At 37.7% G+C, this 280,853-nt stretch overlaps 15 protein-coding genes and 1 long non-coding RNA gene across 28 annotated transcripts; 9 read left to right on the forward strand and 7 right to left on the reverse strand.

The window, feature by feature from the left end:
• Positions 1-6,688: 6,688 nt before the first annotated feature.
• LOC145230202 (casein kinase II subunit beta) lies at positions 6,689-10,771 on the forward strand. Its single transcript, XM_080095591.1, has 6 exons — positions 6,689-6,728; positions 7,599-7,848; positions 8,780-8,930; positions 9,488-9,563; positions 9,887-10,076; positions 10,416-10,771. Exons 2-6 carry the CDS (start codon positions 7,709-7,711, stop codon positions 10,504-10,506), a joined length of 648 nt encoding a protein of 215 aa, XP_079951717.1. The 5' UTR covers positions 6,689-6,728; positions 7,599-7,708; the 3' UTR covers positions 10,507-10,771.
• Positions 10,772-11,321: 550 nt separating this feature from the next.
• On the reverse strand, positions 11,322-29,194 carry LOC145228922 (uncharacterized). Of its 3 annotated transcripts, none has more exons than XM_080094139.1 (21): positions 29,048-29,194; positions 28,511-28,569; positions 28,409-28,452; positions 28,224-28,282; positions 27,826-27,933; positions 27,251-27,401; positions 26,806-26,859; positions 26,172-26,282; positions 25,543-25,643; positions 24,438-24,591; positions 23,206-23,381; positions 22,417-22,609; positions 22,078-22,116; positions 21,361-21,465; positions 20,535-20,596; positions 18,849-18,923; positions 17,852-18,029; positions 15,717-15,804; positions 14,661-14,709; positions 13,911-14,031; positions 11,322-13,216 (listed from the first exon to the last, which is right to left on the reverse strand). In XM_080094139.1, the coding sequence occupies exons 1-21, from the start codon at positions 29,095-29,097 to the stop codon at positions 12,533-12,535; spliced, it is 2,661 nt and encodes an 886-aa protein (XP_079950265.1). In that variant the 5' UTR covers positions 29,098-29,194; the 3' UTR covers positions 11,322-12,532. The 3 variants fall into 3 exon arrangements, with proteins under 3 accessions (XP_079950265.1, XP_079950263.1, XP_079950266.1); XM_080094137.1 differs by having other exon boundaries at positions 13,911-14,085; XM_080094140.1 differs by lacking the exon at positions 18,849-18,923 and having other exon boundaries at positions 13,911-14,085.
• Positions 29,195-30,370: 1,176 nt separating this feature from the next.
• Positions 30,371-31,998, forward strand: LOC145228459 (developmentally-regulated GTP-binding protein 2-like). Its single transcript, XM_080093512.1, has one exon. The coding sequence runs from the start codon at positions 30,487-30,489 to the stop codon at positions 31,579-31,581; it is 1,095 nt and encodes a 364-aa protein (XP_079949638.1). The 5' UTR covers positions 30,371-30,486; the 3' UTR covers positions 31,582-31,998.
• Positions 31,999-32,016: 18 nt separating this feature from the next.
• LOC145228458 (uncharacterized) lies at positions 32,017-33,506 on the forward strand. The gene has a single exon (XM_080093511.1). The coding sequence runs from the start codon at positions 32,031-32,033 to the stop codon at positions 33,366-33,368; it is 1,338 nt and encodes a 445-aa protein (XP_079949637.1). The 5' UTR covers positions 32,017-32,030; the 3' UTR covers positions 33,369-33,506.
• Positions 33,507-33,525: 19 nt separating this feature from the next.
• LOC145228457 (DNA replication licensing factor mcm4-like) lies at positions 33,526-44,840 on the forward strand. Its single transcript, XM_080093510.1, has 13 exons — positions 33,526-33,817; positions 36,232-36,437; positions 36,998-37,175; positions 38,027-38,110; positions 38,856-39,124; positions 39,620-39,896; positions 40,167-40,301; positions 40,854-41,030; positions 41,446-41,588; positions 42,194-42,404; positions 43,019-43,192; positions 43,594-43,828; positions 44,143-44,840. The coding sequence occupies exons 1-13, from the start codon at positions 33,545-33,547 to the stop codon at positions 44,394-44,396; spliced, it is 2,616 nt and encodes an 871-aa protein (XP_079949636.1). The 5' UTR covers positions 33,526-33,544; the 3' UTR covers positions 44,397-44,840.
• A 2,103-nt stretch (positions 44,841-46,943) lies between these two features.
• On the forward strand, positions 46,944-60,664 carry LOC145227849 (uncharacterized). Its single transcript, XM_080092773.1, has 21 exons — positions 46,944-47,121; positions 47,740-47,833; positions 48,372-48,529; positions 48,973-49,157; positions 49,564-49,657; positions 50,475-50,652; positions 51,096-51,216; positions 51,439-51,533; positions 51,867-52,037; positions 52,484-52,651; positions 53,005-53,112; positions 53,445-53,542; positions 53,892-53,994; positions 54,324-54,424; positions 55,480-55,654; positions 56,326-56,504; positions 57,003-57,117; positions 57,452-57,590; positions 58,200-58,341; positions 58,645-58,886; positions 59,428-60,664. Exons 1-21 carry the CDS (start codon positions 47,061-47,063, stop codon positions 59,674-59,676), a joined length of 2,976 nt encoding a protein of 991 aa, XP_079948899.1. The 5' UTR covers positions 46,944-47,060; the 3' UTR covers positions 59,677-60,664.
• Positions 60,665-61,237: 573 nt separating this feature from the next.
• On the forward strand, positions 61,238-66,779 carry LOC145227851 (uncharacterized). 2 transcript variants are annotated; one of them, XM_080092775.1, is made up of 10 exons: positions 61,238-61,529; positions 61,998-62,102; positions 63,111-63,220; positions 63,533-63,585; positions 63,995-64,120; positions 64,435-64,551; positions 64,884-64,982; positions 65,359-65,517; positions 65,604-65,704; positions 65,780-66,779. In XM_080092775.1, exons 1-10 carry the CDS (start codon positions 61,413-61,415, stop codon positions 66,002-66,004), a joined length of 1,212 nt encoding a protein of 403 aa, XP_079948901.1. In that variant the 5' UTR covers positions 61,238-61,412; the 3' UTR covers positions 66,005-66,779. The 2 variants fall into 2 exon arrangements, with proteins under 2 accessions (XP_079948901.1, XP_079948902.1); XM_080092776.1 differs by having other exon boundaries at positions 61,324-61,529; positions 62,001-62,102.
• Positions 66,780-67,241: 462 nt separating this feature from the next.
• LOC145227850 (pseudouridylate synthase PUS7L-like) lies at positions 67,242-75,480 on the forward strand. The gene is made up of 10 exons (XM_080092774.1): positions 67,242-67,904; positions 68,508-68,678; positions 69,041-69,200; positions 71,364-71,495; positions 71,659-71,755; positions 72,069-72,197; positions 72,736-72,847; positions 72,912-73,339; positions 73,403-73,647; positions 73,937-75,480. The coding sequence occupies exons 1-10, from the start codon at positions 67,286-67,288 to the stop codon at positions 74,109-74,111; spliced, it is 2,268 nt and encodes a 755-aa protein (XP_079948900.1). The 5' UTR covers positions 67,242-67,285; the 3' UTR covers positions 74,112-75,480.
• Positions 75,481-86,746: 11,266 nt separating this feature from the next.
• Positions 86,747-137,423, forward strand: LOC145227584 (A disintegrin and metalloproteinase with thrombospondin motifs 9-like). Of its 3 annotated transcripts, XM_080092447.1 has the most exons (42): positions 86,747-87,403; positions 88,342-88,841; positions 93,451-93,640; positions 98,819-99,258; positions 104,651-104,740; positions 108,106-108,230; positions 112,264-112,304; positions 114,439-114,544; positions 114,898-114,948; positions 115,705-115,854; positions 117,618-117,759; positions 119,695-119,811; positions 120,226-120,371; positions 121,053-121,116; positions 121,339-121,476; positions 121,844-121,981; positions 122,405-122,621; positions 123,064-123,254; positions 123,703-123,846; positions 124,218-124,324; positions 124,464-124,539; positions 124,726-124,881; positions 124,961-125,125; positions 125,521-125,685; positions 126,200-126,446; positions 126,649-126,866; positions 127,287-127,463; positions 127,753-128,130; positions 128,430-128,543; positions 128,821-128,979; positions 129,134-129,310; positions 130,181-130,357; positions 130,587-130,757; positions 131,216-131,395; positions 131,641-131,826; positions 132,170-132,406; positions 132,542-132,636; positions 133,157-133,290; positions 134,469-134,560; positions 134,999-135,103; positions 135,468-135,569; positions 135,722-137,423. In XM_080092447.1, the coding sequence occupies exons 1-41, from the start codon at positions 87,187-87,189 to the stop codon at positions 135,558-135,560; spliced, it is 6,816 nt and encodes a 2,271-aa protein (XP_079948573.1). In that variant the 5' UTR covers positions 86,747-87,186; the 3' UTR covers positions 135,561-135,569; positions 135,722-137,423. The 3 variants fall into 3 exon arrangements, 2 of the variants coding, with proteins under 2 accessions (XP_079948573.1, XP_079948574.1); XM_080092448.1 differs by lacking the exon at positions 114,898-114,948; XR_013859930.1 differs by lacking the exons at positions 134,999-135,103; positions 135,468-135,569; positions 135,722-137,423 and having other exon boundaries at positions 133,157-134,175; positions 134,469-134,534.
• Positions 131,106-132,234, reverse strand: LOC145227585 (uncharacterized). Its single transcript, XR_013859931.1, has 2 exons — positions 132,168-132,234; positions 131,106-131,843 (listed from the first exon to the last, which is right to left on the reverse strand). It is a non-coding gene; the product is annotated as an uncharacterized LOC145227585 (long non-coding RNA).
• A 9,514-nt stretch (positions 137,424-146,937) lies between the features above and the next one.
• On the reverse strand, positions 146,938-217,553 carry LOC145228935 (uncharacterized). Of its 8 annotated transcripts, none has more exons than XM_080094153.1 (56): positions 217,413-217,553; positions 216,582-216,732; positions 214,405-214,470; positions 213,784-213,917; positions 194,110-194,211; positions 193,167-193,265; positions 192,776-192,874; positions 192,131-192,229; positions 188,853-189,038; positions 188,301-188,324; positions 187,706-187,804; positions 187,217-187,417; positions 186,674-186,772; positions 186,471-186,569; positions 186,062-186,160; positions 184,888-184,986; positions 184,428-184,526; positions 182,732-182,755; positions 182,578-182,646; positions 181,670-181,798; positions 181,237-181,335; positions 180,989-181,087; positions 180,136-180,333; positions 179,696-179,798; positions 179,181-179,275; positions 178,752-178,850; positions 178,250-178,342; positions 176,168-176,246; positions 174,545-174,650; positions 173,967-174,086; positions 173,231-173,470; positions 172,667-172,765; positions 171,601-171,749; positions 170,926-171,137; positions 170,361-170,490; positions 170,182-170,253; positions 169,570-169,666; positions 169,192-169,356; positions 168,641-168,830; positions 168,141-168,269; positions 167,680-167,718; positions 167,120-167,195; positions 153,759-166,844; positions 152,169-152,375; positions 151,540-151,680; positions 151,193-151,320; positions 150,787-150,904; positions 150,648-150,690; positions 150,502-150,566; positions 150,288-150,355; positions 149,959-150,040; positions 149,835-149,892; positions 149,575-149,663; positions 148,880-149,076; positions 148,352-148,477; positions 146,938-147,914 (listed from the first exon to the last, which is right to left on the reverse strand). In XM_080094153.1, the coding sequence occupies exons 1-56, from the start codon at positions 217,533-217,535 to the stop codon at positions 147,789-147,791; spliced, it is 19,323 nt and encodes a 6,440-aa protein (XP_079950279.1). In that variant the 5' UTR covers positions 217,536-217,553; the 3' UTR covers positions 146,938-147,788. The 8 variants fall into 8 exon arrangements, with proteins under 8 accessions (XP_079950279.1, XP_079950278.1, XP_079950280.1 ...); XM_080094152.1 differs by having other exon boundaries at positions 150,648-150,693; XM_080094154.1 differs by lacking the exon at positions 182,732-182,755 and having other exon boundaries at positions 150,648-150,693.
• A 3,230-nt stretch (positions 217,554-220,783) lies between these two features.
• On the forward strand, positions 220,784-236,119 carry LOC145230244 (meckelin-like). The gene is made up of 28 exons (XM_080095622.1): positions 220,784-221,136; positions 221,534-221,610; positions 221,779-221,875; positions 222,496-222,583; positions 222,974-223,061; positions 223,443-223,526; positions 224,031-224,176; positions 224,470-224,605; positions 226,400-226,486; positions 226,860-226,925; positions 227,469-227,634; positions 228,084-228,207; positions 229,905-230,013; positions 230,437-230,493; positions 230,907-231,005; positions 231,360-231,458; positions 231,905-231,991; positions 232,063-232,209; positions 232,370-232,426; positions 232,612-232,764; positions 232,918-232,998; positions 233,080-233,196; positions 233,489-233,605; positions 233,853-233,877; positions 234,051-234,136; positions 234,638-234,743; positions 235,097-235,239; positions 235,504-236,119. Exons 1-28 carry the CDS (start codon positions 220,947-220,949, stop codon positions 235,582-235,584), a joined length of 2,913 nt encoding a protein of 970 aa, XP_079951748.1. The 5' UTR covers positions 220,784-220,946; the 3' UTR covers positions 235,585-236,119.
• A 2,110-nt stretch (positions 236,120-238,229) lies between these two features.
• LOC145230264 (cytochrome P450 2H1-like) lies at positions 238,230-262,887 on the reverse strand. The gene is made up of 10 exons (XM_080095655.1): positions 262,720-262,887; positions 262,264-262,359; positions 242,159-242,298; positions 241,752-241,854; positions 240,901-241,010; positions 240,704-240,825; positions 240,166-240,278; positions 239,571-239,715; positions 239,074-239,237; positions 238,230-238,895 (listed from the first exon to the last, which is right to left on the reverse strand). Exons 2-10 carry the CDS (start codon positions 262,270-262,272, stop codon positions 238,578-238,580), a joined length of 1,224 nt encoding a protein of 407 aa, XP_079951781.1. The 5' UTR covers positions 262,273-262,359; positions 262,720-262,887; the 3' UTR covers positions 238,230-238,577.
• On the reverse strand, positions 248,063-251,228 carry LOC145227925 (uncharacterized). The gene has a single exon (XM_080092886.1). The coding sequence runs from the start codon at positions 250,794-250,796 to the stop codon at positions 248,391-248,393; it is 2,406 nt and encodes an 801-aa protein (XP_079949012.1). The 5' UTR covers positions 250,797-251,228; the 3' UTR covers positions 248,063-248,390.
• LOC145227928 (uncharacterized) lies at positions 256,021-258,822 on the reverse strand. The gene has a single exon (XM_080092889.1). It carries the CDS (start codon positions 258,796-258,798, stop codon positions 256,021-256,023), a length of 2,778 nt encoding a protein of 925 aa, XP_079949015.1. The 5' UTR covers positions 258,799-258,822.
• A 4,730-nt stretch (positions 262,888-267,617) lies between the features above and the next one.
• LOC145230265 (E3 ubiquitin-protein ligase MIB2-like) lies at positions 267,618-270,522 on the reverse strand. Its single transcript, XM_080095656.1, has 8 exons — positions 270,392-270,522; positions 269,907-270,059; positions 269,527-269,678; positions 269,153-269,304; positions 268,831-269,017; positions 268,565-268,684; positions 268,110-268,207; positions 267,618-267,968 (listed from the first exon to the last, which is right to left on the reverse strand). The coding sequence occupies exons 1-8, from the start codon at positions 270,466-270,468 to the stop codon at positions 267,801-267,803; spliced, it is 1,107 nt and encodes a 368-aa protein (XP_079951782.1). The 5' UTR covers positions 270,469-270,522; the 3' UTR covers positions 267,618-267,800.
• Positions 270,523-280,853: the final 10,331 nt, after the last annotated feature.

A 280,853-nucleotide genomic window follows, 5' to 3' on the forward strand; every position in this document is an offset into this window, starting at 1 on the left:
GAGGCCTTAGTTAAGCCCGTACCTTACGCGTCAGCCGCATATTGCTAGACTCATCAAATAGTTATCCAATATCTCTTTTGTTTTTCTTTCGCCTAGTTTATCTTTCTCACTCGGCGGCAAGCTGTTCCGTGAAACCTACAGTGTCAAAAAGCGAAGGAAAATAATTTCCAGTTGGTGCGATTACAAACCGCTCCAGTTCTAACGTTGAGCAGCTATTTCCAGCTTTAACAAAAATGTCGTTCAACTGGTGTTAATGTTAAACAAAAATACTAGTTGTTTCTATCCATAACTTGTTTAACATTACACCAGTTGAACGACATTTTTGTTAAATATGCAACCTGGTGGACGAAAACGCCTGTACAGCATTTTCTATTTCCAGCTTGGAAATTACATTTGTAAAACTGCGCCTAACAGTTTCTTTAAAACGCATGTACTCGATCTAAATTTGAACACACAGTACGAATTCTACATATCTTTAAACATTGCAGAAACATTAAAAATGTCGCCAAAAAGATGTAAATTTTGATGTAGATAAGGACAAGCACCATTAATAGCGAAATTATGCTATTTTGATCAGAAAGCCTTAAACTACCAAAACAGTTTTTTGTCACCAAAGGGAATTTCTTTTACTTATTTAAATAGAATCTCAAGTATTACGCTTTCCAAATACTTCCTACTACTTACATTGTATGTAAATATAACCAATTTGTTAACAGGACTTTAGGAGAAACGCTCGCTTAAGAGCTTAGAATTTAATTGCCATTTATCGCTAAAAAAGTCTTGTGAAAAAAGAACTTTTTTTACGAAACATTTGCAACTTTGATTAAACTGACTAATTCTTGTAGCGAAAGCAAGTTACTTTTGAAAAACAAATTCGCGTTTCTAAATTTGACGCAAATTTTAGAAAAAGGGGCCACGGTCGCAATTAAGAGACACGATTGATTTTCAAAGCAAAGATAAAAGTAAACGATTGATTTGTGCCCAACAATTATCACCACAAAATGTAATACTATTTTATTTGTCTATATTTCAAAAAATTACATGTACATATCGTGTACAAATATTTTTATTGTTGAGTCCGCTGTCATTTATCTTAAACCAAACGTAGTTAGTGGTGGCATAAAATTGCGCTCAAAATAAAAATTTCGGTTTATAAAACAATGAAAAAGATCAAGCCACCAAAACACGAATGCGCAGGGCAATTTTTTCGATTGCAAACAGCTGTTTACGTCGTCGAGGACGTACAATTACAAGCACTTGACCGTTAACTCAACTACAATCACAAATTAAACCTAAATCCGGGAATTTTGAGGCAAAATTCAACTCAACGCGTCACAACATGTAAGCGAAGAGCCCTGGAGCGGTTTAAACATACCAAGTGTAAAAGTATTTTCATGTTAATATACAACAAGGCGGTTGCAGAAGCGATTTCGGGTCAAGGCTAACGAAAACATTTGGAAGTTACGTCATCGAATCAATTACCCCGTGGATTAACGTCGTTAGTGGAAAGTTCCAATCGAAGGTTTTAGAATGACTTATTTATCAACCCGATTGATTTGGTGACGTAACTATATGCTTTGTTCGTAATAAAACAGACAGCAGTATGGCTTTGTAAAAATTAGTAACTTACAATTCAATGATTTTTTTAGATTTTTCTAGCCTACGCCTTGCCATATGATAATGCTTGGTGACCGGCTGATTCGGTATAGCGCCTTCAAAGTGATTTATATATGAGTGTGCCACGATCGCTGGTCTAAATAAACGCTTCAGGGCTGATCCCAGTTGTGCATTTATGTTTATTATAACAAGTATTCATTGATTGCATCATATTTATATTGTAAAACAACACGTTTGTTTGTAGATTTGCGATTCCTGGTTAATGGTAGCAGAATGCAGCGCTGATCGACATAAAGAAAACGTATTGTACAAATAATTAATTTATTCTAGGACAGGGATATTTGGGTGTAATAAAATTCTTTTGAGGAGATTTGCAGGTATTTTATTCAGTGTTTGGAGTTTGCACGTTGGCTAACCCAGAATTGCATCATACAAATCAATACGTGAATGGCGATATACGTAGATAAAACTGTAAAAACATTACAGAAAAAACTGCACCATTACGTAAAACTTCATGAAACAACCAAATATTAATAGTAACCAATTTTGCTGGGCGGAAACCGATAATAGTTATTGAATCTGGCAAATTGACGATGTTGCGTTTTCGATTGGAATTTACGGTGATTTTTCTTGCACGATTTTTCGCGGAACTTGGTCACGATTATGTTTTCGAAATGTTGGCGGCGCAATTATTGTACGGAAAGTACCAAATTCGTCGGTTAAACCGTATACTGTGTCGTTTCAATATTAAGACGGCAATATTTTAGCTTTTTGTTTGTCACAATTGCCTTTTTTGCCACTTTTTCTGTTTCGTTCTTTTTCACACAAAATAATAATTATTACCGTCATATACTTTTTGCGTTGCTAGTTTAACCGATTTGGTCCATTTAACGAATTAAGTTGTATCATAATTAGGCAGAAAAACTGCATTACATGTCGTTAGCTACAATCAATTCCGAAATTTTTTTAGTGAAACTAATTTAGGTTGTATCTCAAAAATTGGGTTGATCTAAACTGATGTTTTGGAAGCGAATCTCCAAAAAACATTAGGTTAGTTTAGAAAAATATTTAAATCGCAGTGTAAAAATCAATGCAAACTTCTTGACAATGATAACTGCATCAAAAAATTGCAATTTCGGAGGGTGGCTCCAATGAGGTAGGTACACATTTTAAACTTGTGAATCATTTTTATCACAAGACCTCATGTTCTGCTGAGCAATTTTACCAGACACAATAAAACCTCAGGACAGTTTGCTGTTTTATGGAACGTATTCAAGTTATTAATGCTCAGTCTTTATAAATAAGCTGTTGCTGCCAGGCATAATGTATTTGCAATTATTGCTCGCCCAGTAGATTTTTATTGTAAATTAACCGACGTTTCGACGTTCCATAGGATTATTTTACAGTCAAAACATGCTTAAAGAATAGTAACCCAGTCTATATGAAGGTTAATAAACACTGGCGGTGCTAAAGTATTGATTTGGCGGAAAACCGGTTGATTATTTATTTACACTAATATGGGAGAGGTCATAAAATAATTTAATTTGACAAGGTGCCGTCTATCACACATTAGCACGACACTGTTAAAAATTAACTCGTTAACAAAGACGTTTACGACCCGTATTTGCGCTACTGACTCAAGACGCATAAAAGCATGTTTGAAACAGTGTTGGTGAGCAAAACTAAACTGAATATCAACTCTTAAAAACACAATCTCGACCAATTTTTTTAGTGAACGTAAAATTGAACTCTTTCTAATCGCAATAAAAACCAAGACATAAAATGTCAATAGTACAATAACACGCATATTTAACATATTTAACCAAACAAAATAAAGTCCCTTACATTATTTTATTTTCGATTCCTACACACAAAATACTGTTACATCTCCCACAAAAATAAAATAAACAAACAAAGCAGTATTATCATTATTTTTGTATCATTGTAACAGCCAATATCCTTTGGTAGTAGCCCACATCTTAATAAAATATACGGAAAATACATTTATCGACAAGTCCACATGAGTTTAAAACAGTGCAATTGCGCCGCAACCGTTTAAGTAGCACAAAATGAACACAGAGTCGAATATATTGAAACATGTTCTATATATTGATTAGTTTTCCACGACCGGCGGCGATTGGCCAGAAACTCCCTGCAACTTTTAAGACAAACTGTCATATTTCGGTTGGAACGTCACTTTAAAGCCAAAAATAATCGTGGACAGAAAAGAGAGTATTTGAACTGAACAGTGACAGAAAAGTAACGTTTTGTGGTACTTCTAATAAGAAACAATTGAAGTTGCTTTACATAAATGTTGTTGTCTTAAGTATACAACAGTCAAACAGGTTTTGGCCCAGAAAGTCTGTGTTTAGAACTAAAACTAATGTTTCCTGTTTTATCAAAAAACAATATTGTCATCTGACTAGAACATTGTCCACAAATCCCTGCCTGGCAATGTCGCCTAAAGTTTATCTAGCAAACCTTTCTTTTTTGTCTGCTTTTATTCTTTAGTTCCTCTTCGGGTTAAATAGTTTCTGTTTACGTTGGCGTGTAGCAGATACGCTGCTAGATAGATTCGTTGTTTCTCAACTAAGTGCCGTTTTCTGACCAATTTCCTAAACCACACGCGTTATCAAGTTGTTCTGTTTGTTTGTGAAAAGCTAGCGCAACTTAAAAAGTTACACTATTGAACACATTTTAACTAAATTACGTAAAGCCGAATCGATAGCTGTCCACAAAGCATCGTAACAACATAACGCCGGTTCAAATATTCGATTGCTGCACTCATCTTTCAAGCAAACAAAAGCGAAGTAACTACCAGACATACCTCAGATCAGCCAACGCTATCGTTCGTAGCATATCAACGCAATTATTTCACAAACACGAAATCCCAACAGGTTTATAAAGCAAAGTACAAAGAATCAATACACAGGGACAGACAATAGCTTGTATGGGTTTAAATAGCTTGCCACAACTAAATCTTATTCATTGTCGCTTGACAAAGCGTTTAAATGACCTTTGGCGACACCACAGCCTTTGCCTCCGTAACGACTTGCGTTTTACAATAGCAGTTCGGATACGAAAACAGGCGTAAGTCACTAAGTAAAGCACGACATGGCATGCCCCGTAAGCTTCTTTGATATCGAATAGCACAAGTTATTGAATATATGGCTTTAACATGGGAATTAAACAATAGCCTGGAAGCAATATGAGTGCATGGAACTTGATACGAGACGAAAGAACGTGTATAGTTAACACAGAACATAATATACGCTTGATTCTTCCAAAGATGTTCGGGTATTGCCACAAAGTGTTGTTGTTGCAATAACGTCTACTGTTACACGTCAATAGCAATTATTATGTCCTGAATTGATTGTCAGGGATATTACTTTTCCTGTCATAATCTGGTATACTATGCTGACAATGGTTGTTTGTGACACAACAAAATACGGACAACTGGTTCCTAGTATGCTTGTTAGTTGACTTATTTCCAATTGTTTTACAAATCCAAATATTTCCACAGAAAATTAATTAACAAAAGTTAAAATCAAAGTAATATGTTTCAAACAATGTTTATGATTTTTAGAAAATCCACATTTAAAAATGTACTATAAGCATAAAGTACTATAATAAATATTTGATTTAGTACAAATATGATCAAATATTTGAATTTTGCAATCAGTTTTATTCACACAATTTAATGAAATACCAGCAATTTTTGGTAAATTCCTTCAAACTGATAATGAAAAGAGACCTAAACAGCTGCAAAACTATTAAATATAGTTAAATAGTGAATACAATGCCATAAGAATACATCAGTTTGCTGGAATACAGCTTAGACAAGTTACAATTTTATTATCATAACCAAATTTCAACAAACAGTTTGTCATAAAGGATTGAAAGTATTTTTTTTAAACTAACAACTTGAGATTTTGCAAAATAATTTTGGCTTTACTTTAGTGGTTTAACAGTTGATTTAGAATTTTGCTGTAAATGCAAAAATGTACAGACCTAAACAATTATATTGAATTTTGACAAACAAAAAACATCATTTGTGTATTAGGCATGTTTTATAGGAGCAAAAATCTAATGAGTGCAATTTTCGAAAAGCTTTAACCAAAATAAGAAATTTATTTCAATGCAAATACCTCGCCTCAAAACAGAACAATATATGTATGTACACAATAAGTGCACATTAAAAGGGTAGTAAAAAATGCAATCCACAAATGTAAGGTCTAATTTGAAGCAAGTCTTGCATTTTAACAAACCAATGCACAACAATGACCTCAGCAAAGTATCTAAAATAAACAGACACGCCATTCGGCTGCAAACATTTACACTTTATCTGACAATGTGATGCAATTTACTCAGTCTGTTTTGCTTTACGACTTTACTCATGCATGCTAGTGTTGTCACGAGCCCAAAACAAAAACAAAACTCAGATCCCATGAGACCTACGCGCATTTATTGCCGCTCAGATTCAATTTTTTTGAAACAACCAAATTTGAACCTTACTTCTTACTTTTTAAACGAATTGTTTCAGGCCAAATTGTACAAATAATTATACTTTAACAAAATCTGTGCATAGATCTTGGCGTAACTTTCTACTGCGCGATAATCATGTTTAGAATTATTTTGCATACGGTAAACACTACTAAATGTCATCGCAAAGTCTAAAAAGACATAACCAATGGTGGAATTAGATTTTCGTCAGCCGGTTCTATCACAAACTCATATTCTTCAGCCGGTTCTGTTACAAAAAGTCCCTTGACAGTAACCAGTAATGTTAACCGGTTCGCTGATCTCATAAAGTTTTCCTGAAACGGTTCCATACAACCGGTGCGAACCGGTGACGCTAAACACCACGTTTTTCTCTTTGCATTAATTTTTTAACAAAAACATTTAATTGAATATCGTTGCTTTCACTAAAAACATCTGAACCCATTTGTTTTGTTTCACAATTTTTTTAACAACATTATTTATGATTATGCTTGAGTTGTTATGGAATCGAGAAGAGAACGCCCCAACATTTTTCCTAATCCAGGTCACCAGGTTCGTGACCGGAACGGGTTGGTGGCAACGATTTCCAATCTCTTTGTGGGCGGTTGAAGGTAAAAATTCCGATTTATTGGTTTTATTTGTAAAATAGACCCTAATATAAGTCTTAATCGTAAAGCTGTAAAACGAATTACGCAAGGTTATCCTGAACGTTTTATTCTTAAAAATAATCCACCGGTAATTTACCCATTTATCACGTTTTTGTTATTTTTTCTTGCCATAAACGTAGGCCCTAAAATCGTTTATTTGTTTTTAATTTCATCGTGGATTTTTCTGTTTGTTGAGGTAATTATTGTAACGACTAACTTATGTACTTGCATAACTGATAAAACGTTTACTAATGTTGTCTATTTTTTTGTCTTAACCTTTAGTTTTTAAGTGTTCAAATTGTAAAATTTGATTGTTGTTTTAAATTAACAGTGCTGCTCAAATCAAATTAATTCTTCGTTTTCTACATAAGATTAAGTTTTCATTTTTGATGTTTATATTTGCATGTAAAACATGTTTTTAAATAATAAACCATAAGTAGCTTATGCATTGTGTCGTTTATATATTTGCCAATATACTACTAGTTCGTACTACTACAGACAAATTTAATTTTTGTGAAATGCAGTATGTGATAAATTTAAAGAAAAAGGTTTATGTATTAAACTGTTCTATGAGTTATTTAAGTGATGCTCTCTGCTTATTTGTTTTGAGGATTTTACTTTAAATTATTAGCTACACACAACTTGTGGTCAAAATAAATGGGAACCTTATGATAGATTTATTTCAAAAACTGCAGATACATATGTTGTACACTAAAGTCTACCCAAATACCCGACACTTTCTAGTGTGATCCGATCTGTGTTTGAAGTATTTTGTGTTGAGGCACTGTGATTTCCTTTTGTTCGTCTTTTCTTTGAGTTTTATATTTTTTTCAGACTACTCTCTTAAAACTAATTCTGTAAATAATGCTAATTTAACAAAAAACAAAACAAGCAAAACCTGAAACAGACTTCGTGATTAGTGGTGGGTTTTAGTTTGGGAAGTCATGAGTTCGTCCGAGGAAGTGTCATGGATCTCTTGGTTTTGTGGGCTACGAGGGAATGAGTTCTTTTGCGAAGTAGATGAAGATTATATACAGGATAAATTTAATCTAACAGGTCTGGGTGAACAAGTACCGCATTACAGGTAAATTTGTTAATGTTGTTTCTTGATGCACTTCACGATAAGCGATGAAATATTGTCATAAAGTATATTCACTGATCTGTAGTATATTTTTTGTGTGTGTATGTGCTAAAGTGACTTATATATTAAGCCTTAAAACTTCTAAATGAATGGTAAAATGGCTGCATTTATTTATGCAAAAAGTCCAATCAGTTTGTGTTGAATGGAGTTTACAACAAATTTAGCTTGTTTGTGAATTTTTGCTGTCAAAATTTTTACCTTACATTTTTCAAAAACAAGTATTTGTTTGTTTTATTTCGACTAACATTCCTAAAGGAACAAACAAACAACAGAATATTGTGTCACAGAAAAACAATTGTAAATGTCACAATAAAAATCTTGTTTTTTTTGTATTTCAGCAAAACTATTTATTACTTTTATATTTCATATTTATAATTCATCAAAACTAAGTAGTGTTTTTTTGCCATTGGTTTGTTTTGATGCAACGGATAAATAACTTAAGCAATGGCCAAGATCTATGAAGCAATAAGGAAACCCTTCAATTGACAACCAGTAATTCAATTGTATGTAAATATGCCATCATGTCATGTGTTGTATGTTTTGTTAGCTGTGCATTTTTTGTCTTTTTTTCACACCACATATTAAGAGCTTGGGTTAGCCAAAACCTCACATACATTTTAAAACACTACAACCAAAAGCGCGGAGTTTTTAGCAAATCAGTGTTCAATCTACATGTAATAAACTTTTAGCATGTTCATACTTATTTGGTAACCATGTGTTTCGGGAAAGCAAAGTCATACTGTATTCACATTTATTTGGTGTTGATACAGTAGAGTGGGGCTACATATAATGTAAAAATATGCAAGTTTTTTACCCACCATGATTTTAAATAATTACATAAAATTCATGTATCTGTTTTAATTGTTTCATCCAGACAAGCACTTGACATGATACTGGACTTAGAACCTGATGATGACATTGAAGATAATACAAATCAGTCAGACTTAATTGAACAAGCTGCTGAGATGTTGTATGGATTAATCCATGCTAGATATTGTCTCACAAACAGAGGAATTGCTCAAATGGTACTTGGCAACAGGTTTCTGTTTGCTCAACGTTGATCTGTATGAAATTTAAATCAAAACCAATTAAATTATGAAAGTGGTAATCCTGTAAGGTGAACTTATTTGGTATATTATGCTTTAAACAGGACACTAATGTAGATAAACTGTAGCAGCCAAGCACAGCGTATTAACAAATTTGTACCTCTTCCAGCAATGTTTTACGTGTGTTTCAATGGCCTTGTTGCTTAATAACAACTTTGTGTCTTCAATTTATGTCATTACCCTGATGAAGGTATCTCATATGGGACATCAATGGCATATTATAATAAAAACTGCTGGAAGAGCTACAAATTTGTTAATAGGACACTAACATAATTTAATACTAAAGGCACCTTTTTGGAAGTCAAGTCCAGGAACTGTTATCATTAGTCAATCTTATTTGTCACTGTGCTGAAATCTGATGTAAATAGGTTTATGTGCACAGTGCCTGGCCCTGGGGCATATCAATGAAATCACTTCCATCTAATAATCACATTCACATCATAACATGATGCATATGTAACTTGCTTTTTTCACAGCTTGAAAAATACCAGCAGGGTGAATTTGGGCATTGTTCACGAGTTTATTGCGAAAATCAGCCAATGCTGCCGATAGGTGAGTTTATAAACTTAAGTTTTACCCAGTTCACTGTTGTATTAAAATGCCTAGTACTGTGCATGCATGTAGTTCTGTTTTTTGTATATCTCTTAAAAAAAAATTGAGTCACTTCTTTAACTTATTCATGTTGAATTCTAATACACATAACTTACAGTTAGAAAGTTTTTACCCTATTTGATCCCTAAATAGCCAAATTCGATTTGCTTTAAGGGCATATCTTCCCAGAGGTAATTGAAACAAGAATTTGTGTCACAAACAGAACAAGTAACATAAGCATAGTAAACTTTGAAATTTACCTACAAATTTTCAAATACTTTCAGGGCTCTCAGATGTCCCTGGTGAAGCAATGGTGAAATTATATTGCCCCAAGTGTCAGGACGTCTACACACCAAAGTCGTCACGACATCATCATACTGATGGAGCCTATTTTGGCACCGGCTTTCCGCATATGCTCTTTATGGTGCATCCAGAATATCGGCCAAAGAAACCAACCAACCAGTTTGTACCACGGTAAGCATTACCATGGTTACAACAAAATATATCCTCAAAATTTGTTTTCCAAAAAATAACCATTATTGCTGCCAAGCCATCTTAAGGCATGTTTGTATGTTAAAAATGTCTAGTATCCAGCCGGTTCGCACCGGTCCTATAGAACCGTCTCACAACATTTTATGAGATCAGCAAACCGGTTAGCATTACTGGTTACTGTATATGACTTTTTGTAACAGAACCGGCTCGAAAAATATGACTTTTGTGATAGAACCGCTTGACAAAAAAATCCCACCACTGCTTACATGGTGCTGTTTTACTGTGGTAATGAATAATAATTTGTGTTTCAATATTTTTCAGCCTGTTTGGGTTCAAAATCCACCCGATGGCATACCAGCTCCAGTACCAGGCTTCACAGAAAATGAAAAACCCATCTAAGCTCCGCCACTGAACGAGCATGTCATGTGATATATTTCCGTAACCTATTTCTTATTGTGTACTGATGAGCATTGATGACGACTACAGCCTGTTTTTGCTTTCGGATTTTTCACTCATTTTTTTACGGTGCTTCGGTATGGAGCAAGGACAATTTTGGCGCACCCCGGTGGCAGGGAAAGTGCAACAAAGGTTGCTTGTTCGAGCCTTGTTCCACTTGCGCACAATATCACAGTAGATATTGTTCTCACACAATTGAATAAACTATATCTACATGTGTAGAGGTGGAACCTATATTTACAAGCAACAGAAAGACTTTACAAGTAGCAGCAACTTGTGGAAAGGAAAAATTTTGAGATGCAAGCAGGTTTTCAGTTGGCCTCAGAAGTTACTTAGCCTAATAAAGATTTGAAAACAACTAATTTGGCAGCATAATCTAATCAAAATCTACATTGCACTAAGCAACTGAAGTTGTTTAAACATCTACTTAGTAGAAATTAATTTGCATTTCATAAATTTTATTTTAACTGGTGGATAAACCAAACTACAAAGTTGGGTAGAGCTTTTTTTGGTGATAGTGGGTTCTATAAGTGTTTAGGTGGACATTAGTTGGCCTATTAAAGATTTAAAAACACTATATTTAGCGGCAGAGCCTAATTAAAAACAAATTTGCACTGAACTGCAATTGTTTATACATCTAGGTAGTAAATACTATTTTGTGATTCACATTTCATAAATTTTGAGTTACTAGTTTGGATGAACAAGACCAAACTTGGGTTAAGCTAATTTCACCGATGGTGGGTTCAACTAAATTGTTTGAATTCATCACAAGTTATTTGGCTTAGTAGAGTTTATTTTTGTGGTTAGATTTCCACCAATAAACACAATGTAGGAAGAAATGGTAAAAAAAGAAAACTGTTTTCTTCAATAGAAGTACAATGAACAGTTGTCAGATATTTGGTGAAAAGGAAAAACCAATGAAAAACACCAGGAAAAATTTAAATTGTGACGTGACTTACACTAATAGTGAAGTGAAATATTCAATGAAATAACACTTACATTGGGAAGAAAAGTGCCTTAAATAGGAAATGTTGTCTAAAAGGGAATTCAATCAAATTAAGAAAATCACAAATACATAAACATCTTAAATGACAATAAATAAACTGATGCGAAAAAAAAGTAAAATAATGTTGTATGTACTTGGCATATAAACTATGTACTGCACAAATTTGTGGGTTTTATTGAACTCATTAACCAGTAAAATAATTATTAACAAGTTTTCAGGGAATTATTCAGTTTAGGCTCAGTAACAATTACTATACTGCATAGAAATTACCTTTTCGCAATATTTAACATATAAAGTGCATTTGAATCAAATCGCAAGCACAAAATTTTAAAACTTGACCCCAGTTTTGTCCTTGTTTGGCAAATCTATTTTCAAATGAATTAATCTACACCAGCACTGGCCATTTGCACCACAACACTTCATTAACAGAATGAATGACAGACATATATTCCCCACATCTGAAAGTGCATTTTTGGTCAAATGGTTTGCAAAAATATTCTTTAAATAAAATTAAAAGACCAAAGATAGCAAGTTTCCTAATAAATTTTATTTTTTTAGTATTTATTGGTAAATTGCACAAAGCAATTTTGTTTTGCATTTTTTTACCAATCAAAATGTGAACTAAAAAACTTTCTTCAAACAAGACGCTATTAACTACACATTCAAAAATAAATTGATTAGAATTGCACATTCTAGTTATTTAAGTAACTGTTCTCGATATTTAGCACTGTATGTTGTCCAATTCAGGTTATCAAACTGCAACTCTAGGTTTTGGGATGTAGAATGTTTAGCAGTTAGAAATGTCAAACAACTATAATACAAACTATTGAATATTAAAATGTTGAATGTATGACAACTTTTCTAGCAGATACCCCTTCGTTATAAATAATAAAAAATCACAATGAATTTTTTACACCTGACAATTATGTTGTTTATGTGATACAGTAACTAAAAGCAAACTCTTGAATTGGAATTATTACATTCCTTCTTTGGTTTTCCAATTACTTAACAAGTCTGAAAACAAATCAGGATTGCTACTAATGTTACTTTGGCCGGCAACAGGTAGGGAACCAGTTCTAACAAGTTTATCCGCTCTCTGTGTCTCAGAAACCAGGGAGCGCACTGGTGAATTGGAATGGAATGGATTGTTCGGTGCCGTCGGTTCGCTCATTCTGTATGGAGCGAAGTGGCTCGTTGACAACTTGCCGTGCGACATCGTGCGGTTATAAGCCAAACCGGAAGGTTTCTGATGGTTGCTTGTGGCAACAGAAGGGTACTGGAACGGACTAGTATGAGTTGAAGGAAACACTTGCTGAGATGCTGCTCTGGTAACTGCCAGTGGATGGCGTTGCTCTATTTTTTTGTTGTACATCTTCTCTGGGCACAACGTCCCAGCTGTACTTGTGTCAGACACTGCTGTGTTCAGCAAATGTTCAGTCTTTGATTTCACAATTCCAGGAGCTATGTCGGTGATGAAAGGGTTGAAGGACTTTGCATTGCCCTCTTCGTTGTCGAAAGTGACCCAAGTCTTACTCTGCCCAGAATTGTCCACTTTGTTCTGTGTTGCGTTGGTTTGGGAAGCTTCAGTCGTTTGAGGAAACAAACTGAGACCAAGAAGGTCATTCGAAAGTTCACGAGAATCAGATCGCACCATGGCAGCCTGTAAAGTTAAGAATAGTTTTAACAATCTTTTGAATATTTTGTTCAGGCCTCAGAAAAGGGGTACAGCCTAAGGATTGTTTGAAGCCAAAAAACAAACAAAAACAACATCTCTATTCATGTGACTCTTTTCTGCTATTAGCATCAGACTGAAATTTTGCATATTCTAACACTGTGTGGTGAAATGGTGATTTGGAGATCAGTGATAGTATTTTTTGATAATATCTTCATTGGGCAGGCAATGCATGACTGCATTATTTTAACAATGAGTCTGCCAATGAGAAACCTGTTTCATTGCCAATCTTTTTCATTTCATGTTAGGGAGACTTTAATATAGCTCAGTCCATGGGGTTTCCCTAGAGGGGAGCAGTACAGCTCAAGTTTCTTGATAATAGAAACAGAAGTGGTCGAGACAAGGTTAGATCCCAAAACCTTGTGAACACAAGTCAGATGTGGTATCCACTCGGCATTCACATTAAATTTTCAACACATTAGTCAATTTAGTTCTATGCATGCATATTGTATTGCAACAGTTTATTGTTTTTAGATATCAAGTGTCTCAAAAGTTTCTTGCTCAGGGAAAAACAAGTTGCCAAAAGGGGATTAAAATCCTAAACACTGTGAACGCAAGGTGCAACTAGGTTCTGTACATGCACATTGTGGTATACACATGTCTCATAGAATTGGAGCTTTACCTTTTTCTCAGGAGTTGAAGTAACACTTAAATCGACAAGGGGTGTAGTTGGGGTCCCGGACAGGAATGTGGGTGATAGGGGCTCATCGTTGTATTCCAGGGGCTTCAGGAGCAGACTCGGTCTTTTGTGAACAGGTGACGCACGTTTAAGCGACGTATTTCGACTAGTTTTAGGACTGCAACAACCACAAAACAAAACAGCATGCATTTCAATCAAATCTGTAGGCATGCATGATTATAAACAAACCAAATTAATTAAGTTCACAGAGAACCAAGTAATTACCATGGTTTTACCAAAACATTTTTTTTTAATTTGAAACGATTAATTAGGTATTATTTGGTATCTAAAATATGTTGTGGATTTGAACAAATTTGGTAGGGAAATTTACAAAGCATATTTAAATTTTTGTATTTAGTCTTTTTTGTATAATTCTGACAGTGCACAACCGAGAATTTTTTTCTTGAAAACAAAAAGTTTAGTTTCATGTTTTGATCATTAAGACTTGTTTTGCAGAAGAAACATATTTAAATAATCATTTCTGAAAAAACACAAAAAGTTCATACAAATGCCACCAACGTATGATCTCGATAACTCAAGGCAATACACTTCTTATACACACACAAAAAAGGAAAAGTGGCACATACATTTCTTTTCAAAAACACAAATGGTATTAAACATCGTCCGGACAAGACATAATAATCAAACAAAAATGAAACAACCAACAAAAAACGAACAAGGTTATTAATTTACCTTTCACTGGATGTGAGATCTGCATCACTGGCTTCCTGAATAGGAGATTCTGCAACAAATCAATTATGTGCATAATGTGTAAACCCAATGAAAAGTTTCAAAATAACTTCCCAATGCTTTGCAATGTACCAATCAATAAAGTATGAAATTGCTGGATCAAGTATTTTGGGAAATGTATCCTTTTTAATATTAACAATTTGAGGTCTATGGGTAAACTAATGGGTCATCCACTGTTAAAATTTGAAGTAAACAGCTTCTGGTGCTAATCTATCATGCGCATTAATTTAATACTCTCTTTCTTCACCCAATAGGTTTAACAAACTCAGGCTACACTGAATAAGCATCTCGTCCAAAAGGTTGCATATTTAACAAATTTGTTGTAGTTATGCACTGTTGTACTGTGGTGCACATAACTCTTCACTGAAAGCCTTTGTTCTTTTGTAATTATTTTATGATATCCCGCTGTTGCTCTTGTGAGTTTTCGCTTGTGTGCTCGCTCGCAAATATTTCACTTGCACTATCATTCTGGTAAAAAGCATCTAGTACAGGGGTGTCCAACACGTGGCACGCAGAGCATTTGAAAATGGCACTCAAGCTTTTGCAAATTCAGATGGTAAACATTAGGATTTATCACGCAATTAAATTTGTTTCTATTGATTCTTCTTGGCCTTTATTCTAACTTCTGTAAAGATTACCAGTAGTAAAGTTACACAACCCACTATATAAAGTGTTCGTTTTTTTGACAAAAACGTTATAAACTGAGCCCGACATGGTATGGAAAAAGTAGCGAATGTTGGCATGCAAGTATATTTCAAAACTAAATTTGGCATGGTGGTGTGTTTGAGTTGGACACCCCTGATCTAGTATTTTGTTCAGCATCATACCAGTTGAATTACAAATTTGTTTTTGAAAAGTTATGAAAAAATTTGTTCCCAAAACTCATTTGAAAAATTATGAAAAAATGTGTTACTTTTAGTGAAACTAAACTCTAACACCTGATACACATTTGACTTTATAGTAACAACATTGAACTTGAAATAATAACATTTCGCATACCAGGTTGTCTTGTGCTGAATTCTGACATGAAATCGACATTATTTTCCAGTGGTTCCTCGGGTGGCAGATGTTTGGCATTTGATGAGTTCTGTTAGATAAACATGTTGTAGATAATAATTATTTTATAAATGTTGAAAAGATAAATGAAAGAAATGTGTGATTTCTGGTAAATGAACAAAACATTGGAAGGTCATTTAAGAAATTGTCTTAAAGCTTTTGAAGCACATGTATTTGCAAATACATTTAAGTCCACCTTTTATAATGTGGTTTCAAACCAAACAGGAGTAAAAATGATTTTTCCGCAAAGAAATATAACTTCTAGACCAGTGGTTCTTAACCGGTGGGAAATTTCCCACTAGTGGGAAATTTAATGTTTTCGGTGGGAAATTATGTAAGCTTGAAAAGAGCAAACTCAGGCTCGATGGTCGAAACCAGCTTTGAATTAACCGTTGAAAGCTACTTTACTAAAAATTTTCTGCAACAACATTTAAGATTGATAATTTAACCAAGGGTTACAAGACATGTACAAATCCAAAGGCCGTTTGTTACATCACAGACAAGACTAAAACCATCAATGACTTTGCTGTTGTGCGCGAATAAAAGCCTTTCCTTTGTTGATTGTGATGCAATGAATGACTAATGCAAGCAGAGCAGACTCTTCAGTATTCCAAAAAGTTTAATCTCTCACAGAAGCACTATTTAAACTAAATAAGATTGCAGTATACCTTGCAGTATACAAAAATTATTTCATTTAAAGAATATTTTTTGTTAACGTAGGGCACAAAACATGATTATAAAAATAACAGAGGGGGAAATGCGAAGTTGGTGATTGACGTTAGTGGGAAACCACACCAAAAAGGTTAAGAACCACTGTTCTAGACACTAAAAGCAAACTAATATTAAAAACTAGAATAGTGGTTTTCCTCATATACCATTTACTATATTTATGATGGATATAAATTTGGCACCTACATTTCGTTGGGTCCCTATCTTTTTCCTGGCACTTTATAACATAATTGTTTCTGCAAACATAATCTAATGGGTCCCCACACATGTGCACATGCAATTTGGTAACAGTAAAAATAGGGCACAATGTTATTTGTTAAACTGGAATAGTGCGTCGATTTTTCACGGTTTCATTTCCGTCAGCGATCATTGTCTCACAGCATGCGAATGTTGTTAAATAAAGATATGGCGCCGGTCGCGGCAGGAAGGGCCTGTCGTTAACCGCCACAAGATGTAAAACTGCGTGATACAACAATTGCATAACTAACATTTTCAAATGATATACAAATATATCTTGCACAGTGCAAAAAGACTGCTTGATAGCACGTCCAGTTATACGCGAGGCCGAGATATTGGCTTTTTAATGGGCAGGTTTGCGCTTTTCGTGCCCAATTGGGCTTTTTTTGACATGGAGTTGCGCGTTGTTTTTACGAGGTGGAAAATGGATGAGTCCAACTATTTAAACTTTTAACAAAGCTTCAACATTTTTTTCCTTAATAGCCCTTTGTTTGTTGTAATTTATGATTTTTAATCCCCACATAGCGTTCCCTCGCACCGTTAAGTTTCTACATACCAACAATACGATTGCTTAGCTGGGCTTTTTATGTCCAAAACCTGTTTCTGAAACAGTTTTGTTAACGCTTTCAGTTTGAGAAGTCACGTTACACAGGTGTAACAAATCGTGCTGCGTTGTCGCTCTGCATTTCGAAACACGAATAAGTTGACCTACATTAATGTTTACAGCGGAATATAACTAACATCGTAATATATTAATTCCAACCAGTGAGAAAATGGTCAAGTGACGACTGCGTTCATACGTGAAGCAGAGGCATTTTTTTCTTGAAATACGATGTTCTAACTGGCTTAATTCTCTATTTATTTTTAAATGCAACGAATTTATATTGCTTCCCCAAACATTCTGTTGGGTTAAAGTAAACTCACGCCAATGTTTAATAAAATACTAACTGTTTTTAATGATGGATGAAAACGTAAAAACAACATGCTTTATTATTCAACGGTTTCGGCAAATGCTCATGCCATCATTGAACTGTTTTTAGAAAAAAAATCATGCAAATGTTAAAAAGCTGGCTTGCCAACAAACTTTCTAAAATTTCTCCACAGCAACTTACAGTGTTAACAATATCTTGAATGGCTGTTTCCATTTCTGACACCAAGTTGACGTCGACGTTGGAGAAATGACTCAAACTCCGGTCCCTCTCTACTCCCTCTAGTGTTCCTTGTTCACTGACCATGTTCCAGCCGTCCAAGTCATCGCCAAGATCAAGTGTGTTGTACTTTCGAGTGGGACTGAACAAAAATGTATAAAATTTAATTTTCTTTTCAAATAAATTTTAAACAATATTTTCATCAGTCTTGTGGATTTGAGAAATATTTTCAATTCTTTATGTAAAAAAGATTTTACAGGCGGAGAGCTATTTTTTAAAACCATCTACATTTTTTGAAAAGTGAATATGAACAGAAATTTAAAATGCTTCGTCACACGTGAAAGATAAACAACATTATTGCTGTTGCAGTTTAATGAAAAAATATTTGGATAAATGAGAAAATATAATTAGGCATTTTTGTTGAAGGAAATTTTGATTTTTTTTTCATGATTGCATGATTGAGATATATTTGCCATGAACAAAAAACATGCAAAACAAACAATGACCTGTTTTTTTTTAGATCCAGCCAATGACAGACAACTCCATGGTTATGTGCAAAGAATTTTAACAATGTCAAAGTTATTTGAGAAATTCACACACTTTTAATGGCATAGTTGGGCAAAACAGAATCCAACATGCATAGAGCATTTGTAACAAGGTGTTAAGAGATGTAACACCTTGTATATCAAATGCCATTGAAAAAGAAGTATTGTTCGCTGTAAGAGTGCGACCCATGTAAAAGTGCAGCAAATTCTGTGTGCTTTGTGAGCAACAGGTGAAATAAATGCTGATTGGGCAAAAAAAATGTAAAGTGTAAACCTGACAAACAAAATCAAACAAAAAGTAGAAACAACCAACAACATAAACAGGATCACATTAAGCAGACAAAACAAAAAAATATTTGAAATGTGACTGAAACAAAGAGAATGAGAAGCCACCAAATGTATGCAAGCAGTTTTACCGATTCTTGTGGGCTTTTTTGAAACTGCTTCTTGTTCTAGGGGGCGGTGGTCTAGGAGGGGGTGGGCGTCGTGCTCTACACAAGTTACGCCTTGTTAGTGACTTACTTGTGTTTCATTGACACCTGATGTATTAATTTGGACTCACTCCAGCAAGTTGACTGTTAAGTGTAAAGAAAATACAACTTAAGTGCATTTTTATCCAGGCATGGTTGGAAAAAGCAATTCACAAACAACATCAAGCAAAAACTCAAAAATTTGTGCAGTACTTTTTGCACAGAATTGTAGTAGCTCCACCAACAAACAAGTTTGTTATAATGGCATATTCCAACAAAATGAAGAAAAAAAAAGAATCTGTTTGTAACAATTTGTAAATCCCAATATTAGCTATTCGTTAGGAAAACATCTGGCAAACCACATAATTCGGTTAATTGCAAGACAAAGCTTGACAAATTGGCCATGCTAATAAGCGGAGTCTGGATTGCAATACTATGGGACAACTAAATCCTATATGACAAGCATGTTTTCCATTATCTTTGGTTGCACCTGGCTTCTCTTCACAACATAATTATAGCTTGGTTGAGGAGCGCAAATCTGGGTGAATAAGACAAATGGAAATATTCTCCATAATTCATATCAAGGTATGAAACAAAAAAATGTTTAATATACGTTACTTAGTCGGTGTAGTTGCAGCATGGTTGGTATGCTGACTTTATTTCAGTTGTATGTGAGCCAGTGCTTAAATGACACAGTACATATTTTAATGTACTCCTATTTTACATGTCATCATGAAGAATTTACAGGAGCACAGAACTGCATCTCAACTTGATAATGAACAAATAAAACTGCGATGATTTCATGCACATAAACATGAACAACAATCAACACACAAGTGCATTACAAGCATGGAGGCAAACATGTTCCAGCACGGCTTAAAGATCAACATGACAAATTTATTGTAGTAGGCAATCCCAAGTGATATGTTTGATTATTATAGTAATGGATTTCATGTTGGCAAAAAACAAATTTAATGTTGTTGCATAGCTCCAGAATGAATAATATAAATCAAATTTTGCAGGTTTAATAATAATAATATTGTGTCTCTGCTGAAAACTTCTATGTTCATCCATAACACAAAGGTGTAGAGTGGAACACATCTTTCACAAATCAAAAAAATTGAATCCGGGTCCACAGACCGGTACTTCTTTGTTACTCACAATTAATATTGGACAAATTGGATGTAAACAAGGGAAACTCAAACCCAAGCACTGTTTTGTGCAAGGCATTATTCACATACTGTATAATGCGGTTTTGTCAGTATTTAGATCTACAAACATGTTAGCAATACAAGAAACACTTTTGTTGAAAGCCAACTTCAAAAAAGTTGCGGAGTATTTGAAGATATGCACAGTACAATGAGTACCAAACAACTGACTACACACAAAAGTTACAAAACATAAAACTTCCTTAATTGCCTGAAAGTGAAACCAAAGTTTTTATGTTTTACATTTTTGTGTGTGTAGATTTTATTCGTGGAAATAAAACCAAGTCATACAACTATTTCAAATATCGAGCCCTTCATAAAATGATTGTAATGTTCCAAACAAAAGGGGAGGCCGAACTTTCTGTTTGCCCAAACAGTGTGGGTGTGTGTGGGAAAGGTTTTATTATTTCATTTCAAATCCTACCTCATCTCTTGAAGTTTTTCGGATGAAATTGGTGGAGGTCTCTCTGGCCTACTTGGGCGAATCTGCAAAATACAGGATTTTAAACAAAAGTAACAAATAAACCTTTACAGAAAAGCAATTTTCGGGTAAAATGCTCCTAAACAACTTGTGACAAGCTAAAATTTCAACAAGTAGAAGTTTTTAATTACACTAAATGATGCCATTGTGGCAAATAATATTGTTTGCAATGGCATTTCAATGTAGCATCAGGGTGTTATTACTAGAGATGGGCCGAGCCGAGCCAGAACTCGAGTACTCGGTAGTCGGTACCAAGCCTGGCTGTTTTTGATGCTCGGTGCTCAGCCGAGCAGTTGCACAAACTGACCAGAGCATTAAATTTGCATATTCATGCCCTGCTAACATACATAACTAGTATCCGAAATGGTATTTAAGAACAAAAATGATGTTTTTTCAATGCATCAAATGACAAAAAAATCGTACTTCTGGGGCCTGTACAGCTTAACACACCGCTGGTGACGTAGGGGACCTTACTAGCGTTCGTGACATCACAATGCACCAAGCCTTTTTTAACATGAGATGCTCGGTGTTCGACCAAACAGAATATTTGCAGTTTTGGCCCATCCCTAGTTATTACCCTGATATGAAGTCTGTCTCAACAAGAAATGTATAGATTTGCCGAAAGAGCATCATTTAGTTTAAATATTACAGGTGGCAGCAACGGTCTATATAAACGGGTTTATTTTACCGGGTGAGTTTTTGCAAACTAAAAAAAGGCATTCAAAACACATAGCAGAACTGTACACTTTTTATTAAGATTGAAACCTACCCTTTGAGTGGTTTCATTGAGAGGTTTGATATTTTGTTGTGAGTTTTCCTGTTGTTTCAGGACTTCAATTATGCTGTGTCGGGCAAACTTCATGTTGCCCTTCGCCTGTGAGTAAGTCAATATTAGATCGGTGTTCTTAAACCCCAAGTCCATGAAAATGCACAAGATTTGGGTACAAACATAATTTGAAACCCCATACCTTTTAACACAACACAAAATATTTGTAACTGCGCTCATTTAGTTTAATATGTGCCTTGTTTAGTTTAAGTATATATCAGAATATCCCCTTCTGGGAAGGGGACCCATAAAAAATGAGCAATCCCCACAGTAAAAATGGAAAAGAGGCTTTGGTATATATATGTACCCAATTTACCATACTTGCAACGAATATAAAACGTTACGTAATTTCAAATTCCTAGGACTTTTGCAAAAGTTGGCTTTTCAAAAACTTTTCCAGGCCTTAAAGATACAAATTTAAATTCCATAACCTTTCCAGTTTTTCCATACCCGTGGGAACCCTGTATAAAACTTAATCCAGCTAATAAATTGATAATCTCTCAGCAATTAGCCAACCATTGACCAGTAAATTAGTTGTCCAAGCAAAGTATAAATCTGTTAAGCCTTCTTCCATGAAACAAATTGTTTTGTAGCTGATGGTTCCATTGCTTACTTTTTAAGTTTAAAAAATGTTTTGTGGCATAAAAACAAAATTCTGACCTTTTTCTTGAACTGAGTAAACAATTCATTTCCGCCTTTCTGCAAAGAATAAAACAAAAGAAATTTTAATTAAAAATATGCTGACAGAAAAACATATTTTTAGAAAACAAAAAACCTGTCTATCAATAACTGAGTGTTTATACAAAGCTTTTTGTAACACATAATTATCTGTTGAACAGTTAGTTAACAAACAGTGCCAAAATGCTTAATTGACTTAAAATTGCTAGTGAACAAGTTCAGACATTTCTAGGTTAATGCAAAATATTCTGGCACAAAAAATATATATTTTTTGCACATGTTGCTACCAAAGAAAGCTTTTCATGCATAAATTATGCGAACCTTTGCAGAATTCAGCCATTCTTTCACAGTATCTTGGTCGTTTTCACTGATGTTGTTTAGAACTGAACATTCGTTCTCAAACGAGTCCTTAAATCCTTCACCACAGTTGAGCATATCCAATCGACCGTCAATAAATTGCTTGAACGACTGCAACTGGATAAGGGTTTTCGCAAATTCCTTCGCAGTAGTTGACCTGTGTGAAATATGAGATGGTTAAATGCATAATGGAGTAACCATGCACATATTGATACTCAAAAAGCTGAAACCGACAAAATACATGTCATTGAAACGTATTTGGTTGTTCATTATCGTTAGGTGGTCATTGAAGAAAGGCCATTTTTATTACATTTACATTATATAAAAAGAAATACAAACACTTTGGCAATAAACAAAACTTGTTCAAAATAATACTGTAACCAGTGTTAAACATTTAGTTAAATAATAGAATTATAATACCGTAACCAAGTAAATATTTTGTTGAAGATTTTTTGGAGGTTTTAAAATGCAGAATATCTTGATACAAAGTAGTAAAGTGTCAATCACTGGTAAGGACTATAAACAGTTATGCAATCGAACAGTGCAGATAAACCACATAACATTTCTATCCCTTAAACGTTTTGTGTGCATATATAGAGAACTTTCTGTAATATGTGAAACAAGCTGGAACCAACTAGCCTACTAACAAATAATAGCGTCACTACAACAAAATTAAAACATCAATCACATGCAGAGGCAAGTGGTTAATTTGATAAGTTGTGTCATGTGTACAATAGAAATCATAAACCAAACCTGTAAGATTCGATAAATTTATCTTCGTCGAAGAGGACCTTGAATTCCCCCTCAGGATATGTGAGTCCGTGTTTGAATCCACCAATCAGGCGAGCTTGTGTTCGGAGAAATGCCAACGCCAGGTTTGTGCCCATTTGAATGTTTTGCTTGCGAAGAAGAGATTTTAAAAACGAAACCTAAAAAGAAGCAATAATTAATTTTACAAATTTCTAAACAACATGTCATTTTTTAGGATTATATTTGGATGTTATATGAACAAACATTTAAAGTCTAAAAAACTGGTCGGCCACAGACGTGATTTCTTGGTTTGTCCTATATGCAGTGTTGGGATTCAGTTGGTTAGCACTGGTTCTATACAACCGTCTCACGAAATTTTATGAGATCAGCGAACCGGTTAGCATTACTGGTTACTTTTTATTGGACTTTTTGTAACAGAACTGGCTGAAAAATATCACTTTTGTGATAAACCGGCTGACAAAAAAATTGAATCCCACCACTGCCCATATGTTACAGTGCTAAATAGCCTGTAAACTTCTAAATGATTTAGTTTTGAGTCCATTTTCAGTAAAACTTGGCCACCCAAGCAGGCATTCAGTGCAAAATGCTGTGTACAATGCCATGTAATCTCACATCCATGAGCATTTCCTGTTTAACTGAAATTATGTTTAATTCTGCACATCACAAAACAAGAGACACATTTTGTTTACAACAACATCGTCACAAAATGCACAGCCGACTTCCAGCCTGAGAAGGAAGTAGGAAATACAGCCAAAAAGATCTGGTTTGCTGAGGGGGGGCTGAAAGTTCAACTCTCGCATAACTAAGTTTCCGGATAGATAGGACGGTTGCCAACTTTATGTCTATGTTGGTGTCGGTTTAAAACCATTTTATTTGCCGAAACTCTGTACAATAAACAACTATATTGCTTGTCAGAACAGATTTGTGTATAGTTTTTCTACAACTACTGTATTGATATGTTGTTTTTATGGTAATTTTAAACATTGGTTATGAATGTAGTTATAAACGATATATGAGCATCATCTTTGTATGACACTATGCTTTATTCTCTGTTAATGGTCTTAAAACACACATGACAAAGTTAACAGTTTATTGTTTAGCATAAAATATGTGTTTGAAACTTGACAACTGACATAAATATTGTGCCAAATTCCACATCAAAATAATAACACTTTTGTCTACTATAAAATCTGACAGACTAATCTATATCTTACCACATCATTTGGAATACTTTCCACGTCGTTGTGCATAGTTTCAACTTCCTCTTCATCAACATTTGCAATTACAACGTCTGGATCGTTATATATCATGTCTCGAACACGCGGCATCAATGATGAATGAATTCCAACAAGGTATGGCATCGGGGCTCTAAAAAACACAAAGAAAAAATCAACGCCTATTATCAAATGTTGGTTTATTCACTTCAGTTAAAAACAATCAATAGGGCTTTAAAAAAGAAACTACATTTTCATGTTTTGAAGTCTAGCGGTGAACTGCAGGACAAAATTTACACAACATTAGGTATCAACACATAATATGTGCACATGTGCAACGATATGAATACTCTGTCTTAGCGCAAATGCGAAAACAAAAAATTAAACAAAAATCGATATGTGCCTCCTTCATGGAAAATGAACATAACAAAAGAAAAATGAGAATGCAATTTAAAGCATAATACAGTTTACCCAAAAATTTACATAGAAGTTTCAGTTTCAGTTTATTTTGTTTGTGTCACAAGCACAGCTGATAACAATATAATCATGGCCAGCATGTTTGTTTAAACTGCTTTTAAGGGGTTTAGTTAACATTTCCAAACACACATGCATAGTTTGTTTACATATAAAGTGGGTTGTAATTGGTGACACAATTGCTTGTTGCAAGCAATGACTTCATAACATGCAACGTTGCATGCAGTGACTAATAGACCAGAAACTAGAGCAAATAATGCACAGAAAATCAAAAGCTGAGACAAGTAATACAGTTTTTCCTACTTTTATTAGGTTTTAGCCCACATAATTGTTCAATAATTCTAACTACATGTTTTTCTTTTATAAAGAAACTTGAAGGAAATGTGATTTTAAATGTAAGATTATAAATCTATTTAGTATTGCAAACACCGATGATTATTAAAGCCTTGTTAGTGTTATTGTAAAAACACAAACCAGCCCAAAATACTTAAAATGGGTCACATTAAAAGCAATTAAACAAAGAAAAAATGAAATGCCCAGGCAGCATTGAAGAAGATTAGCATATGAAAGATATTTGGCAATCAAGTATATTCCCACGAATGTAACAAAGTATTAACATCAGTTTACTCACAAACAATAGTCAAGTAGATGAGGGGGCATAACTGGGATGAAGATATGTTGCCAATGGAGCGGCCGTAGCAATGCCTCTGCACTATGAACGCAGGACGTCAACTAAAAAGAATTATAAGTCATCAGTAAAGAGATCATGTACATAAATTTGCATCACAAGCCAGAAACCACATGACCAAGCGAAAGTGTGAGGTACGTTGATGCGTTGACCGTTTCCTTAATAGTAAGGCATGTTAGGTCATACTGTTCACACCACAGCATTTACCCAGCACCATTGTAGAGCATGTGGGCACTGCTTTCTATTTGCCGGTAATTGAATATATACTGTTATTAATATGTGAATAACGATAATTTGTTTGGATAAAATAACATTTTGTAAGACATTCTGCTATATACTTATGACAAATTCGCATACTTTTGCACAATTTAACTGATAGCATCAATCATTCACAAAGGTTTGAATGTGGCTTGACTTGTATCATGTATTTAGTCACTACTGTCACTAAATTCAAATGTAACTTAGTGCATTTTACACAATATAACCTTAGACCTTTTAAACACATTTTTTTATAATTGATGTAATTTCAGCACACAAGAAACATAAAAAATTGTTATGAACAGTACACTTACTGTGCCAAGATTTTTCGAAGTAAAAATGACTCTTCGTTCGAACATTAAACTTGCAAAGATGTCAATCATACAGTGAGGGTTAAGTGCAGAATAATACTCCGAAATATTTCTCTGAAAATAAAGTAGTAAAGAAGATTTGTTAAATGAAGTTTTTAAGATTCAATACTATGGAATCAATTGCACTTGAAGTGTTGTTTTATTTTGATGGATCATAATTTACTTCATTCATGCAACAACGTTATATGAAAGTATGGAGCAATTACATGGTAAGTACAGACAGTGCACACTGTTTGACCTATAAGGTCTCATCAGTGCAGCTGGTGACAAGACATAGGCTGATACTCCCAATATACTGAGTGCCATAATGTGGCTACATTTGGCTAAAAGTTGCCACCAGCTGCACTGATGGAACCTAACAAGCAGCAAACAGTCTGCACTGTGGGTTGCTTACTTAAAACGATTATTGATTTTATTGTTTTAGTTTTAATGTCTAATAATTTAATATATGCCCTTGATCAGTAAAATACCAAAAATTTCAGTTACATATAAAATGTATACATATTAATTACACAGGATCAGGTGGCTTATATACTTGTATTTAGCTTTATGATGACATCAATATTTTCAAACTTACGTTTTCTGGAATTGAAGGAAGGTTATTTGGGTCAGGAACATGAAAGAGAAGAGTCTGAAATAATCAACAAAACCTAAACTAATGTATTCAAGAATCAGAATATTACTCTGTCATGTAGATTTGTTTGCTTTGCAGGTGCATCAACATTATTTTCCATTTGATGTGATCAAATGGAATTGGTAAATGCAAAATAATGAGGGATACATAAGTTTTTGTTGATGCAACACATGAGGCCAGCAGAAGATTAGAACCCAGAACCTTGTGATTACAAGCCAAACCAAACTGAAATACAGCAAAATATCAGATGTAAGCTTTTTTTTCAAAAAAGTGGGCAGTGTTTTTTGCATTAATGTCAAAGTTTTTCATCAATTTTGAAATTGAGTACAGTTTGAGAGTTTAATTTGGTTTAGCCAAATTTTCAGGAGGAAATCAGAAATAATCTTACAGGGTTTAACTGAATCGCTTCTGTTGATGCTGGAACATCTTGTTCGTAAAGTTTTTCCAACATTGCAGTAAGGTTATCCGAGTTTACCTCTGACGATAATTCACTGGCGTAGTTGAGGAGTTTGTAAAATATCTCAAACCAAGGGACAAAGCTACAAATATAAAATTATGCACAAAGTTAACAACACACTTTAGGGCAGTAGTTTCTAATGTGAGGTTTGTATACCCCCAATGGGTAGATAATATTGTTTCAGAGGGTCCCACAACAAAAATTGTAAAGATCTTTAGCTTCTACATGGGGTTGAATAAACAATGAGGTCTATAGACTTGAGTTAATATGTTTATAAAAGGGTTAAGACCCACAAAAGGTTGGAAACCACTGCTTTAGGGAAACACTGAGATTGTGTTGTAGAAAACGTCAGACACACATTATGGGGCCCACCAGGATGATCTGCACTGACTAGTCGACAACACTAACATATACGAAGTGTAGTGCTGCCTGTTTCTATTTGTATAAACAATATAACCATGTGGTGAAAATTAAGCATTTTTATGTGTTTTGAATTGCACTCCAACCTTAATATGCAAAAACATTTTGTTCCACCATTCACAAGTTTGCAAAATCCAAATCGATGTTTTCCTTCTATGTCGGTGAAAATAAAAGTGAAATGACTTGCACGAGGTCTAGAAACAACAACACAAATTAACAAATGCAGAAAGCATAGATAAAATTCTACAAGCCTTGTCATGTCACACCATTTAAATCACATCAAGGCAACTTTTAGGCACCAGAATATTTGGTGAAAATTTCCCAAATCAAGCATGTTCTGGCCTGTGTTTAACCAAAGATTAAACTAAGTATGTACTAACAACAATGTATATGTATGGTTGACAGGATTTTGCTTGTTCCCATACAGTTCAAAGCAGCCACTATAGGCATGACTTAGTTTTTTCAGTCACTTGCAACAACTTACTGGTGGACATTCTTGTTCTCAAATGGAAAACAGAACAGAAGCGATTGTTGAATAATCTCCTGCAATTGTAGAAGATTAATTAAACATTTTGAATACTAGTAATTCTGAGCAAACTTGACTAAGAACAAATAACATCAACAATGCCATATACCTCCAAAAAATTACACAATATTCTTAAAGTTTACCTTGTCAGAAAAATCAAAAGGGTATTTGTATTCAGTTGCTGGATCTGAAAAGAATAAGTTTTAAGATAGATGTTGTACGATAAATATCACAATTTAAGCTACCTTCTCCAACTGGCCTGCAAACTATGAGAAAACAATCAAAGACCTTGGCAACATCTTTCCTGTAAAATAATGGCAAATTTCATTCATCTACATCAAACTGTACTGTACAAGACTGTTACTGTACAAGAAAGAAACCATACTTGTTCTAGAAAGATGATAAAACTTAAAACACCCAAAAAATAAGTTTAACTTTGAACTGTCTATTAAATAAAAAGAAAATCAAAAATACAAATAGTAAGTAGTTATTTTGACATTTCTTGGATTTGCATGGGATGCGTCAATGTGAAACAATGACTTATGCAGGGTTTTTTAAGGTTTGGTTTGGGTGACCGCTAAGTAGTTGTAAGAGACCGCAAGTGTTTCATTTAAATACCAAAAAATAGCCATATTTGCTTATTTGGGAAACCGCTGGAGAAATTTGGGGGACCGTTTCGGTCCCCCAAAACACCTTAAAAAAAACACACTGGACTTATGTATATTGTTTCTTTAGGTATTTAGTCTTAGTAAAATACAATTTAACTGAAAATGTTCAAATACCTGAGCCTTGATCCCAGACTTGTTTCACATGTTTGCTTTTCTTTTGCCATCAGTTCAAAAAGTCAAGTTAAATTTTGCAGCATTTACTTAATTTTGCTGTTCATAACTTGATACAGAAACCTACTCTGCCAAAAAATCACAATTACACATAGCTGGCACCTTTTTAACACACAGATATTTTACATCCAGGTCATGTTGTGTGTCAACAAACGATCTCAATTTTTAACACAAGTGTGTGAAACGCAATCTGCTCAGTTTTCTGCGCAGCTCAAGAGGTTGAATATGCGATAGTGCGCCCCAGTAAAAGTTACGCAATTTTTTTACTTGCAACGATATAAAAACACAATCAGTTCGAACTTCCGACTTTCGATTTCACTTCAAGTAGAAGACTTCAATATCAGAAAAACAAAATCATTAATCCAATAAAACTACACCCGATAAAATGCCCTGATCCGTAAACATGCTCATTCAGCCATAACACACACGGAAATCATACCAATTTCAAGCTTTTTTTAATTGCCTATTTGTATTTTCTTCTAATGGAAAATTAGGAGAATTACTGTTATTCCATTTGTTAAAAAAATAATAAAGCCCACAAAAAACTGAAATTAACATTGGTTTTCTTACATAACTAAAATTACCTCCATTTTTCTACACACTTAATACTTTTCTTACTCAGAATACTTTTGAAAAAAATGTTTATGGTGTTCATTTTGATTTTATCCTTTTTAACGCAAATGTATCATTATTAAACAAGATTTATTTCGTTCATCGATTTTTAATGATCACGTGGCAGCTATTTGCGGGAACTTCGCCATTTGGCGGGAATCTAAATTCACTTGTTAACAATCGAATGAGATAACGGTTAAATTCCTCACACATTTTATTCCCTTGAAATCTTTATAACCAACTGGTGTACTTTGGATTATAAAACAAATATCCGTTTATTCTTTTAAATAATAATATGCATGTTTTATTTACTTTTTAGCAACTTATGCACCGAGAAAGCTTGATTACAAATATTGAAAAGTGGTAAAACGTTTCCATCATCGGAAATAAACAACCAAGTTGCCTGACATAAAGTTATACCAGGTGTTGTTGTTTTTATCCAACGTTGCGGGTTTAAACGTTTGCTTTTTGCAGTTTGCAATTTCTTAAGCTGAGGTTTTTCTTATTACTGATGCTACGGGAATGTACACATATTAGTTTAGTAAGTAAGGGTTTACAACATATTTAGTTTGTGTGTAATAGTTTTTTTTTCAAAAAAATGGTTTTCAGAAAACTGAGGTTTTTTCTTTGATAAACAAAACGATTTCTTGTTTAGAACCAACTAACTATGCAGGGTGACTTCGTGTTTTTTTTAGACTATTTTACTTTCACAAGCCAAATTTGTAAAAAATAGTGTTCAGTTGCTAACTCACCAACAAATTAGAAGCACGATGGGGATTTTAGAAAAGATATCCGAAATTGAAAAAGAAATCGCCAGAACTCAGAAAAATAAGGCAACTGAATATCATCTTGGTCTTCTTAAAGCTAAACTTGCAAAATATCGAGCTCAGATTTTGGAGGGTCCGAAAAACTCTGGTCAAAAAGGGGAGGGATTTGATGTTATGAAATCTGGTGATGCCAGGGTTGCACTCATTGGGTTTCCATCTGTAGGCAAATCCACCCTACTTTCTACCCTAACATCAACAACGAGCGAAGCTGCATCCTACGAGTTTACGACTTTGACCTGCATTCCAGGGGTCATTCAGCACAACGGGGCGAATATTCAACTGCTTGATTTGCCTGGAATCATTGAAGGAGCCGCTGCTGGAAAAGGTCGAGGCCGGCAGGTCATTGCTGTCGGCCGAACAGCGGACATGGTGGTCATGATGTTAGATGCATTAAAGGGAGATGTTCAAAAAGAACTCCTCACTAAAGAACTTGAGGCAGTAGGAATTAGGTTGAACAAAAAGCCACCAAACATTTACTACAAAGAGAAGAAAGGTGGTGGAATTTCCATTACAGCAACTTGTACTCTGACAAAGATCTCTGAAAAAATGATTCAGCTAATTTTGCATGAATACAAAATCTTCAATGCGGACATTGTATTTCGTGAAGATTATGGTGAAGATGCACTTATTGATGTGATTGTAGGCAACCGAAAATACATGCCATGCTTGTATGTCTACAACAAAATTGATCAAATTTCTATCGAAGAGGTGGACAGAATTGCCAGACAGCCTCACTGTGTTGTGATCAGCTGCAACATGCTTCTTAATCTTGACCACTTCAAGGATTCCATGTGGAAATATCTTGCACTTATCACAGTCTACACTAAGAAACCTGGCAAAAAGCCGGACTTTGAAGATGGCCTCATTCTCCGATCGGGATCAACAGTTGAGCATGCATGTCATGCAATCCACAGAACTTTGGTGGCAAATTTTAAGTATGGACAAGTTTGGGGTCTCAGTGCAAAATATAATGGACAACATGTCGGTCTGAGTCATAAGCTTTGTCATGAAGATGTTCTTCTTGTTACTAAGAAGTAATGAAATTGTCATGAATTGTTCTGTTGGTGTTAATAATTTGCTGTGTTTTATGAAATTTATGGCTACAAAGTCGCACTCATTTGTGATGCCAAGTTTTTCTAGGCATATCTTGTTTGCATTGTACATTTTTCGAAATTATTTATTTCATGCATGTTTGATCAAAAATACTAATGTGTTTCTATTTATTACAATGTTTCATTCATACCATAATGATGCTTAATATGAAAAAAAGTTCACCGATTGAAAAAGTTTTTTCCACATTTCTTGGCGTGCCTGTACAAAACCCAATCAACCCAATCAAATCAACAACTTGTGCCACATAAATAAGTAGTGTGTTGTATTAGAAACTTTATTCACAAGTTATGCATTGAGGTATTGCTGTTCCACTATATGTTTGATCATTTGCTTTTATTGCAGGCCAAAACACAGAAATATATTAGGAAAACAAAATGGAGTATGTTGCACCTGAGCTAAGTGATGTGGACATTACAGGAGCATTGCAGATTGGATTACTGGGTGATTCGATTCGACATTTGACAGTGGAACAATTGAAAAATCCCTCCAGTGGCCTCGTTCTTCAGGTTTGCGTCAGTATACTTGATAAACTTGGTGTTGAAATCGACCACCTCGGACAATCGCTGCCAAATCGTCCGATCCTGGACCCGGAAATCTATCGACCAAATTTGATGCGAATGCTAAACGTCACAAAGTTATTGAACCACTGTGTGCCAGGATTGCTTATTGAGACAAAAGACATTTTGTACCCAAAGTGGAAACGAATTCGCCGACTTCTCAACATATTTATAAACTACTTGCGATACTGGGAATACAACATTTCCACTTGGAAAGAAATCAGCAGTGATTCTGAGGATCTTTTGAAGAAGCGTGAGGAGCTTTTAAATCAGAACAGTAAGTTGGAAACTGTGTTACAGGACACAAAGAACTGGTTAAAGCAAAATGAAAGTCATTATGTGCAGCAAAGATTGGAACTGGCAGATTGGAAGGAAAAGTTCGAAAAAATCTTGGATCAGCAGAAAGACAAGGATAAGGAGAAAGTTGCTGCAAAACTCGAAATGAGTAAAACCACAGAGAGATTTGAAATCATTAAAAAAGAGCTTGCAAGAGCTTTTGAGGAAAAAGAGCAAGTTTCACTACAGGTTGTCAGCAGCCCAGAAAAGCTGCTGGCTGAAAAGAAATCACTGCTGGAAAAGAAAGATGAACTTCAAGAAGATTTCCAAAAGCACAGTAACATTCTTCGAGACACAGAAAGGAAAATTGAGCGAGTGAATCAAACTCATGAGTTGGCAAAGTTTGACCTACAGCTGCTTTCAGATTGTCAAACCTTCATCGATGATTTACATGTCATAAAAGATAACGCAATGAAGAAAAAATTTGAGATTGATACTATGTCGCTTTCCAAAAGCAAACTTAGCAAGGAGATAGAGAATCTTAAACAAGAACTGGTCACAAGTCGGGAGCAGCTGCATCGTATTAAACTCCGAGCGGAAAAGCAATCACAGTCTCACAAGCAACAACTGGCTGATTACACCAAAGAGCTTGAAACCATGCAAAGCAGCCTGAAGAGCAGTGAAGTGGAAGTGAGGTCAACATTGCAGGAACTTGATGAACAAAAGAAGTCTTGTATGTTGAAACATCAGGCAACCATAGAAAAGTTGCAAGAGAAGGAAAAAATGTTGTGGCAAAACTTGGACGAAATCGAAAAACAGACAGTTGCTTATTTTGAATCAATTGTTGGTTCAAAGTGTTCTGAAGTTTACAACTTTTAAGATATTTGATTAAAAAACACAGAACTTTAGTTATTGTGTAATTCATTTTTTGTAAATTTATATTTGTACAAACTGTTACATTTTCATGTTTTACTGTAACTGTCATCTAAAGTCCTTTCCTTCATTTCACCAAAACAGGTTTAAGTAACACTTTACTAAGCTAACTGAAAAAAATTATGTCTTCACCTGGTCAACGCCGTGGTCGAAGTCGTCGCAATCATGATCCGGACACGAGTAGCGATCTTGCCATGATGCCACCAACGTCACCTGCAAACCAGACAGGATTACTGGATGCAACATCTGACTCCATACTTGCTCCTCAAACTCCAGCTAATATGAGTGAGATTGATTTAAGTTCTCCACTCTTCTACGGAACCCCAGGAAGTTTAAGAACTCCAGCTGGGTCAGGTTTAACCCCTGGGAGAACACCTCGTGGGGCTCAGACACCGGTAAGTTTTACAAATTATTATGTTTTATGTCTCTAGCTGCATTCAATCATAGTCTCTGTTCCAACTTATAATTACTTTATTGTAAGTGTCATGTTATGGTTCATAATACTTTTTTTCTGTTGTTATATGTCAACAGTTGTTTGCAATAACTTTACCCAGCAAATTTTATGTTGACATATAATGCCATACACTGGCGTCCACTTATGGGGAGGCGGGGAGGCGCCGCCTCCCCGGGTATTTGCGTCGTTGACTACGTCATAAACCAGTTTTGCGCTAATTTACGCACACACAGTTTTGTAGTAACTCTGTACTACTGCACAGTCAACAACTGCCTAGTTTGAACCGACAAACCTTTCTGAAAAATCAAACAACGCATATTGTTACGTCACAAACGTATACTTGAAGTGTTATATGCAGGGTTGCCATACCGTCCTTATTTCTAAGATTTGTCCTTTTTTTTAACAATTACAAGTCAAATCCCTGCTAAAAGTAAACCTTGACCTGGGCTGTCGTGAGATGCACTACGTGTTTTCTACGAACAAGGAGTTGGAACAGATTGTTCCTGGCAAAAAGAAATATGACATGTGATATGTCAAGGCTCGTATAAATGCAAAGATTCAAAAACGTTTGTTTCGACATGAAAGTCCAATTTGTTCGTGTGTCCTTTGACATGAAAGTCCAATTGTTCGTGTGTCCTTATTTCGAGTTCCATGTCGATGGCAACCCTGGTTATATGCAATGAACCATTGGATAAAAACATGCAAGAAGTGTTTGCTAAAACTCGGTCAGCAACATCGACACAAATTGACATCGTTTACAAAGGGGGTAGCCAATTTTTTTTTCAGGGTAACATGAAAATAACATGAAAAGCATGCCGCATAACATGAAAATGACATTAGACGGCCACATCGCTTACAAGCACAAACGCAGCGCCGTTCCGCAATTGTGGTCTACAAAGCGCTTTTGTGGGACCAGCAGGAGCTATACAATATTATTAAGAGATAGCGCTACTGTCGAACTATAAAATTATGTGACATAAATTACTAACTTCTCATTTATGTCATCACAATTAACAAAGAAAGGCACCTGTACACGCACAGTAACGAAAGCATTGATACTTTAAGTCTTGTCTGTGATGTAACAAACTGTTTTTGGATCATTTTTATGCGTCCTGTGAAGTGTAAAACTAGGTAAACTTAAGACCACATGTTGTTGTGGGAACTCTTTGGTGGCAAATTAACTTTCAACGGTTGACTCGTTATTTTCCAAGATATATATTTAGAACAAAAACCTTCGCGGGCTTTACTTTGGTAATTCCTGATTTAAAATAAACTAAACTTAAATGCGTTACATGCAATTTCCTGTGTAAATAGAAAACATGGTTGAAACCAACCAAACGACCTAGAAACGTAAGAAACGATTATTATAATGGCTTTTTAGACGCATGTGCGCCTTGTTGCGTAAAAATAAAACATGCTTTGTAATAATTGTTGCGGGGATGAAAAAATGTATTACTGTATAGTTGGGTCGGCTTCGGCTGCTAATGTTATGTATACTAGTACCGAAACACTGCAAAGGGTGTAACTTGCGACGTTAAGTGACGTCCGAGCTGAATATTTCCGTCTTTACCGAGTTATAAAATTCTGCCTCCCCGCCGATTTTAGCAAGTGGGCGCCTATGATGCCATACATGCCAAAACAATTTGAATGCTATTGAAATCAAAATGCAGGGGGGTAGAAATGATACAACCATCACATACAAACTACAGGTTAAAAAATCCTGGCTTACAATTGAGTAAAAACAGTCTGCAATGAAAATTATTTATCAAATTTCATCTATGAAATTTAACTGACAAGTAGATTTCATGACATAAACTTACATTTTCTTCACAAATAGAAGTTATTGGTGGAATGAGTTGATTTTAAGTCATTACACGATTGTGCTATATGTATATCAGGGGTGGGCAACCTTTTTTACTGTGGGGCCAATTACAATTGTCAAAATTAGATCACGGGCCGCACCTGTGTGTAACACAAGGTGATTTTACTTCGTCGCTTACCGAATATGCTTAAATACAAGTATAATTCACATTTGATTCTAGCCACATTTTGTCAGGTCGCAGAAAACTAGCATCCGGCGCATTAATCTGCTCAAAAATATATAATATTTGGACTCGTTTGCCAGTACATTTACAATCAAAGCATCTCTATGGGCCGCACAACCTTTAATAAAGGGCCTCATTTGGCCCGCGGGCTGCAGGTTACCCACCCCTGATGTATATGTTGTTACACATTTATATTATGGCATGTATATATATTTTAAAATAGCTGTCTTTCCTGGCTTTTGTAACAAACAGTTTCTGATTGCCGTATATCATTTAGATAACCGTGAAACTTTTATTGCTTATTACACAGGTTCGTCAACGTCCTGACTTAGGAAGTAGCAGTCGTGTACGAACCGTCAATCTTCATTCGGATCAAACTCCAAATATCCCAGAAGCGATTCCAGAGGAGAACGAAGAAGTGATGCTGCCGGCTGATACAGCAGGACAACTTGTTATTTGGGGAACAGATGTGGTCGTGAGCAGATGTAAGGCAAGATTCACTCAGTTTATAACAAGGTTAGTAATAAGTTTGTCCGTATATGGACAAATGTTTGTGTCTAGCTTCATAGACTGATGACTCCAACTTCATTTAAAATGCCTAATTCCTTGTCATTCCACATTCTTGATTTCACAAAGTTGGTTGGAACTTAGGGATGGGCCGAGCCGAGCCAGAACCCAAATACATGGTATCGAGCATCGGTGTTTTAGATGCGCGGTGCTTGGCCAAACAGAACATTTGCAGTTATGGCCCATCCCTTTTGAAACTTACGGATGAACAACTAAGTCAGTAGTTCTCAAACTTTTTTTTTGTTGCGACGCCTCTGGAAAAGTTTTCTGGACTTGCAACGCACCAGCAAATAAAAGTTAATGAGGAAACTGATTATATTAAAGTTGTGTTTATTGACACAACAACAAAAAGCCACGAAACGGTTTCTGCGGCGGAAAATTAAAACGACGCACCAAGGCGTCGTGATGCACGGTTTGAGAACTACTGAACTAAGTTATTGATTTTAGGGAGATTTGAAAGCGCGTCAATCAGGATCTTAACAAAACTAACCATGTTCTTGTCTTGAAAGCTTTGTAGCTGATGATTCTGATGCGATGGAAACTGATGGAATGGACCCGAACGAACCACTTTATTTGCACAAACTGGAGGAGATTAGCGTAACTGAAGATCCTTATTTGGACGTCAATTGCGCTCACTTGAAAACATTTGATGCTGATTTATATCGTCAGCTGATTTGTTATCCTCAGGTGAACCTTTGCACTGATTCATGATAAAAACAACCTCTTTTTTTCATAGCATTCGATAATATGTGATTCTTTTCAAATGACATTGTTTATCTGGTCCATGTTTTCGTATCTGCACCAAAATGTGTTGTAGTTCTAAAAACTGGGTCTTTCATTTTTTTGTTTTGTTAAATTTGGTTTCACTTATAGTTAAATCTGCACAGTATACAATTTCACTCGAACAATCACCAAGTAGCTGTCCACGATTAAAATGTAATGTAGTACAGAAAAGTGGAGGGCACAATTGGTGGATTGATGTTAAACAGATTACAACTACATTGTCTTCGCTAATTATGATTTTTAAACCTTGCTGACATGTGCAGCATACAAGGCAGGCAACGGTGCTTGTGATTCGACTTTCGGCGGATTCTCGCCTGTGTAGCTCAGTTGGTAGAGCGCGAGTCCCAGAAAGACTCTTGTCATGGATTCGAATCCCACCGCAGGCTAGATTTTTCTAGCCTTGAGACGCCTTGCCATATGGTGGTGAATGCTTGGTGACCGACTGATTTGATGTTGTATCTAGCTACCACTCGCCACCTACATAACTTTTTAGTAGTTTTCAGGTTTTTTGTGTAACATTTTACATTGTTAGCAAATCCCTTGTCCAATGTAATGTAATGTAGTACAGAAAAGTGGAGGGCACAATTGGTGGATTGATGTTAAACAAATTACAACTACATTGTCTTCGCTAATCAGGTTTTTTTAATCTTGCTGGTATCTAGCTACCAAACAGCCACCTACATAACTTTTCAGAAGTTTTTGGGTTTGTTTGTGTAAAATCTCTTGTCCTAAAAAGTGATTGTTTTGTCTCACAGGAGGTCATTCCAACTTTCGACATGGCGATCAACGAAATGTTTTTTGCCAAATATCCGGACATTGCATTGTCTCATCAAATTCAGGTATGCTGATGCATTTCATACTAATCTTTCGTATTGGTGAGCATGTTTACACATTGTTGTATTCTAAAAAAACATTTGCTTGATTGACTTTACTTCACAATCAAGGCTCTGAGTAACACTCACAAGGGTTCCACCAGCTTGGCGTTTCATTAGTTTATTTTGTAACTCACTATGGAAAAAATAAAATTGATTGGATTTACTCGCAAAAATCCATTAAAATAATGCAGTAGGCCACTCTTTACTTAAAATCCAAACCACCACATGGGCTGCACAACCTTTCATAAATAGTAGTGATGGGACGAGTACTCGGTATTGATGGTGTCAATACAACTTCAGTGGTACTCGTACTCGGTATCAAAGTATTTTGCCTCAGTTTTCGAAACCAACAGTGAATTCCATAGGCCAGTTTACACTATAAGAATATGGACAATTATTTTTCATTATCGTGTAGAGATTACATTTTTTCTACATGCTTCTGCATGTGTGTGTGCGGATTTGCCACAGCCATGGCAGACAAAACTAGCTAGTGATGCAAAACAAAGTCCAACACTATATATAAGTACTCGGTAATTGGTACCGAAAGTATAAACACATGGTACTTAATTAGGCAGCTTTTGTCTGATGGCTGCATGAACCCTGCTGTAGGGAGTATTGCTCTCAGAGAGCTATGTTTGACCGTGACAAACTTTTTTACCTCCAAACACAGCAAACATTTTGAAAACAACACAAATACATATTTTTGCAGGTGAAGCCATTTAATGCTGAGCGTACAAAGAACATGAGATCTCTAAATCCGGAGGACATCGACCAGCTAATAACCATCAGTGGAATGGTGATCCGACTCTCATCACTGATTCCAGAGATGCGAGAAGGATTCTTTCGCTGCAATGTTTGTCACCACGAGGTGTCAGTAGAGATCGAGCGAGGTCGTATTGCCGAGCCGACGATTTGTGCCCAGTGCAAGACCAGTTACTCTATGTCATTGATTCACAACAGATCGCTGTTCACAGACAGGTTGGAATTTGTTATTAACAAATTTATTAACAAGTGCACAACATGTTGACTACCCCAGAGTTGCGATTTGCGAAGTGTGCTTACTGCTGCCCATATGTGGTCCATTGAATAACGGTTGTGCGGCCCGCAGAGACGTTTGCAATAAATAAATAAAAATCCCTGGTTTAAACTAATTCAAAGAAGGCGACGTGAATAAGATAGTGAAATGTCAAATAATAGATTTGCCACAAGAGCTCAATTGCATTTGTGTTGTGCCAGGCATCAATTTAATTAAACAAAGATACACTAGACTCGTATATAGTGTTCCAAATACATACTATTATTAGGTTTGCAAGTCTGTAAATTGATGGGTCAAATACAGCAATTTTTTTTCCTTGTACGTTGAAATGTCGACACAAACAATATATTTCCCACAAAAGCTCTATTACAATTGTTTTATGTCTTGGAGCAATAAATCTTCAAAGAAGGTTACATTTTTCTCTTATACACTTACAGACAGCTGATTAAGTTGCAAGAAGCTCCTGACGACATGCCAGCTGGGCAAACTCCCCATGCAGTCGGTCTCCACGCGTACGGTGATTTGGTAGACAGTGTACAACCTGGAGACAGGGTGGTGGTCACTGGGGTATACAGAGCACAGCCACTGCGCGCTAATCCCAGGATGAGAAATGTGAAATCAGTTTATCGAACCCACATCGATGTTCTGCATTTCGAGAAGAAAGAAGGAAAACGACAACAGCTCTATGAAACCGCAGATGACGAAGACAGTCAGGTATTGTGACGTCATGGTTATATTGTTGTTTAATTGTTTTGGAATAGCATAATGAATCAAATTATAGTGTAACAGCGGCATTTTGAAAAAAGTTATAATCTTGTAAACCAGTGTTCTTCTACCGATTTCTTGTTTGAAAACATATTTTTCTCCTCGACCTTTTCAAACTTATGAAAAGATGGATGCAACTTATGAAAACTTATTACAAATTTTCACGGATACATTTAAAACAGTCTATCATTTGATCTTGACTGTTTCTTCGATTTTTAGATGCAATTTAGCAAGGAGCGCATCGAAGCGATCCGTGAATTATCAAAACATCCTGATGTTTACGACCGCTTGGCTCGTGCAGTCGCACCAAGTGTGTATGAACATGATGACATAAAGAAAGGAATTCTCCTGCAGGTAAAATAGTTTTGGGACATAACTAGTTCTTTAACACTTTTTTATAAACTCATTCGTTATCGCGCAGTGTTTTCGTTGCGTTGTGACGTGCTTGCGTTCAATTCGTTTTCCTTTGTTTATCGTGCAATGTACCAGTCGCATTCAGTGTTATTTACTCTGATGAAGGCGACCTGTATATTCACTTAAAATTAAAACGTTGAACTTAAAAACGTTGGTATAAAAATACAATTGATAGAAGTGCTCCACAAATTTGAAAGTATGCCCTCATCTCAGATACCCCCTTTGGACTTGATATTCTCACATGTGCTGTGGGTGGTACTAAGTACCGTATGGTACCATATGTTAACGCTTGTAAGACTATTAAGCCCAAAGGGTACCTGAGATTTATTGTAATTCCAAACCCTCTCCCCGACCCTAACAGCCCTAACCGTCAACATTTTCATAATTTCGTATGGCGTATTTTACAGGAACCCCAGTTAGGCCCTGCTGTAGAGCCTTCTGGGAAGTTAGGAACGTTATTTGTATTTACAACAACTTTTTCTTTCCCCGTAGTTATTCGGTGGATCTCGCAAAGAGATGAAGACCACTGGACCACGTGGAGGAGTGAAGGGAGGATTAAGATCAGAGGTTCACGTTCTCTTGTGTGGAGATCCTGGTACAAGCAAATCACAGTTATTGAGATACGTCCATGACAAACTTGCACCACGTGGACAATATACAAGCGGAAAGGTAAGGGACAATGTTTTTTTACTTAGTATTATGTCTGTACTGTTTTGTTGTATCGGATTCGCTTTGGCAGTAATTTGGGCTAAGTAACGGTTTGTTCGCCTTTTGGTATGAAAAATTACCAACAAGTTTCTTTTAATAAAATTTAGTAATAAACACTTTAATTGTTTTTTAATTCATATAAAAGCATCGATCCAATACATGATAAGCTTTTTAGCTTGCTGCTCCCAACAATATGGAGTGTTGTAAGGGACTACATTAGACCTTATAGATCGAAAGTGTACACTCTCTGCAGCTTGTCTTTAACCAAGCTAGTAAATACGCGTATACCACCGTTTGTCATTTATACAGGAACATTCGTTTGTTGCTTGCAAAAGACTGGATTGTTATGTTACTACCGCAACTGCATTCTTTTTAGGGGTCCAGTGCAGTTGGATTGACGGCTTACATCACTAAGGAACAGGAAACAAAACAACTAATGATGCAACCTGGAGCTCTGGTGCTTTCTGATAACGGTGTATGTTGCATTGACGAGTTTGACAAGATGAATGATAGCACAAGGTAACTGCTGTGTGATGCACTATGGATACTCGTAGCATGAGTAAAGCATAACCAAAACATTTATTCCTACACTAATGATGATAGCAGCGACATCTGGAACTTTTGATACGTAATGTATTCACTATATACAAGCTCTCTGGCACTTGTTTTGATCAAGCTGTTGATCAAGCTTGGTTTTGATCAAACCTCCATTACATAGAGCAGTGCTCTTCAACCTTTTTTGGTTGGGTGAACCCTTAAAGTTGTTGTGACGAACTCATGCACCCTGTTTGGTCTCGACGTACATTAACAGGTCGCCAATCACACTGAAAGTGCTAGACATCAACATTTGTAAAAAAATACAGAGGTTCATTTATACATCAGTTGAAACCTACATCTTTTTTCTAATATCCTGAAAGTCAATTTATAATGGTTCATTAAAAGTTTGTCATGTACCCTTGTATACCTTTTCTTACTGGTGCACCCCATGCATATTTTGGTGCACACCGGTTAAAAAGCACTGACATGGAGCACAGTTATACTTCTCTGTGTAGCCCTATTTTTCCAGACATTTACATTAACAATAAGTAATCAGCTCCTTAACCTACACAGAGATAACATTTCAGGTCAATTCTCCATGAAGTCATGGAACAACAGACTCTATCTATCGCCAAAGCTGGGATCATTTGTCAGTTGAACGCGCGAACGTCTGTTCTGGCTGCTGCAAACCCTTGTGAGTCACAGTGGAACTCGAAGAAGACGATTGTGGAGAACATAATGCTTCCCCACACTCTCATGTCTAGATTCGATCTCATATTTCTCATGTTGGATCCACAGGTAAAAAATTGCGGATGAAATTCGGGTAAAAAAATTATTATTGCAGAGTCACGCTCAAGCAATTGGTTTTTGTTTTAAACCTAATATTTAAAAAATATATCGTACAAGATGACTAAACGAATGCACTAAAGCAAAATTCAGTTCAAACATTTTCAAATCCAACATTTCTTTACGTTCATACATTACTGGAAACCTGCCTAAATATAGAGCAAAGATTGAACATAAACATATTACTGGGATCAGCCCTGATGCGTTCATACTGGCCAGCGATCAAGACTCACTCATATATAAATCATGGTACGCCAGGCCATTGAAGGCGTCATACCGAATCTAGCCGGTTTCACAAGCATTCCGGGCTTAACACCAAGCCTGCGTAGCTCAATTGGTAGAGCGCGAGTCCTTAAAACAAACAGTCGTGGGTTTAAGTTTCACCGCCGAGTAGATTTTGTAGCCTATGCCTTGCCATATTGGAATGCTTGGTGACCGGCTGATTTGGTACAACGCCTTTAACAGGCCTGGCGTACTATGAAGTATTCAGTACATGAATGTAACGTTATAGTTGAGTTACAAAACCCTGTAAAATACACATACACACAAATCCATTTTATCAACAGGACGAAGCTTACGACCGCCGACTCGCAAACCACTTGGTGTCGCTGTACCACAGATCACGTGAGGAGGCAGAGATGGATGTGTTGGATTCCGAATTGCTTAAGGATTATCTTGCTTATGCGAGGGCTGTGATTAAACCGAGGTTGACCGAAGACGCCGGGCAAGAGTTAGTTCAGGTTCGGTTAAGCTGGTGTTGTAAGCTTGCTTCTGTAAAACTACGGGATTTCTCATTTATATGAATGAGATGCACTTCTCTGCACAAACATTGTAAAGTGTTGTTGTTAGAAAAATGTGTCGATGTTACCACTGGTATAAAAACTTAACAGTTTAAACAAGACAGTCAGACAGGGAAGAATGTCTGTAGAGATAAATTCTCAGAGTTTAACAATCCTTTCAAGTTTGCAATAATAACTAGAGCTAAAAAACATAACATTAATATTTTAAACCAAATTCAGATTTAGCCGGGTGGAGCAACGTTAATTGAAATGTCATTGGCTTGTAACGTAACAAAACTAGAATAACTTGAGTTTTTCGTGAAAAACTGTCTCTTAAACTGTTTGTTTAATGCTTTTTTCAGGCTTACGTGGAAATGCGAAAAGGGGGCGGGGCCGGCAACCGAGGGGGCGTGACCGCTTACCCTCGCCAACTCGAATCGCTTATCCGACTATCTGAGGCGCACGCGAAAGCGCGATTGTCGGCAAAAGTCGAACGCGCTGACGTGAGGGAGGCATTGCGGTTGTATCGGGAAGCTTTGAAACAATCAGCTACCGACCCCAGGACTGGAATTGTTGATATTTCGATTTTGACAACAGGTAAGAAGCCATTGTTTGTGTTTTATCAAAACCAACATATGGTTTAAGTAGTCAAAGTTCGGAAAATGTTTTCACCGAATTTGGATTCGGTTTCGGCCCGTAGTTTTTAAAATTTGGACGTTTCGAATGCATGAACTTAACGCCTAATGTTTACGATTAATCGAATAAAACTCGAAACATTATTGAGTACGATTGTTAAGTTTACCTAGTGAAATTATTATGAACGGTTTTTGAAACTGCTTCGATACACAATAGTTTAAAGTTATGGTTTTCCTAATACAAAATTTGACAAAATTGTTTCACCTTTCTCCCAGGAATGAGTGCAACGGCTCGAAAACGGCAGGAAGAGCTCAAGGGCGCCCTCAAGCAGCTGATCGAGCAGGATCGGGGCCGCGGGGTTCAGGCAGGATCCAAATCTGGTCCCACCATCAGATGTCGCCCTCTGCTTGACCGATGGCGCGGTCAAACCGACCAAATCATCACACAAGCGATGTTCGATGAAACTCTTCGCTCTCTGCAAGACGACGAGTTTCTCGTTCGAACCGGTGACGTCATAAGACTGTGTTAAACGTGACTTCACCGCTGTTACGTCATAACCATGTAACACCGTTGCCTTTGTGACGTCATCTTGCTTGTGGACGTCATCACTACCGCTTTAATATGCTTTTTGATGACGTCATCTATGTTACGGCTAAGTAAACCATTTTTCTCTCTTCGTTGCGAAGTTGTCAATAGCAACAGCGTGACATCATCGGTGCGTCATAACATTCTCTTTTCACATCTTTGTTGACATCATTAATATGACTATACGTGAACACTGCCAAGTTACAAAACCACTGCCAACTGAATGTGCTATTCACAACTGCCGGAAGTTACTAGGTTCCATTTCCGGTGATTTTGTTGCGTCATCTGTGGCAAAATTCATCCAACTTCGATCATGATTTTGTGTATATTCTGGCGTTTGTACAGTTGCCGTTTAGTTCCTGTTTTCATAAATACAAATCTGCCGCAATGCGAGAGTGCATTTGTCAGGTGTAGATTAACTTTCAACGACTTATAAGTTATATCCCTTAACCAAGTGGAAACTGATGACATTCAAAAATTGGACTTGGTTTTTTCAACCAAGTTTGAAGAAACATTTTTTTTTACACTTTTAATAGACAAATCATAATTCGACCACTTCGTATCGGTTAGCCGGAAACCAACCACAGAAAAGAGACATGTTGAATTTTAAGACTTTTGTCGTTTAACACTTTGAAAAATGAGGAACAGGTTTGTCGAAACCAAACCGAAACTTGGACTTGTTCTGCAAAAAGCAAAAACCCGCAAGCTTACGTGCTATGCCCTGGGCCAAAGACAAAATTATTTGACATTACATTCGGTTAGAGTGGTAAAACTTAACATTCGTGTTTGGGATAAGACAATAACTTAGATTTTGCAAAAAAATCTCAATGGCTTAGTTGTGATTCCAACATATAGGCTATGGTTTAAGCAAGGTCTCAGTTCCAATATTTGGACAAAAAATAGGTATCCGTTATGGGATAAAACATTGAGTTTGGCAAGAGATATAAACAAACCTCGTAATGCAAATTTGTTTGTTTAAATTTTACGAAGCACATATTTGTTTAGTAATTTTATTGATCCTTCAAATTCAAAATGTAATCAACGAGGTTTTGCTTATTTATTGCGTAGTGTTTTAACCAGTGAGCCTCTTGTACCGAATGTGATTTCCAATTTCCCAAGTAAGTATGTTGGTTTATACCACATGTTAGAAACCCATTTAGATTTGTTATCTAAAGTAGTTTCTCCTATAACGTTAAAGTTTCAAATTGATTTTAACATTTGTGATTTAACCTGCAAAATATGCCCCATTCAAGAATGGGACTTTGAGCAAGGTTTAGAACTACTGAAAAAACAATGTCCTTCATGTTTCTCGCGCAAAAGGTCTTAGGCGGGATTAGAACCCACAAACCTTCGAGTTTGAGTTTGCCGTCCCAGGCAAAACGTCTGTAACGAACAGCGCATGTCGATTTCGTTTCAAGTGAAAAGTTGTAGAACCGGTGTCTCGTTGCCTGAGGCAAATCAGACACGTTTTATTGAACAAAACCCTTCAGACGATTACGACCACTGAATTGACTGTCATCAAATAAAATACCTTGTTTACTGTGATACGACTTAGCTACTTCGTATAATACTTAGGATAATTTAGCAAATGAACTTTTTCCGGCAGTTTGCACAACTGTTAGGACAGGAATTTAGAGAGTTAAGTTTTTTCGGAGTTAAGTTGTATGCAAAGTATGTGTTTGTTTGTTTATATTTAGTGAACATTCAAACGCAACAACTTTTTTTGAAAAAAAATGCTAAAAGATGACAGATTAGCTCTACAGGGGGTTAGGCATTGTTGAATATATTATTTATTGCAGACAATTCATGATTTTCTGTTTCATTTTCGTTGGTGTTTAAAGTCATTGCGTTTAGAATAATATAATATCTTGGTTTTCAAATTTCGTTTTGTTCCTATCCCTTGTAATCTGTCATTTTCAAAAACTGCGAGTTGCCATTATTTTTAAGGGCTCGCGGTGCGTAAGCCTGAAGGTGTATTTTAGAAAAATGAAAGTTGATTGCAGGATTTTAGCTATTTAAGCAAATTTGCGCATAACAATGGTCCAAATCTGACATCACAGACAAGACAAAACATTACAATTGTGCACGAACAATTTCATTTTTGTTAGTTGTCATACAATAAAGCCTATTGTTTAGCAATGGAGACGGTGCGGATTTTTGTTTGTGTATTTAACGCTTATTGTTACTCAACTAGTAACAAACAGGTATTGTTACGCGCGCATACACACTACAAAACGGAATGAACATTTGTTAATCTGCGCGCCGCCAGTTTACCTCTTTACGTTTCATGGTATAGAAGCGGTTGTAACTTTCTCCGTTGGTACATTAATTTCATAGTATATATATATTTTTTTTCTTCTTCTTAAATTCCTGTCTTTCAAGTACATTTTAACGTTTCTCCCTGACGCAGATTTAAACACTAAATCCCCTGATATGTCAGGGAAAATCCTGACATATGGCAACCCTACTTTATACCGCAAAAAGCCTTAAAAGTTTCGTCTTTAAAACGTTTCTTTATTAGGCCTAAACGTACAGCTGGGATTTTATATTAAGTCAAACTTTTCGATAGAAAGATCTGAATTGTTTTGCAGCTAATAGAACAATCGAAATGCGAATATTGATCGCGATACTGATTGTGACGTCAACAGTGGCACAGGATCCAACGTCAGGTGAAGCTTTGTGACGAAATAATGCCGCTTTTACTTACCATGCATTTGTTCATCTTGTGTAAAGTGCTTTATGCAGTGGCTGGATTTAATCCGGTTCCCACAGGTTCTAGATCCTCTTAGAGTTTCTTCAATTTTCAGAATGAAATAGCAGAAATATTTTTCCGTAAATAGAATTTTGGCATAATAATGGACTGGTGTAATGCTAATCAAAATACTAGTTTTTTTTTTAAGAACTTGTATTTTTTTAATCATATCCCGCTGCTCTTGTGTATTTTTGCTTGTGTGTTCGCATAACGTCAGCTAATACAAGTTCTTGAAACAACAATTAGTATTTTGTTTAGCATTACACCAGTTGAACGACAAATTTATTAAATATGCAACCTGGTGGACGAAACGCTTGCTCGCTATTTTTTATACCAGACATCAATTCTATGTGAAAGATTCCAAAAACAGTTTAAAATTTTAAATTCTATGGTTGTGTTGTTATTTACGACCTGGCATTTTAAGAACCTCTAAATTGCGGGCCTAATCCTTTTACACATTGTCCATTTACATACAGTGCAAAAACAAAATCACTTAAATTTTGATAAACAAAACTTTTTTAATTTTTCTTTCCAGATGGAGTATTGGTGGAAACAACTGATGACGTACAAAGCGAATCCACCGATGACGTAGTGACTTTGCCTTATGTACCTTATCTTACTCAACCTCCGTAAGTGAAGTAAACAAACTTGTTTGTTTGTAGCCGATACTTGCCAATATCACTTTTGATGTTGTGACTCAATTCATTTGAGTTTGTTGCCAACAGTGACTCGAATAAGAGAGTTTACCTTGAAAAGCATTTCAAATTGGTCGAGTGGAAACAACAAAATGTATTCACTCGAATCGTGTAATAACTCGAGTTGGCTTGGGTTATCATTTGCAATGGTTTCCAACCTTTCTTGACAAACTCCTTCCTTCATTCCTCCCCAATAGACTACATAGTAGATGCTAAACCATGCAAATATCATTTAAATTTTCGTCTTTCAACAACTTCACATGAAACAAATTAAACTAAATTCCTCCTCACAAGTTTTAGGGAGAAATTTTTCCCTGATTAGGAACCACTGGATTATTGTAAATGATTTGGCACTCCGGTAGTATATAGATGCCACTTCTCGTTGGGGTCTTTAGTTCACAGCAACAACATACAGCTTAATAGTGCCAGTTCAAATCTTCACAAACTCTTGAATTGTTTATTTTTAACATAGACGAGATTACGCGAAAGCCCTTGCCATGAGCATGTTGTTTTACGAAGCACAGAGATCGGGCGAATTACCCAACAATCAGCGGGTAAAGTGGCGTCAAAGTTCCGCGTTAAACGACGGACAAGACGTGGGCCACGACCTAAGCGGTGGATATTACGACGGTAAGCAACATCAACAAAAAATATAAGCCTAAACCAGAACTTTGGTTATGTAGTCTATATTGTTGGTGGTCTACACTAATGGCGCTGCAAAATCATTGTATGTCCGTTCACTCCGTTGAATATTTTTTTGTATTTGCAGTGTTTAAGCCAATTTAACCAAGTTAGTGCCGTTTTTAACTTTTTTCCTACAACCAAATAAAATAAATTGTATGCCACCATATGATGGCGGTATTGGCACAGGCAAGCGAAAGGCTCATATCGTTTTGGTGTTTTGAACGTTTTGTACTATTTTTTTACTGGTTCGTTTTAAACGTGCTTTGGGACGGATTCAGTGGGATTCGAACCCACGAAAGGAGTTTGCTTTGATCTTGGCGCTCCAACTACCAACTGAGCTACACAGACCTTCACTTCTTACCACTTTTCCAACTATTTATTTCTTGCAGGTGCTTCTTACGTGAAATACGGCTTCTCAATGGCATATGCCACAACCCTGCTTTCATGGGGTGTAATCAAATACAGAAGAACGTACGAAATATTGGGACAACTTGATTATGCGCTGGAAACAATAAAATGGGCGACGGATTATTTCGTAAAGTGTCACACCGATGATTATGAGTTCTATGGACAGGTACATTTTATTACCACTCTTGTAGAAAAGAGCTTTGTTTAATTCTACTTCGATAATAATTTTGCTTTTAGTTAGCTACTAATTTTGTCTTGTGCTTCTATTAATTTTTCTACATGCGTATCCATCTTTAATTGGTCTCACAAACTTAGCTTTATTTAAGCCAACACTCACAGATATATACATGTGCGTTCGGTTTAACATAAAATACAAAACAACATCTATGCGTTGATTTCCTGAAGTGAAAAAAAATAGAGACACCAATATACTAAATACATCACCAAGCCATTCTTGGCTGCTAGCTTATTGCTTTAAACATCACAAGCACCTAATCACAATATATCATTTTCTCACTTTTGTCATGTTTTTAGCAGCCTTTTTATCAATGGTTTTGATTTAAATTCCTCAGGTGAGCGACAAAAGCGCTGATACTCAGTTTTGGGGACGCCCCGAAGATATGAGCTACCTTCGTGTTTCATACAAAATCACCAAAACCAATCCAGGTATGAATGTGTGTGAAAACTTTAACAATGTCGTGTTTCGGTAAAACGCTAAACGTTCTCTAACTTTTAAACTTGTGTCGAACTGCATTTAATTTGCTTCAACGCAAATAGTTGTTTTAAAATAAATTATTTTCCAACAGTAACAAGGTGACTTTTGATAACAAATAAGATTTTAAGATTGTTACGCAAACCTACATTGTGCCATTATACCCTTGCCTAAAACATGAAATTAAACTTGCACCCTACGAAGGGTTCACACTCAACAATGTATATAGGCAGGGTTGCCATACCGTACTTATTTCTAAGATTTGTCCTTATTTTGAAGGGCTATGTCTTAAAAAAGTTCATTCTTCTTATTTCTAAGAAATGTCCTTATTTTTGACTGGAGTCCTTATTTTGTCTTATTTTCAACAATTACTATAGTCAAATCTCTGCTACAAGTAAAAGTAAACCTAGACCTGAGCTGTCGTGAGATGCACGAAGTATTTTCTACGAACAAGGAGTTGCTGGAACAGCTTGTTTTTGGCCAAAATATTGCATATGATATGTCATGTCTCGTATATATGCAAAGATTTGTTCAAAAACGTTTGTTTCTTTTCGTTAAAAAAAATTAATTTTTCAGTTGTCCTTATTTTTGGTTTCAAGTCGATGGCAACCCTGCATATAGGCCTACAAAGTAATATTTCGTGTGAAACACCAAACTCAATTCAAAGGTCCAAATCGAGTCATTTTTATTTAAACATAAACCCTAACCCGGCCAACAGCTCTATAACACTCACTTTATTACTCTGCCTCAAATTGTCGGTTTTGTACACAGGCAGTGATCTGGCAGGTGAAACATCAGCAGCACTCGCCGCAGCCTCGATCGTTTTCGCAATTTCCGACCCCACATATTCCAAGTTGCTTCTTAAACATTCTCAGCAGTTGTACGAGTTCGCCACAAAATATAAAGGAGCCTACAGTCGCTCTATTCCAATGGCTGCACAGGCTTACGAGTAGGAAATGATTGTTAAACCTTCTAAGTGGGTTCCCAACGAATTCGGTTTAGTCAAGCATTGTAAATGTAAAGACTTAAAAGACAAATTGATTTGACTTTACACATTTTAAAGATTGTTTCTCATTATTGGTGATGGTCAAATAATATGCTCATATTAATGTAACCTAAATTTAAATGCATTGTTTGTTGTTGTGGGTTTAATTTTTTTGTTATTTGATAGAATCAGTCAAAAAACAAATAATCTAATTATTTTACTTACTTGAAACAACATTTTTGAAGCAGTTAAAAATAATGCAACATCCGACAAATAGCCATCAGTCGTTGGTTTATAACCATACTTGCATTATAAAGCAGTTTACCGGGCAAATAATAGCGAGATAAACGTGGAACTTTTGCATTGTTTAAAGCACTTTTCAATTTACCACTTTGAATTGTTTTCAGTTCACACAAATTCATTGATGAACTTGCATGGTCGGGTGCCTGGCTTTACAGAAGAACTGGCGACTCTTCGTATCTCAGAGAAGCACAACTCAACTTTAAAAAAGGAAAAATGGATAATTTGGTAAATTTGTTAAACAACAAGATTTTTGGTTAACAATATCCATATTAAACAATATGGAAATGCTAGGTGACTGGTTGACTCTGTAGGACGTCTTCAACAGGCGTATTATGACAAATACGCCATGATATCTACCGTATCTACTTTGAAACAACCAAAAAGAAAACTGCAGTCCAGCAGAAAACACCCGCAACAAATTAAAAACTGTGATTATGTTGTATGTAGGCGACAGAGTTTTCATGGAGTGATAAAACTGCTGGAGTTCAAGTTTTACTCGCAGAAATAACAAAAATCAAATCGTACAAAAAGTTTAGCAGATGGTAAGTTTTCGTTAACGCTCTTTCCAATTTTGTTTATGTATCAATTCTAGATTGCTACCATAGCGCATGTTGTATTATTACGCGCCGTATTTACTCGTTTATAAGCCGTCCTTGATTGCAGGCCACATGCTAGAATTTTCGATACTATTGTTCCACAATACATCTTTCTGTTGTTACATAGTATAACTATTTGCCCATATTTGTTAATTACGTTGATAGTACCTAACAACAGAAAAAGTAAATCAGGGCACACATTCTTTCAAACCAAGACTTTTTAATCTGTTTTACTCCGCTAATTACACTAAAATCACAAATATTTTGGTTTCACAACAGGTTTTGTGAACATTCGCAAAAGGAAAAGAACAAAAAGTTTCGTACAAAATCGAAATACACACCAGAAGGACTGTTGTATCTCAATCAATGGGGACCACTTCGTTATGCAGCAAACTCGGCATTTCTTTGTCTCATCGCAGCTGATCTAAACCTCAACACAAGCATGAACAGGTCGGCCATGCAGATACAAAGTTATTTTTACCACTTGTCAAATGGCACATATTATTCCAATTATAAAAGATCTAGGCATCGCAGTTTACTGTTTAAAAACTCTAATAAGAGACAATGTACGTTTCTACAGTCCATTGTCATGTTAAATGGAATTGTTTTACTGTAATGCTTTGAATTGTGTGCTTTGTTATAAAATAACAATTAGTATTTGGCAAAGGATTTTTTTCACTAACAGTGGAAATTTTATGTCAATAATCAACTAATGAATAACATTTTTGAGCGGTATCAAATTTGTGTTGTCTAATTCTGCTACAGTTACACTGCTGGTTTATTGTAATTACCTTCTTACAAGCTTATTAAGCTCTGCAACAAACAATGACCATTTTTTTATTCCAGTACACCTTTTTTTCTGCATTTGTCTGACGGTCACAGCTTTGTTTTTTCAGAATTTTTGCTGCGAAACAGTTGGATTACATGCTGGGTAACAACGACGCTGGGCAGAATTTCGTTGTGGGGTTTGGAGATAAATATCCCCGTTACCCGTTCCATAAATCAAGTTACTGCCCAACACCTCCAGCGATTTGCCCCCGGTTCAGCAACCAAATCCCAAACGCGTAAGTTTCTTGTTTTTACTATTTTCGTTTGTTTTTGTGCGTTTTGTGTACAGTTGAAGGGGGCATGAAAACTGATGTCTTATCTGTTGCCCGAATTAGATATAACTTTTATTCTTTAAACTAAAATTAATAACAACTTTTAACTGTAATTTGTTAAAACTAAAATAAATATTGAATGGTCAAGCCTGAATCAAGCCCGTTGCATTTAAACTTACGTTACTAAAGTTACATTTCAACTCATTATATAAGTTACAGACACCTTGGATTGTTGGAAAGAAATTTTAAGAAATGTGATGTAAAAAACAGTTTTTTGTGCTTTGACCTTTTTATCCTGTTTTTATGTCAACTTCCAGACACACTTTATACGGTGCACTGGTGGGCGGACCCAGTGATGACGACACTTTCCGCGATCAGAGAACAAACGAGAAACAGAATAGCGTCACAATTGACTTCAACGCTGGGTAAGAACCGTTTGCCTGAACAGTGTTTCCCAAATATTTTAAATAAAAACCAATGAGGAGTATTAAAAAATAAGCTGCTCTTTATATAAGTTATTGCTGCCAGGCATAATATCAAGTTTAGAGAGATCTTCTATCAACTTAAGCTGCGTTTGTTAATTTCTAATGTTTCATAAACCGGATGTCAGAACAGTACACATCTTTCTTTTTTATTTAATACAAATTTAAACATAACATAACACATGTTAATCTTGCTGCTTTCTTATGGAAGTTAAATCTGCATCAACAACCCTCACACAGTCATTTAATTAAACCAAAGTTTTTGTTTGACCCAGATTTCAGTCCGCATTGGCTGGATTGCTTGACATCTACATATTCGGACCCCAACATCGTCCTCACATTGACGCACCTGGAACCATCACTGAAGATATTGGTTGGTTGAAATAAATACCAGTGGGGTTGTACATACTAAATTGCCAATTTACATACCACACACAAAATATTGTCAAAGTTATCAGTCTGTTATTATACGCGACTGTCGACTCCATCTCTCATACTGAGTCTCTGGTGACTCGTGGTTATATAATGTATACTACATGCAGTTTATACACACGCGAAAAGTAATCTCCACAGACACACAGTGATGAATGCGGCACAATTAACGAATCACGTGACTGTGGAATGCGGGTACCCGATTCACTACAAGGAATGTACACAAGGCGCCACCACAACACAAACTACGGTTTTCTTCCCAGCAAATTCACTTTGATATTTATTTGCAGCCACTCCACCCCCTCCCACAACACAGCCCACCACAAAACCACGTGTTGGAATCGACTACGCTGAAGTACTCAACAAAACCTTGTACTTCTTCGACGCGCAGCAGTAAGTAAAGTTTGGTAACTACATGGATTTGCAACGGTCAAACCATCCATATTTGCGTGACATGCAATTATTGCCTTTTCACCTTACATATATCACGTTTGCTTGTTCTGTAAACATGTTTCTGACGAAACTTGGCCACATTCGTAAATAAGTCTCACAATTCTAGTTTAGGAGTTAGTTTGCAAACCGTAAAAAGAATAAATTGCATACATTGCTGGTGGAATCAGCCCATAGTTGATCGAATTGGTTCAACACAAAGTGCCTTGTAATTCGCGTCAGAGATAGAACGTGTTTCTTAATTTATTTGACAACTTGACTTTCCCTCACAGGTCAGGTCGGTTTAAGAACAACAAGTTACCATGGAGAGCGATTTCGGGGATGCAAGATGGAGAAGACGAGAATCTCGATCTCACAAAAGGATTTTACACCGGTTAGTGCGTTCAACATGTATTTCTGCTGGTTGTGATTCAAATTAAGAACATGAATATGTGTGTTCTAAGTGGTAAAAATTATGCTGTAAGAAACAAAAAGCGCAATGGTAAGACAATTTGGTGTAACATAACACCGAGCTTGATTGTGTCACGTAGGACGAAGTGAACCTGTAGTACCGAGCACTTTCATAGTACCAAGCAAACTAGCAGTAGCCTAATTTGATAGCCAGCACAACCGTAGCACTAAAAGAAAACCTGTACCAAGTAAACTCATAGTAAACGTAAACCTATAGTAGCAAACACATCTGTAGTATCAAGCAGCATTTAATAGCAACTTAAGTACTCCAGCAGTGCCAAGCATGGACGCCGACAGAAATATTTCAAGAGGGGGTCAAATTTTAACAAAAATACACTGCAGATTACCATATCAAGTAATTATGTACACGTGGCATAAAATATGGTAGAGCTACTAACACTGAGCTTCACCTTTGGCCCGACCTGGGAACTTCTGGTAGGTGGCGCAAAAGAGCATAGGCGTTTATGGTGCTGACTCAGCAATTATTCTTACCGGAAACCCAAATTGCTATAACAGCACCATAAACGCCTATGCTCTTTTGCGCCACCTACCAGAAGTTCCCAGGTCGAGCCAAAGGTGAAGCTCAGTGTTAGTAGCTCTACCATAAAATATAGGCAGTAGATTTGCATCAACGATGAAAAATCCCCGTACAGCCATGCAACTATATGAACCATTTTTTCCGTTTAAAAAACACAAAAACGGCAGAGGCTATGAAAACAACACCAGATACGTAAACAATGCAGACATCGTTGCTTGTTTAGACATTTGCTTTGACTATGTCAACATTCCTTCTTAGAGCATTATCGTTTTTCAGTCATCACGTTTTTGGAAAAAAAATATTGTAATTTTGCGGTACTTTGAAATTGCAGGGGGAGTCAAGTGCCCCCTCTTGCCCCTACGTGGCGGCGCCCATGGTGCCAAACAAACATATGGTACCACGCAGACTACATAAAGTAACAAACATTGTTTCGCCAACAGGTCCAGGTCATGTGAAATATCACTTGCCGATGTTTTACTCAATGACGATGTTAGCTTGGAGTTTGAGCGAATTCGAGGTTGGCTACAAATCTGCTGGTCTCTACAACCGAGCTTACAACATGCTAAAGTGGGGAATCACCTATGTCGAGAACTGTCACATCACCTCATTGAACAGGTGAGACCCAAAATAAAAATAACAACTAAACTAAAGACAAGCAATAGTGAAGAAGCAAATACTTCTGATTCAAATTCAGACAACACAAAGTTGTGAAAATCGATATCGACGAAGGTTAAATAAAGGAACACAGGCGTAAAAGTAAAAACAGTTAAAAAAACAATTGGGTATTGAAGCCCAACACCCCGCACTAGCTAGCTTGTTCTATAGAAGCAGCTTGACTCGGTGATCGTGGACATTAACATGTCTACTATTAGAGGAACGGATCATATAAAAGGCATTTGAATTCACCCAGCTATCGTCACGATATATTTTAACTAAAACATCGAAATATGTTGATTTTCCAAATCATCTCTTCGATCGATAACAGACTTGAAACTTTTTAACTTGTGATAACCTTTTTTCTTGATCAGTATTTTTTAACCTTTTATGCAAACGGCAAAATGATCAGAAATTACAAAATACGATAACAGTATTTACAAGAATTGCTTACGTTATTTTGGCAACGTTTGTTATGACAAAAAACATGTCATCCTCAAAATGTCAAAACGTTATGTTTTATACAAATATTTGGCCTTGCCCTTTCTTAATTGTCATAGTATTTTTTATCAATCTTTATTACAAATTCGAGCAACAACTTGAGGTTAACTTGTAATATTTTTTTCGACAAGATCTTCGATCGCTGGACAAGTAGGAAACCCGAATGATGACGCGTTAAGGTGGGACATCCCCGAACGTATGAACTACACCCGGAAAACGGAAGTGCTGACGTTGGAAAATCCTGGAACCGAAATCGCCGGAGAAATGGCGGCTTGTCTGGCAGCAGCGTCGGTTGCATTTGCCAGCAAAGGTAGATGTGAATGTTTATTTGTCTTGTGTGGGTGTCGACAGTGCACACCGCTTCGACCTATAAGGTCTCATCAGTACAGCTGGTGACGAGAGATCGACGGTATTGGCTAGTGTAGCCATCCAACGGCATTCCAGTTTGTTAGGAGTAACGGGCCATGCCCTTGTGGGTGAATTGATGAATTACTTCAACATGTGGCTGATGTAATGTCTTCTCCAGGCTGTGAGCTTGTGGCCTGCTCGCAACAAAATACGCTCAATGACTTTTTGCCCTATTAACGACAGTTTTGTAAGTTATAAATGTTTATGAAAAAGGAATTTTTCCATTTTTCATCTAGGGTCCCCCCCATACAACCTTGATATACAGCGAACGTTGCACGCAGGGCTGGCGTAGTGTGATTTATGCACGATACATAACAACATGTTGTTTTTGTTGATGAGCATAAAGTTCTTTTGGGCAAATCCCGATGTTAAATGTGATTTTTTTCAAACACAATCACAGATCCCAAATGGTCGGAGCAGTTATTCAATCGATCTTTCCACATCTATTCACAAATTGCTACAAAAGCGGAAGGAAAGTACACGTCGCAAATCCCATCAGCGGAATACGAGTATCCGTAAGTTCAGAAAATATTACGATATCTTGTTTCAAGAACCCGACAACCCTGAGTCCATAAATGGTTTAATATACTTTTTTGGGAAAATGTCCGCCAAAACATATGATGTTTGCAACAGATATGATATTTGTCTGAATTTTATCGACCTAATTTGAATAATGCAAAAATCATAGCCAAGATCGTCCTGATTAGACCTGAAAGTTCGATGTCTACAGATTGGGCTTAAAAAGTTAGGATACGACACATGGAAAAGCAGGCTGAAAGCAAACCTGTGAAACGCAAGTCAGAATCATTAAAAACCCGATCCAACTTACAACTTTAAAATTCCTACCAGGTCTTCGGGATATAGAGACGAGCAAGCCTGGGCGGCTGCATGGCTTGACGAAAGAGCAAGGCACCAGGTTCTTTACCAACAAGTGGAAATCTACTACGACAGCTGGATGCCAAGAGACTTTTCTTACGACAATAAAACGGTAAATCCAAGAGGGTTGCTTTTGATTTCAACTATGTATTCCTGTACATTCGGTGATTACACTTTACCGAACCAACATAAACTTATGTAAAAACGTGGGTTATTACTTGATAAGCAAGCTACAGTTAGTGTAGGCATAAACTGTTTTGTTGCATAAGGTATCATCTGGTTACGACAGTAGTTCTCAAACTGTGCGTCGCGACGCCCTGGTGCGTCGTTTCAATATTCCAAGGGCTTCGCAGTATAGTTCAGTTTCGATGCTTTTTGTTGTCGTATCAATAAACACAACTTTAATAATAAGTGTCCTCATTAACTTTTATTTGCTGGTGCGTCGCAAGTCTAGAAAACTTTTCCAGAGGCGTTGTAACAAAAAAAGTTTGAGAACCACTGGGTTACGGTCATTGAGATAATTATATATGAAATGTTGCCGCCAGACATATGTATAAACTAAATGACGCTCTTCAAATGTATTGTTTTAACCGATGTTTCAACATGAATAAGACGATAAAACGTCGGCACAAGCAATGTGTTTGCCAGAAGAGCATCATTGTTTAGTTTATCCATTAAGATAAAATGTAGTAAAGTAACACATAAGTGTTCAACTATCTAGGCTGGAGTCCAACTTCTGCATGCGGGCCGCACACTAGACTACGAACACATTTCTACCTTCTGTAACTGGTTGGTGACGTCAGCGAAGAGGAACCCCAGCGGTCTGATTCAACTCAACGACCGATACCCAGCCCATTATGCAGGTGGCCTTAAATATGTTAACTTTAAACGTATAACTGTAAAATAAACCTGAGCTGTTAAGAGAGCAGGGATTTTTGGGTCTGGTTAGGACTTGTGTTTAAACAAAACGGGCCTAATTGTTTCGAGTCTGATTTCACATTTGGCCACATTTGTTCATTTGGCGTAGGAAAATCAGATTTTTAGTTAACTCTGAACACAACACAGTAGCCTACTTAGGCAGCACATCGGATATTTCGGCTTAAGACGTTTTACACAAGTTACGACTTAAATCGAAATTTTATCACAAACATTTTTTCCCAATGCAGCAAACGCCGCTTTTATTCTGCTTATGACGTACAAGCGGAATCCAACTCACTACAACTCGGGTTTATGGCGCGACACAGCGGTACAACAGGTGAACATACTGCTCGGTTCAAATGGTCAGAGCTACATGGTAGGGTACGGGCCGAACTCACCCACCCAACCTTACCACAAAGCGAGCTCATGTCCAGGACTCGAAAAACCTTGCGGTTTCGCATACCGCGACCTGGACCAACCTAACCCACAGGTAAAATTCATCTTAAGATTTGAAATAACGTTTCTGAGCTTTGTGGGTAATTTTTATGTAGACTAATACTTCGAATTGCGTTTTATAGTATTTACTTAAATGGTTGCTTTAAAATTGACTTCATGTGTGAGTTTTAAAATATTGTTTCCCGTCCTATAGTCCAACCAAGTTGTAAGTCGGGCCGAACATTTCGGGTCGGGTTCAGCTTTAAGCTTGTGCAAAACAAACGTAGTTTGGGTCTGACTTTACACTTTGCCACACTTGTTTTGTGATTTGATGTTTTTTTGACGGGGTTCGAACCCAGGACACTCCCGGGGACGAATCCCGATCGTTTTTTTTATGTCTGTATGGGTCAGGTGCGCCGGACCATTCGGCCAAGTTCGTAAACTGTACTCCAAACATCTGGCTTTGTACCGCCACCTAACGAAAAAACGATTTACTATACATGGGATGCTATACCGCCACCTTGCAATTAACTTTTTACATGTGACGCGCTACCGCCACCTATCGATTTACTTACAAACAAAATGATCTCTTGCAGGAGCTGCTCGGAGCGCTGGTCGGCGGACCAAACTCACTCGGATATTTCATCGATAAACGTGAAAACTTTGATCAAAGTCGCGTCTCGCTTGATGGAAACGCAGGCTTTCACGCTGCTATCGCCGCCATCTTGTATCTACAGGAGACTGGACAACTCGGCGGTGCTGCTTCTGTCCTTTCAAACATCGGGTTGCTTCATACGATCCTGCTGACGTTCCTCGCCCAGTGGTTTATCACGTGGAATCGGTAGAAGGCATTCGGGCTTTTTTGTGAATAAGTGTAGGGGAATTACCCAATTGGGACGGTCTTTTTTCCTGAACAATGGAAACACTTGAGTTTTCTATTAGGACAGTGGTTTCCAACCTTTATCGACGAATTTATCACTTATCACTTTAAATAATTCGCTTTCCTCCCCAATAGACTACATAGTAGATGCTAAATCATACAAGATAATTCAAAATTGGGTCTTTTAGCTATGTCACAGGTTATACTAGAGGTTAAACAGTCTATTTATTAACCACATGTACAGATTAAAGTAAATTCCTCCCCTTAAGTTTAAAAATTCCTCCGTCATTGGGAATTCCTCCCCAGTTGGGAACCACTGTATTAGGACGTTCATGGATTTTTTCTCAAAATGTTTAAAAAGTGTGGTATTATAACGCAAGTTAGGCTAAACCTAGTTTTACTTGGATTGGCTTTTAAAATGGTATCCAGTGTTTCCTACAGTTTTTTATTGTATTCTATATGTTGTCCATGCCCACCACTTTCAGTGCCTTCTTTCTTTTAACGTGTATTAATATGCAAAATATTTTGAAACATAGGCTACAACTTTGTAATTTTCCTGCATTATCAGATGATTGTAAATGGTTGACAATGTTCATAACATTACACTAACAGATGTTCGTGTGAATGTATTTATTGGCATTAAAACTGCTTAAAAAGGTTTTAAAACTCGGCTTGGTGAAGTTAACCATGGTAATGGATTAAATTACTGCGCGTGTAGTGGAGTTTTAATACAAAACCATCAAAAATCAAAGGTTTAAATTCACTCACGAATTAATTACAAACCGAATTGTATAAGAGTGCGCAAAGCCGATTTAAAAATCTTTTTAATAACTCTACACATTAACATTAAATTGTAACTTTCTTAACCTAACTTTTTCAATGATTTAGGTTTTAGCCCATGATATCATATTACGTATTCTTGCTATTTTATGAATAAAATCTTTACTGTGAAACCGTATGTGACCGTGTTAGCGCATTATTAAGTAAGGAATTAATAAGCAGTTTAGCAAGGCATCTTTCCAAGATTTTAAAGTGCATCCTAAAAAGTAAGAAAAAAAATCGCGGCACAGTTTACAAATGCTAATCAGAATCGTTTAAAATAATTATTCTTATTCGTCACATACACTGAAAAAAAATGACCCCAGGAGAAATGTATGGAACTTTTTGCAGATGTGGAAAACAACCCTTTAGCTAGGTTTGCTCGGTTACCTTGACTAGTGTGTTTCTGATTTCCGACATTGGCAGTAATCATAACCTTTAAGTTCTGAAAACAGCCAACTAATGAGCAACTTCTTCAGCAGAATTCAAAAAAGAACTCTTTAAAACTTACAAAATTGCAATCGCCTTTTCGGATAGGAGTCTCTAACACTAGTCGTTTTAGATATCCGGTTGTACCGCCGTTTCTAGCATGGCTCAATCCTGCAAACACAGCACAAGGCCAAAAGGTGCCTTCTAAAATCTTTGATTCTGTCAAACACCCGCTGATAATGGCCGCCAACCGCCAAAATACTTGTATTGTTACGTCACAGTGCAGGCACAATCGCGCATTCAAGCTGTGCTGAAGGCAGCAAAATCTCAAGCAGCGCAGAAACAGTTTAAAACCCACGCGTTCTATTCACAGGCAATTCAGTTTTCAAACGCATTTGCAGGGCACGCATCTTAGTTTGTTGAAACTAGATTTTCTTTACACACGAAGTTATAATGGTGGTCAGTACAGCCGCAAATATGGAAAGAAATATTGCTTTGAACAGAATATTTAGTGAAATGGGTGCTGTAGGAAGAATGCAGCCAGTGGCGCCATTGTCCGAAATAAGAATGGTAAGTGAACTAATGTAGTGTTAATGTTTCATTTGCTGGGTGGTAAAACACAATTTTCTGAATATCATGATTACCAAATATACCAATATCATGATTATTATCATGATTTATCATGATTATTTTAAGATAAAATCGGTTAATTTTGGTAATGTTGGATTCAAACGTATGTTTAACTTTGATTGCTTTTTTGTGGGTCTTTTGCACGTCTCAATTTTAACAGTCATAAATTCACAGCATATATTATTAAAATGTGTTGCATTATAAAAAAACTTATCATTAGTTTTTCGTTGTTTTTGGCTCAAATAGTTTAGAATCCAAATACACACTGACACTGGATTGCTCACTTTTCATTTCAAACTTTCATATTAAAATATTTAGTTTAAATACTCAGTCGTGTGTTTTTCGCACCAACCTGTTATGTTAAGTTACTAAACAAACGACAAACTTTTAATTGTAATTTTCCCACAGCAGAATGACGTCATGATCAAGTTACCTGGTCACGTGCCAGTAAAACGCATGGCATCCTGTCCTTCAAGTCAACACTTGAGGGCGATGCCGAAGAGAACCAGAGTGGTAAGTTTGTGTGTTAAAACAAAACTTGAGTTTGTTGAGTTTTTTTGAGGTCAAAAGAATATAATTCAGTGACTTGAAAAAATGCAAAATAGGATTTTGCTAAATCAAAATGCAGTGTTTTGAAACTTTTATTTGGCCAAAGTTGACTTTCGGCGTGGTCATGTCAGAAATATTTTTTCCAAAACAAGTTAATTATAAAAAATGCAGTTTTGATTTTTTACCATGTTTCGGTTTTCCCGTTTATTATAATTTTCGTTAGCTCAAACGAGTAAATTTTTGAACTCTAAAACCTATAGTAGCTGTTGGCAAAACAAAATTATTTCCCGTTGTTTGCAAACCCGACTTGACTGTGGCAGCGTGACAGCATATGGCGGCGCAGTGTGAATAATTGGAAACAATAGAAATTTATCAGATCGGAAAATTGAATCAAACTGTTACCGTCTGGCACCGTTGATCATCTGTTACGTTATGCCGCAAGCCAGCGGTTCACAAACTTTTTTATTCGCAAATATGTACTTAAAAATGGTTTATGGCTTCACACATGCTGAAAAATTTTCACAATTATTTCTATTGTATGGTCAGACGCTTTTGTGACAGCTAAGTTTATCAAATTATCATATATATGTAGTTTTCGTGGCCTACTGCTGGGTCATTGCTCAACAGTTTGGGAACTACTGCCCTATTGGTAAAAGATAGCACATTTAAATGTATTGACTAATGCCAAACTTTCATCTATTATGTCTGAATTGTTTTCTGCATAGTTGTTCTACATGGATTTTAACGGTTGTAAAAAATGTATGACATTTGATTTTGAATAGTTCAAAGCGTCATCCTTCTTGTAATTGTAAAATATCGTTTACAACTCAATACATAAACATCACGCGTTGAGATATTGTTTTCTTAACGTACCCAAGCAACTGCATCAGTAGGAAAACGGCGACGTTGCTTCGTTCAATTAATGCCAGTCTAATTTGACGTTTGTTTACCACGAGCAATGTTTCCACGCAGATGGCCACGTCCACCGCCCCTATGGCGCATTCGACTGCTCCCTATGCTGTGGCTTCACCTGGCAAACTTATGGTGAACCGAACCGCCTCCAGCCATTGCATGACGCCGAGGTAAGATACTGCAGATGCAGAACCTGTATTCATGTTAATGCAGAGATTTTTAGTTGAATATGCAAGGATATGTAAGGTACCTGAAGGTATAAGGCACTTTTTTAATGTATTAGAAATATAAAGTTTATACGTACTGACAAATGTTTACAAAGTTTGCGACGTGTTAGCTATGTTTTTAGTTTGGCTAACGGTTTATAGGTGGACCATCAACCTGCAGGTAGAACATGTTTTTCATATTAATGCACACTTCATGTCAAGGAAATAGATATTTTGTAGTTTATTTCACACCCAAATTTCACGATTTTGTTTTAGTTCCAACCGAAAAGGTCTTTCATTTGCGCCAATCAACCGAACCCGGCAAGAAGGTGAGACGATCTTGTTTTCTCATGTTTGTACTGATTGTTATAGTGGACTTTAAAGCATTAGATTAGTTCGAGGGTCATAATATTTGCTAAAACAACTTGGGTTTCCAAGCTGTTAATGGAGCTGTTTGTTTTTGTTCATGTCAAATAATGCTCCATTTATTTAAATACTTGCAATCTCTTGAATGAACGCACCATTTATTTCTAAAGTCCTTGCTGTGCCACCTTTTCTTTAACAATTGCATAAAGTATGATATTGTGAATAACAAATACACATTACATAAATAAAGAACGAATTGCTCTTTGCTTGTCCTCTTGTTAGCCGTGTTGTAATTTGTTTGAAAATTATTGCTATGTGCGTTCATTTACAAAAGTTGTGTTTTTACAATAGCAATTTTCTTTTTCTCTTCAGTTCTTCCAAGCAATTGTTGCACAAAGGAAAACATGTGTTTCGGAGTTCTGACGTCATCAGTGCCCGTGTCTACGCCACCTTATGGCAGCACCAACTTTCAGTTTCCATCTACTGAGAGTGTGAAGCGTAAGCGAGCTATGCAATATAGTGATGAAAAGCATGACCATAGAATATCACTAAATCATTCCTTAGCTCTGCCACAGTAAATCATTCCTTCATATTTCCTGATCTGTAAGAACAGCAATAGAAAAATAATATTACCCGATCTATGTTCTGTTCCTAGGATTAACATTATAAAAAATGGCTTAGAACCTTTGGTTTATGTACAGAAACTATTTTAATGGTCATTTATTTTCTACCGAAGACTCATATTTATGAAAAAAGCTGGAAAAGAAATGTCTGCCACTGACGTTTTAAGTAATTTTTTTTCTTCCTTACAGCTGTCAGGAGGAAGAGCCGCCCACTCCTCCGCAAGAGCAGGAGGAAAACTTCTCCCTATAAAGGCCACGTGATCAGCAACACGAAAACAGATGAGCAGTTCGAATTGAAACGACGAGGTAAATCGCTGTTTGTTTGTCAAATTGCTGTCGTCACCTGGGCAGTGAAACACATGGTCCATCTAAAAAATACAGGATCGCTTGGTGCACCTTTACCTAGCTATATAAAGGTGCACCAAATGGTAAAAAGGTGCACCAAACGATAAGGGTGCACAAAGTGATGATAGTAATGCACCAAGCGATCCAAGTGATGCAAACAATCCTGTATTTTTTAGATGCACACGTCAAACACCTAAATACCACTAACATAGTTAGTAAAAAGCCAAAACACAAATTGAATATTTTAAGATTTTGCTACACCGCGCTAAACCGATTGTTGTTTTTCATTCAAGAATCGTTGAAATCGCAACCGAACGCTTTGGTGATGTACAACTCCTTTCTACGTCAAATGGAGAAGGAAGGAACCAAACAGAGCAAGTCTATCAAGAAAGGTACGTTACGTTTTAAAACAAGTTCAAGAGGTTGTTGGTTCGAATCCAGCTGCGAATATATATCTCCTGCTACCTGGTTGACATACTTAAGTGATTCTATGTGATGGCAATGTGGTTAAAAACATACTTCAAAGCTTCGTGCTGTGAAGTTTGTTTTAAACTTCACAATGCTTTAATTAGAAGTTTGGGAAGGTGTCAGTGAACGTACAGGAATTGCTTAATCCATTGAGCACAAGCTGAAGAAGAGGTTTAAAATACGAAAACATGTATTCGTTTCTTTACGTGTTCGGTGGTATTTTTGAAAAAATGGTCCAGGCACTGTTTGTCCTATTGTCTTGGCGCAAATTAACATTTTATCATTTGTTTCAATCTCCAGATCAATTAAACCAAAGCACCGGTTACAACCGGGGATTCACCCCTAATATGACGTCAACACCTCAACACAAATCCAACACTATGACGTCACAAACCCCGAGAAAGGCTCCCGTGACGTCAGATTATTATTCTTCGTCGCCAAAGAGCAGCGGATTCGACGGTAAAAATATGTTTTGCGTTGATTGGACAATTTGATCATGTGACAGTGTCTATGACGTCATAACTAACTTGCACTATTGTGAAAAGATTCGTTTGACGCTTTCCTGAAGTTTATCGAAGATGGTGCGCTTGCTGCTAACGAAAAGGAGCTGATGAAACAATGCTCATTATCACGTCACACAAACGAAGTAAGTGTGATTTGCCTATTCAATATTATTCAACATTTTTTTAGTGTTAAATGTAACAAATCTTTTGATTGGCAGCATTGCGACGGATCTGGCTCCAACAAAGGCGAGAGTGGCTCCACTACGCCGTCTAGCGGGTTTGGGTCCTTGTCGGAAAGCGAATCAAGGAGAAAAGAACTTCCGCAAATGTTTCCGATTGGCGCTCCCCTCGCTGCGTCCAGCCCTCTTCAAACTCACTGCCCCGTAAGCGCCACTAGTGGCGGTTTGGAATTTGGCTCCGATGTATGGCGCCCCTGGTGTTAGCTTTCCCTTGTACTGCGTGGAAATTATAAACTGAATTTTAACGATGTTGCTTATTTGCCCTTTAGAAAAAGTGTGTTACGTGTTTATTACGCACACAACAGCCATTATGACGCTGACAATTATGTGCTTGTATCTCTATATACGGGGCTGTTTTCATATTATTTTTCATTTCACATTGTATTATTATCATTTGGTTTCACTCTTTACTTCCGTTCAGAGCTTCCGGATATGAAGCCAAATCAAAAGCTTTCGAAGCTTCTTTGTTTTCGACGATCGGTCTTTTACTATTCGTAATAGTAGACCGGATTATTACAGGGTCGGTCACTACTACATTAGTGACGACCGGATTTTGTGTGTTATGTGTTTTTTGATGACGTACTATTTCATTACGTCATAGCGTTCGCGCGAGTCGCTGGTGTCATGAGTCATTGTCAAACATTGTATGTTTGCATATAGGGGATTCCCCCTAAAATCTGTTTGAATTTTATTTTTTGTCTTTCACAAAGTATATGTTGTTTATATTTTTACTTTTCTGCACAGTTTATTGCAAATGCTTTTTTCTTTTTTCGTGTACATTTTGCAACACGTGCACCCAATCACATTGTTCTTTTCTTTCATTTTCTTTGCCTCAACTAGGCACCTTTTTTGCTTTAAACTCACATCGTTTCATCACTGCTTATTATTTTTTGCCCCCACGTAACCGCTACCGCTAGATGTCGCAACCCTTCTTCGCAACTTGATTTTACTTTTCCCCAATAAAATGTTTTTAGCCGTTTGCCCCGCGTCTCTTTGCTAAAGTCAAAAGTAAAAGATGTATCTGCAGTTATTTCTCCAAAGATAAAAGTGAACGAAAATCAAACTGATGTCAAATGTCAATAAAAAAGGCTCCAAAAAAATAAAAAATAACACCAAAAATGTTAACAATCAAACTTTTCTCCCATACTTATTTAAAAAGTATGGCAAGGTGGGGTTTCCCCACTATTGCGGGAAAGACAACATGTGATTTTGATCAAAGTCTACTTAAAACTAAAGGAGTTTTATATATAAGCACCTTATGAAATAATGGAGTTGTTGAAATTGTGGATGATCTGTTTTAATTTTGACAGTATATTTACCAATTAATTACCAAATGACAGTACGTAGCTTTTTTACCAGCTGCCTTATAAAGTTACAAAACTCTATAATTGAGGCATAATTAAAACCAAGCAGTTATTGTTATTAATATGATACTATGAGTTAGTCCACATTGTTTGTCTTAACAATAAATTATGTTTAGTTGAGATGAAAAACCTGGCATTTTTGCATGAAACACTGCCTGGATTTACGGGAAATTTAAAAACTGTAACCAAAGATTTTAAAGTTTGGGAAATTGACCCAAATGGTGTTGTGTGTGGACAACAAAGTAATGACAAACTTCAAGTAAAAACAGCAACTAGTGAAGAAAGGGACATTAGCAGTGATATACAAAAAAAATTACCCGAACCTGTTTGCAATGATGACCTAAATATCAAAAATCATAATGTAGTTGATACAGATGTGGAGGCTTCATTTAAACATGATGAAACCTGGTGTCTTAAACATTTAAGGCAGAATTTATCTCAACCAAGTGATCTGCTTCATTCTTATGCTACAAAAGTGTTGAATGATGAAAATCCTGCAGAAAGCTTGGACCTTGGAATATTTGAAGACAAATCAGAACGAACAGTTTTACACAAATGCATTCGCTTTGTATATCCACAATTATCCTCTGAAACTTTAGACAAAGTAAATATTATTGTAAAACCTTGTCAAGTGTTTGCGGCCTTCAAAGATTTGTTAGGAAGGGAAAGAACATCATCATTTCTTCAATTTGCTTTTGTCACTAGTAGAGAAGAGATTCAAACAGAATACAACTTGACAGGTTTGAGATTAAATTTGTTTTTCATTGTTCGATTATTATTTGTCATTGTACCGTGTAAGTTTTTAATCCTTCCTATATTTTGGTACATTTTAACTTCTAATTAAGATTCCTGTCAACCGCATGTGCAGGTTTTTTTAAGGTTTGGTTTGGGTGACCGCTAAGTAGTTTTAAGAGACCGCAAGTGTTTCATTTAAATACCAAAAAATAGCCATATATTTGCAAGTCCAAATTTTGGGAAACCGCCGGAGAAAATGCGGCATGTGGATAATTGCGAGTTCTGTTTTACTACATACCGATACACAAATTGTCCATTGTGAGTCAAGAAAATGATCGAGTTAAATAAATATCCCAATTAATCATAAGCGAGTCTTGGTAGACTGGAGTTAATGATACCTAAACTTTGTTGGAGTTTTTTGTTAATTCAATATAGAACAACATATTTTATTTGACTCAAGTTTATCTTAATTGATTAGGCATCTGTTGTGCAGAAGAAGTGACTTATAGTGAAGACGATTTGTTTTCATCATGGATATAATACAGTGTATTTATCCTTAGCATTAAAGTAAATTGAAACTAACTGCTAAGTATTTTTTTGCTTCACAGGAGATTTTGACAAAGCCACAAGAAGATCAATCCATTTTGCAATTGACAAACATTTTGGCCGGTTGTTTGTTGCAAAAACTAAACCCAACTTCAAAAATCCTTCAGAAACTAGAATTGAAGTGAGACCAAGACCAAAAACTTGCAAAGAAAAAAGAAATAAACAATTTTGTAGTAAGTGTGCATAAAACATATGCAAAACAAAAAAATGTGATGCACTGCATAGAAAGCATTCAAAGATTGTTGTTTATGACATGAACAATTAAACACAAAAAGTGTTAACTTGTTAAAAAGACAAAGTGTGAAAAGTCTGGTTTGGTAATAGATGTGTATGTAATTTTATGACAGATTTTAAAAGGGCACCTGATTTGTCAGCGTTAGTAAAAGAGGTGCCATTGATGTGTATCTAGTTAAAGGACACTTTGCCTTTGTATGACAAGAAACAACATAATAATAATTATTATTATCTCCGGATATGTTATTTCTACCCATACCCACAAAACAACCCAAATATTGTAGAATTTCTTTTGTTTCAGAGTTTGTGCTTCATAAAATTGACACAGAAACATTGGAAGCAATTCACCAACTGTCAAAATGTTTTAATCTTCGACCTCACTGTTTCTCGTATGCTGGTTTGAAGGACAAAAAGGCAGAAACCTGGCAATATATGACAGTTGAAGGCATAAACTCTGCGAGGTAACCACCACTGCCGCTTGTGGCATAAAATAATAAATATTTTTGCCGCTAGTTGTCGCTCATGTGGTCTTTTTGTGCCATTCCGTGTGCACGAAAAATCACGTTGTCTAGAAAATTTGAAACGACCTTTAGACAGTTGATCGCTTATGACACGTTTCAATTCAGTTGACTTGTTTAATCCAAAGTCTATATAAAACACAAGTTGTCCTACTTATTGTTACGCAATAAAGCCTATGGAGCCATTTTGTGTCCAAAATGACACAGCAGGCAAAGAAAAATTACACATAAATTGTCTGATTTTTACAAACTGGAGAGCTTAAACGCGAAGTTGATTCGCCAAATTGAATGAAAATTTCGGATTCTAACATTTCAACGCAATATTAAAAGCTAAATTGCGGTTTTTCATGTAAACTTTAAATATTTGCGTTTAGCGAGCATTATCACTCTCAAATGTTAGAACCCAAACATTTTATTTGATTTGGCCTATCAAATTCGCGTTAAAGCTCACCAGTTTGTAAAAATCAGACAATTTATGTGTTTTTCCCTATACCTGCTGTATTAATTTGGACACAATATGGCGTCCATGCGGCTCTATCGCGTAACAATGGGTTGGACTACTTGTGTTTTATATATACTTTGGTTTAATCCGCTGCGATCTTTGTTTAAAAAAATGTTACAACGCCTAAATTTTTTGGCAGCAGTTCTTACCTTTTTATCATCGTTACCCGGAAGAACAAGTAGATGAATTTTATTTACCCCCTTATCAAAAAATGTCTATGTCGAAGATGTATGACTTCACGCAACTAAACAATATTTACAGTACGCCAGGCCCATTAAAAGCGCCATACCGAATCAGCCGGTCACCAAGCATTCACCACCATATGGCATGGCGTAGGCTAGAAAAATCTAGCCTGCGGTGGGATTCGAACCCACGACAGGAGTCTTTCCGGGACTTGCGCTCTACCAACCAACTGAGCTACACAGGCTCAGTGGAGAATCCGCGGAAAGTTGAATCACAAGCACCGTTGCCTGTCAGATTGACCAGTATCAGTTAAATTTATAACTGGGATCAGCCCTGAAGCGTCTATGCAGACCAGCGATCAGTTATGAATTTGTTCATCTTAACTAAATAATATTAGTGTTATTACACCCATAAAAATGTCATCCACAGGATGAAAACCACTCGTATATGGTGACGGACTGCCCATTTTTGTCTGGTAATATGAAAAAAAAACTTCGAAGTAAACTGAGCCAACCCGGTCACATAGCACGCCACCAATTAACATTTACTTAAACTGTGAAAATCTTTGCATTGCCATGCACAGTTAAATTCAAATTCGCGCCCTTTCGAATATTGCTACTCATTCACCCGTGATTGTTTCCGCTTGTGACGTCACTATGGAGAATAAACGTGCGAGTTGACTGACCCGGGTTCTACTACTCAAATTCTCACCCTGTGACGTCACAAATGGAATATTTGATTCGTTTGATAATATTATTTCTGAAATGAAGTTTCTAGGCGTTTTTTCTTGTTAATTTTTTCCACAATCTTGTTTTAAACTTGACACCACAAAAAACCTGTTGGCACTCCAACTGTTGCGTCAATAATCGCATAATCCGACACGTAACAATGAATCATTGTGACGTTATAAGACTTTGTTCACGCGAATTTGGATAGGTTTCAGCTGTGTGAAGGCTGAGGACTTTTCATTTGGGGGTTCATTTTTGTTTGTTTCGCAAAAAGGTGACAAAACACTCGGACTTCAGAAAAAAATCATCTCATATATGAAACTGTCGGTTTGCAATATGAAAACAACAAACGAAAAATTGGTTTAAAGAACAATTGCATTGTCAACCTTAATTCCTTGTTGTGATTCAACATGCGGCGGTTTCACCACTGAGCCTGTGTAGCTCAGCTTGTAAAACGCGAGTCCCGGAATGACTCCTGTCGTGGATTTGAATTCCACCGCAGGCTAGATTTTTCTAGTCTGTGCCTTGCAGTATGGGAATGGTTGGGAGGCCGACTTGATTTGGTGTGACGCCTTCAATGGGCCAGGCGTACTATGATTAATAAATGAGTATGTCATGATCGCTGGCTTCGGGGCTGATCCCAGTATGAATGAATTCATCTTAGTTAATGCTTTGTTATTTTTTTCCTTCTAGTTTGACGAAACTTTCCACCAAGCTACCTGAGAATCTACGTGTATATGACGTCACCGAAACGTCATCTCATATTCAACGTGGTCAGTTGGCGGGAAATCGTTTCTCGATAACAATCAGAAATGTTCGCGAATTGTAAGTGACGTCATAATCAATTCTGTCGATGTCAAAAATATTAATCATCATTGAAAACTTGTTATTGTCAAGTATAAGTTGTTTGTTTGTTCCGAGTTTAATTGATCTGCTTTGGAGCCCCGACCACTTGACCTTGAAACTTCACGTCCACGTGCTTTTGAAGGTCACCGGAGCGCAGTGCTTATGACGCCACAATGTCGGACGAGTTATATTCACTTCAATTGAAGCAGTTAATCCACGATTCCATATCTCATAATGAGGTGAGATCAATGAATGTTCGCTTGGTTACTTAATTTCCCTTTGAACTTTTTGTGATTTTACTTTTGATTTGTATTTCACCAAGACACACGTTGTACAGCATTACCATGCTTTCATGTAACGCCTGTTTATTTCCGACTTGGTAATAGATTAAAGCAAAACAAACTCAACCAAACCTAACAGTTAAAGCGTTGGCAACTAAATATATTCCGTACAACAATACAATGTCTTTCGTTACTCTTCAGTTTGAACTTGGTTTAAAAACTCAATACTTTTTGAAGTAGTGTTTGTATTCCTTCTTGTCATCTGTTTCAGACGAAAGGTTTCATCAATTATTTCGGCCCACAACGATTCGGACGACAGTTGAGTGAAGTAATTGACCGATCAGTGAACGCCACGTATGAAGCGTCGTCGATCGGTCTTGCAATATTAAAGAAGGATTTTGTGAGTTTTTCAGCATTAACATTAAAATCGTAGTACAATTTCATCTTGATCATGATAAGATAAATCGAAAAACAAAGGAGTTTTCCAAACTCTTTTATCTTAATTACTGAGTGGTGTGATTCGTTTTGTTGAAAACATTGACAATGATTGCGCCCAAACAAAGGATATTAATGGATAAATTTGAGTTTAGTTAAACACATGTCAATTGTATTTTTTTCACGATTTTACAGATGTTTGTAAACTGCTGTATGTTTTAAGTAAGCTGCAGTCAGTGCACTTGAAGTAACAGAACCGGTGTAGCAAGGCTTTTCAGCCTGTTACCCCCAACAAACTAAAGAGCTGTAATCTGGCCACACTAGCCAACACGGCCATTGTCTTGTCACCAGCTGCACTGATGAAATCGTATAGGTCAAAACAGTGTGTACTGTCTGTAGCTTGCTTACCACGTACTGGCGATATGCATTTATTTTGTATTGTTCTGGATCTGGTGATTTTGACGTTTGACAACTTTTATGCTGTACACTGGCGATGTTTTCAGAAAAAATCTGTTGAAATTCTACTTCGACCGAACGATTTCTCTGATAAATGTGACAAGTTGTCAAAAGTGGATGAGGCGAAGAGATTGTTTCAGGAAACCGGAGATATAGAAGGTGGAATTTGCATTTTAGATAGCTGCTATCCTTCAATAAAATAAACCAACTTCATTCTGCACAGGAACACTGGCTTTGATGCCGAAACATAAATCCCGCGAGGTGGCGGTATTACGGGCTCTCAGAAGATTTCGTAGTGACGTCACAAAGCCAAATCGTAAGCGACGTCACGAAGATTCAAATACACCGACAACCCAAGATAAAAACGTCATAGGTGTTACGTCATCAACGAAAGAAAACGTTCAATGTGTCACAATGCGAGTTGATGACGTTAAAGTACCAATGACGTCATTGATTAATGACGTCACGAAGCAGGATGCGTATATGAAAGCGTTGTTGAGTTTACCGCACTCGGCCATTATGCTTTACGTTCACGCCTACTGTAGTCACGTGTGGAACCACGTGGCCGACGACAGAGTACGTCGCTATGGTTACCGGGTTGTTGAGGGAGATCTCGTCCAATCAGACAGTGGTGTTCTTTCACGTGACCAGGTTTGGTTTTGAAAATATATGCTTTTGTGAATTGCTGACATGATTATCTTTTTTTGTTTTAAGGTCCACGTAGTTACGCCGCACGACGTCGCTAACAAGTCATTCGCGCCGAGTGACATCGTCTTGCCGTTGCCTGGCAACAAGGTGACCAACCCGCCGAACTTGGCTGAAACTTACCACAAACTGCTGACAGCGGATGGAATCGACACGTCTCCGCAGGGTGGGGCTTTCAACGTCAATCAACTAAAAGTTCGAGTTCCAGGAACCAATAGAAAGTTGTTCCAGTTTCCTAGCAACGTTTCTTTTAAGTGAGTCGCGTTGTTTGTTTTGTTTTTATGAATGAATGCTATTGATAGTTGACTTGTGCTGTCCCTGTGGCGTTGTTTTCATGGACATATTGGTGTGTAATTAAACTTTGCGCTGATTAAAATTCACTGGCTCAGTCAGTCAAAGGTTAAGCAGGTTTTGAACCAAGATAACGTACTAAATTAAGCGTTGCAAAAAATTTGAGGTAATTATTTCAAGCACCCGTTCTTTTGTGTGCATTGCTTTACATATTAGGGTTGAAATTAATAAATTTGCTGCTTGAATTCGCAGCTTAAAGCGGTCGGATGACAGAATCCAGCTCGATTCAACTGATGACACAGATGTGGTGGGTTCGAATCCCACCAGAGACGGATGTGATGTTAAAGTTAATTTCGATCTCCCCTCTTCTTGTTACGCAACTTCCGTGTTGCGTGAATTGTCACATGGTGGCGTAGCTAGCTGGTGAGCAATAAAATACATCGCAAAATTAAAAGAACCGTTTGAAGCACAAAAAATGAGGAGAGTAGAAAAGGAATCATGGAAATTAAAAGTTTGCTTAATGCAGATGGATGGCGCATAGAGCAATATAGAATATTTAAATGCTAGATTGTGTAAAACTGTTGACGGTGATTGGGGTGATATTTTATAACAAAAATGACAATAAACCCAGTTTATAAACATTTAGTTCCAAACCCTATCCTTGTCTCACTGTTAATTTGAATAACTTTGCTAAAACGCCATTTATCGGTATTTAGTAGGCCTTTTATGTTGTGAGTTCCTATGTTCGTAACTGTCGTGTAGTCTTACGGTTGTACGCAACAAATTAATACACATCTCATGCAGGGGTAATTAAGACGAAATTTAGACAAAAATTTCCAAACCTAACTTGTACCCAGCCTAACTTAAAACTCTGAACTGGTGATGTGCATTAGACAAGGTGGATCAACTTGTTTGTTGTGATTACTCGCTTATCACAAGCTGCAAAAACATCAACAGATCATCGAAATTATGATTGCGGCCGAACAAATGCCAAAATCGGCAAAGTTTGTTTGTTTTTGTTGCTTTAACGAGCCTTCTCGAAAGATGGATTCATTCCAACCAAATTTTGCAAACTGTTTGCAGACAAATCGAACCCAAATAATCATGTCCTAAAATCTTGCAAGAATTGGGTTTGTTAAAATTTGCTTAACTGATCATGAAAATTAGTGACAAACTATACAAAGTTTCAAATACATGCGAGTCCTGTAATTTTAATGTGTTGATATGTTAGTTATTAGTTGTATGTTTTATAAATATGGATGGTAATCAATTCTTTAATATTGTATTTGACTAAGGAATAAGACAGACTGCGCACATAAAAAAGTGCCATACAAATGTAAGTACTGTATCTACATTAACAAACGAACTGGAGACGGAAACAAAATTATGTTCATTATTAAACACATTTACTACCTTTGTGGATTGTTGAGTTTATTTCACTTGGTGAAAGCACACACATAGCGACACAATTGCACTAAAACAATCACCAAGCTGTAAATAACGTTGATTAAAACTTTACAACTTTCCTCTTGCAACACCTTTAAGCAAAGAGCCCCGTTGTCTAGTTTGTTATTAAACATCAGTTATGAATTGTTTGGTGAACTTTCAACTTCATTCAGTCTGTTCGATCGACATTCAATTCTCGTTCCACCAGCGGTGGCGAATTTGAACGATGACGTGTCCTCCTGGTTTCCGACTCAAGCACTGCGGCAAAACACACGAAACACAATCGCCCGTTTGTGCGCCGCTACGTTCATTCACTCAGCATTATGTTGGCAATAAACTTACATATTTGGGTGTTGTGTGGGTGGTTGTTAAGCGAGTTTTGTGAGGTTATAACCATGACACTTGGATTGAAGTTATGCAATAATGCCAACACATAGAAATATAACGCCTGTCGCATGTTGTCTTATTGCGTGCTTATCTTGTACTACTTTGCTCAACCTTTCTGTCCCAGTCCAAAGTTGTTCTTTAGACTAAGTTTATCCTTCATATGTGCCTTTGCTTAAACCGCTAAAATTTAATGTGCACTCGATAATACGTAGATCTATTGACCTAGATACTGCAGTACCATGATTGCTTTGTTTTATTATGAGGAGAGTTTATAGAAGCTTCTCAAACAAATGCTTTGGTCAAAACAACGTCCATTCGTCTTAATAACGGCGGTCGGTCAGTGTTGTTTTAAATGAGCCTTTCATTTCCCCACAAACCTTACGATCCATTGTGCAGATGCCAATAAATGTCCCTGGATCATAAACAACCGGTTTCGCGAGCGTTTGATGTCGGAAATATGCTTAGCAGCATGGCACGCGAATCCTTTTCGATTTTTTTATGGCGGAAATTGGACGTTTTAAAATCGCAGGTTTGCGAGAAGTAATGCGAGTCCACCAGTACTATACCACGATACGTTTTTCTAAACCTTTCGATTCATACATTTAATTTCGGCTAAACTAGATGTTCTCAACTTTTCGTTTTCACGCTGGCCGATTTCAAAGACTGACTCCCGTATTTCTAATACACCGATCCCAAAAAATAATAAAATTCCTAGACTTACTTACATTGGCCCCCAAACTATGTTAAATTTCTACAGGTTGGTAAATATAAGACAATTACCCTGTAGAAAACCTCATATTTAAACTAGCAACATCACATGGAGCGGTGTTATACAAGTGTAAATTTTGTGTGTTATACTACTGCTTTGTGTTTGAAGATATGCCATTATACTGATGAAGGCGTCTCGTATGTCCTATACGCCGTTTGTTTATAATAAACTGCTAGAAACGCCGTTTGTTTATAATAAAACTGCTAGAAGAGCAATTGTTTATTGTATAAGTATGTAAGTAATGTTTTCATGGTTGGTTTAATTTTTTTCCCACTTGTTTAATGCCAAACTCTACTTAAATATTCGGTTTGGTAAACTCTGCTAAATTTGACTTGCAGCACGCAACTGACAAAAATTTGGGCGCTGTTCTTGGGATTCGATCCCTTGACCACTGGAACTTAAATATCCCAGTTAAAACTGAAGCTATACACTTGCGAAATAGGGTTTAAGTGTTTGAACTCCTAAGTCATGTTTTCACTTTTTTGTGCCAATATAAATTGTGACGTCACACTAGCTGGACTATTCATCAGGAAACCAGTGAATAAGGAAACGTTTCTAAAAAAAACATTGTTTGTTAATCATCAATTACCAGCTTATGACGTCATCAACCCTGTTCCCCGATCCTTTAAGGGTTCGGACAAAGTACACGAGAAAGTTCATCGCTACCCTATGTCTGCCTCGAAGCAATGTTCTCAATACCAAATACTACAAACTGATGATTAAAGTAGTGTTAAACCTCATGTCTATATATAGTGCTAAATAGTGATGGGACGAGTACCCGGTACTCGGTACTCGGTACTCGGTACTCGGTATCGATGGTATCGAACGATTTCAGTGGTATCGATACTCGTACTCGGTATCGAAATATTTTGTCTCAGTTTTCGATACCAACGTGCGAGTACCGAAGGCCGATTTACACCATAAGAATACGGGCAACTTTATGCCAATATTTACTTCGGACAGCACAAAAGTGGAAAAAAGTTCCGCCAGTTTACGTATATCTTTTTCGCTATCACATGGAGATTACAATTTTCGGCATGTGTGTGTGCACGCCTGTATCCCGACCATATGGCAGATAAATTAGCCAGTGATATACAACTAAGTACAACACTACACTTAAGTACTCGATAATCGTACTCGGTACTCGGTATCGAAGGTATATACATGTGGTACTCGTACTCGGTATCGGTGCTCGCTTCAAAACCTGGTATCGACCCATCACTAGTGCTGAATCATACAAGGCTAGTACCAGATTCCAGTGCTATAGTATGATTGCGCTTTATTGTTTCAGAATCACAAATGGACCTTAAAGTTGGACCCAAAAGCTGTAATCTTGGCCAATCTAAATTTATTTTCCACGGGGTTCGAACCCAGGACACTCCCGGGGACGAATCCCAATCAGGGTTTTTAAAAGCCCGAATTACCTTTTTTGCCATTTATTAACAAGGAAGAAAAACATACGCAATGGGAAGGGTAAAAAAAACATACGCAATGGGATGGTTATAGATAAGTAGCGACGAAAAATTAAAGACCTGCCCATTTTGCTTTATATATGGGAAGGTTCTTGCTATTTAAAGCCGCAATGTATTCAGATTTCTTGACTGATTTCACAGTGTGGAGGAACAGCGAGAGTTTATTCCAGGGGTCTCAAACTCAAACTGCTTTGAGGGCCAAAAACAAACTTTTAAGTAAGCCGAGGGCCGCACTTTCGAAACATTTGTTACAGACTGTAACCTACAGTGTAGCATGACAATAAACATATTGCGTGATTAAAAAGAGAAATGTTCATTATTCCTATTATCTTTATTATAAAACAATATTGTAGTAAATAACAAACAAATATACAGTGTAGCAAAGTGAAAGAGCCTGCTGTGTTTTATTGCTTTGGTGTGGAAACAATGGCATACAGTGACACAACAATGAAAAAAATGACGCAACAATCGCAATTGCTGATTCTAAAGATGAACTATTTCGATCATGCCATTTAAACGTTGCAAATACCACTATCAAAGAATGATTAGGTCTATATCATGTAAACTCATTGGTTTTACAGGGTCTTCCGCCCTCGTAAAACACATATCTTCTAAAAGTTCCTTTCGCGGGCCGCACAAAAACCCTTGGAGGGCCGCATGTGGCCCGCAGGCCGCGTGTTTGAGACCCTTGGTCTGGGAAGTGTTTTCGCGTAGCCCGAGTTACTGAATCCAGGGCAAGTATGATGTTAGTCGTGCGGCATATAATGGACACTGTTTGGAAGTTTAGGATGGCAACTTGGCCCCTGATATAATAACAACCTTCCGATGTAAGATGTTTCGACCTCGCCCTCGCAAAACTGGAAACGCCCTTGAGCCTGATAATGTGAGTGGATTTCCACTCGAGAAGTTGTTGGTTAAAGTCTGGGCAATGTTGACTTAAACGGAATTTTTACTTGAATTTAGCCTATGTGTTGAGTTTCAAACGTTCCTAAAAACACTTTCGGCCAACTTGGTCGATCTTATGGTGACGAATGTATACCTTGAACCATAAAACCGCCGTTTTCTGTAATTACAAGATAACTGTGACAGTTTAACGCAAACCGGTTTAAATCTATGTAGATAAGTTCATGTGTGGGACCATGGAAATGCTTGGGAGACCGGCATGATTCGGTGTAACGCCGGTAATAGGTCTGCGTTCTTTGATGCCTAAATTTCTTGATTGGTTTAATTGTTCAAAAGGGCTGGATTTTGACTTTTGGACAAGTCAAAAAACGAGCTTTGGTGTGGGCCGTTGTGGTCCGCTAGGTTTGAAACTTATCCAAACAAACACAGTGAAATTATCTTGAAATTTAGATTGATACACAACTTGAGTTGATACTACCGTAAATATGGTAATAACCAAGAGTTCTAACCGAAAAACATTTCTGAAGTTCTACTGTTAAAAATCGTTGCAAACCTTGAAGTTTATTTTTAGTGCATTTTGTCCCAATTTTGGGTCCGCACAAAAGATTGTCCTAATTTTATCATCTACCGGGCTCAGTTTAAACATCTATACATCAAACGTTGTTGAAGCCTGTCTAACTTTTATCGAGTTAACCCAGATAAAGTTTTTTTGCTTCTACCGGAGCGATCGCGTCCAGCCTGTGTGACGTCACTATGCTTTACAGCGTCCGCCGCCTTTTATGTTTCTGCGCCGGTCAGCAACGTTGGGACAATAATGTGCCGAGACTTTAACAGCAGGCGAGTTCGGTCGCCCTTCAAATATTAACTTTTCCCGCAAACAAAGCGAATAGAACGTGCCCGACGCGATTTTAAAACTTCACATCGGTTCATGTAGGAGATTGCAAGTAGCATAGTTCTGCTCGCACGGGGACTGCACACATTTTGCCCCAATATATTGCTTGGCAAAAAAAGTGCAAAGCTTATAAAGTCATAGACTGAGAAAGCGCTATGTTCGATTGCATTAAGCTCGTTGGAAAACCCGCTAAACGCTTGCAAAGTCGTGCATAAAGCAAGCGCTATGGTTCACTGCAAGAAGCTCGTTGGGGAACCCGCTTTGAGCTTGCAGAGTCGTGCATGTAACAAGCGCCATGATTGACTGCACAAAGCTCGTTGGGGAACCCGCTTTAAGCTTGCAAAGTCTTGCATATAACAAGCGCTTTAGTTGACTGCACGAAGCTTTTACTGACGATAAGTAACAACCGACATGGTGAATTAGCTCGAAACCTATATAAACGTTTTTTGTCGTGTCTGCAAACAAGCCTGTGAAACATCATTAGAAAAACGTGTACAAAGTCGTGCACGAAAGAGCGATTTGGTTGATTGCACGAAGCTGGTTACTAAACCCGCTTCAAGTCGTGCATGTGAAAACACCAGTTCTTGCAACAATATGTTTTCGGGCTTAAACCATTTCAACTTTTGTTGGTTTAACATTTTCCTGCCGTCCGTCAACCAAATCCCCGGTATCCGGTATCTTAAATTGTAAAAGTTACGTCATAATTGTTGATTGACGAATCACAGTGGGTCACGGTCGGTTGATTTGCGAACAGAGCCAGCGTGTGTTTTTTTGTTTCCAATCTCAACCCTGTGATTTTTCTGCGGTCAAAACTCAGTCCAATGTGATTTATCAACACCGAGGCGCGAAGTTTAGCGTGGGAACGCACTTGCAGACTTTATACGAGCTCGTAGAAGGCAAATTATGACGTCATGCCAAGTTTGTTCTGTGTCTCGTGTCGGGACAGCCGGAAAACCATTTTCTGACTCATATTTTTTCAAGCGCCCAAAACGTCAGTAAAAATGGGAAGTAAGAATAAAATGATTATTATGCCAAATAATGTTTGAAACAATAAAAAAGCGGCGCAGAAAATCCTACGCCAAACAGAATCAACTGCCATACGCAATTTTCGTACATATATTTAACCAAAGGTGTTTAGGCATCTTCAGTTTCTTATTTAAATGGATTAAAAGTTAAAGCGAAGTACACTCGACTTACACAATTTGTTTTTATACGACGCCTGGAAACAGGATTAAAACTACTTCGTTCAGTCCACTCAGTCAAAATCTCACTTAAGACTTCCATGGACCAAGTCATACATCTGCCTGCAACCTATCCTGACAATAACACACTTCATTGCAGTAAGCTGGTTGCTTAACCCGCTTCATATGCGACATACTCTGCGATTAAATACACGAAGCTAGTTTGTTGCAACATTTTTCAGAACCTTTTAGTTAAATTACATTTTTTTCTACTCCGATGGCATCAAAGTGGTGAAATCACATCAACGTTGCCATAACTTACCTACTAAAAGCCAAAATGGCTGGGCTTAGGATTTAACTATACATGAAACTATGGTTTTAAATCCATACTTGTTTTGTTCAAATACTTTTTTGGTTAAATTACACTGTGTGTAGATGAAGTCATTGTAGTGACATCACACTAACGTTGTCAAATATTATTTGATAAAAGCAACCTTAACGATTTTTATAACTTTGATGTTGACTGACGAGTTTGGAAATTTTCGCGAAAGGAACGAAACCAAATAAACAAAGTTGGGTCGGTTGAAAAACGCCGCCAAATCTTGACACATCTTGCTCGTATCAGACGAAACAAATTTTCACCTTTCAATATCAAAGTCGACTATGATGTCATACACGAGTGGTTGTGATATAATATGCCCCTTTTTAACACCCCAGCACGTGTATATAAATCAACTGAAATTTTATCCGAATAATTTTAGATGTGTAGTGGGAAAGTCAGGTTCTGATTTTTATTATTGAAAGAGTTATTTATTGATGCTAACTGTTGGTAATATTCGTTCTTATTATTCTTTCGTGTTTTTATTTTTCGTATTTCGGCTACAGTCAGCATCAAATTGAGCTCACTGCATAAAAAAGACATGTTGAAGAGCATGAAGCCAATAAATGATAAGCTGCAGAGAGTGCCCACTGTTTCGACCAATAAGCTTTTTAGTGCGGCTGGTGACATGACATATTGAACCAAGTTTAATTGTGCAAGGTCAGCACATTTTGAATGCAGACCAAATTCCGAAACTTGCATTTTTGCGGCTATTCGTTTGATGTTGCTTTCTGGGGGTTCATTACCCCCTATTTGCTACTGTATGGGTTTAGGGGTGAGCCTTCCGCCCCGCCCCTGCTATTTCGGGGGTTTTAATTATCTTCAAGACACCCGTATCCGGGGGTCAAGCGAGACCCACTTAACCCAGCTACCCCACCCACCTTTTTCTCGCTGCATGAGCGGAAGGTATTTTGACGGAAATGTGGAACAATATAATCTGTTTTGGGAAATCGGATTTTGATTTCAAACAGAACGATTTGTTTTCATATTGTAAATGGTATTGGGGGTAATAATTCAAAGTCTAATTTTAGGTAAAAATGCGCTAAATAGAATTCATATTTACCTTGATTTACATGCTGGGATTATTTCACAAGGGAGTTGTAATCGTAGTTTTAAGTCATTAATCTCAACATTACCACCAATTCAGTTTGAACTGCACGAAGCTCGTTTAGAAAACCCGCTTTGGCATGCAAAGTCCTGTATGTATAACTCGCGTTATGGTTGTCCAGTAGATCGATTTTGGTGTGCAAAACTGTACAAGTAACAAATGCACTATGGTTAACTGCACGAAGCTCGTTAAGAAACCCGCTTAGCATGCACAGACGTGTATGTAACACGCACTGTATGATTGACAGCTCGAAACAGGACACTTGTTTGAAACGTGCAAAGCCGTGCACCAAAAATCACACCACGAAGCTCGTTGTAAATCTTCCACAGGATAACATGGGCATTCTAATTAAACCAGCATCAACCACACCTTGCAAAAAATCTCCACAAGCCGCTTTTGAAGTTGGATGTCATTGTCCGAATTTCCTTCCCGTATTTCCGACTGACAGAAGAGAACAAAGTTTGCTTTCCACAGTCGGTTTTGTTGAAGCAACGAAAGCTTCTGATCACAAACCGAGCGCGAACGGGTTTCCATCGAATCCTTTCATCTACTTTTGTTTGCCGGAGGTGGCCGCGATGTTGTTGTGATAATTATTACCCGCTACAGGACAGCGGGAAGGTGGTTTTGGAAGTTATTTCGCAAGCCGTTGTGCTGTCCTTCCTTAAAACGTCCCTTAACTGGTTTTACCTTTGAAAAATGACGGTTGTCCATCTTATCATTGACTCCTAACCTATTTGTAAGGACGAAACATTAATGTTAATTTATGTTTGCCTTTACTTAAATTACTCACTTTTTTATAAAAATGCATTTAATTAACCATCGTGCCTGCGCTTGGGAGTAGTTAAAGCGAAAATAATAACCACTGTTCCATAAGCATCGTGCCTATGAGAAGGTTAAAGTAAAATTAAATGTTTTCAATTGTGGGTAAAATGGGTTGAGTTTAAAAACATAGAAAAACAATTGCACTAAAACATTTAAGCACCAATGTGGAAATCGCAAGAAAAAAATGTAAGAAATTTCATGAAAGTGGAGGGATAAGTTAGTTGGTTGATCAAGTTTAAACGCGCCATACACCATATATTGCATTTTGTTGAAAAGTGGGTAGTTTAATCGACGAAAAAAACATAGCGACACAATTTCAATCACTAACAAACACTAAGTCGGAGTAAGCTGCGCAACATTAAAACGTTATGACGTTTAATAAGGTGGAGGACTTTGGTAGGGTAGGCTAAGGTTATAATACGCTATCCGGTATTGTACCAATATCTACATACAAGTTAATGAAGCCATAATTAACAGCAATTATCTGAAATTAGTGATTAGTTTAAACCCCGGGCGGCTTCAGGAAAATCAACAAAACCTTACACGGGCAATTTGGCCAGAAAACAGCTCAGAACTTCGTTGGCCTAACGTTGTGGTTTCGTCACAATCCCAGTGTACACGTAATAATCGTTGTTGTTGTCATTTGGAATGTGTGACAAGGTGAGTTGAATTAAATAAGTGACAAATTATTGGAAACAGTTGAAAGAATATTGTACTTGCCGGTTTTCGTTTCTAAATTGCCTCGCAAATAAGGTTAGCAATACAACGTATTAAACCATTTGTTTTAGCCCATTTTTAATTAATAACTTAGTCAAAGGAGGAAAGAGTATGTCAAAAGGCCCATTTAAATTAAAACGAATCGTTGCTGAAAAACAACGGACAAACATTCCGCTATTGGAAATTCAATGAAATCAGCACAAATTAATAAAACTCAATATTAATACGTTACAATATCATGGTTGGAAATAGATAAAACTCCGATTTTAACAATCAGAAACAATACAAATTTCCAAATTATTTTATAGTAAACAAAGCACTAAATGTGAGTGTAAACGTTTAAACAACGCTGATATTATTCGAAACATGGTTTAGAGTTAATTTCAATTGGGCAAAATCCCAACGCATGGCTAAATTCGAGCTGGACTCAATACGTGTGAATTTAAGGTGGTCGTAGTAAAAAGTTGAAACGGGCACAAAACGCCGGCCGGCCTGTGGGATGCGACGAGATAAGGAGAGAGAAAGGAAGAAAGGAAAAAGAGAGGAGTGCGTGAGAAGAAGGCAATCGTCCTCTGGCGAGAGTGGGAAAAACGCCGGCGAGTTTTTGGCTCGCAATTCTGCTCATGGTTTGATTTTGGTTTTTGTGTAAGTTTCAGGGCTTTCTAGTCAAATGTTGCAAACATTCATGTTCGCTCAGGAATTGCGGATTGCATTGTATTGCTTTAAATGTTTGTGTGATTACTTGTTGTACCGACTGTCTTTTCTAAGTTCTTGAGCTTACTTAAGTATTGTTTATTGGATAAGTTAGGTCTGTTAAAGTTAGGTGTAGTTGCCAGTTAAGCTTGTACTGATTAATACTTGCAGCAAACAGTTCATTTGAGCACACGACTGATAGTTGAAAGTGTGATTTTTATCATTTAAAACTCGCAATGAAACATGTGGCTGTAGTAAGGTGTTGGATGGTTTGCACAAAACGCAGTTTTCTAACAGCAGACAAGACAACTATTGATGCCGGGCGGTTTCAAATTGTTGCCGAAAATCGAGGTGCAATATCCCGCCAAAGCTTGAACTTAATTGTAAGGTGTCATGGTGTAAGTCATGAAACGTATACATGTTGATGCAACTTCTAGTATAGTTGCCATAGGACAAATTGTTTTGCGCAAATTAAAAGATTAGGTTTAAAATACAACACCATGCGACAAATGGGTAATTGAGCTGGGGGCGTTGGTAAAGAAATACCGGACACCGTAACATAAATACTTGCATAGATTGCACATTCTCAGCGCATACAAAAATTTATGTTGCGCTTAATTTATTGTGTGCTCTCGCTAATATTGTATTGTTCGTAGTGGTTATCTGTTTGCTCAGGGAGATTGTGTATATGCCCAGACACGTGAAAATCTATGCTATGCATAAACTGGTGTATGGCCATAACGTGCACATCTAATGTTGCTCGCTGTGGTCCTCAGTGCAGTCAGGAGAGCGTGTGTATTCCCAGACACACGAACGGGACTTTGGTCCACAGAGTTCAACGTATCTCGTTCACCGTTTAACGGTCGTTTCCCAGTCAAGTTCAGCTTAAACAGAGTATTTGAGTTTAAGAGGTGGAATTAGGTCAATGAGGCTGCGAATTTTCCTGCCGTGCTTTGGTTTTTTGACAGCTGCCTTGAAACAATGGCGACTTGCCTTTGCCGTCGGAAAAACGAATCGCTCGTTTGTTTATCTTATTTGCGCGATTAATTATGACTTAACAAGTGAATGGCAGACAATAAATTAATGCATGACAGGTTTACGTTAGACGCTGTCTTTGGTGCCATTACCGTTGAAATACGATGAGCATTTTTGGTCAAAAAACGAGGCTTTTTCACCTAATTCAAGTGAACAAAGTTGACTTTGTATCAGAATAATAACAATGATACATTGTTACTGTGTTTGTTTTTAAATAAACGTTTCAATAATCGCTTTTGTTGTACTTGGTACAAATACATTACAGTTTTTGATAATTTTTTACATTTTGCAAAAACGTTTTTAACTACCACTTCTGCAAACGTTTAAAACTACATCGTGTGTAGATTTCAAAGGCATAGTTTTGCCGCTTATTTGGCACAGAATCATGCTAAACTAAATGCTTGAATGCATACCTACTTCTTTATTTTGCCGTAGAAAAAAACTTTGAACCATAAAAATGTATGTAATACACAAAAACATGAGAATTGCATTGGAGTTATTTATCACTTCTGAGAAACCCGTGTGAGTGATAGAGAGAAACATTGCAGAGTTGAAACTTTATGACTTGTTTGCTGTGATTGTTTTATACTGGGCGTTTATGAGAAATGCATTAAAACATGGCTCGTAAAATTGCTTCTCGGTTAAAAGTTGGCACGTTCGCTCTCGTGCTTATTATTATGCTTGCGTAATAACAACATAAATTTGAGTAACAATTTGTGTTTGCCAATCGCTATCTCTGTAGTTAGTATTGGGGAGTTATTGCAACTTGTCTGTGTGTTGTTGTTATTATTCTTGTGGTCGAGAAAGGTTTTAATTGTGAACACAATTTCGTAAACATTAGAATCAGCACTGTTTTTGCATAAGCTCCAATGTCATTAAACTTATGACTTGAAATTGACCAACGTTAACATCAGAAAGCTCTTCTTCAATGTTGCTGACAATTGCGTCAAGTTCAATAAACTTCCGTCAAATGTAGTTGTCAATGTAGTTGCTTTTCAAACAACTAATACAATTCACAACTAGAAATGTAGTTGTCAAAAGTACGCCAGGCCTATTAAAGGGTTGTACCGAATCAACCGGTCACCAAGCATTCTCATATGGCTGGCACAGGCTAGAAAAATCTAGTTGTGAATTGCATTAGTTGTTTAGAATGCAAAGTTTTGAAAGCGTTTGTCAGCGCTATTCGTCCAACCGAGCAAGACTTACTCGGAAATTCTAATATTAGGCCTTAATGCTGTGACCAGTATGACTTAACAATGTAACGTCGTTTGTGTTTTGTTTCAGCCCGGGCCAGTTTGGTAGCAGAATAGAGTGGGATCGGCTGATATCGGTGACACCGGCCATTAGCGGAGCTGATAAGTCGAGTTTCTTGCTGAATTCACTCAATCGGGGATTACACTGACCACTGGCTGAGGAACAAGCACTTGAGTGTGTGTGATAATAAGTCCACTTAGGTGATTACTTTTATTGCGGCTTGTCAACCTTATCTGGCAATGTGATAGAATGATAGAAATCACTTGGGTGCCTTGGAAGTGGGCAGTTTGTTTCGGACAACGACGTTCCTTTCATCCGACAGTGTAAAGGGATTTTATCAAGAGGATTCAGCAATTTTGTCTACAGACAAGGATTTTGATTAATTTTATTTTCCGCCGGAAGTGGAGTAGTATTTCCCGCAAGATTTTGAGCTGGACCTCGATCATGCGCAAGACGCGGACACAGAGCATTGCGTCTGCCGCCCAATCGGCTCTTGTATTCGGATTATTATGTTTATGTCAACATACAGTAACATTGCGCGCCACAAACGTAAAGGAAATCAGTCGGACGACGTCGAAGTTGGAAACCGAGGACCGCGTGGCGCCAAAACTGGACGCCCTGAAGTTTCAGGCGCCGAATGGAGGACAGTCCGTGTTAAAAGGTAGGATTAAAGTGAATGCGATTCGTATCCCGGTGACGACGTAAGGATTAAATTCAGCTAATTTATGTCCCGCTCAGACTGTGAAGGGTGTGAATAAACCAAAGGTCCTCTTATGCAACGTTGACCGAAGAACCAATGACCCAAAGTTACCCTTGTTGCGTTTCAAACTTGACCTTTGAGCGCAACACACTATCTGAACATGTGATAATGTTCACTTTGACCCCTGCTTTCGGCTGCCTGACGTTACGTTTTCGTTAAGACGTCAACTTTTTATTCAGCTGAAAGAGAATTGCCCCAAAGGTCAAATTGGAACTGAAACATTCCCTTAATTTCACGTTTTATAGTATATTGCGTAGGGCTTCATACTAGATTTCAAATAAAAGCATAAACTCTGCAAAATGTCTTTGCTTGCTTGGACGCGCAAAACTCGCTTGAAAACCCAGTCCTTTCGCAAGGTTACGTGTGAACAAGCGGTCACAATCACGATCTCAGGAAGTTGTCGACGAAAGTCAATCCCTACTTACTACAAGCAGGTGGCAATTATTCTTACTAGCTTGGGGCGAGAGGTGACCGGGCTCTCACTCAATCGCCGGGGTTGGAAATTAAATTTCAAGCACTGCCCGGCTAACAGGGAGGGTTCTTACCTTGAAAACACGTCGATTGGCGGCTAGCACGGCGCGAATTTGCGGTGGCGCGCTCAAATTCACAGCACACGTAATAAATGACCTTGAATGTTGATGAACGAACTTGACCGAACTTAGACCTTCAGTCAACCCTAGATTACAACTATATTTGTGTTTTTGCCCCACACTGTATTATCTGTACACTATGCATTATGGCGTCATAACGATAACGTCTTCAGTTTTTGTCATTCGTACTAAACAATCGACAATCGCGCAAACGATTCGTACGTTCTATAATATCTCTTTGGTGCTCAGAAAATCTCGCGCACGGTTTCCATGACAACCAACTCGTGGTCCCGATCCGTCTTCATCACGTGACCGGACACCCGGTCCACCACGGACGTCACTTCCGGAAGCGCGCCAACGAAGAACATCCGAAGCGCGAACGACGAAGAAAAAGAGAAATCAGCGACGAAGCATATAGCCATTATGACGTCACACGGCGCGCTATGTTTGACTTTATTCCGGGACGATACCGGAACGATACGCGAAACGATGACGATATTATCGACCAGCAACATTTGGATCATAGATTCGCAAATTTTTCGCTCGATGCCTTCGGGGAAAGGTTCCATTTACATTTGACCCCCTACGACGGGTTCCTGGCTCCCAATTATACCCTCCACTACATGGGTAACGCTGAGAAAGAAGGGTTCAAGGGAGCGTATCTGGGTGTGCCACGTCATTGTTTCTACTCTGGTCACGTGAACGGAAACCCTGACCACAAGGCGGTTCTGTCCGTGTGCTCGGGATTGGTGAGTTACTTTGTTTATTTTGTTGCTGCATTTTGGAATTTTTTTGTCAGCAAAACCTACGCTTTGTAAAACTATCAAGCCGTAAGCATACACACGATGCACTTCAGCATCTGTGGGTTATGTCTCTGACCAAACTCGCGATATTTAAAAGTTATCAAGAAAAGCCCAAAGGTTTGCAGTTCGAATCCAACCGCAGACGTATGCCTAAAAAAGTTTTTTCCAATCTAGGCTATACTCGAAATTTCATTATTTGAAGTTTTCTTGTACAATTTCTAATTAAAATTACATCTTGGATAGAAAGAATTTATTGTCAAAAACCTTAATGTCAAAGAAATAATCGCGTACACACCCAAAAGATTGAACCTTTTCGAAACAAATGCTGTTTTATTCTGTGTTCGGTGTGGCGTAACGCAGCGGCAACACTTGCAAACAGAAGATTCCATTCTTCTCAAACGCACGCGCATTCTTTATCCATTGTTTCTGCGTTCGATTTCCCGTAGCAACGTCCAATAAATTTCACCTTCCAATGTTGCGCTGCAGGTTTTGCAAATCTCTGTGCAAGTTTTACCCATTTTGTCTACGTTAGAAGAATACGGTATAATAAAGGAAGCCAAAACAATAGTCGAAATCTAAACAATTGTTTTTGGCTTTTATGGAAAACAGTGCGTATTCTCTTGTCATACAAAGTCGGTTTATATAAATTATGTGCACACAATCGGGTTTTTAATTAGTTTGCTACATTTGTTCTTTATGTTCATTGGCGTAGCTTATATCAAAATGCACCAATCTCGGCATTTAGAGAAGATAAGTTTTAAGGTTGACTGCGCGAAGCTCATAAAGCAACCGGCAAACTTGCTTTGAAACAATTTCAAAATTATAAAGCAACGTATACATGTTGGGCGTGTCAATAAATTTTGCCACAAAAACCGAACCGGGAACCGCCCATGCACAATCCCCCCCTTTCTCTCCGCGACCCCGAAATGAACCTCACGCGTTCTAGAATTGAGCACGCGCCGATTGCAGAACAAACGCGCGAGAAAGAGCTCGTTCGAGTTGCCGTGTTTATTTATATCCGACCGGACGTGTTTTATTCTAACGAGGGCTGCACATAGCCCCGGGGGCCGTACTTCTCTTCCGCTTCGACTTGTTGCAAAACGACGCGAGCTCCTGAGCATTGTGACGTCATCCTCGCGGTATGAGCATGCCGGGGATTTGTAGAACGTCCAGGTTGCACGCAAGTGTTGCGGATTAGCGACAGAAGTGGGCAGTGTTTCACATTGGGAATTTTTTGCTTGTACTGTGGGTGATATTTCGAAAATTTGGAAACACTGCTGCAATAATAGAGGCTCAGTATGTTTTGCAACGTAAGGTTTAGGTATGATGTTGTACATACTGCATAAATATCGTTTGTTAAGAGATAGCCGTGCCCTTCATTGTTCAGCCTCCAATCTAAACATATCGCACCAGTAACGCACCAGTTTACAATGCACAAAAACGCGGTTTTAGGTACGTGCGTCCGAATGTAAAAGTTTAATTTTCGTCACAACCGTTGCTTAAGATAACTCCCAGAAAACCTTCAAAATCTTGCGTAAACATCACTTTACTTCAAACAATAAAACCATTCCAGTAGCAACATGACAAACCCACAAAACTGCCGCACACCTGATTGTGTAAATGCCAAAGTCGCGATTCGTTCCAAAGCATTGTTAAAAGGCTTCATGACGTCACAGTGTAACGCTATCGTTTTTGTTCTGAATGATATTTAGAATGAAATCGGTCGTCACTTTCGTCGATTGTCTAGTTAAGCAGGGGATTGTTACGTAATACGGCGCTGTAATAATGGTGTATTTGATCATGAATTTGGTTGTTTGTGTTTTCTTGTCATTTGTGACAATGGGTCAAAAATAACGAACAATTGCCGATTGTTCAGAAGTAGAACTGTTAGACTGTTGAAACTGGTTGTTGACAATTGTCGAGTGTTAGTCACCTTTCAAATATAATTTGTCACAATTTGTTCAAAACGAAAATTACCATTTTTACAATATTCTTTCATTGTCTACTGTAAGCAGAAAGAAAGTTACAAAAATAGATTTACGTTTGTTAGACACATTTCAATCCGTTATTTTCATACTTTTTCATTGGAAATATTACGTTCTTTGGGAAGTTAGCACAATATAAGTCAAATCCTTAACCAAATCCTCATTACAGCATTTTACAATGTAACCTTGCCGCAAATTGCTCAGTTCCAAATCTCTCGCTAATCTTCTCATCGAGGTTTAGCAAATAATGAGAGCCTTCCGCAAAAACTGGAGCCGTGTAAATTTGTAAATCCGCTAGCGTCACCGCAAAATCGCATGGTAACCGCTCGCATTCCAGTGGCGCGCTTGAAGCTTTGTCTCATTCAAAAACCGGCGTTTTTTTAAACTTCATGTTTGCTTTTGTCTGAGCTATCATATTGTTGTGGATATATGCGTACTATGCTAATCTGATCACGGATTTGTAAAAATATCACGGTAACGAACGAATTTAGTGTATTTGAATACAGGATGCTTTAAGACTATTTGGTTCTTTACGTAAAACGTAACAATCATTCAAGTGTACAATTTGTTTTGTTTGTTTTTTGGAGCTGCTTAATTTGCCACTGGAAGTTATTTAGCTTAATCTCAACGGAAACGTAAATTTGTGAATATGGAAAAAAAATCATGACTTTGGCAAACCTAAATTTTGTTACATAATATTTTATTGATTAAAGGCCTTTAAGATATAATAAACATTTGAGATAAAACATTGGGATGTAATAAATGAACAAATTGCAAGTTTCAGCCACTGTCAGTTGGAGAAATCGCAGCATTTTTGTGGCGAGCTGTGCAGTTCAGGAGTGTTGAAGTTCATTGACACAAACCTCTTAAAAGCACTTAACGACGAAGTTTCAAGGCCAACACCTGGTCCAATCACCTGTTTTTTGCGTAAAAAAAATTGTCTGTCGCAACTGCGCCCAAATTCCAAGCACAATTTTCTGCAATACCTCATAGGTTCGACCTCTTTGAGTTTTTTGCTTGGTTTGAAAATCGTGCCTGCTTTACCCAAGAAACCTCTATGATCACAACCTGTGACAGAAATAATCGAACTATCAGGCAGAATTGTCGTTGGTCACATCAAAGTGGATTTAAATTGCACATTTCGCCAAATTATTTCGAAATGGCGGCACCGTCTTTGTTGTTAAGTCGTAGATTCTATTTGAATAAGAATTTTGTAGTTTTGGTATAAACTTGTTGTGAGCCGCATTTAAAGCTGTTTAAACGAGATTTTAGAAACTTTGATAGCAATCTATTGTTGGTGACACTGCCTTTGTTGTAAAATCATGTGTTTCATTGTATTCGAATAAGATTTGTGTCAACTAATATAAACTTGTCGTGAATAGTATTAAAAGCGTTTTTTGGAGATTTTGAAGGCATTAATATCAAATATCAAAGACAAAAGTAACATCTTTAAGCGGGTTATGGTCCGGCTTTGTAAATCTTCAATGGCAAAACTGCCTTTGTACAAAGGTGTGATATATTCTATTTGAAAAAGGGTGCAATTTCTAAGAAGTAATATTTAACCTGCTACAACGTGTAAGTAACTTTTAAAGTGGGTTTTAGTGAGTTGGAGAAATTGCCAAAGACAGAGACTTTTGTTTTGACTTCACTTTGTTATCTACTCGAATCTTGCGGCAGTAAAAGTGCCTCACACTCTCCACGCTCAATGAATCGCGCACAAACCCTCCGTAATCCATTTAAACGATGACAATTGGCAATTTTAGGTTGACCGCGGTGTTCGATGTCGTAAAACAGGTGGCAGAAAGATTCTAGAATCATTTTCCGAACTCTCAAAGTTGCCCAGTGGCGCATTCTTGCTCGGGTCCATTTGAAACCGTCACGCTCTTGCAAAGCTAGTTATGAAGACACAATGAGGGCATTGTGACAGAACAAGGCCCTACGACAAGGGGCACAAACGTAAATAAAAACAATTCACTTTTTCACGCAAACTAGGGGTTGTGTTTCAAGATAAGAGAGATTTGCTTTGGAGTTTTTTCGCATGTGAAGGTCACATGTCTCGTGGAATTTGACACTAAATCATTTTAAGACGTAACTCCTTAAATCTACATATTTTTTTTACAATGTTGAAACTAAAGATTTTTCCCGCTGTTTTGCGCAAGATTTTACAGTACAATGAGTTTATTCTCTTGTTCATTGTTTTTGTTTCAAACCAGTGTTGCCGGTGTCGCTTTCGAATTGTTGTCGGTTGAATTTAGAACGGAAACGCGAAAGTGGAAACGAACTTGTTATGCTCTGCTGCTTTCGAACGTTTTGATTGATCATCGACAATGCCGTCACAAAGGACACATTGTAACTTGACAATAGCTGGTCCCAAAGTGGGATTACTGGGGTTTTGGGGTAATAATCCACCTGGACCTGGTGCTGTCAATTATAGAGGCAACATTTTGGGTGATTTAGGGGTAAAGGAAACAGCGAATTGCCCCCAAACTATCTGATTTCACCTCAATGCCGTGCACCCTTTGTTACGTAACCGCGATTCACGTATTCGAGAACGATATATTTGTTTGCAGTTTGGCGCGTTCCGCACCGGAACCTCAGACTTCCTTATCCAACCGCAGCAAGCCGAGAAGTATGACGTCAACAATGAAGATGACGTCACGGGTGATGACGACAGCGAAGAGGGGACGAAGCCGCACCGAATTTTCAAACGCAGTTCGCGAACTTCGGCTGATAAAGGTCGTGAACTCTGCGCGTTCAAAGGTACGTCGTAAGGGTAAACCCTGTTTTACGTATCAACGAGTGTTTTACGCATTAAACGATACAAAATTGTCGGGGTAATATTAAAGATACAGTTCTGTAATCAGACCAGGTTCCTTTACAACTATTGCATAGTTCACCGAGTGCACCAACGGTACCAAACACTTCGCCACTTAACGTCAATTGCAGATATATAGCGTCGTACCGAATGCATGTAATGTCGAATAGTTATTGCAACCTTTGTATGTATGCTGTCAAGCGTGACCGCCACGTGACTTTGTAACTTGCATCGTGGCCAACGCCAATTGACCTCTACTAATTATACATGACAGACACACGCGTTAGTGACATCACAATGAAAACATTATGGCGTCGTGTCTGCAGCTGCATTCGCGCCGTTTCAGACAACATTGTGTCGCCATTGTGACATCTGTAATGAGATTGTTACCATCTGTGTGACAGACAATAGCTGTCGTGTTCATTAGGTTTTGATCATAAAACGTCCATTGCTTACGGTTCCGAATTATTATTTAGCAATTATGACGTCACACGTACGTAAATAGGTTGTTGTTACGTCACTTTGTAATGGGGATATTTGTACCCGGTAAATATAACTGATAGCCGGGTCTATGAATTGAACTGACATTTGCTTAAAGACCGGGCGTCTGCCAATATGTTACATTGATAACATTCCTACTCAACTAACATGTTGTAGCTGATGGGTGTATGTAGGTTCGTATCTAAGTAAACACTCACCTATCAATGTACACAAATGAACTGAGACGTGGTACCGGAGATACACCAAACTTTATAGAGACTTTTTACACGCAATACCTTCGTAGAGCTATTTTTAACCGCTATAAAAATCAAAGAATTTTAGGTGTTGAATTTTTACAACACAACAAAACAACACAAATTCTGTAACGGGTTTGTTAAAAACCATCGAACATTGAAGCATGTGGGGTGTCATGGAATATAGTTTAAATCACAAGTAGCGTTTACCAAAAACTTTGCTTCAAGCTTAAAACTGTTTTTTTTTGTATGACTTTCAAAGCTTCCACACACTGTAAATTATTTCTGCACATCATTACTTTGATTGACTGCACAAGGCTTGTTCGTCAAACCATTTTAGTTCTTTAACGTTGCTTCTCGTAAAAACAAATTGCAAATAACTTTGTATTTTAAACCGCACATACTTGTCCGCATTAATTATATTGCTAAAAACACGCGGTTGGCTGCACGAAGCTGGCTGGGAACCCGCTTTAAGTAGGTGAAGCGAGTTTAGGCGAACAAAACACAACAAGGACTATCTTTGTGCTCATTTCCTTATTCGTCACGATCAGAATGGGATAATTATCGATTTGCTGACGACCGGGTGTGTAACGTTTCCTCCTGTAAATTACCATGTATTAAGTGGGAAAGTTCAGCACTGCAAGAACCTGTTTCTCACGTGTATTTGATCTGAATGAGGGACTTCTGGATCATTTAGACTTTGCACCACAATTTTGATGAACTGCAGTTTTATTAGTTTTCTCTTCATTACTTTATTTGGACCGATTCGAATTTGGGAATTCGTCAGGGCGAAAAGAATGTAGAATATTTTTGCTGGTTAAAGTTTGTTCGAAATTCCATTAAAGATATAGGCCAAATTTCAAATATACCTTTTGAAATACTCTTCGCAATAAACACAAGCAATTGTTGAGTGTAAAAATGTTAATAGTTGAGTAATTGATTGCAAAAGTGTGTTAAGTGTTTAATTGAATAGGCCTTTCGATTTTCAGAAAATTTCATAATAGCAACAAAATCAGAATACAAAGCAACTACTCCAAATGTAACATTAGCACTGTTTAATGCATAAACATACGCTTATTAAACCGACAAGTTTTTGCTTGAAACAACCATTGAGTTTTTGTATCAGCCTCGTCCAGTGAGTAGGGCCTGGGGGTTGAAGTGTTGGACAGCGTCAGATATTCACCGATTCCTTCATTGGTTTCCGTTGCACTTGAAAACCTGAGCAGATGTCCTTGCTCTCAAGTTGAACCGTCAACAAATCGATGACGTCATTCTCTTTGTGACCACGAGGAGACTTGATCGTTACGCTTGAGTGCCCGACCGTAGCGTCTACTTCAAATGTCCACCGCTCATTTTAAGTAAACAATAATGAAACTTGCTACCTTTCCAAAACTCTTCATCATTATTGTATTAAAATGGTTGCCTGTCTACTTTGGAATACACGGATCTGTTCTGAAGCTTACTCACTGGTAATGACATAAGCCTTTGCCGAAACGTTTAAAGAATAATGCATTTTGCTTTTTACTTCTATTTGGGTCGTTATGTTCGTACGTAATGAAACGTTGTATGATAATCTTGTTGTTTGGAAATAAGTCCTTTTTGGTCATATTTGGCTTTTTAAGATCGCCACGGATGGTTGCACAAAGCTTGCTTGCAACCCACTGCGTGGAAAGCAACGATTTCTAACTTATACGCATATATTCTGCCGTCTTCGATGCCACCAAAGAAGTCAACGCGTAAAAGGGTCATTATCTTTCACCTGATACCTGTAATAGCTTTCTTATACTTATTCTGGCTTTAGATGTGCCAAAAGTGTCAGGTCTATTTCATCTCCAAGTTCAAGGTCTTGATCCAACTTAATCCCTAAGATATTTTAGACCTTCAAGGTCATTTCACACTGAAACTACGACACCCTTGTATATTTGACCTTGACCTATTTAAGCAGGTTTTCCAACGAGGTTCGTTTTGTCGATCGTGTGTATTCTTTTATAGTTGTTATACCGAGATGAAGATAGACTTATACAACAGAACTGTTTTTCACAATATTTTAAATTGCATATTCAGTGTATTTTGCAACTTATTTTTGCAGTTAACTTTAACGAAACTCGCTGGGTAATCTGCTTTGAAGGTACTTTGGCGATTGTTTGAAAATTTGTCAAAAAAGTGAACTTGTAAAAGTATCAGTAAATTACAAGTGGGTTTCGTGAAAGTTTCTATCCTTCAAATGCATTTAGACTTTCTCAAATAGATATAATAATTTGTTTATCAAACTGATCGCTCGACGCATCCATCATTATTTGGTCACAATTAAACTTATTGTTCCAACATCATAGTTGACTTCGTTTATTTATCCCCTTCTTTCTCATCAATCAAAAACTATGTTTCCGGAACATTCACTAAAATCGAATAAATGATTGTTCTCTCATTATTACGCCGCCCACTGAGCAGTGTTAGCAAACAATCGTCGTTTGTCGTACACAAAGGAATTGTGGAATGTTTCTTCTGTTCTGTGTTGGGTCGCCACTTACCACCACTTGTTCGGTTTCAACCGACAAGACAGATCAGTTGACCGGTTACCATACACTCTCCAGCCCTGACGACCACCCATGAACATTGTTCGTCAGTTTGTGGTTCTTTGTGGCAGTTTGTGGTTAAAATGTCAGCTTCGAAGGTCGATTGATCCATAATCACGCATTTCAGGGTTTGGTTGTAGACTTTCTTTGGCTCTTTCCTGCCCAAATCCACATTCAAGCGTTCAATTTACCTAAAAGATCATTTACTTCTTTCCTAACATTCCATATACCGTAAATTTTGAAAGAAACTAATTAAAATGATAAAGGTAAAGCGTTCCTAAAATACAACTGCATAAATTTATCCTGAAAAGGGCCAAAAACGTTCAGTTTGTGAAGTTGATTAAACACTGCATGGAAACAAATTATATTTACAAAGTTTGGCACATAGGACTTCAAATGTGCTGCAGATCCAAAAACTGTTAATCTAAGTGTAAAATATAAAGTTTGGATTTCTGAAATGTGCAGTGGATTTACAAATCTTGAAGGTTTCAAACTTGTACAAAGTTGTTCGCCAAGTCAGAAACACAAGCGTACAAAGTGTCCTTAGCGTCAGAAGAAGCAAACAAACAAAGTGGTCGACTTTCTCTTCAAGTAGTTCCACTCAAGTAGCATGGAAGAAATCTCAACCTGTTGCTTCCAGCTATCAGGCTTGGTTAACTTGCCATTTGTTTACATTGCAGTTGCAAGCGGTCTTTCATCTTTCAGGCTTAACATAATTCACCCCTTTGAAGTTCCCCGTCTGACTGGGGCCGCTCTACGGGTAAAAAACGCGGCCTTAAGTGGGTAAATGGGGCCATGGGGCGAATACAATGCGGTAATGGGGGTAACTGATGGCCCAGTTGGGTGAATGTCCTCAAGTCGTTCAAGTTGATGTACAGTTGTAAAATTTTATTTTTATGTATTTTTTCGGTATATAGGGTTGAACCTTTTAATAATCACTTACTTCAAACATTTTTTAAACCTCATTACTAAATCATGTTGCGCAAAACGTTGTTAAATACCAAGTTTTACGACTTTAACACTTTCACAGTTGGAGTTTGAACTCTTGTCGTTAAATCAGTTCCCATGAAATTACATCAGTGCTAAAGTTAATCATGCGTGCTCAAATACGCGCCAAACTAATCTATTTGAACTATTGGCACGCAATAAAGTCCATTGTTTGTCTTTTCCGGTTACAATTGCCTTCTTTATTGCGTCATAAAACTTTGTATTGTCGAATCAAGTTGTTTGTTGAAGTTAAATATTTCGTTCAGATGTTAACGTCACACCACAGATTGTTACGTCACATATATTATTTCACTGCGTTCTAAACCTACAAACATTGGTTTGTTAAGTCATAATTTCGCATTGCTACGTCATAAACATAATTCTTTGAACGGAGTTTTGCAAGGAGAAAAGCTTTTTAACAACTTTTTTAGCAAACGTTTTACTTAAATAACTGAAATAAAGTTTTTTTACGACTATTTTTAATATTGTGTCCAAAAAAGCTCATCTCATAAACGCAGAAAGTTTTCCCACAATTCCTGTCGCGCCGAGTCACGCCTCCCTGCTTTTACAAGTGGTCGTGGTCGTGCGCAGTGAGGCATGAAAGAACCTCCTCATTCTATTTCATTTCGTGGGTTCTTGTTCCCGCAAAAAATGAAACCAAACCACATCGGTCACAATGCATCTAAAAGTTGTTGTGAGGTTAAGAAACAACAAGTTATTACGCAACAATGGCTATTATTCCCGAATAAAACACTTTACACTCGCCGACTATAGCTTAAAATCACAAGACTTAACTTAAAGCATTCAACTTAATTTTTTTGTTTCTTAGATCCCGCACCCGAAGAGTTCGGGGAATCCCCACCGTCTAGTAACTTTGACGACGAAATCATTCACAAAATGCGGAGAAAATCCGAATCGGCGCGAAAACTGTCGTATCCGTGGCAACAAGCTCGGCTCCTTGCCAACGAGCGACGCTCACGTGACCGGATGACGTCACGGACGCGCGACAGGCTCGTTTCTATGGCAACCGGATCTAGAGAGCGCCCTCTGCTGCTCAGGAGACTCGCTAACCTCAAAATTCCGCGGGTCCGGCGTTCGATTGTGACGTCACAAGGTCATGGTGACGTAACAAGCGATGACGTGGAGAGATCGCGACGGAAGAGATACTTGTCTTATCCTCGCAATGTTGAAGTGATGGTGACTGCGGATAATATGATGGTTCATTCACATGATGATGTCGAACACTACGTTCTCACTCTTATGGCGATCGTAAGTTTGTTTTTCGTTTACTTTGTAATCCTATCTATCAAAGATAAATTCTTACAAGGTTTTGCTGCTTAACCATTATACTGATGACAACAATTGGTAAAATATTTGTAATAGAATGCACTCGTAATCCATACGAGCTAACAAAATACATGCAGCAAGTCATTTTTTGCCAAACTAAGTCCGTGTCTAATGTCTCTGTTAGTTACTTCGTGTGACAAATGTGGTTTAGTCGTATATGTTTAATAGATAAACAATGCAAGGAGAAAAAATATATGCAAACTGTTTATGAGTAAAAAAAGTTTAAATGATTAAAAAAGCAGAAATATGGACCGTCCTTACAATTGACTTTTAACCTTGTAGTGATTGTTTTCTTCAAAACATGTGGTTCCGGAAGGTTGAATCACTTCGATTCAATGTTAACCACGTGACACATGTAAAACATCGACAATCGCTTGTTTAACATTTCTATGTTTCCTGTGTCCTATGACGTGATATAATGTAGAACATCTCATCACAAATCTTTAAACAGGAAGATGTTTTTCAAGTCTTTCATTAGCTTACGTGATAAAAAAGAATGCTGCCTTGTTTTTGTGATATTGACAGACAAACCAAGCTAGTTATAAATTTTATCAGCTTAATTTACTTATTCAAATAGAACCGCTACGCTTTGATCGAGTTTGGTGTGGCTAGTTATACTTTTTTGTGACTTTTGGTAGGGTTATGAACTTTGGTGGTTCAGGAGTTTTTATTTTTCAATAGTTCTTTAGATTTAAAACCATTAATAGTGTTGATGTGTTTGTGAAAAACATCAAATGCACATGTTAAAACTATTGCGATTTGGTTGTTTTGGTTAACTTGGTGCGTTGTACATTTATGTTGCACTAACACAGCCGCAGACATGGTGTTCACCAATGGTTTGGAAAATTCGTTCCGAGCACAACACAACCACCCTTTGTTCGATTCATATCCATCTCCGGTGCTATAAAGCTGTAGTTCGCCTAATTTCGTGATCGAAAATCCCGCAAACTCCCATTAATTTCCTCGAAGCCTTCGCACCGCCGGCGCACAGAGGTTACTATTGTGAGGTGTAGCCTGCCAGTCAGCTGTTGTGGTCAACTTTGGTGTTTCTTATCTTTCCATGTTGTCGGTTGCTAACTGTGCCTGGTTCTCATCAAACGAACAATGTCACTTTAATTCCTTCCCAAGGTCAAGTTTGCTTTAATCATGTGGGAATTAACAAGTGCTTAAAAGCATTTTTATACGATTTGTTTAAATTCACCCTTTCTATAGCAATAAGAAACACAGGAACCGCGTTTTATGCGTCTAACCAATATCAGTTCAGTTCTTTCTCAAAGTCAAGTTTGCTTTGATCATGTGGGAATTGACAAGAACATTTCAATACGAAATCGTTGTTTCATAAAACTACCCTTTTCATAGCATTAAGAAACAGAGGAACAGCGTTTTATGCGTCTATATTAGTAGTGGGCGTTAAAGATGAATGCGTAAAGCATGGTATAAAACCCGCTTTTAGCCTCAAGTCGTAAATGTTGAATTAGTGTTACGACCGCTATAAGCTGATGAAGCTCTCCGATCACGCAACAACATTTCGCTTCGTAGCTGAGTTAGTGTTTAATATAACATCATGGCAACCTTTTATGTTTTGATTGACGTTTATTTACCTGCCTGCGCCGTCAAGTCGAAATGTTTCCACCCAGTCATGACCTTTGAACCGTGTTTAATGCCGTTGCTCAGAATTGCGGGATAAGCTTTGTCACGTCACAGACACATGGTGAAAACAGCGAGCAAATAATTTTTCTCAGATTGTTTAAACTAGTGTTTTGGAAATATTTTTTCTGTACCCCATAATAAATAGGCATGAAATGCAACTTTTAACAGAAAAAACAGCAAACAATTTTATGTTTGTCTATGGGTTTCATGTCAAAAGTACCTATTATGGGAACATTTGACCAAATGCGGATTTCGAAAAAGGTCACTTTGCATTTGAAACCGGATTTTTGTTTCTCATTTTTCTAATATTCGCAATGTTTACCCCAAAACAATAAACCGTAATTTAAAGTCTTTTAGGAGCGGAAGACGATCTTAAATTTGAGACGAAAACACGCAATCCCCTATTTCCTATCTACCACGTCACTTGAAGTTGTCTCTTAACTTAGTTTTAACCAAATATGAGAGTACCACTTAACAATCACCACATTCTAGTAGAAGTACTTGTGATTATTACGTCACGGAGCTAGCTCACTTAGCATTCCAAAGCGGCACCACAAGGTGAACTGCAGATTACGTCATTGCCTTTTCGGCGCATTTCAGAGGAAATGTTGCGTTTGGACAAAGTACTAGAAACTAGAGAGGCGCAAATTTCATTGTTTTACCTGAACTTTTGTTACGACATAAGTTACGTAATGTTTTGTGTTCTCGTATGATTGTTGAGTAAACAATGGTTGCGGATGGTAATTGGGACAGTTGTGTAGAAGTGATGGAGAATGGAACTTTGTTGTAGAAGTAAAGCTACGTTTCTCAAACAGTTTTGGGGGCTTGAACTATTTTGCCACAGTATAACCACTGGCAGACTTCATTTAAATGTAAATAATGAAAACAACAATGAGTTGACAATCAATTGTATATCATGAGGTGGTCACGGAAAATATTTGACCGACTCACCAAAATCTTTCACAGATTTAGGGTTAAAAGTCGTCTTAAATTGCTCTGATTGCGAGCTCTCAACAAGACTATTTCATCAGAAACAAATACATATGATATACACGTGTCAGTTGGTAACACAGAGCATCATTCATTCACACAATTCTGCGGTTAATGGCTCAACAGTTCGACGGCTTGCGGTTAGACAGCTGCACGGATTATCAGCACATATCAGCATTGTGGCGCAGTGTATTACAATACGACGGTTTGGAACTGATAGGCACGTAAGAGGCAAAGTCGTATTAGCTGTTTTCATGTTAGAATCATTATGTATTATATATGTTTTTTCATACAACAAACTTTTGAGACAAACAAAACAATACAATGACTTGTTTTGGCGGAATCGTGTACGATAAAGGTATCTGTCGTTGCGAAGGGGCCATTGGTAAGACATTAAATAACTCAAAAATGAATTTGGAAATATAGGCAACGTTGGAGGACATTTGGCTAAAAAGGTTGCATGTTCAGTGAACAAATATTCATTGCACGAACTTTAAAGCAATAACAGATGCGCACGTTTCATTTACAAAACCCGGAACATAACCATAGAAATCATAGTAACCCACCGCTGAAACCCCAACTTAATATCCCTTACCCCATTTACCCCCAAACCCACCCAATTTCCTCACCAGGATGGCAACCAGTGAACCGTGTAGCGTGTTTAGTGAGGCGTGGCACAATGGTTGTAGTGGGAAATTGTCGAATTCGAACGTTTCGATTGTTCTCAATCAGAAGCGTACATCCGGTGTAACTTACTCTACTTTTTACCTCGTTACCTTTGACTTCCTACAGAAACAGCTGTGTTCGATGGTCGTTGTTGTTTTAGGTAGTGTGTTGTTTAGTTAAAAAGACTGTTTTTGTAATGCTACATTATTTTGATTTGTTTTGACCGATAAAATATGATAATTTAGGGATATAAAAAGATTCAGTTTCCACTTTTAGCATATTTTTCAATTTAAATTGGATCTTGCCTGTATTGCAAAGGGCTACTAACTGTTTTGTTCACAATCCAGGAATTCTTTCATACTACATCACATATTATCGAGCACAACCAACTATTTAATATGAAAACGTCTAACCTCGGTTTACGTGTAGTCAATGAATTATGTGATACACAACATATTCTGTCATGAAAAACACATTTAATGGTGGTGGAATAGCTTTGTTAGGAGTGAACAGATTCAATGTGAGATCTTAAAAGGTCGTTATAAAAGCTGTTTTAAATTTGTTGTAACTCGTAACAACCTCGTTTTTTGGTTTCTTACCACAGGCGTATGTTAAATGATAATTCTCAATGTCCAAAACGTAAATAAACAATAAAAGTTCATTAAAGTTCTACTAACGTAACATTGTGGACAACAATACTATTGCAACAGCAGAAAGTTTCTTTATCTGTTTTGTTGTTAACTGATTGTCTGCAGATGTGAATAGTTGTGGACATAATCATCCCAGAAACAAGCTAATTTGCATAGATGTTTAAATGTCGCTTGTTTCGCAAAGTTCATCGTGTTGTTTTTTGCTCAGATTTTTCGCAACTTTAATTTCCGTCGGAATGCAAAGAATCTTCGCAACAATATAATTGACTGCATAAGGTTGCGGCAAAAAGACGAGAAAATTAAGCCACATCCAAAGTATCTGCGGGTTTCCTTGTAACTCTAAAAAAATACCGGTTTAGGGCTTATTTTATCAATTTAAATGTAGTCTTGAACACTGTACACGGACTTGTTTAAAGGTCTGATCAGGAATATTACCGCCCACATAGACCTTAAGTTCAAGTTTATTTGCATTAAAATTTAAACGAAGATAGGTGATGGTAACACAAAGTCATGCTATATTATTCATATGTTTCGGCAAATGCTTATGCCATCACCAGCGATTCGAGGTTTTGCCATATACATCCGTTTATTGACACTTGACTCGCATCAATCGATTGATACTATTTTGCGCATAGATGTTTTCCACGATAAAGCTAGGTTGTGGCAAATAATAAGGATTTCCAATTCTCCAATAGTTTAACGCTACCGCCTACGTAAAAACCTGGTTTAGGCGTTTTAGTGCCGAAATACCTCTCGTTTTCTGCGGTTCAATTTGACATTTATCATTACCGACACAAGAATTTGTAAACCTGTCATTGTTTTTGTCTGAAACAAATCTGATGATTAAGTGGGATAAAAATTCTTCCGAAAAAATAAAATGTTTAGTCATGAAGAATCAAATCGTGTAATCGATCCGAAATTTACCGAGCGTATCCGACATTTGCCGAACATTTGTCAGCTGATTCACGTTTGCATTGTGACGGCACAAAGGAAGTTATTCAATGTCAAGTGTTTGTGGCGTTGCTTTGAATGGAATTACTCGATTGTGTTGGGAAAGGCGGGAAAACAGGAAGTCGGAAATTTGAGAAACCGAATCCGATTCCCGCGTTTCCCTCACTTCCTTTGTTCTGTTTCAACTTTATTTCCGCGAATTAAAGAAATCGGATTTTGTAAACAAATCAAGTTACTTTCCCAAGAGCACATTGGCTAAAGCGTTTTGCGTCTATTTGGACAAGTACACTCCCATTAGACATAGGTTGAATATGAAAAACCGTTCAAAAGAAATGTTTTAGGACGTATTTCACTTATTACTTTTAATTAACTACTTTAATTGGATTGTTATATTGCTCATTGTTCAGGTGAATCACGTGTATCGGGATCCGAGCATTGAGAATCTGATCAACATCGTTCTTGTCAAGTTGGTTGTGATTGGTGATTCTCAAGTTGAGGTAAGAAAAACAAATTCTTTGTTCCACAAAACTTTTTTCAAAATTTACACTTCCCTGCTTGTTTATGCGCTTTATGAACTGAATTTCTGAGTCAAAAGTGCTGATGCCACGTGGCCGTAACCCTTCCCACGGTGTTCGGTCACTTGGACGAGGAAATAAAATATTTGTTACTTGAGTCACTGGTGGAGTGTGCTTGCGCTCTTAGCAGCCCAAGCAAGCTAACCTTCTCTCCCAGGGTTTTGAATCAATGGTCGATTGCACAGACATAGTTTCTTCGTTCTATGTCTTGAGTTGAGTTTATTTCGCTTTGTGAAAGAACACATAGCGACGCAATTGCACTAAAACAATCACCAAGTCGGAAATAGCTGCGTAACGTTGAAACGTAGAACAGAGAAGGGCGCAATTGGTGGATAATGGCTGAACATGCTGCAGCTACACCGCATTGTAAACCTTCATGTTTGAATTAATGAAACTGGTTGGTTTCCCAAGTTTACTAAATACTGCCAATAAAACGAGACAAGTGCCTGATTCAAATTAAATTCGCATAAATCGGTTTGGTGCAAATAAAAGCAACTCTATTGCAGAAAATTTGCAGACACCAAACTCGTAAATTCGAGGACTTCATGTCTGCCAGACGAAACAAAATCTCCCATTTTTCAAGCTTATTCCTCTCACATATCAGCTTTAGACCGAAAGCTCTCGAGTCTTATTTACACAGCCCTATTATTAGGATTACCACTCTCACAAGAAAAGTGGGGTAAAATTGTCACTTGAATCTTCTTAACCCCTTAAATAGCGAGCCCCAGGTGAACTAGCAGTCACCCACATCGACCCAATGTGGGGTAAAATAGGTTTAGTTGGTTGTGTGAATTTTTTTCCTTTTTTGGTACCCAAACCATCTGAAATGTCTAATTTTACACTCAAAACCAATCACAGAATTGATGGTGCCAATTCCGTCGTTCTTGTTTGACCTTTGTGTATGAGTTTAATCCAATTCCAATGTTTACAAAAAGACTTCCCTTTGTGAAAGCAGACCACACAAGAACATTGTTTAACTTAGTCATCCAACCACCAACTTTGTCGCCCAAAACACAGATTTGTGACAACACTAGGTGACAAACACCAGATTATAAACAACCGTAAACAAAGTATGACGTGATTTTTCTTGTTGGGGGGTCGAAACAACCCCCTGTTTTTATAACTCTTGATGCAAATACCGGTTAATGTCAAAGTATGGGGCAAGAAATCAAGTAAATTTGTTGAATCTTCTGTATATTAAACCTGCAATGTCAAAAATAACAGGGAAATGTTGAAATAAGTTCAACTCAATACTAAACCACATTTGGTTTACTCTGTATCGTGTTCGATGGTTGATAAAATTAGCATGTGGGTCACATGTCTGACAAACATGGGCAGTAAAGATTAGTGATGTATCGAATCAGTTAATTAGGGTTTAGCTCAAAAGCAAATATTCAGTAGTTTGACGAACAACCTGAATCACTTGTGACGAATTTGTATGCTACGTTTTAACATAAATTTAATTTGCAGGCAACAGTAGTTTAAAAACAATAAGTTGCATTTCAACTGTCCCCAACCCCCTTTAAACGACCCCCACTCGCCCACTTCAGATAAACGCTTCGTTCGAAATTTAAACAAACGCATTATAGCGTGAGAACCCTAAGCCAGAATGCGAATAACAAAACTTGAAATAAAATCCCAATAAATCTTTTAAACCTCAGTGCTTGGCTTTGTTTGATGGGATTTTGTTAAATCCGGTCTGCAAACATTAAACAGAGACTAAAGCGCCACCCTGTAGATTATTCGAACAAAGTGATTGTTTCGTCATCAATCCCGCATACGTGATGCCTTATGTCGTCACAATGCTGTTTGTGAAAAACATTATAGTTCCAGATTAAAAAAAATCACGCAATTTTATTTGAATTGCTCTTATCACTTCACAATGGAATTAGCGAGGCATGTCATGAGAATTACCGAACATCGCCATTCACATGAGCATTGTGATGTCACAGTAACGCGACATTCCTTAAATCTCTTCTCACGCAACACTGCCCATTGTGATGTTAAAAATTCAAACTTCAAGTGGCTGAAAAATAATTTGCAAAAAATTTGAGGAAAAACCTGTTCATATTTGAAGCAATTATTTCTATGAAAAATATACATAAAAAATAAGGTTTGAGGCCGTTATGTTTCATGTTCTAAAATTAGCAAAGCGTACTTTGAATCCAATCTTTGGAACGGCATCTATTTGCCTGTATATCTCGTTGGAGCAAAAGGCAGAAATTCGATTACAAATGCGCTAAAGTTTGATTGTTCGCCTTAAACTAAAAGCATATTTTCCTTTTTTTCATCCCAACCCTGTAAGGTACCGTTTGTGACACAACAAAGCGGATTAAAAGAGAAAATAAGCAACAAAACAACAACGTGTTTTGATTTCATGTACTTACTGACTGATAAATTATGCCTAAAACGGCCGGATTAGTTAATAGTTATCAACAATAATTGCTCTTGTAACATGAAACACTTCCTTCTGTAATTATGTTGATTTACAAGCTGGATTGGGATATTATTGTCATCTCCAACTTGTTACAAGGAAAACGATTTTGTTTCATAATTGCAAATCAATTTGGTTTATTGCGGCCGTTTTGGTGATCTGCCACATTGCCGCGAGGTTAATGGTTCAATTCCCGGGTTGCCTTCAGGGTCCTTTTCAGCATGGTTCTTGATTGCCGTTTAAAAAATTAATAGCGTTTAACTAATGGAGAAAAAACTGCTTTAAAAACATGAAAACATCTTGGGACAAATTAATTAGAGGTTTTGCAACGATGTGGATTTGTTGTAATGCCCAAATAGATTTGAAATAAATTAAACAACATTCGTATGCTTTAGTCATTCTTTGAAATGTGTTTTACCTGAGAATTATATCATAACTTGATCCAAAACAAAATTACTAAAGAGCTTGTGTAAAGTTAGTATTTTTTGGAAATGTAATCAGTACTGCAGATTTAAGATCTTGGGTAGTTTTTGACTCAAGTTACTTTCAATTCTGTGTGTAGTCTGTCTTTCTGAATGATATAACAAGTAAAATTTGGAACACGATATACAGATCAGTTCATAAGTTTAATGGTGAAAATGACGTATCACTGATGATAGCATGAGCATTTGCCGAAGCTATTGAAATATAAAGCATGTCGCTTTTTACTTCTATTTGGGCTGTTATTTTCATCATTAAGTAACTTTCTCGTGGACTTTCATTACTTCAAGACACTTTTTACCTTAGCTATGCAAATTTAGCATTTTTGTTACCAGTCGTTTTTGACATTAATCTTAATGTTTTGTTTCAACAGAACGGCCCCAAGGTGGCGCGCAACGCTCACATTTGCTTGAGGAACTTCTGTGAGTGGCAATACAACCAAAACGACCCGGATGATTCGCGTCCAGACCACCACGATACCTCGGTCCTCATCACGGGGTGAGATATTTGAATTAATTGTTTTGAACAGTAACGGATGTTGAGAGTAAAAAACTACTTGGATCAGAACAGATTTGTAATAATTTATGTGAGAATATTTTTACGCAACTGCATCTTACGCGTTCATACGGTTCAACAATAGTTTTGCAAAATGTTTAGCTTTGTTATGGATAAAAAAGTGCTTTGGGACAAAGGCAAAAAACTAGTTGTATTTTATCAACATTCTAAATTAGTAGTCTTGTATTAAACTCCTACCCAGAAGTAAATCAATTGTTTAAATCTAAACCTGGTCCTAATATATTATTTTGATAAAAACGGATCATAACTTGACAAAACTGTTTACGTGGTAGTTAAGGTCAATCACCATATTAATTGGTCATAAACTTAGCGCTATTACAACATCGTGTGAAAAAAATCTGACAACCTAATTTGGATAAATTGAACCCGGTTGTTATTCAAATTAATGGCTTCATCAGTAAAATTGTCGAACAGATGGAAATAATTATAATAATCCCACCCTCCTTTAATTTGTAATATCAGTTACAAATAAAACTTAAATTTGTTTTATCTCGTTTTGCTAACTTTAGAATTCAATTGCTTCGCGATTACGAACGGTTTTAAAACATTACAAATGGAAATTTAAACCTATTTTAAGAAACTTCTAGATTGTTACATGAGATTGCCATTAACAATGGATTAGAACGTATTTGTAATGATGAAGTAATATAATGGATGTAAGATACTAACGACAATCAAACCAGCCGTTGTAGTAAAGGTCTGCAAAAATATAAGCAATACTGCAAGAATAATATAATACGGTGTGAAATTGGTGCCAATATGATGTCAAGATATATTAAACTCACATCAAATTGTACATAGGATCACTTACTCAAGTGCGACACCATAAATGAGATTTTCTCGGGTGTGGGATTAAAATTACTTTGAAGTCGCCTTTCTTTGCTCACGTCCAATTTCATGTTCAACGTCATGTTATTAATCTAATTTATCACCGAGGCGTCGCGTTCGTCGCGTTCCACATCGAAACAAAAAGCGTTTTCGTGTTCACCGGCGCGCGCGCGTACCACCTATTATGACGTCACAAATGAAATCGAACATTCGCACGAAATTGAAGTTTTGTGTCGCAGAACAAGCGGAATTGTTCTGCATAAAATACTTGCATACATCAGGTTTAATGAAAATTATCTTTGCAAACCATCTAATGAATTGTTTGCTTAACTTGATAAATCAATGGAGAAGCACTGGTGTAGATTATCTTGAAGAAAAAAAAACTTCATCAAATGTGTTACAACAAATGCATTGAGTCATTCAATTTGCGAATCCAAATAAAACATGGCGTACCTTAATAGCAAAATTAATATGGTACACTTGAACACTGCGCCGTACGTACCCAATACATTGCCCGATTGTGTTACCTTGCCAAATGAATAAAGTCTCATATGTTACTGTGTAAACATACGATGGATTAAGCAGTAGTGAACCCGTGTTGCCATTCAGCCAATTTGTTGACATTATATGAATACGAACAGGGCAATACCGCGTTGAACAAGCCAAACTGGGATCAAGATTTCACTTGTATTCCCTCAATAGATCAATATCGACTCTTGAAACCTGTTTGATTCGCCGCTAGATAGGCCGAACGGAGGGTCGTTGGTTTTCTGCGGGCTGTGAGGCGTATTGTTGTGGTCGCGTTGGGATTTGTGTCGTCTTTCGCTTGTCGCGTTGTGTTGATCCCAGGGATTTTATTATTACTTTGCATATTCGGTGTTAAACAAACTTTCACAGTGCCGAAAGAAGTACGCATTGCGACTGTTAAGTTGCTCAAGATACCTGTTACTTGCTGTTTGTTTAAGACTATTTTAAACTGTTTTATACCTAATATTTAACTTAACAATAACCGACAGAGTATATACCTTAAATCAAATATTGTAGTTTGTACGAGATTTATGCTGGTTATAGGCAACTTCACGCCGGTAAACAGGTCAATTATTAGAGGAAATGCTTTAGAAAACTGATCATTGACTTTTCCTAAAGAATTTGTTTTCGCTATTTATCGCTTATGGAGAAAGTTTGAATGGGACGCCTCAACCTTTGTGGACCTTCCAATTATCGCGCGTGGGGTAATCTTAAGTAAAAGGGAGTTTAAAGTATCGTTTTAAGCGCCCTAATCCCAACCCCTCGTGCCTGGTAACATAATCATTTGATCGTCAGTTAAACCTGACATAACTGCACGGTTTTGCGGCATCCCGTCCCAGTTGTTTCTCGTAGAATTTTACCGGGTCCAACGCACTCAGTTTTGAGTTTTAATGCCGGAATATTTGAAGCCTGTTTCTGCTATGTATTTCCACTTTTTGCCTTCGGTTTATCGTTCATTTCTAAGTTATATACTGTAACAATACTCCTTTATGCAAGTAGTACCGTTTTAACATTAGTAAAGCAACCGTTGTAGCATTAACATTTTGTTCACTATCTTACCCATGTAGACAAGCATAGGATAGTGTACAAATCAATTTGTTGCGAAATCAGTGACATTTGTAAAACAACAACATAAGAAACACGATGGCTGATTGCCATAAAAGTGTTTACCTCGTTATTTCTGCAAACATAAATTTATGACAGTAAAACCAGTTACCAGAAGTATGTTAACACGTTTGATTTACGACTAGAAAACAACGAAATGATAAAGGCATCTACCACAACAGTGTTTACACCTGTATTTTTTACAACTTCCCATTTGCATCGTAAAAATATCCGACAGGAATTCAAATACCCGACGAAATAACCGCGATAAGCCTCGATCCGACAATGGGTTTAAACCCCTATTATTGAACATTCCTAAAGTTATGAGAAAGTCGAATTTGTAGGTCGCGCGCAACTTAATTTGCCTTGTTACGTAAACAATGCTTTGTTCTATAGAAACGCGCCATTGTTTCGAATGTCAGATGAGTTAAGATAAAAATTTATCATTACTTTAATCTTCGGAGCGAATCGCCGCAGAAAAACAATATAGAAAGTCGAGTCTTTGATTTTATCTCGAGTTCAAGACATTTTTACCCGATCTTTACATTAGGGATCTTGATATTTATTTTTATAGTTTGTGTTACAACCGGTTTGTTTCTGTAAAACCTCGATTTGGGGTACAACACCGTCAATACTTCAAGTTGTTACATATTTTGCAGACGACTAAGTCCTATATTCGACAGGTTTTGGAAAATATTGTATGACAATATATACATAGTGTTCCAAGATATTTAAGTGTATGTCTTAAAAACGAGTTTTTTTCTTGATTTCTTCCTTATTTCCGAACTACACCACTAAAACGAAGCACAATGCTTCGAAATAACGCGATGTAAAAGCAATCAGCATTTCAAAAATGTAGTTTAATACAACGACCACGTTGAGCCAACCCAGCAAACTAAGACTGTTAAGTCAAAAATAATTTTCCGAATATGAAGAGCCTTCGACAATTTAAACCCTTCACCACAATTTCACTGCAAACATTCTTGAAATAAGCAACTTGCTTCTGTTTATTGTGAGCAAACAATCCACTCTATCTGTGACGGAACACGTTCGAATAATTGTGACGTCGCAAAGCAATGTTTGTGATGTCACGCCCATGTCCAGCCCCTCGCTGTTTCGTTACTATGGCAACCTTTATTGTGGAATCCGACGTCACGATTTACAATGTTGACGCAAAAATTACAGCCGAGGTCAAAAGTCTCTTTGGCGCATCCAGTGGCGTAAATATAAATATTTCGGTGACATTTATGATTAGATGCAACAAAGAATTAATTAAGATGTTGATTAAATTTAGCGTGTTTTGGTAAAATTATAAGCTTCCTTGTAAATCTAGCGAACCTTGAAATTAGATTTATAAACAATAATCAAGGTCCATAGAAATCATATTTACATATATCCGTTTTCAGTCTCCAGAATTTCATCCGACAGAAAACTTTGCAATTAGATTTCCCCATTTCTACAACTCACATATTGACATTGATTTTTGTATTTTCAGACAAGACATTTGTCGGTCAAGCACAGCATGCGACACTTTAGGTAAGTTTGTTCAAATTTCGATCAAAATATTTCTGACAAGTGCTTTCAAAGCAAAACCGGCGCTTAAGAATTTTGAAGCACTTCTTGTTTTTGCAAATTCTATTTTTTAATTCTAGTTCGTTTCAAACCGTGTGAGAATAAGAGATGTGTCCGTCCGAATTGGCGGGTTTCGTTCACCTTCAAAGGTGTGCAAGGTCAAATCGCGACAGGACGCCCGGTGTTGTCGGTTTCTAATTATCACACAACAATGGTTGGTTGTGACGTCACATACAGGAAATTGTGCGTTGTCTGAACTCAATTGTGACGTTTTGGCGAAGCGGCGATGCCTGTATTAGTGGAAAGCGAGCGCCGCTAAGTTTATGTTTGCTTCTCGAATTGTTTTCCTGTCTCGTGTTTACTGGGAAACGCTAATTTGGCTGTCTTCAAAGTCGTTGTGAGCTAACAATGGCACTATAATCACTTCGTTCGATAATTTGACGTAACAATCAACATTCATTTACAATCCGAATAAGGTTAAACGTCTTCTAAATTACCACGAAATTACGAAATACTTACTTTAGTTGGTTAAAAGTACAAAAAGTCCGGTAACTAGTATTTGCTAAAAATATTACATCACTGACTTCATCACAGGTAATTGCTAATAGACTGTTATGATACAATTTGACCTTCAGCATTTTACAAGGTCACTGATGACGGGTAATAGCCTCTGTGCAGCCTTTTATCTTTTTTTTTTTCGCTTCAATGTTTCGGGATGTTCAACAAACCAATTTGTCTGGAACTAAGTTTTGAGCTTCATCATTTTTTTGTTAAAACTCTTTCACTTCACTGCATAGCCTATTATTATACGTCTTGACTTCGAATGGAAAGCATACAATTCTGACTTTAAAAACTGTTAATACTGACCTCAAAACGGCTTCCGTTATTTAACATTAGGTTTTTGCACTGAAGCGGTTATGCAGCTGCAAATTTGATTTGCCTGTTATTGCTGTCAACTCCAGCAGACTAAACTGGGTGATAAATTAGATTTGCGCGCCCCAGTTTCAGTCGACCAAACATCGCTTGGGGGTGATTTGGGGGTCAGCTTTCAACCCCAGCTTTAACCTAATCCTTTGTCAACATGATCTGTCGCTTTATGATGTCACGATGCCAGTTAGCGACTCGTGAATACTGGATAAAATGATCGAGTTTTCGCTTTTGTCCTAACGTCACGAATTTTATTTTTACAAGTTTGAAATAAAACTTTTTATGATTTTTGTGCATCATGATATTTGGTTAACGTTGTTAAAAACTTTTGAAATGAAACCATACATTGTGCACCTGTGAAGCTTATATGTGTTTCGTGGCTTCCTTGCCGAAAGACAACTAGTTGCTTGCGGTTTTTAGACTTAATGTGAAAATCTATTTCCGTCTTTGCTTGTCCACTTCACGGTTTACAGTTGAAATTTTCTCCGTCTAACCCGTTTAATACTTCCTTACCACAGCGGGACAATGTCATTGTTCGAATCCTTCCACCAGCGAACAAAGAAAATTCCATTATATTGTTGGTTTGCATTGTTATTTGACACGTGACGAGACGCGTCAAGTTTCTTCTTTCTTTTGTTCTCGATTGCAAAAGGCCAAAGGTCAAATTTCTGTCTCATTTTTTGTCTGATTTTTCTTCTGGTTTGCTAGAAGTTGGCCACTAAACCCTCCATATCGTTTTGAACAACGTTAAACTTGTCTTTGAAGCCGAGTACATGACTATGATAGCCTAGCATCTGCTCGAATTGTTTTTCCAAATAAACTAAAAGATATTTAGCCTCAAAACAGACACTTGACCTTATTTCAAGATTTTCGCGCCTTCTTGCAGTTGACCTTCAGTAACCTTTGCTCATTGTCTTGACACAATGTACACCAAAGCCTATATTTAGAACATCTTGAGATAATTGGATTAAAAAACGTCTCAATGTAAGCCTTTAGCGGAAAAAAACCTGAAAGGTTTCTTTCTCGGTTTGTTTCTTTTGGTCAGTTTCATGAATAGACAACCACATTTTTTTCAGGTCATAAAAAGTTTGTCGTATAAAGAGCTAATTGGTCACGTACCTAATAGATAATAGAACAAAGTCAAACCTAACCTGATATTTTTGCATCACAGGTTTGGCAGAGTTGGGGACGATGTGCGACCTCAAGAGGAGCTGTTCCATCAACGAGGACAACGGACTGAGCACAGCTTTCACAATCGCTCACGAAATCGGACACGAGTAAGTCGTTGTGTCGTCATAATGCATGACTATGACGTCACGGTGCAGCATAACATCTAAAGTTTGGGTTTCTAAACTAACTTTCCTCCAATAAGGTTATCAGTTTTGCTTTATCCAATATTTACTAGCAAGGCTTCGACATACCCAATAATCTAAACGTGCATCAGTAACAAATGCCGGCGATTTACAACAAGACGCTCGTTGGTAAATCCGCTTTTAGTACAGACAATAACATACATAGCATATTCGTCACATAAACTAACCTTCATATAACAACTACAACATGTAAGTGTTGCGCATGACTTGTTTTCCACTGTCACGTGCATGATTTCTAACCGCATGATCGACTTCAGGTTCGGCATGGTGCATGATGGTGACGTCAAGTGCAATGTGACGTCACAGAGGTGAGACAATGTGATGTATTATGAGATCATACTTAAAATGTGAAATGTGGTCATTGAGTGTGTAAGCTGGTTTTCGTTTACTCCGATACCGTGTTAACTATTTTATTGCAAACTAAGCATTTGTTTGTATTTCCCTTTCTTATTAAACTCAAAAACACATTGGATAGAAACATTTTTAAATACTTTACTTCACTAAAAACTTTTCTTTAAATGGACATCTTAAGACAGTGTTACTCAACCTGGGGGTCGCCAAGCACTTTTGAGGGGGTCGCGAAAACGCAACCCAACTCGGAATGATTTTATCCGTATCAAAGAAACTTTCCCTGTGACTTCTGTTTAGCATAGTAACTCACACAACCGTTTGATTTAGAACGAGCGCAACAATATTTGCGATGGTATACTTGTATAATTGCGGTTTTTGGCTTTTCTTAACATAAAAAAAACATGAAATAGAGAAATGGTTAGTGAAAATGAGCCACAAACACCATTTAAGGGTTTTCTGGAGCACAGCAAAACGCCGAACTATTGCAGCCACGTTAGATTGCAAATGTGTGATGAACACAATCAACACACTCTGGTAGTTAAACTTCTTGTGTGCGTATGCAAAGAGGTCGCGTGGTGTTAGAAAACCTCTAAAGGAGGTCGCAGAGTAAATAAGGTTGAGAACCGCTGTCTTAGGAGGTTTTTCAAGCGATTTTCAATGACTTTAAACGAAAATTATGTAGACCCGAATTTTGATGCAAATTACTTATTTAGGTTCAACGCTCCACATGACAACAATGAAAAGTGTTTGGACGCTAGAGGGCGTGCAGTGGAGCTTAACGTGATGTCACCAACATTGGATCATAACGCTCATCCTTGGTCGTGGTCGAAATGCAGCGCTAAATATATCACAAGCTTCTTGGAGTAAGTTTGCAACTTCTGTATTCTCACTTAACCGTTCATTTGGTTTTGACTGCTTTCATAAAACTCCTTCCACATTATTTTGAGGATTGTTTTGGGTTAAACTCTATTTTGGCAGTAAATAAAGTTTATTCATGACAACAACTTTTGATGAATTCACCCAATAAGTTCAATTCGATTGTTATGTTATGTGACAACTGAATATTTTCGAGTCTGCCTCACTAAGGGCGCGGTCCACAAATGTCTTAAGGTTACGTCATTGTCATAATAATTACGTCATCTGTACAGTGGTTTTCGCGAAGCTAACGTAGCGCGCGATAAGAGGTTACGCCATTCTCATAATAATGACGTCATCGGTTCTTCACGTCACTTTAACAAAACAACGTATTGTTTAACTACAGTAAAAAAACGTTAAATTTTTGTTTCAAATTGAATGCAATTGTAGCATAGTTGATGCAGCAGTTCGGCAACACTGCAAGCTGTGCTTCAAACGCATGCAAAAGGGGGTGCAAAAGAGGGGTGCAGACCCCCGGGATTAACATTCCTTCCTTTGATCAGTCCATGAGCTTTCATTCATCTCCTTTTGCTTCTGCTGATTATTTAACCGTTTCCGCATGACCGCTTAGCCGGAATGCGTTGCCTGGCAACTAGGGATTATCACCAGAGCACGTGCTTTCGATGCCGGGAAGGAACTTTTCTGCAGCGAGAACAAATCCTTTAATCCTAAGCAAATTTTAGGGTCAAGACAATTTGTGTATATTTTGGGTTTTATTTCAACACGATTGTTGTTGAATATTTGACCGGATTTATGTACTTGACCTTCTTTGCTGAGTAATGTTCATCTTCTGCAAAATGCAAGAAAATAGTGTAAAAGTTTCATGTTTACCTGCCACATTCCATTGCAAAGCTTTAAATCACTTAAAATGGCCGTTTAAACTGTGACTGATTTCTCCGGCTTTCACCACGTGCTAAAAAGGTCACATCAAAGTCACAGGCATCAGCCAATGTCGATCAATCTCAACCCTTTTGATCCGGGCATCGAAAATTGAGCAAAACCCAAACGAGGCGATGATTTAAGTTTTATTTTCGTTGGTGGCAGGTAGTTGCCAGTGGCAGGGGTCACGGCGGCTGACAGCCAGGCATGCGTGACATGTTTTTCTTTGCATGCCACATTCCTCACACTGCAAGTGGTGCCGAATGGCCGGAGTAAAGTAAATAAACAGCCTCAGTGAGTTGCAACTTAAGTATAAGCGAGCGCCGCCAACAACTTGACTGATTGACTTGCTGACGCCATCCAAGATCTGTTGTTCATTCTAAGTCCACAGGCTTAGCACTTTTGCCAAGTAAAAAAGATTTTTTAAACCTGTTCTATTTCATGCTACAAAATTTACCGATTAGAAAACAAGAAACAGACAAGACATTATATTTGTAAAAAGCATTGTGTATCGAAAACCCATTTGTCATTTTCACACGAAATTTTTTATTTTAATCCATGTATTTTACAGATAATGACAATATTTATCGAAATATTCGAATTGCAAGATACCTATATGTTCTACGCGACTTTAAAGGCAGTTTTTGTTCATTGTCCTCTATTATATCCTGAAATATTTCATATTACATTTTAAAATCATTTTAGTTATGATTTTAAACAGGTTTTTCACAGACATCGTCTTTACGGCGGCAACTGAATATTGCTTACATAGTTACATTTTACAACTATTTGACTTATCTTTACTTAACTGATATAAATCTGTCACTTTCAGCAACGGCAACGGGCAATGTTTGTTGGATGAACCACCACAACGAGTTCTGCATCTTCCCAGTGAAGAACCAGGCGAAGTTTTCAACGCAAACGACCAATGTAGCTTCGTGTACGGGAAAGGAGTGACCTATTGTAACTTCATGGTGAGAAAAAAAGAATATCGTTGAAAATTCAATTGTGTATGGGCTATAGTGGATATAATATATTGCACACATTTCAACAATTGCTATTGTAGTCTTGAACTTTGTCGTTTTTGTGTTTGATCAAGCTGTTTTGTTTCTATGTTTTGACTAAACGTTTCTTGTTCTTTAGTTCTTTCAGTTACAAGGACTGTTTTTGAGTAAAATAGACGCCTTTACATGTGCAATGCGTACTGTACAAACTTGACGCCTAGGAGTTAAAATTTAAGGAGAAACGATTCCGATAACCCAGTGTTAAAATATGGCAATTTTTCACCATTACAACAAGCTGTAATTTTACCGCAAACAACAGCTGGACAAACACAACTTAAAGTCACATCCAATTTTGGTGTGTTTACGATCCAGGCGAATCGCAAGTGTTCACAATATAAATTGCAGGTTTCCCAAATTGCAGAATCTTGACCTTAGATTCGAATCTTCGTCTGCTGATTTCGCTGATAACATTGTACTGCGCGGTCTGCGGAAAAAAGTTTATTGTTTTTTCGCGACGACTCGGTGACTGACTTCGGAACGCGAGCTATTATATTGTGACGCAACAAAGAAAACTCGACATAGAAGTTTTTTGCAATAACATTTAGAAAAATTGTGTTATCAATCTTTTCCTTTTTACACTCACCACCTGCAAAAATATAATAATGACGTAATCGCGATGTTCGATTATGACATAGCATTATGTCGTCACAACAACAAAACGAAAATCTATCATCGGTGTTTCCATTAGCGTGCGGATTCATAACGTTCGGCGCGAAACCTCTGATGTTTCGCATCGGTGCGTGTGAATTATATCATGCCAATAAGACAGGAAACAAATCGAAGTTTTTGGAAGTCGCGCGTTTTCCTAAGGTTTCGAACGCGCGTCTCGCTCTGTTTCGCTTGTAATGGAATATTGAGCGTCTTGTTGTGATCACAAAGTTGGAAGGTAATAACTTACCAGGGAGGGGGTGTTCTGACAATACTGTACAACTCAATTTGTGTTGCGCCAACCCAAATCACCGACTGTTGTTTCTACCGCAGATTGGTTACTTACACCAAAATTTACGAGCAAAGCGGGTTTGCGAATAACTTTTTAACCTAGAGTGAATTTGGAAACAAGATTTTAGATTCAACAACCAAAATTAACCATAATGTTTATTGACTGCACGAAACTTCTCAGGAAATCCTCTTTGAGCTTACAAAGTCATGTATCTAACAAGAGCCATAGTTGACTGCACGAAGCTCGTTAGAAACCCCGTTTTACGCTTGCAAAGTCGTATGTGTAACAAGTGTTATGGATGATTATTAAATGTAACGGCGCTTTGCAAGCTTCACCAAACGAACTACTCCGCTTGTTATCTTTGACAGACATTTTGTGGATTAAAGTATTCGGTTACTTGGCTCTGATTAGCAGAATCGGATTCGGTTCCTTTAGACCGGGTTGTGAAACCGGAACCGGTTGCTAATCCGATAATTTTGTTGACGTCTCGTCTCTCTAAAAATCTGAACCGGGACGAAACATATTTTTTACTTACTGCTTGTCAGGATTTGTCTGGATAATCGGGCTGCTTCGAGTCTAATAATCTCCACCAACCGTCTGGTCCTGGGAACTTGTAATGCAGTTTTAGGAAAGGGTTCAGATTTCACAGTAAATTAGTTATGGTTTTTTCATGTGTTAGTCTAACACAGTTGTCGTCAACTTTTTTTGCACTGCGGACCGGTTTGAAACTAAAATTTTATCACGTTTTATGCGACCCGGTAAAAAACCCTCACAAAACCGGCACCGGGCCGCGGAGCGGTGGTTGCCGACCACTGGTCTAACACACTTACTTTGCATGTGTAAGTTTCAGGATTTGAATCCACAAATTTTTATCAAAATTTTCGCCAACTCTTTCAAACTTTCAGTTTCAGAACTCTTGCGCCCGCTTGTGGTGTGTGAGTCAGAACATCAGCCATGGATGCAGGACTCCTCATGTTCCATGGGCTGATGGGACGAGATGCGGAGACAGGAGCAAAAGGATGGTGAGATTAAAAAAACGCTTTTCTATTCGAATAAGAAAAATGATTTGAAAACTTCGCAATAAGATTGCCTGTTTTAGTAAATGTTTGTTATGTGCATTACACTAATCAGGACATCTTTATCAAGGTAAAGCACGTTATGAAAGTTACTGGGTATACAGAACAACAATATTCTGGGTAATCACTTGATAATTGTCCTGTTTAACAGTCTTATGCTTCAGGTTTAATCAAAGTTGCTTTTGTGTTATCACCATGCGTGATGCTATAGGAACGATTGTGTTGGTTAGTATGTCATGGCCCTAATAAGGACGCCTCGAAAAGGACGTTTAAACTTCAGATAACTAAAATACAATAGTGTAGGTTTTGTTTCTGTCAATATCATGTTTTTGCAACTTGACACTTTGTATATTTCAACAGTGGTGTCAACAAGGTCATTGCGTTCCCGAAAACCGTCAACGAGTTCCGGTGGACGGAAGTTGGGGAGAGTGGAGCCGGTTCGGAGATTGTTCTAGAACCTGCGGAGGTGGAATAAAGAGCGCCACCCGAACCTGCAGCAACCCTAAGTAAGTTGACGTCAAACTTGACAGTTTTTTTCGTTAAAAATCAAACTGTTTACTAATGTGTTGGCGTGATGGAAGTTTAATTTGACAAACCCTAATTTAATCCATACACTAGTCATCGGCCATTTATGTTTTATCTGATTATATGTCAACCAAAACACTTCAATCTCACACAAAAGTTTAATCCATGGTACTGAAAACGTCGAACCATTTTTACATTCTGATAACTCCGTTTTCCTGTGGCAAGTGACCACAAGCAAACAGGTGCTTTAACCCACGCACTCACTCTAACGTTGAGAACTCACACCTGTCCGGAAATATAGCGATTTCCGGATAAATAGGGCGCACTCATTCAACGTCGCCCTCGAACTTATCAATATTTCACACCGACCACCCACAAACCACCGCCATTCGAATTCCCTTTCATCTCGCCCGCGATGACAAGTGTTACGTCACAAATAACAATCGCGCACTTTTTATTGTGACGTCACAGTGAAGAGCGCGATTAATGACGCGAGAAATCGTTTTGTGGTTTTCCGCTAAAACTTGATCCGTTTAACCGCGAGTGCTTGAAATGTAAGGTGGGATTCGATTTCTTTCAAGTGGATGCGATTAAGTTTTCGTTCTGTTTGGAAATTAAATCAGGTAATTAGGAAATTTCACTTTGCTTTTTTTCGTTTCCAGGCCTCAGTACGGAGGGAGATATTGCACTGGAAAGCGCAAGAAATTTCGACCTTGTAACTTCCAGGTAGGAGGAACACGTGTTCATGTATTTCAAACTACAAACTCATAACGGCTTGGCGAGCGAGTTTTGTGCAGTCAATCATGGCAAAATTTCTACTCCGCCTTTAACCGATTTGCCTTACTTTCTTGTAAATTTATACACAGTATAAAAACTGAATGATAAATCGCTGACCTTTCTCTTTTGTTTCTCGGTTAAACGTAATCTTTTATTTGTCATTTAATTTAGGATTGTCCAGACGATGGAGACTTTCGCGCCGAGCAGTGCGCTGCTTACAACAATTGGTCGCGACACCATAGACATCGTATACGAGGGGTTGCCCCCAATGCGAGATGGATCCCGAAATACGATGGAATATTACTGCAGGTAAATTATTAGGGATTTGTTTTCGACTTCTCTTGTAAACAATATGGGTGGTAAGCAAAAGATTGAAAACATAAAAAAATCGGAGGGGTGCCATGTACCATGTCAACCCAACTCCTTGTATCTAAAGCTCGCTAAAAACGCATTTTCGCTAAATTAATTTGTTTAGTCATAAAAGTGAATGTAGCCAGTCAGTACTTAAACATATATACTCAATCGTTACGACTGGTGATAACTTACTACAAATACTTTATCTACCACAGACATAGAATTTTTCACCCAAAACAATGTAATACACTTCATCTATATTATCTCCTATCTGCACTTGGATTCGAACCCAGTTCTTTTGTTCACCATTTGATATTTACAGGATCGATGCAAGTTAATCTGCCAGGTAAAATCGGAGGACCAGTATGCAGTTCCGTGGTACGTCCTTAAACCGAAAGTTATCAACGGAACTCCTTGTGGGCCTGATACTACTGATATCTGTGTGGAAGGAATTTGCAAGGTTTGAGATTTGATATTACTTTTAGTTTACGACTTTGGCATGTTGATACGATCAGCGTGAAAACCAATAAAGGGTTAATCTGTACTATGATTGTCCCATTGCAACTAGCAATATTCTAATGGATACAATCAGGGTTTTTTTAAGGTTTGGTTTGGGTGACCGCTAAGTAGTTTTAAGACCGTTTCGGTCCCCCAAAACACCTTTAAAAAAACACTGGCATACAATTCGATTTAACTGAATAATGTTTTATTGTTGCTAAAGTGTTTCTGTAATCCATCGATGGGAAGTGGGGTTTTGTCACGAACTGTAATCATCATATTAGCTACCATTATTTCGTACATTTTTTTCATAATTTTTAACCAAGAAGCGTCTTTGGGCCCCAAATTTTTATTTCACCGTATTTGTTTCATCTTTTTCCCGCAGAGAGCTGGCTGTGATCACGTTCTCAACTCGCGTACTACAGTTGATGATTGTGGAATTTGCAACGGAGACAACAGCGGGTGTAGAACAGTACAGGGAAGCTACAACGCAGGTTACAACATCGGGTACAACCAGGTCGTCGTTATACCAGCTGGAGCGAATAACATCATCATCACACAAAGATCATATACAGGAGACCCGGACGATTATAATTATTTGGGTAAGTTTGAAACAATAAAGAAAACTCTTTTTTGTGATGTTATAGTTCTTACATGGCTGGTCCTTTTGCGTTGTAACTCACGTTGTGCGGTGTATACTTGTATTATATTTGAGAAACAATGTACACAGACTTAAGTGTAGGTTAACAAACAACGTGAAGGCCATTGTGCAACATCATCCTCATAAACATGCATTATATCATTATGTATGACAATAGTATAGATTGAACATGGACACAAAATTCAACGAAAACAAATATGGTGGGAATTTTAACCAGTGGCTCTGGCAACCACACAGGAAACCAAGTAATGCATGAGCAAAAAACACAAAAACAATACGAGTGGAATGAAAGTTTTATACATGTGGTGTCAATACAAAATTTTCGCATTTTTGCTAAATATGGCATTGGTATTTTTCTTAACTAACTACATTATCATTTATAGCGTTGCGGGACGCACATGGTAATTACTTGCTGAACGGAAACCGAAGTGTGATGAAAAATAAACACAGAATTCACCAGCGATCCTGGAGTGCAGCAAGAAAATATATTTATCTCTGTGACTACAGTGGTACGGATCAAGTGGTTGAGACAGTAAACTGCACAAATGCTATTGGACTCGACATTATTGTTGAGGTAGGTGATCTGAACTTTGTGGGTTCGAATCCCACACACAGCGGTATATGTTTTATAATTTTGAGTGCAACGGCAAAGCTGATCTTTAGATTGCATTTTTGTTGAGTTTTCGGTTTCAAACCAACAAAACGTAATCACTAAAATAGTAAATAATTGGCTATGACCAACGTTTTTACAATTTGATCAAACAAAAGTGTATTTTGTGCCTCTTTATGTTTGTGATTTTAAACACAGCAGAAAATTAATTTTCGTTGGGTAGCTATGGGATAAAATAAACGTTTCTGCATCCATAGGCACTTGGGTATTTCAGCATAAGAGAGACCTTTCAAAGTCAGCACCAATCAACCCTATTTAAACATTGTTCAAACTTTTCGTACATTTTCCTAAATATGTTTCAACAAAACCGGAAGTTTCACGTTATTTACCTAACTACTGACTTATGTTTCAGGTACTATCAGCGGGCGACTTAATGCCTCCGCACATCAGCTACAAGTACAACGTCCCAATCACAGATCGACTCACATATAGATGGGACCCGAACGGCCCATGGAGTCCATGCAGCCGAGTTTGTAACGGAAAAACAAAGGCAAAGGTATGCTTTTCGAAACAGCGTGACAAATTTGTAGATTTGTTTTTAAGAAAAGTTGAATATAGTTCGCTCAGAAATAATACAATTTTGTTTGAATGTAAAGGAGAATCAGATACACTTTCATGTCTCTTACGTATAATTTTAAAATCCACCATATAAGTATGTTTTGACTTTCTATTAGGTTTCATGCACTTGATCTAAAACTTTGAGTAAACTTTAACTAGTCTGCGTTTTCCACTGGCCAATGCAGTAATAGTTTCGCCGTGATAAATGCCACCCTTAGTTCTCATTTGAATCATGTATTTTTAAGTGCTTTATACTTGCGCATTTTAAACATGATACTTGCTTACATACTTTTCTTGTCTTCTCTTTAGATTCTTTGCGTAAGATCTGATCAACAAATTGTATCCGACAGAAGATGCCAACACATCGCAAAACCCAGCTCAGTTATTCGGTCATGCAACGCAAGATGCCAACTAAAGTAAGTTCATAAACCGGTTTATATTGTGTACATTTGCATTGATCAACGAGCTTTGTTCAGTTTAAAACCTAGACATTTTAATCATTTCGACAAAATCTTCATCACCAATATATTGAAGTTGGATCTAATTTATTTTCAGCTGGCATCCAAAACCATCTGATTGTTCAGTCCGATGCGGAACAGGGACAAGAAACTTACAATTTGAATGCAGAAAAGTAAGTGTGCTGTTTCCTTCCAATCATAAATATTTGGTTTTCAACATAATCTTTTGAACAGGCAATGCGACCTAAATACGTTATGCTTTAAATAAAAAAGAGCTTAAAATTTCGTTTTCTGATTGATCAATTTTGGAGTTTTACCGAAAAAATTTTAGCTTGTTTCTTACATTCTTATAATTTCAGGTTTCCAATGTTCCCACGGGAACCGGAAGTAAGACATTCAGCCGCAAGGTGGAAGTAGTGAGCGACTCGATGTGCAACCAACCGAAACCGGGCGGTGTGGGGGTGTGTCAGGGGGAGTGTCTCGAAACCGCATGGCAGTACGGGGAGTGGAGTCGGGTAAGTGGAACAGCCTGAAATTTTCACTCCCTGGCGTTGATTTTGTTTTAAAATCACAAAAAACGTTTCAAATTCACAGTGTTCACGAACTTGCGGAGGTGGAACTCAGACCCGCACAGCCAGTTGCCATGACAGCAAAGACCGCCCCCTCGCGGCATCGGAATGCGACGAACGCGAACGAAGCTCATCCCGAACTTGCAACAACCTCCCCTGCCCGCAGTGGGTTGCGTCGGCCTTTTCACCTGTAAGTTTGGTGTCGTGAGTTCAAATCCCATCTCGTAAATTTACATAAAAAAAACTTAATGAAAAAGAAGATTTTAAGCTAACTGAAACAATACGTATATTTTCCAAAAGTGGTTTAGGTCAAATGAGATTACCAAGTTTAAAATCAAATGCAAAAAATTCTAAATGACAATCCGTTTTATTGCATACTAAATTCCCTCCAGAGAAAATTATGAGAAAATATTTCCTGTAATACACATTACCGGTAATTGCAAGAAAATCCTTTCGAGGTCTTTCGAGATGACAGTTTCGAGTTATCCAGAACGCTTTCCATTTGGCAAGACTGAACAATAGTTGCCTCATAACAACCAACGCTTATACTCAGTCATTTAAACTCTTACATTAATTATCCCACAGTGCATGGTCACGTGCGGAACTGGGATACGTCAGAGGAGGGTGTGGTGCAGTGCGAGGGGCGTGGTTCGACCCGACTCAGACTGCAACAGACGTAGGAGACCTGCGAGCACAACAATATGCCGGGAAAGAGCCTGTGCAAGCTGGAAGTATGAAAACTGGGGACCTGTAAGTGTTGTGGAAATGTGTATGAGAGCTAATGTTAGTTTATTCCTATGGTGCCAAAAATGGTTCTAAGACTCTCTTTTTGGATAAGTTTAGATTCTGGATCAGAAAACAACTATATCTTTTCTCCATAACTATCTTATGAACAGCTATAACAAGAGTGATCTAGTCCTAGGTTTTGTGTGGTAAAGTACAAGTTTTGTTAATTGCAGCATTCGTTTTATGTTTGCGTTAACTCGACGACAGGATGCATTTGTGAAAATAAACTTAATTTTGCTCTGGGTTTCAAAAGCAGCCTCCGCGTTACAATGTAGTTGCAAACACAATCTCTTTTACATTTTTTTTGCCTTTTAAGCCTTCAAGTGCGGCGTGAATAAAAATGTAAATGATTATAGTGTGTTGCAAATAAAAAAAGTCTGTGAAACACTGGTCGGGTCCTGAACTAACTAACCTAGCAGCCGAAATGATTGGGGAACACTGCTTAAGTCCTGAGCTAACCTTGCCATTTTATTTCCAGTGTTCAGTTACGTGCGGAACCGGAACCTCAGTTCGTCTTTACAACTGTGTCGACCCCAGTGGGCGACGCGTCGACGACGATCGTTGCGTCACAGCTCTATTACGTCACGACACACGACCCTGTGTGATGTCACAAGCGTGTGAAGAGAGAGGAGGTATTTCTCGAAGCTTCGATGATGACGGCAGCCCACTGGTGGTGATGCGAGGGCTTGGAGAGGAAAGAGATCTTTACACGTCAACCACTAGTGGTGAGTAGTGAAGCGAGTTTATTTGTTGAAACTGGGGACATTTAAAAATTGTGGTTAGAACCATCGGAACGTTGTAAATATTCCCACCTTGACGAAAAAAACACGAATGTTTGGGAAATAAACAAACACAATCTGTTTTTAATTCTTCGATCTTTTCTTTTGAGCTGCCTCCCTCAATTTTACTAGCCATATTTGCGTGCAGAACCCACAACAACAACCACCATAGCAACCACCACTACCATGGCAACCACAACAACGCCCGTTCCCACGACAACCAGCACCACAACCACTACTACCATGGCAACCACCACTTCGCGTCGCCTCCGAACCGATTACCGTGGCAACCGATACGACAATGGAGTGATGGTGGTGAACAGACACCGCATGAGGGCGGCATGGAGGACTGGATCGTGGACACAGGTTGGTAACTTTGCGTTGCGGGTTCGAATCACAACAAACTAAATTTCCATCGTTGAAGATGAAACAGACTTTTTTCTGTATAACTTCTGAAACAGTTACAGAGCAGCCAAAAAGTTCGATTTTTGAGGCTTTTTAAGATGATGTTATACTTTTGTTACACCAAGTCAAAATCGAAACCCATTTAAAGTGTCTGAAACTGAGACAAGAATAAGACCTGCTGTCAATTTTTTAGTTTGATTATTGAGGTTTTCGAAAACTATGTTATACTTTAATTATACACTAAGTTATAATTAAAACCATTTGAAAGTCGATCAATGAATGTGAAATTTGTGAATGTTAACTAGAAAGCCTCCTTGCATGCTAGGTGATGGTTGTCTCAAAAGTCACAATTCCCATTTTCAAACTCCCTCTTTTTCTCAGTGCTCGGCATCCTGTGGAGTCGGATACAGGGAGCGTTACGTCAGCTGCAGGTTTCTACGCGGATTCGGTGAAGCTGATCCGGATATTTGTGGACACAGAGACAGCAAACCCGCTTCAAGGGAAACTTGTGAAACTAGATCCTGTTTCGGAATCTGGAGAACCGGATCCTGGACTAAAGTGAGTGATGTGTTGGATTTTCGGTTTTCGCTGGAATATTGCTAGCTTTAAACGACTTTAACCAGTTTTTTCTGCTCATGATCTGCCACATACCGATTTAAAATGAATTTCAAAGCAAATAATTTAGGTTTTTACTCCAAACAAGCATTCGAAAGCTTACCACCCTTGTATACAGTGCACACTGTTTTGATCTATAAGTCTCATCAGTGCAGCTGGTGACGAGAAATGGCTTAATGCTTTTACATTGTTATCACCACTATTTCTTTCAAACTCTATTTTCTTCTTTCAGTGTTCCGAAACTTGTGGGGAGGGGACCCGTACACGTCACGTGAGATGTGCTTACGAAGGTCGTTACTATGACCACGCAGATTATTGTCCGAACGAACCGCGTCCACTGAAATGGGAAGTTTGTCGAATCCGACCATGTCCTACAACAACAACAACAGCAACTACTACAACAGAAGAACCTACTACAACCAGTACTGCTACCACCACAACTAGAATCACTACCACAGCTCCGACAACTACAACTACTGCTACAACCACCACTCCGGCGCCTACCACAACATCTACAGCCACAACAACTACAGTTTCAACTACAACTTTAGCTTCGACAACTACCACAGCTGCCACAACAGAATCTACAGTTCCAACTACGCCAGCAACGGTAAAAACAACATTGTGGCATAAAATTTATGCTTTAACCAGCAACAAAGCTTAAACATAGTTTCCCACGTGCTTGCGTTTAATTCTTTTTTCTTTGTTTATCGTGCACTGTACTAGTCGCATTCAGTGTTATTTACTCTGGTAAAGGCGACTTGTATAGGACGCCGAAACGTCAGAATAAAATACTTTTGCCAGAAGACCTCTAATTTGGTTGTGGCATCTAAGCTCTCCGTAACTGTTAATTGTCCAGGGTAAACTGCTTGGAAAAATTCATAACTTCCATAATTTATTTTCTCGTAGACCAAAGCTCCAGTTCATGTTGACGTCATCCATCCGCGTCAGTCCAATGACGTCAGTAATGACGTGAGTAGGGCAAGATACAATGGCAGGTGGAGAATGGGTACATGGTCACATGTAAGTTGAAGTTATTATTTGATGGAACTTATAAAAAGTGTTTTTAAATATTGACAATATTTAACTAGTTTTCGGGACAAAATGGGATTTTTGTAATTGTGTTTGACTGCTTCGCTTTTAAAAACGGACACACCTGAGTATTAAGTTAGTGTTTGTTGTAAGATGTTGCCATTTACAAGTCTGATACATGGAGATTTTCGTTAGTAACAAACCTATTTCTTTGCCACTGATTTAATTTGTTCATTTCTGTCCTTCTCACACGTACCCATGTTTGCAGTGTTCGTCAACATGTGGCGGAGGTACAAGGAAGCGGGTGGTCGTGTGTCGATCGTTGTCAACTCGAAACGCAAGTTGCGACGAAGGGGAAAAACCAGTGAGCATCGAACCGTGCGAATCCGGAACTTGCCCGAGATGGAAAGTCACCAATTGGTCGGAGGTACGTCACCACTGATGATGTCATCACTTATTACTTTATGCCATGCTTTTTTATTCAAGTACCTCTTACTATGATTAAATTTGATTCTGATAACAAATATACGTAAACAGCTCTAATGTGGTTCACCATACTAAAGCTGACGTCATAATTACAGTGTTCGAAATCCTGTTCCGATGGAGTGAGAAGGAGATACGTTTATTGCGTCATGTCCGACAACAGAAGAACCTACAATCACCGTTGTGACGTCATAATGAAACCTGTTGACGTGGAAGTTTGCAACAAAAGGCCGTGCGCAGATCAACACCGGTGGCGCAAGGGAGCATGGGGATCGGTACGAGCTTTGCGCTGATCGTGAATCAGCAAATTTGCGCGTAGCATGAGTTAGCGGGATAAGGTCACGTGACCTGCGGTATAAGGTCACGTGAGTAGTGACGTCACTAAGTTGGAAGGGTGCGGAGTTGCGAAGGAAACGGGTTCGAATACCGCCAAAGCTGATGATAATTATTTTTGTCCAATATTTTTGTGAAGAACTTTTATCAAATTTATCGTAATTGCACAATTATACACATGTATACCCAACATTCCAAACCATTAAATTTACGTTTTTATTGTACTTACTTGTAATTTTGCAAGCGCGTGTGCACATCAAATGGAAGTATTTTTGCATAAATACATGCTTCTCATAATTTCTGATTTTTTTTACCATAAAACAATACATTTGTATCTTTGCGATCATTTTTTTTACGTCGAACACCCAAGTATAAATGAAAAAAATGCCTTACTTCTACAGATTTAAATACGTAGATTGACAAGTCATAGCATTTTCAGTAACAATTTATTTCGATACAAAACATAGACATGAAAAACTTTTCACGCAACTACACACATTTTTGTACACAAAGTACACAACACAAATACTGTAGTAAAACGGCGACATCGTAATTAAAAGTGCGTTAACGTCCCAATATTGTCGAAGTTACAAATAATACGGACACAAATAACGTGTTTCATGCTTTTGCAACAAATAGCTTCAAAAATAAATTGATCATCACCTAAAAAATATAAGTGTACCATAGTATGCTCCATAATAATATAATTTTATAAAATTGTCATGTCTTGTTTTATGTTTTTTTTGTATTTTTATAACCTTTCCCTCTTTTCGGCATGTTTTGTATTTATAACATCTATTATTACATCACAGTGCTCAGTGACGTGTGGTCGTGGAACGAAAAGAAGGCAAGTCGACTGTACCGACCCGGATGGAAATCCCGTGGCTGATGCACGCTGCGCCAACTTGCGGCAAAACAAACCACGAGAGGTTCGACGTTGTGTGAAGCAGAGAAGATGTCCTCGGTGGAGATTCAGCAAATGGAGCAAGGTCAGATATTTGACCTCAAGGTCACCGGTTTCCACAACCTGTCAAGGACTTTGTCACCTTCAAAAATTACGCAGCTTTTGTATTGATTTAAATAATTGTTTAACATTTAAAATGATCTATCAGCATTATTTCCTTTGTATTTCATCAGTTGATTTTCATTTTAAAAATTATATCCGAACTTTTCCGATATTTTCCGAATTAATCCGAACAAATCCGTTTTTTCCGACAGTGCTCTTCGAGTTGCGGCGAAGGCGTGCAACGTCGTCGGGTCAAGTGCAGATACAAGCGAAAAACCGTCAACCAACAGCTTTGTGACGTCACCAAGAAACCTGTTGACGTCATAAAGTGCAACGTCACGGAGTGTCCGACTTTCAAATGGAAACTTGAGGATTGGGAAAGGGTACGTCATTTTCCTTCAATTATGACTAAGTTTGTTGGGTTCAAATTGTGAATTGGTAACGTTTGTGAAAAACAATTTAACATTTAAGTTTAACTCAAGTCATGTTCAGACAAGTAAGAAACACTTCACAGCGACTTGAATAAAAAACAGCCGTAATCGTAATTAGGTTATTGCTCGCTTTGATTTCTTTGTTCCACCTAACGTTGTAAGTCGGGTTTGGGTATAAATGTGAATGAAATGGGTTTTATTCGGGCCAGACTTCACACTCGATATTATTTGTGCCGCAATTTTACGTTAGTTTGTTTTGGCCTAAACATAGGGCCCGCCTACAACTCCTCCACACCACAAAACAGTTGCCAGTTTATTGCGACGTGAAGACAAAACAAAACAATTTAATTGGAAACATAAACACAATTGTTGCTTCGAACGCTTTTAATCCTGATTATGACGTCATACAGTGTTCTCGATCGTGCGGAGAAGGAACAGTGACGAGGAGAGTCACGTGTCGAAGAATTCCCGACTTGCGATTGGTTGATTCGCGACGCTGTGGCCCCGCCCTCATTCCTCAACCAATCACGAGACGAGCTTGCAACCGTGGTCCGTGTTCAGCCAGGTGGAACGTCGGCCCGTGGTCCGAGGTAAACACCAGATGGCGTTGTTTACAACTACATAGAAACCATACATAGAAATAAAGTAATTCCTCGAAAAAATGATCAAAATCTTTAAAAATTGAGGCATAACAATTAGTACAAATGTGCTAAAGTGACATGTGAAATTTATTTTTAAGGTTTAAAGGACATTTTTTCCTATTTTAAAATTAAGTGTTCGAAAATCTTTCATCAATTTACAATCGTCAAACAAACAATGATTTCCATTGTCTCAGTGTTCGAAATCGTGCGGTGCCGGAATGCAGCGACGAAATGTCACGTGTTTGTTCGTTGATCCAATCACGTACAAGCACGTGGAAGCAGTGAGCTGTGACGATGGCGGGAAACCTTACGGAGTCCGAGATTGTGACAGAGGAAATTGCGGGTCTCATGTTTTGTGGAGAATCGGCTCATGGTCACAGGTGCTTGTCGCAATAGCCTGTGAAACAAATCAAATAAATCGTAACTTGTCTAGTTTAAGGCCTTGGAACCCAGATTGCTTTTGTCCGTTTGTTTCGTTTATTTCGTTTTTTGATGTATAACGCAATTTGTTTGGAACCAAGTATCAATTCTTGGCTGAGTTGTCTCTAAAGTAAATTAAAACGACAAAAGAGGTAGATTTAAGTAATACAAACCCGTTTATAAGGCAAGAAACGTAAAATGACTTTAGCATGTTTATGCAATAGTTGTAGCCAGTGACTTAAACCCTGGTTTGAATTTAAATCAGTTTTGCAACTTTTAGTTTAAACAATGACTTTCTTACAGTGCTCAGCCACATGCGGCAGAGGGACTTTGGTGCGCAGTGTAGTTTGCACAGATCGTGCCACACGCTCGCCACTAGCTGACGCTGTTTGCGAGGCGATTCCCTCCTTTCCACCAGAACGAACGAGACCTTGTGAAATTGGACCATGTCTTCCTACGTCATGCCGACACTTGAAGGCGCAGCAGAGCATAGACAAGGATGGGGAATATTACTTGAAGATTGGAGACGAGATGAAAAAGGTTGAAATTACATTTTATTCTATTTCTTTTGTATTTGTTAGCTTCTTGCTGTTACAGCTTCTTGTAGTGTAAAGCCACACAAAAACAACCAATTTTATTTTTTCTTCCCCTCATTTTATATACATTTCTCCGCAGATTTACTGCAAAAATATGCGAACCTCTCATCCGACCGAGTACCTTACACTTGCCGCAGGAGCGCTAGAAAACTTCTCTGAAATTTATGGATACAGGTAACGCTATTTACGACTAAAATAGTCTTTGCATCTGAAATTTCCACGCTCCGTCGCTCAATTTCCACGCCAGTTTTTAATTAAAATGCCAACTTTTCCAACAACTATTACCTGATGTATTTTATGACTTACCGTCCATTTAACTTCCGATGTGGGCGCTTTCACTCAGTTCTTGGAACAATAGTCAACAACATTTATCAATACCAGTAAATAATGTAAGCTGTACCACTTTAACATCCTGAACAAACGTTTCGTCCCCCAGGTTACATGTTTAGGTAAGTTTTTGTCCGTCAGGTGTAAAGTTCGACGAAATAAGTAAAGAACTTATGATTATAGAACTTGTAATTTTGCTAACATTTTGCCAACCAGCACGATGTGCATCATCATAGCTTTATTGTATAACTCTAATCAGTTGAACGAAAAACTTTGTCAAACCACTTTCAGATACAACATTTATCAACATTTACCTTTTCAAACGTGATCCTACAAACATTGCCCAACCTCATCACTTTCGTTGCAGACTCATCAACGCCGACACTTGCCCCAACAACGGGTCACGTGACGATACGTGCGCATGTCATCATGACAGACCGGACGCTGGTAAAACGGAATTCAGCAAAGTGCGGTTTGACGTCGACACAATGAGAATTATTGGTGAGTTGTGAAATGAAATGTCAAACGAAAGTGGGTTAACAAACAAGTTTTGTGCAACTAACCGAATTTATTACAAAGGTACATGCAGCTTACAGTTCAACTCCGTAATGTTTTGCTTTGACAGTTTCCCTCATAACATATTTTTTTACCTTACTTAGACTTCTGGTTGAAAACTTGCTTTGTATTTCAATAAACATTTCTGCTGCAAAACAACGGCTTTTTCTGGCGGTAGCATTACATAGGAATGTCTAAGAACTCACAAAATCACGATGTATTCAATACTAAATATAACTTAAACTTCATTTAGTATCAAGAAACGATTTCGTTGTTCTGTTATCAGACTCTAAACTTTGTACAGTCAATATCAAATCAAAATCTCAACTTTTTACAATCAAACTCTAAAACCTTAAACTCAAATTTTAAAAGTTGATGTTGATCAATTGTTTCAGTTTCATAGCTCTCACACAAGAAATACCCGAACTTTCCTTACTCACTAAGTTCTATCCTGTCAAATTGTCCCGACGCCTAAACTACATCCAGCAGTTAGTACCGCATTACAAGGGTGTTACTTCTAACGACCTAAATCCGAACTGAATTAAGTTGTCATGACCCGGATTAAACAGCCCTGTTGACCTGGATTATGTGATTAACATCGTTGACAGCTTATAACTGTTTGTTGCTGTTTATCAAATCACTTAACTGGCGTCATTAGTTGGGTTTATACCGATCACTTTAACCAACGTAATAAATGTCCTAAAGTTATTAGTGTGAAGTATAAAAATTAATATAGACGTAAACAACATATGCTTTGTCCTGAAAAGTTTCGGTAAATGCCTATGTCATAATCAATAACCTACTGTTATATTCCTGATCAGACTTATAAATGTAAGTATATGTATGTTGGTCCAAAGTTTGTAGGCAATTAATGAAGATTTCCAAGTGAATCTTATAGAACGATTTTTTTAATTAAACTTGTCTTGTATTGTTGCATGCATATCGTGTTTGACAAAGGATGTTGTGATTAGCACGAAACAAATGTCACAACATAACAGTTAAGTACAATTGATGCATTATTGGCTGAATGGCGGCAACGCCCTGAAAGTGGGATATCCTAAAATTTCTGACTTTACTTCTTTGCGCTTCAATAGTTCCGCTAATTTTAAAAATCTGTTTTGCAGCCAACGACTTTTCCTTTGCATCAACTGTTTACGGTCTTAACGTTGCTTACGGAGTTGCCGGGGATTGCTACAGCAGAGTGAATTGTCCGCAGGTAATGCAACACTTTGATCATGGTTGTTTTTTATTTTGCTTCACGTCAGTAGTTCTGAAAGCGCTCACTTATTAACGTTTGTTACTGGTTGCTGGCATTAAAAAATTTGTTGTCAGTTAGAGTAAATACAGGAACATGGGAAATTCGTTTTTTTTAACTTAAGCCTACACAGTCAGTTTGAAGTACTTTTGACATGAACATTAATACAGATAAACAAAGTTGGCTGTACAATTAGTTTGTTTGTAAAGCCCTGTTAACGGACTGTACTGAAAAAAAAACTTTATAAAAACTGTTTTCCACCGAGTGTTATTTAACACATATCTCACTTATTCATTTCCATGTCCGTATATTAACATTAAAATTATTTCAAAACTTTTTGCTGATGTTAAGTCAAAATAATTGTTTACAAAAGTCCGTTACCTTTCGTTTTTGTTTTAGGGCAAATTCCGGGTCAACTTGGAAGGAACTGGGTTCGTCGTCAGTCCGTACACTACGTGGCGCTCTTACGGCCGTCAGTCTGTGAGGAGAACGCACAAAAGCCACGTGAGTGTTGCTGTAGGGATTTGAAAACCAATAGTTACCTTTTTGTTTGGCTGGTCTTCTGTTAAAATCGCAAGACTTGCGATATATTCCAAATGTTGCGTTTGTTATCCTAAAAATTCTTAGAGAACAGCAAACATTTACATGCGATCTGAACACAAACCGTATCTTTTTGCAATTTAAACACAAACACATAGACCCGAATGAAGATGTGATGTTTTTTCCAAACGTTTATTGAACGAAGTATATAGCTTTTGAGATCTACATAAGCCAGAAAACAAATGACACTTTACGTATTTGTTGTCATTGAGCCAGTGTAAACTACTTAACCAATAAACGTGTTTTAACGGACTTGTTTCCTCAACAGAGCGGAGATTCGGTGACCGGTTTATGTGGAGGTTACTGCAGTAGTTGCCAACCTGATCCCAACTACGGATTTTTACTTGCGCACGCCACCTAGTGGAGTCAGGTATGTACGATTTCTATATTTCTCCAATCCTTTTATTACTATTAAAAGGTCGATAGATACCAAGTGCAAACCAACAAACTGTTTAACTTTTTGACAGCATTGACAATCATTTTGTGAATTTTAAAAACTAACTTTTATATTTTTTTCTGCAGATATCTCCAATGATTTTCTGTCTACCTCAAACTTACAAAAAGTTTCTCAATTCTTTATTTTTTTTTCTTTTAATATTAATATTATTATCATTGTTTGTTTTAGTTTCATTATTTTTTGATCAACTGTTTATTATGTGTTATTTAAATTTTTGCCGCCTTTTTTACTTTTGTTCCAAACAATCGCCAGATGTCGCTGTGCACAATCGTTTTCCCGCCACTTTTATTGTCGAGTATTGCGTCACGGACCAAAAGCGGTTCTACTGTATGACGTCACAATAGGAAATTGTCACGTAGAAAATGTTTTGCAAAGCAGTATTTTTCGAACATTTCTGCCTCAAAATGTCCAAAATTTTGATTCGCATAGTACGTCATAATGAAATATTGCTGACGTAACAGAACAACATTGTTTAAATATTTAAGTTGTATTCGTTTAGCATTGTGCCTACGCGTTTCAGTATAGTCTTCGTTTTACTGTTTGTTAAACGGGCGATAACGCGAAAACATAACTTGTCTTGTGATTGTCTTCAGCGCCGGAGGTTTATTGTTTTGTCACAACTTGCCACGAATGAACCAAGCCCAATTGGACATAATACCTGATTTCGGATTTTGGACACCTAATCTTTGCTCTTCGACAATAACTACAAAAAAATAGAATCCATAGTTACCATAAAAAAGCAAAAACGACGTTTTTCTGTCTTATGGTCCCCACTGCCCCCCGAACAAACTTTCGAACCAGTAGAAAACCCGAATTCCTCATAACTTCTCCTCCTTGCCATGTTGCCAGTCGTGCCAAGCTGTCTGTTGCCTGCCAAAAGTGCTTCGTATGTTTACGCAACCGTACACGTTTGAATCCAACCACCCAGTCCTTGTAATGGTACTCAACTTAAACGTTTGAAGCTGGTTCGCGGGAGAGCTTTGCGCAGTATAACGTAAAGTAAATAAAGCTATAAAATAGTACATTTACGGATCCAATAGAATATTTTAGGTGATTTATTGTCATGTTTCGCTTTGCTTCATAAACATAATCTACTTCATTTCAAGTAAAGGGAAATAAATTCTTCGATATTGTCATGCGATTTTTTGAAAACTAATTTTCTCGGTTGATTTAAGGAATCTTGTTGGGAACACCCGTTTTAGAAGTTTAGGTTGAAAAAGATTCCGGCCATTTTTACGGTTTAATCCGTATTTTTTTCCTCCCGACCGTTCGCGTTGTTAATCAGCATAAGTGTCCCGCCCACCTCACACCCCTCGCCACTTTCCTATCTCTCGGTTCTTATTTGCCAGTCGATACACCGGCTTTTTACCGTGCGCTCATTCGCTTGTTACATATACATATATATCGTTTATTAAGGGCAGGTCCCCTCGCTCATCCGATGATGCGCTGTTCCATGTTGCTCGCCTTACTCCCTGTTTGACTGTTTTTGCCTCCCTTATTACGTCACAAAGCCTATACGGCCCAAGCACACTTTGGACAATTAGAAAAAACTGCCACATTATGATGTAGAATTGTGACAACATAAAAGTAATTTTTATGACGAAACAACTAAAGGCGAAACGAAAGTTTGTTTAAAAGAAGCGAACTGTGGCTGTGACGTATTCTGGGCGAATTTTGTTTGTTAATTTATTTATCGCCATTTGAAGTTTCTGTGAAGATTATTGCACATCTTTATGTCGATTTGTAATAAAGAAAACAAACCCGTAATTGCTTTTTGCTTCTCAGCACAGTTTACAGCTTCAAAATGCCAGTAGTGTTATGGCAGTGAGGCTGCAGGTGTGCTCATTACAGTGTTGCGCCAAATCGTGTTCAAATTGACAAAACGGTTTGCGACGAATTAACAAAAATACCATATCTTCGACTTTTGCATGGGATTTAAACCCATGAACTTTGGGAGAACGAACCCCGGTCAGGTTTTAAACATCTCTATGTAGGACAGTCATCTTGGATTATTCTGTCCAGTATCTTGCCCAAACAACATGCTTTCGCAATCAAGAATGATACGTAAGAACCAAGCTCTGGAAATGTACAAAAAAACAAACAAAGAACGGACCAAAAAATTAATTCAAATTCAGGTTTTGATATGAGTTTAAAACAGTTGGGAGGTTCGGCAGCAGGCAGAAACCGGTCCCAACCGGTTTGAAACTGGAATATTCCCGCGAAAACCCACCGAAAACCGGATTTTTCTTCGATTTTTTGACCCCCCAAAATCGAAAAAACGGAAAGGCTATAGCCTTAGGTTTTTTTCAAAAATCGGGTCAAAATTTTCGATTTTGAAAACCGGTTTGGAGGTTCGGTAAGAGACAGAAACCGGCTAAACCAGTTTGAAACTGGAGTATTCCGGCGAAACCCCACCGAAAACCGGATTTTTCTTTAATTTTTTGACCACCCAAAATCGAAAAAACGGAAAGGATCTCAGGATTTTTTCGAAAATCGGGTCAAAATTTTCGATTTTGAAAACCGGTTTGGAGGTTCGGTAGGAGGCAGAAACCGGTCATAACCGGTTTGAAACTGGAATATTCCGGCGAAAACCCACCGAAAACCGGATTTTTCTTCCCTTTTTTTGACTCCCCAAAATCGAAAAAAACGGAAAGGCTATAGCCATAGGGTTTTTTCGATAATCGGGTCAAAATTTTCGATTTTGAAAACCGGTTTTAACCGGTTTGGAGGTTCGATAGGAGGCAGAAACCGGTCACAACCGGTTTGAAACTGGAATATTCCGGCGCAAACCCACCGAAAACCGGATTTTTCTTCGATTTTTTGACACCCCAAAATCGAAAAAACGGAAAGGCTATAGCCTTAGGGTTTTTTCGAAAATCGGTTCAAAATTTTCGATTTTTAAAACCGGTTCAAACCGGTTTGGAAGTGCGGTAGGAGGCAGAAACCGGCTAAAACCAGTTTGAAACTGGAATATTCCCGCGAAAACCCACCGAAAACCGGATTTTTCTTCGATTTTTTGACCCCCCAAAATCGAAAAAACGGAAAGGCTATAGCCTTAGGGTTTTTCCGAAAATCGGGTCAAAATTTTTGATTTTGAAAACCGGTTTAAACCGGTTTGGAGGTTCGGTTGGAGGCAGAAACCGGTCATAACCGGTTTGAAACTGGAATATTCCGGCGAAAACCCACCGAAAACCGGATTTTTCTTCCATTTTTTGACCCCCCAAAATCGAAAAAACGGAAAGGCTATAGCCTTAGGGTTTTTCCGAAAATCGGGTCAAAATTTTTGATTTTGAAAACCGGTTTAAACCGGTTTGGAGGTTCGGTTGGAGGCAGAAACCGGTCATAACCGGTTTGAAACTGGAATATTCCGGCGAAAACCCACCGAAAACCGGATTTTTCTTCCATTTTTTGACCCCCCAAAATCGAAAAAACGGAAAGGCTATAGCCTTAGGGTTTTTTCGAAAATCGGGTCAAAATTTTCGATTTTGAAAACCGGTTCAAACCGATTTGAAGGTTCGGTAGGAGGCAGAAACCGGCTAAAACCAGTTTGAAACAGGAATATTCCGGCGAAAACCCACCGAAAACCGGATTTTTCTTCGATTTTTTGACTCCCCAAAATCGAAAAAACGGAAAGGCTATAGCCTTAGGGTTTTTTCGAAAATCGGTTCAAAATTTTCGATTTTTAAAACCGGTTCAAACCGGTTTGGAAGTTCGGTAGGAGGCAGAAACCGGCTAAAACCAGTTTGAAACTGGGATATTCCGGCGAAAACCCACCGAAAATCGGATTTTTCTTCCATTTTTTGACCGCCCAAAATCGAAAAAACGGAAAGGCTATAGCCTTAGGTTTTTTTCGAAAATCGGGTCAAAATTTTCGGTTTTGAAAGTCGGTTTAAACCGGTTTGGAGGTTCGATAGGAGGCAGAAACCGGTCACAACCGGTTTGAAACTGGAATATTCCGGCGAAAACCCACCGAAAACCGGATTTTTCTTCCATTTTTTGACCCCCCAAAATCGAAAAAACGGAAAGGCTATAGCCTTAGGGTTTTTTCGAAAATCGGGTCAAAATTTTTGATTTTGCAAACCGGTTTAAACCGGTTTGGAGGTTCGGTAGGAGGCAGAAACCGGTCATAACCGGTTTGAAACTGGAATATTCCGGCGAAAACCCACCGAAAACCGGATTTTTCTTCCATTTTTTGACCCCCCAAAATCGAAAAAACGGAAAGGCTATAGCCTTAGGTTTTTTTCGAAAATCGGGTCAAAATTTTCGACTTTGAAAACCGGTTTTGAACCGGTTTGGAGGTTCGGTAAGAGAAAGAAACCGGCTAAAACCAGTTTGAAACTGGAATATTCCGGCGAAAACCCACCGAAAACCGGATTTTTCTTCCATTTTTTGACCCCCCAAAATCGAAAAAACGGAAAGGCTATAGCCTTAGGGTTTTTCGAAAATCGGGTCAAAATTTTCGATTTTGAAAACCGGTTTTAACCGGTTTGTAGGCTCGGTAGGAGGCAGAAACCGGTCATAACCGGTTTGAAACTGGAATATTCCGGCGAAAACCCACCGAAAACCGGATTTTTCTTCCATTTTTTGACCCCCCAAAATCGAAAAAACGGAAAGGCTATAGCCTTAGGGTTTTTTCGAAAATCGGTTCAAAATTTTTGATTTTGAAAACCGGTTCAAACCGGTTTGGAAGTTAAGTAGGAGGCAGAAACCGGCTAAAACCAGTTTGAAACTGGAATATTCCGGCGAAAACCCACCGAAAACCGGATTTTTCTTCCATTTTTTGACCCCCCAAAATCGAAAAAACGGAAAGGCTATAGCCTTAGGGTTTTTTCGAAAATCGCGTCAAAATTTTCGATTTTGAAAACCGGTTTTAACCGGTTTGGAGGTTCGGTAGGAGGCAGAAACCGGTCATAACCGGTTTGAAACTGGAATATACCGGCGAAAACCCACCGAAAACCGGATTTTTCTTCCATTTTTTGACCTCCCAAAATCGAAAAAACGGAAAGGCTATAGCCTTAGGGTTTTTTCGAAAATCGGGTCAAAATTTTCGACCCTGAAAACCGGTTTAAACCGGTTTGGAGGTTCGGTAGGAGGCAGAAACCGGTCATAACCGGTTTGAAACTGGAATATTCCGGCGAAAACCCACCAAAAACCGGATTTTTCTTCCATTTTTTGACCCCCCAAAATCGAAAAAACGGAAAGGCTATAGCCTTAGGGTTTTTTCGAAAATCGGGTCAAAATTTTCGATTTTGAAAACCGGTTTTAACCGGTTTGGAGGTTCGGTAGGAGGCAGAAACCGGTCATAACCGGTTTGAAACTGGAATATTCCGGCGAAAACCCACCGAAAACCGGATTTTTCTTCGATTTTTTGACTCCCCAAAATCGAAAAAACGGAAAGGCTATAGCCTTAGGGTTTTTTCGAAAATCGGGTCAAAATTTTCGATTTTGAAAACCGGTTTAAACCGGTTTGGAGGTTCGGTAGGAGGCAGAAACCGGTCACAACCGGTTTGAAACTGGAATATTCCGGCGAAAACCCACCGAAAACCGGATTTTTCTTCCATTTTTTGACCCCCCCAAAATCGAAAAAACGGAAAGGCTATAGCCTTAGGTTTTTTTCGAAAATCGGGTCAAAATTTTCGACTTTGAAAACCGGTTTTGAACCGGTTTGAAGGTTCGGTAAGAGAAAGAAACCGGCTAAAACCAGTTTGAAACTGGAATATTCCGGCGAAAACCCACCGAAAACCGGATTTTTCTTCCATTTTTTGACCCCCCAAAATCGAAAAAACGGAAAGGCTATAGCCTTAGGGTTTTTTCGAAAATCGGTTCAAAATTTTTGATTTTGAAAACCGGTTCAAACCGGTTTGGAAGTTCGGTAGGAGGCAGAAACCGGTCATAACCGGTTTGAAACTGGAATATTCCGGCGAAAACCCACCGAAAACCGGATTTTTCTTCCATTTTTTGACCCCCCAAAATCGAAAAAACGGAATGGCTATAGCCTTAGGGTTTTTTCGAAAATCGGGTCAAAATTTTCGATTTTGAAAACCGGTTTTGAACCGGTTTGGAGGTTCGATAGGAGGCAGAAACCGGTCACAACCGGTTTGAAACTGGAATATTCCGGCGAAAACCCACCGAAAACCGGATTTTTCTTCGATTTTTTGACCCCCCAAAATCGAAAAAACGGAAAGGCTATAGCCTTAGGGTTTTTTCGAAAATCGGGTCAAAATTTTCGATTTTGAAAACCGGTTTTAACCGGTTTGGAGGTTCGGTAGGAGGCAGAAACCGGTCACAACCGGTTTGAAACTGGAATATTCCGGCGAAAACCCACCGAAAACCGGATTTTTCTTCCATTTTTTGACCCCCCCAAAATCGAAAAAACGGAAAGGCTATAGCCTTAGGTTTTTTTCGAAAATCGGGTCAAAATTTTCGACTTTGAAAACCGGTTTTGAACCGGTTTGAAGGTTCGGTAAGAGAAAGAAACCGGCTAAAACCAGTTTGAAACTGGAATATTCCGGCGAAAACCCACCGAAAACCGGATTTTTCTTCCATTTTTTGACCCCCCAAAATCGAAAAAACGGAAAGGCTATAGCCTTAGGGTTTTTTCGAAAATCGGTTCAAAATTTTTGATTTTGAAAACCGGTTCAAACCGGTTTGGAAGTTCGGTAGGAGGCAGAAACCGGTCATAACCGGTTTGAAACTGGAATATTCCGGCGAAAACCCACCGAAAACCGGATTTTTCTTCCATTTTTTGACCCCCCCAAAATCGAAAAAACGGAAAGGCTATAGCCTTAGGTTTTTTTCGAAAATCGGGTCAAAATTTTCGACTTTGAAAACCGGTTTGAAGGTTCGGTAAGAGAAAGAAACCGGCTAAAACCAGTTTGAAACTGGAATATTCCGGCGAAAACCCACCGAAAACCGGATTTTTCTTCCATTTTTTGACCCCCCAAAATCGAAAAAACGGAAAGGCTATAGCCTTACGGTTTTTTCGAAAATCGGGTCAAAATTTTCGATTTGGAAAACCGGTTTTAACCGGTTTGTAGGTTCGGTAGGAGGCAGAAACCGGTCATAACCGGTTTGAAACTGGAATATTCCCGCGAAAACCCACCGAAAACCGGATTTTTCTTCCATTTTTTGACTCCCCAAAATCGAAAAAACGGAAAGGCTATAGCCTTAGGGTTTTTTCGAAAATCGGGTCAAAATTTTCGACCCTGAAAACCGGTTTAAACCGGTTTGGAGGTTCGGTAAAAGAAAGAAACCGGCTAAAACCGGTTTGAAACTGGAATATTCCGGCGAAAACCCACCGAAAACCGGATTTTTCTTCCATTTTTTGACCCCCCAAAATCGAAAAAACGGAAAGGCAAAACCCTTAGGTTTTTTTCGAAAATCGGGTCAAAATTTTCGATTTTGCAAACCGGTTTAAACCGGTTTGGAGGTTCGGTTGGAGGCAGAAACCGATCATAACCGGTTTGAAACTGGAATATTCCGGCGAAAACCCACCGAAAACCGGATTTTTCTTCCATTTTTTGACCCCCCAAAATCGAAAAAACGGAAAGGCTATAGCCTTAGGGTTTTTTCGAAAATCGGGTCAAAATTTTCGATTTTGAAAACCGGTTTTAACCGGTTTGGAGGTTCGGTAGGAGGCAGAAACCGGTCATAACCGGTTTGAAACTGGAATATACCGGCGAAAACCCACCGAAAACCGGATTTTTCTTCCATTTTTTGACCTCCCAAAATCGAAAAAACGGAAAGGCTATAGCCTTAGGGTTTTTTCGAAAATCGGGTCAAAATTTTCGACTTTGAAAACCGGTTTTTACCGGTTTGGAGGTTCGGTAGGAGGCAGAAACCGGTCATAACCGGTTTGAAACTGGAATATTCCGGCGAAAACCCACCGAAAACCGGATTTTTCTTCCATTTTTTGACTCCCCAAAATCGAAAAAACGGAAAGGCTATTTTATAGCCTTAGGGTTTTTTCGAAAATCGGGTCAAAATTTTCGACCCTGAAAACCGGTTTAAACCGGTTTGGAGGTTCGGTAAAAGAAAGAAACCGGCTAAAACCAGTTTGAAACTGGAATATTCCGGCGAAAACCCACCGAAAACCGGATTTTTCTTCCATTTTTTGATCCCCCAAAATCGAAAAAACGGAAAGGCAAAACCCTTAGGTTTTTTTCGAAAATCGGGTCAAAATTTTCGATTTTGCAAACCGGTTTAAACCGGTTTGTAGGTTCGGTTGGAGGCAGAAACCGGTCATAACCGGTTTGAAACTGGAATATTCCGGCGAAAACCCACCGAAAACCGGATTTTTCTTCGATTTTTTGACCCCCCAAAATCGAAAAAACGGAAAGGCTACAGCCGCCCTTAGGGTTCTTTCGAAAATCGGGTCAAAATTTTGTTTCTCCGAACCCACCGAAAACCGGATTCTTCTTCAATTAGGGTTTTTTCAAAAACAATCTTTTCTTTGATGCCCGATTTATGAACATGCACAACGACGCTGATGAATTATTATTATTTTTTCTCTTTCCTGTCGCATGTCGCGTGTAACGTGTCTCTTTGCAATCTTTTGGCTACACCGTGAGCGGTTTTCCCGGATTTTTCTCCAGTTTCGAGGTTTCAAGAAAGATCAGTTTTCTAATTTTGTCCGAAATGGTGTCTAAGATTACTGCGTGAGGATACCACAAGTGTTTTTGTGTGTATAGTGGTCGTTGGCTTCTAACGGCACTATAGTGTATTGTCGTAATGTCGGAATATTTTGCTAAACTTGAAGTTCTCTCTGATGTTCTCAGTCGCTCCAATACCCGGCCTTGGTGGGAAACTGGTTCAAAAATCTGCAACCTTGTAATGTTTCTCTTTTCACTTTACGCATTCCGTGGCTACGGGTCAGAGTTTATGTGCATTCCAAACCCTAGCAATGTTTCAACAACTTGTGAAGCTTCCACAGAAGACGAAATGTTTGTGTTCATGATGGACGAATGTCAGAACCAAGTTATCCCATTTTTGCAGAGGGTTTTTGGCTGGTGGATTCTTCTTACAGTTATAACCATTTATATCGCCAACCATTGGTGGTTGTATGTGCCAGTGGTAAAAACGGCTGTTCAGATCTTTGGCAATGCCATCGAAATGGGAAGTGATCTTGTTGTTTCCGAATGTGAAATTAACCAAGCTTTAAATAGGCCTACAAGGCAAAACGCAAACTCAAATACGTCTGCAGATAATGTCGGGAAAATCTACAATGATCTAAAGAGCCTAACGTGCTGTAAGCAAATAGTGATGCTGTCAACAATACGAAACGAAATTGCGTTGGTGATTTATTATCTGCTGCTATGTTCATTCCTGTTTCTCTTCGGGGACAATGTCAACAGAGGAAGAGTATTTGCCTGCGATCTGAGTCATAAAAGTGGAGATATAGGTAACGAACAGTCGCCTTGTTATACAGACCTAACATGTAAACACAAGCACTATGTGGCCGATGTATTAGTCTGCGTTCTCTTCTCTATTGGCACCGCTACCCAAGCTGTATTTACAATGATCAGCATCTGTCGTACAGTGCTGTACAGAACAGAGTTGCAAGCGGGCCTGAAATCTGAGCCCGAACCCGGCCCGAACCCGAAAGTATAAGCCCGAAGCCCGACCCGAACCCGAAACGTTTTTGGGAAGCCCGTTTAGGCCCGAAATTTTGATTGACAGGTCTATCCACGAAAGCCTTGCAACAAAGTATGAGAAAGAAAAAAAGAGAAAAGACAACAAACACAATGAACAATAGTAGACAATGGGGTAAACAATACGTTTTAGACCAGGGTGGGCATTCGATCAAAGCGAGAGAATTGTTACCAAAAAATGACGGAAACGGAACGTAAAGTCAGGCCCGTTTTGAGCCCGTTTTCTGACAAATACCTAAGCCCGAACCCGGCCCGAACCCGGCCCGAACCCGAACCCGGCCCGAAAAGCCCGGCCCGACTTGCAACTCTGGTACAGAAAGATCAAACTCGACGGTAGTAAACCTTCAATACAGCTGGCAAAAACCATTTATATTCTAGCTTTTCCATGGCTTGACTTGCTGTTAAACTTGACTCAATGTGGATGCTGTGATGGCTGTAATGGTTGCTGCCGTACTTCGCAGCCCTACCAGCATTTGAATTCCCCAACTGATATGAATGCAATTGAATTCTTGCTTAATATGGAAAATCGTTCACAAGTTGTGGCCAGAAGAGTTTGGCTTGACAAAATCATGAAACAAATTTGCACCGATCGAGAGGTAATTACAATTTTGTGTCAAAATTACTCACATAGTGTGCTTTTGATCTTTCCAACTATTACATTTGTTACATTTGAGTACCAGGCAGTTCCACAACGGCAATTTTCCAAGCCTAAGTCTTACACCACCATAAAACCTGTTTACCAACCTGTAGCTGATCAAGCGTGACGCGTTCTCGCCTGATTGCACTTGAATCACCCTGGGGGTTGTTACTAAATATTTCTTGTTTTCAGGCGGAATCCAACGATCATTCGGTCAATGATGAAGGAGCAGCAGAACACATTGTGTAATTACGGGACCAAACCACCTATTATGTGGACCTGACCTTGATGAATTTGTAAACGAAAATTGCTGAATTCTTGCTTGTTCAGACATTGTGTTGTACAGTTTTCTACAGCCGCCATTTTAAAGGTGCTTTCGTTGTGTTGTAGTGGATATAGTTGATAGATTTCTAAATTCACTAGTCACCCTCTCTTTGCATTTCCTATTTCAAATCCGTCAGTATTGATGAAAACCTTTGCACCTATTTTATATAGCGTAACTTGCATTTGCACTTTTGTTTACTTGAACTGCTATTTGATACTTTTACATGCTGCGCCTTTTTGTGAAAATATTTTTGTCGCCTATTCTTATCATATCACTAGAGACTTAATCGTCGATTGCAAAATACCATAGCAATTATGTTGTGAATGTATTCAAACGGTGCAGTATAAAAGCCGTTCCTAACGCTCACTTTTGTTTCCTTGAATTGCAAACCGTGTTATCTCAGATGTGAATCAAACGTTCTAGATTAAATGCTATCAAGTTTACGTTGATAATCAACTCCTGATTTTCGAGTTAGCTGTGCAAGGTTGAACTCGAAAGCAAATGACCTTGTTTTTAAAGAGTGTTAGAATAATAATTTACGAAGATTTTTCGCATATACTGGAAATTGGCTTTAAATCACCAAGTCGCAGATAACAAAAAAGTGAAATACTAAGGGTCTCTTCATAAGCTTTCAATGTATTACAACTCACCTCCCCCCAAAACAACAAATGATCCAACAGTAGCTTGTATTGATTTAACGATTCCCATTGCTTTGCTTATGATGATATCGCGTTGGCTACAGTGTTGACGAGAGCGCAGGGGTGCAAGCAGCAGCAAATACCGGCGAGGGGCCGGTTGAGGGGGGCAAAGGGAGCAATCCCTGGGAGGGTATCGGTGTTTTCCCGCATATGCAACTGCAGGTGGACAAGAATGGAATGACGGGAAATGTTATTTGCTCAAGGTTTACTGTCGCGATATGAAAGAAGCGTGCAAAAGGATGATTACGTAGGAATGACGTCATTGCAAGGGGCGTATTGTGACGTGTAGTGGAAAATTAAAAAAATGGAAATCACGCAAGGGTATGTGACGTAATAATGATAAAAGCGCGACGGCAGAAAAATGAAATCACTCAAGTTTCGACCAAATAAAAAGAGAGGAACAAGCAGACTCCGTCGACAACATTTTACCGATATACATATATGCAGTAAATTCACAACTAAATGTCAAATCTCGTACCACGAACAAGAACTTATTGAGTGCCTCTGACAGTCGCAGGTAGAAAGCGCGGGAATTTCGAACCGGCGCGGGCAGTAAAGATTTTATATCGACTTGCAGAAGCAGAAGCAACCAAGCGTTTCTAATAGTAAGAGCAGGTTGACAGTGCACGTCACTACAAACACACAGTACAAGCACACTACACAGAGAACAGTACACGCGTAAAAATACGAGTGTAGTTTCTTACACTACACACAAGCGATGATAAGAATGGCGGTAAAAATGATGAATTAAACTTTCCGTTTCAAATCTTGTGTGTTATGTACAGTGTATGAAGGATTTAATTCATCCAATGAAAATGCTCCTCAGTCGCTGTCCGATGACGTGGACGACGCTGATTGTTGGACGACACTTTGCTTCACTTGGCGCGAAACTTCAATCACGTGACCACCCTCTCCGTCCATCTCGATTTTAGGAGGCGGGAGTTTGAACTGAAAGGAAAGTTTGGTTAACCGAGGTTCGAGGGTTTATTGCGTGCAAAGTAATTTGCCACATATTGTCCAGATTGCTTTAAAACCCAAAACAAATCACAAATTGCGGTAAGGTATTGGCTGATTTTTTGCAGCCGGTTATTTAATTAAGATACTTGGTATTAAGGCACACCGATGAACTATTTCCTACAACTAAAAAAGTATTATACGGAACCAACATGTCGCAAACTTTAAAAAACGTTATAAGTATGTACAAATTTTAAAGTGAGATGAGCCGAGAATCATTTTTTTTATACTTTTCTATCTTCAGGTAATATTAACGATAGCGAATTTGTGCAGCGGAAAATTGTGAATGACATCGAAAATGCGAGTTCATTCGGCAATGAAACGAAACTTCGAAGATAAGCAAGAAACTTCTATAAGATATTTAATCTTACATCTTTGGGTTCTTGCGTTTCAACCACGATTGTTCTTACGATGGTGGTCGTAGTTGTGACTCCGTATTCCGCCTCGAGTTCCGAATAATCATAATTATCGTAATCCACTTCCGGTTTGTTCTCCTCCTAAAACAAATAAACCAAAAAGTTAGTGTTGAATCACATGAGAAAACAGGTTAAACCTGCTTTTCAACCAGGGACCACGAGGTGTTTTAGGGGACATTATAGTTACACCAATCTATAGGCAACAGCAGAATACACCACCGAACTTTAACACCTCCAAGTTCTCGGCATGTCTGTCTGGGGCATTCTTGTGTTAAATAAGTCATCACCATAACTTTAAGTTTCACAATTTTTCATCTACATCTGTGATTAGCAGGGGCACAGGTTCTGAGGGTTACTTTAGGGGGCACGAACTGTGAATTATTGAGAACCACTGGTTAAAGCTTAGTGGGCAAAAACTTTAGACGACCAACTTTTTAAGTTAAGTTTACAGTAACAAAACTGTCACATAAAAAAACTTCATACATCAACATGATTGTCTCCGTTTACTTTTGGCTCCTCCACTTGCTCTTTCTTCTTCTTATCATCCTCATCCTTTGTGATCTCCCTCTCTTCACTTGAATCTTTGCTTTGCGCCTCATCATCCGAGGAAGACGAAGAAGAGTCACTTTCAACAGCTGGTTTATCTTCACTTCCTGGAGTAACGTCTATCGCCTTTGATTCTAAAAGGTTTGAATTTTCTACTAATTATGTGACATGTAAAAATGCATCACACTTGTTCCAATGTTTTAAACACAGTTATAGGTTTAAATGATTTAATTAAACTACAGAAAAAGCAAGGAGCATCCAGATTTTAAATATGATATTGAAAGGCAGCTGTGAGTGCATTGTAACAAGTCAGGCCATGGTTTTCGGGTCAAGTTTTGTTTTAAGTTTAAATACAACTGGGTTTGATTCGAGCCTGACTTCACCATCAACATTGTATGTACCGCAATTTTGAAAAAACTTTCAAGCATAATTTGGGCTTTGTTTTATGTAAGAATTCGGTTTCTTGGAGAACTTCGGGCTTGCACTTGGGGGTTTAGATCGTAATTTCCCGCCCGCTTACAACAGTGAAAAAATGTCCGCACATGTCATATCTGTTAATTTTGACCAAACTGTGCAACTGAACTTTTGTTTTAACAACACAAGTTAAAACACAACGTGTGTTTTATGCTTACCGTCTGTTTTCTGCGCGACTTCTTTCTGTTCATCTTCAGAAGATGTTGAAGAAGCACTAGAGGGCGCCCTTTCAACCTCATTTGAAGTTCTAAAGAAAAATGTTTGTGAAAAATCTGTACTTAACTACAAGATAAAAAAAACTTTCATTTTTTAATGAATAAAAAAACCAGACTCCACCGGTTTAACAGAGAACTGGTTTGATTTTTCAAGAAAGTTATACTAAATGTCTTTTTTCTGTGTCAACCGAATTTCCACTTACACTGGGACTTCTGGTTCATATTCCGCATCCTGTGGTTCAACATTCAAAACCTCCCAATCTGTAATAATAAAAACATTTCAATTCCTTGAATTTTTGTAAACAAGACTAAATTTTTTCACATTACCTTCATCGCGAGGTTCAGGTTGTTCCGAATCTTCTCTGCTTTCCTCATCCGTTTTAACCTTGCTCTCCTGCGGTGTTTCAACCTGGTGTGGAACATACTTCAGATTAATGTTAAATTTTGTTGTCGTTTTGTCTCATTTGAATGTGCGCTTGTTTGACAGCATCGGTCTTACGAAATGTATAGTTTTATAGTACCAAATCGGCTTGAAATTGACACTGACAAGCTATTTTAATCTATGAATATAATCTACTTTGATGTAAGGAAATTATAAATTTGGCAAAAATTAAAAATGAAACATGCAACAACAAAAACATTGATATTTTTCTTACGTTCACAGATTCGTTTTGTGCTGACTCATGATCAACGTTGACCTGTACGACCGGTTCCACTTTTTCTTCTACACGAAAAATAGATAATAAGATCAATATACTGCACAATGTTTCCTAATAGTGTAGGCTACGTTTCTTAAACCACACTTCACAAAACGCCTAAAGGTAACATGACCTGGAATAAAGCATATTTGTGAACATAAGATTATCGTACCAGTATCTTTTGTCGCTTGAGTTTCCTCTCGATCGCTATCTGATGAATCCGACGAACTGTCATGGCTGGAAACAAACAAAATAAGCAAGGTTACAATCACGTTACCAAATACTCGCTCGTGATTGGCTATACACAATTCAAATTACCTCGATGTTTTATCCACTTGCGGCGCTGCGGCATCGACTTCATCTGCTTAAAGCGAAATATGATTTTAGGTAAAAAAAAAATATGATTTTAGGTACAGCATCGAAAAGGAAAGAAAGAAGTATGTGCACAGTTACGTACCGTCATCTATGACGTAATTGAAGTGTGGTTTGTCTACGTCATCAAGTTCACTCTCCACGGCACTAGGTGGTGGTACAAGCAAAGATGCGTCACCGTCAGTCAGTGTCTCATTACGGGCCTAAGAATTAAAAAAAAATTCATGAAGCAGAAACAAATCAGGGTTATGTTAAGTTTGTCAAAGCCGGAGTTTGTCATTTTGGACATATGGCAACTAAAGTTTAATAACTCCATTTACTGCAGTGGTTCAGAAGCTTATGTCATTCTTTAAACCTTTGCAAATTCTTAAAATAACCTTCTTCAATCACGTTCGTTAGATTTTTATGACTTTGAAGTAGCTTTATAATACCAAGTAAACAACTGTTTTAACCAGAAGCCATCTATGTGAAGAAATTCAAGTTTAATTTACCTTGAGGGCAGGAGTAGGTGTCGATGTCTGCATGGTCAACTTTGACGCCGACGTAAAAGGAAAAGGTGAACTCACATGACCTTTAGCCGTAAACGGAGAGCCGAGCTCATCCGACAAAGCGCGGAACGCTGAAGATAAAAAACTCAAGTTCATTTCAAGTTCACAAAAAAGGCAAACTTCTTAAATAGCTACCGGAATTTAACCTAAAATAGTAAGTATGTAAAGCATGATATACAAGAAATAAAAATGTAAAGTTTAAGTCATTCGTTCTGTTTTTTTTAAGACTTCTCTACTCTTCGCTTAAAGCGTCAGCAACTTATTCAACAAGAGTCTTTGATTGTTGATACCTGATGAGTCGTGTGCATCTTTGTCCATATGCATTGATGGGTCAATATCTCCATAATGAAACACGGGGTCGTCTAATATAGGGCAAAGGTCATCCCGGCCAATCTTGCGAAGCGCGTCACTCAAATATTCGTCGATGTTTTCTGCAAAACCAAAACATACAGCGTAAAATAATGAGTTAGATACAGCGTGAGATATAGAAGTCTTTAGCACTTGCGACTCGTTTTAAGCATGTGTGAAGGCAATTTACCCCCGGTAAAGCCCTTTAAAGCTTATTTTAAGGCCAAGTTTACATATGCAACTGTGACAAATCCCACAAGAGGTTGGATTTACACTTTTTGTGTCTATAGGCCAGTTTCAGGTACAAATTTTGAGTACACTAGTAAAGAGACACACTTATCCCGTGTAAAAAGTAATATTTTTTCTAAATATTTTAAAGGTTTGTTTTCCAAATGTTAATTGAAAAAGTGGGTAAAATTTTACGCAATGCGATTCAATAGTGTCGCTTTTCACGGCCGATCACACAAAGCTCGGTTGCATGAAAGCCTTATTGAAACCGATAACTTTTTATTTGCTGCAACCACCAGCGTTTTCACCAAAATTGTGACACGAAATATTTACGACAACTAACCAGCATTTTCATCTCCACGTTTAGCGATCCACATGGACAACATATTCATGCTCTGTTCCCCGGGTTTTGATCCGTCAGATTCTTTTTGCACTCTCCATACGTCATCGGGGCTCAACCCAAGAGCGCCCGCTAGTGCCGGCCACTGGATACCAAGCTGTGACGCAACCGCCTGATGTTTTTGGTCCAAAACGTTGCGGCTTGATTTGCCTGAAGAAAAATAATTTACTTCATTTTTTAGATAATTTGTATTTTGCATGGGACCTTTTCCGCCAATGGTAATCATCCTATGTCACCGATCACTGATTAACTATGCTTTAGCAAGCAGCAGTTGTTTTTATGTGACAGAATCAATAATTTAATGACTTATTGTGTTACAGAAGCACTGCTGCTTCGATAACACCATAGCTCAAGCTAGAAGTGTATTTTATAGGGATTTAGGCTTAAATAGGTGATTGTTAGTTGACAATTTGAACAACTCATCCCTTACAAATATGCATTGACCTCTTCAATAAACACATTTTGATGTTTTAAGTCCAAATCTGATATGGTCATCTTACTTTTAAACTAAGTTGTAACATACAACGTAATTTAAACAAATGTTTATTATAGTTTTTAAGATTGGGGATCAAACGACACTACTGCAACAAACCGTTTTAATTTAAACCCATATTTGCCATCAAAGGTCAATGCAGATGAACGTAATATGATTAGGACAAAAAAATGAGCTATCCTTGATTTTAGGAGCCAAACATGTAAGTCACAGAACACGTTTTACATCTAAGAGGACAGTGACAAGGACGCGACATCATGAGATACCAAAACTTAGTGGTTAGCACGACCATGAGTTAATGTTATTCGCTAGAGCCTCTATGTTATATGAGGCAGCGCGAAACGCAACACAAACAAATACATAACAGAACTGAACGTTTTCACGACACGACAAGTTACAATAAGACAACATCACGAACTGTAAAGACAACACGTACAAGTTGAACTTCAAGAATAGACAAAATAACTCTTTGAAGATTTTACAGCTTGCAGCTATCAGAAAGAAACGGAATGCTTCTTACTTTTGACAAAAATACCACGTTGGATTGGGGGAGCAGCAATCTTTTGAAAGTTGCGTGTCGATTTTTTTTCTATGTTAAAATGATAATGACTTTGCTTGCCAACGTATTTGTGTGTAATGTAAGTTTGTACCAGTTAAACAAAATCGTGACAATGATTAGACAGCGGGCAGGTTGGTACATGTATGGCAATCGTGCCAGAATATTTAGATCCCTGAATTATAGTAAACATTCGATCTTTTATCAGTCGCTTAGCGTCACATCATAATAATTACTTTGCACACTTTAGTTTCTAATAATTCCCTGTTACAATTTGTTCTGTTTCGCTTCGCCCTGCCTCAAACTATACGCAAACTAAATGCAAGCATAAAAACCCACAACGACGACAACACAATGATCAAGTTTAGGCAACGTCGAGCCCAAGCGTCACCGCCTAAGTATTAAAGACAACAAAACACATACACAACGAATGACGTGGTGATGTGGTTATAACGTCACAACAGCAAGATCGACCAATACGAACTGGCGAGGGTGACGTCACGGAGTTGTTGTTCGCTAGATGCAGAGCACGGAAGATAGGAGGTGACTGATTGATCCTCTTCAGGAGGAAACGGTTGATGTTGCCCCGAGCGGGATGTGGAATCATCCAGAGAGTCAGAGAACCCAAATCCTGCTCCTTCTCTTTCTTCTGTCATGCGCTCCAAAGAGTCTTCCGGAGTAGGAGAGGCAATGGAGTCAGGAGTGATGGATATAATGTCTGCCTCCTCTTCAACTTCCCGGATCACGGAACGACAACTGCTGATGGTCAGGCCAGGAGACAACATGGTGCTTGAGTCGCTGACGTCATCTCGATGTACGTCATCAGTAATGACATCATCTGTTGACTGAGTTTTCTCCGTCATATGAGTATGCGTTACAGTTACAGTTTCTACTGATCTTTCAACCATTTGCACTTCAGCCAAGGTTTGCGCGAATTGCGCATAACTTTCAGCGCTGCACTCTGAGTGGATTCTTCTTTCTGTGGAATGGGACACTTCAGACAGAGTAGACTGTACGTTGGTTGGGGGACCTTGTACGCTGTAAGTGATATTTGAAACGAGGCAGGGGGCGCCTGGGGCTTCGCGGACGATCTCAGCTCCACCAAGACCCAGGCTATCAGCTAAAAAATGATCCGAGTCAGGTTTCTGTTTCTCAGTCGTTTCTTCACAAGCGTAGGGAGCAGAAGAGGGATGCTGCAGTCTCGACGGACGAGGGATATTGGTCATCTTTCCGTGCTCTTCACTCGCCGTGAGAGGAGAGCTGTCGGTGGAGGATCCAACCGTGGTGGCTTCTCTCTTCTTCTTCCGTTTTTCCTTTTCCTCGGCAGGCGACATCTTGTAAGTGAAGACACCCTGGCGCAATGCGATGTACTTGTCATTGCTCACGGTGCGACTCTTGAAAGGTTCGTTCCGGAAGATGCTGCCCTCTTGTGTCGGTGAGCTGCCTCCGCTCTTCCGGAAGCGAAACGAGGAAAACGAACTTCCGGAGGAGGAGCGGGACACCGTTGATGACGTTGAACCGGGACTCACAAGGCCTTCAGATTTTAGTTGCTTAGCAACGACAGTTGGTTTTGTGATGGATAAGTTTCTTCGCACGGGTAATTTGGATGCTGATGTTGATCTTATGATGGATGAAGATTCTTTGTCTGATTCTTTTCGAGTTTTTTCCTGTTTCATCTTCTTCTGCTGGCGACCCTTGGTAGGTAAGGACTGTGACAATCTGCTGCTACTGCCTGTGCTTGTGCGCTTTGTAGTAGGGATACCAGATTTTCGCACAGCTGGCTTTGTTTTTTTCTCCGGCACAAAAGAGCTTGACGTTTTGGCCACAGGAATTCGACTTGTTTTCGGAGTGGAGTGAATCTGGCGTTGGAATCGGTTTCCACTGGCATGTGACTTTTGAAAGTCTTCATCATCACTTTGAATCTCTTCCTGACAAAGAAGATGTTCGTTTTCGTCACAGGAAAGTGTCTCAGGCCGCAGCAAAGGTTGATCGTCAGTGTATTGTTCTTCAACAAATCTGTACCGCGCAGCATCGACGCTATCCATCTCGATGCAGTCTGAACTTTCGGATGTATGTTCGGAGCAAGTGGCGGAAGAGTTTGAGGATGGAGAATAACTTTGTTCTTCACCATACAAGGGTTTCTTAGCGGCCGCATCATAAGCCACAGCCATGTATGATAAGTCCTCCAGTCTCATCGCCTCTGCACGAGCCTGTTTCGTATCCATAATCTCAATGTAGTCCCTTTGTTGCTCCCTCGCATCCGAATCCTGCCCCGGAGGTTGGTGATTATCTTCCACGAGAATTTCCTGGGCGGAGTATGAGCCCCCTGCTTCAATAGATTCCTTGAAGCGCGAAAACTTCTCCGCAAAAGTCATGAGCTCATCACTTTTTGCCCCAGCACTTCCTTTATCAATAACATCTTTCTCAAGCACTGCATCGCTCTTCTTATGGCTTTCAAGTATAAGAACATCCTCAAGAGGTAAACTGGTTAAAAACTCTTCCTCCCTTAACTGAAACCCAGAAGCATTAATTGTAGCCAACGGTGATGCCATGGACATGTAATTTGCAGTGGGTGACTTGGATGATGAAGTAGTGGCCTCCATGTACGTGCGTTCTGTTTTGACAGTAAACAATGTTGATGAATCGGTGTCCTGATCACGTTGTTGTTCCTGGTCATTCACCACGTTGGTTTGGACAAAAGTCTCGGCGTCGCTTTGTCCTTTCATTGAGGCATAAACCTCTTCTGATGAGAAGAACTCGGCCGAGCTAAACTGCTGTGAGGTAGCCGCAGAGTCAAATGATCGAATCCCACCGTGGTAGTTACGATATGAGAACTCATCTCCTGCTGATGTGTCACCAATCGAGTCCACATGTACCGAAGATAGATCTTGCTCCACGGAGAGTCTGAGAGATGAATGAGCAACATCCAAAGTCGAAAATTGCTCTTCCGATGCCCTTCTCTCCTGGTGAGAACCTAAAGGTTCTCGTGGCGGAAGAGGTGATGTTGGTCGTTCTTGTATAATGTCACTGTAGCCTTTTGTGGTTGTAGCGTTTAACTTCAAATGGTCGTCCGTGTCGACTTCTGTATCTGATAAAGTATAAACTTCCTCGACTGTTTTGATTTGCGTACCAGGTACGGACATCATTCGCAAAAGCCGGTTGGAATCTCTGCACGTCGCGCGGGCGTCAAATTGTTCCTCAGTGTCGAATATGACATGTTCTTTTTCATACTGGCTGCTCGTAACATCGTGCAGTTTTAGAGCTCGCTCTTCAGCCAATGATGAAAACTCCTGAGTTGACACAGATGAAGACATAGCAGCGACACCTAACGACGAACCGGCGGTTGTAGGAACAGTTTCAATTGCTACGTCATCTTCCACATGTGACATCACTGCATCAGACAACACCAGTGGTTCCGTTGATTCGGAAATCACTATTCTAGAACACTGCAAGGATTCAAAACCACGTTCGTCGCCCATTTCGCTCGAGCATTCCGAGTCCTTATCCGAATCCTCGTCTGACGAATCCAAAGTCACGTGATCCGCATCTTCGTCATCAAGTTGCATCATTTCTGCTTGTTTGATGTCAGCACAACCGACGTCATCGGTTTTCAGGATCATAACCGGATCGCCGTGTGACGTAACACTTATTTCCGGAGTCAAGAGATTCGATGGATCCGACACGTGATACAATTCGGATTCGAAAAGAGGTGACGCGTCGATGACGTCATTTTGCACGGTATCCGCCAACTTAAGATCTTCTTGAATGGTTTTGTGGTTTTCGTGGGATTTGAACTCTGAACTGTGAGACATGGAAAAAGAGATGATTCCACCTTGAGTGGATGCAAAGTCGTCACAAGAGCTACGGTTGCTAGTGGAGTGCATGTTCCCAACACTGGGCGATAACATGGATCTCTGGATGGCATCGGCCTCCATCTCAGCCTCAATAAGCGCCGAAGTAAATTCACCTTCAGTCACGTCAACATTGCCGTGTGATAATTCTCCAGTATCAAAAGGATCAATTTCTTTTCGTTGATTGAATGACGACCCAGCAGCGTTAGTTTCTCCAGCGACGCCAGCGTTACCAATATCAACTTCTGCGATGTTTGCACGCTTATTATCATCTAAAGTTGCCTCAATCTCCGAAAATATACTTTGTTCCGTTGCACAGAATGACGGTTCTTGAAATCCTGCGTTATTTTTAACATCGTCATCAGCTTTCGCACTTTCACGTTCATTTTGATCGACGCAAGGCGTGGCCTTCGCTCCCAAGCTAGCTTCAATTTCCGACAACAGATCCTCTCCTTGTTTGGCAATGACGTCACTACTACGTCGCACAACGTCATCAGTGGCAAAATCATCAAATGAACCTGATCCGGAGGCTTCATCTGCCTTCAGTCCTTCGTCACGAGCAAAATGCGAAGTTTGGCAATTACCTAGACTGGCTTCGATTTCAGAGAACAAATCTATCCCATGCTGTGTCGTGTAGTCGTCATGCGCCAGTCGATACGAGGGGTTGACGTCATCATGGTGCTTGACGTCATCCCCAGTGACATCATCGTATTCCGGAAGGTCGCGTTTCTCGAGCTCTACTATTTCCTCGTACATTGCATCTGCGAGTTCCTTTGCGAGGGAGTCGGGAGTGCCAGCTGTTCCGATGACCTGATCCTCGTCCTGGATGCTGTAGTTCACTTGCATTGAAGAGAACCGCTCAGGATCATCGTGGTCTTCTGAACCAAGCCTTTTCTCACCATCTGTTTTCCACAGGTGATCTTCAGTTTCAGCCTCTTTGTGAAGAAGTTGTTCGCTTTCTTTAGCTGTCAAGTCCATAAGATTACTCGTCTCGAATCCCCGAAGAGCGGGATTGTCGATATTGTGCGCTTCGAAAAGACATTCTTGGGTAGAATTCTTATTATTTAAATCCTCATCGCCGTCTTTCTTATCCTCAGGAGAATTGTTGGGAGTTTTTACAATGAATTCATCTGTGAGAGCAAATGGCGCCTCAGTTGATGCAAACAACTCCTGCTCACTAAATTGTTCGGCAGAAGACAACTGAGATAAGGAGATTTGAGCCGTGACCAAATCGTGTGCCGCTGTTTCCAAAAACTTGTCTTGTTCAATGGAGTCCTTCGTATGTGTTTCATGCGTTTCACTTTTACCAAAGCCGCATTCGTCCGCCTTCGAATCAGAGAGTTTTAAATCATCACCAATTCTTTGCATGTAGGATTCTTCAGATTTAGAAAGGGCACTGGTTTGTTCGAGTTCTTCTGTATGCCCCTCATCATGGATGTCTTCTTGTGATTCCTCATCAGTGAGCAGCAGAGGATGCTCCTCGATATCATCCATTTGCGAATCTCTTCTCAGATCAACATCACCTTCCTCAGACTCCAAACAGGAGCTACTCGATACAGAGGAAAGGCGTTTGAGGGAGTTATCTACGGTCTGCTGATGTGCGATTGAATCAAAGCTAATCTGCGTTTGTCGAAGACTGGCAAGGCCGTGTTTTACGCTTTCTCGTCTTTTGGCACAATGAGTATCAGTATCTACATCCCTTTCAAGAACATCATCAATATGACTTTGTTCTGGAAGTTCAGTGGCAACTTTTTCAGACATACCTTTATTGGATTCAATTTCAAGTTTTTCGCCATTGTCTGTGTAAAACAATTCGTGGTGATAAACGGAATCCGAATCACGGGGTTCGGGAGTCGTCTGTTCTTGTTGAAGACATTCAGAACGTGTTTCTTTTATTATATTACTTTCTTGCAGTTGTTGTGCGCTTGTCTGATTTGAAAGTTCGGCGCTGCTGTAATCTGAAAGAAACGCCTCTTGTGTACTTCGACAAATTTGCCTTGGCTGATGTGAAATTTCAGTTACAAATCCTTCAAGGTCTGAGCGACTGGTCTCAGCGGTCAGTAGAGTTTCAGCTTTTCCATCAACTTCAATCACCGATTCAAATTCTTCATTCCTACCGTCCACGGTGACTTGAGAGGACTGATCAACATTATACACAGGAGCAGAAGGTTCCTTATGCACAAACTCCTCCTGTGTTGTGGTCTTCTCTGCAAAATAGGTCTCTTCTCTTTCAGTTGAAACGTGGTCTTCCCACTTCTCTGATTGGAAACTCTCTTCCTCTTCAGTATTAAATGGGACAGCATCCGCTTCAGTTTCGGATTCGCATTCATTCTCATCAGTTGTTCTCATCACGTGATCATCATGATCCTTCGGATGCTCAACTATCTTATTGGAAAGCAAAACACGTTCATTGTCACTAGGAGATGATTCTTTCAAAGGATTTATGGTATCACTGAATTTAATATCATCTTTGATGCGTGTACCAGAACAGCTGATCTGCTCAACTGCAGTACTTTGTACCAGTGATTCCAGATCACCATCCCTTAGTCTGTCATCGGTTTGTGTGTTTGTCACCTCATCAAAGTTATCGACTGTGTCGTGGTCTTGATAGGTGAGTGGCGTTGGTTCTACTGTGGCAACTTTTTGTCCAGCCATGTCAGCTCCTACATCACAAAGCTCGTCCTGAAAATGGTAGTTTGCGGTAACATGATCTACTTCGGTGTCTGGCATAAGAGCTTCCTCAAATTGTGTAAGACCTTCAATCTCTGGTTCATGGTCATCGGTTGCAAATCCATCCTCTCGAGTTCCATCAGTAACAGTTTCCACGTCAACAATCTTTGTAGCACAAATTACTTCATCGCTTTGATGTACTGGTGAATCGAATTCAACTTCGCTATGCCTTGCCACATCTGAATGCACGAAAGTACGTGTAACATCATCAACATACGAACCAGTGACATCATCAACAATGATGTCATCCTGATGTTTTACATGATCAGTTTCCATCGAAACCAAGGACCCTTCCTCTGCTTGATGTGCTGGCATTATGGGATGGCCAACTTCCGAAGAGTCAGTTTGATCATCTTCGTTAGAAATGTCTTGGCTTTTAACTTCAATGTACTTGTGCTCAGGAATCTGCTGATCGAACGCCAAAACATCCGCGTTTTCAAATTCTTTAAAATGATAACTAGTTGCCTGATTTATTTCATGTTCTTCATCGGGTCTCTCTACCTTTACTGCAACAAGATCAACCCGATTTTCGTCCGACAGCAGTTGTTCTTCATCTAAAGTTAGTTGGGTAACACTATGCACTGCGTAACCGACTGTCGCATCTTCTGAACCTGTTTGAATGATATCCAACCCGGTGTCGGTGATGGTGGTCTGCAACAAATATGATGTTTTATGTTCCGGTTCGTGTGCAGCACAAGTTTCTTCGACTTCATAGGTGACAAGGTCTTCTTTATTTTCGGTACGGGTATCCATCAATTCATTAGACAAGTCGTCAATTTTTTCTTCTTGCAATGTGGTCTTTTCTGGACTTAAATCACTTTCATATGTTGACACTTCATGAACTTCCTTCACAATGGTAACATCTGACTGCTCGAGTGAAATTTGGTCATTGTCTGTGGAAATGTGGAGGCCTTCGTTTTCTGAGACGTGTTCTTGCACTTGTGCGTCAGAACAGGAAGTTTCCTTCAACGAGTTAACATCCTCGGTGACCTCTTCAGGAATTTTGACATCTGACTGATGGCTGTATTGTTGATCTCCTGGTGAACCATTTTCTTCGCGTTTTGTTTCTTCGACAACCTTCTGCTCAGATGCTGCCGACTTGATATGACCAAATACATCTTCTGCATCACCAGTACCTTCTGTAAGCTGATCAGCCGTTGTGATATTTCGGTCAAGTTCAAAATGAGAAACTTCCGGTAAAGAAGAATTATCATTGGCAGATAGATCTTCAAGTATGCCTTGTTGAACCAAATCCGTAACAGTTTCAAACGATAGACGGATTTCTTTAACTTCGTTAAAAGGTTCTGAGGTTGCAAATTCTTCATGACTGTATGCATTTATTTCCACGCCATCACGATCATCTTGCATCTGATCAGTCGTTGCAGATTTAGATTCATAATCAGAACAAGAAGCTTCCTGAACATGGGATGTTGAATCCACTGCTGTGTACGAGTCGTGAACTTCAGTGCTAGTCACAGATACTTCCGGCTGATAGTCTTCTTTCTTCATTTCGGCGCATTGAGACTCCAGGGTTGGTTGAAGTTCTGGTGTGACAACTGTCTCCTGAACAGTAATGTCAGCTTCTGTTTTACTACCGCCATCTTGTGGCTGGTGATCAAGATCGACGTTTTTAGTATTTGCATCTGCAACAGCAGTCTCCTCAACATGTGTATCTTGTGTGACAACCGGCATCGAAGAAGCTGATGTTGTTACCGTTTTCTCGTCACTTTCATCCGTAACAGCTTTTTCCACACCAAAATTTTTACCACGCGTTGTTTCCTCGGTTTCTTGAACAGGTGAATCAAAATCCACATCTCTATGGCTAACCACGCCAGATTGCACGAAAGTGAGTGATACATCATCAATCTCCTGTTCATCAGCGGTAAAATCAGTGATGGCGTCAACGTGATGTTGTCCATAAACGCCTTCTCTCAAAATCGTGGATTGTTCTTCTACTTGATGAGCTGATTCTGTTTCATTCACTTCATTGCTTTGCTGTTGATTGGCAACAGATTTCATAGCAATTTCATCGAAGCCATCTAGTTCTTTATCGTTTGTGCCTGTTTCATCTGTGTCTTGGGAGCTTGTTGCAACATTATCTTTATATCTGGTTGTTTCTCCTTCTTCCCGATGTTTTTTATCACTAGGGAGTACTGCTGGACCTTGAATCTGTCCATAGTCTTCACCAATCATTTCTTTGATATTTTCTTGTTGGTAAACATGTTCATCAATAACGATATCCTTTTCAGTTTCGTGAACCTCTTGATCATCATCCTCGCATTTCTCTATTTCCTGACACACCTCCTTTTTCCCACCAATCACAGCTTCAGGTTCTGGCTGTTCATAGGCCTGATATTCACCTCTGGAGATTTCATCCAGTCGATCTTCAGTGCAACTTGAAACAATCACCATGACGTCAGGTGTTGGGTAGGAGGTGACGTCATCCGACAGAGAATACTGACTTACACTACAAACCGATTCGTCATCGATTGTGGATTGCGCAATAACTTTGTCACTGGTTGTTGTCGAGAAATCTGACGAAGATTTCGCCTGATTGGAAACAACAGTTGTTGCAGTTTGTTGTTCTTCTTTCAAAATGAGGATAGTTGTATCATTCTTGACTGTGTCAGGGTCACTTACACTCATTTGTTCAGATTCGTTAGCACGTTTGGTGTCAGTTGAATCTTTCAAAAACGGTTCTTCGTCAGAAACCAGATTTTTCTGTTGAACTGCACTGGTCATGTCGGATTGATTCACATCTGTTTGGCTGAACTCAACATCGACTGATCCTTCTGTTATGTCAAATGCTTCAGTCGTTTCTTGTTTAGCACGTGTATCTACAATGCTAGAAGATTCCAGGACTTCTACCTGTTCCTCTAAAACAATGGTATTCTCAGCCAGTGGGTGACTTTCTTTTAATAGTTTTTCAGACTCATCAAACTTTTTCTCGCTTCCAACCGTTTCATCGATGTCAGTTTCTTGATGAATATCGAGGTGTGACAAATCTTCTGACCAGGAAATGTCGGTTTGTTCATTTCTAACATCTTCCATTTTACAGAAGTCTGTTTCAATCGATGTATCATTTATTTGATATTGAATACTTCGTTGTTTGTCAAGAGCTATAGTTGTAGACATTTCAAGGTCAGTAGTTTTCTCTTCTGCACACTCAATGTCACCTCGCTCGTCTTGGCTTCGTGCAGTTTCGTCCAAACATGTATAAATGTTAGTTTTAGTTTGGACTGGTGAACTTTCTAGTTTGTCAACTTTGGTTTCAGTTAAATATATTTCAGGGTCAATTGTTTGCTTTTCTTTTCCTTCGAAATCGACACCTTCGTCTTGACTTTGTACAGTCTCGTTCGAAACCGAATCAAAATCAACTTCAGTTTCCTGTGGAACAGATTCGGGTAGAACATCATCCACGTGAGAAATTTCAGCTGCAGCACAGACAGTGGCTCTCTGGTGATCAGTACTTTGTGACGGTTCCGCTAAGCATGGAATATCTTCCGCCGTTTTTGCAACTGCCTCGTTCGTGAATGAGACTTCGGCTATTTCGTCTGCATCGGTTGATAATAGTTTGCTGCCTCCTACTGCATAGCGTTCAGTATCAAGCGGTGCAGTTTGATCAAGCAAACTTTCTTCTTTGTCAACTTTGGTTTCAGTTAAATATATTACAGGGTCAGTTGTTCGCTCTTCCGTATCCTGGATGTTATCACGTTTCTCTTGTGTTCGTGCAGTTTCGTCAAAGGTAGTATTAAAATCAATTTCGGCAACTGGAAGATCATCAACAGTTTTCACATACTCCCGTGAAAAACTTAATTCATCTGCAATACCGACAGCGGGAGTTTGTGTCACATTGCTTTCTGCTAGACAACTTTCAACTTTATCATCATTTGTGGCAACATGATCTTCAGCAGCAGTTGCGATGCATGTAGATGAATCATTTAAATGTGTTTCAATTTTAGTTTGCACGGTCATGTCATCACAGTACTCTTCAGCGATAGCCACTGTGTGGTCAACATTAATATGATCCCTTTCATCCTCGTGCTGTGAGGTTTCTTCCATTTTTACCGAGACAGTTTCAATGGGTAAGTCTGTTGTAACAATAGTAGTGTCAACTTTATCCAGATTTGTGTCATCTTTACACACGTTTTGATTCAGTTGTCCAGATTCGCTTGGAGACATAGTATCTTTAGAGTAAGAAATTGTTTCGACAGTGGAAACTGGTTCTTGGGTAGATGACAACGTCTCCTCAGCATCAACCAGCAACTGGCCTTCATCAACCTCGGTAGTTTGAAAGTTTGTTCTCGGCTGTAAATCAGAAAGTCGTTCCTTATCATGCACAACTTCAACTTTTATAGTTTGGTCGTCTTGGACTTGCTGTGAGGATTCATATTCAGTTAAATGTTCTTGAACGATAGATGTAAATTGTGAGGATTGCGGAACATGTGTTTCCGTTAACAGCAAATCATCATCCACCTCTTTATACTGCGTAAGATCTGTAGTACTGGTGACCTCATTAGTTCCTAATGGTTGGTATGCTTGCAAATCAGAAGACTGCTCCATTTTAATAAGCGACTCTGGGTGTCCCGTTTCGGGTTCTTGAATGTCGGTTGCATCAAAACTACCTTCGATAGAAGCAGTTTGTTGGTCTGATGCTTGATCATTAAAGACAACTTCTTCATCTTTATTCTGTTCTGGTTCCAATGATGGATTCTCAGCTCTGTGGTGTTCAGCTTTTATAATCTCTAATTCTGATTTAGTGACTTCTTCGGTGTGTTGAACCAATTCGCGTCTTGTAAAGCTTATATTAGCGATCCCAATGTCTTCAGTTTTTTCGAGATCGTTAGTCTGCACTGTTGTTTGAACCACAGAATATTTATTGCAAGATGTTTCATCTTTTATAGAAGCTTCATACTGTTTGCTTTGCAAGGACTCTAAGTCACTCAACAAGCTATCGACTGATTTTCCATCCGTTTCAACATCAGAAACTGGCGACTTTACATCCTTATCATCATCTGATTGTTGTTCTTCAACGCATTGCTCTTTTTGTGCAGATTCGCTTATCATGACAATCTCACGATTCCAATCACCCAAGCCTTCATCGAGTGAAAGTTGGCAAGAGTCTGATTCCGATAACTCACTAATGGTGGAAGGTTGAGCGATCTCAATTTCAACTTCAGGAAACCGGGACAAAACCTGACTCCCATCGCTTGTTTCTGGAGTCTTGCTGAAAACCTTATGTTCCTCAGTGCTTGGTGTTCGCCTAAAAGTCACTGGCTTCATTACAGGCTTCTGTTCCCAAGTTTTTAGAAGTTCTTTTACCGTGTGCGACTCCTCTAAGATGACTGGGGATATTTCGTCTTCACTTTCACTGCCATCGTCAACATTATTAACAGCTGGAGAGGAAACTACAGAGGTAAGTGCTGCAGTTGATGTTGATGCAGATTCAGTAGTGGTATGTGGGTCAGAATGTCTTCTATTGTTGGGTAACGCGGCTCTTTGGTCTCCGTATCTTGGGGTATTTCGTCGAAAGCGTTCCAGTTCTCTGTGGAGTTCATCACTCGCAGCCTGATAAGCCGAGATGCGTTGCTGAAGAGTTTTTGGCTTCTCCTCCTCTTCTTCATCCAGGATGGCGGAGTCTTCCGAATCAGAATTCTTGGGCGAGAATGAAGCAGACTCAGTGTCCGACATCTCCGACTCATCCTCGGAGGAGGAAGACACGTGCTCCTTGCTGATGGAGCGCACGACACGCGTCCGATCAGCGTTGATCACCGTCACGTCCTCATGGAAACGCACCATCTTCATCTGATCCGAGGTAGCGCTCTGGGATCGCCGCATTTGGAACACACCGAGTCCGGCGAAGCACCGCTGCTCCTCGTTGTAAACCGACTCAACCTGGTGCACGACGGGCAACACACGGTCCTCCACAAGCGGGGATTCACCTCGCACCTGCACGCTGGGGACCGCTGTGACGTCAGTGAAAGTCGTGACGTCATTGATCGACGTGACGTCACTGTGAGCTTTATCTTCAAGCTGCGAATCGTCAAAGCGCTGTGAAGAACCTTGAACGTGTTCATTGTTCAATGTGACGTCATTGGGTTGTGTGACGTCATTTTGTGATGTCAGATCGTCGGCGAGGAGTTGACAGAGCTCTTCGTTGGAGTTGATGTCTCTTATGGTTTGCTCGATGCTTGTGTGTGTGCGTTCGTCAACAACGATAGTTTCTGCAACAGTTGATGTCAAATCTGATGTAGCGGATTCCTTTGCAGGGGTTTGAGAAGATGCAGTGTTCAGGTCGTAGTTAAGAAAGTCGATAAGGTCTCCTTCATTCTCTTGGTTGTGGTCAATGAAGGTGTCGCTGCTCTGCGTGAGAGACTCCGGGCTTGCGGAGTGAGTCGATTCCAAGCAAGGAGTTACATCAGTAGACGCCACAGTCACAGTGCCTTCAGCAGTTTCAACCTTTTCTTCGAACTTGACCGAGAAGTCGTCATGCTCGCTCGCAGAACCGTGCATGTCGGCATCGATGCGCTGAGCAAGAACATCGAAGTTGTCGCTGATCTCTTTCACTGTCGCCGAGCCTCTAAAATCCCGCCCATGGAGCTCGCTAAGACTCGATCTCTCCGGCGCAGCTGGAGGTTCAACATTACGTTCAAATATGCGAGAAGTTCGATCCAGATGTTCTCCCATTACTGATGTCGGTTTCTCTTCAACTTTAGGCGACTCAAACTCAAGATAACTGTCAGATCTGATTTCCTCCGACTCAAGAAGTTGCTTCATCTCAACAAGACGGTTTCGGACTTCAGTGACAACTTGAGCAGTTTCTTCGACTCCTACATCTGCATCTTCTTCATCAAATTCTTCTTTCTTATCTTCACGAGCATCAGCCTGGGGTTGAAGGATCACTTGGACTTGGTTTAACTTCTGAATGACGTCAACCATATCCTTGGCAATCTCTTCCGGGGAGCTTTCATCCCGAGCACTAGCATCCACTGGAAATTTAATTTATCCAAAGCAATGCAGCGTGTAAGAAAAAGAGAGGAGACCACGGTTAGAATAACGTCAAATGTTTGTGTCAACTTGGACTTCATTAAACGTGAAGCAACATTTCTATTTTAATACAGTGCAAAACTTCCAAGTGTTTGTGTCCAATATGTGTGAAAAACACTGATATTCATGTTTGAAAATGAAATTGTAGGTTTTTAAATTTGACACCGACCAAGTTTTGCACTGATCCTAGACAAAAAAGCAAACGTTATAATCTCACCGGATGCAGGATCAACCAGGAAGTATCTCTTCCTCGCCTCACTTGCTTCCTCTTCCGGAGTTTGGGACACAGATTTCTGACGAGGAACGACAAATTAATTGTCAGATAAGAAAGTGACAGAAAGTGCCCCACGATGACAGTGCAGATTTCTATCAACTACAATGGCGAAGCAAATGTCTGGTGACTACGCAAAATGTGAAATGTGTGAAAATAAACATGCCTTTGATCCTAAACCCAAATAAACCAATACTTTCTAAATTGCATGTAAATGTTGTAGTTACATCCTAATACTCTCTTTCGATGTTGTAATTATTGTAACCTCGAAAGCCACTTTTATTTAAATTAACTTGCGCTAACTTTTTTTACATTAACTCTTTGCTTACTCTGTGGTAAATAAAACAAAGCAGGTTGGCGGAAAATACAAGGGTTTAAATGCGCATGAAGTATAAGCAGACAACAAGAAAGTTAGCAGTTATACCGTTAAATGGACCAGCAGTTAGACAAATGACCCAACAAATATAAATACATGACAACAGGCTGTTAGATGTTAAAGGTTTTACCTCATCAGGCATGCTGTAATCCTCATCTGAATCGGATTCCTATTTCAGCAAAGAACAAATTATTGACAAGTGCATAAAGCTGTGCGCTGGATGCAGAATTAATAAGGTACCATGCCAATTAAATAGTGTGTTCGCATTACATTGCATTGCATACACACCGGTTTTGACAAACAAAAAAGATTTAAAACAATAAAACAAGTTTTTTTTCGGTTAAGAAGCAGGTTTTCAGTAGGTGCGACTCAATTAAGCTTGACTTAGAAGCATCAAAACAATATTTTGTTGCCAAAAGTACATGTTTGTTGTTAAAAAATGCAAGGCAAAAACCGAGCAGCGACGCCTGTTACATAAAGCGCTTGTTTACATACACCAAGTTATCATAAAGTTTCACAGCCCTGTTAGAAGTCAGTTTGTTAGAAAGCATATTTAGGGCACAACCTTCTGATAATAAATCTATCACATACCCGATCACAAGGTGGCAGTCGAACGTTCAGGTTGCATAGGGTTTTGCGTGGTCCGTGGGATTTTGGTGGACCAAGTGGTAACCGAGTAAAGGTAAGGCGGCCACAAGGTTCCTGGATCGAATCCCGCACCTACAACAAATAAATAGTTTGTTATGCATATAAGTGATTTCTGTGACAAAACAAAGAACAGATAGTAAGATGCATAGTTCATGATTACCATTTTAATTTCGAAGAATCTTTTCGAGTACAACTTATCTAATACTTTTTAATATTAGGCCTTTACACGGAACTTTACACTGACAAACCAACGGCAGTTCAAATCTCCGTTGCTGATGTCCTTTGCTCTGTTTTGTTATGTTTCTATAAACTTATTTCAGAAGTTTATGCGGTATTCTAGAAGACTATGTGGTTATAGCTTTGCAGTTTTGGCAAATGATTAAGTTGTTGCAATTAGTTGCGATTTAGGCGAACTGGACAAATATAACACAAGCCTCCCAAACCTTAGCCAGTAGTTGTATTCGGTTGTCATTGAAGGCTTGGAACTGGAATTTGTGGACTTGACCAGATTTTATCGGAGCTGACAAATTTCCGGAACATTCCACACAAATCCGACTTCCCTCCGTTACTTCCACATCCTTACTCCGCGCTATTTCCACATAATTTTCCTGTTTTTCCAACGTTTTCTCGTACCTGGTAGGAGTTAAATAACCGGAAGGAAGTTAACCATTCGCGTAATTCCCGTTAACTGTGTTTGTTGAAATATTTATTTATTTAAATAGATCTTTAGGTAAAGATTTAAAAAATACAGCAACGGGCAACAATACTTTTAAAAAGGTTTAGGTTTAAAATTATTATTTTTAGATATGTTTTTTTTTTACTTAAACTTCAATAAAAGAGATACAGCTATAATTATGGTAACTTTTTTCTACCCTGGGTCCGCAAAAATGTATTTCAGTCATATAGTGACACAAAATAGACGAGGTAACACTTAACAATACGATTAACGTTACATCTCAGCCATCACTATTCAGGAACCAACAAACTCACGTACCTGTCTTCTGTCAGACAAAACACCCGAAGTCGTCCTTCCAGAGGGTCATGGGATTTCGCGTACACCAAGAATTTTGCCATATACGGAACTCTCGTGGCTTCTGCGTATATTTGATGAGCGAGAGCCGAAGATTCGGATGGTTGCCTGCAGTCGATCAACCAAAATCTAGACAAAAATAGATTAAGTGAATTTCTAAGAGCAGACGAATTTCCTTTACCCCCCCAAAACAATAGCTATAATTCAATACTACACATGTGAGCAAAAATCAATTGGCATCGCTGCAGCATTAAAAAAAGGTTTGTTGAAATACGGAGTAAACTTTATTTCAATCTGTTACTTCATAGACTTTATAAACAGTACAACAATCGTCACACCAACCTGGCCGATACAGTTGATGTAAAGGTGACAAAGTTATCAAGGAAGTTAAAGTTGGTAGAGCCGGTAATGTCTTCCCATTGGGCTGGCTTGTCTTCACCTGAAAAAATAGGCACAAAAGACTGTTACAATTTTGGAAAATATTCTCGTAAGATTGTACAACACTAACTTTGGCAGTGGTCCGATCTACAAGTTACATTGATTTAATATGACAACCGTTGTGAAGAATGTATAGGAGAACAATACGTAGGTAACTTAACCAGCGCTCATCTTGATGCATGGTGAACCCATTGGTGCACCACAACAGTAACATGGGTGCATGGGTACCAAGGGGGTGCATAGATGTTCACCATAAAAGATAGCATAAATGTAGATAATTTGGAGTGTTTGTGATAAAATACACACTTCAAAACCGTTTGGTATTTTTGAAAAATAGCAATTCACATTTACGCTTTTATCGCTTAAACTGTTTTATTTCACGTCTGTAAACTGACCAAAGGGACGGTTAGCTGTAGCATCATTTACAATGGTGCATAATATTTCGGTATTACTTATAAAAAGTGCCTATTAGAAAAACGGTTAAAGAGCACAGGTCTACACGACATGCTTGTATACCTGATATACTACACAGAAGTCTCAAGGTGGAGTCTTCTACAGAACTGAGATAATCCTTTTTATCAGTTCCCTCTGCAACAAACAACAATCGTTAAGGCACAAGTTGATTAAAACAAACAAGTCATGAAAAAAGACAACAGAAGCATGAGACAACATGACCGGTGATTGCTGTTACGTACCCGGTAGAGGAACAGTTAATATGATCGATTTGTGGAATTTTCTTCGTCGCGGTTCAATCGTTAGGATTGCACTCGCCTTGGCTTTGTTCCCAACAGCGCGCTTGCAAATCTCCGGTGTAATTGGAATAACCTGCCGATAGTAAGATAACGTTCAGGCAAAAACTTTAGGTAGACTCCATACTTTAGGCGGAACAAAGTTTGGTAGGGCAAAAGGTTTAACATTTGTAGATTAAAACACGTATTCAGTGCCGCTAAAAGTTCAAAGCTTGACATCAAGTAAGATAAATGTTCTACGCAATGTATTAAAAAACAATAATACAATGAAAAAAGAGAAAACGTGGCCCATTTCGGAAAGAGAATCGATACTAACAGGTAAAATTGTTTTTAAAATTTTGCAATTTATATATGCAACTGATGTCTTATACGTAACTAGAAAGCTGGCTTTCCCCTCGGTAACTAACTTATACCACATCCTTGATTAATCTCCCTTAGGAAAGGGGACCATAACAAAAACACCAAAATATACGCCATCACCACTAAATAAGACCCTATGTGCATTGAATACCTGCATGGCGACGTTGATCGTTTTGGTGAGCGAACCTTCTGGAAATTTCGCCCTCGCCTCTTTCACAACCGATGATGTCAACTCCCCTCCTGCTTCCCCGATCGATTTGGCGTTCTCCAATGGACGCGAAACGAGTGCGAAGTAACGTGGGAAGTCGCTTGCTATTATCCGGAAGATGCGACGTTCCGCCAGTTTATCAGCTGGCTGCAGTTCTGCATGAAATGCAATAAATGTAACTCAAGGATGTATTATCATTAGGTAAGACTGCTGTAATTGGCGGCGGATACGTGCTACTACGTCTTTAGGTCAGTGATGCTCAAACTGTGTGCGGCGACAGATTTTCAAATCTTTCGCGAAATATTTTCTATTTTAAAGTGCTAACATTCCATGGGGTTTTAGGACTTCACGACGAAATATTTGTGTATGTGACAACGTTTCAAAGCTCATAATTTTGTTATTGGTAACGAAAAGTATTTTTACCCACCACAATCAAATTGAAATTAACTTTCTTAACACAACTTGTGCTATGTTTGCCAGCGAAGTATGCCGTGGAAATAAAATTAGTTTCTTAGTTGCGGTGCATGCCACTGACTTAGGTAATGACTCGGTTTGGGCCGTCGTTCTTTTAATTAGTTTTCACTGAAAATTATTTTCTATGTAAAGTTTAAAATTTACCTTCGTTTCCATGCTGTTTACAGAATTGTTCATCAGTGCAAGGCCATTTGTGATCTTTCCAGTTGATTCCATCGTTACTCCGCATCACAACAACCTGTCTGTAGTTGTTTTTCACGTTAGCGAAGTGAGGAACCTCGATTGCAACAGGTCTGAAATAAAATTTTGACACGCCGTGTAAAGTGACAGTTTACAACAAGAACTTCAGACTTTAGATCGGAAACATAACAGCTTGAGAGAAATGACATTATTATTTAAATGCAAGCAGTTGACAGCAGCGATTGTTGGAACTTTTGCAATTAGTTGTATTCACTACAAACAAGCTTTCTAGAAATCTTGATTTTTGATTGATTGGATTGGAATTTTGATTCGGCGTGATATTAAAGGAAGGAATCATGGGTTTTGGGTTGAATATCTGGCGATTAAAGTTCTGGCATTTTCAACAAGAGAAACGAACAAGCAAAGTACTTGACGAGTTTCAGTGGTCCAACGCAGTCTTAGAAAAAAAGAAATTAATATTTGCATTTTCAAATTTAGGAACTTCATATAAAAATAAATAAAAACGGGTTTAATTATAAATTTAATTGAACAATTCAAATTTAGGTTTCATCGAATTAGCACAAAACACACATTAAGCCAACAATCAACACCTGAAACAACCGATCTTAACAACACACTGAAGAAGGACGTGCGATATCTTTAATTATATTGAACCAACCAGTTTAAACGTTGGTAGCTTTCTTCTAATTATTTTGAAGAATGAGAAAATACAGCTAAAAAAATTGAAATAAAATTTTAGTTTCCCAAGTTTGGTAAGTTTAATGCGACCGAGTATTTGCAGGCCGCACAAACTAAATGGTTTAAAGACCTGGTTAAATCACCATACACAGATATCACAATCACACAAGGCCCTCTGCGGGTTACGTAAAAGACACCACGGCCACCAGAGGGACAAAACAAACAAAAACATCACCGACAGACTGACAGATCACATGTTGACAAATTACCGCAGCTGATTGGACAAGACAGCACATGACGTCACACACAAAAATACACACAAGGGGATTACCCTAAAAAGCGACACGCTTTGGGTCCGAGTTGTATCACCCTCGCCGCTAACCCCTCACCCTCAGTCAAAGGGGGGAATTTTGGGGGGCTATGCAGTTGACTGTGAAAGCAGTTGAATGATTTGAGATGGTAAAACATTTGTCGTGTAGAAATTATATTAAATTGTCATTAAGCGTAGTTGGCTGAGCAAGCAGTTGAACGATGTAAGGTACAGAACTTTTTTGTTAGATTATTCATTAACTGCTACTCTAATTTCTCAAAAATTATATGTCGTCATTACTTAATGTTATTTAAATGAGTTGTTAAAAGGTTTATATGCGTAGCAACACTTTAAAGGCAATCGCCTTTTTCAGCTTTCGAGCTGCATGAACATAAACTTATTATTTTGCGAAAAAAACAAGTTGTTTGGATATTTCTTTAAAGCAGTGACCAATAATAAAAATGTTATATTAGTCGTGACCAATTGATAGGCCTAAAACATCAAAAAATCCAAACGTGTCTTTGTCAGATCTTCGCGAACATCAGTAGATTAAAAACAAAAATTTCCCATCAAATAAAATCTTACTCAAGAAAAGTGTTCCCTCTTGGTCCAATCTCCAACACTCTGGTCGCATTTCCTTCTGCGTCGTACAGAGACGGATTACTTGGGGGGTTGAGGGCAGCAGCGTGACGTCGTCGTGCAAACCGACACGTGACACGAGTGGGGGCGCGACAGGCTTGAGGGGGGACAACAATTCGAAGGTCGTAGTGACGTGTTCCCCGCACTGTACCGCCTCTAGCGTCAACCATAAACGAGACCAGAAATCTAGAAAAAAAATGTACGTTGACATTACATGATACAATTCTCTATTTCATTTAACTGTTTGCAGAAGTTGTTGCCGTATATCTGATTCTGCAGGCGCATCACGTCTATTTTATCTTAAAAAACAGTTATCCTCCGGCAGTTTAACAGAATACATAAGCAGTTGCCAACAGGTTTAAAATATGTTGCTTTGTTTCACATTGTTACTTGAGTTTGCATTTTGGCTTAAAAGATTCCAGAAAGAAATACGAGTGTGTATTAGTGTACTTTTCATTCGTGGGAATGTCAAAACATGTGGATCTAAATGTCTTCACAAAAGATCGTTTTATTTCGAATAAGGAAACAGAAAAAACGCGTTCAAATAGAAATACGAAATAATCAAAAGAAGAAAGTAATTTTTTGTAGAAAATGATCAAACAAAAACTAGTGACACATTTCCATGCAGTTTACGGTTTATGTAGTTGTTACTGAGTTGAAAGGTTTGGAAAGAGGGACTTACCCGTTACAACGTGGTGATCTTGGCGACTTAATGTTGTCACTTTCGTTTGTAGCAGAAGACGACCAGGACATTTTACGTCCAGTGAAACCGGATGCCTCCAGTGTCGCATACTTTGAATCTCTGTACAAAGAAACAACCATTGACTAATCACAGGCGGCTATTACTATGGATGAAACATACATGTCTTAAACAGCGGACTACTTAGGAGCCTATTGAACAATAAAATCTTAGATACAGATTTGAGGTTTGAAAAAATACAACGAAAGGTGGAATAAACTGAATCTCTTTGATGATACAGAAACGCATACGCGACCAAACAAGTCGTACGCTTTAATAAAAAATATCTCACACATATGCAGTGGCAAGCAACTTCATGTAATCATTTCTGACGATATTTCAAACTGTATGTTTGAACGCAGTTAATTTTTAACACACACATATTGGTTCGTATTTTTGTACTTTTATAAAAATTGAACACTAGGTAAATTGTGTCATATTATTGGAGTAAAGAGGTTTATTTATCAATAGGAGAGTTTTGTTAGAAAATAGTAATATTGTGGTTGATTTAACCAACTTACTGGTTTACAGCAAATAACGCCGCCTCTGTAGGTACGATGCTGTCGTCTCCAAGCTCCTTCATTTCATTATTTGTGAGGAAACCACCTCCTACCATCGTTTCATCACCTAAAGCAATTATGACGAAAATAGGTTAAGAAAACCGAAATGACTAGTCGATTTAACTGCACAGTAGACTACTCAGGAAAATTTCAAACACCAGCACAGGTATGTTTGTAATTGTATCATCGATTATTACCTGTGCATATTACGTAACATTTTCGTAAAAAGCATGCAGATTTTAACAACTATATAGGTCAGGTATACTTATCATTGAACTATAATTAGTTTGGTATTAGCTCTACATTCCACTTTCCAAGCTTATTTTGTCCTGCCAATAGCATTTAATGCTATGATAACGTATTTTAGAGCTTAGAAACAAGATTGTGAACCTTGTATATAACAACCTTGTATATAACAAGCTGCTATGTTTTTCTAGACTTATTCCATTCGCGGGATTTTTATCATTCAACCTGCATTCGGCTTTTAAGCTTATTTTTTATGCCACCTGCAGTAAAAACTGTGATAGCTTACTCAAGTTACAAAAACTCAATGCTAACCTTTTTAAACTGGCTTTTCTTACTTGACTGACTTTCGTTTATACTCACTCCTTCCTATAATGACTATTTTAAGCTTAATTTTGTTTTGTTTTTGTGAAGCCGAAAACAGCAACGTTCACTTCAGAACTATAACACTGTGGAATGCGGCGCGTCCAATGGTCAAGAAAACTTTCATCACAAAACTGTCCAGTTAAGAAAGATGGAAGCGGATTTATTGAGACTCGCTGGTCGTAAACGCACCATGCCGAGGCCACGGAATTATGTCGGTAAACAATACCGGTTCGGATTGTAAATAGAATATGAATGGAACGAATGGATGGTTTACTGCTACTAATTCCGGAGTTATAAGCCACTGCTACTAATTCCGGAGACGTGCCAATAAGATTGCCTTTTGATCTGAGGTGACAATTCGTTGAGGTTGTCTATCTATTATATAGAAGTTACAAAAAAACGACTAAACAAAAATGCAACAATAAATGCAATACTGCTGGCTCTGGTAAACTTTTCGTAACAACATCGATAGCCGATTTAAAACATTTCACCTTAACAAAACGGCAACATTGGTCGAACGCCAACGACCGAAAAAAGCTTGCCATCTTTGGTTTTGTCTTACACTTCAAAAACTACCTATATACTCGGTGTCTGGACTTCAACAACAAAATCGCCACCAACTAAAGCAAATCTCAGTGCAATTAACTGTTTGTGTCAAGTATTTTCACACACAAAAAATACTTTTCCCAACCGTCTTGCCTGATATGTTGCGAGCATCAGGAATCTCATCAAAGACATTCAGAAAAACTTTTCCTGATATCCATATCAAATAACATGCCTCGTGGAAGATAACGAAATACCACAACAGTCTGCAAAAGCTTCACATAACTAACACTTGTATCCAAACACATAGAACATTGATTTAGGTCGGATTTGCCTGTGATTGACAACCGACCATTAAACCAAGTTACTGTGGCAACTTTGGAACGAGGCAAACCCACTTTGGGGTTAGATTTTATCAAATGTGACTCTTACCTTCGTCATCGCTTGCATCCGACATGAATCCTTCGTTCACTGTCTCCGGGATGTTGTACTTCCGTTTTTCCTCAGTAACCTTAAAAAAATATGTCATTCAGGTGTGTTTGTATGAATCATACTAGAAGGGTGGCTTAGCACATATTGCCATTGCACATACACTGTGACCTATTTCTTAACATATATTTACATCCGACACTTATTTTATATTGGGTCCCATATCAGCCACTGCCTCTTATAACCTTGGTTGTTTCCGCAAGCAGAAACTCATGGGTCCCCACACATGCAAAGTTGTAAATAATGCATTTCAAGAGATTACAATGAGAAAGTTTGGCATTGTATCATCAGACACAGTGATCAGTACTGTGCCTAAATAAATATGATTTATGAAGTAAAGACTATTTAAATTCATTCCATTCATACCTTTTTGAAGGTTTTTCTATTTTATGACTATCTGAGAAAAAAGTGTTAAATAGTGAGAAAATAGGCTAAAACACAACAATCAGCTCCTATTAATGGTGATTTGTACATGACTCTAGGAGTCTAGTGAAGTAAATGATAGGTACTACAGAGTTTAACAGAACAACCAACACCTACAAATGGTACACTCTACAAACTGTCCAAATTTCATTCAATTCAGACATTGTTTAAAAAATTGAACCATTTTGGGGGGCTAGTGGGGTAAATATTGGGGCAACAGGGTTGAACACAACATTCAACACCTATAAATGGCACACTCTACAAGCTATGTAAATTTCATTCAATTCTGACATTGTTTAAAAAATGGACCCATTTTGGGGGGCTAGTGGGGTGAATGTTGGGGCAACAGGGTTGAACATAGCAAACAACAACTATAAATAGCACACTCTATAAGCTGTTTAAATTTCATCAAATTCTGACACTGTTTAAAAAATTTACCCTTTTTAGGGGGCTGGAGGGGTAAATATTGGGGTTACAGGGTTAAATAAAACAATTGACACCTATAAATGGCAAATTCTGCAAGTATTTCAAATTTCACTAAATTCTGACACCGTTAAAAAAACTCACCCATTTTAGGGGGTCAGTGGGGTAACTGATGGGGTTTAACACCTAAAAGTGTAAAATATGAAACCACGATGACCCAATTAACAGTCATGTAAAATTTTATCCAAATCGAACAATGTTTAAGATTCTAACCACTAGAGGTGCTATTGACAACATTCGTCAACGCTTCTGACGTCATAAGGCTGTTAACACCTCTCTGACTGGCATGTGCAGAAACGTCCACCAAGTAATGCACAAACACATGTATCATATGTACTGGTGTCTTCAGTATACTATTACACTACAGAAATTTTTCGTTTGTGGTGTGCACCAACATCCAAAAACGTTTTACACTTTGGGGTCTAGCGGGGTAAATACTGGGGTTATCAAGTCAAACAAAGCAAATGGCACATCTGCATATATATATCTACCATCTGTGAAAGTTTCATCCAAATTCATCAAAGATTTCATGCCAAAAGTGCATGGACAAACTTCACCGGAGAAAAAAGAAAAAAAAAAGAAAAAAAAAAAACTGAGTGAAATCAAGATGCGTCCCCTTCAGGGAAGGGGACCCATAATTAATGGGCAAACACATCAGGAAAATGATTTCCAATCAAATAGCTTGGGATATAACATGAAATGGTTGGCAGGGTGTAGAACAGTTAACTACCAAAGTTGATTTAAAGATGTCAAAAGCTTGACTACTTGTTGATGTTATTGCACGATTTGTCACTTACTCAAGTGTGTGAATGTAGAATGTTTGTCAGCCTGTTTAATCAAGTTGGCTAAATATTTTACACTTTGTTACTCATGAGTGAAATGGTTAACACTAAATGGCATCAAGTAGTAAAGGTGAAGGAGGGATTTCACAACAAATTTGCTTAAATTAAGTTTTTAAAGGAATTGTTACAGCTAATTGTGATAATCAATAGAACAATTTCACAATACTGCCCAAACCAAATATAACACTTTTTGAGAAGCCCTTTTTAAACTGCAAGACACCTGTGCAGTATTTTACATGTTTTAAGATGATTTTTATTTTACAGAGCTTGTACTTACAGTGGTTGTAGTTTCAGTTGTGATGGTTTTCAGGGTATCCACAACCGAGATGTAACCAAGACGTTTTGCAAGAGACAGTGCGGTATTTCCACTCTGCATATAAAAACATATTGTTGAATTTCACAATACAGATCACGGTAGATGGTTTTTGTACAAAATGCATTGACAAAGTTAGAAACAGAGTCAAGATAAAAGTAGACATAAGCTCGAAAACATACAAACTTGTCTTTTCCTGCAGTTCGAACTACAACTACAACTTTTCATTTTAATACTGATCCCATCTATGACATAAAGGTATAATTCTGATGCAAGTATACAACGTTCTCTAATATAACTTCCAAAAAAAAACAGACATAAAAATCTTTCTGTCACAAATTTTAACTTTTGCAATACAAGTTTAGTGCCAGACAGAGTGTTTAAAATCACATATATTGTTATTTAGAAACACAAAATTAGCAGTAAAACTTCTACCTTTTGCCATTCTAAAAGCACATCAACTTACATTAGTCAGTTCATTGGGTGAAGCTCCATACTTGATAAGCAAGTTTACAACATGAGTGTGACCCTGTTGTGATGCTTGATGCAGTGGAGTGTAGCCGTTCTGTGTAGAGAAAAACACAATGTGGTAACATAAGATGAACTACTTGCTGCTGCGCTTAAACTGATGCTGTCTTGCGGTTGGTTTGAGCACAGTTTAAAATTTGCCAATTGTCACACATGGCAATTCATTGTAAAATTTAGTATGTTGATAAATGTTCATACCCTTACCCTAGTAATGCTAATGTTTAGATTTACTTAAACTAAAATGACATTGCCATTATTATTTAAGAAAACAGAACAATGGTCCATTCCTTTTTAACATCAATTCTAAGGGATAAGTTAATTTAAGTTACAACACTTAACTAACAACTAAATTTAAACTGTAGCCTACCTTTGTCTTTGCGTTGACTTTAGCGTCCAAAGACAACAAATAGTTTGCCACGTTGATGTTGCCATGGTGAGACGCCACGTGTAAAGGTGTGCAACCTGAAAACAGAAATATTAGATTAAAACGATTGTTATCCTTCACATTTGGACTTCAACGAGCAGTTTGCATTGAGTGAAAACTTTCCAGGACAACGTTGTTACAGGTTTATTCATCAAACGGCAATAATTCACGCCGCCGTGTACTTTTTGCGTGACTTAAACCAAACAACTTTATTATGCGATTTGAACGAGGGACGCTAGAATACATTTATGCGCAAAAAAGTGTCGAAACGAAATGGAAGACCATGTGAACCGCAATCTTATTTTAACGGACAATCAAACCAACTTATCCGTATCACAGTGACAACGTTGGGTGTAATGCTTTAATTCAACCGTTTTATGTCTATTCCTGATATCCAGAGACGTGTATGAAAAGAACGTACCTAAAGCCAAATAACCCGTATTTTCCTCGCAACTGACCTGATTTTGTGAGAGGATCCACCAAAGATTTGTTGTCGTAGAGAACTTTCGCCACCGAAACACGGTCCTCTTGCGCCGCCAAGTGCATGGGACTTAGTCCATGCTAAAAATATCAAAAATTAATTTAACCATCAGCAAAAACGTGTGAAGAATTCTTAAAAAAATACTCAACATTAAAATTCAAGCTGTATTCGTATAGGTTTACAAAGAAACATAGCAAGTGTGTTCTAGTTTAATGTTTTCACTAAAAAAAATCGAAATCTTGTTTTTTGTTTCAGACATTTATGTATTTGTTTACAGCAGGTAATTAAGCCATTTTAGTTGACCAATGCCGCAAGTTACCTTGGCACATGAAGCTCACCTAAAAAACTTTAAAATTTATTAAACATTGACAACAGTCTTTACCAATACATCCATGCATTTCCAACATGCAAACATACCTTAGCAGCAGCATTCACATTAGCGTCCTTAGCCAGTAGCAGACTACACATGTCAGTGTGTCCTTCCTGTGCTGCGAGATGAAGCGGTGTCACATCCATACGGGTTTTCGAGTTTGGAGAAGCACCGTACTCGAGAAGAGTGATGGCGATTTCCATTTGATTCTTCTTCGCCGCGATGTGCAGTGGTGTATAACCGTTCTGCATGGGTAAATAATAACCGTATTGGCTAAACAGCTTACCATATACTAAGACAGTGGTTCTTAACCGGTGGGAAATTTCCCACTAGTGGGAAATTTAATATTTTTAGAGGGAAATTATGTGAGTCAGAAGTCACCAAACTCGGGCCCGTGGGTTGAAATCAACCATTGAAAGTTAATTTAATACAATATTTTCCGCAACAACATGTAAGATTAACTTCACCTAGTTTTACAAGGCGCATAAAAATCTAAAAATCGTTTGTTACGTCACAGACATTACTAAAAGCATCAATGACTTTGTTATTGTTCGCGAATAAATGCATTTGGTTTGTTGATTGTGATGCGATAAATGACTATTGCAAGCACCTGAGATTTTTCAAAATCCCACACAATTTTACTTACACACGAAATCACTAAATAAGATTTCAGTGTACCTTTAAGGTTTCGACCAAATCGCTTCACAAAATTATTTTGATTAAAGAATCATTTTTTGTTGGACACAAAACATCATCATAAAAATAATAGAGTGGGAAATTCGGACTTGGTGATTTACTTTAGTGGGAAACCACACCAAAAAGGTTAAGAACCACTGTACTAAGAGATAATTTGTTAAGGATTTAACTATTTTTTTGATATCTGCTATATATTATATTCACCTTTCCTGAAGCATGCGGGGAAGCCCCGTTTTTGAGCAGCAACAACGCCACCTGCTGGTTGTCAAAGTGCGCCGCCACGTGGAGAGGTGTCAGACCGTTCTGTAATAAAATAGTGTTGTCAGAAAATATGGAATAAAGATAGCACTTATGTATAAAGAAAAAAAGTTTAGTTTGTAAATATCAAAAATAAAACTGCCGATCTATTAATAATTTAGGCGAGTTCGTTAGGTCGAAAGTTCGAATCCCACCTTTCCTCCCGCATCAGGCTCAGCATCGTTTCTTATCAGGAGATTTGCAACTTCCAGTCTTCCGTATTTAGCAGCAAGATGAAGAGGAGTGAAGCCTTTCTGCAGAAAACAAGACAAACAAATATCAGAAATCGAAACATAATTTTTTATTTCTATTGTTAGACTTTAGACTTAGAAATGTAATTTTACATTTTATCCAGAAACATCACCGCATTCTGTTTCATATTTAACCAAAACTAAGTTTGCTCAACAAAATTGAAACATAACAAGTCCGTTACTACAGTACTCTATTTATTCCGTCGGTATAAAATTGATTTAGTTACTTAATTCTAATGCACAGATGTGTTCGTTTTTCATTAAACTTCTTTTTTCATTAAAGTGTATAAAACACGAGGCAGGTTTTGGACCCACAAAGTTTTTCAGGTGTTTGTACCTTGGTTGTCATGGCCACAGATGCCTTCTTGTCCAATAGCGTCTCGCAAATATCCACGTGACCTTCCTTGGCAGCAACGTGCAGTGGAGTGTAACCATCCTCCATTGTTGCGTCAACAGTAGCTCCGTTCTAGAATCACAACAAAAGCGTTTTAAACAGATAATGTTTCATGAAATAAGCTATTGCTGCCAGGCATAATGTATGACCAAGTATTGCTCATCCAGCAGTTTTATTGTAAACAATCGACGTTTCGACGTCCTATACAAGACGCCTTCATCAGGATAATGACATAACTTGCAAGACATCAGGATAATGACATAACTTTTGTCTTGCAAGTTATGTCATTATCCTGATGAAGGCGTCTTGTATACGTATAGGACGTCAAAACGTCGATTGTTTACAATAAAACTGCTGGATGAGCAATAATTGGTCAGATAATGTTTGTTATCAATCAATCGAGGTTGTGTCATTCAATAGTTTTGTTTGGTTATATTACTGTCTCTTTCCATGATGAGGACAAGACAAAATTGTAAATATGGTCACAATAAAACAGGAGAGACAATTTTGTAACGATATTTAAATTTAAGATGTAATACAGTAAATCTGATTTTGTCAAAAAGTTAAAGCATTTCAATTGAAGAAATGGCATTATTGTTAATGTGTGACACAAAACATCATGATTTAGCGAAAAACTACACTAAAAAGGGTAAGAACCACTACTAGAGTCTGTAGTTTCCCATTTAGATTATTATAACAGGTACCACATTAGCCAGTGCTGAGGACAGTACAACTTCCAAAACTCAATGACCTATTTCGGATTATGAGTTACTCTTTAAACAATTTAAATGGTTTTTTTACAAGCAATGTTTTTCGACGTCCTTTTCGTTTTGTTAGACATGTTTCTTTACCTTGATAAGAAGTTTCAAAATTTCGTGTTTGTTCAATCTGGCCGCTAGGTGGAGGCATGTCTGCGATTCCTGAAATCAAACAATCGTAAAGAACCCAGAACTACCAACAAACTGTTTCAAAAGCTTGTCCGCAATCATTTTTATGTTATCTTACCTCAACATATATTCCTTCCCAAATCTTCAGTGAGCAAAAATTAACGAAACAAATTAAGATTTCTATAGTCGCAAAACTGACATCAAAAACCGAATTAACCCAACCATTAAAAAACCCAGATGAAGACGTCGTCGTCAAATCGTGGAAAAGTTATAAATTATAATCATAGTGGCGAAATTGCAAAACATTGTTTTTCCACTAACCCAGTTCGAATTTAAATCTTATCTTTTGTCTTTTCGATTTAAGTGACATTTGCTTTTTTTCACTGGATTTAAACAAATTTAGTTGTGGACAGTTTAGGTCCTTGGATAATATTGCAATAGACTTACATGCAATTTCCCTTTGGTTTTGTCAATTTTGTACTTTAAATTTTTTTTATAACAAAACTGAAATTACAAATTACCGAAATATTAACATGTTGACGTAGATTTGCGATTATTGAATAACTTCGTAGGTAATCGTTTTTTTATGATTAGAAACGACAGTCCTGTAAAAACCAAAGCGTTTTATTTAACTTTTAGATTTTGTGTCATACTAGCTTACGACATATTTTTTTTGTGTGAAAAATTCGTCTCGTTTATTGTGCCTTGTTATTAATTTTAGCCCGAATTCTCGACGAAAAAAGGTGTAAAGTTTGCATTTCCATTTGTACACTTCTTATGTATATTTCATACCTTATATGTACAAGGCATATTTAAGCTACACACAATGTATGCTGCTTTATAGTGAAAACAAACACAATATACACGTACACACATAAAAATAAACAATAAAACAACAAAACAATAACAAACTGAGGAACGGTCTCGCGCCGGTTTATGACGTCACAATTGGTTTTGGGCGTGGCGGTTCGCAGGCACGTTCCCTTGTAATTCGAGAATATTGCTTTTTTATGAATGAAAAGAAAAAGATGTTTTGTGGGAAAATGGGAATTTTGCTGTGGGGAAAAACCGGAGCGGGAACGTACCTGAGTTGACATGGACCCGGGACGAGCCCATGAAAGGCATGCGGCAAAAACATAAAGCGTTGTGAAAGCTGCGATGGACGGAAATAGCTGATGTATAATTACTGAGTTTGTCAGGGTAAAGAAAAAGCAAGAAAAGCTGCCAAAAACTCAAATCATTCAGGTTTCAATTCCATGTATCAACAGTTTTCCAAACAAACAATTTACTTAATTTTAGCTCGCGTTTTAAATGAAACTAATCGCTTTTGAAAATTGACTAGCGGTGTATTTGTGGAAATTTAACGCCCATTTTTTGAATTACTAAGGTAAAAAATCTAAGCTTTAATTTTTCTAGGCGCAAGAGCAAGGGCTTAAGCAAAAGGGGCAAGCAGACAAAACATGCATTACACACACAAAGTAACACTGTACACACACACAACAAACAAACACACACACACAGAAAACACAAACATACACCAACAGAGGCTAACACAAATGGCGTTGATATATGAACTCGCGAGGAATTAATGTCTAAAAAAATTCTGAAAAATTATAAAGCACCGCTGGTGGAAATGTTTTTGACATGCAAAGAAACACTCAAGAACCGAAAAACTTCTTAAAAATCAGCCTTTTTTGAAAGCCCAAAAACATGCTATGACGACACAAACCGACGACAAAGACGCGCGAGCAAATGTTCCTCAGTTTATTACGTCACAATCGTAGCTATGACGATTGTTCGTCGTGGTCAGGCACCTGTTTGCGTGTGTCCGGTTTTGCTCCGTGACGTAGTAGAAACGTCACAATCTCAGTTTTTCCCGATCGTGTCGCCATGTGCAAGGCTGTCTCCCCTCTCTGCGTAATAAACATCAATAATAGTTATGTTGGCTTAAATTGAAGTCTTTAAACCAGTGTTTTTCAATCTCTTTTTGTCCCCGCCCCGGTCTGGTCACCAATAACCATCACAATGCTTTGTGGCAAATAAATTTTATTTCTTTCATCTTGAGATGTTTAAATGAAAAAAAAAATGGTTTAAAATAAACAAAATACCAAAAATCATCCAATCAAAAAATGGACACAACATAAATTTGAAATATACAAATTAGTGAACACGTATCTATTCACATTTCTTTGTGACAAAGTTTATTTTATTGCTGCATCACATTCTCTTTAGATCTAGTTAGTTGGCTGTGAACCAACAAGACTCTGAACTTACAACGTTGACCGTATTCAGTTTCGCTTTTCTCGTGATGAGCAATTCCACAATCTCGTCGTGTCCCATGAAACAAGCAATGTGGAGCGGAGTTAAACCGGACTGCAAGAAACAAAACATATTCGTGTAAAATGGCAAAACAGATAATTCTTCTCGTAGCTTTTTATTGCAATCTGTTTGTGTTGTAAAATCACCAGCATTAAAGTTGATTATATCTCAAGCAGTTTTTGGTCGTGTACATCAGGTATTTAAAACCCGAATTGCACATTTATACAACACATGTTGATATTACTTCGTTGCGAAACAAAATAAAACTTGGAATAGCTACAGCAACGTATTCCTCTTGTTGATAATAATAGAAAGAGCAAAATATTTGTATTGTACTTTACGATATTGACGGTTTAATTTAAATTGGAAACCACAGTAATTGGGTGCAATATTTTTTTATTCAGAGTATGAAAACTAAACGCTAGAATATAGAAGACTTCATTGCAAAGTCACCAAAAACTTTTGCACACTTTTTGTTTCAGAACTTGTCCGATGCACACGACAATTTATTGCAAACACGACTAAACATTCCATCAGAGTTAAGCCAACGGTGAAAGCTTTAAATAATTCAAGGCCCTTCAGAGGCTTCCATAAATAAAACATAAGGATGGATTGCACATTTGACAGACGTGGTTTGGAAACACGAAAAACAGTCAATATACGCTTCAGACCAGCTAGTTCCAATGGAACCTTCGCATTAATTTGCGCCGTGAAATTATAAATATATTGCACTCAAAATGTGCTGTTGACTTCTATTAATACCAATTTAAGGTCCTTAATGGCTCAAATATTTGAAAACTGAAATGTTTGTGGCTCATTTAAAAACAATAAATATTTGGAGTTTTAAAAGTAGTGATGCCCATTGAATGTTAAATGCAAAATGTTACCACGTCATGATGTTATAAAACCAAATACTTTTGACTTATTCAAACCCTAAATTCAGTTATTCCAGCAAAAGCCATATTTTGAGTAATGTTATCAACTTTGTATAGTGTCTCAAATAATCACGAGTCACCAGACTCAGCATGAGAGAGGGAGACAACAGTCGCTTATAACAACAGACTGAAAACTTGTCTGAAAGTCATCCACCGTTGTGCAAAGTTTTTCACATGTAGAATTGAAATCTTACCTCTGTTACAGCTTCTATGTTTGCTTTGTAGGAGATTAGAAGCTCAACAATCTTGATTCGATTTTTCTTGCACGCCACATGGAGCGGTGTGAAACCATTCTGTGATGTGAGACGAGAAAACAATTTTTTAAAGTTTTTGAATGCTTACAATGAAAACTAGGGCCATTAAAACTGCAATAAATAGGTTTGATGGTGAAAATCACACGTAAAAGTAACCTACTTTTGTGGCAGCAAGACATGGATTTAAGGCAGTTGAAGTACAAAAACAACTAAGAGAGGTATAACAAGTTTTCATTAGTGGATTTTAGGGTTTTGAATATTCTATGATCATTTTAACACTTTTCATAAACACCCAGGAAAACAATAACATCCTACATATACAAGCACACACACACACACACACACATACCAGCGCTTTGCAATCCACATTGGCATTATGGCTCAGCATAAGTTCAGCAACTGACACGTGACCACAATGGGAGGCGATGTGAAGAGCGCTCAAATAATCCTGAAAAGGAAACAAAATAACAAAGTGAATGAAATGTTATTTTATTTAGGTAAACAAAATTCCATCTGGATCGTTTATTACATCACAACATCACAAAATCTTACCGAAGTGATGTCATCCACCGGATATTCCTTGTCGAGCAAAATTTCAATGACGTCAGCGTGCCCCCCTTGCGCCGCCATGTGAAGAGGAGTGAGTCCGTTCTGCAATGGGTACGGTAAAAGTGATGGATGATAAACAATCATAAACACAAGGGTCGCACAAAACATTTGTGTGTGTCGGCAAAAACGTAAGTATGAGCCTTTACTGTTCCGCAGTTATAGATTAACAACAATAAAATGGAGAATAATGCATTTTTAGCGTTATTCTTAATAACAGATATAGAAAAAACTGAAAAAATGTTATAAAATGCTGTTTTTCAAAGCAAACTGAAAAAGTATTATAAAATGCTGTTTTCGAGAACGAACTTAAAAAAAATATTTGAAACTCTGTTTTTTTAGAATTTTTATTCTTTTCCTGCAACAGCATACCAAGATAAGCATCTTTCAAAATCAGGTTACATCACCCACTTCACCCCTTTTTACCCTCACAAAGCCCCCGCAATCCGACCCAACCACCCACTTGTTACCCCAACATTGCAGTCATACCTTAGTCTTGGCGTATTTGGGAGTATTTTCACAATCCAGGAAAAGCTTAACAATTGGTAGATGGCCTGATCGTGCAGCGCAGTGAATAGGAATGAGGCCATCCCTCGTACATGCGTCGGGTCGCCCGTTTCTGTCCAATAGGAGGGCGCAAAACCGGGTATTCCCCCTCTTTGCGGCAACGTGCATCGGCGTGATTCCGTTCTGGAAATCAAAGGAGTTCAACAATTTTTATTTCACATTTTTTATAGCAAAATTCTTGCTTTTTAATAGTTGTTTTTAAAGGACTAAGAAGTAAGGACTGTAAGCAACTGAACGGTAAAACGTGTGCACACTTTACAATCGAAAACAGCCAAAACAATATTACACGACAATAGAATAATTCCTTTGATATCTTTTGAAAAATAGACGTAATACACATTTGCGAACGAAAACTCTTTTTTGTGTCCCGTTGTCAATTTTTAACCGTTCTGTTTCGTAACCACAACTTACCCTAGCTTTGAAATCAACAGAAGCTCCCCTGTTCAGCAGCAACGTGGCAACATTTACATTCCCGTAGTGAGCAGCAATATGTAGGGCTGTGAATCCACTCTAAAGTGAAAAAAACGTGAATTAAGTCTCAAAAGTATAAAATAAAAGAATGAATGGTTAGCGATCTTTAATTAATGGAATCGAAGTCAATACAAATGTTTTCATCCGACAATTTGGTTCTTCAAACGTGAAAATGGCACTGATAGTTCATGCTAATATTATAGACGTTTGCTAACTTAATGTTTACACATTTTTAACACGTTTCTGCTGCTGTGGTGTGTAACAGTGAAAGTTCGTTTCAAATTGTTCGGGGTAGACCTGGCACAAGCGATGATTTTGTCTCTGTATAGATCAACTTTACTGGGGATATTTAGTTTCACATAATATTACAAAATGAGAAAAAGCCAATCTACATAAAACAAGTAGGGCTTAGTTTAAATGCAAAAACATTATAGATGCGTTTCGTCACTATAGAAACCTTTCAGACATTTAATAGGTCTAAACACACAGCAACAAAATATTAAATGAAAACACAGCAAAACTGATGCTTTTCTACCTCTGTTGTACGATTGACCATCATCTGTTGTGGAGTCGAATGGAATGAGCATTCATGCAAATTCAAATCAGCAAAAACAATGAAAGAAAAACAAAGAAAACTTTGGTTAGAAAAATGAACATTCCAAACCAAACAACGACATTCATTTGTCACAAATCTTTTCTACGTAATTCAAAGGTCGCACATTTCGGCAATGGCAAAGCACATTGCTTTCAATGGTAGTAAGTTATTAAAAGAAATGAAATTGCAACTTTAGAACAAAAGCATTTAACAGAGAGACTTAATAAATGTATAGTTTTATCCAAGTTTTTAACCCTTAGTTGAATAACTTCAAAAAAATACATATTCTGTTGAAAACAAAACAAAAAAATGAACAAACTAAAAACGTGGAAAATACGTTTGTTTGAACTATAACGTTAAGAACCACACAAAAAATAAAAGAAACGAAAATTTGTAACCTTAACGTTAGAATTTAAACTAATTTTCCTACTAAACAATGCAATGTTTTGACCCCCAAAAAAATAAAAATCAAATTAATTCGTCTCCACTTACCCTGGACGTAGTGTCAGCTGTGTTGTCACTCTGAAGTAGAAGTACAGCAGCTTTTACGTCATCCTTTCGTGCAGCAATATGCAAAGCAGGGAGCTTCACTCTTCCCTTCACATCGTTGTCCAATAGAAGCTGGACTACTTTGTCTTTGTTCTCTTGCAAAGCGACAGCCAAAGGAGTGAAACCATCCTAGGGAAAGAAAACAATATTTCACGTTATGTAGGGGATTTTGGGGTATTTTTGTTTTGAATAAACTGAAATGTCTCTTTTTAAGCAACTGAATGGACACTTATTTAAGATTTACTTGGACATATAAGTTATTAGACATGCCATGTTATTAGACAGGTTATCCACTACAAAGTTTTTCTGTTGGTAGAAGTGTGTAACAAGTTTGAGTTTGAGACTTCAAGTGCCTAAAGTCAAACAACAAATTACTTGCGCATCGAATGCTATTGTAAGATAGTACAGAATGAAATCTCAACATTTAAAAGCGCGTTTGTCGTCTGGGGCTTTGTCACTACGGTGGGGTACGTGAGATCGTTTCAGGGGATACGCATAAAATTCGAAATGTGTTTTTTAAAACCGGGTAACTGTGTATGGAGGTTAAGAAAACTTGATAAATTAACTAGAATGGTGGCTTTCTGATATATTTCCATTTTATATATTCTATACGATATTTACCAATTTACTATACACATTATTTGATCTACACATATGATTGTTTTTGTAAACAAAAACGAATGGGTCCCCACACGCGTTTTTGTGCGGAGTTACGGTAAACAAATGTTTCGGTGATTTTTAGAATTTTAAAGACAAATTTTTAGAATGCATTAACCCAACAATAAAAAAAAATTTTCGTATTCTTTTTGCACTATTATTGTCATATAATTACAAAAACTTTGTGTTACAGACACTTTAAGTTAAAAAGCAACTTGCTACAAGTGTATACATAACCATTTGTTTTTCATTTAACTTTGTTTCGCAAAACGAGTACCATTGACCTGTAGTAACCTCTCAGGGTGTACACGCCAAACGACTGTTTGACCTTTTGACACCGTTTTCAATAGCACGCAGTCCTTGGTGTTCAACAACACCGTTTAACCTAATTTATACATGCCTTGAGTATTGATTCCTAAAGCGATTGCAAAAAAACGCTACGTTATGACGAAAGAAAGCTCTGAACTGTGTTAGTGATACCTACTAGTTGACCTTAAGTAACCCGTGAATGTCAAGTTTATTTTTTATATTTTTTTTATACTTTATTTTTATTAACAACATATATATACGAAACCGAAGCACGCTTATCAGGTTTAAATCACGTCATAGGTGTGAAACCTTTGCCAAAACTGAAAATGTGAGTGATAACTTAATAAAACGAAATAGCATTGCTGTGCAAAACAGCTGATTTCTAATCACCGAAACGACGTGTCGTGAAACGTCTGTCCGACGTCAAGCTGAGCCTTCCTGCTATCGTAAACCAATGAGTTACTCTCTTGGGACTTCTGCCTACAGTGTCTTTCTTGACCAAACGAGCGTTAAACACATTTACGTTTCGGGGGCCTGTGGGTGTGTCGCTGGGTCAATCGGGGTCAAACTTCTGGAGGATCAAGTTTAGATTAATAACTAACATGCGTCCGAAATTAAATAAATTAGAAGCACTCTTTCTTTACCACATGAGCAGTAAAAACCAGCGTTTACGTTTCGAGGGCCTGTTGGTGAATCGCTGGGTAATTTGGGGTCAAACTTCAGGTGGACCAAGTTTAGATTAATATCTAACATATGTCCAAATTTCAATAAATTTAAAGTACTCTTTCTTTACCAAACCAGCGTTACAAACCAGCGTGAAAAATTTTACGTTTCGGGGGCCTGTGGGTGAACCGCTGGGTAATTTGGGGTCAAACTTCAGGTGGCCCAAGTTTGGATTAATATCTAACATATGTCCAAATTTGAATAAATTTGAAGCACTCTTTCTTGACCAAACAAGCGTTACAAACCAGCGTTAGACAGAAAAAAGAAAAAAGAAAAAAGAAAAAAGAAAAAAAGAAAAAAAGAAAAAAAAATACGGACAAAAACAATATGTGTCCCCTTCAGGGAAGGGGACCCATAATAAAAACGCCATTTACCACAAAAAGATTGGAAACCGAAGGTGAAAATATCTATGTAGCATGAGCTAAAAAGAGCCTCGATTGCACCCAATAGTATCAGCACTTCGTTTCATGCACTTAACAGCATCCAAGAGACAGGGGTGGTATCGGAAGAAGTAAATTGACGCGAAATAAATTATTGACAAAGTGGAGCTAGACCAGGAGTTGGAGGAAGCATAAATAATTGAACAGACCAAACTTATTACGCCTGGATGATGTCACCTCTATGGGGTCGGAATATGTCGGTGACCGAATGAGGGTCTGTAAGCCATTTTTGAACACACAACCATAAAGGACAAGTGGTCCAAAACTTTAACGGTCACCGGTAGAAAACAACACTAAAAATGATGTCAAAATGTTACCAAAAGGCAAAAAAGGTGTAGATGGCACATAAATTAAGATTGATTTTTTATGTTTTGTTTCCACAAGTATAATAATACGTTTTGTTTCCACAATAATAATGGTATTTTTCTACTTTAGTCTCCTTCTTTGAGCCTATTTACTCCGTGCCCATTTATAGCGGGGAAATTGTTGTAAACGATATGATTGGTTTGATTTCAGCTACAGTGAAATAAAGATGTTCAAACAGAACAGGTCATTATCACTTTATAATCTCATTGGGTTGAAAGTTTACTAGATGACGACGTCCAATGGTAAACTTTCACAAAAGTAATATTAAAACAGCAATATTTTAAAGGTAATCAAACGTATTGCTAAACATTACTGAATGCTAGCGAATTTTGCATCTTTTGTTGCCAATTTAATGGATATTGCGTGCTAAATATAAGAAAGTATTTCGTTCTAGTTTGCAAAAACGGTGTGAAACGTTACGAGCATTGTAGTTTTGAAAATGATCAATAGTTAAACGAGAAAAAATATATAAACGAGTATTGCTCTTTCAGTAGTTTTTGTTGTGAATAATCGACGTTTCGATGTACCATACAAGATACCTTCGTCCAAGACAAATTTCGCATAGGACGTTGAACCGTCGAATATTTATGCTAAAATTGCTGTAAGAGCAATACTCGTTAATACATTATGTCAGCGTAGCAACAGCTTTACTGGGGAAAGATATTTAAAATCCCTGGCTTTGGAAAAGTATATAGTATCGTTTAGTTCATGTTCAGACAATCTTACCTCCGTTGAAATACTTTGGTTTGCGCCGTGGTTAAGAAGATATTCCACTATGACTTCATGACCTTCCTGTGCGGCCATGTACAGAGGAGTGAAAGCATTCTGTGTGCAACAACAACATGTGAACGTGAGAAGTGATTTAAGTGACAGAATGCCAGGCCATACACAAGGGAAATAAGGTTATAGTTGTTTCCGAAAACTCAATCGTTATGAATCGAGTTGTTATTAGGTTGGTTAAAAAATAAATAAAAGTGTGTTATTATGTTTTCAATGGATCAGGTTTGGAAACAAATTTTACAGTGTCTTTCAGAGGTCAGTTGTACGCTAGAAATATTATCCAGTATACCTATGTTTTTACGTTAATATTTAGGCATTAATTGGCTTGTAGTACTGAACGTAAAAAGAAAGAAATTAACAACACATGCTAGAATAACACCCGTATTTAATATCATTACTTTAAAAAAGCCGTTTTAGCGTTGGTTCGAAATAAATTATCCCAAAAAGAATGTGGTTGAAAAGGGAAAAGTTCTATAGGAGTAACGTGCCCTTAATTTGAGGATAAAGACCACTGCTTAGAACAGTGGTATTTATTGTGTAGAAATAAAAGTATGTTTGCATTTTCAATGATACAAGTAATGATTCCTGTACCTGTGCTTGGCTGTTTGCGTCGGCCCCTTTGGCAAGTAGTAATTCAACCACGGCCAACTTTCCTGCCAACGATGCGATGTGTAGAGCTGTATTACCGCGCTGTTGAACAAAATAGAGATTGTTTAATGTTGCAAGTAATCAATAAATTTGCTGTACATGTTTTTAACAGCAGTGCTGCAAACGCTTTAATAACACACACACTTCATGTGGAAATTCTAAAGTAAAAAGTAACACTTGCAGAAAACTTTTTAAGTACACCTACAGGCTTAAAATTAGTGGATGGACAACATGTTTCTGGCAACAGTTGATTCATTGAACATTTGACTAAACATTTAATGTTCAATTGTTTCGGGATACTTTTGTTTAACAAATGCTTATTTGGAAATGGTACCTTAGTAGTTTGATTGATGGGCGCTCCTCGTTGCAGAAGCTCATTGATAATGCTGCAATGACCTTCCTTTGCGGCTAGATGTAAGGCTGTCAATCCGCTCTGTACAAAAAAATGTTTCACTCTCTATCTTTCATCATCACAACAAATGTCAGAATAGGATAATAGTAGACATGTATTTGTCTAAACAGTTGCAAAACTTGCTTTATTGCCAAAGCCCACAGAAACGCAAGTACAGCCATCTTCAGTACCGCAATAAGACAAAAAGATCATTACCATGTTTGTAAAAAGATCGAGCATGCAAGGTTTTGGAATTGGAAGTTTTTCGATTACAGTGATATTTAAAAAATATATTACTAATAGAAATGCCTAACTGTAACAAGGTTAATATGGAAGCGTTGCACTCTGCTTTGAAACTCCCAAAGTGACAATAAATGTCACCTTATAACATTCTATATACTGTTCTAATCGCGAACATGATAGATTTCAGCATTTTAATTTACGACATTGGTTCTTGTGCTGAAACGACCTGCGTTGAGTTACAGTAACATATCGATTGGTTTTTATTGTGATTACACAGTAGTGCTGTTGAAATGTTGCTCAACTAAGCGAAACACAGATTGACATGTTTGTGGCCAGCACAACTATGCAAGTAAAGACAACTTGAAAAAAAAATTTTTTTGTGTTCTTATTGTGTTCTAAATGCGACAAAATAAATTGAAATTGATTGCAATAAACTTCACGATTAAATATTTAAGTGAGAGCAAGTCAGGTTACAGACTCAAATTAAAACTGAAATATGGCCTTTGATATAAAACATGAGACACAAAAGCAGTTGTTAATACCCTTTTCAAGTCTCGTTTATTTATGCCAGGAAATCTTTCCCAACATTCTGGGCATAATTAAAACGACAAGGAGTCAAGAAAATTTTCTAAAAAAATCTTACGCTGTTTGAAGTTGAGATATCTATGCTTTCCTGATCGAGCAGAGTCGTCAGTTTCTCGACGTTTCCGGATCTTGCAGCTCGTAATAAGCTCCCCCCTCCGCCCTGAGTAACAAGACAAAGAAAGTTATTTCATGTGCAACTATAGCAAGGGCTGAAAGGTGTTACTGTTGTGGTAGTATGATTCAACATCGTAGCACCCCTTAAAACCTGTAACAAAACGGTGCCAACAATAGAGGTATGGCAAGATAATTATAACGCAACTGCTTTTTAGTTTTTAGTAATGGGTTTACTCTTGATAAACCCTAAAATATTGGCAGCATAACACGTTTGTATAAATACGCCATTGAAATGTTAAAATTTGCCTATGGCTGAGCAATATGGGCTCGTACGGGGGCAAGGTATGCTCTGATAAGTTGTGGTGCGATGTATTATTGTAAACGCTTCTGGACCAAAGAAACATAGAGATTAAATGTTTAATATTTACAATATAGCAACCACTCCTTGTCTTAACATTTTGTTTGATAACACTGCCACAAGTTGAGTGCCAAAATGTTAACACAACACTTCACTTTTTGGTGCAATACCCACAATCGTATTGGTTGTGTAGTGTAACATTGGAACTTGAAGCAAAATTTAACTTGTAAAGACACAAATTTCTATGTTTGCAATGCTATACGCGTATGCCCATGCACACTAATTGATTCGTCTACGACCTGAGACGTGACCCCAAACCCATTTACGCCCCAGAATAGGTCATGACCTTTAACCTGAGCGACATGTGGCATGCAGATTACGTCACATGACCTGATGACGTCGGGTATGCGATTGATCGACGTCACAAGGGAAAAGCGACCTTGTTGAAAGCAGACACGAAGCTGTCTGGTCATATAATTTACGCTCAAGCAAACAGATAGTAAAAATTGTTGTTTTTAAGTACGTTGGCATGTTTGTAAACTTCGTACATGCCCAATGTTGCAGTTAGTTGTCATTTTAAAGTCTACAGTTGGGTAATGATTTTTCTATCGCCAATCGTCGTCACAATAATACGATTTCGTAGGTAAGTATTGCAAGAATATAATTTATATATCTCCTTTTCTATTATCTGGTAGCAAGAAGTAACTATAAAACGTATTTATGCGATTTCGCCGTGTCACCAATATGATTAACGTATCACTATTCCTTGAGTTGAAAGCATGTATCAGTTCCAAAAGCGGCGTTACAAGAAAACCCTATTAAACCAGAACAAGCTAATGACCATCATTGACAAATAACACTTAAGATAACAGAGAACGTCCATATGCCGCGACAAGGATTATCTAGTAATCCCATTTAAGAACAATGTAATGCATTTAAACGCTAAGGAATGCCAGGGCATAAAAACCCGAAAGCAATGAACCATTCAAGGTTAAAACGAAAAAAACAAACTTGTTCTATCGTGGCTTCGATAAGCTCAAAAATATCCTGAAAGTAAATATTCCGACTTCAACTTACATTAGCAGTTGTCGAGGTTGATTCGGTTGCTATGACCATAACGTTTGTTAATCACGTGTTTTTAACTGGTATAAAATCTAAACTGTAACTAAAACTTCAGAAAATACAAGATAAAAGTCAAAACTGGTGAAAGTATACGCTTTCTGAGCTAAATTTAATCAGCAAAACGGGGACTTTTCGTCACGCGATTTGCAAAAAACACCGTTTCTGGTCTCAAAAGCCCAAAATTAACTTGCAAGTTAGAATACTTTCACAACAATCTTTCTTTTAAACCTCAACTTCTGTACATCAACTGCATTTATTAAGCAGACAAAGTCAATATCATTGAAATTATATGCTTTCTGCATTAACCTGTCAATGACAATAGTTAACGTTGTAAAGCTTTAAACTAAGAAACCAGTTTATATTCCTTTCTATCTACTTATTCTCTGCACTGCGCACTGCACCCGGCCCAATGAAGCAGTGAAAAATGCCGATACACCGAGCGACGCCCTATTTTGTCGCACGCGTGTTCAGCAGATGCGACTCTGGATCAATTTTTCGCTCTGTTTCACCCTTTCATTCCTTCTCTCTCTCTCTTCCATTCCCTTCTGTGCAGACGATCAATGCATAAATGATGAGATACCCGCATGCCCGGGTGCTTGTGTGCATGCGTGTATGTGTGCGTGTGTTTGGGTGCGAGGTTGGTGTTGCTTGGAAGGTGTATTTTGAACGCCAGGTGTAATTCACGATAGTTTTCTGTTTCGTCTGATAAGAATGAGGCATAGGTGATGAGGCAATAGTTTAAAGTGTGGTTGTGTTGCAAATGTTAACTACCATGACCGCTTTACGTGTGGTCACACAATACTTGTGTTTGAAGCTTTTACCTTGTTTACCCAAACTGTTGATCAAGTCGAGAGACCAACTGATGAAAAACGGTTGCTTAAAAAACCACAAGAAATGAACTAATAATGAAGCAGAAAAATGTAATCTGTCCCCCAATTCTTTAATTGTTTCGTTTCTAATTACAATTTCAAAAAAAACTAACACAACAGAATTACAGAAATAATGTCCAAGAATGATGAAACCTTGATGTAGTAGCAAAACGAAATAACAAAGCATTGATATTTAAGACTACTACAAGTTGAAACCACGAAATGTGATCGGCAAATCCACGTCTTTTTGAATGTAATTACATATTAGCCGCTAGATGACAGGGGAAAGTGCTGCAGACACATCGTCTGGCACGCGACCGCTTAGCCGAGGAAGCGTGTGCGTTTTGGGACGAAAAAAGATGCGGAAAATTGGATAACACGTCACAAATAACGCGATGCGCTTGTTACGTAACTGTAACGCGTACGCGATGTTATTGTTTGCGACATGTTTTAAATTCAACGCGGAAATTGAAATGCAGAAGAAATCTGGTCAAGTGTTTTTTACCAAGAAAGTTACAATTAGCATAAAAATTGCAATAGTTTGTCACAAAAATGGTTACGAGTGAAATATAAAACATTGGTTGCTATGTTACCATTGGAAATAAGTAGCATGGTGAGTGTTTAAGCTTAAATAGTAGCAGGAACAAGCAGGTGCGTGAATGGAACCTAATTCAGAGGTATATCTTGATGTTGTTTCAGAAGAACATCAGAGTAAATGTATTACAAACGGTAAAAGTACAAAATATCCACCCCGTGATAAACTAACCATAACCAAGTCACACCTAGAAGTTGGTAAGCTTGTTCCATTTATCAACTGGCATCGAGAATCTTATGACACCATCCAACATTCAACACTATCGTTTTCACATCGATCAACGCTACTATGGGAGACATTTATAACCTTAAAGTATAAAAAACTTTTGTTCAAAACTTTTTTTTTAACGAATCTGTACGAAAATATGACCAGGGCACAATTGGTGCTTAAGAAGTCTGTTTCAATCACTAACCGGCATCTGAGTAACCGCCTTACAACTCATTCGTCGTTCATTTTAGTTTGTACGTCTTTTGAGGGAGACATTTATATGCTTGATGTATTGGAGGAGTTGAAACTAGAAACGAGCCGATATGAAACCGAATTCGGCGAATCAAACAGACGTGTTGGCGCCAATTCCCGGTTTCCACTTAAACATGGAAATCCTATACCAGATTTGAGTCTCAAATCAGTCCTTGGCACCCACTACGGAAACTCGTAATGACAGTATTGCATGTTAGAACATCAATAATCGACCATGCATGCACGTGGCATTGTGTTAAGGGACGAAATACACATTTACTACACGAAGTTATTCAAGATTGAAGTTTGTTGCAACGCAAACAAAAAGTTGCTACTTTGATGCAATTGCTTCAAAAGCATTTTGGTACAAAATAAGACTGCTCAACAATCAGTAAGGTTGGGCTGCTTAGTTAAAAAAATGCAATAGTTGACGTTAAAATGGTTTCTTATTTCAGTAAAAGAAGATGGTAAAAATGATTTGGAAAAAAAACATTTTGTAAATCCCGAGAAAACAGCTGTGAAAATATTAATGCTAAAACTGCGTTGCAGAAAGGCCCGTGTTCGATTTAAAAACTAAACACTACTTAGACAACCGTCTGCTACAAAAAAAGACAATTTAGCAAACTAGGGTTCGAAGGAAGTGGCCAAATAACAGACAGGCGTTGTTCTCATGGACCAATAGGACCGGCACACCTAAAGCAAATAACACGCAAGTATTCTAATGTCTTGTCCCATCCGCTTCAACGCAAAGCAAATACAGTGCGCCCACATCGGTAATACACAAGAATTACGAGCAAATATCCGTTCTAAGTAAAGCTTTCGCAGTTAAATTATTTTACAAATTTTGTGCCTACGTCTAAAGCTGGCCTTTCCTTTAAAAAAAAAAGTAAAATCGACATTAATCAGCTAATGCTTTAAGGAACTAAAGTTGAAAGAGGTATGTAAAAGAGACCGAAAATGATTGATGGTAACAGTTATTATAATGCAAATAGATTTCACAACTATGTTTAACCTCAGGGACTGGATACAGCCAATATAAGTTTGTAGAAACTGGAGCAGCCAGTTTGGCGAAATACATCTATTCCATGTAAATTCATTGACTGATTGCGTTACATTCTAAGTTTAACTTTACATTCGTTTACAAAATTTATCTTCTAAAGCTCCAAAGCGGTAAGGCAGTGACAAAAGATTGAGAATCTCTGTTTTAAACGATTTACGAGTACGATGCGCCAACCAATCCTTTGAAATTGATGACCTTCGTAAAACATTGGTTTATGTTTGTGGACTCTTAATCACATTTACTTTCGACAGTGTTCATCAAACCCTTTAAGCGAATATACGTGTGGACTATTCCAATTTATTATCACAGTACAATTGCCAGGAGAGCTCTATAAATTTGATATCAGGCTGGCAGCAACAGCTTATAAATGTGGACTATTCATTCAAAATGGTAAAGGCTAAGTCTAAGTACAACACAAAGGAAGTAAACAGGCCCATGCAGTGGCACGATAACCACAAATAAGTCTTATCGACATGAGAACTTTCCCACAACAAAATGAACAGGTTCCCTCGGGCGAAACCCGATCTAGATCAGTGAAAGACTTCGACAAGCCGAAACATGCTTTCCACAACAAATCCCAATGAATGGGATTGCCTTGGAAGTATGTGGCGAAGGTGTAATGTGTCGGAGAACGTAGGGTGTCTTAACAATTAAGTATACAACGGAAATGTATTGTGATAATTTATCCACACGTCTATATCAACAACCGCCATGTGTTTCTGAATATTTGACACAGATTTGTTTATGATGAATGTAAGTCATAAAGTACCAATATTATATGTTGAAAAACTTGTTATTCATCTGATTGAACTGTCATTTAACTTCATTTGAGTGTTCTACTTTTGTCAAAAATCAATCAAATTCGGTAACATATTTGGATCCCATATTACCTCTCGTCTCATGATTTCGAAGACATGCAACGTATACACATCTTCGACACTGTTTTAACCACAAAACATGTGTTTCGAAACACGAAACATAGTTCCGACAGACACCACTACACACCGGCATTTTATGACTGAAAAAGTATGAGCAACTGCCGCAACTTTTGATGGCAAAGCACCCTAATTTACTCGACCATATGGATCAGTGTACTTATCACGAGAAATGTGTTTTTTGTCCAAAGTAGTTTGACTCTGATGTGTTAACTTGTGTTAAAATAGTGTTTTTTAAGCAGGCATGAAATCGGGACTAAAATTCGAAAATACAAGCTCTAAACCCGGTCCGAACCCGATTGTTTGAAAGCAAGACGGAAACAGGTATAAACGTTAGATTACCCAAGGTGAAACTATGACACAAATGTGACCAAATATGGTGTCAAGCCAAATCAAGCTTGTTTCATTTAAACTGAAGTCGACTTACAACTCACTTGCGATAAATTCAAATTGTAAGCAAGCCCATAAATTGGCACCTGAACCCGAAAGTACACGCTCTAACCCCGGTTTATACCACATTGCTCAGGCAAAACTTGGTTCAACGTTCTGCAATCTTGAAATGGAGCCTGCCATGAAAACTTTTGCACAGTTGATTTCATTTCGTACAACAAATTCAAGTAATTGATGAAATAATTCCCAAAACCCAGCGTAACAAAACCAAGTCAAGCCAATTGGAACGGCCGAAACCACACATTTTAATTACAACAATAAAGAAATTATTTGACCACAGGAAACATGCTTTCTACAAATATTTAAAAAAAGGTCGTGATAGAGTGCAAAACAAATTTCGCAAATCGTTTTTTTTTTAATAAACGGTCGAAAAGTCGAAATTTGACCTTTCGATAAGTACATTATTTGTGCGCATTGTAGTTTTACCCAATACATCTTTAAAATGCAGTGAAGATATTGTTTTGCAATCTTTTCGACAAACTATCTTAAAATGAGACCAACAAAAAGTGTTTTAGCTCTAATAGTAAACAAGGGCAAATGCCTGTTATAAAGCAGGGGGAAAAAGTTACTTGCAATGTTTTTTACCAACAATCATCAAGTAAGACTGGCCAAATAGAAATGTTTCTAGGTTTGGTACTTCACAGTGTGAAATGCTAGTCACTGTGTGTTACGGTTTATGAAAACCTTTCAACATTTGGCTTAAACGTTCACCTTCACACACCGTACAAGTCGTGTTTACCGATCAACGCCCAATTACGCGGCAGACATCCAACCAGCACTTCGCCAAGAATATACAGACGTGTTATTTGATTTTGTGCGCTCGTTTTATTTTAAAGCCAAAGAACCGGCGGTTGCAAACGGCTCTAGTTCAAACACCGGTTACAGTGAATATACGTGCCCAGTCATCACACAAAGCCGGTGCGCAAAGTTGCACGTTTTTCGCGGGCTTTTTCATTTTACGTTCTACGGTCCACTGGCCGTGTAAACAGATTTCGTAGAAATTTTATGAGATTTGAGTTCGGCGGCATTTTTCGTTGAAATCCTAACGGGGTTCAAAAAAGCCATATCAAGGGAGCCATGCAAGTCTTTAAATTATAACAAACGCGTCTTATGGAATTTAATTTAGCATGAGATGATACTGAGAATTTTGCACATACAGTACAGTGTATTGCAAATTTTTCTCACATAAGCTATTGCCTTCTTTATACTTAGCACTGTCACAGTAAAAACAAATGTGTGTGCTTAACACAACTGCAAAACAACTGCATCAAACTACAGAAAAACAAAAGTCAAGCAAGTTAAAAAAAATATTTTCACAAGATCACAAGAAAAAATTAACCCAACCAAACTAATGGTGTCTCTCAATCAACATCATGCATTTCAGTTTGTTTTGTCATTGTGGCATTTATAAGCGTCGGGGGATAAAGTTTGTCAATGTACATTGACATTCAAATGCACAAACACGTTGAGCAATATTGAAGGGTAAAGTAATTAATCAATAAACCCACTCAAAATCCAAGCACCAATTGGAAACGTGTATCGGGGAACTGATCAAATATTAACTAATGCAGTAAAAGTTTGTTGCACAATACGGCACTTTTATTGTGTAGCACAATAAGATGTATTGTAGTCTAAACTTACAACCTGTTTAACACAACCCAAGGGGTTATAAACAACACCTTTTGCTCTGAATGTAAAATTTTAAAAGACACTTAAAAGAATAGCGCTTGAAATAAGGCCTAAGATAAACTTTCACTTAATGGTTTGTTACGGAACCACAGAACTTAAACGTTTGTTCTAAAGTTTAAACAAATCTAAACGCATGACTTGTAGTACAGGCTTATGTGTTGCAAGAATACGTTGGCAAACATTAATATACGTTTTTCACCAAGTGGGAAAGTATAATTTCATTGTAGATGCAATTTGGTATAGTCCAAGCACGAATACACCAACATACACCAGTACTGCAACCACATAGTAATTAGAATAGTCAGGAAGACTTCAGTCAATCAAAAACAGACGTAAAATGAAACTTTAAAAAGTTGAGTTAGGTAGTTTTTGAATGGTCGTTGCTGGGGAAAAAACGGCAACAAGTTTTACTAAAATCTTCTTGCTTACCTCTCGCATGCTTGCAGTGGGGTCGTGACTCTTCCTCACAGTTGTATGGTACTTGGGCGCACGTTGCTTTGTGGGCGCGCCCTTCTCCATTTCTATCTCACCACTGTCATTTGCCATATCATTTACTCGGTCCTACTATATTATATGAACCTAATTTATCGATTCCTGCACAACCATCAAAACACACATGTCATAGCAGCAAGCTGTAGCGCTATCTTGTTCGCTGACAAATCGTACAGACTAAACGGCTCCCTGGCAAAAGCATGACCTGGAACATCGTGTAAGCCTTGTGAAAGCTTGTTACATGCACGACTTCTCGAGTTTAGGTGAGTTTAAAACGAGCTTCAATTATTTACCAGTGTTAAGGGAAGTCTAAACAGTAAGCTTACCAAAGTATTATGCAAGATCTCACAATCCAACATAACGGTACCGGGCAGACGTAACGTGCTAAAATGTAAAATATAACAAAATTATCTCCCTTTTAGTGACACAGTGGCACTCTGAAATATAAATGCAAAACTCCCACCAAATCTGATTTCTAAACCGACGGGTAATTGCAACACAAGCTGCATTGGTGCAAAATCGTATCGTATTTCTAACCTACTACAGCAAAACGCTCTCTGTAGGCAAAATGTAATACCAAAGCCTCGAATGCAACTCGAATGGCTCTACTTCACTGTACTTGAAGGGCTTAAATCGACTGTTCGCTTTTCATTTCAAAACCGCCCGTCTGAACAAATTAGAGTGGGTAGGCTTTCCATTGTGAGTTAACCATTAACAAGTAGTTTGTACTGAAGGTCACAAGGCGGTACGTTGTAGACCTTGCTTATTCGCGCGTGAAAGTTGTACTAACTTACCAGCTAATGTGGACAATTCAAACTCTATCCACATTGCTTACTACGGACAGCACTCTAATACAGCAAGTTTTTACAAGTTTGACTTATTTGTCCATGCCTTACCACAAACTTATTTTTGTCCATGCTCCTTCTGGCAGCCAGAATCTGGCTATCCAACTACTACCAGCAAGAAATAGTACTAACTTGCCAAGTTTTGGACAATAACACTCTTGCTTATTTGTTCATTCCTTAACAAGTTAAAATGTATTTTTTTCCTTGCTTCTTGTAAGTATAAGTACACTAAGCTTGGTAGTCCAACTACTGCTGCACTACGAGAAACAGTTCCACTTACTAAGCGCCTGTTGTGGCTTCACAATCACATCCAACCTTTTCTACTGTGTCGTTACGCTCCGTCGAGCAATAAATAGGACTTTTAGAGCCACTTCACCGACGAGTTGTATTCAACACGTCTGCTGGGCCTTACTGCGTTGCGTGTGTGTACTGTTGCCCTGATCTAACCCGTCGACTACGAATTACCGGGTTATAGGCCATGGTTGTTGGAAACATGGGCATTTTATGTTTACCAGAATTGTACATGCTCTGATACACCCCACTGCCTGCAGAATCCAATATTGTATTGTGCCTTCGTGCGTAAGAATGTAAGGACATAAATCCTCTTGATATGACTATGACTTGACTTAACTAATACAATTCCGAAAGCCTAATTTTTTACACAGCTTTGTCGTATAAAACAGCGCAAATTCGAAGTAAAACATGCCTGTTGAACAAAATGCATAACCAATTTACTATGTCTTCCTGCCTGTAAACATTTAGTATCTTACGGCTATTGCAGTACAATTGAGACAAGAAACAAACTAACGCGATTACGAAACATTCATAAGCGACTATAGAGACTGGCTGTGTACTGGATGGCCTCTTATCTCACTGCTGTTGTATAACATGAACGCATTCTGCAACCGCTACATGCACAACAAACCTAACGAAGTATCTTGAAAGTCTAACTTCAAATCTATAACATGTACAGTAATTTAGGACCACTATACACGGATTTAAAAATGAAATTTAATCGAAAACAAAACTGCCAGAGAACTTGTGTACAGTCAACATGCATCTGAGATATTTAGATGTCGTATTAAGTACATAATACAGACCAGGTTTCCAACTTGGAACTGCAATCTAAACCGCAAAGCTACCAAGTAATAAGGCTGCTGGTTGGCTGCTGCGAAACCGTTCACAATCTCTCACGGGCTGTTCGTCAGCTGGAAGGGCCTCGCACACTAATTACAGCACTGCAAATAACCCGCAGGCATTCGCGACAAGACTAAGCAGGAAACTTTACTTTGCAGTCGACGCAAAACCAAGAACTTGCTGCTTACATTTGTCACAGCGGTCGGCTCGAAAAGAAGCTAGCAGCCGCGGGCAAAAGGCTTTCTGATTTGTCCGTGAAACAACGGGGCAGGCAATCAGGCAGAAATTATTGACTGTTTTGTTTTTGTACAGCTGCCGCGGTTCCGATTGCAATAGCCCCGCACAAAAGATCGATGTCTTTTAATTAGGAGAGCTATGCGTTTTTTCGTCACGCCCTATTCCCGACGGAAAAACGAAATTATATTGACAAAACATTGGATAAATAGAATGCTATTTAAATGAACACAAGCCAATTTAGACTTTATATACATTATAATTAACTTCTGAGGCACAGCATAAAAGATTCAACCAGGATTCAAAAATAAAGCATTACAAACTTTGAAAACTTTCGAACAAAACATTACGATATTTATTGCAAAGTTGCAAATTAACAGCACGTAGCCTACTTCATCGAAAAACAAAAACTGCTACACCTTTCTCGGCTTTAAGTCCATACTTGTCATCTCAATAAAACATGTTAGATGTATAAACTTCCTTTAAAAAAGCATCTTTGCTTTTAAGTGATTTCTCATACAAAACAAGTATGACAACCGTTCACAATTTTGTAACAAGAAATTTCACACTTACATGAACATGGCCCTCGGCTTCAGAACTGTGGTCTTCGTCTTTCATAATTGCATGAATAACACCCAGAACAGTATTTAAGTTATAACAACTGGTTTGACTGGTTGAACACTGAATGATTTGCCGTGCTTACAAAACGAACTCGAGCACCATTGAAACGAATTTGCTTTGTTAAATTCCACTTACAAATTCTGCAGGAATGTTTAGAAGTTTAACAAGTACTGAGTTATAATGTGAAACTCTTAATAAATGAAATCATATACTGTCTAATGTTAATACCTAGTTTCCGACGTTAATTTGTTCAATAATCTCGCAAAGTTGTTTAAAACGGACAAAAAATTCTTGGCTTCCAGCAGCAACAAACTCACAAGCCGATTGTTGCGAATAACGTAACAATCGATTTAAAGAATACAAGCGACAATGCCCTATAATCAACGTCATAATACAACGTTGTCTTAATCCAATGTAATTGCCCCAATTAGGTTTATTATTGTAAGTTAAACCAATTGCTGCTGGATTAGAAAATCGCTTTTTGACCGCCTATAGACTAGACTAGAGAAAGCGGCACACGACTGAGAACCGCAAACTAAACCGAAATTCAATCAGTATGGGAGAAATATTTCACGAAGTAATTACTAGAACTAGGTAGGCAGCCTAGCGTATCTTTCACACACAAGCTTAGCAAGCAAACTGGGCGTTTTTGCGGCGGTCCAACGAGGAACAAAAGACCACAAACACAACCAAGGCAGCCTTTCACTCCGGTTCAACGCCTATGAATAGGGATTTGTAAACAGGGCCGACTTTTGAATAGCGCGCCACCAGACACGTCATACAGACATTTTCGCGCCATTTTTAAGAGTCAATCACGGTCATTTTTGGTTGTTGATGAAACAACTACCTTGAAATAACCAAAGCAAAAACAGTTCAGACCTAATCTTTTCTGTATAAATACCAATTTTAAAGCCCTACCCAATCCTTCGTATTCGAATAGACTCTGTCATATCGTGCTTATTTTTAGAGATTTTGAAATTTTGTTAGGCAACGAGAAAATGGTAACGTGGTTTATGATGTGTTGCCACCAGAATGGAAATGTTTGCGCATATTTTTCTCAGAAATCAAACTATAAATGACTAGTATTTTCCCCAGTATCCCAACATAATTTTACGATGCAAAAAATGGGTAAAACATCTGTTTAAAATATGCATCCCAAGAAAGGATAAATCACATTACCTAAGATGAAGATAAATTCATAACTTGAATCAGCTCTAAAACTTTCATGCAGACCAGCGATCACGGCACACGCATATAAATCATAGTACGCCAGGCCCATTAAAGGCGTCATACCGAATCGGCCAGTCACCATGTATTTCCACATGATTTATGACTGATAAATCACAATATGTTATATGTTGAACTTAAATTACCATGATTTGTTTTACCTTTGCAAGTCGGCCTCGATAATCAGCGCAACAAGATCTGACAATAATCCTTGAATGGCGATTATCTTGTGAACCGACGAACTTTAAAACTTTATCGCATCCAATGCATTTCACACACATACTGTTCAAGCACTCAATGTCTTGTTCTTTCGTGTGATTCCGTTTACAGTGTCTACATCCCTTATGTCTTTTCTTTACAGAGATTACAGAGTTCCGTCCGTCAGGTGTAAGCGAGTTAGAGATATGTAGCGCCCACTGCTGGTCAACGTCCTCAGGGCGATCCGGGCACAAAATGTCCACGCTCGACGTTCGGTTTTTCTTCTCCCGATTTTTCTTCTGATTGACAGAGTTTAGCAGATAACCAGCCCCCTTGGCAACAGGCATTGTGTAGTGAAAGGCTTATTACACCGTTAAGCTACAATTCCATGTTCTTTTGCTCCAAAATAAAAAAATAAAACTGAATAAGGAAACAGTCGAGTCGGAAATTGAGCCTGTCAAGTTTCTAATATCTATTGCATGAGCTAAAGATATAGGAATCCATATTTAAACTGTCTGCAGTCAAAGCGTTTTTTGTCAAAACGTATTTGGCTTCCTTTTCGAAAAACAAGGAGTAAATGCAAAATTGCTTTACCTCTTGTTAAAAATTACGATTTTATACACACAACAGACATACAAGCGAAAACGTTTTTTTCTGCGCAATTTTTGGTATTTTCTTCTGATACAGGCCATGATGTCTGGTAAAAGTTTTGTTGTCACATATTCACCGGTTTAAATAACACCTCAACTGCAATAAAATAAGTTGTTTATGCTCCAAAAACTCAACTGAAAAATGTCTGTTCTGTAAAAAAGTACAGGCAACGATACCAAATATATTCTACAATATTTCAAAACCTTATGTAAGTGGAATAAAATGAGCAAGTGAAAGTATTTCTGAGTCCGACCCCACCTTAAGCTTTATTTTCTATCTACTGTACATGGTCATCACGTTGTACTTAGGCAGAATCGAACCCCAATATAAAATCATCAAGGCAATAAGTAAGCTGCAGACAGCATCGTCAACTGGCTACAGAGACCTTATCGGTCGAAACAGTTTGCATTGTTTGCAGCTTTCAAATCAAATCTGATTCAAGGATCGAGAAACACTGAAAACTTGAACAGCAAACGCAGTATTTATTACCTCCAACTACTACCATTTGTCATTGCCGTGAAATTCACCCTGGCTTTGTAAAAACGTGCACTATTTATTCCTCTATTGATTCATACTGAGGATTAGTGCTACCGCCACAATTGTATAGCCAGCTATATATAGGGTTTCACAAATTGCTCTGGTATTATAAACCGTAGCATGTAATTTGAGAATTGCTATAGGCCAAACCCAATGTTAACCCATTCGTTAAGTCTAGTGGTTGTTGGAGGCCATGGACTAGCGACTCAGTTAAAGGAATTTCCATCATATACATGTATGAGTTTTTGAACGAAGCAAGCATTCACAACAAGCATTTTGACTTCAAATACACTTAAACAAAACCGGTTTTCAAGAAGTGACAAGGTTGAATAAATTATTGTTGCCAGGCTAAATGTTTCAACATTTTTTAGCTCTTCCAGCAGTCTTTATGACAAAGTTTTAGCTCTTCCAGTCTTTATGACAAAGTTATTTACAACGAATACTTCTTTAATACATAAAATGCAATTATCTCCAGTTTACATCCTGTGAATCACCCAAGAAGTCATCCTGGACCACTAGTAGTCAATCACCAGTCCATCACCAGTTGAGTTGAGATCAGTTGAGATTCACTGGTTTAGTCGAATACCAAAAGCTAATCGTACGTACGGGCTGATCGGACCCTCATACAATATTAATCGACCGTTTCGCTTTGTTAATTCTGTTTCTCAATGTGAAGTTTAATTCAACTAATTTATAAAGTCGCAACGTCTATCTGTTGCCTAAGTGCAGCTGTTATATAAAAATGTATTTTTGAAGTCTTAATGCATGCATATCGGACTTTGTTATTCATGGTTAAGTGTAGCTTTTGTTTAACTGTGGCCTTCATACTTGAGTATGGCCTTTATATGTGATGAGTGTATTTCTAATTTTACATTCGGACGCACACAAACAAAATACATTGTTTCTAAAAGTTGTAACAAGTAGATTAAACCGTAAAAAGTAATAGTTACGAACATGGTTGTTTCGCAAGACGACAAGAAATGGTCTCTGTTCACATTTTATGGATTAACTAGGTAAACGTTCTAATAAGTTTCTTGACAAAACCATAAACTTTTGCAAACAAAAACGCAGGCACGACTAAAAAAACGAGTTTAAAGCGTTTTTACACTTATCTAACATATCAAACTAAAAACCACCAACAACTGCAGTGGAATCTACTCATTAAATATAACTTAACTGTTAGTTTGGTATTTGATGAAGATATTTTCTAATGTGACTTTATATGCAATGAGTGCATTTAAAACTATGTACGGAACGTCTGCAATTAAATGTATTCCTTATCCACGAGCGACCTGACAGTTTCTGATCTATCCATGTCTAGTGCTTACAAATAATACCACGTTACTGCCTTCTCTAGCTGGTATTAGAAAACCGAATCATCTTCTTCGTGCGGTTTAACACAACGACCTTGACAACATTGCACTGCGTCGTCTTATCGATTCGCAACATTGCTTTGACGCGAGCACTGAACAAACCAGTACAAGTTTCACGCGTGAAACCAAAATTCAAACATTCCAGGACCCTGAAGACCAATCTTCTCGTGACAACACACAAAGTTGCAAGCTCAAATCAGCAAGGACGTCTGGTAGAACAAATCGATAAAGCGTGGGTAATTGATTCGCTTGTGGTAATTGGCTGAGCACAGACCTGATATACTGAGGAGAGTGACATGCTGCCGAGTTCAGAGCAAGAAAAGTTTCGTGACAATGAGATTTAACGCAGATTTTTAAACTTTCAAGTTTTGTGTGAAATTTTGTGTAAAATGTTTAACCCGAACCGTGAATTGTGATGTTGCAAATTTCGAACATAAAATTATTGTGGCAAATACAATACACGCAAATTTGCAACGGCCGATTAGAATAAAAAAAAATGTTTTTGTTTTTTTGCAGTGCATAAGCAATTAATTTACCGAGATTCAAATTTAAAACTTTCATTTTTTTTAAACTTTCATTTCTTTAAAATCGTAATTTGCAACTAACTGAGGTGTTGTTTTGAAACACCCTGATCAAGCATTAAACAAAAGATGTAACAAAAAAGATTGCATTCAATATTTTTTTGCACAGCCACAACCAAGCTCAAGTTTATAAAGTCGTAATCAAATCTAATACTGCCATCGATTATAAAAGCTTCAATACTTTATCTGAGTACCCCGAATGCTACGTGGCTTTACTAAACCCTGATCCTACAGATATATACAAAGCGCAGTCGTACAAAACTTTCGCAGTTTGGAAACATTTGCACTCTCCTTACAAACCAAACCTTTCTTTAATACAGTTTTCGTTTAACAGTGTAAAGCTAAATAAAATACATCTTTGGCAAAAAAACTTGTCCTGAAGTTTTTCCCACAGGAACGATGGGTATAATTTGAGCAGCTTTGCATTATATGAACGTACACTTTTTCAAATTTGCAATCTAGATAGACGAAACGTTTGTTCAGTATTTTTGCATTTTTGTACCATTTTAACAGTTTTTAACGCCTTTAAGACTTTTTGTTCAAAGCTTTTCTCAAGCTCAAGAATCGATATAAAGTTCAACGAAGCCCCTCTGCCGGTCGTAAATGGTTGCCGATTGTCACCCTATCTTTAAAGTTCAGTCAATATATTCGATTAGCTGCTGGGTTCAGGTTGTTAACGCTTCTGTTCTCCACTGATGAAAATTACCTTTACTGATAGCGACACTTTCACACAAAAGAGAGCCACTTTGCACAGACGGAAAAGGCTAAATGGCGAGTTGAGACAAAAAAAAAGTTAATTAGAAGCACAAAGGAACTAATCTTGAAAGTAATTAAAGGGCAAAATTAGACTGAGGCATGAGGAACCTTGTTTTGTCACACCCTTTTAGTTTACAAATACCTGTTTCAAATTTAGTGATAAAAATAACAGCCCAAATAGACGTAAAAGGCTTATTTTTTTACATCATTGAACCTATGAACAGATCCGTATGTAGGGTACCTTATTTAGGTTTATTATAGTTTATATGTTTAACAACAAATATTAGTTAGAAAAGCACAAAATCAACACATTATTAGGAAAGAGAATTCGCCTCTTTAAATTCCTATTAAAATATAAGGCACTTAGATGCAAAATAATAAGTTAAAATTGCGCATTCAATTAACCGGAACTAAGTTGGTCTCGCTATACTGCAACGTCGCAATACCTTATTCTTTACTGCTACACATTACACAAGATGCAAGGCATTTTTATGCAACACAATATGTCAACCAATCCTCCCTGTTTTGTCACAATTTCTTATTCGTTACTTTACAACACAGTAGGTAGACTCTATATAAGCCAGACAGGTAAATCTGGTTAATGTCTAGACTCCGGATTGAAATTTATCAAAATTCTAAATTCCTCTGGGAAAAGCACCCAGAAAGAAAAACCTGCGTCTGACTCCTGCGGTTGCTGCGTTTGATCTCGAATTTCTGACAGTGAGCATCGATTGTTGCGTTTGCTGTTGTGACGTAACAATTACAAACAATCACTTGATTCGTTTGAGAGAAACTGGGAGAAATTGACTTTTTACTACCAATCGATTGCAAACGCTTTAAATTCACACTAAAAAAATACTTTCTCCGTTTTTGATTGTTGTTTTCTCACAACTACCCACACAAAATGTAATCACATTAGAAATATCCAATGTACATTGCAGATTGCACCGATTGATTTGACAACCGATTTTTCATGTAAGTCTTCACCAATTTTTTACCTAAGTTTGGTTTGCCTGGCTTGTATTAAAATCCCTAAAGGATTGTATAAGGTATCACGTTTTCAAACTTATCTCAAAACTGACACAGGTAACGTGCCAGCCTTGCCATTATATCATTCAAGAGATTTCATTTCAAACCGCGTTTGTCTCACAGCAACGTTAATCAAAATCCTGTCCCGATAATTTTATCGATCGCTCGTAACATAGAAAACCCAAACCTGTTTTTGTTCCATCCGAACAACAAGCTTAGAGCACACACTGCATGATTTTGCAGCATTTGAACAAGTTCTATACAAAATCCCAGCGGGGCATGGAGCTTTAGCTAACAGAATTTTAACTGACGTCATCAAACTAGGTTGGAGCGTTAGAAAGTGCCGCAAATTCAATCACTTCACAATTTAACTCATGCCGGGCGACCACGAAACGGAGAGAAGCCGTTCGTACGTTAAAGGGCCACGTGAATTTGATTTAGTTCCCGTTCACACGAGTTTAAGTCAGGGAATCCAGAGAAAACGTATAGTTTTTCAACCAAATTTTGTTCTTTGGCCAAAAGGCAGGGTTGTCATCGACCACAATATAAGGATAAACCAAAAATTAAATTTTCAAACGAAACAACCGCTTTGGCCATATCAAATGCCATATTTTTTCATATTTTCTTTTATGATGTCACAAATCTAGGCGCAAAACATGTTTTGGTATATTACGCAACACTGGATGCCAGGGAAAGGAGATAAAAGTTTTGTAACTGTTGAAAAAGAGACAAACTTAGGACTGAAGTCAGAAACAAGGACATTTCTTAGAAATAAAGACAACACAATTTTCTAAGACAATGCCATTTAAAATGAGGAAATTTTTAGAAATAAGGACGGTATGGCAAGCCTTCCTGTAAGCAACTGATGAAATGGAATTTACCTACCAAATTTCTTTGACACTAATTCATTACCGATAGACAAAATATTTTATGTATACAAACATCTATGACCTAAGCATGTCAAATTTGTCCCTGGAGATAAATTTTCCTCTGTTTCCTCAGAAACTTTAAAGTAAATAAATCACGTAGGCCAAGGTTTTCGCTCAGAAAACGACATTCAAAAAGTTAAGTTATAAAACCTTAAGTGTAAAACGCCAATCCTCAAAGCAATGAAAACCACAACAAAGTTTTAGAATATGTAACATTTGGATTTTCTAGCTCCAATTCAGCATTTTTAGGACATAATTATTTGGGTAAAAAGATGCAAGATAATTAACTAGAAACTTCGGTCTTGCTTTTCGCTTACAAGGTGATATAGAAAAAGTCACATTTTCAAACTCAAAAAACACCAAAACCTAAAAGCATGTGTAAACCCAGACAAGAACAAGTATTTGATTTTTGCTTTACTTCGTATCAGTCATGCTAAACAGAACTTTTACAGTGTTTTTAAATCAACTTTAAATCCAATCCAAATCTGAATTTTGTCAAATTCAGAAATGCATCGAAAATCGAAATCGGAATTTCTGGATCAACGAAATTTGTTCAGCCAAACGCCAGAAACAATCATTGTAAAACGGGATGAGTCCTATTTATTGATCGAACCTCGATGTTTTATAAAGCTGGGTCTGTTGAACAATATTGTCAACTAATGCCTGGTTAAGCCTCTGACATTTAATAGCGCCTTCGATCTGACAACACTATTGCTGGTAGTCTGATGATGTGTTTTTTGGCCACGAGTCATTTGAGTTTGTGAAAACATTTGTGATTCCGTGATCTCCTCACGACACAACTTTTTTTCAACTTTACGGGGTTTTAATTATTTTACGTTTTTGTTAAGTAAACTAAAGTATACTAAGACAAAAATATTCTGCAATCCCGAAAGGTTGAGACACACTGTTCTAGTTGAATTTTGTAGATATGTTTTTTTTACCGTACGAAATAAATTCAACTTCATGTGTTTCTGTCGTTAAAAAGTTATTTTTCCGTTTCGCTTCCATTTCGGATCGCGAGAATCCAAAAATGACAAATGGAAAATAATTTTTGTCACATAAACTTCGAGACAAAATGGTCAGAGGCATGGAAAGGTTGTAGAACAGTGTTATATATTATGAGCAAAAAAAATCAGGGCCAGTATATGTGTGGAAAACATGTCTACCTCCTTGTTTCGTTTACCCCTTGACAGACATCATAGATAAATTTTACTATTTTTTTACATTCTAGTCCTGCATACCGCAATGATTTTTTGCTTGATGTCAAATTAGTTCCCCTGGGGATAAACAACCTCCGGAAAAGAATCTTCGTTTTTTGTTAAAAATTTTGTTATTTTTTTCTTTAAACTTACCCCCTTTTTAAAAGAAATACGCTTTTGCCATATTTTTAAAATAAGCACGTTGGTAAAATACTTTTTATGTGTTTGCCATCTTCGCAGGTGAAGCGAATACAATAAAGTTTAATTCTTACTTTTTCATCTCGTCGTTTCCGTTTCTTTTTCTTCCGTCTATCGCCTCTAGTGTCCGACGACGACGCTGTGGAATCACCAGAGCGTGACGGTGGCACGTGATCTCGCGAAGATCGCCCACTAGTGGCGGCCGAAACTAAAAATAGAAATCTATTTACGCAAGCCTGATTGAAATGGTTTATGGGAAACTTTTAAATTAAACACGAAAACACTGGCTTTTTCTATTTAGTGTAAAGGTTGTTAAAAGAAAATTTACCAAATAAATCAGCTCTAAATAAAAACCACATAAATAATATTAAATTGCAACAATGCATATTAAATACATTTGAATATTGCAATATAACAAGCTGTGTTATAAAATGTAAAAGTTAACTTCACATTTAGGCTTTAAAGATCCTTAGAATTGGAAAAAATTTCAAGAAAGAGTGACACCCAAATAAACAACGAAATAATATTTGGCGACAAAATCAAGATCGAGATTAGAGCGCATTTAAGCACGCCATTAGACGAATTTCATCTATTTTGAATGCAAGAATAACAGCCCAAAGTCACACAAGCCTTTTATTGAAAGATTGTGAATTTATAAAAATAAACACAAAAATCATATGAAATGACGTCATTACCTGTGTCAGTAGATGACGTCACCATCGATGCGATTGTGCTTCGTCGGATCAGAAGATTCTTTGTAACTTTGCAAAAAAGTCCAAATTTATTCAACAGAATGTAAAGTATAATTTTTAATGCTGATAAAACCACGCTGCGTAAAAATACAATCTTAATACTGACACCTAACGGAAATTAATTCAAACAACCTTGGCTGCAAAACAGAAATTGTAAAAATCAATAAAACCAGACAGCGGGGGATAAGTTCTAAATTTCGGAAAAGTTGAATAATAAGTTACAGTTATAACAATACACAGACGATTTTTCAGGACGTGATTATTACTGCGACATTTTTAGAAATCGTATGTCTAATATTTGTTATTCTCCTTCTTTCTTTAGGCTTTTCAATATTCGAATTGAAGATTAAACATGTGTCATTGTTTTCAACATTTATTTAATCTTATTTCAACCTTAACACGCTTTCCCGATTTCTAAAACTCCAATGTTAGTCCTTTCCATAATTTCTTCCTGTACTGCTGCCTGACGAACTGAATTCATCTCACAACTTTCAAGGTGCGGAAGCACTTTCATAGCGTGCAGAACTGTATCAAAAACACTTGCGAGCAAGGGCGATGTCGATCTATAATCCTTAAGCAAGCAGGGGGTACAAACGTCATCGTAATGCCCCTCTAACCCAACGAAAGAGCCTTGCATAATTCATGGTCGCTTGGACGAAGAGTCGTTATATTCGCTTGTTGTTCTCCAAGATCACTTGACTGAAATTTTGTTTACTTTTCGGTGGTTTGATCTTGGACATCACTTTTTACCTTGAACTTGGTACGATTTTTCTTTTTACCATTGCAGGGTGATTTCAGTAACAACCTTTTATATTCTACATGGCCTATTTGTACGTTGAATTTACAACTTCTTTAATAAAACAGATGTATAAACCACATATTTTTCTAACTTACATGGTGATACAGATTGTACAACTGTTGTGAAAGCTCTGTCTAATTATCATTGTATACAAAGGTCTGTAAACGTCAACAAGATATCGATCATCGCGCAACTGCTCTGAGTCGTTTGTGTTGTAGCATTTAAAAAGCAACTGCAACAATTATACATCCTGTTTGCACTGTAGACAGCAAAATTTGTGCTATAACGTGATTCTATTCACTTGATCTTACAAACATTTTAGAATAGGTTTTATCCTACAGATGTTTGCTGTTTTACGTAAGAAATAAGTGTTACAAAACAATGGTATCTAGCATTACCACATGCAGGTTAAAATCGAACGCGACTTAACAATGAAGTAAACGAGAAAATATAGAAAATATGTGAACGCAGCAAGCAAAAGGCGATAGTGTCATTTCAACGGCTATCACTCTTCATCTTTTGTTTACTGCTACAATTGCATCTAAACTTTCTAGTTTATTTAAGGTAGAGAAAAAGGTATCATAGGTTAGAATGGCGTTGTATTTTTTTAGGTTTTTAAAATTGATCAAAAACTTTCCTATTAAATTCCTGTCTTTTTCACTACACAACTTTTTCAAACTGCCCTTAACTTTCTCTCACTGTCCACAACTGCAAAGGCAGCGCTTTGAACTTAAATGCCTGATCGATATCGCAGGCATTAAAATCCTGCTACCCGACGTCAAAAAGCATTTCGATCTTTAGCTGGTGAATTTAATTTTCCCGTCTAAATTGGTTTAAGGGCTTGGAAATAAAAGCCGAAAAACCTAACTGTGTTTAAACCTAAAAACCGAGATAACTTTAAGCTTTGCCTGAAGTCATCCATGGTTTGTTAAAGATATTATATTTCACCTCATAAGTATAATAAACACCTTCAGTATCCAAAAACAAATGTAGATGTCTATTATTTAATGAAATATCCATTTATGTTTTAATCAGACCGTGGATGACATCATTCTTTGTTTTTGTCAGCAATAAACTTTACAAGTACTTTCCCGTAGACATCCAATCGACGTAAAACAGAAAAATTCCAATTAAAAATTAAAATCGGGACTATGTACTATAAAGCTGAAACCTTTACTAAATTTGGTCACACAGACAATTAAAGCAGCAGTTTGGGGGCAAAAATTAGTCTGGGATGGGATTCGAACCCACGATTTTAAGACATTTAATGTATACTATTGTTACTGTATTCATTTTTGTATTTTTTGAACATTGCGTTCACCTGTTGGAATAGGTTGAACCCAGACATAATTTCTTCTCAGCCTCATAGTTTGTGACAAAACCGACTCCCTTCGGTTTGAGTGACATGAAATACGAGTATCTTGATTTCTGCTCCCCAGCAAGGTGGTTGCGAACGGCAACGACTTGGATCTCTTCAAATGAGAACAAAAATTATTACTCCTCTATCATGATAATGCTCACTAGTGTAAATAATATATATTTCGTTTTGAACACTTTTGTGTTGGCTAGAACAGATAAAATATATTTCTCGGTTTGTAAGACATTTAGATTGCATTAATATCGCCGCTACATTAACGGATCCAGAGTTACCAGTGGACAAATTGGAACAAATGGCAGAAATCGGGTTCTGCGGCTTAAGTTTCAATGAAACGGACTTGTTTCCGGCCTCACTTAACACTTGGCATCGTATTTCCGCCCCATTTTTACCAATTTCTGGTCATTGACCAAGCTTGATTTTTTTAAATCGGATTCGAATTAGGATTTGAGCCTTTTTTTTTTCAAGGTACAATCTATACCCCGACAAAGACCCGTTTTTTTTATTGAAAAAAAACAACGTTAAACTAATGACACAAATGTGGTTGAATGTGAAATCAGGCTATCATCAATCTAGTTTTGTTCAGGCCTAAGCCCGAACCTGACACGAAAACCCAGGCCCAGCCAACAAGCTTTGACACTTCAATTTTGTCAATTTTTCTTTTTTGCGTTGTTAAAGAAAAGAGAAGCGAATTTTGCGTTGTTAAAGAAAGAGAAGCGACTGATAAATCATGTACAACAAACTAGTTTTATTGTTTCGCGTTTGTCAATCTTTTACCTCTTTTCTAGCCAATTCCTCACCAACGGATAATTCCCCAGATTTCTTCCGTAACATCCGGGACTGTGTCCTTCGTTTGTTGTACACAGATCGATACACGTGACCGGATGCACCCAGTGACATAATAATAGTTCAGTTGTCTTAACGTTTTACATAAGTTCACCAGTAATCTGAAACATACGAAAAAAACACAGTTTAAAGTTAACACCGAGACTTACGAATTTTTGTTAATTGTAACAAAGAAACGCTCGACAAGTAATTTATAAGTAGCTGGATTAAAAGTAAAATTGCTAAGAAGTTGATGAGCTAATATATTATTTAAACTAATACATCGAATTGAAAGTGTTTCAACAATCGCTTTGCACCAATGCTGACCAGAGCAATGGTTAAAACGACTAAATTGCAATTATTTGTACAGAATTTTTATTTATTTAGTAATTTAGCTTAATCTCTAAGTTACAACCATTAAAAAAAATTAATCAGTTACGAATGGAAATCAGTACGATATTTATTTATTTTACAATTTAAATATTTATTTTACAATTTAAATATTTATTTTACAATTTAAAACATTTTAAGCGAAATTTGTAAAACATTTTAAATGAAATAATTAAAGTAGTAACCAAATCCTAATATCCTTTCGTTTGAAATAAAACGAATTTTCGTTGAGATTTACTGATTATAAATTGCAAACCAAACAGGGTCTGAAACCGTACACGATATATCTGACCCATTAAACGCTAAAAAATTAAGGCCCAAATTTGTTAACACTTCAATTTAACACAACAGAACCTACATCGAGCTATTCTGCTGATTGTCCTAACCACTAACAATGCCCTATATTTCCAATTCGTACAAATAGATTTTGACTTTTAACACACTCGGCATTTTGGCCTCGTGTTTAACGTGTTAATCCCATGCCAGCCGATAAAGAGTTCACAGCCAATGCACTGCAAAGTATTGATTTTGTTATATCATGCTTTATTCATAAACAGATGTAGCGATTATTATCAACTTTCGCTATCGACAGCATAAGCTAGGTCGCATTTTTGATAGTTTGTCACCTCACACGCAGCCAAACTGTATCACCTTGGGAACCTTGACTGACATAAACACCTTGAGGTTGTTTTAAAATTACTAAAATATATAGCTTTTCTCTTTGGGTATTTTTTACCGATAAACTTTATAGGAAATTGGATAATAGTTTAGAACATTATACACCAATTCGTTTATAAGTCTAATAACAAACATAAGGGCCTAAAAATAGACGTAAAAGCGAGATGTAATATCATTTAAACGTTCCGGCACATGCTCACGCAATCAATCATCGTATAAAGTAGCGTGTCGCTTTTAATGTCTATTTAGGCAGTTATTTTCGCCCTTGGATGCTATTTAGTGAAAACGTAACTGCCATACAGTGTGTACAAAGCGTACTCTTGATGACGTTTCGACTGCACTGAAGATGTCATCAATTGATAAAGTGTTCGCGATTCGCAATAAAATTCTTTGTGTACAAGCGCTTTTGCAGTTCGGTTTATGCAGTCCGCGTCTAAATTGACGTTACATAACACAAGTACAAAAGTAATTTGCCATCCTAAAGCAATTTATTTATCTGCAGATGTTGTATCTATCTTTTAGCTCACTTTTTCAGTTACATCGACGCATTCCTTGCCCGAAAAAACACTTTTCTAATTTCAGCGCAATAAAAAACATTAAAACCATATCGTAAAACTCAAACTAAAAATTAAATTCACTTGGTATATTACGAGTCACAAAAGCACTTTAGTACACTGATTAACGAGGATTGTTTTTAAAGAAAAATGTATCCCTTAATCCTTCTTCTGTTTCTGCAAGCTAATGTTAAACTAAATAGGATTTTATATATTGGGGACTAAATGCGCGATAGCACATTATTACATCACAAGCCTCATTCATCTTGGAGCTCTGTATAACAAGCGTGACACATCTGTTCATCCGTTAATATTTGAGTCAAAAATCAATCAGAATGTGTTTACCGCATTTCACTTGGGAAGGACCTGTCAAACACAGACCTTTTTAAAGGCTTTTTACGAGGCGAAAAGGGGCGTGTGACAGCATAGGGCACATTACTGTGGGTGCTAATGGAGTTCGCCATAAAGGCGTCGATACTAAAACATGCGTGAAAAAATGTTACGGACTTGTACATCAATAAGGACTGAACTCCTCACAAAAAGTGCTAATTAAAATCCAATAGTCTTTTTAGGCTTCATTAAGCCCATGAATTTATATTCACACTAACAATTCAAAATTGCCTAATTCACCTAAATCAGCGGTTCCCAAACTGGGGTCCGCGGTCCTTTAGGGGTCCGCGAGGCAATTTTGGGGGAACCGCGAAGCGGTTGAAGTAATTCTATAATCTTATTTGGCGTCAGTTTGTGCCACTAAATAAGATTAAATCAAAGTAGAATTGAGAATCGACTGTCTCCATTGCTATGGCCTTTATTGAATGACAACTATCAAAAATGCAATTGTTCGCGCACAATCGTAATGTTTTTGTCCTGTTTGTGATGTCACATGTTGTCTTTGGATGATTGTTATGCGCAATTTTGCATAACTAGCTAAAATCCTGCAATCAACTTTCGTTTTTATGAAATACACATTTAGGCTTAAGGACCGCGAGCCCTTGAAATAATGGCAAAGGGACCGTTTTGAAAAAAATATGAAAAAGTTTGGGAACCACTGACCTAAATCAATCGTTAAGAGGATTTTAAACAAAAATAGTTTTCTCCTTGCGACATTAAAACCAAAAGTTTACTAATCACAATCAAAACTGGCAGAAAAATGGAATACAATGTAACTATCGTATCGCAACAAATTTGTCAAAACGTACCATATTTGTGGCTAGTAAACATATTATTAATTGCTGTCCATTGTGTTTTAAAAGTACATGACAATATACCATTTAACAAAATGCCTAATTTTGTTTTTCAACAAATGCACTGTTATTTTGCTGCAATTCAAAAAGCATTACCTTGTTTTCTCTGTTAGCAGTTCATTGTATTTGTAGTCTCGTTGTGTGAATGACATTGTGTGAGTCAAAATCCGCTTGCTTACTGCATTAACTCACTGAATTGGTTTCGCTGCGTTTTAATCACAAATCTGGCTGAGGAGAAATTAATTGCCATAGAAATCGGAAAACAACAACACACCAACCGAACTTACTCAACCATGACGTTATTGACATAATTTCCGATGCGGCAAAGTGGTTGTTTTCGAAATACGAACCGCTGTATGCTTGTTTTTTCAATTTTTAGATTTTGATTTGTTTTATTTTGTATATCTGTATTGTACTATGTTACACAAAGCTACTTTTAGCTTTCTGTTGTCGATTTTTGCATTTGAAAATGTATTTTTGAATCACATTCTGACAATTTAATAACTCCGTACCAGTAGAGACGCAAACATTCTTGCAAATAAGTTGAAAAAGTGTTTTTGAACAGTTGGTTTTCGGTTTTCTTCGATCTTTGAGCTTCCAACTTCACAGAAAGCGCTGAAATGGCATTTAGCACAAGTGTTGGTATTGTGTGCTTCCTATTTTCGGTTGTATTACCTTTTATTGGTGCCCAACTGCTGCAATATCCATCAGTGTTACCTGAATCTTGTGCTTCAAGCTCTCTTTCCTACTTCAGCACAGCAAACCAGCAATGCGTTAGTTGCTGGCCGGGAGCCGAACCGACTGCTGACTGTAAGTTGCCTACTGTAAAAGTCAATTACAAAATTTTTGTGTACCTGTTTTACAAAATGTTTGTGTACCTGTTACAAAAACAATAAAAAAATCCGAAGTTTGCCTTTTTAGTTAGGAAACCTTTGTAATGTTGAAATTTGTAATACTCATACTTTAAATTCAATAATAAAATCACCAAGTTTGGTGATTAAAGGCTGTAATGAACCTTATGTCTGTAGATTAAAGTTCATAAAAAAGCTAGGTTATTCTTTCTCAAAACTTTTAAACTGAATTGTCTCAAGTGTTGAACAAGTTGATTGCAAAGTAAGTCTATCTTTGAAATATTTAACATGATTAAACAAAGCAATGTTTGAAAAGAAACAGCTTCTCTTGTGTTAACAGATTCCTTTCTTTGCAGTTTTGTTTTGTCAATGCCTTGCTGGCTACCAACGCTCTGTTCCGTCTGTCCAACCTTTCAACTGCACACAATGCGCAGTAAGAACTTTTAGCTAGTTCTGTTAGTGTTATGTAACATTTCCTTCATTTTTACAACTTTTTTGAGAACTGTAATAAGTTTTATTGGTGATTCATCTTTTAAGTTAGATTTACCCTTTTGATATCTACCACTTAAAAAAATGTAACATTTATCACTTGTATTTTTAGTCCTTGCAAACTACACTTGATGGGAGAGATTGCACCACATGTTCAGCATCAGCCGCAGAAGGATCTTGTACTTGTCCAACCGCTCAAGAAGCTGTTGGTAAGTGCTAAAGAAAATAAATATGCTTTATACCAGGGGTCGGCAACCTTTTAGGCGACGCATGCCAATTTACTTGTTATTTACATGTGTTAATGACCGTTTGTGCGGCAACGTGTTTCTAAATAGTAGTGGTTTGTGCCAGCAGAACTATAAAGAGAAAGCAGAGTGTTATGTGCATAAGGCTGAATTTTAAGATAATGGCATAGAAGCAGTGTAACAGGTTGAACTGCTACTTTCAATATAAACGCGCAAATCGGTTGGCGTGCCATGAAAAACCACCTAACGTGCCAACCTTGGCACGCATGCCAGGGGTTGCCGATCCCTGCTTTATACAGTGTATTGGTTTAGTCTTTAGACTACTCTGCCTTCAAGAAGTCCAAGAATATATGTTAAAGCACATTGCAATATTTATAAGGCAAAAAAAATGTGATTGCCATTTTATTTAGCCGTTTTTGCAGTATAAGGTTAATGAAAAAGACTTGTTTCAGATCAAAAATGATGTTAATTAAACAAAACAAGTTTTAACAGAACAAAATAAATGCTATCTATAACATCTGCCAAAATGTGTGAATGTTTTAAACTTATTCAAAGTAATTAGGTAACTGGTTTGGTTGTTACAGTGGATCGGTATAGCAATGGAACTGTACTCCCTACTTCCGAATGTCAAACATGCGCAACTGGCTCTGGACCAACCGGAACTACAGGAGGGTTAGTGCTATAAGTGGACTTTTTTCTATTTGATTAATATTTTGTAGTTAATAAACTTATTGTCGTACATATTCTACTGGAAACATGGTGAAAGAACACAAAAAGTTTATACATGCCATTTAGTGGAAGACACTACATTTGGACTGCTGTTTAACTAGTATAAGCGTTTGGACAACATACTGGCTTCTTAAACCTTATGGTCCAAAAAAGTCGCAGTTTACAGGGGTTATGAAAAGCATTTCATATTTCTACTAAATCATTATGTTATTATTTAGTTGATAGTGTTTAATATAAGTCAGTTTGGATTGTGGACTGTGATACGACTTTGGTGAAAAACATAGAAAAGTTTCAGAACCACTCTCCTGACAAAAGATAAATTGAATTTTCCAGATGCGCATCTTGTGATACTTGTGGTTGTGCAATAGTTAGTGATGATGTTTGTCTTCCGAGCACTCCAGCTCTTCCTGCAGCTATAGATGTGAGTAAAAACACAAAATATTCCAATATCAATATTTGCAACCTGTGGTATTTTCCACCTTTCAAAATGTTTAAAGACAAATACGGTTTCTAGCATAATCTGGTTAATTGCATAGGAATTGTTGATCCCAACTGTGGCCATTTTTGAAACCCTCCTCTGGTTAATTGCATATATATATGTCATTTAGTGCAAAAAAACTTGACAAGTTACTTATGCAACTAACTTAATTTTAATTTTGATGACATATAACTCTTTAGGTTGTTATTTTTAGTAAAACTGACAGCTTTCTCCTAAAACATACTAAAGATTTTAAATTGTACATCCCACTATTTTCATGGTAAAGTAAATATTCAAAACTTTTTACACCATCTTGTTTTTTAGGCCACTGCACAGCCGTCAGTTTTTATACAACAAAAAGTTCGTGCTGCATTTGTCGGATGTTTTCTGGACAGCAACACTGGTGGGGTGAGTGTTCTTGCATAGAATATATTGGTGATCAAGGTTCAATATGTGAAATTTAAATTTGTTGATGTAAATAACAAAATGTATATGTAAAAAATACTGAAAAAGCGTTTCGTCCACCAGGTTGCATATTTAACAAATGTATTTTAGCTAATGTTTTGCCCACCAGAACGGTAGGGCTTCATCAGAGTCTATATCCAACAGGAAAATCTATGCAGTGCATCAACTGGTGTGTGGCCACAACATGCACTTCTGCAGTATACATATACATATACACTGGAAGATTTTGTGTAATATATTTGTAGTTTGGTTCTACAAAATTGTAGAGTTAAGCAAAAAGTGTAATAAAGACACAGAAGCAGCAGCAAAAATCTCACGGTTGAAAATACACTATATTAAAAAAAACATGTGTGTTATACACAACAAAATAGAGAAAATATACAATCTAACAGGCAACCATTGTCTTATAAAATGATTGCCTATATAATTGTTAATTTCTGTTTACAGCACAGCAACATAACAGCATGTCAGGCTCTTGCCAATATGTGTGTGATGGAAACCTATCGAATCCCAGTTGTTGCAGGAGACACTGCTTGTTCGTTGTATGGTCAAACCCTTTCCAGTACTGGTATCATAAATGGAAATATAGCATGGTAAGTAGGTTTGTCACACAAATCATTTGTGTGTATGTTATGCAGTAGGCAGGTTTTATGGTTGTGTGTGCATGTCCCCAAAAAATAAATCTATCTTGCTAATTTTTTGATTAGCAGAAAACATATTTTGTACTGTTGATTGGTTGCTATGATAAAATAAAGAATAAAATAATAATAATCCTGGCTACACAAGCCAAATTATCCTATGTTTTGTCACTTGTTGTACTGATAGACCATTGACACTGTACACTGTCTGCAGCATACTCAATATTACATTATTGTGTTATTTTAAGGACTGCAAATCGTCCGTGGTTGTATTACGATGATTACAATCGACTTTCTCAACCTGGCACTTTCACATCGTCCACAGTGGCCAGTGAAGTCCTCACTGAAACTGAAATTACTACAGCATTCAACATCAAGGGCGGGGTATCAATATGTGTGAATATAATTTATGAATGAAAAGATGTTTCAAAAATGGTTCATATATAAGCGACTAATTATGGGTCCCCTTCCCTGAAGGGGACACATATTGATTTTACTCAAAATGTTTTTTGTTTTTTTCTTTTTTTTTCTTTCATTTTTCTTCTCCCCAAAGTTTGTCCGACTCGTTTTTCCATCAAATCCTTGATGGATTTGGATGAAATTTACACAGATGGTAGATGTAGTTATGTAGATGTGCATCCCACTTTGTTTTTGTTCATAACCCCAGTATTTACCCCGCTAGCCCCCTAAAATGAGTATTTTTTCCCCGAAGTTTGTCCGACTCGTTTTTCTATCAAATGTTTGATGGATTCAGCTGAAATTTACACAGATGGTAGATATGGTTATGTAGATGTGCATCCCACTTTGTTTTTGTTGATAACCCCAGTATTCACCCCGCTAGCCCCCTAAAATGGGTATTTTCCCCCGAAGTTTGACTGACTCGTTTTTCTATCAAATGTTTGATGGATTCGGCTGAAATTTACACAGATGGTAGATGTAGTTATGTAGATGTGCATCCCACTTTGTTTTTGTTGATAACCCCAGTATTTACCCCGCTAGCCCCCTAAAATGTTTTTTTCCCCCAAAGTTTGTCTGACTCGTTTGGCCATCAAATGCTTGATGGATGTGGCTGAAACTTATACAGATGGTAGATATAGTTATGTAGATGTGCATCCCACTTTGTTTGTCCGGATAGCCCTAGTATTTACCCCGCTAGCCCCCTAAAAGGGGTGACTTTGTAAACAATGTCAGAATTGGCTAAAATTTGGATAGCTTGTAAAGTATGCCAATTATCGTTATTGCACCATTGCAGTTCGGGGGTTGTTAACAGCCCTTTGACGTCAGAAACATTAATGGTTGTTGCTCAAAACACCTCTAGTGGTTGAAATATTAAACGTTGGCAGATTGGATTGAAATTTTGCAGTACTATTGATTGAGTCATTGTGGTTTCCTACTTTTAAGTTTGTGTGTGGTGAACCTCAATTAGTTATCCTACTTACTCATTGTTATCTATTGAAATGCATTATCTACAACTTTGCATGTGTGGGGACCCATGAGTTTTTGCTTGCAGAAACAACCAAGGTTATAAAATACGATGGCTAATATGGGACCCAATATAAATAAGTGTAGGAAATATATTAATGTTTCAAAATATACTATAGTGCAGTGGTTCTCAACCGCCGGTCCGCGGACCGGTGCCGGTCCACGTCAACTTTCCTGCCGGTCCGCCAAATATATTACGATTTTACATCTCAATTCCAAAATGTAAGATGGTGAAGGCAGAGAAATGGTGGGGAAGTCAACGCTCTACTTCGCCTGCAGAAACTTCATTAGAACCGCGTTTAAAACGTATGATATCAAACAGACAGCAGCAAACTTCATTAAGTTGAATTTTTCAACTTCTTTTGAATTGCATATTTTTGTCATTTTTGGGTTGATTTTGAAAGTCTACCGGTCCGCAAAATTTGTTTTGTAAGTTTACCGGTCCGCAAACTTAAAAGGTTGAGAACCACTGCTATAGTGTAGTGCAAGGGCAATATGTGCTAAGCCACCCTTCTAGTTTTTTTCTACAATACAAATTTGTTGTAAATATGTTTCTGACAGTGTCCAAGATAACACAACAGAAAGTTAGTTCACATTTCACTATTTTTTCCACTTGTAAATCCATCAATAAACATCCATACTTAAAACAGTCAAATTTTACTTTTTCCACTAAAATACATGTAAACTGCTTTTCAGACTTCTGTTCTCGACATTGTTGTGTTTTCTTACGATGAAAATGGAAACTTTCTTGGCAGGCAAGCAGCAACTACAGGAGTTCTACAGGTAAAATATATCTTGCAATGTGTTTTATGTGAATCCCCACATGTTTAAGGTAACTTTTATAGCTGTATCGAGTTTGGTTTAGCACTGGTTCAAACCCTAACTTGTTTTTGGGTAATCATATTTATCAAAGAAGCAGTGCAACAGAATTAGACAACACACAAAGCTGTTTTTACTCTTATAAGTATTATCAGTCAAAACATATAATAGTTAAACAGTGATCTGTGACTATCAATGTATTGTATTGAAGGGAAAGATCGTATGTAAAATGTTAATTATGTTTTTGTGTCAAGAGTTTTTTTGTTAACTTTTTCCTACTTGTAAAACTTTGTCGTTGTTTTTATTAACTGATGTAATTACTTTCTTTTTCATTCAGCTGTGTCCGGATCGTCCGTCTGTAAAGAGCGCTGCGTTTACATTTGGAACCACTTACTCAAGATCGGTAAATAAAACGAAATTTTTATTTACTTTGTAAATCCTATAAAGCTTTAACACGTTTATTGAGTTTAATTAAAGAAGCGTAACATTGTTCCACTAGTAACCATTGTTACGTCACACACTTTATTTGTGCATTGTCGTGGCGACCAACGTATAACCTTTATTTGACCTCCACAGCCGTTAAAACAAAATATTTTTACTGCTTCCTAAGCTGTTAAATCCAGGTTAATCCGAAGTAGTTTATGCCAATCTATACTTTAGGCTTAAAATAACATTTCCATTTAACTTAATTAAACCACGCAGCTATTCCTTACTCGTAAACGCTTATGTAATGCTGCTACGATTTGTTTTACCGGGCGAAATAATCTCAAAAAATGTAAAATGTACTGCATATAAAAGCCCCCGACTGTTACGGTTTCAAATAAGCAACGTTGAAAATGTACGCCCGTTCAAATTACGACATTTTTACAGCAATATATCTAGTAACTGAATTTATAAGAATGAAGCATACAAACATGTAACTCGTATAACCCTCTTCCGCCTCTAGTGTTCACTGTCGCTGACGGATTTGAGCAACAGCGCCCTCTACCCGCAGCGATTTTACGAGTTGAACTTGGAGTTCACTGATGCGAGCGGAGTTTTACAACTTTACCCGATTCCTGTTCTCATCACCAACTATCGGTCCCCGGATAATAACCAACCAGTAAACGAAGGTGAGTGTCTGTTTATCAATAAGGTATATGTGACGTCACAATCTTATGGACAAATAAGTTGTGACATCACAATTTCGAAGTTTTTTTACAATCTGTAATTGTGGGGAATTGAATTTGGTTGGACTTTAAAATTTGTCCAATTAGGCGCAGAAGAAGGTTTGCTTTGAACGTAACAATCTAATAAAGTCAGTTTTGAAGTGTCGTGTTCAGTGACGATAAATATTTACATAATAAAATAAATAAATATTTACACATTAAAAAACAGTTTTGTTTATAAACCAAGGGATCCACTTTTCATGTAAACTAAATATTTCCAATAAATACCAAATAAATTTTAAAAACACTTTATTTCGTTATTTTCTTGTAAATTGTGCACGTATTTTTTTCGCACATTTTTGTGTTAATTGTGCACATAAAAAACAGCCATTAAAGTCTAATGCATATTGTAGCTGCCGCCAATACTCGATGGGTGTTAGTGAGAAGGTTCTACCTCATCGACAATTTATCTGGAATCACCACAGCGCTGGGGGATTCCCCTACCACCGTCACATACGCAACTACTATGACGTTGAAGTAAGTTCCGAATATTTGTTTGCTATGGTGTGTTTCGTTAAGTGTGGCACGAAAACAACCGAACGTTTTGTATGCCTTATACTGGCGAACTATATTACTTGCAATTTTTTTTTTTGATTTACTGTTTTGTCTGGCAATTCAATACAAAAGACACACGGCCTAGGATAGCTCTTTTAATGCCGAAAAAGTTCTTTTATGTGTATTGTTTCGTCTGGTTGCAGTTTATATGCGTACAGAATGTTGAAACCCATGCTTTAATTAAATAGTTTTGGAACAGGTATTTTCATTGTTCAAATTATTAACTGCAACAGGTTTTCTGTCCTAAATTGAAAATAGTTCGTTGTTTGACTGCTTGTTGCGTCACAGTTACAAATTATATCAACCCCCGCCAGAAAATGTCAACCGATATTTCGGATTAAACACGTACACAACCGGGGATTCCCCGTGTCTGTGTGCTCGCACTCAAAAGTTACTCATTAATTATTCAAGACTGCGTTGTTGTTTTTTGTCTGACCAACTGAAACGGCTGGAAGGCGGACAGTTTAGTTTTAGAGTCACTACTGTTCAGTGGAGACAGAGCTGGTTTTGTTTTTAGCTGTTTCGTTAGGGAAAAACACTTTTTTTTCAGGATAAAAACCCAATTCTGCAGGGTTTTAAACATAGATATAAATTAAAGTATATCGTTTGTTTTCTAAGATATATTTAAAGCAGAGTTTAGTGGTTGTAAAACCTGGACTGTGACAGAACTTGTGTGTAGAGAATATTGTTTTATGTCATTGGATAAAAACCTTTAGCTCGGTGCGTACTTACACCAAAACAAATGTAATATTTGGTTTTTAATCTGTTAAAAGTCGTAGATCAAAAATAAAAATGCACAGAGCTTGTATGGTTAAACATCACGATGCAGGCGTTTTAACCATGTATTTGTTATATGTATAATGCGTAATTAATAAATAAATAGCCAGTCTATACAAACCCCCAACGCAGTATTGTTTTTGACAAGGCAATTATTCAAGTCCGTTTCCAGTGTTTCATTGCACACCATGTGTTTAATACTATATAACTTAAAATACATTTGTCAAACTTAAGTTGTATTTGTGAGTGTAACTGTATGACTGGCTTGATTACATATATTGTCCCTTCGCCATTCGCTAGTTGGTTGCCTAATGCAGTGGTTTTCAAACTTTTTGTTGTTGCGATGCCTCTGGAAAAGTTTTCTGGACATGCGACGCACCAGCAAATAAAAGTTAATGACGAAACTTATTATTAAAGTTGTGTTTATTGATACAACCACAAAAAGCCACGAAAAGGAACTATTCTGCGACGCCCTTGGAAAATTGAAACGACGCACCAGGGCGTCGCGACGCACAGTTTAAGAACTACTGGCCTAATGTATTGGATATGCAAGTCTCAATCACATACGCAACTGCAAATAAATATGATGATGATTGTAACATGTAAACGTTAGTAAGTGAGACTCAAAGTGGTCCTATCATTTACTGTGCATCTCCCGTAGTTTACCCTGTATGTATGATCACATATTTGTTTGCTTACTGTAATGTGCTCATGTTTTACAGTACAGAGGGTGTATGAGCGTATACAGCTTGACCACATGTAAAATTTATGAGCATGGCTTTATATTGACACAACAAGATCAGAATTTACGTTTCACTAAATCTCGTATCTTTTATGTCTAGCATCGAACTGCAACCCTCAAGCTCAGGATTAATTTACCCGCCTTATCTCTCTGTGACGTATGCAACTGATGACGTACCGGTCGCTGGAGCCGCTGACGTACAAATAACGGTAAGATGTGTAACAATATATTATTGTGCTTTAACAAAGGGGGTGTCAAGTTTAAATAAAAAGATTGTGAAAAATACGGACATGACGTGAAACTTCCACTTTTCATCGAAATTTAACTGTCGTTTGTTTGAATGTGCACATGTTTACAATGTGTAGCGCACAATATTTTTCATTAAATTTTATGAGGGCCTGTCTGTCATATTGGTTTGATCAGTAAACTTAAAATTTAGATTTATTTTTCAAAACAACAACTCGTGTTAAGATTCATGTCTGGGAACCACTTTACAACTCTGTAGTATTTTGCTTTGCATCGTAATCCATGCGTTATCGATTTTTAGAATGATAAATAAATCTCTCAAATCGTCATTCAGTGTTGCGCGCAATGGTAACGTGAGTAAAGCATGTAATATTTTGCATTGGCAGACGGATTTTCAAGTCACATATTCATCCAACATGGCTTCGCAGGAACAAGGTATAATGGTGAGTAATTTGGAAATGTTTACCACTGTGTGTGTTATGAGTTCGAAAATAAAAGATGCTTAGGTAAAATTTTAAACAATAAGAATACAGAGAGCTTGTTTATTAGTTTATTCATTTCAGAAAATTTATGCCATAAACCAACTCCTTTATATTTTGATTGATTGTTTTAGTCAAGTTTATAAGTTTTGCTGATTTTCGGCTGCAATGTTATTTCTATTTCTGAAGAAAGAAAAGTTTTTTTACTAATATAGCGTGTTAATAAACACCAGTTTTTGATTTATTGTAACAAACACATATTTTATTTTGTAAAAAACTTTGAAAACAAAATCGGGCATTTAACTGAATCATAGTGCATAGATCTGAGGACTCACGTTACTCATAATTGCTTTGTAAAGATTTTTTTCATTTTTTAGATTTCGTTGATTGTGTTCGGAGTTTTAGCTGGAGTTTACGCTTTATTCGAAACTTCAACATGGAGAAGACGTATGGGACTTCAGTACATAGATTTGTCTGTAAGTTGAAACTATTTAACGCATTGTTGGGTTAAAACTAAAACTATTAGGTTAGATCACCAAGCATCTCGTGATAATACTTTCTGATTGATCGAGCGAGGCCTATTATGATGTCAAACATTAGGACCTTACAACAAATAATCGGATTGTTATTTCCGACATTAGAAACATCGTATTTCTGTGGTAATGACGTCATATGTTCCTTTTGGATATGACATCATCACGAAATACTCACGTGGATTTGGGCATACCTAATTTTTGTAGATACAAAGGCTAAATTTATTACATATAATTTACCATATTGTTGACGTCATAAAAAGGTTTATTAATTTTCGAATGCTTGTTTTGTTGCAGAGCTTAGGAATGTTCTTATACTTCTCTATGTGTAATCTGGCAAACGCATTTTTCGTCGTCATGGTTGGATACGCTTCGGTGACTCTTCTATTTTACAAGGTCAGTAGTTATATGCAGTGTTTTTTTAAGGTGTTAAGTTTCCCAAAATTTCCCAGTAGCCTAACAAATAATTCGTTTAAGCAAATATGGCTATTTTTTGGTATTTAAATGAAACACTTGCGGTCTCTTAAAACTACTTAGCGGTCACCCAAACCAAACCGTAAAAAAACCTGTTTATGTGTTTAATTGTTTCAGTTGAGTAAAATATCATTAAGATAAGTACACCAAAGTTATAAATTGGGCCCGAATTCGATTTTTAAAAAGCGAAGCCCAAATTTTTAGCCTTAAGTATGTTGCAATCACTGAAAATTCTCAGTGATCCTTGACATTAGCATGCCTGTTAGTACAGGGACAGATCCTGTGAAAAGAATTTATAAGTATGTTGCAAAGTCCTTGAAGAAATTATTGTAATTTAAAGTTAATCCCATTTCTGTCTATTTAATCAGGGCCAAAGCCTGGTTACAACCACTCTTCCAGAAGGAACAGTTTTACAAAACTTCCAAATTTTCATTATCGTGGCATTCGTTTTCAAGGTGAGATTTCAACCACGTGTTTGACCTTGTGCAACTCCTATGACCTTGAAACACCACGTGGTTATTTATAGGCTGTTGAAATACTGGGCATGATTTTCATTCAAGCGACTGTGGATATTTTTCTGGTGGATTGGGAGCGCCCCAAGGTCAAAGACTCGGAGGGCAAGGTCAGCATCTGGAGAACTTACTTCATCGCTAATGAGTGGAACGAAATTCAGGTACAGTACAAAATTAATTTTAAGGTACAACAACGAGCAAATCTACGGACAGAGAAGGTAAAAAGTAAGTAAAAAAAACTTGGCCAGTACGAAATATTTATGTAAAAACCATAGTCATATTTTGTCGTGATAAACTTGATAAAGTCATATTTTTTAACAGACTTGCCGGAAAGTGTCGTTTTTTCTTCAACTGATGGCAGTTTTGCTGTTCCTTGAGGTGAGAAAACGAAATGTTTTTTTTTTTCATTCAATTTATGGGGAGTAGCAGTTTAAAAATATCTCGGATACCACAACTGGACATAAACTGTACCTTCGTTATTTAAATACAGCCATAAGTTTCGGAGCATACATATACGGATTCTAATACCTTCCGAACTTTAATAAGTTAACTACATTCAACAGGTGGTAGGATTCAAGGACCTGGCACTTGAAAACACGAGTACGTCAGTTGGTGGCACAACAACGACATCTAGTGACGCGTATGTGCCACCTTCCAACTCGGTGCTGAGATTCGCTCTTTCATCTCTAATCTTCCTAGTCGTGGATGTTGTACAGGTAAAAAAACAAAATTGTTTGTTTTTGTTCAAATTGTTGCAAAACTACATCTTATTTTCAAATTGTGCATCTGGTTTACTTTGCAAAGCGCAATTAAACGTTTGTCTGATTTGTTTACGTTTGAACTTAACCGTCTATGACGTCATAACTCAGGTTATCTACGTAGTGGCGATCCACGAACGTTTCATCAGCGACCGAATTCGCGAATTCATCGATCTCTGCTCGGTTTCCAATGTAAGTATTGTGACGTCACTCACTCTTCATATTGACGTCATACATGCGCTTATGACGTCACAGTGAACGTGTTTTTTTCAGGTGAGCGTTTTTATATTGTCGCATACGAACTACGGGTACTACATCCACGGGAGATCGGTTTACGGGAAAGCGGATACAGACATGATGGACATGAATAAGATGCTGCAGAAGGAAGCGGTAAGTGTGTTCGTGGTTGGTGGTTCAAATCCCACCTTATCGACCGGCTCCTGTTAAAAAATCTACACGCAGAACTTTGTTACATTGTTAAAACAGAACGGAACACAAATTGTTTGTTTTTTGCAACAGCCGCAAGGGCGAGAAAGTTTATCGTCAAAGTAAAGAATAGAAATCTTAAAGTAAAACTCTCCCACTTAGCACCATATTTTAACAGACTTTACTGTTGTAACAATCTGTCGTAAAAGAACGTTTAACCGTTAAAGTTACCAAGTATTTTATGAATTTATTTCAGGACAACTTGACTGCTGCGCGGGGCTTGGAGGCTGGCAGAGACGAACAAACTTTCCAAGTCGCAATTCCCCTTTCATTCCGAATGCAGTACGACAAAATATACAACGTACTTGAAGCAGTGAGTATAAATGCACGAAATTAAGAATATATGCGGTCATTGTCTGGCCTAGTGAAGTGTTTTATTAGTAACAATATAAAATAGTTAGTGCTTTGTGCTCGGGTGAGGTTATTATGACGAAACAACAGTGACCATACTTTTTATTGCTTTTAAACTGAAATGTTTCTGTTTTTCTAAATTTAGATACCAACACGTTAGATTTAACCAAAGCTTTGGTGTCGCGAATTAACATTTTTGTATGTTGCAGGCCAAGCACCAACCAACCGCTCGAGGTAGGTAACTATGTTAATATGCCAGACACCATAATTTAGAGCACTGCTTCTTAATTTTTTCTGTGTTGCTCTTCTAACAATGATTTTAATCTTTTAAAGAAAACAATCGTTATTTTGTTCAATTAAATAGTTGTATAAATTTTTTCACAGTAACCGTGATGTGATTGTTGCAGGTGTAAACGTTTCCGATGCCAAAATGACTGAGAGTGTTCAAGCTTACAGGAAGATGAAAGAGTTTATGACCGCTTTTCTCGACCACGTAAGGCTTTGATCATAAACATTACTGCCAGAGTACTGGTGTATATAGAATACATCGTTTGACAACCTACACTGATGATGACAACAGAGATTGTCGAAACGTCCGAACGATGTATTCTATATGCACCAGCACCTTGGCAGTAATGTTTATGATCAAATTACTTTTCAAGTCCGTGTATAGTGTTCCTACGTAAGGCTTTGTTATATCAAATACACGATTTGTTGGTGTTAGTCTGCTGTTAAATGGAATGTCTGTCAGTTTAAGTTACAGAATTGTTTTAAGAGGTAATAAATTTCGAGACGGTTTTAAACAAAGAACCAGATCGTTTATTTCAAAACTTTTATCTCTGCCTAAAACTTCTAATCAGTAGAACCACAAAATTTTCCATTTGCTTCATATTTTCGGTCCGAGTTGCTAACAAAACGAGGATTGAGAAACTTATGGGCGTGTATTATAAGTATACAAAGATTGTGTGTTTTATATTATGACGTTGCTTTTCAGTCTGTCCATGGCTTGGACTACTTTGTGAAAGACAAAATGCTTTTGGAGAAATTGTTCGACGTAGAAATGCAAGACCCGACCAATTCCGGGGCTTTCTTTTACAACGGTAAGCTCCTAGTATTTCTAATCAAATTTAAACGGAGACCTGAAACTGAGGTCCAAACCAGATGTTAAAAAAACGAACCATATTAAAGCTGGAAATTTGTGAAATTACGGTACAAAAAGATGCCATGTGTGAAGCCAGGTCCGAATTAAACCCGTTGTTCATACTTCAGCCAAAACCTGGTTCTACAACTTGCAATAACTCTGCTTCCAAATGGTGTTTTGCGCGGTTCCAACAGGCAAAACAAAAAAACATAACATACGTTAAGATTCGAACCCACGACCGTAGCCTATTTAGTGTAGGAAGTGTACCAGTTTCTTACACATTGTATTTAATTATCCACATTCTCTTTACAGATACAAGCAATTCGTTCACAAATGTCCTCTTCTACGGTCGTGAGTTTGCTCTTCTCACTTTTGACATCCTCCTCTTCGGGATTATTGATCTCGGAACTCAAGACTTTGTTCTTGCGACAATTCTGACGTACATTATCGGCAAGGTGGGCTTGATGTTTGTCTTGTATCTCTTTTGCTCAATTTACTATGTATTTCAGTACACAATAATTTATATGCCTTGCATAAACGGGTGTGTTGCTCACAGTGGCCCTCGGAGCTTGTGTGGTCACAGCGTGCACATCTAATATTGCTCTCAGTGTACTCAGGGAGCTTGTGTGTATATTAGCAGCATGAAAATCTAACATGCGAACAAATTATTGTGTGGCCACAACATGACCCTTCTGAACTCAGCCATCTTCTTTTTATAGTTCCTTGCCATTGTTCGTCAATCAATCGGGCGCCACAACCTCGCGAAGAAGACGCTCGTCGACAAACGTTTCTTGATCTGATTGCCCAACCTGCTTCAACTTGTTTAAAATTTTTCGAAATGCTGTTCTTGTGCGTAACGACAGAACTGGGCTTTTCAATGCGCAGCAAAAAGCAACAATCTTCCTAAAAACTTTTCTTCGGCGACTTGATAACTGTGTAGGCTACAGTAGACTATAGATGTCGGTTCTTTCCCCGTGGCATTTTTTTTAGGAGTACAACTGATCGCATTTTTTTGGAAATATAGCTTTTTTCACATTCTAAACTTAACCACTAAACTAACTCTAAGGTGCTTCCATCTTACATTTCGCTTGTCTTGTGATTTGTATTATTGGATGAAAATCGTTAGAAGTTTAAGAAGTTGTAGAAGTATTTAACGTTAAACATGCCGTTTTTGTATGGTTTTATTGGTATTTTTTTGAAAAATTCGTATTTTTGTTGCTAAGTTCAATCCTGACAACGTTTATTCCACTTTATTGAGGCTGTTAGGATGTTGTATTAGTGCTTGCTTGTAGGCGATGGTTTTGTAGAAAAGTGAAATATATTTTTTATACATTTTCTTTTGGTTGATATTATTTCATAAGATAAGGATAAGCTATGTAGGAAGGGGTAGTATGTGTTGTTAAGTAACGACAGCATAAGGGATTTTGAATAAGTTGCAAATATTCCTTAATTTAGGCAGCAATTGTCGATCCTGTTTTTTTTAGTTCCTTAATTTGGCAGTAATGTGAATGATTTAAATTTTAGTTTAGTTGCAAAGTAGCATATGCTAATTAGCTTTGGTGCTAATTGACTTGTTTTAGTAGTCATGCCATTTTTTTTAGGTAACTGACTCCTATGTAACCACATTAGAGTTGTAGTTACTACTTTTGGAAAAAACTTTAAACCGGAGAATGATCAAAATATAATGTCATAAATCAGCTGCTCGGCCACAGGTTGACTTTTTTGATCAAGCACACATAAACATCATGAAATTATGCCACCAACCTTTCGTGCGAAGCAAAACAAGATACGTTCCACTTTGCCAAATTCTTGTGTGTATTATCATGTGCTACTTGAATGTCGACAACAACAAAATGATTTTCCAAAATTCACCGCATTTCTTATGGCTCAACCTGACAAAAAAAACAGGTTTAATAAATGTAGCAGAGAGAAAAAAATACATTTTTATTTTTATCCCATTTTTTATGACCAAAAAAACGTTTACTATAAAACGTCGTTTGGATTAGTGTTCATCACAATTTATAGCAGGAATTTTAGCTGGAAACTTTACATTTCAACTTGTTATACAGATTTTCAGCGTAACTGCTGACACGTAAAGTAGCTTTAGCTTAGCCATGTTTGTTGGACAAAAAAAAAACTAACCTTGTTGAAGAACCCGCCACAATTTCTTACTGTTTTTGCTCCATAAAAAGTCTCCACGTTGTTTTTCCGCTCCGGTTTTGGCATTTTGCCCCCCAAAAATCGTGTAAGTTTCTTTCATATCGTGCAACAAAGACTGAGTCAATTTTTTGCAGCAGGTTACTTCAGGTCACAGTGTGGCGTGATAGATTTAACACAGATGGTCTGTTACGTCACAAACTTGAAACAATTCACTGTACTGCAGTAACTAGCAACTTGACAGTTTGTACTTGAGCACTGGTAATATGACAGCAAGTTTAAATCCAGAAGTTTAATTTAAATCAGCTCAACAGGTTTTAGGAAATAAACGTTGACAATGCTGTCAAATCTCTCAGCTCTTAGGGTCAGATCACCAATACTAGTTACTGAAACCGCGTTGCTGGTGCGCACTGTACAACAATTAACTGCAACTGATGCAACGTTTTGTGCCTTTAGCAAACGCAGTTCTCAAATTGGCGCCATAATTCACAGAAACACGGAATTGCCACAGGACGTAAGATTTTTGACAGCTGTATAGCGAACATTTGATCACAGTGGTAACAAGTTTTTGCTGAAAAGCATACAAACAGAATAATGATATTATTCTCCACTCACTAAACCCTCAGAATTTTTGAGTTTGGCCTTTTTAGATTGGTTTATCGGTTTCAGAAACGGATTAATTCGAAATTGACTTTACATATATAGCCACATTTGCGTTGTAGTCACTTTGGTTGATCAAAAATTTTTTAATTTTGTTTTGCTAATCAAGGCGTAATTTGGAATTGCTTTGACAAAGTTGTGGTCGTCGAGTATTAGGCTTGTGATTTCAGGTTTGTCCCGTTTATAACTCTGTATCGAACGTTATGAAATTTGTTCTTTTTTCTGCCGCCTACTGTATTTACTCGTTTGTACGTCGCGGCTTATCAAGTTTTTTACCGTGACGTTTGTACATTTTAATATCATACCGATATTGTTTTTACACCCCTGCTTTTTGTTTTGTTTTTTTGCATTCAAAATTCTGTTGCAAGTTGGCTTTACACGTCAACATATGCTCTGCTGGGTAAAACTATTTGCGTGACTAACATTTGCCGACAAATTGTTGTACTATATAGCAACATAAAGAAGTATTATTAAACAATACCTAACATAGCAACATAAAGTGCTGCTTACATTTTTTTCACACCCTAATTTTCGATATTTATACATATACATAGGCAATGTATTGAAGATATTTTGTATTTGAGTTAAAATAATTACACAGATATAGTAGTATAATAACAAAGCAAAATTACCGGTAGTAATTACACAATATATTTCGGTAGAGCTACTAACACCATAACGAGAATCTACCCCCAAATTTGATTGGTTATATCTCCAAAAATGCTCACGGTTAGGGCTATTAGGGTCGGGGTAAGGTATTAGCACTTAAAATTCAATAAAACCAACCCAAAAAAATTAGTTACTAATGTACAAATTTTATGTACATTTTTCCCAATCCAACCTATTTATAGCCGCTAAATAAAAATTCAGCTCTTTACGCCCCCTTGTGAAAGCGAAGTTCTGATTATCGTTATGGTGTTAGTAGCTCTACCATATATTTCTACATTTATTTGACCACCAGAGGCAGCTCGTTGCGTTAGCGTTCCTTGGCAACCATTCTGAATGAAAGAGGAGTAAAGCCTTGGAGACCTCTTCCGTTTTCGATATCGGGTAAATCCCCCGTCTCAGGATCAGGAAGAAACTTAAATTTCTGAACAAGAGTGACGAGAAATATGAAAACTTCTGTTCTGGCCAGCTGCTCTCCCAGACAATGACGAGGTCCAACCGAGAACGGAATCACGTTATGAGATTTGACGAATCGGCGTTCAGCGTCGAGATGACGTTCGGGAATGAAGTGTTCTGGTTGGTTAAAATTCTTCGGGTCGTTGTGCACGGCCCAAATGTTAGGGAATATCTGGTTTTAGAAAAAGGTGAGAAAAGTAATGTCTGGTTGGTATTTTCAGCTATTGGCTATAATATTTCTTATTATTAAAATATCGTTTTTGGAGGACAAATCTACTATGTTGTTTGATCGTTAAGTTTCAAACTCGTTGAGTTATGTAATGAGGTTTATTTTGTTGGTAAATACTTACAGCTGTCCCTTTCGGGATAAAATACCCCCTTAATGTTGTGTCTTCTGTTGTTGCATGTTGGACCGAAAGGGGAGCTAATGTTCTATATCTATAAAGTTCCTCGATAAAAGCTTGTGTGTAGGGAAGTTCACTTCGGTGTGACATTGACACCACCCCATCATGACCTTGAAAAAGGCATTTCTTGGCAAGAAACTTATGTAAAAATGTAAAGGGTAAACAAACTTTTGAAATGAACAGAAAAAGAATTAATTAAACTTGTACAACACAAGACTTCAAAATAAAATACAGATATAATGGACTAGTAGACAAACTCTTGGCAAGGTCTACAGCATTTACGCTAATGGTATTATACATATTATATAATGTATGTAATTAGAGATTTTGTACGATTGCAAATCTGGACCGTAAAAAGTTGTATTGAGTTCAGCGTTTTTTTGTAAAGAACTATGATTTTGCTTTTTCTCTGCCCTAATTTTAATCGCTGTGTCTTTTCTTACCAAGGACTTTGACAATTTCCTGATATAGCTTTCTTTGTTCCTCAGGGTAGTGAAGCAAACACAAGATTCCCCATCTCAGAGTGGAAGTTGTCGTTTCGGTTCCAGCAATAAAAAGTTCACGGATCAACTGCAGAAGATTTTTATCCTACAAAAGGTAAAGTTTGGTTAAAGGCAGTGGTGGGATTCTGCCAGTTCGCACCAGTTCGATAGAACCGTCTCACGAAATTTTATGAGATCAGCGAACCGGTTAGAATTAGTAGTTAATGTCAATGGATTTTGTAACAGAACTGGCTGAAAAATATAACTTTTGTAATAGAACCGGCTGACTAAAAAACTAAATCCCACCACTGATTTAAGGTATAAAACATGTTGTTGGATAAACTTATTTAATGTAATCCGTGTATAAAAGAATATAGAGTCACTACTTCGTAAATAGGCTGTAAACAATGTAAAAGTGGCTACATTTGTCGATATGAACAATGTTGTCGCCAGCTGCACCAACGAGACCATGTGGATGAAACCAATGTAAACTGTCTGGTTACTTATGATTTGTGTAGATCAAAATTTTTAATCTGGTGCAAAAACAACAACTTACTGAGAAGAATTTATTATTTTTATTCATTTCCGCAATGTAGGCGTCGATCAGGTCACGTAAATTGTCTGGATCAAAACTTTCTTTGTGACTTGAGATAATGTTTCCCACAAAATCTGAAATAGGACGGATTTTGTATTTTTGTTTCTAAAGCTCTTTTTGTTTATTGATTTTATTTTTGTTCTTTAAACGTTTCTAAACTTTAATAAAATACAATAACAAAGCCACAGTTATAAGTGTTACCAGTTCAAATTTTAGAAAAGCGCAACTCTGCCTTTCAAAACTGGCCTAAAAACTGCAATTGCTAGAAAGTAAATTGAAACAAGCCCAGTTTCGGTGTCTGTAAGACTGTTTTCAACGGTGACTGCATGTAACATATGGCAAGCAAAAGTGTCCCTAATTTCAACCTGCCTAAAAACAGCAAACCGCCACCAGTGATATCAACCGCAACTCGATATCCAAAACCAGCCCAATTGAGCAACAAAACCGCCACCCAAAAAACACTCACGTCATAATGAAATGACAGTTACCCTAAACTTACCGGAAAGATCATTGTTTATTTTCAAAAACGCATTGAGTCTTTTGGCCACCAAAGGTGTTCGTTCGAGAAACGGCAGAAACATTAAGATTCTCCTCGCTTTAGACAAGTCAGGATTTGTAGCTCTGTTACAAAACAATATGTATTGTTTATGAACCACGTGATGACCGCGATTATTACTTCGCATTTAGGTTACTTACATGTTTTGAATTATTCTCAGCATCTCTTGAAACTTTTTATCGTCGTAATGAAATCTTTGTCCAAATATCACATTACTTATGTTGTTTGAAACAGCGTTCGTCAAAACAGGCTAAAATTAGACAAAAATTTACAATTTTAAGAAATTACGAATACGTTTTTGGGCAATTTGTTGGCATTTAGGGGAAGTTGGATTTAAATATAGGCTGTCAAGGCGAAATTTTAAGTTATTTGTTTCAAATCTTACGGACGAATAACTAAATGTTCTTTCTGAACTTAAATCCTGAATCTTGTGTGCAAAGTTAAATTTATTCCCGCAAATTACTTCATTTAATGCAGTGGTTCCCAAACTTTTTTCGTTTAAGACGCATTTTAGAAAAAAACAAAAATTATTTGGCGCACTTCGAACATTTGAAGGCACTAACTATGCTGACAAAGGCACTAACTATGAGGTCATAAAGCCGCTATACAGGTCACTCTCATATAGTTAAATAGCCTAGTTGAACATCTCAGAGACGTGAAGCACGTTGGCCTAGTGGTCTAAGCACCTGGTACTACTACTCTACTTGATTGATTTTAATTTCAATATTTTTGCGGCACACCTAATGACATCTCGCGGCACACAAGTGTGCCGCGGCGCATAGTTTGGGGAACCACTGATTTAATGAGTGGCTTCAATTTGCAAAATTACATTGCAGTGTATAAAACTTTAAACCAGCAGTATTTTTATTTCTATATTTGCACGTTGCTACGATGAAAGGTCACCCACAAAGGAAATTAAGTCGTTAAGTCAACCAGGGGCAATACATTAGGGCTTTCAGCGGGATAATACAAATATTTGCTTATCATTTACTTCGATGTCAAACGCTTTCCCTTCCACCCGTTGAATGACTTCGTTCAAATGTCCAACCTCTTCTTGCACTCTTTCCTCCATGCTTTTCCTGCCAACACCGTACCTGAAAACATCAACAAAGAATTTTGTGCGTTTGAAAGTAAGAAAACGTTTCCTGAGCATTAATGTTGTAAGACGCTTAAAAGTTTGGGCCTGTACCCGAAGCTACAAGCCCAAAAACCTCCTAGCACCTGCTTGAAAAAGGAATTTCGAACCACGCCCGAAAATTGGTAAATATGCGACAAAAAGGGTAACCGCGAGTGTAAATTCAGGCCCGAATCAGGCCCTTTTTATTAAAATTCAAGCCTGAAAATCCAGTGCGACTTACTAACTTCGTAACATTGTTTGAACAATACAAGGTTTCTCACCCTCGAAGAGTTGTGATTCCGAATCGTCGAATTGCTTGCCAAGTGGCATCAGAAGTCCGGTAAACGATGCCTTGGAAGTAATAGGATATTGGCGGATAAACTGGACGACCGGAAAACACATCTTTGTTCTTCACTAACGCCTGAAAATGTTGCAAAATTTTTTTTGCAGACAATGCGTACTGTTTTGAAACTATACGGTTGTATCAATGCAGGTGGTAAAACGACTTTGGTCGTATTGGGTGAGCCGAGCCGAGCCGAGCCGAGCCGAGCCAGAAACCGAGCACTCGGTACTGAGCAACGCGGTTTTTAATGCTCGGTGCTCGGCCGAGCAGTTGCACAAACTGACCCGAGCGTTAAATTTGCATATTCATGCCCTGCTAACATACGTAACTATAAGTGTTTTGAAAGGTCTCTATGAAAAAAAACGAATGATTTTTCAAATATGTTAGATGGTGGAAAAACGCGTACTTCATGGGCATGTACAGCTTAATAAAACACCATCGGTGACGTAAGAAACCTTGTACAGCTAAAACGTAGAAAGGGGACTTTTGTGACGTCATAATGCACCGAGCGTGCTCGACCAAACAGAACATTTGCAGTTTTGGCACATCCCTATTGGGTAGTATAGCCACATTACGACACTCCAGTTTTGGTGGGAGTAACAGGCTGAAAAGCCGTGCCTAACCATTTCTGTCCAGTGCCACAACTGGGCATACACCACAGAGATACTGGCTTGGCCTAACAAATGCTTTGAAATGATTGTTTTTTTTACAAATGAAATATCTCTTGACGTTGCAATTTCAGCCTTTTGTTCACTCTACCTCTTGTATTGACTCAAAGTCGTTCAACACAACCGCCTCTCTTCTTCCAAGCCTCACACCCATTATCTTTCCGTACTTTTTGCTCCAATCATGCATTACTTTTGCAGGGAAGTTCCCCATAAATGGAACCACCCCTAGCACAGGGACGCCTCTGGGGCCAGGGGGAAAACCCGGGGGTTTTTGGTACCAGTAGTAGATTAACATAAACACGGCGAATCCAAGTAAAAACTCGGTTTGGTTCCATTTTAGGAAGTTGAACGCCTCAAATACAGAGTTGCCGACCAAGTGCATTGCGCAGACCGAATAAAACCTTTTAAAAACGATTTTTTAAATTTGATTTTGCAAACTTCTATAAATTCTGCACTAATTAATACATTTTGGGTCCTTTGGGCCTGACAAACGTTTTACAGCAGCCAGCGTAAAAAAACCGGGCATTTGTTTTGAAAAAAAACGGGCATTTTTGCAGACCAACCTTCATAACTTATAATTTGGAAATGCTATGTGCATAAATATTTTATCACATTATAACTTATCGGTCATTATTGCGTGTGTGCAGTGAAAAGCTGTAACCATGTGTTTGTCGACTACTGTTAAATAACTAAGTCACTGGAATCCAAGTTGTAAACAATAAACGTTGAGTCAGAAAATGGAAAACTAACATTCTGCCACTGACTTATTCGAAATTTGTAGATGCCATGAAAAATTTAATTTAGGTGTTCTGCTTTTCGGTAAACGCATGCTATAATAGTAAGTGTATATAGCATTCAACTGTTAGTGTTCGTAAATGCTTTATTACACAATATATACTTTTTTACTTTTGATTACATTTATCAGTTACTAAAAAGTAAGCTTTCCATTATAATCCATTGATCACGTTTGCAAGTTAGAAAAAACCTTTCATGAACCCAACTACAAAAAAACGAAGCGATGGTTTTAAGATGTCTTAACGTTTAAAATACGCCACCATCCAATCTATCGCGTAAGAATTAAAAGGACATTTCCCAAATACCTGACTCATTGTATGACATATTTCAAAACACGTCCAAGATGTCTAGACGAAACAGAAAAAATCCTTTCGCCCCTGTGGCCTATATATAGCAGTTGCCAACCACGCGAACTAGAACTGGGGCTAAGTTTAACTTGGGCAAACAATTGGTCAACGACCTCCCTAAATGAGTTCAATGTGATGATTACATAACAGTTTATGAGTATTAGCGCAGGGGTAAGAGAGGTACAAAGAGGGTAGTTGGTATGCAGTTGTCGAAACTGCTGACTCCGGTTTCCTTGTTTGTGCTCAGCAATTTATTTTATTACCCACAAGGGCGGAAATTTAGGGATTGATAAAACACAGCTAGGATAGCCTATTTATTGTCTGGCTTTGGTGGCGTTTGATTGGGGTCATATAACCTTCCGTTTTACCGAAAGTACACGATGTATGTTGTAAAATAAGCTGTAAGCGCCGATAAAACATTTAATTGGTCCTGAATGTTGCTGACAAGGCCACAAATGGCGTGATAAAATATTCCATGCGCTTGGTTTATGAAACGCTCTGCTCAAACTGGGGTAAAGGACAACCGTAAGATGTTATTAATCACTCTGCTTAGTTTTATTTCGTTGCTGTATGCTAGGTGTTTTTTTACATTATTTTTGCCTCTGTAACATATAAAATGAAAGCAAAGTTTCACTGATTAACATAAACAATTAAAATGGGGCTAAAACATGTAAGTTTCAAAATAAATTATACTGTTTGATCCATACTTTGGTAAAATATGGGAGTCATTGAACACCTTTTTGTTTGCGTGACATTATTCAAAAAAGAAACATCACAAAACTTTCGTTAAGTTGAAATTTGGAATTGAATTCAGTTCCTTTGGAGGTTGAATTAAATGACCAAGTAAGTTAAATGGTACAGCTATGATCGATTTCAAAACGGAACAAATGAATACTTTTCCGAAACGTTATGATACCATTCAGTGTCAATCTGACAATTGCCACTTGAAGCTATGCCAATAATTTAGAACGGGAGCGTGCAACCTGTGGCACATTGATTGGAGGTTGTGTGGCCCGCAGAGACGCTTGGATTTCAAATGTAGCTACTTGAAAACGAGTCCAATTACAAAATATTTTTAAGCAAATTGATGCGGCGGGACTATTTTTCTGCGACCCGACAATAATGCAGCTAGCATCAAATGCGAATTTCAGTTGTTAACTCAATATAGGCATCATTGGTATGCAACAAAGTTAATCTGCTTTGCTTTATACAAAGGCGCGTCCCGCGATCTAATCATGGCACCACCTCTGATTTAGAACAAAACAGATTTTAGCAAAGACGTGCCGACGGTCGCTGTGGTAAACTCTTTCGATGGGAGGCGCTTGACCTTTGTACAGACTCTACAGATTTAGGAATCTGGGGTTTGAAACCGTGTGTGCTTTCGTTAGCTTAGTATATGTTAGTTAAATTGAGTAGTAGGTCAACATGAACACGGCGTACCAAAGTAAAAACTCGGTTTGGTTCCATTTTAAAAAGGTAATTGTATCAATTATATTGTTACCAGCCAAATTCACTGGGCACTTTTAGCAATAAAATGTAAACCCTCCTGAATCTGTATGGAAAATCAGTAGGCATTTAAACCAAGTCGTTGCACCTACATAAAACTCCTAACACCTGAAGTCATCTCGCCGGTTCTCCTGTTTGCCGAAACCTTAAAACTTTCGCCGTGCTCTACAGCAGTGGTCTTCAACTTTTTTTAAAAGCGACCCCAATTTAAAAGAATATTTAACCAGCATTTACATGCGACCCCATTTTTTTTCCGATAGGGAGAAAAATGTTTGGAGTAATGGAGAAACTAAAACTGTTTTCATGTAAATATGCCCGCTTAATTTTCGTAGACATTAAATGTTAGCTCTTCTGGCAAATGTGATTTTTATTCCGACGTTTCGACGTCCTATACAGGTGTTATTTACCCTGATGAAGACGACCTGTATGGGACATCGAAACGTCGGAATAAAAATCACATTTGCCAGAAGAGCTCTTTAAACTTGATACTATGCCTGGCAGCAATAGCTTATATATTAAATGTTAGCATTCAGCGCGCGTTAAAGCTCACCAGTTTGCAGAAATCAGTAAAATTATATTTTTTTTCCTGTACCCGCTATATTATTTTGGACACAATATGTCATTCATGGGGCTCTATCGCGTAACAATGGGTTGGACAACTTGTGTTTTATATAGATTATTGCATCACAATGATTAGATTGTGACACGTGGTACCAAGCTGCACTGCAAACATGAGCAGTGGTTGCGAACTAGAACAAAAACGCATCATTTTTGGTAGTAAATTTAAACATGAATAAATTGAATTTATAGCGACCCCAGAAAAAGTTTAGGCGACCCAACTTGGGGTCGCGACCCACAGGTTGAAGACCACTGCTCTACAGCTTATATAGTTTCTCCCGACATGTGAGACGAGACCTAGACCCTGTACTACAGGGGTGGGCAAACTTTTCAGTGCAAGGGCCGCATTCAAAAGTTTATAATCTTATCGGGCCGCATGGTATTTCACCAACGGCTGCCAATTGCTTGCTTGTTGTTTTGTTTTAAAATAACTGATGTAAAGAATAAGGTTTGTATCATATATATATACCATTTAAAGTCGCCTAAAATGCTCTGATTAACAATTTCTAACTTGTGCATAAGTTTAGCTGAACGGAGCTAACTGTTTATGACGTCATAAACTGTATTGTGACGATTGCAGTGCCCGTTTTTCGCATTGTTTGCACATAATAAGCGGATAAAAAGCCTGGCGCATATGGTTACTAGACTGGTAATCTTTTTTCCAGTCCCACGAAATCTGTTTTAGCAGTTTGAAAATCAAAATATTTTGCAAAATAGATAGCGGCCGCAGGTTGTGCACCCCTGCGCAAAATTATTACATAGTATATTTTCAGCTTTATGGAAATACGTTTGTTCATGATTGTACAAACATTGGTTGAAACGCTACAATTGCAATTGTTTCAAAAAAACAAGCGTTTGTTGCAACAAAGGCGAAACCACGTTTTTTGTTAATAAAGTCCTTGTGCCAAGGTTTGTGCGTCAACAGTGCAAAGTGGGCTGTATTTGAAAACGTGAATCGCTTTTACTTTTATCTGCGCCTGTGCTCATAGTAGTATTCAGCGTTACTCGGAAACATTTGGCGGGCCGCATGAACTCCTTTGCCGGGCCGCATGCGGCCCGCGGGCCGTAGTTTGCCCACCCCTGCTGTACTAGCACAAATGCACACGTCAGAACGTGTTTAATGATCTGTAGTTAGTGTGTTGTCTTGTTTAATGATGTGAACTTAGCAGGGAGTATCAAACTGTAAATCTTGACCCGATTGAGGGAACCAGCACACGCGAAAGTACTTTTCAAAAAAAAATCATCCGACGTATGCAATTTTTTAAATATTTTCGAAAAAAATTATTTTAAAATTGACTAATTTCGAACATGAGATGCAGAGTTGACAAAATGGTTCAGTGTGTTATACTTAACCGTCATCGATTTTTTCCATTAATGTGGCCGTTTTGAAATCAATAAATGGTTAAGGGACCGGTTTAGAAAAAGGTTTGAAAAACATTTAACTAGACACTCGCTTTGTGTAACAATCTAAATAAGCTGATGAATACTTAAACTGTATTTATCTATCCAGTCGGTATCTACAATCAAAATTTGCCTGTGATTACACAGCAGCGTTCGACATGTTGCTCCCTGACAGTTAAACTCTACATTTCTTGATCTATTTAATAAATTCCAAGTACGCATGCGATAAATAAACGAATACAAACAAATTTTCGGTCAACAAATCACATGTAAATATTCTGTGCAAGAAAACACAAGGTGTGAAACATGAAAACATTTGCCAAACAACATTTAAATTGAAAAATTGAAGCAAGGTATTTGACTGGTAAAAAAAAACAGTCAGACGCACACACTTAAACTCAGTGGTTACAAGTTGCGTTTACAAGTTACAACCAATACAAGTTTACATTTTATTTAACGGCACATTCTGCAGCCAAAAACATAAAAAAAACTAAACAAGCTGCAACTGTAATGTAACGGATGCATATAAGTAAGACAGCAATTGTTTTGTTATTAGGCCATAAAACATGAAACGACAGTTGGAAACTTTAAAGTAGGATTTTGGTTTCGAGTCACACTTGTGTTCCCATACTCAAGAAACTGATGGACACAACAACGTGATATCAAGCATAGTTTGATCGGTTAATTCTAATAAGGGAAAACAAAATCGTCCTATCGTTTCAGAAAAACAAACGAAATTTTCAACATATTTTTACTAAATTAAACTGCAATAAAAAATATTCTCAACAACTTCGATGTTCACAAAAAACATTGAATTTAAATGTCAGTGTCAACTTCATCCAACGATTTCAACCACTCTGTCGCCTTCTTGGTTTATCTCGGCGTTGTATCTCACTGCTAAATCCGATGAGCGATTTATAGATGCTCGCAATGAGGATATCTTTTCCTGAACAAATTTCTTTGTTTTAGACAATTGATCTTCAATTGCCTTTGGGTACAGCAAGGGATTAAGGGCGCTGTTGATTGGAAGCAACAGACAAGCGCTTAACACGTAAGCATCTGGTGGCATCTTGATTCCTCCAACACTTAAATATCCCATGGCACAAACTGGAATCCAGCAACAGAAGTCGGTCAAAATCAACCTCGAGATTCTCTTCTGCATCTTGGAGCTGACATCAGTGCTTCTGGATCCTTTCATGCGATTGCTCTGTTTGTAGATAAGAACATAAGCAATAACCATGTAGATGAACATGAGGAAGTTAATTGTGATGAGGAAAGTTGAATATTCCCAAGCAAAATCACTGGTTTTGGCAAACAAACGTGGCATACAGACACTTGTTTCTCCATAATATCCAAACTCACCCTGAACAGTATTTCGTGGAAAGGCCTTATTGATTGTTTCTTTTACTTCGTTCCAGTTATCAGGCTTCACATTGGTAATTCTTTCTGCAAGTAGAGACATGTTTTTCCTTGAAACAAAATCACTTCCAAACAAGTAGTTTGGAAACCAAACATCAGTTACAAAATATTCAGAAGTAGCATTTAACAAAGGAATGGTTGCCAATAGAATGGATGAAATCCAGCAAAACACTTCAGCAAGTAAAACTCTTCTCACATCAACACTTTGAATTGTAAATGGTTTAAATGCTGATACAAGGCGAAACGTGGTCATGGTTGTCATAGTAAAGGCAGACGCTTCTGAAGACAAAACTGCAAGCGCTCCAAGTCCTGAGCACAAGCTACTTGATCTCCATTCCTTGTCAAACAAACAATACGAGCCAGAAAATCGAGTTCCCTGCACAATGATAACAAGCAGATAAATGCCCATCAGAAAATCAGAAACACTCAGATTTAGAAAAAAAACGCTGGTGTTGATAAAAACGTTTTGGTCCTTTTTGGCTTTTTGTAAACCGCGGATGGTTGCAACAAACACAAACGAATTTCCTCCCAATGCTAACAGTGACATTATCCAGAAAAAAGCTCGATAAAATGAATTTGAAATCATTTCGTTGACATCTGCAAACGCATCACCAGCCAGATTTACACATTCGTCACTTCCGTCCGAACAATCTCGTACTCCGTTTTGCACGAGTTTCCATTCAATCGACAAAGGGTCCTTGTTTGTGCAATAAAATCTTTTCTTTTCACAGCGGCATCTGCTTTCATCAGATTCGTTGTCACAATCAATAATTCCGTCACAAAGAGTTTTTCTGTCAATTGATATCCACGAATCACTTTTGCAATAATATCGAGTTTTGTGACATAATGCGGAAAATTCGTCTGAACCATCGTAACAATCGACTTTTCCGTCGCACACGTCAGTGCTCTTTAAACTAAAACCAAAAGCGGAAAAACAGAAAAAAGTATTTGGGCAATATGCTTCACCATATGCACCAAACCCGTCAGAATGAGTTCCGTCACATATCATATCTAACAACTCTTGGGCTTCGAATCCTTGACTTAGGTGGTATTGAAACTGATTTCTTAACCACGGACTGTCAGTTTTCGCACACTTAAACATTTTGTCGAGACCAAGATCTTCAACGTTTTCTGGTAAACACTCGCTTTGTCCTTTCGTAACGGAACAATGCTTGGTGTTGATTTGATCAACGCACTGTACACTAATGTTGCACAAAATTTCTTCTTGGCAAACGCATGTGGAACTATTGTAACAATGCATCTCATTTGGGGGACAAGAACCTCTTATTTCGTCACATAAACTCTGATTTAGACATAAACATTCATCTGACATGTCAAAGCAATCTACTATTCCGTCACAAACTTGCTTGGGTGATATAATCAACTTTTTATCCAAGCATTGAAAACATCTGAACTGTCTGTTTACAAAACAAAGATCAGATTTATCAGAACATTGAGCCACTGAATCGTAGACGTTGGCTTGAGGCAAAACACAAACACCCTTTCTCGATGATCCAGAGCATTTAAAGCCGAATCCTTCTTTGTTTTCGTCGCTAAAATCCTTGCAACTGCCAACCCAATCCTCAATTCCATCACAAAAGTAATCGTTTAATATTAGCTGTTGATTTTGGCAAATAAACAAATTGTGACAAAAGTCTAAAGGACTCTGACATTGGGCGGTAACACAGATCACTTTCTCTACTGCACAAGTGTTGATGTCATTGACACACGAAGCTTGGATTACTGTGTTGCACTTTGCTGGAACTGTCGAATGCACGATATACCTGGCAAGTTGTTCACTTTCACAAGTCATAGCAAGCATGGAGCAAGATTTGCATGTGATGTTATGTAATGTGCAAAGTTCGTCACTTCCATCAAAACAATTTTTAATGTCGTCACCAATCCAGTCAAAAGGTATGCATCGGCCAGTAGATGGGCAATGTTTGTTGCCAGGATCACACGGACATTTTGGGTAAACCCCAGTGCAGTTACATTTGTAATGTGTTTCGTCACTTCCGTCAAAACAATCACGATTTCCATCGCACAACAAAGAACGGTCAATACAACTTCCCTCTATTCCAATACATTGTTTTGTTCCAACACACGCACATTCAAATTTATTGGGTGGACAAGTGCAATTAACCTCATCGCTCTTATCTTCACAGGTATAAACACCATCACACTGCCAGACTTTGGGAAATAAACCATTAAAAGTACAGTTCTTGTTTTTATGACACAAGCATTGTAACTTATCAGCTGGATAGATGCAGTCTATTTCATCACTCCAATCTCCACAGTCATTTCTTCCATCGCATTGGGCCTTTCTACCAATACAACCTTTGTAAATGGAAGAGCTGCAGTTGTTTGTTTTGTAACAAGCGCATTCAAAATTACTAGTGCAATTAAATTCATCACTCCAATCTCCGCAGTCATTTCTTCCGTTGCATAACCGTGATTTTTTAATGCAATTGTAGCGATTACAGCTGTTTGTTTTGTAACAATCGCATTCGAACTTTGAAGCAGGACAAGAACAATTAACTTCATCGCTCCAATCTCCACAATCGTTTTTTCCGTTACATTTGGCACCTTGGCTTTTCCAGCCTCTGGCAGATGTACAGTTTCTACTTTGGTAACAAGGACATTCAAACTGGTTAGCAGGGCAAGTACAATTAACTTCATCGCTCCAGTCACCGCAGTCATTCTTACCATTACAATGTTGTTTTTTCTTAATGCAGTCACTGTAAAAGCAGTCGTTTGTTTTGTGACATTCACACTGAAATTTATCAGATGGACAAGAGCAGTTTTTTTCATCACTGCCATCTGGGCAATCCATTGTTCTATCGCATCGCCAGGTTTCAAGCACACAGCTAAATAAACTTTTACACGTGGTGTTGAAACAATCACACTGAAATCTGTTTTCGGGACAAATGCCGGTAAACTCGTCGCTCCAATCCTCGCAATCAGCCCATCCACTATTTACCTTCGACACCACAATGCATCCTGGTTGGTTTTCACACCGACCGAACTTTTGACAAGCACATTCGAACATTGAAGAAGGACAGGTACAGTTGGGAGCATGATAAGGTTTCTCGCACACTGAGAGATTTTCAGGTTCTGTAAAATTATTTTGTCAGTTACGTTAGCTATTCCAAAACAAGGCTAATAGACTCTACGCCTTTTTTTGTGTTTCAAACAAGGTTTTTAATGCAAATGCTAACTTTGTCAGGACTTCAATCCTTACTTGTAAAAGCACGAGGAGCGAGACTGAGATCCTCGCCCGGACATTCACCTTCCACGCATCCGACGACAGAAAACAAAAACAATAACCACAACATGGTTGTTTATCTATGCAACTCAAACGAAAACAACGTTTGAATTAAACTTTTTCAGGCATCTAGATAGGATACATCATTTTCGTATTAATTGTCTGTCATTGGCCAGTGGGCAGAAACTTCAGTTATTCGGATTGTATCACAACAGTGACATGAAAAAAAAACAGTCATAAAAATTCATAAAATCATTAAATATGGCGGATCACGATTGAGTCCGCAAACAAACTTTTGGGCCTACACCCAAATTTAGAAATGCCATAAGCCAGGAATAAAACATTTTTTATGTCGCCTAAAAATAAAATTAAAGCATCGTAGGCTACATCATTTAATTCACACTGTTTATTAACTTCTACTCACGAAGCAGCTTTTACAAACTATAAAGAAACCACAAATACCACATTTATCTATTTGAAAGGAAAAATTATTAAATGTGGTCACTAACTGCGGTTAAAACCGAAAACTACCTTGCATATAACAAAAATTTGCCTTTAGTTGTGATAAAATCGTGCGTTTTGTGAAATATTGCAGTAACGTGAAATAAAACACTCAGCAGTTAAAAACCTGGAAGCATTTTTAAATCTGTTAACACAAGCACAACAAAATTCGGCGTGTTCTTATAAATAGTGAAATGTTTTTAGTCTAAAAACACACTAGAGACCAATTGAAGGCGTATTATCGAATCAAGCTGGTATTTCACGGTATAGGTTGATTTAATTGAGCATCTAATCTTAATGTAAACTAATGATGTACATGAGATTCGGTTTGCTGAGTTTATTCAGCGTAAATAACACCAAAAATGCGCTTGTTAGTGTGAAAAGTCTGGTAAGTCACGTTAGAAACGCTCGTGTGATGTTGTATACCTTGTGCTCGAAATGCCTGTAAAATGCGGGCAAATTTGTGAAATACATAATGTTAAAATCTTTGCAAATAGATCTGTTTACAGTAACGTCTAAATCTGGAAGCACGCTTCGCCTACACCATAACAGAGGCTAAGCGATGTCTTAGAGCAGGGGTCGGTAACCTTTATTGAACTGCGGACCATTTTTGTAACTGAAATTTTATTGCGGACCGGCCTTAAAAACTACAAATATTTAGGAATAAAAACGCATTAATTAAGATATAATTACCTAGAAGCACGGGCAAAATGTTTTAAAGCATTCAACCTGAGTTATGCAGCCCGGTAACGACCTCCTCGCGGACCGGTATCGGCGGTTGTCGACCACCGTCTTGGAGGACCAAACAGGTCCATAACAGGGGCCAAACGAGCGCTTTGCCGAATAAATAGGACAATGGCTACCAAACTTTTTCCTTTTAAGGCGCATGTTAGAAAAAACAAAAATTATTTGGCGCACTTCGAACATTTGAATAATTTTTTTAGCTTCTAAGGCACTAACTATGAGGTCATAAAGCCGCAATACAGGCCACTTTCATAGTTAAATAGCCTAGTTGAACATCTCAGAGACGTGGAGCATGTTGGCCTAGTGGTCTAAGCACCTGGTACTACTAAGTTACTGTACTTGATTGATTTTAATTTCAATATTTTTTGCGGCGCACCTAATGACATCTCGCGGCACACAAGTGTGCGCATAGTTTGGGAACCACTGAAATAGGGCCTCAAAAGGGGCTAAGCGAGCGCTTAGCGGACCAAACCAGGCCAAACGGGTATAAGCGGGTTAAGCGTGTTACGCGGGCTATGGGGCCCTAGTGTAAGCTAAGCGGGCTAAGCGTAGGATATGCGGGTTTGCAGTTTTAGACCCGATCTGGGAAGTATTTCGACAACAGCATTTAACTTGGATCGTTTATAGTTTTTATCAATGGCAAAGATGATAACTTTGTCTGACTTACATATTTTCTTGTAGGGTAACTACAGCGTTTACCATCGTGCCCTCTACTTTGTTGCGCTTTTTACCGTCTCTACATTGTACAGCTATTTCCAGCTTGGTTAATATTTCGTGCTGCTACGATTTGTCTCACACGGCGAAATAAATCTCAAGTATGTTGAGCAGAAATAGAGTAGAGTGTCAATACCTATATACTCAAAGTTTATTGATTGTCACTTCCACAACCGACCTTAAATCAGAATGACAAAAATATTTTACACGGTTGTGAAAAAGCCCAGACCAGGGGTGTACAACATTTTAGCTATGACGGCCGCAGGTTGTGCGGGGTACAACCCTCATACGGTCACATTATTGTCTAATGCAGTGGACGGCAACCGCTGGTCTGTTACCGGAAAGTTCGTTACCGGGCCCTATACTTTTTGTTCAATGCTTCAAAAACATTTTCCCACGTATTCCAGGAATAAAAAACTAATTTAGGCGTTTTTGAAGGCCGGTCCGGGATAAAATTTCAGTTTCAAAAACGTTGCACAGTACAGAAAACGTTGCCGACCCCTGTTTAATGTAATCACACAATTTTATGACAAGAAATCATCACATATATAATGACGTTTTTTAAAAATTGTGCAGACAATACGTTACACAATGTGTTAACAAAGGCCAACCTTACGGCTAACCCGGCTATAATAGACACACAGCAAAGCAATGGTAAACTACACAAAGCTCAAAAACATACCTAATTCCCACACACGCTACAAACAAATTCCTCAGCATAGTTCCCTGTATTCGAAAAACAACTGACTCTTTCACTGCAATGGAAACTCTTACTTCAATGCCAAAACAACCAGGGTTTTTATAACGACTGGGTGGGGTTTCAACCGGGAAATAAGAAGAATAAGTTTCGAAAACGTGGATTGTTACAACAAACTACAAAGCACGGAACGCGCTCGATGGAATTTATTTGTGAAAGTGCCTTAATGGAGTTTCGCAACTCATTGTAGTGTTTTGGTATTGTTCGCATTGTAAAGCAGGAAAGTGGGAATTCTAGATAGAAACTTGGTCTACAATCGACGGACGCGCAAAGCCCGTGTATTGAATTTCAATGATCAAAACTGCCACGTTATGAAGGGAGTTTTGCAAAATTCACGCCATTCTTAGTTATCTTCTTGCTTGACGCCGCGCTGCAAAACTTCCGCTTATAAAAGATTCGCGATTGAAGCGTTCTTCTCGCAAATGGCGTCTAGTTGGTGCAACAATAAAGCAAAACTCGTGATATAGTAAACGATTTTAAAAACTCGAATTAGAAAACACAGCTAAAGCATATACCAGAATCTAACAGTGAGCAAATAGGTTGGGCAAGAGACACGGGCAGAGTTGTAAGGCGGACCGAGCTTTATTTACGTCGGGTTTGGGGCTTCTCTTTTCGGTTTCGCGCAGGGTTCAGGTTCCAACTTCTGTCCCGTTTACAACTCTAAGGCCGGCATGGAGTTAAAGTCGGGGACTTGTTGGATTTTGCATTTTTTAATTCAAGTTTTTACAATAAAATAAAATACACACGTTAAATATTTTCGACATTTAAACGTTAAGTTTTGTTTGTTTCACCAAAAAACTACATTACAGAAAAGGGCGAAAACAATTAAGCGACAATGCGAATAGAACGACAAATTAGATTGGTTGCATGTGGATTTTTGACTTAGAACCTGGGAGTAGAAAAACTTCAGATAACGAATTTCTGACGAATATTTGTGTGTTGTTGTTTTTTAAGAAAAAAATAGTGTTTATCCTTAGAACCCTTGTGGCATCTTGCTGAGTGAATGATATGAACCAAATAACCAATAAAATATCCGTTCAAGGAAGTGAATAGTTTAAAATCTGTTTAACCAATGATCTCAACCACTCTGTCGCCTTCTTGGTTTATCTCGACGTTGTATCTCACTGTTAAATCTGATGAGCGATTTGAAAATACTCGCAATGAGTATATCTTTTCCTGAGCAAATTTCTTTGCTTTAAAGAACTGATCTTCAATTACCTTCGAGTAAAGCAAGGGATTAAGGGCGCTGTTGATTGGAAGCAACAGACAAGCACTCAACACGTAAGCATCTGGTGGCATTTTGATTCCTCCAACACTCAAATATCCCATGATACAAATTGGAATCCAGCAACAGAAGTCGGTCGCAATCAACCTCGAGATTCTTTTCTGCATCTTGGAGCTGACATCATTGCTTCTGGCTTCTTTCATGCGATTGCTCTGTTTGTAGATAAGAACATAAGCAATAACCATGTAGATGAACATGAGGAAGTTAATTGTGATGAGAAATGTTGAATATTCCCAAGCAAACTCACTGGTAGTGGCAAACAAACGTGGCATGCAGACACTTGTTTCTCCATAATATCCAAACTCTCCCTGAACAGTATTTCGCGGAAAAGCTGTTTTGATTGTTTCTTTTACTCTGTTCCAGCTTTCAGGCTTCACATTGGTAATTCTTTCTGCAAGTAGAGACATGTTTTTCCTTGAAACAAAATCACTTCCAAAGAAGTAGTTTGGAAACCAAACATCAGTTACAAAATATTCAGAAGTAGCATTCAGCAAAGGAATGGCTGCCAACAGAATGGATAAAATCCAGCAAACCACTTCAGCAAGTAAAACTCTTCTCACATCAACACTTCGAATTGCAAATGGTTTAAATGCTGATACAAGGCGAAATGTGGTCATGGTTGTCATAGTAAAGGCAGAAGCTTCTGAAGATAAAACTGCAAGTGCTCCAAGTACTGAACACAAGCTACTTGATCTCCATTCTTTGTCAAACAAACAATACGAACCAGAAAATCGAGTTCCCTGCACAATGACAACAAGCAGATAAATGCCCATCAGAAAATCAGAAACACTTAGATTTAGAAAAAAAACACTGGTGTTGATAAAAACGTTTTGGTCTTTTTTGGCTTTTTGTAGGCCGCGGATAGTTGCAACAAACACAAACGAATTTCCTCCCAATGCTAATAGTGACATTATCCAGAAAAAAGCTCGATAAAACGGATTTGAAATCATTTCATTGACATCTGCAAATGGATTTTCGACCAAGTTCACACATTCGTCACTTCCGTCCGAACAATCCCGAATTCCATTCTGCACGAGTTTTAAATCAATCGACAAGGGTTGCCCGTTCGTGCAATAAAATCTTTTCTTTTCACAGCGGCATCTACTTTCATCAGATTCGTTGTCACAATCAATAATTCCGTCACAAAGAGTTTTTCTGTCAATTGATATCCACGAATCACTTTTGCAATAATATCGAGTTTTTTGACAATGAGAAGAAAATTCGTCAGAACCATCGTAACAATCAACTTTTCCGTCGCATACCTCAGTGCTTTTTAAACTAAATCTAATAGTGGAAAAACAACGAAACGTATTTGGACAATTTATTTCGCCAAAAAGACCAAGTTTGTCGTTTGTAAGTCCGTCACATATTAAATCCAATAAATATCGGGCTTTGTATCCTTGACTTAAACCCGACTTAAACTTGGTTCTCAAGCGCACATTGTCTGTTTTTGCACACCTAAATATTTCGTCAAGATTACGGCCTTCAACTTTTTCTGGTAAACATTGGATTTGTCCTGCTTCGTCCGAAACGAAACAATATTTGGTGTTAATTTCATCAACGCACTGTACGCTAATGTTGCACAAAGTCTCTTGGTGGGAAATGCAAGTGGAACTATTGTAACAATGCATCTCCTTTGGGGGACAATCATCTTTTATTTCATCACACAAACTCTGATTTGGACATAAACATTCATCTGACATATCAAAGCAATCTACTATTCCGTCACAAACTTGTTTGGGTGATATGATCAATTTTTTATCCAAGCATTGAAAACATCTAAACCGTTCATTGACAAAACAAAGATCTGAGTTATCAGAACATTGAGCCACTGAATCGTAAACGTTGGCTTGGGGCAAAACGCAAACACCCTTTCTCGACGATCCAGAGCATTTAAAGCCGAATCCTGCTTTGTTTTCGTCGCTTTTGTCATTGCAACCGCGAACCGAATTGCCAATTCCATCGCAAAAGTAATCGTTTAGTATCAACTGATGATTTTTGCAAATAAACAAATTGTGACAAAAGTCTAAAGGATTTTGACATTTGGCGGCAATACAGAACACTTTCTCTATTCCACAATTGTCGATGTCATCAGCGCATGATGGTTGAATAACTGAATTGCACTTTGCTGGAACCGTCGAATACACTAAACGCCTGGCAAATTGTTCGCTCTTACAAGTTATAGCAAGCATGGAGCAAGATTTACATGTGATGTTATGGAATGCACAGATTTCGTCACTCCCATCAGAGCAGTCTTTAACGTTGTCACCTATCCAGTCAAAGGGTATGCATCTGCCATTAGATGGGGAATGTTTGTTACCAGGAGCACACGGACATCTTGCATAAATTCCAGAGCAGTTACATGTGTAATGCGTCTCATCACTACCATCAAAACAGTCAAGATTTCCATCACACAACAAAGATCGGTCAATACAACTTCCCTCCGTTCCAATACATTGTTTAGTTCCAACACAGGCACATTCAAATTTATCACCTGGACAAGTGCAGTTTGCTTCATCGCTCGAATCTTCACAGTTTTTGTCACCATCACATTGCATAACTTTCGCTAACACACCTTTTTGTGTAAAAGTGCAGTTCTTGTTTTTGTGACAATCACATCGAAACTTATCAGCTGAAAAATTGCAGTCTGTTTCATCACTCCAATCTCCACAGTCATTTCTTCCATCGCATTGTTTCTTTTTACTCAAACAGCCTCTGTAAATAGAAGAGCTGCAGTTATTTGTTTTGTAACAAGGACATTCAAATTTAAACTCAAGATTGCAATTAGTGCAATTAACTTCATCACTCCAATCTCCGCAGTCGTTATTTCCGTTGCACAACCGCGTTTTTTTCCCAATGCAATTAAAGTTATAACAGCTGCTTGTTTTGAAACAATCACACTGGAACTTAGCAGCAGGACAAGTACAATTAACTTCATCGCTCCAATCTCCACAATCGTTTTTGCCGTTACATTTGGCACCTTGGCCTATCCAACCTCTGGCAGATGTACAGTTTCTACTTTGGTAACAAGCACATTCAAACCTGTTAGCAGGACAAGTACAATTAATTTCATCGCTCCAGTCACCGCAGTCGTTGTGCCCGTTACATTTTTGTTTTTTCTTGAAGCAGCTACTACTGAAAGTGCAGGTTTTTGTTTTGTGACACTCACACTGAAATACATCAGCTGGACAAGAGCAGTTCACTTCATCACTTCCATCAAGGCAACCGATTTTTCCATCACATCGCCAGCTTTGAGTCAAACAACCATATCCACCTTTACAAGTGGTGTTAAAACAATCACACTGAAATCTGCCTTCGGGACAAATGTCGCTAAACTCGTCGCTCCAATCATCACATTGTGCCCACCCATTATTTACTTGCGACATCGGTATGCATCCTGGTTTGCGTTCGCACCGACTGAACTTTTGACAAACACATTCAAACATTGAAGAAGGACAGGTGCAGTTGGGATCACGATACGGTTCTTCGCAAACCGGGAGACTTTCTGGTTCTGCAAATGCAAAAATACAGAAATTTCAAACAAGCAGATTGAAAGGCAAATCCTATTTTTCTGAAGTAAAGCTAACCATGTATAAAATACTAAAATGTAAAATATTAAAGATATTGAATATTAAACGCACGATCGCCAGTTAAGATATTTAAAATATACATGTGCTTGGTCACAGGTATTGCGCTCCCTACTTCAAAACTATTTCTGTTTCTGTTAGAGGTTAAACGCTGGCGATGAAATTGTGGGCCTGGACATTTTCACCTACCTTATCAGTCCAAGTGGGACAAAGATAAACGCTGGGTTAACCTATATCTTATTATCCAAATGTGTATTAAATCTGTGGCTCATATTTTACAACATAAAAATGTTTTACAAAAATACCAAATCGTTTGTTTATGAGCGTACCTTCAAAATGACGAGGAGCGAGATTGAGATCGTCGCCCGGACATTCACCTTCCACGCATCCGACAACAGAAAACAAAAACAACAACCACAACATTATTTTCTGTGGTTGCCCCAAAGCAGCGGTTGGTTACTGAGCAATATTCCTTACAGAACAATAAAAGTTTCAATAAAAGTATATGTAAGTTTATATATATATGGCGACAGTAACGAAAGCCTGTTTGTACTTTTAATTTGCACCTAGAATAGGTCAAAATTTATATTATAACTGTAGCTGCAGACAGAATATACATTATGACTGTTTGTACTCGATACAAACTCTCTTGCTTTAACACAAACGTAATAATCTAAACAAACACTCTGCTGGTTTTATATCACATTACTATTTCTTGCAGTTTAATTAAACGAAGCTTTTTAAACATAGTCGTCACCCGCATATAAAACAAAACCGAACAATATTTCCTTACGGACCAAAAGACGCTATTACATAATGATTCCACAAAAAAGTTTTTTTCGGTATACTCGTCCAATGCAGCACTCTGCGTTGAACTGGGAAGATTTAATAACATCGCCTAATGTACACAATACAGCTATTGTTTGTCTTTCCTCTGCCACCAGCATTTAAATATCATTCCTTTCCAATTTCCGTCGTTCCATTATAAATATCCTTGACAATAAATCGACCCTATCTTTCAACTCTCCACTTTCCCTCATATGCATCAGGCACAACCGTCAAACTCAACCGTCAAAAAATAATGGTGTACGTTTGTAAACGAACTCATCCTAGTCTCAAAATTTCTCTAGAATATCCAGCTCTTGTCATAACTTATGTTTTTGGACAAAAAATGCGTAAGCGCTTCTGTTCATTTACCAAACAATCGTTATAAAAGTGTGCTTTTAAACTCGCTACGGTTTTTGTCGTTTCAGTTATTATTCTTTTGTCAGTGACGTCACGTTATGCCGCATAAATTCGTTCGCGATATTATTATAATACGGTGTATGAAAATTAAAACTTGTTCGTGTACGAGTTTGTCGTAATCGCTGGTCTGCATGGACTTTTCAGGGCTGATCCCTGTTTTGAATATATGTTCATATTAACTGATCAATGGACGAAGTTGACATGTGCGGCGTACGAGACAGGCATAGGCGTCGATTTTTTAGCATAAATTTTTTATGTGGGGTGTCAAAATTTGGTCAAGTGGTTCCTTGCGTGATCAAAACACACTAGGTTACACGTTTTAGTTTGTAGATAGTGTTCGTGGTTATTGGCAGGGAATAAACCTGTAAATTACCATGTACGCCATACTGCTTAACTTGGATGTAACATCTATGAAAGTTACTTCACAAATCATCCATCTAGGTGTGGAAATTGTGATGTCACAGTACGTTAGTGATGTAATCACAGAAGCATACTGGTTACTGGCAGGAAAAGTGCATCTCGTGCTGGGTAGCGTTTTTTATCCGAAGAAGTGTGGTTTTGAAAGGTAACATAACGCACAAAACGCTAACCTGGCTTGTGATACATAAACAGAGATCTGTAAATTAGTTCAACGTGTTCAATTTTGCAAAAGTATCGAATCGGCATTGCGGTTTCCACACGAAGTTTGAGGTCGGCAACCTTTTTTGTACTGCGGACCGTTTTAAAAACTGAAATTTTATCGCGGACCGGCTTTCAAAACAACCACAAATATTCAGCAATAAAAACGCTTAAATTAGTTTATCATGTTTAATTAGCAAAATGTTTAAAGCATTTAACCGGAAAAAGTATACGGACAGGTAACGAACTCCTCGTGGACCGGCGGTTGCCGACCACTGCCCTAAAGTACGACGTACAAATTTTCAAACAAGTAATAAATTTTCTGCTTGAATTGGCACCACAGTTGCAAGCAGCCTATAGTTTTAGACTCCATGTCCGTCCCAAACCCAAACATTTTTTAAAGAATCAAATTATGTCAAAAAATTGAAAAAGGTGAAAAAGGCAATTACAAGCAACGCGACCGAATCTGGCAACCTTTCAAAAAAATTAAGACAAAAACCGTGCGGAAAAGACCGACCCGAGTTAAGTTTCTGTTTGCACAAAGGCCACTGCATCTGGTTAGCTTTATCTAACCTGTGGCATCTCTGGTTTAAAGAACTCCAATCATCACTTCCCAGTTAAAGGGCGTTAGAATCATTCATTCAGTTCATCATCATGCTGCTATGAATCCTAAAATTGAGCATGTATTATTTGCACAAAATGACACTTAGTGAAGTGAAAACAAATGGCAATACATATAAATGCATGCTATGATAGGTCGAGGTAATTAGGATCATTTTAGTAGCAATGAACTTTTCATATCAATACACGTTATTTCATTCAAGAAGTGCGTCCTGCAAAGTCAACAATGAAAAATGTATACGTTATGCAAAAAAAAAAGATTATAAAACTATTCTTGTTCCGAATTTTACAAAGCTGGCTTTAACTAGCCCAGTACACCAAAAATCAGGATAACACTTTGCGCCCACAACTGCAAAAAGTATGTGGGCCATCTAAAACTCTTTACAAAATGGGTTACTATCCACCTACCTTTTTGTATTTTGGTGTTTCATTTGACCTCGTTTCATCACTTAATCCATGTTTTAACCGTTGAGCTTGACTTTTTCAGCACATTTTTAAATTCGATTGCAACCACTGCGTTTCTTTGTGCTTAACTAAACATCATCAAATTATTCAAACTCCTAGTTCTAAATCTTCACAGCTACAGATTAAATTTCAAACCGTTATTTTTATATTGTGCACTTTTCCACTCAGATTTACAATTGCAGTGTTTCTCTACACGGGTGTAAAATTACTGTGCTTAATTTGTGTCAAACTCATAGCTGTAAATCCTTGCAGTAGACATTGTCATTTTAACCGATTAGCTTCATTCCTGTTTAACCCACAGTGCACAGTGTAACTGCCAACATTCTTATTCTCACTGCCAGTATTTAGAGCACCATTATAACAAACTGTGCAATTAAAACCTAAAATGTCAACTGCCTGCTTTACTGCAAAGGCTGTAAGCAATCAACAGGGCAACGCTTTTCTATCGCTGAACAAAAACGCCCCTAGCATTCCAGAAACAGCGCAGAGGTGTTATCTGGCTGGTTACAATTATATAACTATTTAACAACAGAAACAAAAATATATAGCATCTAATTCTAATGACATACAGATACAGTTACTAAAACAAAAAAGTTAACAATCATTTATTCGCGTATAAATTGTTTCTGCAAAAAATTTCACTTACTATTGCTATTAAACCTGTTTAGTTTCAGTCTGTTTGAAAATTTCAAATAATATAACTTTTTTGCCTCGGACAGTGCCAGTTTTGCTTTTAATTGATTCGTCTGTGATGTCATAATAAGAGACACGCAACTAATTGAAAACATAATATCGGTAAATGTTTTTATTAAACTGCAAAGCGACAAAGCTTTCGCAGTCCCTTACATTCAGGGCATACAAATTATTTTCTACAAAATGTCTCTTTTAATCATCTTTTCAAACCAGTCATTGTCCAAAAGTTTTTCAAATTTCCAGCTTGACGAAGTCGGCATAAAACTGGATATAGTTCAACCAACAAATCCTCATTAATCGCATTAGGTTTCAGTTTTTTTCGTAGCTTGAAAACAAGATAATGCAGAACTTTCATGCAGTGATCATACAGCTTCATGTAACTGATCAAATAATCGGCTAACTTGCTAACCAAGTGCGTTTTCACCGAGACAAAGTGAAAGCAAACGTAAGTGGGGACTTGCTTTTACAAGAGCTCGTTCTGGCGTAAAATGTTGTTCAAATGTCCAAGAGTGTGGCGCGCTTCACGCATGCCTGCGTCTCACGCTTGCTGACGATACGCTTGATAGGCGACCGAATCAACTTTGACGGGTAATTTTAACTGCATGTGTATGTGTGCAAATGCCATCAGATGGTGAGGTAAACACTATTCTACTAATATTCACAATGTGCATAGTTGCTGTTGCAAAAGGCTCCTCTCAAGATTAAATAAACATCATTTTGTGTAAAGTCCTGGGCTTCCTACTGGTGTGTAGCCTACCGCTACTTGTTTGCTAACTACAAGAAGTCAGTTAAAGATTCCCAAACGCAGGGTTGTCAAACTCAAACAACTTTAGCCTGCTATTTTCGGATAAGTGGCGCAAATACAGTTTAAGATTCGCAACAAAATGTATGTTCTATTAGGCTTTCCAATATCCAAATCTTGTTTCAATATCCAGTATCCAAAGTTAAGTAAAAAATCGCTGCTCAGGAGCCTACAATCTGCAACAGGGCTTACGGCAAGAATTTGCACAATGTGCGCCAAAATGTGCAGGTCGAAATGTGCGCACATTTTTCGAAAATGTGCAGGTGCCAAAATGTGCAGGTCAAAATGTGCAGGTGCCAAAATGTGCAGGTTAAAATGTGCGCACATTTTTCGAAAATGTGCAGGTCAAAATGTGCAGGTGCCAAAATGTGCAGGTGCTAAAATGTGCAGGTCAAAATGTGCAGGTCAAAATGTGTAGGTTAAAATGTGCAGGTCAAAATGTGCAGGTGCCAAAATTTCTCCCTTTCATAATAAAAAAGTCTTTCTGTCCCTTTCACACAAACAATTTTTTGTCCCAATTACATAATTATTATATATCTTTCCCTGCATTTTTATTTTAAATAGTGTTCTGTGCAAATCAATTAACTTATATAGGTATGTTATTTTTCTTGTTAAATGCAGTGGATTAAGTTTTTTAACTGAACAGAATATGACCCTTCAGGGCAAAAATAACTGAAAATACAATGTGGTTTCAAACAAATGCAGTGGTAAATAACTGATGCCTATGTAAATGGTGAGAACTTATACTTTTGCATTGCACCTCCATCATTTTTTTCATGACATCTCAGTATTATCCTTTTCTAAACCCGTTTTGTTACCATTGTACATATTTTTTACCAAAAATATAATACAGAATGCCCACAGCGGTCTCAAAAAAATATTTTCCCTATCCTAATATTCTTTCTGGCTGTTTCAGTCTCTTTATCTCTCTAATTGTTCACGCCAGATTTAGTTTGTTTATTTATTTGCAATCCCACATGAAACATACACCTTTTTCGTTCATAATGGCAATCATCTAGTTTCTGTATATTAGTCAGGAAACATTTACAAATTTTGCAAAAGCATCTAATGATATTTTGGTGTATTATGATATTCCTACAGTAGGTCTTTTTAGCCTATCTGGTCCACACAATAGCAAGTCAGAAGCAATAACATGAATGTTTTAGCAAACTTAAAATTAGGGCATCACATCAACTATTTGTGTGGGTTTCAAAACTAACCTAATTAATTACCCATATACCAAGTTATGTCATGTAAATGAGCCTCAAACAAATAAAAAATGTCAAACATTAAGTTGGGTAACTGTGTGGTTGTCCTTTTCTTTTTGAATGTTGTCATTTGAGTTTCTTCCAAAGACACATATATAGTCCTTTTGTCAATTGTGCAGTATAACCCAAAGGATGGAAAACTTTCTAATAATTCATTTGTTTCATTGAATAAAAATCACTGGACAGCTGGCTCTTTGACTTGGTTTTGAGTTTAATAACAGTATACTCATATGGTAGTCCAGCAACTTCTAGAATTTCACATATGTCTTTTTTGGAAACTCTGTGAGGATCAGTGTAACTTTTGCAATCAGTAAAAATTTAGCTTGTTGGCTGGCCGTAAACATCCTGTCAGGCATTTACACACTTTGTAAAAGTTGCAGTAACTCATAAAAGGATAAGTGAGACCTCCAGACTTTGGCTCCACTAAAGAAATCAGCTGGCCCTGCGGTCGCATGGTTGACAACATGCTGACAATTTTGCTTATTTCCGTAAACTTATTTTTTGCCTTGAAAAAACATATCCTCATAAATACTCTGTTGTGTCTAACTCTTTGTTACTTATCATAGCAATTTGACTTGTGTTTTCTGCACCAGTTTCCTTGGTGGTTATGATGTCTAGCAATTGTTTTGGTGCCTTGAATTTTTCTTCAAATAAACTTAATTTTTGCTTCACAAAATTTACCCTTTGTTGACAGTTTAAAATGAGTAACTTTAGAAACAAATATGGTCTTTGTTCAAGCTTGACCTTTCGTCTGTCCAGAGTTCCTGGTCGAGGCCGAAGTCGTTGAACATCAGTTCAAAGATACAGCCAGTTAGGAAAGTTCTATTTTTACCAGACTTTAAATCAATTAGTAATAAACTTTATGCACCCTTTAATCTGTTAGGTAAACCACTTCAAAGCGTTTAAAGAAGTACTAAAAAGATAAAACATACATTAAGTACTCTCCAACAGCACAATCACAACCACGTAGTAATATTATACAGGGTAGATGCATAAATCCGACCATACAAGCCCAGCTTTGTCGTTTGCTTGCTCTTAAAGCACCAAACTCAATGCAAGCATCCGACAAGCGTGTAGCGTTAATCAAGCGTGACGGAAACAATAGCTGGACTGTCATATGAGTATACTATTGTTTAATTGTAAAATCTATAGAAGCTGGGCAGGCTACAAGCTAACAGGCCTTAAATTGAAAACAATAAAGTCAAACCGATTGAGGTGACGATCGTGTACATATCTAGTCTGAAAAACAGTGATTCCTATTTCCTGAATGCTAGATAATTTCATGCTTTGCCATATCTAACAAACACAACATGCATTTTTACAAGTTTCTCTTAAATCCGATTTTAATTTACAGGTTATAACTTATAACTAATATTTTTTGGCACAACTTATGACCACAACAATGGTTTGACGTTAAATATCAATACTTCATTTGAGCGACTGTACATTTTTGGCACCTGCACATTATGACTTGCACATTTCGGCACCTGCACATTTTCAAAAAATGTGCGCACATTTTGACCTGCACATTTTGGCACCTGCACATTTTCAAAGAATGTGCGCACATTTTGACCTGCACATTTTGGCACCTGCACATTTTCGAAAAATGTGCGCACATTTTGACCTGCACATTTTGGCACCTGCACATTTTGACCTGCACATTTTGTCACCTGCACATTTTCGAAAAATGTGCGCACATTTCGACCTGCACATTTTCGAGCACATTGTGCAAAAAACGCTCGCATGCCCGTCTCACAATCTGGTCGTGACCTCGTTTATTAAGCAGAAAAGCATTTCCGTGGTGTGACTGAAATATTTTTAAAACATACATTTTATGATGTACAAATTAAAATTTGGAAATATCCCATGATACAAAACTTATGGGCCTGAATATATTAAAGCCCGCTGCTAATATTTTAACCCGTTTTAGTGTTTTTTTAGTGGTAGAAACTAGTTATTGACAGGTCTTAATACCAGCGGGTAGGCTACCGTTTTTTGCAGTAAGTTTTTCCAAAATTGCTTTTTTGCCTACGCTCCTTACAAAAATTAAATAGATTAAAAGCGTTCTACTCGCATAATGACAGTATTTACGTATTTGTGGTGCAACACAAAAATCTCGGTATACAGTAGACGATTTTTATCACTCGGATTAGAAAAACACAAGCTAAAAGCTAACAGATCATATAGTATAGAATCTAACAGCGGGCAAATAGGTTGGACAAGAGACAAGGTGGCACATACACTTTTAACATTCATGCGGTTTACATGTAAAGTTTAATCTTTGCAGTAATTGCATTTCTGCAGATATGACACTGCTTCAATTTTTCCGCACAGTCTGTACAAGTGCTGTGTCCACATGGAGTAAAAACCGTGTCTTTGTTGGCGTCCAAGCAAATTCCGCATTGCTGCAGTTCCTTTATTTCTTCCAGCTTACAAAAAAGTCAGCAACACAAATTTAACATGTAAACAGAGTCAGTATTACAATTTTAAAAAATTGACTAAATTATAGCTTGATTTTGCCAAAGTTTAAACATGCAGGGACCCAAACAGCATTAACAACAGTTTGTTACCTGGCGTGCAAGCTTTGTATATTCTTCCTCATGTGGCAAAGATTTTGCTGATATGATTTGTCGGCACGACAGGCACTTCTTTATACGAACACTACAAGCTGTGGTTTTTTAAAAAAGTTGAAGTAATGTAGTAATCTAGTTGTTTGGTACTAGTTGTATTTGTAATGAGGTCAAAACCGCTCTTTACTATCACAACGGAATGCTATGTGGTCTCATCGGTGATTTGATTAATTATCAATTGCAGCGTGATTTGATATCAATTGCGGTTTTATGAATTTGTTTAATTGTTTGTGATTCCCAAATCGAAATAAGTTTAAAATGGTAAACTTCTGGGGGTATTTTTTCGGTTATTGTCAAGAAACCCATTGCAACAAGTATTTCTTGTAGTTACCTTACAATAAGCTGTCAAATATGTACACAGTAAAGAGTAAACAATGCAGCAACAAAACACTTACGTTGGCACATAATCCGATGACCGCAAGGTTTAAACACGACAATGGCCTTGGCTTCTTCACAAAACAAGCATGTTTCGCTTGTTTCAACAAAAGACGGTAGAGTTTTCAAAATGGTTGTTTCTGTTTATTACAAGACATATCAAAAATTTGAACATTTTTACAAACACCCTATTTTTATGACTCTATATGTTATGATAGTACTTAGTACTAATCCATCACTGTGTTTCTTCAGGAAAAAGATCTGCAATACAAAAGCAAACAATTACCATTCTTCTGCTTTGATTTATGAACGGAATTTGGTTCTTTACGGTCCTCGTGTATTTTTTCCAACATAGCCTGATGAAACGACCAAGTTTTTTGACAAATATTTAGGCCCAAATCTTCCAAATCGTATTCCACAAGGATTTCACCGTTTGTAGTGATTCGACTGACTTTTCCTGGCTGGTTGATAAGCTGGGATTATAACAAACAAATAAGTCAATTAGTAACACAACATTTGGTCACACTTAGCTCAATGTATTTGTTATTACCAGAATGCAATCGCTAAACCATAAGCGTATTACTACTTTTTCCGTTGTTGTTTTTTACCTTGCTGATCTCTATGTTCCAGCTGCCAGGCGCCATCATATCTTTCAATAGATCAGCAGGCAAAGTAATGTGGACTTTGTCCCCAATTTCAATGCTAGTTAATTCCAGCGAAACCGGTGTTTCTCCAATAGAACCCAAAGTCATTTCATCACCTGATGTTTGGCAAAACGTAACACTAACCGATAAAGAAGTTAATTAAAAACTACAAAGTATATTCATAAGTGTCAAACCATATATTAGTTGATTCATCCCATGCAAACACGGTAAAAAAGCAGTCAAAAGTCGAATCGATCGCTTGTGACATGATACAACTTTTCTATTCATTTTAACATCAAATAAATACAAACCACACATGCGCATATGTATTTTCCTACCTACAAGTGGCAGATGGTCAGGATAGTATGGGTCTCCATACGCAGACAAGAGACATTGCAAATCAACTTTTCCGTCTTTGCCCACACGATACCGTGCGATCTTTCCATTTCTCCATTTTACTCGAACCGAATTTCGATTTACATCATCAGATCTGCGGTCGAAATTTTCAGTGTTAAAGTTAATAATATGATAATTAATTGTTATTAGTGATAATTTTTGCCAGTTTTTCGGCCTGTTTTATTGAAATGCATCACAAACCTAAATTTACCTCTTTTCCCAAGTTAGAACAACTTAAAAGAGAGTTAGAATTAAAGCAGCTTGGCACAAAGTATAAGAAAGCATTAACGCATCTGGGCACAAAGTATAAGGTGTCACTCACAGTTTGTTATTGTTTTGTAAGACCATCCCTTCCGCTTCATCTCCATGGTCCTGTTCGCCGTATATCCAATCTTTTCCGCGTACCACTTTTGCTCCAAAGTACATTCCACGACTTTGCACCACTTTTGAATTGTACCTCGGGGGAGCCAAGATGCTGTTAAAATAATTTACATCTGTTCTCATGCAAGAAGGTTTCTAGTGTTATCGTGAAATGAAATATGTTCAGTTTTCTGCTTTAACTCGAGGTTGTTTTAACATATATTTAGTGGTGGGATTAAGCTGGTTTGCACCGGTTCTATAGAGCCGTCTCACTAATTTTTATGAGGTCAGCGAACCGGTTAGAATTACTGATTACTGTCAATGGACTTTTTGTAATAGAACCGGCTGAAAAATATGACTTTATGATAGAACCTGCTGACAAAAAAATTGAATCCCACCACAGCACATATTTGTTTGTTTTTGTAAATATTTCCTACGCCGACTTACCCAGCTTCATTTGAACCCACTTCAGCATTATTTGTTCGGTAAAACCGGTGATGAACATTATGATGGTCATATAACATGAAGTGCACAGATTGATTCCGACGCACTCGGCACACTCCCACCTTATTCCGCGTATAAACTGTCCAGGGCCGCAACCCATACAATATATTTTTTCTTGCCACAATCCTAAAAAACTTTGACTCCTAAGTTATACACATATTACCAAAGTAAAACAGATATCAGGTCAGTATTTCCGGAATAAAAATAAACTGCAGTCCATAGAAAGGTCCAATTTGCACACTTTAAATCTGCGAAAAAAACCGCTGCCACATGACGAATTATGGGATTTGCGTTTTTTTAAATCATTCATAGAAAAGAATCATTCTTAGAAGTAGAAAGAAAAAATGCGTTGAGGTATACATCTTAAAACCAAATACTGACCTGTTGGTGCGCTATCCAGCAGCAACAAGTCATAAGATCCATGCATTCCGGTCCTGTATGTATTATTTTTACCATTATCCCAAGTTACGTCAATGGATTTGTCTTTCATGTAGCCCTCTATGTCCGTGACGGTTCCTACCATTCCCTCTCCTCCATCCTAAAGAAAACATAAAAACACATTGAGGCGTCAGGGTCGCGATTTGTTTCGCTTCGTAAAACCTGGAGATCCCTCTTCTTTTTATAGTTCGCTCTTGTGGTCGTATAAAACGAACCATGGATTTGGAGAAGCTTTAATCTGACTGGTCATGTCAACGCTTGTTATCAGAAATGCAGTTTTCACATAGAACATAGAACTTTTGTTGGTATTGTTTACCGAAAACAGAGCTGCGGCTTATCCATGCAACATTACAAGGTTAACAAGGTTTTACATATTGGAATAGTGGAGGTAAGAGCCAACCTGATCAGCCCATCTCCATGTTGGACCGCGTACCACTCTTAAACCTAATCGGGGAAACCCTGGGAAAAACGAAAAATTGTGTAAGTCTTCGAATGTTTCTCTGCTACAAATATATTTACATGGTTCATTAAAGTAGTGCTGCATGTTTAGCTCCGAATCATCCGAAGTATCAAAAAATAAAACCAATTGTAACTTAAAGAGTAAGTCACAAATCAAGACATGCTTTAAAAATAATGTGCACAGTAAAAATGATGTGCATCATCTGTGCACAGTGTAGAATCACAACTGGTGCAAAATACACACTTTTATTGCAATTCTTTTTAAACAGGAATAGACCTCTGTGTACATCTTGTGCAAATTAACAACTATGGCTACTGGTGGTCTGTGGCCAAGCTTTGAAAATCTGAACCTGATTTGTCCATGCGCGTAATTTATACGGTGGTTTGGCTGTTAAGAACAAGAAACAATTAATGTGCATGTAAGTTAAAAATAATTAATTAGTGATGGTATTTAAAGTTACTAGTGTGGCCTAATGTCCAGCATACATTACATCGCAGGGGGTTTAGACAATTTTTTAAAACCTGCCTTCAGTTTTTGCTTTGTTTATTTGCAAATTTGCAGTTCACCTTTCTTGAATGACAACTATCGAAAATGCAATTGTTCGCGCACAATCATACTCCATTTTGTTTTCTGAAATACGCATTCAAGCTTAAGGACCGCGAGCCCTCGAAGTAATGGCAAATAGGCCGGTTTGAAAAAATAATAAAAAAGTTTGAGAACCACTGGTTTATGCCATTATGCCTTTATTTGAACAAAACGATCCAAGTCCTGGCCTATAGTTACTACACAACCTGATAACAATCCTCAAGGACAAATATTTTGTAGTTAATAAAGCAGAAACGCAAACAAGCCACAGGGACGAAACTAGATTTTGCACGGTAGTTCTAATGTCAAAGTTGTCCAATACCTTGTACTGCATGTGTGCCGTGTGTAGAGTCCATCTAAAAACAAGACAAAAACCATTTTTTTCTGCACAATTACATTTTCTTATTCACTATGGTTTTCAACTCCCACACCTACTCTGTGGTATAAATGACGTTTCAGATTTTTTCTCAGTTAGACGAAATACAAATGCCTTTTCTGGAGTGATCCTACAAATCAATGTAACTAAAATAATCAGCTAACTTGCTAACTAGGTGCGTTTACACTGAGACAAAGTGGAAGCAAACGTATGGAGGTCTGTTTTATTACACAATGCTGGTTTACACGAGCTCGTTCTGCCGTAAAAAGTTGTTCATTCTTGTGGTTGAAATGTGTGTGGGGCGCTTCACGCATTCCTGCGGCTGTAACAAAGACACGCTTGCTGCTCTTGATAGGCGATCAAATCAGCCGTTACGGGTAATTTTTAACAGCATATGTATGTGTGAAAGTGCCATATAATGGTGTGGTAAACACTTTCGCGGGGTACGAACCAAGTTACCTTCCGAAAACGAATCTTGACCAGGCTAACAGCGAATAATTTCCGTCAATAGTCGAGAGACCACATATAACTCTCAATTATTGCCACATTCCATTGTGTTGCAGTTATACACGAGAAGAAATAAACAAACGGAAATCACTGCTTTACTGTTATTGATGATTGGTCGTTTGGTATGAACAATTACAAAGAACACAACCATATGTACATCATTTTCAAAAAAAAACTCAAGCAATGTAAAGCATAAACCCGACATCAAAACTTAGTAGACGTCGCGTCTGTAATACGCCTCTTGACGTCATTTTTGTAACATACGTTACGACGCTTGTCGTGGGTTTGTCAAAAGTGTGCACAATTGTAAGTTCAACATGAAAGTTTTTAATAAAACAACATGACATTTGTCAGTTTGTTTTACTAAAAAAAAATACATCACAGAGCTTGAAAAGGTCGCAATCAAACCACACCTAAAGCGGGATGGCGAATACTTATCACATTGGTTCCATATAAATTTGGTTTTATACGGAAAGAATGAAAAACGAATGTAGTAATTTCTGGAACACTGCATATTTGAGTTGTCGTTTACGCAATAAGCGATCAATAAAACCCCAAAATTTCTCTCTCTTATCATAATCGATTAATTTAAAGTCCGTTTAAAAAATGATCTCAATCACTTCTTCGCCTTCTTCGTTCATCTGGGCGTTGTATATCACCGCTAAATCCGATGAGCGACTTGAATATGCTCGCAATGTGGACATCTTACCACGAACAAACTTCATTGCTTCAAACAATTGATCTTCAAATGCCTTTGAGTAAAGCAAGGGATTGAGGGCGCTGTTGATTGGAAGCAATAAACAAGCGCTCAACACGTAAGCATCTGGTGGCATCTTGATTCCTCCAACACTCAAATATCCCATGACACAAATTGGAATCCAGCAACAAAAGTCGGTCACAATCAATCTCGAAATTCTCTTCTGCATTTTGGAGCTGACATCAGTGCTTCTGGATCCTTTCATGCGGTTGCTCTGTTTGTAGATGAGAAAATATGCAATAACCATGTAGATGAACATGAGAAAGTTGATTGTAATGAGGAATGTTGAATATTCCCAAGCAAATTCACTGGTTGTGGCAAACAAACGTGGCATACAGACACTTGTTTCTCCATAATATCCAAACTCTCCTTGAACAGTGTTTTGAGGAAAGGCCTTATTGATTGTTTGTTTCACTTCGTTCCAGCTTTCAGGCTTCACATTGGTAATTCTTTCTGCAAGTAGAGACATGTTTTTCCTTGAAACAAAATCACTTCCAAAGAAGTAATTTGGAAACCAAACATCAGTTACAAAATATTCAGAAGTAGCATCCAGCAAAGGAATGGTTGCCAATAGAATGGATAAAATCCAGCAAAACACTTCAGCAATTAAAACTCTTCTCACATCAACACTTCGAATTGCAAATGGTTTAAATGCTGATGCAAGGCGAAAGGTGGTCATGGTTGTCATAGTCAAGGCAGAGGCTTCTGAAGACAAAACTGCAAGCGCTCCAAGTCCTGAGCACAAACTACTTGATCTCCATTCCTTGTCGAACAGACAATACGAGCCAGAAAATCGAGTTGCTTGCACAATGACAACAAGCAGATAAATGCCCATTAGAAAATCAGAAACACTCAGATTTAGAACAAAAACGTTGGTGTTGATCAAAACGTTTTGGTCCTTATTGGCTTTTTGTAAACTGCGGATGGTTGCAACAAACACAAACGAATTTCCTCCCAATGCTAACAGTGCCATTATCCAGAAAATAGCTCGATAAAATGGATTAAAAATCATTTCGTTGACATCTGCAAATGGATTTTCGACCAAGTTCACACATTCGTCACTTCCGTCCGAACAATCCCGAATTCCATTTTGCACCAATTTTATGTCAATCGACAAAGGCTGTTTGTTTGTGCAATAAAATCTTTTCTTTTCACAAAGGCATATGCTTTCGTCAGATTCATTATCACAATCAGTAATTCCGTCACAAAGAGTTTTTCTGTTAATTGAGATCCAAGAATCACTTTTGCAATAATATTGAGTTTCGTGACATAGAGAATAAAATTCGTCTGAACCATCGTAACAATCGACTTTTCCGTCGCACACTTGAGTGTTTTTCAGGCTAAACCCCGAAGTGTAAAAACAACGAAAGGTATTTGGACAATGTGCTTCACCTACAGGACCAAATACGTCTAAATGACTTCCATCGCAAATGAAATTTATCAAATCTTGTGCTTTGAATCCTCGACTCAGGTAATATTGGAACTGATTTCTTAACCGCGCATGGTCAGTTTTTGCACACTTAAATATTTCGTCCAGACCTAGGCCTTCAACTTTTTTTGGTAAACACTCGCCTTGTCGCGAGTTTTTTAACTTTGAGCAATATTTGGTGTTGATTTGATCTGCACACTGTAAACTTGAGTTGCACAAAGTCTGTACTTGTGAAACGCACATGGTACTATTGTAACAATGCATCTGATTTGGGGGACAATCTCCTCTTATTTTGTCACATAAACTCTGATTTGGACATAAACATTCATCTGACATATCAAAGCAATCCACTATTCCGTCACAAACTTGCTTGGGTGATATGATTAACTTTTTATCCAAGCACTTAAAACATCTGAACTGTCCGTTAACAAAACAAAGATCAGATTTATCAGAACATTGAGCCACTGAATCGTAGACGTTGGCCTGAGGCAAAACACAAACACCCTTTCTCGATGATCCAGAGCATTTGAAGCCGAATCCTGCTTCGTTTTCGTCGCTTTTGTCATCGCAACCGCGACCTGAACCACCAGTTCGATCGCAAAAGTAATCGTTCAATATAAGCTGTTGATTTTTGCAAATAAACAAATTGTGACAAAAATAATCCGGAGGTTCAGCACACTGGGAGAAGACACAGATCACTTTCTCTGTTCCGCAACTGTTGATGTCATCAGCGCATGAATGTTGAACAACTGAATTGCACACTGCTGGCACTGTCGAATGAACTAAATGCCTGACAAGTATTTTACTCTTACAAGTCATAGCAAGCATTGAGCAAGATTTGCATGTTATGTTATGAGATGCACAAAGTTTGTCACTACCATCAATACAATCTTCAATGTCGTCACCTATCCAGTTAAATGGTATGCATCTACCAGTAGATGGGCAATGTTTGTTACCAGAAGCACACGGACATCTTGCGTAAACTCCAGAGCAGTTACATGTGTGGTGTGTCTCGTCACTTCCATCAAAACAGTCACGATTTCCATCACATAACATGGAACGGTCAACACAACTTCCCTTCATTCCAATGCATTGTTTTGTTCTAACACATGCACATTCAAATTTATCAGCTGGGCAAGTGCAATTAACCTCATCGCTCCAATCTTCGCAGTTTTTTAAACCATCGCATTGCTTAATTTTAGGAAACAAACCTTTAACAGTGCAGTTGTTGTTTTTGTGACAATCACATCGGAACTTATCGGCTAAAAAATTGCAGTCTATTTCATCACTCCAATCTCCACAGTCATTTCTTCCATTACACTGTTTCCCTCTAGAAATACAACCACTGTCAATGGAAGAGCTGCAGTTGTTTGTTTTGTAACAAGCGCATTCAAAATTGTAATCAACATTACAATTAGTGCAATTGAGTTCATCACTCCAATCTCCACAGTCATTTTCGCCGTTGCATAACCGTGTTTTTCCAATGCAATTAGCATAACCAGTGCAGTTTTTTGCTTTGTAACAATCGCATTTAAACTTATGGGCTGGGCAAGTGCAATTAAATTCATCACTCCAATCTCCACAGTCATTCCACCCGTCACATAATTTAGTTTTGGCAATGCAACTACTTTGCGATGGAAAGTTGCTAACTGGCTTACTAGAACATTCAAACTTATCAGCAGGACAAGTACAATTAATTTCATCGCTCCAATCACCACAGTCATTGTGTCCATTGCACTGTTGTTTTTTCGTGATGCAACTTTGACCATTTTTTTGTTTGGTGCAATGATTAGTGTTGCGACAGTGGCACTGAAATTTATCTGCTGGACAAGTGCAATTAAACTCATCGCTGCCATCGGGACAATTGATTATCCCGTTACATTGCGAACTGCCCTTAACACATCCAAATCGACTTTTACAAGTAGTGTTAAAGCAGACACACTGAAATCTACCAACAGGACAAATGTCACCAAATTCATCGCTCCAATCCATACAGTCGTTATTCCAATCGTTCACCTTTGAAGTATCGATACATCCTGGTTTGTCTCCACACCGACCAAACTTGTGACAAGCACATTCGAACATTGAAGAAGGGCAGGTGCAATTGGGAGCACGATACAGTATCTCGCACACCGGGAGACTTTCCGGTTCTATAGTGATTAAATAAAGTCATCAGTTAAATTCACAACTTGTCATAAAGTTTATGGCATCTGTGCATATTGTCATATGGAACAAAATGGCACATTGGACTAGAAGTGGCTTCATAATAGTATATACAGTCAAACAACTGCAAAGTTAGCTTTATAGTCAAAATGAAAAGTGCGAAATTTGAACATACACAACTTTGCAATGATTTACGTTATATAATTGTTAATAGCGACAAGTTCATAAAGCAATGGTGTGGAGTTTTGTATTTGCTATTATCAAATTAGAATTGTATAATCTTTATTGTTTTATATTTCAGCTTTAAATGATGTAAGAAAGAAAGTAAGGGCGCGTCAACAACTTATCATAAATGTAACACTTCTTACATAACGAATTTGTCACGTTAATTACAGTGTGTCCTTCCCTCTTCTTGTGTATGTATATTCGACTGCTTTTGCCTTGCGTTTAATTACGTTAATACAAATTTACTACGGACGTAATTCTGCGCAAACGGAGATCAAGGGGCGGTAGAAAAATCCGCTGCAGTCCGACGCAAACATACGCTGAGTTAAATCATGGTAAGTCTGGCCCAATGTGTTGTAAAACTATAGTTCATATTTACACAGTTCTAGAAAATGTGACAAAAAAGAAGCCGTTTATTCATGAGCGTACCTGAAAAAGGCCGAGGAGCGAGACTGAGATCCTCGCCTGGACAGTCACCTTCCACGCATCCGACAATAGAAAACAATAACAATATCCACAACATGATTTTATATTGTTTTTACAAAGCAGCTGTTTGTTGACAACCAATATTTCTTCTTTAAAGTTACACCTAAATGTAGCATTACATAATATTTGTATTATGACCGATTCTGTCTATACATAACGCTGCAAATCAGTAAAACGCATTCATGTAAACAAATATGCTGGTTTTATATTAGACCACGTTATTATTTTTTGCGGATTTTCATTCGAACCAAAGTCGTTTACCGCCCACAACATGGCGTCAAACGGTATATTGCAAGCAAACCAAATAAACCAACCAAGAGATACTTTCAATTGCGACAAAAGTTCAGACTTTCAGTTTCTGTCTTAGTTTCCAGTTTAACTATTTCGTCCAGCTTACACTACACTGCCTAAAAAAATGCACATCGCACCGTCTTAAGTACTCTGTACCACAATTGTTTGTTTTTATCGCAGACAGAGGCATTTAAATACCATTCCTTCGAATTTCCGTCGTTTCGTTAAAAATATCCATGACAATACACTGAGTATAGCTTTCAACATTCCTCTCGCATTCATATTCAAATAATATGCACATAAGGCACCCCTGTCAAGCTCAAACAATTTTGATGAGTTTAATACGTTCACGACCTGGTCTAAGTTCAAAACTTTTTTAAAAGATTGAGTTCATTAACGAATCTAACAGCCCAAATAGACGGAAAAAGCGACATGCTTTATTATTCAAACGCTTCGCCAAATACTTATGCCATTATCAATGATTTGAGGTCACATCAGTTACACACGTTTATTACAAGTCACAAAAGACCGAGCTCGTTTTGTAACTTATATCTTTTTGCACAAACACGCAAGTTTACCAATCAATAGTAAAGTGTTTACAAACTCCATACATTCGTTGTCATTTTAGTTGACATTCATGGTCCACAACGTATAGCATACAACATGCAATAAAACAATTTGTATGTCGTAAGTTACCAAATGCTTTCAGAATATTGATATGATATCAATGATTGTTTTATGCGTTTTGGGGAAGAGGCATAAATTTGTTACCGTTTGCAAGTTATGTAGGCTATACATAAAGCCCCATTTGTCCGTATCTGAAACGCTTTTCTATTTTCAACTTCGGAAACCACAATTCTTAATACCCAGTGGATAAATCGGGCTTTTTCTGTATCCATTTGCATGCTTAAGTAATTAATATGCATAAATTATAAAAGAAATTACCAACTTGCAGTATTGATTTGCACGAAGGAAACGGCAATGACGATTGTAATATTTGGTTCTGCTTACCTGCTATATTCCTCATTGATTTAACTTCCACCATTGCTTTTTACTGAACGTCGTAAGAATGGGCTGCAGGTGTCAAACGCCATCATAATGCAATAGATTTGAATCTTAAAACAAAGCGTACATTGTTTATACCAAACCGTGTTGTTTGCCAGCGTTATTGCAAATGACTATGTAGTACTGTATTTAAGACGTACATCGCTATGTGTTGTGCAAAAATATGTAAAAATAACCTTTGGAAGATTCGAGAAAATAACTTTTGTTCGATGATTTAGCACGGTTTTGATGAGCCCAACACATAAAACCAAGATAACAGATTGCCTCAAAACATTCTTACCACTTCGAAATACGGATTATTGTCGACGTACCTTTTTGTTTTTCCGTTTGTCCTTGTTCCATCAGTAAGCTATATTTCCAAAAGTTGTGCTTGACCCTTTTGAGCAAATCATGTTTGTGACCAATTCATTTTCCACTTTTGATTGGTGATTCCAGCATGGCTTTCAATTTTGCAGTTGGAAACTAAAATTCAAATTCGTACAACGTGCATCTGCCAATATTTTCGGCAGCACCATCATAACAAACTGTAGAACTTAAACAGCTAACATGACATCCGTCTGCATCACTACAAAGCTGTAAGCAATCGGCAGGGCAAGGCTTTTTATCACAACAATGCCCCTAGCATTCCAGAAACAGCTCAACGGTGTTATCTGGCTGGTGAAACAACCTTTTGCCAATCATCTTGCTCAAAAGTCATGTACAAGTATACATAATCAGTCAACATATGCAAACGCCTTTTGAAATATAGCATCTATTTTTAATGACATACAAATTGTAACAATTAATAAAACATAACCAGTTAACAATCATTTTATTGCCCTTAAAAAGTTTCTGCAAAACAATTTGATTGTTGCTTTCAAACCAGTTTCAGCAGTCTAATTAATTTCAAATATCGAACATTATTTTAACTTAAACCTCTTTTTAGAACAAGGACAGTGCTAGTTTTACTTTCGATTAATTGGTTTTGTGATGTCATAATCCAGCAGGCAGACGCAACTAATTGAAAATACAATATCGGTAAATGTTTTTAATAAAAGACAAAGGGACAAAACATATGAGCTATCACAGTCTATTATAGTTGGCGGCTAGAAATCATTTACTTGGAAAGGCCTCTTTTTATCATCCTTTCAAACTGGTCATTGTCCAAAAGTTTTACAAATTGCCAGCCTCGGCATAAAACTGGAAATAATCCTCACAAACAAACTCTCATCAATGTCCAATCGTTTTTGCATTAGGTTTACCACAAAGCTTTATTTAATTTGGTATTGTTTTAAAAGTAAACTACTTACTCCAGAAAAACCTAAGCCAATGAGGAGAATTGATAAAAGTTCGAGTGTAAAACGTATTTGGTCAGAGCTTTTTGGACTGCATGCTGTAAATGTAAACGTGCCTGTTCACAAATGCCGATGACAGTTTATTCCAATTGGGTCAAAAGAACTCGAGTGATAAAGTTTAACCGTAAATTTTCGAGATGTCTATTGTATGATTTATAGCAAGGAGTCGAACCGCTTGTCATATGGGTTCAGGTTCGGTTCGGGTTCACTTGGTTTTGTTTTAAAGGGTTCGGGTTTTGTTCCGGTTTGGGCAAATTATCCGGTCCGAACCGGTTTGCGGTTTTTAAAC

The sequence above is a fragment of the Phallusia mammillata genome, chromosome 5 (assembly GCF_965637545.1).
Source record: "Phallusia mammillata chromosome 5, kaPhaMamm4.hap1.1, whole genome shotgun sequence".
Lineage (NCBI taxonomy): Eukaryota > Metazoa > Chordata > Ascidiacea > Phlebobranchia > Ascidiidae > Phallusia > Phallusia mammillata.

Bases quoted from the DNA above. Each gene is read 5' to 3' on its own strand.
- LOC145230244 (XM_080095622.1), top strand. From the start codon at position 220,947: ATGGCATTTAGCACAAGTGTTGGTATTGTGTGCTTCCTATTTTCGGTT. The intron at 223,527-224,030 runs GTGAGTGTTCTT...TTCTGTTTACAG, and splicing joins TGGACAGCAACACTGGTGGG to CACAGCAACATAACAGCATG. The intron at 227,635-228,083 runs GTGAGTGTCTGT...TGCATATTGTAG, and splicing joins TAACCAACCAGTAAACGAAG to CTGCCGCCAATACTCGATGG.
- LOC145228935 (XM_080094152.1), bottom strand. From the start codon at position 217,535: ATGTCACTGGGTGCATCCGGTCACGTGTATCGATCTGTGTACAACAAA. The intron at 186,570-186,673 runs GTAAGATTTTGT...TTTCCTTTTCAG, and splicing joins CGGTGGATGACATCACTTCG to GATTATTTGAGCGCTCTTCA. The intron at 179,276-179,695 runs GTCAGTTGCGAG...TTCTGTTTTCAG, and splicing joins GGATCCTCTCACAAAATCAG to GTTGCACACCTTTACACGTG.
- LOC145227584 (XM_080092447.1), top strand. From the start codon at position 87,187: ATGCGCAAGACGCGGACACAGAGCATTGCGTCTGCCGCCCAATCGGCT. The intron at 124,882-124,960 runs GTAAGTGGAACA...TCAAATTCACAG, and splicing joins AGTACGGGGAGTGGAGTCGG to TGTTCACGAACTTGCGGAGG. The intron at 126,447-126,648 runs GTGAGTAGTGAA...ATTTGCGTGCAG, and splicing joins TTACACGTCAACCACTAGTG to AACCCACAACAACAACCACC.
- LOC145227851 (XM_080092775.1), top strand. From the start codon at position 61,413: ATGGTGGTCAGTACAGCCGCAAATATGGAAAGAAATATTGCTTTGAAC. The intron at 63,221-63,532 runs GTAAGATACTGC...ATTTTGTTTTAG, and splicing joins AGCCATTGCATGACGCCGAG to TTCCAACCGAAAAGGTCTTT. The intron at 64,552-64,883 runs GTAAATCGCTGT...TTTTCATTCAAG, and splicing joins GTTCGAATTGAAACGACGAG to AATCGTTGAAATCGCAACCG.
- LOC145230264 (XM_080095655.1), bottom strand. The intron at 241,011-241,751 runs GTAAATGATAAG...GTCTAATTTTAG, and splicing joins GGAAAGCGTTTGACATCGAA to CCTGTTTTGACGAACGCTGT. The intron at 239,716-240,165 runs GTAAGTTGTTGT...TACCTTTTGTAG, and splicing joins AAAATAATAAATTCTTCTCA to GATAAAAATCTTCTGCAGTT.
- LOC145228459 (XM_080093512.1), top strand. From the start codon at position 30,487: ATGGGGATTTTAGAAAAGATATCCGAAATTGAAAAAGAAATCGCCAGA.
- LOC145227849 (XM_080092773.1), top strand. From the start codon at position 47,061: ATGCGAATATTGATCGCGATACTGATTGTGACGTCAACAGTGGCACAG. The intron at 50,653-51,095 runs GTAGGAAATGAT...AATTGTTTTCAG, and splicing joins ATGGCTGCACAGGCTTACGA to TTCACACAAATTCATTGATG. The intron at 57,118-57,451 runs GTAAGTTCAGAA...AATTCCTACCAG, and splicing joins TCAGCGGAATACGAGTATCC to GTCTTCGGGATATAGAGACG.
- LOC145228457 (XM_080093510.1), top strand. From the start codon at position 33,545: ATGTCTTCACCTGGTCAACGCCGTGGTCGAAGTCGTCGCAATCATGAT. The intron at 39,897-40,166 runs GTATTGTGACGT...TTCGATTTTTAG, and splicing joins CAGATGACGAAGACAGTCAG to ATGCAATTTAGCAAGGAGCG. The intron at 43,829-44,142 runs GTAAGAAGCCAT...CCTTTCTCCCAG, and splicing joins TATTTCGATTTTGACAACAG to GAATGAGTGCAACGGCTCGA.
- LOC145230265 (XM_080095656.1), bottom strand. From the start codon at position 270,468: ATGTTATATGACCATCATAATGTTCATCACCGGTTTTACCGAACAAAT. The intron at 270,060-270,391 runs GTAAGTCGGCGT...TTATTTTAACAG, and splicing joins GTGGGTTCAAATGAAGCTGG to CATCTTGGCTCCCCCGAGGT. The intron at 268,685-268,830 runs GTAATTGTTTGC...TGTAATAAACAG, and splicing joins TAAATCAAAGCAGAAGAATG to AAACAACCATTTTGAAAACT.
- LOC145227928 (XM_080092889.1), bottom strand. From the start codon at position 258,798: ATGCAATGTGATGGTGACAAAAACTGTGAAGATTCGAGCGATGAAGCA.
- LOC145227850 (XM_080092774.1), top strand. From the start codon at position 67,286: ATGAAAAACCTGGCATTTTTGCATGAAACACTGCCTGGATTTACGGGA. The intron at 67,905-68,507 runs GTTTGAGATTAA...TTTGCTTCACAG, and splicing joins AACAGAATACAACTTGACAG to GAGATTTTGACAAAGCCACA. The intron at 72,848-72,911 runs GTGGAATTTGCA...CATTCTGCACAG, and splicing joins GGAAACCGGAGATATAGAAG to GAACACTGGCTTTGATGCCG.
- LOC145227925 (XM_080092886.1), bottom strand. From the start codon at position 250,796: ATGCTTGCTATGACTTGTGAAAGTGAACAACTTGCCAGGTATATCGTG.
- LOC145228922 (XM_080094137.1), bottom strand. From the start codon at position 29,097: ATGGCAAAAGAAAAGCAAACATGTGAAACAAGTCTGGGATCAAGGCTC. The intron at 24,592-25,542 runs GTGAGTAAACTG...TGTGTTTTTTAG, and splicing joins CATCTACTTGACTATTGTTT to AGCCCCGATGCCATACCTTG. The intron at 15,805-17,851 runs GTAAGTTGCTGT...TTTATCTAACAG, and splicing joins TTCAAGATATTGTTAACACT to AACTCATCAAATGCCAAACA.
- LOC145228458 (XM_080093511.1), top strand. From the start codon at position 32,031: ATGGAGTATGTTGCACCTGAGCTAAGTGATGTGGACATTACAGGAGCA.
- LOC145230202 (XM_080095591.1), top strand. From the start codon at position 7,709: ATGAGTTCGTCCGAGGAAGTGTCATGGATCTCTTGGTTTTGTGGGCTA. The intron at 7,849-8,779 runs GTAAATTTGTTA...TGTTTCATCCAG, and splicing joins GAACAAGTACCGCATTACAG to ACAAGCACTTGACATGATAC. The intron at 10,077-10,415 runs GTAAGCATTACC...AATATTTTTCAG, and splicing joins ACCAACCAGTTTGTACCACG to CCTGTTTGGGTTCAAAATCC.